The sequence below is a fragment of the Vipera ursinii genome, assembly GCF_947247035.1.
Source record: "Vipera ursinii genome assembly, chromosome: 4".
Taxonomy (NCBI): Eukaryota; Metazoa; Chordata; class Lepidosauria; order Squamata; family Viperidae; genus Vipera; species Vipera ursinii.
Window position 1 is genome coordinate 66450911 of NC_139514.1, and position 221565 is coordinate 66672475.

Consider the following 221565-nt stretch of genomic DNA (forward strand, 5'->3'; position numbering starts at 1 on the left):
GTAGGACTAAGTACCTGCATATGAATGGATACTTATAGTACATGTCAGCTCCCACCTCACTCTTAGCTTGTGTTTCGAAACCGTGCAGTGACAGTCTGCCATGAACTATGGTGAGGGTGAATGGGAGGGTTGCTTGGGGAAAGTGAAAGCGACTGCTGCTTGGGGAAAGTGAGAGTAACTGCTGTATCCTCCCCTCCCCCCAGCTGGGAGAAGAATGCAGCTGCGTACCAAACTATGCTTGAAGTGACCATTCTCAAAACATCTTGCTTGAATCTGGGGCCAGTGATGGGAAGCAGCTAAGGGAAGAAAAGTTGAATTTAGGGATTTGATTCTCAGTTCTGGCTATGCACTATTGCAATGCACTTGACTTGTAATAAAACTATACCTTTCTCAACAAATGGAGCCAAGGATCGTTTCTATTTAGAGGTTTAAGTTGCAGCAGATCTGACAGTACAATACACTTAATTAAAAACAGGGTACCATGCAATTTTATTGTATTTTTATTCTATAATATATTTAATCTCACAAAAATGTGATATAATACTTAAAAGACCACTAGGAAATCCCCGGCCTGTAGGCTAGAGTAGCAAACTGGATGGTTGAAAAAAAGATTCCAGAAGAAAACAAAGGCAAACCATTTCCACAGGGCTATCAACTGTATGGACATGCCCATAGAATAAGCTGCAATCAAAATCACAACTTGAAGGAGGATTTACCTTACATTAACCTTCAACACAGCATTATATATCAAATTTCACACTAGCACATGTTATCATGGAAACATTTTAAATATTTTGAATTATCATTAAACTAGTTGCCTGGAACCAGCTTTAAAAGATAGGCTATGTGCCGTAGCTCTTTCAATAGTTAACATTTTCTAAATACATAATAATGTATATATTGAGCTTGATTTATGTATTAATCTTCAATAAAATAGATTTAAAATAGATTGCCTTAAAGGAATATTTCCAATTAAATTAATTCCTACAGAATATTTTAAATTTTAATTCATCAACACATCAAGGATGCACTACATTCTATTTGGATGAGCAATAGTTTGAAAATAAAAGAATTTCTCTTCAAACAACGCATGTTTCACAAAGCCTAACTTAAATGAGAATTTATCATATATATGAGGAAGCAATATTTCTGGATGATGTCTGTCACACTGTAAGCACTAAGTACTGACTGATCCACCCAGTGGTTGCAACGTCCTTGATTTGCTTTATTCTCATATGTCTCTCCAATATTCATAGGGTTATATCTAATTATATAAATCTCTAGCACAAAATGTCTATGAGTTACAAGAAAGCTGGTTTCATTTTTTAACTATTAATCATTTGATTTAGATTATGAAAGCTATTACACAATTTCAAGTGATTTCATTACACTTGGTAAAATTATACTAATTTACTATTATGATTGTACATCACTATCAGCAATTCTAATATCTGTATTTGTCGGATCTGCCAGAACTTAAACCTCTAAATAAAAACGATCCTTGGCTCCATTTGTTGAGAAAGGGATAATTTATTAGAGATCAAGGGGATTGCACTAGTGCAGGGGTCGGCAACCTCGGCTCTTTTATGACTCGTGGACTTCAACTCCCAGAATTCCTGAGCCAGGAATTCTGGGAGTTGAAGTCCACGAGTCATAAAAGAGCCGAGGTTGCCGACCCCTGCACTAGTGCAAAGCCAGAACTAAAAATCAAGTGCCAAATCCCTAAGTTCTACTTTTCCCTCCCTTAACTGTCTCTCATCGTCCACCCCAATGCAACCAATCAGATTCAGGCAAGAAATTTTCCTAACGGTCAGTTCAAGCGTAGTTTCACATGTGTCCCCCTCCTTCCAGCTGGGTGACCTTGAGACAGGGTCTTGAGGAGATACAGCACTTACTGTTATAACTGCTAATAGGTGTCAACTCTACAATGAACCTGGCTGCAGCCATTTTGCTCATTCTAGGTTGCCACAAGAATGGGAGGGGTGCAAAGGATTTCTACTAATCTAAACATTTTACTGTCCTGTGGGAACCAAGGTCATTTCTGTCAGTTAGATGGGGGCATGAGCATTTAGTTAGAAAGCCTGCCAAACTCTTCTATTGGGGAATGTAGCTGATTGCATAGCATTGGGGTGCGAAGTTTAACTTTCTAATATTGTTTCTCTTTGAAGGGAAATTCAGACTTAGTTTCACTTTTGACTGTGCCAATACTATGTAACCAATAAACATATTCTTTGAAGAAATCTCAAGCCTCAGAGTTCTAATTTATTTGGTCTTGTCTATCGGAATCTCGACCATAAGGATATCAATGCTTGTAATATAGATGTTTGTGCGGGTAAGAATATCAATCTTACTGTCAAGGAAAATCAAACTTTTGATAGACTGTGCCATACCAGGTGCACTAATCAAACAGGTGGTAACGAAGTAGGGGAACTCAGGAACAAAACAGGTTATGCAGAAAGTAAACATAGGGTCAGTCGAAAAGGACTCAAATGTCTATACACCAACTCACAGAGTATGAGGAATAAATGGTGAATTAGAAATTTAAGTAAATGAGGGCAGATAAGATATTGCTGCCATTATTTATTTATTTGTGTTTGTTTGTTTGTTTGTTTGCTTGTTTTATATACCGCCCTTCTCCCGGAGGACTCAGGGCGGTGTACAGAGCAATAAAGTAAGAATACAATAAAACAATAGAGTGAGAAAATTTTAAAACCCAAATCCATCAGGCCAGGCCGGCTTGTTGGAATAGATAAGTTTTTAGATCATGCCGGAAGGAGCAAAGGTCAGGGGCCATCCGGATTTCAGCTGGTAAGCGGTTCCAAAGGATTGGCGCACCCACCAAGAATGCTCTCCCCCTGGGGGTCACCAGCCGACATTCTCTGACCGGTGGCACCCTGAGGAGGCCCTCTCTGTGGGAGCGCACAGGACGGAGGGATGTTGACGCTGGCAGTAGGTGCTCCCGTAGGTAATCCGGACCCACGCCATGTAGGGCTTTGTATGTCATCACTAGCACCTTGAATTTCACCCAGAAGGCAACTGGAAGCCAGTGCAGCTCACGGAGCAGAGGTGTAATATGGGAGTATCGATAGACCCCCAAAAGCATTCGTGCAGCTGCACTCTGCACCAGCTGAAGCTTCCGAGTGGTTCTCAAGGGCAGCCCCATGTTTATGGAAACTTGGTGGGATGAAACCCACAACTGGAATATACAGATAGAGAGATTTAAATTCTTTAAAATTTAAATAGAGCAAATATAGAGAAGTAGAGTTGCACATATATAAGAAATAACTATTTTTCCACAGAAATGGAGCACAACAATGATAGAAACTGTCTTGAATGCATTTGGGTCAATATGAAAGGGGGTAAAATGAAATTGCCATAAGTTTACACTAAGCCACCTAACCAAACAAGAGATAATAGATGAACTTTTTGCTAGTCAGTTAACTAAGGTATGTAGGAAGCACATTACAAACTCTGCACCAAGTGGAAGATCAGACAGGTCCCCAACAAGCTTAGCAGATAATTTTGTCTCCCAAAAAGTACAGAAGGGAACTAGGGGATCAGCCATGTTGGACTTAATTCTCACTAACAGAAATGAAGGTGTTGCAAGCTACATAAATTTTGGAAGGGAGTGATCATGCAATATTTGAATTCAAGCACAAGCAATAGAACATAGTCAGACTGGACTCTTGGACTTTAAGAGAACTAATTTCAATAAACTTAGAGCTTGGGAAGGATTCCATGGATGAGAATCCTCAAGGGGAAAACAACTCAAGAAGCCTGTGAAATTTTGAAAAGTGAGATTATAAAAGCCCAGTCTAGCACATTACCAATGAAGAAGAAAAATAACAGCTCTCAAAAGAAACCAACATGGCTGCATAAAGAACTCTCTGGTAAATTGAAAGACAAAAAGGACAAGTATAAAAAGTAGAAAGAGGAGCACATAACTAGGGCAGGATATCAGCAAATAGCCCAAGCCTAATAGCCCAAGCCTGCAAAGATGAAGTGAGGAAAGCTAAGGCTCAAAATGAACTAAGGCTTGCGACAAAATTTCAACATGTAAAAAACTAGAAAAAAGTCAAGGAAACAATTGGTCCATTAATGGCAAGAAGGTGACAAGCAACAAGGAGAAAGCAGAACTTCTTAACTTGTTTTTTGCATCCATCTTTACACACACAAAAATAGTCCAACCTATAAAAAACAGTACTGTAAAAAACAGATCAGGAATACAAGTTAAAATAGGCAAGAAAATGGTAAGTGAGCACCTGTCCACCCTAACGAGTTCAAATCACCAGGACCTGATGGATTACACCCCAAGGTTCTGAAAGAACTGGCAGATGCAGCACGAGTCCAGGTAAACCTCCGGAGCGATTTCACGCCCCCCCCCCGGCCGATCATTTTACAATGCTCCAGCGGCCCGATCCGGGCATCGAAGGCCTGCAAAATGCTTCTGCTGCCCAGATCTAGGGCTGCAGAGCGATTTCGCTCCCTTCCCCAGCCAATCTGGGCAACAGAAGCATTTTCAAAGTTTCTGGAGTTCACATCCATGGCTGTGGGGCGATTGTACGATGTTCCAGAGGCCCAGTCTGGGCATCGGAGGCCTGCAAAAAGCTTCTGCTGCCCAGATCTAGGGCTGCAGAGCAATTTTGCTCCACCCCCCGGCCAATTTTGCAGGCCTCTGACACCCAGATCAGGTTGCTGGAACATTGCCCACTCGGTGGCCATGCCCCTGGCACCCAGCGATGCATAAGTGGGTTTTGGGTTGCAGTTTGGGCACTCCGTCTCAAAAAGGTTCGCCACCACTGGTATAGGGTTTCTTGCCTGAGTAGGGGGTTGGATTAGAAGACCTCTAAGGTCCCTTCCAACTCCATTATTCTGTTTCCCCAAGCATTCCACACTTCAATCCCACTCTCCACAGTTCATGGCAGTTTGTCACTGCATAGCAACAAAGCATAAGCAAGCATAAGGTGGCAGTAGACAGTATTATAGGATATAATGTTCCTCTGTCCTAGTCCTATTAGACCTCTCAGCGGCTTTTGATACCATCGACCATGGTATCCTGCTGCAGCGCCTCAAGGGATTGGGAGTGGGAGGCACGGTCCTTCAGTGGTTCTACCTCCTGGGACGTTCGCAGTCGGTGTTGGCAGGGGGACAGAGGTCGACCTCAAGGCCTCTCGTTTGCGGAGTTCCTCAGGGGTTGGTCCTCTCGCCTCTCCTGTTCAACATCTATATGAAGCCTCTGGGTGAGATCATTCGTGGTTTTGGAGTTGGGTATCATCAGTATGCTGATGATACCCAGCTTTTTATTTTGACCCCAAACCACCCCAGTGATGCCCTCGACGTGATGTCCCGTTGCCTGGAGGTGGTCCGGCTCTGGATGGGGAGGAACAGGCTTCGTCTCAACCCTGACAAGACTGAGTGGCTGTGCGTGCCGGCATCTCAGGAAACTCAGATCATTCCATCTCTTACTATGGGGGGTGAGTTATTACCCCCCGTAGATAGGGTTCGCAACTTGGGAGTCCTCCTAGATTCACAGCTTTCTTTAGATCATATAGTAACTGTGACTAGGGGGGCCTTCGCCCAGGTCCACCTGGTGCGCCAGTTGCGGCCCTATCTAGACCGGGATGCCTTGCGTACAGTCACTCATGCGCTCGTGACCTCTCAGTTAGACTACTGCAACGCTCTCTACATGGGGCTGCCCTTGAGGACCACTCGGAGGCTCCAACTGGTGCAGAATGCAGCTGCGAGAGTTGTGTTGGGGGTCTCCCGATACTCCCATGTTACACCTCTGCTCCGTGAGCTGCATTGGCTTCCAGTTGCCTTCCAGGTGAGATTCAAGGTGCTGGTAATGACCTACAAAGCCCTACATCAGGGGTGTCAAACTCAATTTCATTGAGGGCCACATCAGCATTACGGTTGCCCTCGGGGGGCCGGGAGGGCGTGGCCAGGTGGGCGTGGCCGGGTGGGCGTGGCCAGCTCAATGCTGCTCACTCAGCGCAGCTTACTCAATGAAAGAAAGTTGGCAGCAGTGCCCCTGAGGGGCAGGCAGGGTGGCAAAAACAGTTTTTAGCGCTCAGCTCTACTATACCAGCAAATCAAGCAATCACACCAGGGTTACCCTTGTAGGTAGGTGCACTTGAAGCAGGCAGAGTGCCACTCAACCTGGTTCCCAGAGGGCCAACTTCCCCCTTCATCCTCGAGCCCCCCGAAAAAGCCTAGTGGGGTGGGGCCGGATATTGGCTCATTTGCAGGCACCCCGATGAGCATTGCATAGCCGTAAGATAGGTAGTCCTCGTTTAGCAACAGTACAGTTACAACAGTGGTGACAAAGTAACTTTGCAGCCAATCCTTGCATTTAGAACTTTTTCAGGTTTGTGTGGCAAATGGCAGCTGAAGTAAGAACCTAAGTCAGTTGCAGTTTCACTGAGTGACTGCATTGCTTAACAACCAAGTGGCTGGTCCCAATTGTGGTCGGTAAATGAGAACTACCTGTATTTCTATGTCCTTTTTGGTGTGGTAGAGGGCTTCAAATTCAGGAAACCTTCCTAAAAAGGACCAGAGACTTACTTTCCCCAGGCTAGGAGTGCCTCTGAAGTACACACACTTGAACAGCAATTCAACACATAATCACACTTCTGTACCCATGCTAGCTTTTCAAAACCACACCGGCAGCAGGGGATCCCACTTCAGTTTCCATTTTACAGCTTTACCCTGTGCAGCAGAAACCCAGCACCTGCAAAATTACCCGTAACACAGCCTGGAATTAAAGGATTCTGCCCTCGGCAGTGATAGGTAGGCAGTTGAAGCAATCAGTGAAGGTCTTCCATAATTTTATGTTATACCGCTGTTTACCACAAATCTTGAGTGGGGCTTCTAGTTCCAACAAAATGGGCTGGCTCAGGAAGATCTCTCGTGACTTCAGGCATATGCCCAGAATCTCATTTTCTGTGAGCTGAACATTCTTGCCTGGATGTAATCCTTGCACTTCAAGCACCCAGCACAGGAGCCCATGCGTGAAAGAAGCCCGGCAGAGGAGCTGGAGCGGCTCCACTGCTGGGGGCGCCTCTTGGCCGGGCCTTGCAGGATCTGGGCTGGGCGCCTCTGCTCGCCCTCAGCAGCGCCCGGCAAAGTAGCTCGCATGCGAAACAAGCCCGGCAGAGGAGCCGGAGTGGCGAGCAGAGGCGCCCGGCTTGGATCCTGGAAGGCCCCAGCCAAGACGTGCCCCCAGCAGTGGAGCCGCTCCGGCTCCTCTGCCAGGCTTCTTTCACACAAGGGCTCCTCTGCCGTGCTTGTTTTGCGTGCGAGCTACCGTATTTTTCGGACCATAAGACGCACCTGACCATAAGACGCACCCAGTTTTTAGAGCAGGAAAACAAGAAAAAAATTATTCTGAACCAAATAGTACCAGTATACTAAAACAGGGCTTTTCAACCTTTTCATCCATTGTACCACTTTTAGGACAAGGCAGTGTCACCCAGCAACGTGTCAAAAACTTAACCCCCCCTAAAAAAGGAAAAAAAAAGATAAAGTACAGGTAGTCCTCGACTTACAATGATTCACTTAGTGACCGTTCAAAGTTATGACACTGAAAAAGTGATTTATGACCATTTTTCACACTTATGACCGTTGCAGCATCCCCAGGGTCATGTGATTTACATTCGGATGCTTGGCAATCGATTCATATTTATGATGGTCATATTGTTCCAGGGTCATGTGATCGCCTTTTGCAACCTTCTGAGAAGCAAAGTTAGTGGGGAAACCAGATTCACCTAACAATCATGTTACTAATTTAATTTCTCTCTCTCCTTCTCTTTCTCTCCCTCTCTCCCCCTCCCTCTTTCTTTCTCCTCTCCTTCTTTCTCTCTCTCCCTTTCCTTTCCCTATTTTTCTCTTTCCCTCTATTTCTCCCTCTTTCTCTCTCTCCCTGTTTCCCTCCCTTTTTCTCCTTCTCCCTCTCTATTTTTCTCTTTCCCTCTATTTCTCCCTCTTCCTCTATTTCCCTCCCTCTTTCTTTCTCCTTGTCTCTCTCTCCCTTTCTTTCTCTCCCTCTTTCTCTCTCCCTCTATTTCCCTCCCTTTCTCCTTCTCTCTCTCCCTCTTTCCCTCTATTTCTCCCTCTTCCTCTATTTCCCTCCCTCTTTCTTTCTCCTTGTCTCTCTCTCTTTCTTTCTCTCCCTCTTTCTCTCTCCCTCTATTTCCCTCCCTTTCTCCTTCTCTCTCTCCCTCTCTCTCTCCCTCTTTCCCTCTATTTCTCCCTCTTCCTCTATTTCCCTCCCTCTTTCTTTCTCCTTGTCTCTCTCTCCCTTTCTTTCTCTCCCTCTTTCTCTCTCTCCCTCTATTTCGCTCCCTTTCTTTCTGCTTCTCTCTCTCCCTTTCCCTCTCTATTTTTCTTTTTCCCTCTATTTCTCCCTCTTCCTCTATTTCCCTCCCTTTCTTTCTCCTTTTCTCTCTCCCTTTCTTTCTCTCCCTCTTTCCCTCTCCCTCTTTCCCTCTCTCCCTCTATTTCCCTCCCTTTCTTTCTGCTTCTCTCTCTCCCTCTTTCTCTCCCTCTCTATTTTTCTCTTTCCCTTTATTTCTCCCTCTTCCTCTGTTTCCCTCCCTCTTTCTTTCTCCTTGTCTCTCTCCCTTTCTTTCTCTCCCTCTTTCTCTCTCCCTCTATTTCCCTCCCTTTCTCCTTCTCTCTCTCCCTCTTTCTTTCCCTCTCTATTTTTCTCTTTCCCTCTATTTCTCCCTCTTCCTCTGTTTCCCTCCCTCTTTCTTTCTCCTTCTCTCTCTCTCCCTCTCTCTCTATTTTTCTCTCCCTCCCTCCCTCCCTCTCCCATTGTCCCTTCCTTCTTTCCTTCCTTCCTTCTTCCTTCCTTCCCTCCCTCTCTGTCCTTCCCTCTCCGCGTTAGAGCAGTACCTACGGAGGCAGCCCTGCGGCCCGGCTTTCTCTTGCAGAAGGCAGACTGAAACGGAGCAAGGAATGCGAATCGCCCGATCTCGCGCTTCAGCGATCTCCTCTTCTCGGTTTCAGTTTCTTTTGCTACAAGACAAAGCAGGCTGAAACGGAGCGAGGGAATCTCCCTTGCTTTGTTTCAGCCTGCTTTCTCTTGTAGCAAGTGAAGCTGAACCCGAGCAGAGGAGATCCTAGGAGCGCGAGATCGGCCGATTCGCATTCCTTGCTCCACTTCAGCCTGCCTTCTGCAAGAGAAAGCCGGGCCGCAGGGAGATTGCAGGAGCCAATTGCAATCTCCCTTGCTTTCACTTGCGGAGGTTGGGGCTGGCCTGGGCATCTCTCCCCCTCACCGGCTGGGTGTTGTTCGTCCTCCCCCCCCCCCGCGTCCCACCTCACTCCCTCCTACCTCCTCCTCCTCCACTTTTTTTTTTGGAGCCGCAGGAGACTAATGAGATGCAAATGGTGCTGGGTTCCACCAGCCCACGTGCACTTGCCTCCTACTGAGCAAGTGCTCAGCCGGGCCGGCGCCAAGGTGGTGGGGGCCGGACCTTTGTAATTTCTGGGAGAGTTGTGCGGGCCGGATTCAATCATGTGGCGGGCCGTTTGTGGCCCGCGGGCCTTGTGTTTGACATGTCTGCCCTACATGGTGCGGCCGGCATCAACTTCCCTCCGCCCAGTGCGCTCCCACAGAGAGGGCCTCCTCAGGGTGCCACCGGTCAGAGAATGCTGACTGGTGGCCCCCAGGGGGAGGGCGGTCTCTGTGGGTGTGCCTGACCTGTGGAACTGTTTACCGGTTGAGCTCCGGATGGCTCCCGACCTTCGCTCCTTCCGACGTGATCTAAAAACCTATTTGTTTGAACAAGCCGGCCTGGTCTGATGGGTTTGGGTTTTAATTATTGTTTTTAAGTAATTTATTTATTGTATTTGGGCACTATGGTTTAATCTGTTCTTAATTTTTGTATTTTGGTATTTATTGCCCTGTTCACCACCCTGAGTCCTTCGGGCGGTATATACAAAGCCTTGGTGGAGCAGTGGGCTAATGCCTCCTTAAGTAACACCAGCTGCCTGCAATTAGTGCAGGTTCGCATCCCACCAGGCTCAAGGTTAACTCAGCCTTCCATCCTTCCGAGGTAGGTAAAATGAGGACCCAGATTGTTGGGGGCAATTAAGCTGACTTTGTAATAATGCCGCTTGGGGTGTGTGTGAAAGCCCTAATAAGCAGGCATATACATAGAATGAAGGCTACTGCTAAGCTTGTAAGCCGCCCTGAGTCTTCGGAGAAGGGCGGGATATAAATGGAATTAAAATAAAAAAATAAATATAAATAAATAAATAAAATAAATAAATAATATAATACTGAAAAAGCTAGCTCAGGAATCTACAAACTTAGCAACTTTAAGACCTGTGGACTTCAACTCCCAGAATTCCTCATCCAGTCATGATGGCTGAAGAATTCTGGGAGTTGAAGTCCACAAGTCTTAAAAATGCCAAGTTTGAAGACCTCTGAAGTAGCTGGTAGTGGTGCATATTAATAACATGGATAAACTTTGTCAGTGCAAAGGGAAAGTGATTCAGCAAAGGAACAGCCACCAAAGAAATTAAAACACGTACTTTTTTCCTACAGTTTGTAATATTTTATTAGATTATAGAATAAAATACAAAAATACAAAAGCAAATAATAGGACATAGTGAGGAGGAAAAAGGGGGAAAAAGTGAGGGGGAGAAAAGAAAAAGAACAGACTTCCTCTGTTGCAGTAGAGGAAAGCATCAACATTGAACCTCAACTTTTTACTTTTCCATAATATTATAAACTATCCATTTCTATAACAACAAATGAATCTAATCAGTAAAACCCAAAATCCCCTTTTTTTAGTCATCAAATTTTTGACACCTTGGTAAGCACTGGAGGTACTCAAATATTGTCATGTCCTAAAAGTGGTACAATCTGTGATAAGGCTGAAAAACCCTGCTCTAGAACGGGCATGTCAAACTGGCAATGTTGCGTGACATCACACGACGTATCAGGACTTTTTCCCCATTGCGCGGTTTCGGCATGACATATCCGGACCACGAGGCTGGCAGTTTGACATGCCTGCTCTAGTCTAGACCAATGGTTCTGAGCCCGTGGTCTGTGAAGACTTGAAGAAATGTTATGATTTAAATCTTGAATTAAGTCATGGGGGTCTGTGGCCATGGTCTGTAGCCACAAAAGATATTTAAAGGGGATCTGTGGTGAAGAAAAGGTTGAAAACCTCTGCTCTAGACTATAACAGATACATTTGTGTGATTGCTTAAGTATCACATGTACAACCATTAAGTAGCTACGTTTTAGTTCACCTGCTGCCGGCGTCAACTTCCCTCCGCCCTGTGCGTTCCCACAGAGAGGGCCTCCTCAGGGTGCCACCGGTCAGAGAATGTTGGCTGGTGGCCCCCAGGGGGAGGGCCTTCTCTGTGGGTGCCCCGGCTTTATGGAATCAGCTGCTGGTTGAGCTCCGGATGGCACCTGACCTTTGCTCCTTCCGACGTGGTCTGAAGACCGATCTATTTGAACAAGCCGGCCTGGCCTGATGGGGGATGGGTTGGGGTTTTTATTGTGGATTTTTATATAACTATCTATTGTTTTAGCTCGGGCTCCTATTTAATTCTTTTTTAATTTTTGTACTCTGTCTTTTTATATGTGCCCTGTTCACCACCCTGAGTCCTTCGGGAGAAGGGCGGTATACAAATATAAATAATAAATAATAATAATTTTGCACTAATTTAATGTAGTCTAATGTGCCTATCAAATTTAAGGGAAGTTTCAGCTCCAACTAATCATGAATGCAATGGCAGCTATTTGCCTACCAAGAAAGGAAAAGGTATTGACATCGGGTACCCTTTGGAGCAGAAGAGCCATTTCGAGATGGGTAAAACGGTGCTTCTGCCTATGGAGGAGTGAGCCCCTGCCGCAGTACCGGTAATTGACAATAAGTGTTTTCCGGTGAGACCGGTATATCAGGGCAACCTGGTCTACTTCAAATATGGGACGGAGCATTCGCCTTTCAGCCCCAATCTAGGAGTCTTCACAGGCAGTCCCTTCTGCGACAGACTATTGGTGTGTTAAATTTAAATTTACCGACCAAGAATGAAAGGGAGACTAGTCTGGCTAGCTGACGAGAGATAAACAGCTCGAAATAGCTGTACTAGTCTCCCTTTCATTCTTGGTCGGTAAATTTAAACGTAACCGACAATAGTTACAGGCTTTTGTGATTGTAGGAGACGCTGAGTACTTTCAAAGCAGTTTGACTCACATGCGTTCAGCGCAGGGGTCTTCAAACTTGGCCCTTTTATGACTTGTGGACTTCAACTCCCAGAATTCCTCAGCCAGCATGCCTGGCTGAGGAATTCTGGGAGTTGAAGTCCACAAGTCATAAAAGGGCCAAGTTTGAAGACCCCTGGAGTGTCTCGTGAGAATTCAGCCAAGAACTAGTCAGTACAGCTTCCTGAAAAAGGGAAGAACGTAACAAGCCACAAGCAGCAAACATGGAGAGAGGCTTCACACGAGCTCGGCAGGATCAAAGGAGGGAAGCGCGCAGCCACCCTCACCCACCGAAGAAGCTCCGGGACAGCCAGCGAATCCTCAAATTTTTTTACCGCCTACTTCCGGCTCATGTACTTCCGGGGCACTAAGCCCAATCCGTTCGCCTGCGGCGGAATAGGCAGGCGGGCTAAGGGACGGGCTTTTCCTTTCCGCCTTCCGCTGCGCGGGGCTTCTGTTCTACCCGGGTCTGAAACCTGGCGGCTCCAAGTTGGACGGAATCCGGGCGCGGCGAAAAGCTCTGAGTGGCCGCTCCGAGAGCTTTTTCTGAAGCAGCGGTTAGTGGAAGGGGAGGAAGAGGGCCGGAACGGCGGGGCAGAGTGGAAGGGGAGCATCTCCCGGTGCCGCCCCTTTCACGGGGGCCTCAGGGCTTAGGCGCGCCGCGGTGGAGAAGCGCACCGGACGGGCTTGCAGGAGCTCGTATCGGTCTCGGGGGTGGGGGGGGCGCGGCTCAGAGGAGTTGGCTCTGCGCGAAGGTGCTGCGTCTCCTCTACTGTAGACTCTCCAGTCCTGGTTTCGCAATCGGGACGCGCCCCCTCCACGTCCCTTTTCTGCCGAGAGAGAGAGACATCTTCTTATTTGCGTGACTCTCGAGTCCATAATGCGCGGGATCCGGATTTTAGATAGGAATTAGTATGAATTAAATCAGGGGTCTTCAAACTTGGCCCTTTTATGACTTGTGGACTTCAACTCCCAGAATTCCTCAGCCAGCTTTGCTGGCTGAGGAATTCTGGGAGTTGAAGTCCACAAGTCATAAAAGGGCCAAGTTTGAAGACCCCTGAATTAAATGATCTTAACTCTTGTGACATCTTATGAACTTGCCGTTCTCGGGCGGGGAGAACCGAAACGGTCTCTTCTTGTAACTTAAGTTAAGTGAGCGATAATTTTATCAAACTACGAGGAAAACAGTTTTCGGAGAGGAATTCCATATTAATGAATAGAGTTACTGCTGTTCTCTTTGCGATCATCACTGGGTTTAGATTCTCTATTTTTTACGTTTCAGTGTGTAACACAAGTAATGTTTTAAATATCGTGATCGTGATGTGAAAGAGGATTCAAAATATGCCATGGTAACTTTTTTTTTTTAAAAAAAACCCCGTTATGTTGTATAATGTTAACTCTTTACCAAATTCAGGGTCACTTTTTTCTATATCTTATTAAGAGGAGCATTTACTTCAGTGGTTTGAGCTTTGTACTGTCTTGTAGAATGCCATGGGCCCTCTAAATTTGTTTTACAAGGAAAAACATTAATGGCAGTCTGTATAAATGATATAGAATTCAGAGCAAAAAATTCTATAGTGTGATTTTTTTTTTCAAATGGAGTTTGATTTATTTAGTTTTTGCGCTTAACCAGGCTGATTTAGAAAGAAAGTAAAATTTATGCCTTTAACAAAAGGTGATGACCATCTCATGATTAATCTCAAGCAATTAGTACTTAAGTAGTTAACTATCAAGCCATTGAGAATGTTACCACTTGTTCTTCTATTTCTAATAACAGTTGCTATAGTGCTGTTATTGCTGAAAATAATGCTGTTGTGAAGAAGTGAGTTCTAAAAATCATCAGGTTGTCTGTAGTGGAAAGCATACCTCAGTAGATATACTTCTAGTTTCATCTAATGGAAGCTTAAATAGTATAGAAAGTTATATAGTAATACAGAAAGGCATACTTAGGTTTATATGAGAGTTTTGATGTGAGTGACCTTTTAAATCTAATATTTTTCTCATTACAATAGTTTTGTAAATGTTTTTGCATGATGTCAACATGAGTGTTATTCATTCCACAAAGTAGTAACTTAGTATTTAGTAACTTGGTAACTTAAAATTTAGTAGCTTGCCATTGAGGTTGTTACACTTGGGAAAATTTATTCATTTCAGAGACAAAACTTGCTTAGCAAAGTTTCCTAATTTGGTAGATGTCTCTACCAAGGTAATGTCTCTTACTCTGGGTATATTTCTGCAAATGCATTTTAATATAGTTGTTAGAATGTGGTTACATACATTTGTTCTTTCCATGATTCAGCTCTTATTCTATGATAGTCATGGTGTTCATTTTGTAGACCAGTAATGGTGATGTTAAATAAGATTTCCATTTGTGTGAAATGCATAATATGGTAAACATTATATCCTATGAAGATTTTTCCTAAGAAATATTAGTATAATCCAGAAACCCAGAGTCTTACTTATTGGATACCTTTTGCTTTTTTTTTTTACAATGAAAAGGGTTTAAATTTGTTGATCTTATATGCAGGTGATACAGATGAGAATTTTAGATCAAGATTGGCACCCAAGAGATAAATATAAGAGCAATTCCCATAATATTGAGAAAAAAGTGACCATTGTGGATCAGTCTATGGCTCAGTTTTATTTTTATTTATTAAATGTATATGCCACCCATCTCTCTTTTTCCAAAGGAACTGTATGTGGCTTACAATGCTGTGAAATCATAAATATAGAATTAAAAACTAAAAATGTAGAGCACAAACAGTGTGGGGGTGGGCTCTTGTCTATCACTCCACCAGCCACCTTTAGCACAGTGTGCCCCCATTGGGGCCCAAAGCAGTGGCAGAGCCAGGTTGTAAGGCCCTTCCTGAAAGCCAAAAAGATGGAAGTGGATCTCGTCTGGCAAAATGTTTCAGAGGACAGGAGCCACTGCACTCTTCTAGAGCCTGCTAGCTGAAATTTCTTGACTGACAAGGTCTGCAGCAGACCCTTTCTACCAGAGTGAATGGGGTGAGCCAATTCTATTGAAGCAAGATAGTTCCCCAGATGAGCAAACTTGCAACCAATGCAGCTCGCCTAACAACAGTATTACATGCGTCACCCTAGAGCAGTGTTGGTGAACCTTTTAGAGACCGAGTGCCCAAACTGCAATCCAAACCCCTTATTTATCGTCAAGTGCCAGGTGGGCATGGCCACTGGGTAGGCGTGGCTACAGTGGTCGTAGCTGGGTGGGCATGGCCAGGGTAGGCATGGCCACCTCAATATTGCTCATGGGGGGATGCCTATGGGGGCCGGGCATGGTTGGGGGAGATCCAGGAGGGTCTCTGGCGGGTGGGACGGTGGGCAGGAGGCTCGTCCTGGGGGGTGAGGCAAGGTGGGGCAGGGCAGGGGTGCCATTTCCATTCAGCATTTCTTGCAGACGTATCATGACCCAAACTAAATAACATCAGCAATGCCAGAGGAGAGGGGGTTTGTGGAATGAAGGAGAAGAGGAGAAGGACAGTAGCTGTGGAGTCCTTGCTGCTCTCTGAGCTTGGTGGCTTTCTTGCAGATGTTTCATGACCCAAACCAGGTAACATCATTAGTTCACTTATCCCACTTTGGTTCCTGAAACATCTGCAAGAAAACCACCATCCTCAGTTACAACCCCCCCAAAGGACCCTTCATTTTAACTCTGAGCCAGAAATATCCTCCTTGATTGGCATTCTGGACCATCTCAGTGCAAAAGAACCTGACTGGCAGTACCTCATGGTCCACCACCTCCAGCTTTGCTTACCTCTTGGGGCTTCATCTGGACACGGCACCACCACCCCCGTTTGTGGATTGGGATGCTCCTCTGAAGGCCAACAGCATCCTCCCTCCCAGCGGTTCCCTGATCTTTCATCACCTCAGCTCCACACAATCCCTCACAACCCCAAAATAACCTTCCAGGAGCAAATTCTCCTTTTTTTCTCGCTCACCCTGGCTGTCCCCCACAAATACATCGCCCTTCGCCTGCTCCCCTCAGACTCATAACCGGTGCCCCACTCCAGCAGCCCCACTCCAACCGCCGGTGGGGCTGGGTCCCTCAGTGATGGTGTTGAGGGCCGATGGCACCAGTTTCCTTTTGGACGGCATGGCAGCAGCAGTAGTGGTGGAGGTTGGGGCTTGGGTTCCGTAGTGCCTAGTGAGGGACCCGCCTCAGAAGCAGCAGCAACAGTGGCATCATCACCAGGCGTGGCTGCCCTAAGCAAGGCCGAGGCTGTAAATGAGGCCTAAACCTGTCGGCCCAGCCCTGAGGTAAAAACGTGAATAGGCAAGAGGAGGAGAGGAAGTGGGTGTGGCCAAAGGGCAAGCACGCCCTTGGGCACATGAGGCAGAAACTGGGGAAAAAACATCTTCCACCAACTTGCTGTCCCACCACTGGCTGGGGCTGTTGCCACCATCCACCCACCCTCTCCTTGTGATTGGACGGCTTGCCCGGGAGGTTGAGGCAGGCCGGTAAAAAGACAGGTCGGGCTGTAGTTTGAGGACCCTTGAGCTACAGCTTTGGTGGCTCTGTAGGCAGAGCTGAGAAGTTCTCTTCTCTGACAGCCTTGGGGAGGGAGGGCGCTGAAGTGGGTGGTCGGGCCATTGGCAAGAAGAACGCGATTGAGCAGAAAGCGGCCTCAGAGCAAGGGGAGCAGGTAAGGAAAGAAATCTTGTGAGGCCGCTTTCTGCTCAACCGCGTTGCTCTTGCCAATGGCTCGATCACCCACTTCAGTACCCTCCCTACCTGAGCCTCCGGGCTCCACCTGCTGCTTTGGTCAGCCTGCCAGGCCCCACCTCAATGCCCTGCCCCCCACCACCCAGCACGGCTACCCTGGGGCTGCAGGGGCTGGCCTGGCATGGGCCCCACCATCCCGCCACCATGCAGAGTAAGGTTGCCGCCCCCGCCCAGATGTCCTCACCTCCCCAAAGCAGTTTTTTTTTTTACTAACCTGCCTTTCAGCTGCATTCCGTTTCTCCACTTCTCAGCCTTCTTCGCATGTTTGTGGGACTAGCGATAAAAAAAAGTTCCATCAGACTTTCTAACTTCTCGTGAGATCTTGTGAGAAGTTAGAAAGCCTGATGGAACTTTTTTTTGTCCCACAAACACGTGGCGAAGGCTGAGAAGTGAACAGAGAAACAGAATGCAGCTGAAAGGCAGGTTAGTAAAAAAATGCTTGGGGGAGGTGAGGGCTTCTGGGTGGGGGTGGGCCTAGCACCTCTTCAAGTATTGTGCATCTTGTTCTCAGGGTGTTCTTGTTTTTGTTCATAGAGCTTCTGTCCAATATGCTGATACTGAAATTTTAGGCTATTGATGTACCTGAAGAATTGCAATGGAAGATAAATATAATAGTAATGCAGGCCTAATTGATTCATTTTAAAACTTGCAGTAATGTTTTGTATGTGGTCATGAATTGTTCCTGTTGTAAACTTTAGTGTCAGCCATTGGGAGAATGCTATTTTTGTCCCATTATTGTTGATCAGCTTCCAAATGGGAAGAGAAGAGGTCCTGTTACATATTGGTAATTCGTTAAACAGCACAAAACATGGAATAAAAATAAATGGATAAAATTTCCCAATGAAGCTTTCATTAGATGGATATATTTATAGTGAACATATATATTTTTCTCTCCTAAAGTAGATAAATTTCTGAAAGTGTTTGCTAAAAGATTCTTTGTTAAAATGTTTCGACAATTTTTTTCTGCAAGGTAAAAGTACCGTATTTTCCGGCGTATAAGACAACTTTTGAACCCCTGAAAATCTTCTCAAAAGTTGGGGGGTCGTCTTATACGCCGGGTCGTCTTATACGCCGGGAAAAAACATAAATCAGTCAAGCGTCCCCGTTCTTGCAAAGCAACTTCAAGCCTCCTTAGTCCAGTCCCCCCTCCATCGTGACTCTCCCTTCCCATCCCCAAGAGCCTCTAAGCCCCTTCCCCTCCCCCTTGCAAACGCCAGACCCCGGGAGCGGCAGGAAGCCCCTCCCCCTCACCCAAGCGGCATCTGAGCATAAGCAGAGCGCGCCCTGCTACCCGCTATCTCTCCCGGCAGATGCCCGCATCCGGCCTCGCAACCAGCCGCAGAAGCCTGCGCCCGGCTTTCCTTCCCCCCACCTGCACCCGGCTACCTGTTCCTGGCCCCGGCCCTAGCCGCGGGCCAGCTCGCCAGCGACCAGGCCGACTATTTCTGCGTGTCGGGGCCCACCGCCCCTGGCTGCCTTCCCGCTCCCTTCGCGACGGCTTTGGGAGACGCTCCTCGGCGGATCGGGGAGGGAGTGCCCGCCCGCCGCCAGGCCGTTCCAAGTTTGGGGAACTTCCGGGGACTTCCAGCGGGCCAGGGAAGAGCGTGTCTGCCAGCCCGTTCCTGGAACTTCCAGGGACTTCCGGCGGGCCTGGCGCCCCTCTCGCCCGCAGACCACGCAGCGGCCCTCGCCAGCCGGCCTCGGCATGGCCGCCCCAAGCCCGCCTCTCCAGCGCGTCTTCCGAGCCCAGCTGGCTGACTGCCTCCTGGGCGGGGCTTGGCTCCAGACACGCGGCTGCTCCGTGTGCAAATGTGCTCTCAAATGGGTGGGTGGAAGGAAAAGCCCCTTTGGGCTTCAAAAGGGAGGCTTTGCACCATCTGCATCAGACGGGGCTTAATCGGGCTTGTGTTGGACACTTGGCAACTGACATGTAAGTATTTTCCGGCGTATAAGACGAAAAACCTTGAAAATCTTCTTAAAAGTCGGGGGTCGTCTTATACGCCGGAAATTACGGTATCTGCATAGGAAATTATACTAGTTTTATTTATCCCTAAAGCAATATCCCATCTATTTCAAATTTTCCATATAGGCTTTGCCTGGTTGTGACTTTATCTGTATTCAACTTTGGTAGAGCTGTAAGTTTTGCAATGATTTTTTTGGCCTGCTGAAATCATTTTGAGCATGGACAGGAATGTTCTATTTCTGAATTCTGTATAGAAACACTTATCTGGTGTTGGATGCAGAATACTTTACTGTTTTATTAATAAGCAGAAATTTGAAACTGAAATTTGAAACATGGATGATACTGGGTAGAAATGTTAAAGCATCAAAAACACAAGAAAATCAAGTGTGTTTCTGTAGTAATGTGTACAAAAGAGATCTATTTAAATGAAAAGAAGAGTAGTAGTATTCTACCATAATGTATTAAGTGTGGAAGAGACATTAGTATACATTTCTGGTTCTTTCCCCTAGTGTTTCTTAGTTAAATCCGTATGTATAAAAATGTTTTTGGATGAACAGTGCTACTGACCATATACCATTAATAAAGGAGGCAGGTCCATTTTATCTGTGGTTTCTCTATAGTTTACAGTATATAAAGAAAAAGCTATTGTAACAAAACAGCAAAAATTTGGTGGCTGAAAGTCAACAAACATTAAAGTACAGTGTATGTCATTAAATCTTCCACGGAGTGTTAAAGAAAGCGTTCTCTTTTTACAAAACGCAGTAGATGAAAGTACTCCAAATCTCTTAATACAAAAAAACAGATATAATATTGAGTTGGTATAATTAGAAAAGCAAAAAGTTAACATTTCTCCATGTTTGGGTGGGAGTTTATTTTGATAGCACAGATTAGGGATTTTGAATACTTATTTTGTATAATGCTAATTCAAAACTTGTTTATCTGGATGATAATCTCAATATTGCGTAATTTTTGCTACAGTGCATATCATGACAGCTTGTGACAATTCAGGAAAGGGTGTGATAATTCAGAAAATAACAGTACATACTGAATATATCTTAATTATGGCATGACTATTAAATTATTGTATATTTATATTTTTAAGAATATAAATTTCTGTGTGCAAGATTTGTTTGTGTGTGTGAATCTTAACATCTAATTATTGCACAGTGATCTGCCAGTTAGTGGCAGAGCTCCATGGATAGACTACAGGATATTGTCAGACCCGCCCCAGTCTGATCTCTTAGGGAAGTAAAACTCAACTCCATTTGAAGTAAAAAGGCACTTTTACTAAGAGTTGCTGATTGCAGGACAGCCAAGCGGAATCTAAAATTCCCGCGCACCAATACAGAGCTAAAAAACCCCTGGTTTACCCGGGTGCTTCCCCTGTGGTCCATCCGAGCATAGCCAATCCAGCACCGCCATGATTTTATGGGAAACTGTCAGGTGTTTGGGCTGGTGAAATGCCACACTCAGGGCAAACAGCCTTGAAGATACCAGCACAAACCGGATTCCAAATGGCTCTGTTCTTCCTCAACTGTCAGTTCTTCCCTCCCAATTTCCCGCCATAAAGGTATACAGCAAATTGTCCTTTTGTTCCCCCTCCCTTTCCCATTGATGACAGAATGCGCAAGGTGCCAAGCTGAAGCTGCTTGTTCTGACATGCTACCCTCCTTGATAGAGATGTTAAATCCTGCAAAACGAAAGGAAAGACACAATATAAAAGAGAAACGAGGTAGAAATACAGTTAGAGTAGGATACTATTTCAATTTATCAGGATATTGGTTGTGCAAACATTTGAGAAGTTTGGCCTCTTTAATGTTTTTGAGGTCCACCCATTCGGTTTCTGAAGGAAGAAAGTCCTTCCACGCTACCAAATACTGAAGTTTCCAAGCTGGCTAAATAATCCCCACTTTAGGTTTTTATCTATAAAAAGACGCAGCTCCTGTAGCTCCCTCAAGGTCATTGAATACAGTTTGGACTTGGATAGCCTAACCCCCAAAAAGGTCTCTATGGAGCAGTCTGTTGGTTGGTGGGGTGGGAGTTCATCTAAACCCATTTTGCTAAATACATCCCGCAAGTCCCAGTACTCCATTGGAATTTGGCAATCAGCTTTCTTCCATTCTTGCATGGTACACCTACCCTTTGCTTTGGTTCCTCCCTGCCTTCAATTTAAGCTTTGTTCACTCCACTGGATTTTTAGCAACTCCCCTCTCCAGTTCACATAAGGGTTCCACTTCTGTAGCCACACTAGTCCCAGCACCAAATGTCTCTCCAAGCCCAGGGCCACAATAAAACTCAGAGTCTCTGTTTATGACCCCATCTGCATTTCTATCAATTTGGTGATGAATGTCACTGGAATCCCACCCACCCCCATCACAGAGCTAAGTGGCAGAATGCCACTGGCACTTTGAGCAGTCTAAGTCTCACCCCCAAATCTCCACCAGGGCAGGGTTGACCAAGGACATTGTGTCATGGGTGCCTCAGAGGCTGATTTGGAGGAGAAGGAGGAAGAGTTGGAGCTGGGACCATCCAACAGGAAGGCACGCCAGGGGCTGAGAGCTGAGAGCGATGCTGTCCTGGCCCCTCAGGCATTGGGGGAGGTGATCAACCAGATGGAGAGTTGCCTCCCTGCACAGACACGGGAGAATCAGCAGCCGATCTCCTCTGATGAGGAACAGCTGCTTATCCACTCAATCCAAGAGCAGGGAGAGTGGAGTAGGCAAGTCCAGAGAAGGACTGCAAGACTACTCAGGAGGAGGTCACTCCACCCCCTTCTCACAAGGAACACCTGGAAGGGAGTAACTTAAGGAGAAGCTGTGAGGAGATAGTCTTTGCCAGGAACAATTGTTTGCTTTGGTTTACACTCCCCCGACTTTTACTTGTGCCTGTTGTTTTTTGCCTTGCCACTCTTGGAAGATTGCTCTTCGCATTTTGTTTTGGACCGTGCCCTTCTCTTGTGGCCTATGTTTCCCCTTTGCTTCACTGGGGTTCTGGAACTGTTTCTTGCCTGGGACCTGTTTCTTGTTCTTGTATTGTGCCTGGACCCTGCCTGGTGGATTGGACTTGGAACCCTCAGCCTTGCCATCTGAGTATGCTCCTACTCTGTGGCCTTTCTTTTTACTCCTGGGGCTGTGTTTGGGAGTCTGAGGGTGTCTGCCTTCAGGGTAGCATGAGGGTGGAGCCTTACCAGTTGTTGGAGGGCTGTTGGCTGCAACTTTGTTAAGAAAAATAAAAACTCTCTAGAGGCCTGTCGTGCCTTGACCACCTGGGTCATAAACACCTGGTGCACCCTGAATCCAGAAGGGCCATCAGGCTGGCTTTATGTTCCGAGAACTGGGCTATCAGTTCAATGGGGACAGTCATCAGGATGACTGGACCACTTACCAGGGGGTCATCATTGGAGTCATTATTGCTCTCCTCTGAGCTCCTCGCTGGGCTGGTCAGAGTTCTCCCACCATCCTTCCAGGGTGGTCTCATGGGTTCGCAACTGTGGCTTGGTAGGCTTTTGGGTGGGCCCCAGAGTTGTCTTCTGGGCCAGTCGGTTGGACCTACACTCAGCAGCCCAGTACCTCTCCTTTCTGCATTTGAAGCAGGCTGTGGGACATTGCTGAGAGTTCTGGGCACCTGTCTTCGATTTTGGGGGTTCCTTCTTCTCTCGGAAGGATTTCCACCAACCTCTCCCTGGACAATGCTTGTTAGGAGCAAGGTCAATCTCTGCTTCCTCAGGGAGAATGTACCAGGCATGGAGAGTGGAAAGGGTGCCACTGGAAATGCAGGTGTTGTAGATCTCGTTGGTTAGCTGGTCTTTAAAGCAGCCAATCAGGATGTCTTGTGTCCAGTTGTTTAGCCAGCAGATTGCGGAACTCCTGGGTATACCTGGCTTTATTTCTTCGGCCCTGGCTGATGGTCTTGATTCAGTCTCTAGCCCTTTAGTCAGCAAGAGGGTCTTCAAAGTGCTTGTGAAGCACCGCCATGAAGCAGTTGAAATTTCTCAGCTCTGACATGTCGTCATTGTGGAGGGTGACCATCTACCTCGATGCAGCTCCTTCCAGGGCCATGGCGACACATCTTACCTTGCTGCCCTCTGTAGCTATTTCAGGACCATATTCTGCATATAGGTCCAGACTTGGGCTAGGAAGGACCCCAGTTGCTGGGAATCTCCGTCAAATTTCACGCCCAGTAGTGGGGTCTTGCGGCTCCTCCTTGCCGGTGCAATCCCCATAGGGGCCCTGCGTTGGGCCACCTCTCCAGGTATTGGTCACTGTGGTCACTGCCGCCATGGCTCAGTCCCTGGCATTGCCTGCTGTGGCAGATGTAGTCACCCCATCAGTTGCTGACACACTGGGCATGGTTGATTGTCTGGCTGGGAGACTCGGATGAGTGCTTCTCACGCCTTTAGTTTTTTGAAAGCTCCCCGCATAAATTTGATGGCTTGCTCCATCATCCAGTCGGCTTGTAGATACTCTCCACCCGTCTCTTCCTTCTCCTCCTCCAGTTCTTTCAGCTCCATCTTCTGCTCCCTTTGATGGCTTCCACAAATAAAAGTCACCCATGGGAGCTTCTCTTCCAAGTCTTCCTTTCTTCACCTGGGTCTTGGCAGGTTGCTGCAGCTCTCTGCAGCTCTCGTCTAGTCAGAGAGATCCAACCTGGGAGGGGACCTGGACAAAGCCTCCCCCTAGCATTCAATCTCCTGGTTGCTCTCTTGAGCTGACATTGTGTGCACGATCTCCACAGTAAAGGTGATGCCCTCTCCAGATTGACAGTAAATGCAGATTCTGCTTAATGTCAGAACTGCCCCAGGCTGATCTCTTAGGGAAGTAAATTCTCGACTCCCTTTGAAGTGAAAAGGCACTTTTGCTAAGAGATTGCAAGAGAGTCAAGCAGAATCTAAAATTTCTGCTCACCAATACGGAACTAAACCCCCTGGTTTCCCCTTCCCCTCCCCTCAGTGGTCCGACCATGTATAGCCAGTCCAGCACTACCAAGATGTTTTATGCAAAACTCAGATGTTTTGGCTGGCGAAATTCCACGTTCAGGGCAAACAGCCTTGAAAATGCCAGTGCTCCAGCACGAACCAAATGGCTCTTACCTCCTCCCAATTTCCCGCCATAAAGGTGTACAGCAAATTGTCCATTTGTTTCCCATTGATGACAGAACGCAAGGCGCCAAGCGCTAATCTTCTGCTAATCCCTGGTTTACAACACTTTAGTAGGAATGGTATGATTTAGGCTTCTGTCCCACTTTTTTTGCGAGCATGTTTTTTCTTTAGAAAATTACATACTTTAGATTTTTTTTTAAAAAAAAAACAACTAATGAATGTAGTATATGAAACCAGCAACTTATCAAAACTTCCATTTCAGATAAAATACGAAGTTGTTTTCTGTTTTAGGTTCTCGTTCTTGTTAATTATAAATTAAATACCTTTTTTTGAAATATATTCTGGTAAACATTAAACTATTAACAGTTATAGTACATACTAGTTACTGCTAAATATTTACTTGTTTACATTTTTTCTAATAGTTTAACGAAGACAGCTTACAAGTATATGAAAAGATGGTTAGATCACGGTCAAGATCGCCACGATGGAAACGAAGGTAAACGGTCCTCTTTTTCTATTGCTCATACAGGTTTTACTTAATTTACTAGAAGACAGCAGCACTAAATGCTTATCTGAGAAATATTTTTTAATTATTGCAATTATATTTGGAAGTAAATGTATTCAGGATTTTAGGGTGAGAGATCCTCTTATCTGTAAGAATGGAATATAATATTCCCTACTGAGAATATAGCTGTGATAACATTATCTTCTGGAATGTAGCTGGTGACAACGGAACAGAAAAAGTTTTATGCAGCACTTAACATTTGCTGCACTTCGTATACATAGTTTCCAGAAGCAGCTGCTAGTCTGTATAATAAGAATTATCTACATGATAAAAACCTGTTCCAGTTTTACTTCATTTTCCCTCAATTTAAGCAACAAAAAAGTGAAGTAGCTTCTTTAATTTGCAAATGTTTTTTAAAAATTTCAAAGTGTCAAATAAGCTCCTATATGTAAGTTAGAACAATATTTTCTGCTACTTTGTCAGACTCTCAAACCTACTGACATAATGTACGTTGCAATAATTGAATTGAATTCTCTATTTATGTCTTTTCATGTAGATCTTTATCACCAGCCTTCAGAGCACAGGAATACAATAGACAAAGGCATTATCACATTGATTATGACTCTGAACATAAGATTTTCCAAAAAGACTCAAAGAAACTTACATCTTGGAGAATGGAAGAGGCAAAACATGGGCAAACCAATCCCAGATATATGCCACATGAAACTAACTATCATCAACTTCATGAATCCAGGTCATATTCCCCTTCTCTGAAAAGAAACCCTTCAGAACACATTGACAATCATAATTCTTTTAGAACATATTCACCTGAAAGAAATGAAAGTATGAGAAGAAACCAGTTTACTTCCAGATATTTAGAAATGTCTCACAAAGAACACCATCAGTCATTTTATCCATCTAAAGTACATGTCAGAGAAATGCATGAAAATACTCGAGTTGTTGGAAACGCAAAAGAAATGAAGACATATCATAGGCCATTAAAGACTTTATGTAAGTTTGAAAGGAAGTGGAATGAAAATGACTTGAGGCAGCACCAATTACAAGAAGACAAGTATGTTCAATCATCTCGAAGATTTTCTAATGAATGTATGCCAAGGAGTTCTTCCCAGAAGAGGTAGAGAAATTGCCCAGTTTTATTTTTTTTTTAGTGGTGTAAAGCCTCAAGTGAAAACTATTTTCCCTAATAGTTGAAGATTTTTGCCCAGAAAATTATTTTCTCTAACAATAAAAATATAGTTTAATTGTGGGCTACTGGTGTTAGAGGAATATTATTTCTTTTATATTAATCCTGTTGGTGACTAGCATATTCAAGATCATAATTTCCCCTCTTTTTTGGTGGCTTGAGGGATCACGGGGTGACACATTCTACCTAACACCTGAGTTTACCAGCATTCTGCATACATAAATTCTCATTTTTTTCTTACTGCAAGTATAAACTACTTTATATCAACACAGGTATCCTGACCGTGATTACAGAGAATATGGGCCCAGCTCTAAAAAGGTGAATGAAATGGAGAGATATGATAGAGAATCTGCAAGCAGTTCCAAATGGAAGCAAAATCATTCTTCCAATCAGAAAAAGGAAGAACAGAGAAATCTTGAAGATCAATGGCGTGGTGAACTTGAATACAGTAATAATTGTAAAACTAAGGTTACATATGAGTATTCTCATAAGCATCATAGATATCCAGATGGAAAATATTCCTGTGATGAAAAAGCGAAATATGTGAAGTTGGACAACGAGAAATACAACTACTGTGAAGGAGTTTGGAATAGTAAATATTCAGGTCGTTACAGCAATGACAGGGCAAACCGAATGGGAGAGCCTCACACTGAAGTGGCAGTGAAATATAATTCAGGGAAAGGCCACAATTCATGTGCTAAATCCTTAGATCAAAATGAAAAACAACAAATAAAGAAAGATTTGGATTTTAGGGGAAGAATAGATTTTTCCAGCAGCTACCAGCATGATACCCAACATAAAATTTCAGATGTTCATGCTAGGAAAGAAAAACTCACTGTAAAAGTGGATATGAAGAAAACAACACATAAATACAGGTAATGTCAATTATATTTTATCAATTTTATTTCAACAAATTATTAAAGTGAACATATTTTGATAATTTTAGGTCAGTACAGTGGTACTTCAGTACTCATTGTTAATTAGTTCTGGGAGGTGCAACGTACCAAAAGCGAGTACCAAACAGCTGTTTCCCATAAGGAATAATTTAGTGAATCATAAGGTAGCCGCACAAACAGGTTGTAGCTTGTGCGTTGAGTACCAAACAAATGATGAGTACTGGGACAACATTTTCATGACAAAATGCATTGAGTATCAAATTTGATGAGTTTCAAAACAGCTGAGTACCAAGATACCACTATACTGTTGAGTTCAGTGACCAGGATTCAGAGAATTGCAGTAGCTTCTTCCTCCATTGTCCCATCAGCTTCCTGAACATCTGAATATTATGGGACAATTCTTCCCTTTATCTCCATGAATATCTCCAATGCATGGGGCTGCAGTTAAAATGAAAAAACGGAAAAAAGCTCCTTTGCATAGTGCATCATGAAATATGCTTGTTTGAAAGTAATTTCAAAGTAATTTTAAATAATCACCTAAAAGATGAAAAATGTCATATAATTATAACTTGCTTGAATTAGCTTGGCCTTTAATGGTTTCTTTTGTGAAACTGAATCATGTCTGTAATCAGTTGATATAATCAAAACTGGATGACAAAAGTTTTCATAGTTTTATAATTTCAGAGACTGATTTGTGGTTGCTTTAAGCATGTTTTAAACTTGTATATAAGTTTAAATTAATAAATAATAAATTAATTATTAATTATTAATTATTAATAACTAATAAATTAATTATATTCAGATGTGCTTTTATCAAGTGTTCCTCACTCAAATTTTGTATATTATTAGATGAAGTGCTCTTTACATTAACTCTGAGCAGTGCTATCTTACAGGATAAATGTGAAGAAATGCTGAAAATTGTAATTGGTCACAGGTTTCAATATGCTGCCTTTTCATTCTATATTTTGGGGAGGAAGTCTCTCACAGCTGTACCTTAGAGAAAACTATTCTTCTATATTTTTTGTTTATTTATAACAATATTTTTTATCATATCTAGTCTCTGGAGTTAGCAACTACTAACTGCTAGGCTCCATTCATAGAGGAGTAGAATCAAGATCACGTGAAGTATTAATACCACTTTACAATGCCTTGGTAAGGCCTCACTTGGAATACTGCATCCAGTTTTGGTCACCACGATGTAAAAAAGATGTTGAGACTCTAGAAAGAGTACAGAGAAGAGCAACAAAGATGATTAGGGGACTGGAGACTAAAACATATAAGGAACGGCTGCTGGAATTGGGTATGTCTAGTTTAATGAAGAGAAGGACGAGGGGGGACATGATAGCATTGTTCCAGTATCTCAAGGGCTGCCACAAAGAGGAGGGACTAAAGCTATTCTCCAAAGCACCCAAAGGCAGGACAAGAAGCAATGGATGTAAAGTAATCAAGGAGAGAAGCAACCTAGGAGAAACTTCCTGACAGTTAGAACAATTAACCAGTGGAACAACCTGCCTCCAGAAGCTGTGAATGCTCCAACACTGGAAGTTTTAAAGAAGAGACTGGACAGCCATTTGTCCCAAATGGTATAGGGTTTCCTGCCTAAGCAGGGGTTTGGACTGGATGACCTCTAAGGTCCCTTCCAACTTTATTATTATTGTTATTGTTATAAACTGCATAGCCGTGAAATGCTGGCAGTTGAATTGTTACCCTGTTGAAAGGATAAGATAATAATAGTGGTGCCTAAAATACATATTTTAGGTCATATTTATGCAGAAATATTGAAAATCCAAAAGGGTTCGCAAATGTTTAAGCACTATTATACAAAGATTGAACTTGCTCAGTGTATCATTACATAAGGTAAGATGACAATATAGCTCAACGGATGTAAATCTTGAAATTAAAGAGAACAAATTTTGAGAAGTTTAGACAATCTAGAGAAGAATGATGGTTTTAGGTTATAGCTAAATGTAGTTTGATTAGTCTTTCATCCATTTATAATTTTAGAACTCCACTTATAAGTCTACCTCAATAATCCTAGACCAGCCCTGTGCCATGTTCCATTTACATTAATAAGTGGAAATAGTGGAATTTTAATTTTGCATTCCATTGAATTATGGTAGTACTGGGCAGAGATTATGGACGGTCTATGTATCTATATACTGATCAACTTGCTCTGGTTAACCTAAATAGTAATGGTTAGCTACTGTTAACTTTCTTTTTTTCTTAATTAAATGTTACCTAATATTTTAGAGAATTTAATGTATCCAATTTTTCATCAGTTGATGCGTTTCATAATATAACATTTTGTTCTTTAGTGTAAGATGGCAGTTGGACCAGTGTCTAAAGGAGCTACAATTATTTTTTGTATCTGTTCACAGGCTTTTGCTGCCCACAAATGCTGCTGCAGAACAGCTGGCTCAATTTAAATTACTGCCTGAAGCATGGTTTAAATAGCACCTTTTCCCCAATCCTTTCCTTTATTTATTTCTCCATGATATCTGAGTAAAAGGGTTTTTTTTCCTCTCTTCCTGTTGGATGCTAGAGCTAGCAGTTGAGAAACCACTGAAATCCAAGGGATTATCTGGAAAAGGAATTTGACAGTATTTTGTAGCCATGTAATAATTAATTTTCATGGATTTTTAGTGTATAGAAAGTACACTCTTCCTTAAGTTAAGATTTGTTAAATCCTAGTTGTTTCTTTGCAATAACACGTAAGTGGTTAGCAAACAACATTCATCATTTTGCTGATTTGAAAAATCACTGTATATCTTATGATGCATTATTTTCTAGATTTGCTATATAAGAGAAAAGATAACTTTCTGTAGCATGTTTTTAAAAGCATAACAGAAACCCAAATGAAATTTCAGTTGGGCATTTTGTAAGTTTTATACTGTGGTCTTGTGTCTCTGAAGAAAATACAGGAAAATGGCAATACAGTACAAAAATGTGTCAGCTACCACCTTTACTGTGCTTCGCTGCTTGGTGACAGATTGTCATGAATGTGGGGAGGAAGGGGGGAAATGCTTGGGAAACAGGAAATAGAAATTGTACTTTATGCTGCCTCAAGGTTACCCAGCTGGAAGAAGGAGGGAGGCTGCATATCAACCAGCGTTTGAAGTAACCATTATGAAAACATCTTGCACGAACTTGATTGGTTACACTAGGGGAGCAATGAGGGACAGTAAAGGGAGGATGAGAAGAACTCAGGGATTTTGGAACACGATTCTCAGTTCTGGCTATGCAGTACTGCAATATACTTAGAGCTTGGGAAGGATTCCATGGATGAGAATCCTCGGGGAAAACAACTCAAGAAGCTTGGGAAATTTTGAAAAGTGAGATAATAAAAGCCCAGTCTAGCACAATACCAATGAAGAAGAAAAATAACAGCTCTCAAAAGAAATCAGCATGGCTGCATAAAGAACTCTGATAAATTGAAAGACAAAAAGGACAAGTATAACAAGTGGAAAGAGGGGCACATAACTAAGGCAGAATATCAGCAAATAGCCCGAGCCTGCAAAGATGAAGTGAGGAAAGCTAAGGCTCAAAAGGAACTAAGGCTTGTGACAAAAGTCAAAAATAACAAAAAGCTTCTTTCAACAGGTAAAAAACTAGAAAATAGTCAAGGAAACTGGAGACTAAATCATACAAGGAACAGTTGCTGGAATTGGGCATGTCTAGTTTAATGAAGAGAAGGATGAGGAGGGACATGATAGCAGTGTTCCAATATCTCAGTGGTTGCCACAAAGAAGAGGGAGTCAAGCTATTCTCCAAAGCCCCCGAAGGCAGGACAAGAAGCAATGGATGGAAACTAATCAAGGAGAGAGGCAACCTAGAACTAAGGAGAAACTTCCTGACAGAACAATTAATCAGTGGAACAACCTGCCTCCAGAAGCTGTGAATGCTCCAACACTGGAAGTCTTTAAGAAGAGATTGGACAGCCATTTGTCTGAAATTGTATAGGGTTTCCTGCCTGCGCAGGGGGGTTGGACTAGATGACCTCCAAGGTCCGTTCCATCATCATCATCATCATCATCATCATCATCATTATTATTATTCATCACAGAGTCAGCCAGATGTTCAGACTAGATTTGGCATTTTTGTCTACCTATTGAATGCTTACCAAGGACCTGGGATAGGCAGATATGGTTGTTTGATGGTATTACAGATATCGTTGAAGGATGGAAGCAGGTTCCTAGTAAGGCCACCTTTTGCAATTGACTAATGGCGAATTTGTCAATGCCAATGGTGTTCAAGTGGTGCTCCAGTTGTTTTGGGATTGCACCCAAGGTGCCTATTACTATTGGTACTATCTTTGCTTGCCTTTGCCACAGTCTTTCTATTTCTATTTGTAGGTCTTTGTATTTTGTTATCTTCTCCAGTTCATTCTTGTCTATTCTGCTGTCTCCAGGCGCTGCCACATCCACTATCCAGACTTTTTTGTCTTTCTTATCGGTAGTTGTTAAGTCTGGGGTGTTATGTTGCAGCTGCTTGTCTGTTGAATTCTGAAGTCCCAGAGCAGTTTAACTTTATCATTTTCTGTGACTTCCTCTATTTTATGATCCCACCAGTTCTTGCTTACAACCAAATGATATTTCTTGCAGATCTTCCAATGCACCATTGTTGCTACTTTGTCATGCCGCTGCTTGTAGTCAGTCTGTGTGATCTTCTTGCAGCAGCTTACCAGGTGGTCCACTGTTTCTTCAGCTTCTTTGCATAGGCGGCACTTACTGTCTGTTGCTGTCTTCTTAATTTTGACTTTGCATTTGTCCTTAAGGCTTGGTCTTGTGCAGCCAGAATTAGTCCCTCAATCTCTTTCTTCAACTTTCCTGCTTTTAGCCATTGCCAGGTCTTGTTATTATCTGCTTTCCCAGCTATTTTTAATGTACTGGCCACGTAGTGCTTTGTCTTCCCATGCCTCTATTCTGTTCTTCATTTGGTCTTTCTTGTAGGTCAGTTTGGTCTCTCCAGTAGTCGTAAGCTTTCTTGATATACTAATTTCAGTGCATCTTCATCATTATCCTTCAGATATTCTTCCAAAGCCATTTTTTCTTCTTCAACCATCTGATGTACATGCAGCATTCCACGTCCACCTATTTGCCTTGGTAGATAGAGTCTGTCAATGTCACTGCATGGATGAAGGGCATGATTCATTGTCATTATTTTTCTGGTCTTCCTATCCATTGCTTTTAGTTCTGCTTGAGTCCAGTCCACTATTCCAGCTGTGTATCTAATGACTGGAATTGCCCAGGTCGTGATTGCCTTCACAGTATTTCCTCCATTGAGTTTGGACTTTTAAGATCTTCACTCTTTTGATGTATTCACCTGTAATCTTTTTCTTGACTTCAGTGTGCTTGATGTTGTCAGCTTGAAGGATACCCAGGTATTTGTAGTAATCGTCTTCATCCAGACTCTTAATGTTATTTTCATGGGGCATCTTGATTCCTTCAGTTTTCACTATTTTTCCTTATTTGAGAGTAAGTGTGGCACATTTGTCCAAGCCAAACTCTATTGCAATATCTTGGCTATATATACGGACAGTCTTCAGCATCGATTCTATTTCAGATGATGTTTTTCTATACAGCTTCAGATCATCCATGTAAAGGAGGTGGCATAGTCTGGCAGATGTTTTTGATGTTTCATAGCCGTGTCTTGAGTTATTCAGTATTGTTGACAGAGGAAACAGTGCAATAACAAACAGTAGTGGTGATAATGAATCTCCTTGAAATATTCCTCTTTTGATATTAACCTCTCCCAGTCTTTCACCATTGATCTATAACTGTGTCTTCCACTGTGCCATTGATCTTTGCACAAATTTTCTAATGTTTCTACTGACTCCTGTTATTTCTAGGCACTTGATTATCCAGTCATGTGGCAGAGAGTCAAATGCCTTTTTGTAGTCAATCCATGCCACATTTAGGTTGGTCTTCCTTTACTTGCAGTTTTCCAAGATCATTTTGTCTATTAGGAGTTGATCTTTTGTTCCTCTGCTATTGGGGCAGTTTCCTTTCTGCTCAGGTAGAAAGAGATTGTTTTCAACTAGATGCTGTTGGACTGCATCAGCTACCATACCAGTTAGCAATTTGAAAGTTGTTGGTAAGGAGGTAATTGGCCTGTAGTTGCCTGGTGTTGCCCCTTTTGCTGGATTTTTCATTATTAGGTAGGTTGTTGTTCATTATTAGGATGGTGGTGGTGGTGGTGGTTGTAGTTGTTGTTATTATTTTATTATTACTATTACTACTACTACTACTACTACTATTATTATTATTATTTATTTAATTAATTTTATTTGTATACCGCCCTTTTCCCGAAGGAATTATTATTATTATTATTATTATTATTATTATTATTATTATTATTATCTCTAATAAAACTATACCTTTCTCAACAAATGGAACCAAGGATTATTTCTGTCGAGAGGTTTAGGTTGTGGGCGATCTGACAATCACGTATGATTAAGGCAAAATGAAACAAGCTGATTTCTGCCATACATAAAAGATCAGATAACTCTTACAGTTATGATCAGTTGTTATTTGATATGACTTGAAAGTAGGATTAGGTGTCACAAATACACAAATCTGATTGGCTTTCTATTGATGTTATAAAAAAACCAAAATAACATTTTTTTATAGCTAAGCAAATCTGGAGACACTTTATCACTATTTCACATATATGCTGTATACATGGAGAAAGACTAAGCAACTGTATTTCTGCTCCACAAATACTTTCATGCTTTTGTATTGTATATGAGGATTCAAAAACTGCATTTTGTGTATGAAATTAAGCATGAATGCAGTAAGAAGAGTGAAATGCTGTAAATATGAATATTACGTTTGTATATTGAATCATTAATATTCCTACCTATCTCCATCTTTATATTAATCTTCATTTTCCTTTTTTAATCTCTATTGCTATTTTATTGAAATGCTTTGGATGTTATTTTAACAGAATATTTTCTAAACTTTTCTAAATTTATTCCAGGGCAGCTTCTGGTCATATCAAGGAGAGGCAGACATCATGTGACCTAGTAGCTGTTGGTAAAAAACCTGAAAGTTTTCATCCTGTTTTTGAACATATAAAATCTGTGACGCAGAAGGTAGAACAAAACCCATCAAAAGAATTTGCTCAGGAAATCATCACAATTATCCACCAAGTTAAAGGTGGTTACAGAAAGTTAAAAACATCTTGTTTCCATGTGGTATCATCAGTATCTAGTAATCAGAATATTTTGTATGTCATTAATCCAGGTAAACCAAGTATGTGAAATGTTGTAGCTGTTGCATAAAATAGTATGAGATTTATTACCAAAAATTCAAGAAAGACTATTTCACTTTTAAAATTAGAGGTGCTGGGTTTTTTTTTAACAATTGAAGTTCAGATATAATGGCTTTGTACATGCATATATAGATCAAATTAATACTTTAGAAACACCATGGGAACTGAAGTGTAATACACACAAAATTTTAATTTGAGATTAGTGTATATCAATTTGATCTTTCTGCACTTGGTTGCCTAAACAGTAAAAGTTATATGGGCCCCTTCAGATGAAAGGATTGAGTAGATGTTGAAGGCTATATTGAAATAAAATAAGAGCATGCTGTACGCTACCATTACAAATTTATGAAGGAATATATATGGCTTTAAAGTTTACAAGGGTTAAAAGATATTACAATCTTCAGGGTGGAGATTTCAGTTGCTAACCATGATATTGCTGCTTGTAGAATTAGCTTTTTTTCTTCATTGTCTTCACAGCAAATTATTTTAAATCTTCTGACCTTACTTTAAATGAGCGCTTCTCAAAAATACAAGATATATCAGGGGCAAATGAAGTTAAAAGATATTTGGATCCAGAGATTCACAGGTAAGGTAAATTTATTCAACACATAAAATTCATTTTGGTTGGTTAAACAACAAATAATTCTGCAAACTTAAGATATATCCAGCATGTGGTATCTGCCTTTTCCACTATGAACATTTCTTGGCTCATTTTCTGGCTCTTCCCAATTATTTCTATGATCTAATTATATCCGACCTACCCTTTCTATTCATATTCAAAATGGTCTAAATGCATTCCTGCACCGTGACCAACATGGACCTAGAGATTTTAAAAAACTAAAGTAGACCCCCAGCAAGATGCATTATTCAAGTATATTTTGTGTAATTTAGTGTCTGTTGTAGTTACATTTTTCCATATAATTTATTGATACTAATTTGATTGGTCATTAGGAGGATTGATATGTCTCTGGCAGAACTTAAGAACAAACGAGCTATTTCGTGTGAGTCTGTACAGGTATGTATATTTATCTCCTAATGAAAAAAACACATTTTCAGCAATGGGATAAAGTTTCTTATTTTAATGAATCCATGAAATGTTTATTTGTTCAGCATGTAACCCTACCTTACTGAAACAATGCTGTATCTTTATTTTTTTATTGAAATGCATTTATTATTCTAATTGCCTCCCAAAGAGCTGAAATGGATGTAATTCTGTCTTCAAACATATGAGGTAGATTTGGCTGAGAATTTCAAGTTCACTAAACTGATTTTAATAGTTGAATGAGAATTTTTTACTAAACTAACTCTAATGTATAATGTCCTGTTAGAGGTCCCATTACCTGATTGTGTTGTTAATTTCACTGTAATTATTATGACAATTCTTGTTTTTGTGTTTTTATGGTTTTAATTGTTGTAATATTGTTCGCTGCTCAGAGTCAATTGGTTTGAGATTTAGAAATTGAATAAATATTCATTTCTGTGAAATGTAACACTTTTTGCTTTATTTTATTCTAATACTAGTCTTATATTAAAGTTAGGTGAAAAAAATAAAAAATTTAATTCAGTAATCCATTTATTATATTTTTAGAATGTTGTGAGAGTTCTAGAGGATCCAAATGACTTAAGACATGACATAGAGAGGAGAAGAAAACAGAGACTGGAGAATGAAGATGAAAATATATTTTACGTTAATATCCCACAAAGGTAGATGCTTTCAAAAGAAATAATCATTGGAGTTGAAATACGATAGTCACAGTATTACATTCTAATGCTATTTTCATGATGTGTATCTTGAACTTACTTTTTCTTTTCCCTTTGCAGTCTTAAATGAAATATCATAATCCAGATAAAAATTCATAGTGTTCCTTTGTTTTCTACCCTATTAATAGAAGATACTGTAATTTAAATTAATGTTGATCTTAGTATCAGCTTTTTCCTGTTATTTTCCTTCCCCTGATTTCCTCACTATAATAAGTTGTGTGAACATGATATAGTTTGGACTATGGACTATAAATGAACTACCGTAGTTTGGTTGTAATGCCTCCTTAAGTAACACCAGCTGCCTGCAATTAGTGCAGGTTCGCATCCCACCAGGCTCAAGGTTGACTCAGCCTTCCATCCTTCTGAGGTAGGTAAAATGAGGAGCCAGATTGTTGGGGGCAATAAGCTGACTTTGTAATAATGCCGCTGGGGGGGGGGGGCGCGAAAGCCCTAATAAGCAGGCATATACATAGAATGAAGGCTATTGCTAAGTACATTGTGCTTTAGATTGTAAGCCGCCCTGAGTCTTTGGAGAAGGGCGGGATATAAATGGGATTTTTTTAAAAAAGTACTATATTGGGAACTGAGGAAGAAAATGCATTCAGATTAATTGTGTACAAAACTATGTAGTCATTCTGTTCTTTCAGATCTGGTTTGGAATAGTTGTTTCCCACCTGCATAGTCAGATGGTTTTTTTTAATTTTGGCGGCATGAATAAACTTTGAGATAGGAGTCACAGAGTAGAACCCATCATGTTTCAATTTAGGTTTTTCCCAAAGACAGTGCCCATTTATTTTTGATACTCTTTTCCTCTGTGAAAAAACATTTTTCCCAGCTCTTCAAAACTAGTTCATTTTTCATTAGACATTTTTGCTTCCACCTTTCAGGAGATACTTGGTTTTATTTAGGCCTCAGCCATATAATAATGTGAATGCAAGCAACTGAGATAGGATAGTCTTATATCCATCTAAACTTTTGCCTACATTTACCAAAACAAAGATTCATGTTACTTTTCAGTACATTTTAGTTGAAATGAAATGTAAATTTCTATTTATTTATCATATTTCTATTGATAAATTTTAGTTGCCCTCTTCTGAAACTTCTTTAGCTCCACTGCATCCTCTTTGGGATGTGATGGCCAAAGCTGCACACAATAGCCCAGATGTGATAGCACCAATGGTTTATATAATGGCATTATATGTGTGAGATTCAAGGTGCTGGTGATGACCTATAAAGCCCTAAATGGCTTGGGTCCGGGATATTTGAGGGAACACCTGCTGCCGGCATCAGGTTCCCTTTGTCCTGTGCGCTCCCACAGGGAGGGCCTTCTCAGGGTGCCGCCGGTAAAAGACTGCCAGTGGATAACACCCAGGGGGAGGGCCTTCTCTGTGGGTGCGCCTGCCCTTTGGAACCAGCTGCCTGTGGAGCTCAGGACTGCCCCTGACCTTCGCTCATTTCGCCAGGACCTGAAGACCTGGCTCTTTGAGCTTTCCGGCCCAGGATGAGGGTTTTAATTGGGGTTTTTATATTTTTACTCCAGGGACTGAATTTAATCATTTTTAATTGTTTTTTTAAATTTTTGTATTGATGTTTTAAACGTCTTGTAAACCGCCCTGTGTCCTACGGGAAAAGGGTGGTATATAAATCTTAATAAAATCTAAAATCTAAATTATGGTATTGGCACCTCAATTTTCAGTACTGCTTTTTATTATCTCTAAAATGCTGTTGGTTTTATAGCAGATGTTATAGCAACACGTTCAATAAGCTGTTTACACCCAAGATCTGTTTTCTCATTACAGGTAGTCCTTGACGTACAACCACAAATTTTGGTTGCTAAGTGATGCTCTCATAAAATGTGACTGTTTTGCTTAGCAATGGCAATCCAGGCAGTTGCCATTGATAAGTGAATGCTGCAGTCTTAGGTGAGGCAACTTCATGCTAGCTTCCCACAATCAGGTCATTGAGGAAGCTGGCAGGAAGTTGCAGACCTCAGGCCCTACTGGCTTAGGGAGGAAGCAACAGTGTGGCTAGGGTTATTACAGAGAGTATGTGAGGGCAATGGAACTCTTTGGATTTTCAGCTCCAAAGTTGAGAGGTTCTAAAGTCTTTCCATCCCTGAGGTTGAATATCCTCCATGGCTAAAAATTCTACTTGGATTTTCTCCCCCCCCCTCTTTTTTTAACCTCCTCCCACTCCGTTCAATGCAGCTGAAGGAAAAGAGTGAGAAGGGGGAGAAAGCAGGGAGAGGTTTTTGTGTGTGTGTGTGTGTGTTAGAGAGAGAGAGAAATCAGGGAAGCAAACGTTGGGGAATGGAGCGTTGCAAACAGTAAGCAAACTTACAAAAAGGGGATCTCTCACACACACATACTGCATCAGGGAGGTGGTGTGAAGGCAGACGAGAGCAAATTCACAGATTGGCTTTGTGGTCTATTTGTGCTGCCTCCCCTCCCTAAAATCCAGCTGAGAATAGAACTCTTTGGATTGAATGGGAAGTTAAGAGGAATTGGCATAAATTGAAATTAAAAGGCCGAGTCAACTGCCCCCCCCCCATTATTTTGTTGGAGACATGGAAAGTGTTTGTTGCTTCTACTTCCTCTCATCTGCTCTTTTATAATTTAATCCAGCCTTACCCAAACTAATGTCTTTTGGGTGTCATGGACCAATAATAAAAGCCCAGAACAGTACAATACCATTGAGAAAGAAAAACAAGAAATTCAAGCAGAAACCAGCATGGCTGCACAAAGATTTCTCTGACAAACTGAAAGACAAAAAGGACAAATACAAAAAATAGAAACAGGGGCACATAACTAAGGCCAATTATCAACAGACAGCCAGAACATACAAAGATGAAGTCAGGAAAACAAAGGCTCAGAACAAAGACTTGCAACAGAAATAATGAATAATAAAAAAAGTTTCTTCCAACATATTAACAACAAGAAAAAAGTCAAGGAAACTGTAGGCCCACTAAAGAGAGAAGATGGCAACGTAATAACAGGCAACAGGGAGAAAGCAGACCTGCTTAACATACTTTGCATCAGTCTTCACACAAAAAGAAACTATAGCCCAACATACCGTAAAAAATCACTGCAAAAGACATACTAGAAACAAAAATTAAAATAAGCAAGAAAATGGTAAGAGAACATCTATCTGACCTTGATGAATATAAATCACTGGGACCTGACAAATTACATCCTGGAGTTCTGAAAGAGCTGGCAGATGTTATCTCAGAACCATTGTACCACATATTTCATAAATCCCAGGAAACTACAGACCAATCAGTTTAATATCAATACCTGGGAAGATCATAGAAAACATAATCAAAAAAAAGATCTGCGAACAACTAGAAGCAAACAAAGTCATAACCAGTAGCAGACTTCCGGTTTGTCATCAGACACTGGAAGACGAGCTCCGTCTTTTGCGTCCGATTTTGTCCCACTGGGGGGCCCTTGAAATGGTTGAAAGTCACCCTGTAGGGGCAACGAGCAAGAAGGGGACCCACCTCTTGATCGCGGGAGGGCGGCAGCCCTTCCATGGGATCTGGGGAAGCCCTCCAAACTGGGGAAAGACCGGCCATAGCAATATGGCTTCTCACTGAACTGCTGACAGCTGAAGTCAAAATCACCACCAAGCACCTTTAAAGCAACGCAGATGAAACTGGGTGAGATTTGATCTTCTCTTTAAGATTTTTAAGTATTTTTTCCTGTAAAAGCTGCCCAATGTATTTTCCCCCTGTGAGGAGAGAGGGAAGGGAATTTCTACCCCATCCTCTAAGAACAGTGGCGACTAACTACCCAGGGGAAACAGAGCAACTATGCAAACAATTTTAATCTAATTGGATATATATGCTTTTGAAACTTGGTGACTAAAAGTGTTCCTATTTTTACTGGAGACGTTTGTTTTTATCTTAAAAAAAGAAATAAGACTTGAAAAACTATCATAAAAACTTTGAACTTAAAAAGAACAGGGAGTGACAACACTAAAAATGGAAAAGTAGAAAAATAGGGACCACTACGGTGGGAAGGTAACAGTGTTCCGTGCGCCTTTGGCATCTAGTCATGCTGGCCACGACCACAGAGACGTCCTCGGACAAGCGCTGGCTCTTCGGCTTTGAAACAGAGATGAGCACCGGCCCCTAGAGTCAGAAACGACTAGCACGCATGTGCGGGGGAACCTTTACCTTTAAAGCTTGGAAATTATACATACCAAATGTTAATTTGAATATTGATGGGAAATTAAAGCTTGGGGGGAAAAGCAATAACAGGACATTGATTGTATTTAAGGACTGAATGCAAACATAATTAATATATGTATAACCTAAAAATTATTGATAAATTTAACAAAGATGTTTTTACTTAGTTAATAATAAGAACTTTATTAGCCTAATATGAGATAGTAGATATTAAGGGAAAAAGAGAGGAAATATCTGATGTTGTGACTTGAGATTTATACTAAAGATTTATGTATGTTATTGAACTATTGATTAACCCAGTCACCACATTGCTTTTTAAATACTTAATTGTAAAATTAGAAAACTAATAAAATATTATTTTAAAAAAGTCATAACCAGTAGCCAGCATAGGTTTGTTAAAAACAGATCATGCCAAACCAATCTTACTTTATTCTGTGATAAAGTGACTAAACTAATAGACCAATGAAATGCTGTGGACTCAATATACTTAGATTTCAGTAAGGCATTTGATAAAGTAGACCACAACCTACTCCTTGGTAAACTAGAAAAAGGTGGAATAGACAACATCACCACCAGATGGATCTGTAGCTGGCTGGCAACCCATACTCAACGAGTAGTCCTCAATGGCACTACATCCACATAGAGAGAAGTAAGCAGTGAGGTACCACAAGGTTCCGTCTTAGGTCCAAGTACTCTTTCATATCTTCATAAATGACTTAGATGAGGGAATTGAAGGGGAATTCATCAAATTTGCCAATGACACCAAACTGACAGGAGTAGCCAACACCCCAGAAGATACTGACAAACTTGAGCAATGAGCCCTATCCAAGAAAATGCGTTTCAGTGTAGAGAAAAGCAAAGTTTTACATCTAGACAGGAAAAATCAAAGGTACAAGTACAGATTGGGTGAGACCTGGCTTAAAAACAGTAACTTTGAGAGGGACCTTGGAGTCCTAGTGATGATCGCTTGACTATGAGCCAGCAGTGTGCAACAACAACCAAAAAAGCTAACAATCCTGGGTTGTATAAACAGAGGCATAGAATCAAGATCACACAAAGTGTTAGTACTGCTTTATAAAAACCTAGTAGGACCACACCTGGAATACTGCAGCCAATTTTGGTCACCATATCACAAAAAAGATGTTGAGAGTTTGGAAAAAATTCAGAGAAGAGCAACTAAGATGATCAAAGGCCTGGAGATTAAAACATATGAAGAATGGCTGTGGGAGTTGGGTTTGGCTAGTCTAAAGAAAAGAAGAAATAAGGGAGACAAGATAGTGTTATTCCAGTATCTGAAGGGCTGCCACAAGGAAGAGGGGGTCACTTTGTTCACCAGAGTACCAGAGGGAAGGATGAGAAACAATGGTTGGAAACTGATCAAAGAGAGAAGCAACCTGGAATTAAGGAAAAACTTCCTGACAGTGAGGACAATCAACCAGTGGAACACCTTGCCTACAGAAATAGTGGGTGCTCCATCACTGTAGATTTTTAAAAAGAGACTAAACAATCACCTGTCTGAGATGGTATAGGTCCGTGGTAGCGAACCTATGGCATGGGTGTCACAGGTGGCACACAGAACTCTCTCTGTGGGCATGCATGCCATCGCCCCAGTCCTAGGCCTTCAGCTGGATTTTATAAAACCTATTTGCTTTAGGCCTCTGCTGCCATGTACCCCCCAAAAAAGGTTCAATTACCGTATATACTTGAGTATAAGCCGAATTTTTCAGCCCACTTTTTGGGCTGAAAAATTCCACTTCGGCTTATACTCCAGTCAACAAAAAAAACTTACTGAGGACTTGTGCGCGGCCGAGGCTTTGGTGCTTCCGGGATCGCCCGCACCTCTCCCAAGCCACCGCCGTCCGAGACCTGCCGAAGTTTGGGGAGGTTTGGGGAGGTGCGCGCGCACCTCCCCAAACTCCGCGCCTTGCCTGCCTGCTTCTTTCCGCAGCGGAAAGAAGCAGGCAGGCAGGGCGCGGAGGAACGGAGACTTGCCGACGTTTGGGGAGGTTTGGGCGTCTCCCCAAACCTCGGCAGGTCTCCGTTCCTCCGCGCAGACCTGCCGACGTTTGGGGAGGTTTGGGCGCCTCCCCAAACCTCCCCAAACCTCGGCAGGTCTCCGTTCCTCCTGCCGACCTTTGGGGAGGTTTGGGCGCCTCCCCAAACCTCCCCAAACCTCGGCAGGTCTCCGTTCCTCCTGCCGACCTTTGGGGAGGTTTGGGCGCCTCCCCAAACCTCCCCAAACCTCGGCAGGTCTCTGTTCCTCCTGCCGACCTTTGGGGAGGTTTGGGCGCCTCCCCAAACGTCCCCAAACCTCGGCAGGTCTCCGTTCCTGTTTGGGGAGGTTTGGGCGCCTCCCCAAACGTCCCCAAACCTCGGCAGGTCTCCGTTCCTCCGCGCAGACCTGCCGACCTTTGGGGAGGTTTGGGCGCCTCCCCAAACGTCCCCAAACCTCGGCAGGTCTCCGTTCCTGTTTGGGGAGGTTTGGGCGCCTCCCCAAACCTCCCCAAACCTCGGCAGGTCTCCGTTCCTCCGCGCAGACCTGCTGACCTTTGGGGAGGTTTGGGCGCCTCCCCAAACGTCCCCAAACCTCGGCAGGTCTCCGTTCCTGTTTGGGGAGGTTTGGGCGCCTCCCCAAACCCCCCCAAACCTCGGCAGGTCTCCGTTCCTCCGCGCAGACCTGCCGACGTTTGGGGAGGTTTGGGCGCCTCCCCAAACGTCCCCAAACCTCGGCAGGTCTCCGTTCCTCCGCGCAGACCTGCCGACCTTTGGGGAGGTTTGGGCGCCTCCCCAAACGTCCCCAAACCTCGGCAGGTCTCCGTTCCTGTTTGGGGAGGTTTGGGCGCCTCCCCAAACCTCCCCAAACCTCGGCAGGTCTCCGTTCCTGTTTGGGGAGGTTTGGGCGCCTCCCCAAACCTCGGCAGGTCTCCGTTCCTCCGCGCAGACCTGCCGACCTTTGGGGAGGTTTGGGCGCCTCCCCAAACGTCCCCAAACCTCGGCAGGTCTCCGTTCCTGTTTGGGGAGGTTTGGGCGCCTCCCCAAACGTCCCCAAACCTCGGCAGGTCTCCGTTCCTCCGCGCAGACCTGCCGACCTTTGGGGAGGTTTGGGCGCCTCCCCAAACGTCCCCAAACCTCGGCAGGTCTCCGTTCCTGTTTGGGGAGGTTTGGGCGCCTCCCCAAACGTCCCCAAACCTCGGCAGGTCTCCGTTCCTCCGCGCAGACCTGCCGACCTTTGGGGAGGTTTGGGCGCCTCCCCAAACGTCCCCAAACCTCGGCAGGTCTCCGTTCCTGTTTGGGGAGGTTTGGGTGCCTCCCCAAACCTCCCCAAACCTCGGCAGGTCTCCGTTCCTCCGTGCAGACCTGCCGACCTTTGGGGAGGTTTGGGCGCCTCCCCAAACGTCCCCAAACCTCGGCAGGTCTCCGTTCCTGTTTGGGGAGGTTTGGGCGCCTCCCCAAACCTCCCCAAACCTCGGCAGGTCTCCGTTCCTCCGCGCAGACCTGCCGACGTTTGGGGAGGTTTGGGCGCCTCCCCAAACCTCCCCAAACCTCGGCAGGTCTCCGTTCCTGTTTGGGGAGGTTTGGGCGCCTCCCCAAACCTCCCCAAACCTCGGCAGGTCTCCGTTCCTCCGCGCAGACCTGCCGACCTTTGGGGAGGTTTGGGCGCCTCCCCAAACCTCCCCAAACCTCGGCAGGTCTCCGTTCTTCCTGCCGACCTTTGGGGAGGTTTGGGCGCCTCCCCAAACCTCGGCAGGTCTGCGCGGAGGAACGGAGACCTGCCGAGGTTTGGGGACGTTTGGGGAGGCGCCCAAACCTCCCCAAACAGGAACGGAGACCTGCCGAGGTTTGGGGACGTTTGGGGAGGCGCCCAAACCTCCCCAAAGGTCGGCAGGTCTGCACGGAGGAACGGAGACCTGCCGAGGTTTGGGGAGGTTTGGGGAGGCGCCCAAACCTCCCCAAACGTCGGCAGGTCTGCGCGGAGGAACGGAGACCTGCCGAGGTTTGGGGACGTTTGGGGAGGCGCCCAAACCTCCCCAAAGGTCGGCAGGTCTGCGCGGAGGAACGGAGACCTGCCGAGGTTTGGGGAGGTTTGGGGAGGCGCCCAAACCTCCCCAAACAGGAACGGAGACCTGCCGAGGTTTGGGGACGTTTGGGGAGGCGCCCAAACCTCCCCAAAGGTCGGCAGGTCTGCGCGGAGGAACGGAGACCTGCCGAGGTTTGGGGACATTTGGGGAGGCGCCCAAACCTCCCCAAAGGTCGGCAGGTCTGCACGGAGGAACGGAGACCTGCCGAGGTTTGGGGAGGTTTGGGGAGGCGCCCAAACCTCCCCAAAGGTCGGCAGGTCTGCGCGGAGGAACGGAGACCTGCCGAGGTTTGGGGACGTTTGGGGAGGCGCCCAAACCTCCCCAAAGGTCGGCAGGTCTGCGCGGAGGAACGGAGACCTGCCGAGGTTTGGGGAGGTTTGGGGAGGCGCCCAAACCTCCCCAAACAGGAACGGAGACCTGCCGAGGTTTGGGGAGGTTTGGGGAGGCGCCCAAACCTCCCCAAACAGGAACGGAGACCTGCCGAGGTTTGGGGACGTTTGGGGAGGCGCCCAAACCTCCCCAAACAGGAACGGAGACCTGCCGAGGTTTGGGGACGTTTGGGGAGGCGCCCAAACCTCCCCAAAGGTCGGCAGGTCTGCGCGGAGGAACGGAGACCTGCCGAGGTTTGGGGACGTTTGGGGAGGCGCCCAAACCTCCCCAAACAGGAACGGAGACCTGCCGAGGTTTGGGGACGTTTGGGGAGGCGCCCAAACCTCCCCAAAGGTCGGCAGGTCTGCGCGGAGGAACGGAGACCTGCCGAGGTTTGGGGACGTTTGGGGAGGCGCCCAAACCTCCCCAAAGGTCGGCAGGTCTGCGCGGAGGAACGGAGACCTGCCGAGGCTTGGGGAGGTTTGGGGAGGCGCCCAAACCTCCCCAAACAGGAACGGAGACCTGCCGAGGTTTGGGGAGGTTTGGGGAGGCGCCCAAACCTCCCCAAACAGGAACGGAGACCTGCCGAGGTTTGGGGACGTTTGGGGAGGCGCCCAAACCTCCCCAAAGGTCGGCAGGTCTGCGCGGAGGAACGGAGACCTGCCGAGGTTTGGGGACGTTTGGGGAGGCGCCCAAACCTCCCCAAACAGGAACGGAGACCTGCCGAGGTTTGGGGACGTTTGGGGAGGCGCCCAAACCTCCCCAAAGGTCGGCAGGTCTGCGCGGAGGAACGGAGACCTGCCGAGGTTTGGGGAGGTTTGGGGAGGCGCCCAAACCTCCCCAAAGGTCGGCAGGAGGAACGGAGACCTGCCGAGGTTTGGGGAGGTTTGGGGAGGCGCCCAAACCTCCCCAAAGGTCGGCAGGAGGAACGGAGACCTGCCGACGAGCCGCGGCTACACAGGGTATTCCTGTGTATTCAGGCTTGCAAAATGGCGGATCGAGCCTCTGCTGGCGGCAGAGGCTTGCAGAACGGCGGATCGGCTTATACTCGAGTCAATAACTTTTTCCAGTTTTTGGGGGTGAAATTGCGGGTCTCGGCTTATACTCGAGTCGGCTTATACTCAAGTATATACGGTAATCAACTTCTCGTGGGAAAAAAAAGTTCTTGCAAAGTTGGAATTGATTGATTGAACTTTTTAGTCCCACCCAGTCTGCAGCTACCACTGCAGCCACACCCACCCAAAGGGCCATGCCCACCCGGCACCCGATGATACATAAGTGGGTTTTGGGTTGCAGTTTGGGCATTCAGTCTCCAAAAGGTTCACTATCACTGGTATAGGTTCTCCTGCTTGAGCAGGCGGCTGGACTAGAAGACCTCCAAGGTCCCTTCCAGATTCTATTCTATTCTATTCTATTCTATTCTATTCTATTCTATTCTATTCTATTCTATTCTATTCTATTCTATTCTATTCTATCCTATCCTATCCTATCCTATCCTATCCTATCCTATCCTATCCTATCCTATTCATCCTGTGGCTATGCTGGCTGGAAATGGAATGCCTTATTTTCTCTGTAGTATGCGCCTAGGAGGCAGTAGGTCTGTGGGATTCTTTCTTCTGCCTAATTCGAAATTAAATGTTTTGGAGAAATCCAGAGTGGTTTACAAGAAAACTCCCAAAGGTAGCTATTGTAAAGCATCACCAGCACAGCTTAAAACATTATCAAAAGTGTGCATTTTAAGAAAGAAAAATATTAGTAGTAATTTACTTAGTGCTGTTTCACCATAAAATCTGTTGTTCTACATATGCCTAGCTGAACAGTGTGTTTGGAGTTGCCTCTAAAATGGTGAGGGATGCACTGTTCATATTTTCCTTGGAAGAAAGTTCTATAATTGGGGTGCTGTCTCTGAAAAAGCTCTGCTCATGGCCACTGTTCTATAAACCATACCAGATTGTATTTATGCAATGTTTGGTTCAGACTTGATCATGAACACCTTTGGTCTAATGGACATGACTGAATTGGTCTAAAAATGATTGGATTAATTTCAGATGGATAAAGATATACTATAATATCTTAATATGCAATAATAATTTGATAGATATTGAATAATTAGAAAATACTAATCTAAAACAGATCATTTTAGCGTGTTACATTGAACTATAAATTGAACTTTCAGAAGAGAATAAATAGTATAGTTTTTGCACAAATACTTAATGGTGCTTGATAATCTGCAAATAATAATGTACAGTATTTAGTTTCAACATATGGAAGATTGTAGGAACAAAGATACTTTATGATTAGCATGTTTGTTAGAAATATCAGATGACTGTTGACTTTATCAAAGTTTTCATAAATTATGTTTAATTTAAATTTTCTATTGCTGTGCCAATGTAAAAAATTTATTTAAATTGATAAAAGCTGAAATATTTTGTTGTTTAGGCATGCACAGGATAGTAGCTTTGCAAAACTTCAGAATGCTCAACCATACAAATACCAGAAATCACCTAGATTCCCAAGTCAGCCTTTCAGAAAATTTATTAAGAAACCATACACGGTAAGTTATTAGGAATAAGTTATGTACAATACTTTCACAATTCCATTTATTTTGACAGAGCTTTCATTGTGATGTTTTTGTTGTACCTTTCTTTGTATTTACTATTATACACTGCCCAGATTCCTATAATCTTTGGGCAAATTATAAATACAGTTAAAACTTTTTTAGTTTATCATTTAATAATGGGTTAAAGCAAGAGGCAAAGAGTCTTTTCAGCTTTAGAGATTTGAAAAAAGTGCAGAAGCTTAAGTTACTTGCACATTGTATCACAGAGCAAAAAAGAAAATTGAGGTTTTTCCATTTTTTTCTAGGACAATATGTGAACAGCTAAAAAATAGGTACAAAAAATGAACTTGACAAGATTTTATACAGAAAATACAGAATTAGTTGCATTGCATATGTTTCCTTCTACCAAAAAGCACTTCAAATTGTGTGTCACATTTTGAAATAATTCACACCCTAAATAGAGTTGTTACAGAGTAAATTGGGTTAGATTATAGATTTTAGTATTTTTAATTTAAAACAGAACGTAATAAGGCAGAAAGGCATAATATCATTTGTAGATGAAGAATCTGTAGACATAGACTGGAAAAATAATGTGGGATTATGGAAAGGGAAGCAGAGAGAGTAGTAGAATTTTTTTTAAATGGTTTGGCTGTTTTCAGTCAGCTAGAGAAACAGGCTAAATTAGCAGTTCTAGCAACTTTTTCTATTTGGCTCAATAAAAGGAAGATCCTATCAGGTTTTAAAAAGTGAAATACAGAGATTCCGTGAAAAAACTGTTGACAAGAATGAAACTCATGATTTAAACAAACTCACATTTGTTTGTTCCTAATAGTCCTCTTTTCTTGTACCTATAATCATTTCTTCCTCTTAATAACAGTAAACATGATTATCCTTGCCAACAAGAATTTTTTTCCCTTATGAATTTCCAAATCTATTATATAGAATAGAGCTTTTCAACTGGTGGCACGCATACCACCGGTGGTACATTGACACATGGCAGGTGGTACGCGACCATCCTAGAGAAGTGGTAGCGGGGGAAGGGAATGAGCTGAACTGGTGGCAGCACTGCACGAGCCTGAATGAGAGACACCTGGAGCTGCAGGGCTGTCAGGGCTCAGCAAAAGTGCCAGGATCAGCACCGGGCTCCAGCTGATCGGCGCTTCTTCAGGGCTCAGTGGAAGCGCTAGGATCAGCACGACTTTCTAGCTGATCAGCGCTTCTTTGGGGCTGTCAGGGCAGGATCAGCGCCAGGCTCTGACTGGAACTCGGTGCTGATCCTGGCGCATCTGCTGAGCCCAGAAGATCAGCTGGAGCCCTGCCCTACTCTGCAGAGGACAGATCCCCATCATCCCCAGCCCAGCAGGGCTCTTTCTGCTGCACTGTTGCAGACAAAGGGGGGCTCCATTGAGGAGAAGGTGGAGGAAGAAGATTTAAACAAGCTTAGCAACCGGAGTTGGGATCCCCCAAAACAAACATGGGTAACCTCCCAGCCTGACAGAACTGACCAAAACCTGCTGCATCCACCGAGCAGACAGGCGGAGGGAATAAAAACCAAACACCACCACCACCACCCCTGCTGCTAATCCTCAACAGAAATGCTCACAGCAACGAAAACCTAGGACAGAGGAAGAGCGCAGGAGGGCAGGCGGGTGTCTTGCTCGGTTGTGACTTAGGGGGAGAAAGAGGGCAGCTTCACCCCCCAAAACGCTTCCCTCGCACAAAAGCAGGATGAAAACTCCAAAGAACGACAAGGGAAAAAGGTTAAAACAGAAGAGTGTCTCGTGATGGTTTGCTTCGCCACTTCCTTCTAGTAATTTAAATATGTAAAGACCACAAAAGAAAAAAATGGCTTTCTTTCATTGTAATTCAGAAGGGAGAAATAGGAGGATTGGGGGGGGGAAGTTGTTTATTTCAAAGGAAGAGAAAGAAGGGATTTAGGTCTGTGTGGGGTGCAGCAGGTGAATGGTGATGGCTGGCGACTTCTGGTGTTGGGGGGGTGGTCTTTTTAAAAAAGCAAAATGAGGCAAAAAATAAAAATCCCCCACTCCACCCCCAAGAGCTAGGTGCGGATGTGATTTTTTTTTCTTGTTCAGAAGAGACACTCTTCTTTTTTAACCTTTTTTCCTGGTCATTTTTCCGAGTTTTCATCCTGCTTTCGTGACAGGACACATTTGGGGAGTGTGAAGCTGCCCCCTTCCCCCCCCCTCAAACCACCAGCCAAGCAAGATGCCCGCTTGCCTGCACTCTTCCCCTTGTACGAGGTTTTCGTTGTTGTGAGCATTTCTGTTGATAATTGGCGGGGGGGGCTGTTTGGTTTTTATTTCTCCCCCCCCCCATTTGCTGGGTGGTTGCAGCAGGTTTTGGTCACTTCTGTTGTGCTGGGTGGTTACCCACGAAGCATGTTTTGGGAGGGATCTCCACTCCAGTTGGTAAGCTTGCTTAAACCCTCTTCCTCCTCCTTTTCATTGGAGCCTCCCTTTGTCTGCAGCGGTGGGGCAGAAAGACCCCTGCCAGGCCGGGGATGATGGGGATCTGCCCTCTGCGGAGCAGTGGCAGGGTTACTATGCTCCCCGTCAATCAGGTTTGATTCTTTCTCCCCCCCCCTCATGCCCCCACTTCAAGTGCAGAAGCCGCACCCCACCCCTCCAAAGCCCCTACAATCACCTATCAGCTTCTTTGAGTCAACCAGAAGGAGAGAAGGGGTTAGAACAGTGCAAAGATTAATGTCAGAGAAACAGGCACAAGTTTCCCATTAAAAGTGTGGTAAGTGGGTATACAGATAGTCCTCAACCTACAACCACAATTGAGCCCAAAATTTATGTTGCTAAGTGAGAAATTTGTTAAATGAGTTTTGTCCCATTTTATGACTTTCCTTGCCACATTTGTTAAGTGAATCACTGCAGTTGTTAAATTAGCAACACGGTTGTTAAGTGAATCTGGCTTCCTCCATGGACTTCGCTTGTCAGAAGGTCACACAACAGGATCACGTGACCCTGGGACATTGTGACCGTCATAAATATGAATCAGTTGCCAAGCATCATTCCCCATCCCCGCTTGAAAACCACCTGTTGAAAAGCCCTGCCATGGGATATTAGTTAGACCTGTAATTCTCCATGATTTTCTGTGGAATCTCCAGTTGTGATTGGGAGGGTCTGGTATATATATTGTACAGATGTCCCTGTACTCTATGCCAGTTACTTAGTTGTGCTATTCAGTGTATCCTGTTCCTGCCTGCTTCTATACCCTGCCACTATATGTTGGACAGAGACCTGTTTGCACCACGGATCCTGTGTAGTGTGTATTTGATTGCCTTCTTACTGTTATATTCCCAGAGTTGTGAGTGTTTCAACACTAGAGCTTTTCAAGAAAGGAGTGGACAACCACCTGTCTGGGATGGCATAAGAATTCCTGCCCTGGACAAGGGGGTTGTCTAGAAAATCTCCTAGGTCCCTCCCAACTCTGATTTTATGGTTCTACTCTTGGATGTTCTGTGTTTCATCCAGGACAGTGGCTTTGACACCCACTAGGCCCTGTGTGCCCTCTTTCAGCTGGCATACAGTCTCTGGGTGTCGGACTTGGAGTGGAAACTCCATACATTGTGAAGAGCTTCTAGCTCTTCACATCAGCAGCTTCCATGTCCTTCTTTGACCAGCTCACTTTACTAGCAGGGTATAAATGTTAATAGCATGTATCTTCTTCTATTGAACTGTCTCTTCAGGACCTGTATTGTCCTTTGGTAGTACTTGGATGTTGTTGTTTTCCTTGCCTCCTCCTCATGGCTCCCATGTGACTGAGATACTGTGATGAAATGTACACCTGGAGTTTTGGCAACACAGAGCTTTCTGTGAGAGAGGCCCAGATTAAGAGGTTGTGCAGTCCCAAGATAAATGGAGGAAGAGAGGGAAGAGGTTTAGGATAGCCATACCCTAGAATCTCAGGATATATCTAGTAGGTTCAAAGTTTATAATTTTAGTTTGGCAAGATTCTATTCAGTAGATATAAGCAAATAAAGGATTGGACTTGGTTGGATTTTGCTGTGTCATCTTTGGGTTTAGGCCTGACAGATACCAAACCACTTTGCTATGTGGTCTCCTGGTAGCTCAACCCTTGGTCTTAACTACCATCTCTCTCTTCTCCAGTCTGAATGACATCTCAATGTGGTCACTGTAGATTTGTGTCAAATGGATCAGTGGTATTTCATTTACTCTTAGACTACATCTTGATGTCTTCCATGAAGAGGATGTAGCTGATGGAGTTCTACCTTTGAATTTGTATCCATATCCAGTCCTTGTGATTATCTGGCTGAGTGGGTTTAAGTGTATACAGAATAGTAGTGGGGACAGTGTTATATATGTTGCACTTGATGACAACTTGTGTGAGATGTCTTGAGTTGAATCCTAATGTTGTTTTCTACGATTAAATTGAGTTCTTGAGAAAAGTCCTTAGTGTCCTGTTGCCTTTGCATAGTGCCGGGCATTCACAGATCCATGTGTGTGCGCGATGAGTTGCACGTTTTCTGGTAGTCAGTCCAAGTTGTATCAGAGTGGCCTGTCTTGACCCCGCATGTCCAATCCACTGCCACTGGTTGCATGTGGTCCTGGACAGGTAGAAATGCAACTTCACAAGATCATAAACTTTTAGCATTATTATATGATTTTATATTATAAAACTGTATTATATATTTTATATGTGGCCCAAGACAATTCCTCTTCACTTAGTGCAGCCCAGACAAGCCAAATGTTTGGACACCCATGGTCTAGACCTTAAGTCTTGGGCAACTGCTGTCTCTTATGAGCAATTGGTGTTTTGAGCCTCTGGTATTGTTCCCAATGCCCTTCTGAGCTGTGCTGATATACTGGCTCATTTGGTCCTGTAGCTTAATGGCCATAATGCCTAATAGGACTTCTTGTAGGAAGTTGTAGGGAGGCAGGTTATTGACTGATAGTTGGCTAGTGTTGTTCCCTTGTGTGTTTGTGTAGGTGTGGGTGTTTCATGATCAGTACTGTCCTTCCCTGAGTTAATTGGTGGAGCAGTGGGCTAATGCCTCCTTAAGTAACACCAGCTGCCTGCAATTATTGCAGGTTCGCATCCCACCAGGCTCAAGGTTGACTCAGCCTTCCATCCTTCTGAGGTAGGTAAAATGAGGACCCAGATTGTTGGGGGCAATAAGCTGACTTTGTAATAATGCCGCTTGGGGGGGGAGAAGCCCTAATAAGCAGGCATATACATAGAATGAAGGCTATTGCTAAGCACATTTGATTTGTGCTTAGATTATAAGCTGCCCTGAGTCTTCGGAGAAGGGCGGGATATAAATGGGATTAAAATAAATTAAATAAATAAAATCACTCTGTGTGGGAGCCTGCTGCTGGCAGCTAGTTCATCTGTGCTGCTAGACATTTATCCACTGCTTTAGTTTCTTTCCCCTAACCCACTGAGCCACCGCTGAGCTTGTCGATCAGAAGGTCGGCAGTTTGGCGGGTCGAATCCCGAGTGCTGCATAGCAGAGTGAGCGTCTATTACTCGTCCCAGCTTCTGTAAAAATGCAAGTAGAAAAATAGGGACCAGTACGGTGGGAAGGTAACAGTGTTCTGTGCGCCTTTGGCGTCTAGTCATGCCGGCCACATGACCACGGAGAAGTCCTCGGACAAGCGCTGGCTCTTCGGCTTTGAAACAGAGATGAGCACCGGCCCCTAGAGTTGGAAACGACTAGCACTCATGTGCGGGGAACCTTTACCTTTTCCTTAGTTTCTTTAGCTAGTAGGTCTGGATTATGTCTGGACTGGGTGCTGTCCAGCTCTAGTTCTTAATCCACTGTTGTGTGTCTGCTGCTGTGATGGCGACTGTGACTGTTCTGGGAGATTAATTGTGGTCTGCTCTCAGGTCCTGCAACCCTTTGCACTGATGTTATGTGTCTGCTCTTTCTCCTGTATGTCCTTTCAGTACAGTTGAGTTTCTGCTATTGGTGGCTCTTCTGTTATTGTGTTATTGCACTGCAATTGGGAATGCCCTTCGGATGGTTCTTTGGGGAAAAAGGCGTTTATCTTCTTGGTCTCTGCTTCTCTGATTTATCTCCTTAACCTGGTATGCAGGGTTATGAGCCTTTGTTCAGTAGTTTTAAGGCCTTCAGATGGAGTCAGACCCTTGTATTTTTTCAGTAGCCGAGTTTTATCCGTAATCTTTACACCTTTCAATAATTCCACCAACTGACTAACCTCTTTCCAAGTTGTCTTGATATTAACCTCTAACCTTATTTTTGGGGGTGGGGGTGTACTGGTATTCTGATTGTGTAGCCAAGCATATCTGAGATTGCAGCTGCTGTAATCTGTACCAGTTCATTAGTTTGAGATGGTGGTAGTAGGGATTTCATGATTCTTTTGGAATCTTCTAGCATACTATCTGATGGTACTTCTCCCCTGGTAACTCACCTTGAGGGTTGGTTGTAGCTAGTTTATCAATGATCTTATACCTCATATCCCCTACTGTGCTCTATAATGGAAGCAGTGGCAGTGACGTTCCAGTTTCAGGTGTGGCTGCACATCCAGTTGTTCTTCTGAGTCTTCTTGAGTCTCTCTCTCGCCCTTTTATTGCTTTTGTTATGGAGGAAAAATGAGCAATCTTTATTTTGGATTTGCAGGGCTTATAATTTAAAAAGCGTAAATATTCAATAAATCATTGCAATTTTCTTTTAATATAGAGCCGTTATACTGAAAATTCACATGATGATATTGCAACCAAACGATTTAAAAGAGCAATTGAAAATCCTGATACAGTTCAAAGACCCATCAAGGTATATTTTTAATTTTACTGAATTCTACTGGATCAGTAGAATTACCTTTCTCTTTACAATATAGTTACACAGTTGAGTATTAACACAGACAATAGAAAGCCATTATAACTAGAATAACTGAATGAACTATATTTTCTAAAAATTTTAGTTTCCTCCAGTAAGAAAAGTGCTATGGTCCTAGGAAAATATTCCTGTTGTAGAAGCACTTCGTTTAAAAAATAAATATGCCTTGTATCTCCTACTATCTGCTATGAGTTGTAATGCATGAATCTAGTGAGTTTCTATTCACAATAGGAAAATAGATATCTAATTAAAACTGGAACAATTTTTTAAAATTCAAGACTGAATCATTGAGACAAAGTCATTAAGCAACATAAAATTGTTCTGAGACTCTTATGCTGTCTCCCAAAATAAACATAATTTAAATAAGATATTACATTGTCCTTTGTCTAACAGAAACTATAGGCAATTTAAAAATACACTGGTTTATTCCTTAGATCAGGGGTCCCCAACCTCTGGTCCGTGGACTGGTACTGGGCCACGGCATGCCAGCAACCAGTCCGCACAAATATCAAAGCCCCATCCAAGGGTTGCAGGCAGCACACAAAACCATGCCCTCTCCAGTCCACGGAAAAACGGAACAGGTCACTGATGCCCCAAAGGGTGGGGACCTCTGCCTTAGATTGTAGAGAATGGGGATGAAAAAAGATCTTTTGGACCTTCCAGATATTTGCATAATATTTGTTTGTTTATTAAATTTATATAACAGTCCATTCACTGCTACAACTCTGGACAGCCTGCAGCAATGGAAAAGCAAGTTTGACCCATTAAAATAAAATAAAAAACTGTTATAATATAGGGTTTAGTTGGCATATAGGAAAATATATAAAAGTTTATTCATCAGAAATATTGAATCTCTTAAAAACTATTACAACTGTACAATCATTCTTAGCTATCGCTTTTGCAGTAAATACAGAACTTTTTAAATACTAATTATTTATTTAAAATTATTTAGAAATTTTATACACATGCATTCTCTTTCAGAGAAAAGCTTCATTTTTAATCATCTTTTTAACAGATCAGAACTTTCTCATGAGAAGGAAATCTGCAATAAGGATTGCCAATATTAATTAGTAATAATAGAGGTTGTAGGAATTAAAGTATGTTACTCCATATGCTGAGGCATTGTTCTACATTAGAAGAGTTCTTACAAGTTTGAGGTCCATGTAGCTTTCCCTTGTTGTTTATCAGGCTTTTTGTCCTTTCTGTCTTTTTTTAAAAAAATTTTTTAAAGTGAAAGCATGTTACAAATTATTTTGCTGCAATGCCAGAATCTTTCTTTTTAAGAATGCTTCTGGGCTTTATTTAGGACTCATACACTTCTTTAGACAGTAAATGGAATTAAAATATAAATGGAATTAAATAAATAAATATAATGGGTGGCTGCAGTTCACTGGTTTGTTTGAAAACGTGCCTACTTCCCCCAAATGGATGAAGATACGCAAAAGTACTAAGGAATTTCATATAGGAGAGATGGAAGTAGTATCTGATAAAATTATAATTTGTTATGTCTCCTAAGGTAACTGTTTTATAAATAGGCAAAAATCAACCTACTCAAGCAGCTGTTTTGTCATAATATCTACAACATATTCTTTCAGTATTCAAATCTGCTATCCTGTAATGTAAGCCCCTCAGATTTCTTGTTTACCTTCTGACAAATCTTCCCTCTTCAAGGGAAATGGGTAGTCCAGAAATATGAAATAGAAATAAATAAATTTTTTGAAGCCTTTGCAAGGAGACTTACATATGCACTAGTGTCTATGAAACACTGTCTCTAAACATGTGTGACATACCAATATTTTCTCAAATTTTAATGATATTTAACAACAATAGCTATCTTCTGATGTGTTGTAAATTGTATTTTTAGATGGTATGTAATGTTAGCCTATAATATCTGAACCTTTTAAATTTGGGGATGGAAAGCTGGATTGATGGAGCTAAAGAGGTAGTAGATAAACCAACAAGAAGCAAAAATTAGAAAAGTTAGCAGATGATAATGGTTGGAAAACATTGGGATGTTGAGAAGAGGCCAACCTAGGTTAAGCTAAATCGCATTCTATAATTATCATAATTATACTATATTTCCTAAATAATCAGTAATAAGACCAGTTAATCGTACATATTCTTGAAAATTAATGACAGTATTATACGTCTGAACTTCATTTTGTGTATTATGATTTCAAACAATAAGACACAAAGTTTCCTAAAGTTTGTTTATTACTAATGGGGTGGGGAGGCTGTAGGCACTTAATCAAAGCCCCATTTTTATGCTATACATAAAAGGGAAAGCTATCTCCCCTGCTGACCTTGATGTTTTCTTGAATAATGTCTCTGTGTGGTATTCTAGCTAATGGGGTTTGGGGATATTTTTTAAAAAACGTTTTGCTCTTTTTACTAGAATATGGGTAGAACCCTAACATTTTCCTTTAAAGTCATAATATGTGTGTGTATATGCACACACATAAATGCATACACAAATAAAATTTACACTTAAAATTCTTGATTCTTCTATTAAGGATTATTTAGGTAAGATTCTGAAAACGATTACATGATTTTTTTTCTCAACAGTGCAGTTTTATTGATGGGCGCCCCCACTTCAGATCAAATTTAGTCCAAAAGGGCTTGTACATACAGGCTAAATATCAGCGGTTACGTTATGCTGGAGCAAGAGGTGCTACCACTTATAAAATCAGAGAAGAACTTTTGAGGAAACAGCAGGTAAGTGAATTATTTTGGGTCAAAGCTTGAATGGTTGTCAAGAAAAATATAATTATGGTTAATGACAGGAATTCTACAAATAGACAACAAAATGAATTCTAAATACTAATGACTGTATATATGACAACTGTACCTTCACTGTAATCAAATCATGGCAAGTTCTACAACAATTATAATAAAACAGTTATTATCTCGATAAATATCTAAGAAAGAAATTGAAAGATTTTTTAAAAAATATATTTGATTTATTTTTAACATAATCACCTTAATATTCGGTAAACAGTGTGTTATCTGGGTTAGTATTTTAAAAACAATATACAATTTCTATAATTCTATAGTCCATGTAATGGCTTTGCTTGATTTTCTCTTCCTCCAATAATATGCTCTTTTGCCAACCTTAAATTAATACAGTTCTTATTATTTGAATAAATGACAAATATAGACATTTTTTCTCATGTTTCTGCAAATAATAACCACATCAATATAAAGCTTCTTTTCTAATTGCCTAGTCATAGATACTGTTTACAGAATTCTTATTTAAATTTGTTTTCCCCACAATATTCAAAGCATTCTTACTGGCTAAGATTTTCTTGAAATTAGTTAAATTTAAATATTTAAGTCTTTTCTCTCATACAAGCTATCCCAACAGTTTTACATTTCTCATATCTTAAAAAAAGAAAAAAAAACAGAAAAAACATTTCTTTTTTATAAACCATCCCAACATTTTTATATTCCTCATGTCAAAAAACAGAACACAAAGGAAAAAAGAAAGAAAAAATACTATGTTACTTGAGGGCTTCATCCCTCTTAAACTAATCTTCATTTATATCCAAAATCTTTCTATTTCTTTAACCATATTAATTCTCACTTTAGCCCCCCCCTTTTTTTTGTTTGCCAAACATCTTTCCTGATCAATACGCTTTGCTGAATCAAAGAATCTTTCCATAATCTTAAAACTGTTGTTGCAGGTACAAAAGGCAAAAGAGATAAGATGTCTTTATAGGAAGGTTTTACCCCTTTGTATTCATTGAGAATCTTTTCCTTTCTTTCTTTTTTAATTTTATTTACCATTTTTTACCATTTTTTTGTCTCTCAAGTTCTCGTAGTTCTGGCAGAGTCCATTTTGTCAAATCTTTTTTCTTGTCCTCAAACTTATTTTGTAGTCTTAGGGCAGGGGTGTCAAATTGCCAGCCCATGGGCTGGATGCGTCATCGGGAAACCATGCCCACCCCATTGCTGGCAATGGTGAAAAAGCTCCGATATGTTGCGCAATGTCACGTGACATTACGAGTTTGACATGTCTGTCTTAAGGTATAGGTTACCTTTTCCATGTCCAGTATTTCCTATAAATTTTTTCCTTTGTGGATTAAGTTATACTTTCTTCTATTGTTAAGTTCCATCTTGAAATCTCTTTCCTCTGTCTTGTATTCAGTTGTGTGTTTTTTCTGCTCACTGTTTTTATTTTATGAGAATTATTGTGTTGTAAAGTTAAATTGGAGATGTGTTCATTTATATTTTCAAAGTTATTTTTAATTTCCTCATGATTTGAGATCATTGTTGTTTGGATTAGTTGCAACATAGCATAGATCTCCTTCTAGAAAGTATTTTTTTTCTTGGTATATTTCTGCAGATCTCTGTTTTTCCATGATAGCTAAAAATCAGGGTTTTCCTTTCTTTGCAGACAGTTTTAGAGTCACAGTTGGGTTAGTATTTGTAATCCAGAAAGGTCAATTCTTTTTTTTTAGAATTTATAATTCTCACTTTGTAGAAAGCCCAAAATGTTTTCTTTCTTTTTTGTGACAGCTGTTATCTCTTATTAAGACATTGAAGGTCACCAAAACCAAGTTATCTTTTCCTGGGCTTTGCCAGTCCCTGTAATAAAGCAACTGCTTTTGTATATTTCCATACACCACCAGATGTCAGCACCAGTCAGTAATAGACAATTGTTTTTTTTATTGTCATGATTTAAAAAGAAAATCTTAACAGATTCCACCGATTTCAAACATCCAAATCAAGTCATATTCATTTCATTTCAGTATATTTCTGTTCCCTCTGAAAAGTTTAATTCGCCACTTCCATCTGTAGGAGGGTGGGGCAAAGATTTCCCCCTCTCTCTTTCGGAGGCTTTTTGCTTCTTGGGGTTTTTCTTTTTTCTTTTTTCCCATGAAATCAATTTTCAAGTAGAAGACAGAAAATCACTGTTCTTACCCAGTTCAAAACACGTTGTTTACAGTCAGCTTAAAGTAGTGCTTTTGGGCTTCGGCTGCTTGTAACTTGGGCTAGATTCTGAAGTTAAGCTAGCCTGCTTATTTCTGTAGGGCTTTTCTCAAACTGATCGGATTGACTGCTGTCTCTCTGCAATCAGTGGACTTACTTCCTTCTTTGTTGCCTCTACAGCAGTAGTCCCCAACCTTTTGGGCATCAGGGACTGGTTACGTGGACAGAGTTTTTTCCGCAGACTGGAGGGGGCAGGGTTTTGTTTGCTGCCTGCATCCTGGGGCTTTGCTTGTTTGTGCAGACCAATTTCTGGCATGCTGCCGCCCAGTACTGGTTCACAGATTGGGGGTAGCGGACCCCTGCTCTATGGGAAAACTTCAGGCCCATTTAGGGTCCCCTGCTAGGGTGCAGAGCCCCGTGATCCCTTGGCTGCTGTGCTATTGTGCAAAACTGGAAGCCTGAAATTGAAAGGCTGTTTTTATTGTAACAATTACGTTTTTGATGCAAGTATGAATTATAAGTACATACCATATCTTTGAGTATTCATTTATTACATTTATATTCTCTCTGTTAGAGTAGCAGCTTGGTTTCATGATAATTGTGCAGGGTAGATTATGTGAGGGGGGGGGAAATTCCACCCTCAACCTACTGTTTATTTCATGATTGCAGGTTATTTGTTTCTGAATATAGAAAGCTAAAATAATAGAAATTTGAACTGGCCAGGAAAAGTAGACTTCTTACACTTAACTGTTTTGATGAAGTGATCGCAGCTATATGGTCATCACCTGAGAATCAGTGTCAGAAACCTCACTAGAGCTGCCTAATATGTTTACCTATAAACAGCCTTGCTATCAGAAAACCACTTTGTTAGTACATTTTGTTTCCCCTGCTGCATGAGATTACTTCCTATGTATTTTACTTTGTATTTGTCTGACCAACTCTTTTTTCAGGATTTTAAGGCATTACACTGCCTTTATTTCTTCCTTAGATTTTAAAGCTAAAGGCTTTAATTCTAAGGGAAGAAAATATAACTATATAGCTTTTCAGTAAATTATGGTTCTTCTGAGTTTTCTCCTTTTTTCCTTTTTGTTCTGTTTTAGCAACAAGGAAGCAGTGGAAAAAAAGTTTATTAAAGTCAGTTCCATCAAGCATTACCTTTCCCATAGTCTTCCAACAGACATTTGAATTGATAATAGCATAGCAAAACACATAAGATCCTTACAGTAACCTGAATATTCTTTTTATTCTATATTATTCTTTTGCTGTCTTTTTAAAATATAAACTTAAAAGCATACTTATTTTTTATTGATCTATAGACAAAACTGGGATTCAGTTTAAAGTGTGGGCTGCAAATTAAATGTACAAATTAACAAATAAATATATCCATCTTTTAAAATATGGTACAACTAGATGAGTTAGACTTTTTTTAAAGCTGGGGCAAGTGATAGTCCTTTTTTTCCTTTTTCCTGACTAGAAAAAAAAAATCCTGGGTTCAAACATGGTACTAAACTATAATGTAATTGAGTTGATTTTGGCAGCAGGTAATGAATGAAGTCATTAAAGCTTAGCATTACGTAGAATCCAAGCCACAATAGTTTATACAACAAACATGATTAAATCCTCATGTAGTAAATGCAGTAGGGAAGAATGGCTTGGTTCACATTCAACACTGAGCCTTAAATTCTATATATAGGCCAACGATTGAGTTTTATCCATTACACTAAACCAAAACTACTCAAACATTATGACTTAATGTATGAACCCAACCCATGTGAATCTGCCTAAACAAAAGCTATTCTTTCCAATGCAACCCTACTTAACTAAACTAATATGAAGTACTTGAAATTGTCTTTGCCTTTCTTTCCAGAAAGGGTTAGGGTAGAATTGGTTTCCAGAGGCTGAAGCAGAAGCAGAAAAGGGTTTTATACAGCTGAGGGCAATACATTTAGTTGACAGCATTTTACAGCATTGTTATATTTGTAAAAGTAGAACTATTTAGGTTGAGTGAATGACTAAATAGGCTCTTAGTGTTTTCCTATAGTTGACATTCACAGTGTTTTATTATCAGAACCACTTTAAGCATCTATAAAATTGCATTTTAAAATTAATGTACAGAAATAAAATATTGCTAATTGCAAATTCCAGAAGCCTAGCAATTATATAGGATTGTGAAGATACTTGGTACAATAGAATATTTTTCCAAACCCTTAGAGTTGGGTGAAGTTTATGAGGATTGTTAAATGTAGTTAGCACTGGTAAAATTTTAGAAAAGCTAAAGAAATAAAAATATGAAGCGGCAGATTAATACTTTTTGCTAACAAATTAGAAACTTTTGTATATATTTAATTTATTTTTTATTCCTTTCACAGGAACTGGACATCTGAACTACAGTACTGCAATAGATAACAAGTCTAATTATAGAAGTAACTGCATTAAATAATGCTATCAAGAAATGAAATGGAAAAACTTGATAAAGATAATTTTATTTTAGTAGTATGATGTTGCAGGTCTTTTCTACAGTTTTAATAATGCTTTTCAAAAATAGCTTTCAACTGAACATTGTAGGATTGTCATTTTGTTCCTTGTAAAGAGAAGTCTGGGGAAAAAATCCCACCTGAAGGAAATCTTTATTTATTATCATTTTTCCTCTAAGCATGGTTTTGTTGCTAGGAGTTGTTATACATAAATTTATACGTTTAAAGTTTATTGCTTATATAATAAACAAAATAATTACTTACAGCCTCTGATATATGAAGCCATATTGTGCCTTTCCTAAGATGTTCCATAGCATTACAGAAAAGGTGTACCTTTGGGTTCATGTACTTCTGATCTAATATGAAGATAGGATCTTTAAGCATCCTCTCCTACACAGGACAAGCAGATTCAATTTGGAAGAGATAGTCCCTAAGGTATTCTCGTGCTGAGTCCTATAAGATTTTATAGATCAAAACCAGCATTCCAGATTGAACTAGAAGACCCATGAATAGCTTCTATGGTTACGGGATAGGTATTACATATAATGGCAATTTTTATCTGTCAGCATTCTGATTGCCGTATTTAATATCATTTGTATCTTCCAGGTCATTTTCAAAGATAATTATGTAGATTGTGTTATATAATCTAATACAGTAGTCCTTCTTCAAAGACGACATATTGTTGTGCTGCTCATCTGTGAACACAGAAGTCGCTTTGCAATCTCATTCTGGAAGCCCAGTTTAGCACAATGGGAGCATCAGAAGTCCATTGTTATAATAATTGTGGGTGTTATTCTGGGATTCCATTCATAATTTTCTATCAGTTTTTGGAAGACTCTGTCTTCAAAACTGGTATAGGCTTTGTGGCACAGTATTTGCCAGTGGGTTCTGTCAGCAGCCGCAGCCTTTATTTCTCTTGGCTAGATGTCACAGTTGCATAGAGTTTCATTCACAGCATCTTTGTAGTACTTATGTGGATGACTTTGAAGTCTCTTTCCAGTCTCCAGTTCACCACAGAGCAACTGGTGAGGCATACAGTGGCCTTTCATTCTTATAATGTGTCCCAGATGTCTAACCATGTGGTAAAAGTGGGTGAGTTATCTCCAGGGCTTCAGTGAAATTGGGGCACCAAACTATGCTGGAGGAAGATTTCCCAAGTCATTATCTATTACTGACTATTCCTATTCTATTCATGATAATCACCTGAAATAGTGATCTCTCCCACACAACTCTGTGTAGATGTTAAATAGTAGTAGGGAGATATCTTAGCCACTTATATTGGAATAACCAAGGATCAGATTACATTTCTCTCACAGTTTCTACTTCCTATATAAAACAGTGCTTCAAGCAGTTAGTGGAATCAGTACAACCATAGTGCCTCCAATTTTTGGATGTCAAAACTGGTGAGAGATGTACAATAACACCAAGGAAGAGACACTGGTCCTTCAGGTACTGACAAAAGTCATTCAATAGAGCAACCAGTGCTCTTTCTGACTTATGCCTAAACCTTAATTTAGAATGGAAAAGAGCAAGATATTCCATTTCAAGGTAAGATAGACTGCTGTTGCTTTCAAGGCCAGTGGCATCAAATGCATATTTTACCTCTTTAATGTAGCCATTCATATTCCTTCTACATTTCTGAAGAAACAAAGAATGTGAATCTGGCCTAAAGATCATACTGCTGTGTTTATACACAGAGGCCTCTGTGGACACCAGCTATATGGGGTAGGCACATAAGTCGCAGATCATCTAAATGACTGCTAATTTATGGGTGACTGTAAAAATCTCGTTACTGTCTGCATGAAGGAAAGAGTTGATGTCTCTCTAAACATTTCAAATAGAATATTAGAAATATATACGAAAAACAGTTAAAATAGTTTATTTGCACTGTCACTAGAAGACAGGATCATCCTTCAACCGCAACTCCTTTGTTTTTCCAAATTCAATACTAAACAGTTATGAGTATTACATTCAAAATATATTAATGATTTAATATACATACAAGTAAACATGATTTTTAAAATATATTTTAAACATAATTTTATTAAAACCACTTTCTATAGGATAGGAAGCATCTGTTACAATAAATCAGCATATTTGTCGTGTTAGACTTCTCCTTGAGAGGCTAGGCTGAAAGGAAATACAAAAGAATCCAAGAAATAATTTATTGCAGCAAACCTAAAACTCATTATGAAAGAATTGAAGCAGGCAGTGAAGTATACAAGTTCTGTCTATAATAATGCTCAACTTTTTTGCATCTTTTTTTTAAATAGGAAAGTATATTTTAATTATGGTAAATGTGGTGCCAGGGTAGTTTACTTTTGCATGTGAGAACCATCATAGATCAAAGGAATAGTCTAATTTCCTTTCACATCTCAATAATTTGATCAGATATGTCTAAACATAACAAGGGTTCACTTATATTTTCCTGTTTTTGTCCTAAACATTGGTCCTGAGGCACCTGTTTGCTTATATAATGTTACTGCTATGCACTCCTAGAATGGCTTTCAGGTTTGAAGAATTCAAAAGCTATTTTTGAAGATTGCAGGTGCTTCTCTTCCATAAGATTTGTGGTTGTCAGAAGTACAGCACCAGACTCTCAAATCCCATGTTTATTTTCTCTAATTAGTGGCTGATAAAAACAAAGTTGTGCATTGTCACTTTTTTATTGTATAATAAATTAACCTATGAGTACTTTTTTTAGTAAGCTTGGTGCTTTTGTAAGATGATTTTCCATTCCGTTGTCATACACTAAATAAATTCCATTCCGTTATTTTTTATTATTATTAGATTGTTATCCCACTTTATGTACTATCTATCTGAAGGTGCTGAACATTTGTAATATTCTTGTCTCTTCCCCACAACAACTGTCTGAGGTAGGTTGTGCTGAGAGAGTGACTGGCCCAAAGATGTATATTGTTTTTTATTGAAACTTTGATAAGAAAATGTAAAGAATCAAAGAAATAACTTGTTGAAGGAATGGATGGATGAATTGCCTGGCTGAGGAATTCTGGGAGTTGAAGTCCACAAATCATAAAAGGGCCAAGTTTGAAGACCCCTGGTCTGGCCTCTGAAGGAGAAATTTAACATGATGTGTATGCTGATTTACTGTAACAGTCCTTAGTCTATCCGTTACCAGTACTTTCGATTCCTCATTATTTACAGATGATATTTCTGCCTAGCTCTGATTCTAACTATAGTAACTTCAGTAGGTCTCCAACAAGAATCCTACCATCTGTTCCTTTTACTTAGTGGTCTATGATTTTTGCATGTAAAACAAAAGGTTCTGAACTGAAATAAGGCTGTTAAAATACATTACTTTTTAGTGTTTTGAACAACAGAGACTGAGTACATGCTCAGGAGTATCCTGATACTAAAATATCAGCTCTGTGGACAGACATCAGGCATGAGTGGGATCTTTGATAACTAAGGAAAGGGGGCAATGGCAGCTTGGGATGTATGTGGTTAGTGATGGGAGAATAATGCTGATAGACAATAGCAGATAGTCAGGTGTGAATGCCTACTTATGACATTGGGCCTTAGCAATCAATTAGGAATTCTGCTACTTTACCAGCCTCCCTAACTGCTCTGCCTGTGAATATCTCCAGGCTAGTGGTGAAGTTCTTTGGAGGCAGTGCAAAAGTATCACAGGCTCAACTTGACACTTGTTCCAGGTTTTTGATCTGGAGTTGGGGGATGTTGCTTTCTGGAGTTTACTTTTAGCAACCCACTCCCACTTGCAGGGAAATGGGGCCTCTTCTGTTGCCCTGCCAGATAACTCTAAGGAAGCTTTACTAGGTTTCAGAAGGACTTTCCTAAGGATTCGATAACAGTTTGACCGAGGTCTCAGTTGCCACTAGGAATAAAGCTACAGAGCAACAGCTCAAATTGTGCCTGTGCAGACTTTCTCTGTGCACAGATCCTGGTATGCTTCTGGACTCAGGAGGATGAAGCAACAGACAAGATGCCTAGAGTAGGGGTTTTCAACCGGTGGTATACATACCACTGGTGGTACTTTGGCACCTGGCAGAAGCCCCAGGATCAGCACTGGGCTCCAGCTCATCGGCACTTTCAGACGCTGGAGGTGCACTGAAGAGGAGGAGGGAAGGGAGAGGAGAGGATATAAAATGAGGTGGTTTTGGCGGGAAAGGGCCAGTGAGGGGCTGTCCCTGGCCCGCACTCTGGGCAAGCGAAGAGGTGGCAAGCGCCCGGCATCCCTGACTGTCCCTGCTGAGTGCTGAGAAAGGAAAAACAGGCAAGAGAAGTGCTTCCCTTTCCCCCAGGATGCCAGTGCTCCCGTGCTTGCCGCCTTTCCGTGCACCCCTGGGGGAAGGACAGAGATGGGGGGCTTGATGGCTCCGGGGCTGCCCCATGGATCTAAGGCTGTGTGCATTCCGGCTTTGATAGCCCCCACCAGTAGATCAGCGCCATGCCCGCTTGCTGACCTAGCTTTGCAGCCACCAGGTTTCCCTTTCACTGCATGGGATAGCGACAGTGGCGGCATGGCCATCGGCAGCACTGGCAATCTCCCCCTCCTGAGCACGGAAGAAGGAAGGGTCAGGGAGGGAGGAGAGGCAACTTGGTTGGAAATGCCCCAGTTCGAAGGAGAAAGCAATTTTGTGTTGTTTTGTCACAGACAGAACTTTGTTGGCAATCCAAGTTAACATTGGTTTTCTTGAGTTGTGAACTCTTAGGAAAATATCCCCTCCTTGTGTGTTGCTAACAGCCATTTCCAGTGGAAAAAACAGGACAAAACAGAGTGGGGAAAATATTTTTCTTTGCTATATTTCCAATCTGAATTAGACCAAGGCAGGGTCCCTACAAGAGAGCCCTTTTAAGGATTATGTATTTATAAAGAAGCAACTAAGCTACCTCTGTTCCTAAACGCTAACGCTGTTGCACATAAAAAATGGAGGAGCTCTGATCAACTATCACAGCCACCATTTTGACAGTTTTGTTGTACTGTTGTCTGTGGATGCCCCCACTAAATGCAAGCACAGGATAAACTGAGCTTGGTTTGTTCTCAATCTTTTAAGTGGCCACAAACTACTAGCAAATGTGGCATTTGATCGCAAGGCAAGGAGGCATCGAGAAATGTTTCCCCTTTTGCATTTGAGCATCCAAGAAGGGACAGGAAAGGAGAAAAGGATGGAGGAAAGACAAAGAAAAAGGAAAGAGGGGAAAAAGAAGGAAAGGGGAAGGGAAAAAAAGGAAAGGAGAATGAAGAGGGAAGGAAAAAGAAGAAAAGGGGAAAGGAACGAAAGGAAGGAAGATTATAATGAGAGGGAGGGAGGGTCTGAGGGAAGTCCTGCTATAGTAGTTGGCCACAACCAGCCCTGCTGCCCTTTGCCATCCCCTTGCCCCCTCCTCCTGACTCTCCTTGTGGTCTCCCATCCTATCGCTGAGGATGCTTTGGTTACAAAGCCGGGTCTCCTTGCATGGAGAGGGAGTGGGCCTCTCTCTGACCCACACATTTTGCCCTCCTGCACACACCATGAGCCTGCACCGCCGCGGGTCCTCTGCATGGCCTGTGAGCAAAGGAACCGCCACCGAAGAAATTAACACCGGTACTTTTTTACTTTGTTACAGTTTGTAACATTAGATTATGAAATAAAATACAAAAATACAAAAGCAAATAATAGGACACAGTGGAGAGGAAGAAGGGGGGAAAAAGTGAGGGAGAAGGGGAAAAGGCATTGAATTCCAACTTCCTCTGTTGCAGTAGAATGAAACATTAACGTTGAACCTCAAGTTTTTACTTTTCCATAATAGTACTGTATAAACTAGCCATTTCTACAACAACAAATGAATCTAACCAGTAAAACCCAAAATCTCGCCCCTTTTTTTCCCAGTCATCAAATTTTTGACACCTTGCTAAGCACTGGTGCTGCTCAAATATTGTCATGTCCTAAAATTGGTGCAATCTGTGAAAAGGTTGAAAAGCCCTGGTCTAGAGCACTGCCGGCAAAAAAAACAGAGAAAACCTGGACACAGGTAGCAGCCTTAATTAGGACCTATCCTATTTCAATATGGGCAGCAAAAAAGACTCATTTCTCTGTCCTTGTTGTGTCCTTTGGATTTTGGCAACCCAGTCCATTTTGGGTCAGAAGGGACTGATGGAACATTTGTGAGGTTATATGGACTATTGGCATTCAGTGAATAAAATCACTTGGATTCACTTAGACTCCACCTGAGTAGGTTCTTTGGAGAACAGTGATGCATATTCATATGATGTTATCCAGGCTGAGTTCAAGCATGTTAATAATCCCAAGGAAGTGAACAGGATCCTCAAGAGCTGTAAGTATGGTTCCCTGTATATTGTATCCTTCTGATTGGTTAACATAAGTGGATCCACATGTCAGTAAATTCCTCTTGGAAAAAGAGGACAGTTTCATCTGCTCTTTAAGACACCATCTTTGGATCCAAACAATCTGGATAATTTTTGTCCAGTTATCACCCTTCCCTTTTAGGGAAGGTTGTTGAGAAAGTGGTTGGCTTCCAGCTTCATAGGATCCATATGAAGCACTTTATATGGACCCTTTCCAATTGGAATTTGGATTGGGATGGCTTGGTCACACTTGTTGACTATGTGGGGAGTATGTGATGGGATGGCACATCCTGGATCTCTCAGTGGCCTTTTGTTCCATCACCATGGTGTCCTGGCTGATAGGGCTGGGAGAGAGAGAGGCTCCATTTGGCAGTGTTCTTCAAAAACTAGTTTCATTCAGTGTTGATGGAAGAGATGTGATTGAGCTCTAGGCCTTTGCTTTGCAGGAAGCCTCAGAACTTAACCTTTTCCTCCTTTTTCATTATTTACACCAATTTACACTTCGGTGAGTCATCTGTGGGTACAAAGTATCACTGATATGCTAATAATGCCCAGTTGTATACTTCAGCCCTCAGCCATACAAATGAAGGTTGTTGAGGTTCTGTCCCAATGTCTGGATATTGTGAAGGTCTGGATGGAGAATAGGCTGTATCTCATCCCTGCCAAGTTGTTTGATGTCCATTTTTTATTCTGGGCAGGATAGCACTGCCCTGTTTAGCCTTTAGATCTTGGGGTCCGGGAGTCACAGCTCCTGCTTGAATAGCGGCAACAGTGGTCAGGAGGACTCTGATACTGCTTTGTTTTATGCACTAAAATTGGTCCCCGTTCCTGGACTGTTCATGATCACTCATGCCTTGGTGACAACCCGAATGGATTACTGCAACATATTCTACGACAACCCGAATGGGTTACTGCAACATATTCTACAAGTGGCTGCCTTCAAGACCATCTGAAAGCTGCAGCTGGTTCAGAATGCAATTACAGGTACACCTTGGTATACCTACATTACACCATTTTTGCCATAATTACACCAACACTAACCTGAAATAGCTGCCAGTGTGCTTCTGGGTAGAATTCAAAGCATTAGTTTTCCTATAAAGTCATTGGCATAGGGGTGGGTTATTTGTAGGATTTCTCTCCAGTTGTTGGACCTAAAGAGATGGGTAGGAACAAGAAGGGTGTGCATCAGCTCCTAAAAGAATATCCTCTTATGGAACCTCACCCTTTCTGACCCAGTGCTTGTCCTCTGGTACACCAGAAGGCCCGATTGGCCCCGACCCTACCAGCTTCTCATACAGACCTGGATTGCTCCAAGGCCTGGGGCTCAGACGACCATTGAGTGGTCTTTCTTGATTGTTTGTGCGGGTTTACACTCGGCGACCACTGTAGGTTTTTAGCCTTTGTTAAAATTGCTTTTTATTCCTTTAACCCAGCGTTTCCCAACCTTAGGAACTTGAAGATGCGTGGACTTCAACTCCCAGAATTCCCCAGCCAGCATAGCTGGCTGGGGAATTCTGGGAGTTGAAGTCCACGCATCTTCAAGTTCCTAAGGTTGGGAAACGCTGCTTTAACCAACCTGTTGTTAGCTGTCCTGAATCGCGTTTGCGGTTCATATGGGCGGCCGTATGAATCGATTTAATACAAAATCACAGCGAGCGACCCTTTCCCCCGGGTCCCGCCGGATGCCCGAGGATCGGCCACGGCGGGGCATTCTCGTGCCTCTGCCCTGCTTGTCAGGGCACCGCCGGTCAGGGTCGAGTGGGTAGCTGAGCGCCAGTTCCCTTTCTAGTTCCACTTCCTACCTTGCCGCGCGAAGGGTCTCGAGAAGGGGCGACACCCATCCATTCAACCACCCCGTTCCCTTGCAGCGAACCTCTCCCGCCGCCCCTTCGCTTGCGTTCCCGCCCTAACGCGCGCGCGCGCGCGCACACTCTCCCTCGCCAGCTTCCCTCGCTCGCGCTTCCAGGTGGGATCCGTTTTTTCCCCCCCCTTTTCCTTTTACGTTTCTCGCTGGCGCGTCAAGTGCTTTTGTCGTCGTCCCCCGTTCTCTTTTCCTGTCAAGGAAAAAGTCCCCCCCCACACACACACACGCACGCACACACTTCCTCTTTTCTTCGGAGGGCGGGAGAGTTTCAGAGCAGGAAATAAAACACAACAGTGCTGCCGCTGTTGCAATGGGCACCGACTAGTCGAGTCGGAAGGAAGCGTTGCTTCTTTCTGCAATTCGGAGAAAAGCAGCTTCCCGCCATTCATCTGCTTCCCTCGGCTCGATTGCCTTTCACCGACCGCCTCGCAAACCTCAAACTTTCACCCTGTCTGGCGGAGGCCAAGCTCGACCTAAATGGGTAAGTGTGAACGTAGACAAAGCTTGGGGTATGTGCCTGTCTTTCTCCTCCCTCCCCCCCCCTTTTTTTTTTTTTTTTTTTGGCTGTCTGAGACTTGCTGCGTGGCTGATCGCGAGGCAGGCCGAACCGGGTGGTCGCTCTTGCTATTCGCCTCTTGTGGCATATTGCAATAGTAATGGCAGAGGCGGAGTAGGAAACATCCGAAGGGTGTGTCTTGCCTGTCTCCCTCTGTCCGTTTTGGGAAGGGGAGAAGGGGCAACGTCAGGTCTATTTTCCCATCCGCCCCTTAGAGACCTTTCATTGGTCTGGTCTGCGCGCTGACTCTCTGGCCGGGGCGCTTGGAGGTGTAGGGGTGGCCGCTGGAAAGGCTTGAATGAAAGCCCGAGAGGCCAAATCCATCTCTCGTTATCAGGCGCTGTCAAAAAAAAAAAAAAAAAAAAGCACCACCCCCCATTCATAAAACGGGGGCTAGGGAGGGAATCCCTTCCGTGGCGTCGCCTTTCCACCCCGCGGCGTGGCTGTGGCCACAGCGCCACGGACGGAAGAGGGCTAGTTTGGGGTGTGGGGAGAGCAAATGATGATGGAAGTAGAGAAAAGATGCCGGGGCCTGGAGCGCGCAAGCCAGCCGCCCTCTCTGGTATCCGGGGAGGGAACGCTTTTCTTGTCAGTGGGGCGCGAGCGGGCGGGCCAATGCAGAAATTAGCCTCCGTAACATGGCAGGAAATCGTAGGGGCGTGTTACCCATTTGACTTCTCGCTCTCTCGCTCTCTCTAATGGGAACTGTGGGCTTGTCCTCCCACCCCCTCTTCCCGACACCGCATGAAATGTCTATTTTGACTGCTTTAAAGCAGCGTTTCCCAACCTTAGGAACTTGAAGATGCGTGGACTTCAACTCCCAGAATTCCCCAGCCAGCTATGCTGGCTGGGGAATTCTGGGAGTTGAAGTCCACGCATCTTCAAGTTCCTAAGGTTGGGAAACGCTGCTTTCAACAACATCTCCCTTCGCCTCCCTTGTAGAGACGCCTAACGGGCAATCAGGAGCCCACAACTTTGCTATAGCTTTCTTTGCGTGCCTACCTGAATCTGCTCCTGGGTGGAGTGGCGAGCTTTTTGGAAAAGGCCGCAGCTGTTGACCCTCACCGATCTTGGCAGCCAGTCATCAAGAGGGTACTGTAGGGTTACCAGATGTTGTTTGAAACAGACTCACAGACTGTCTTTCAAACTGTGCTTGTGGACGTTAGAGCATTGGTGCTCTGGAATGTCTCTTCGTCCTCTTTTTTCGTCGCCATCAAAATTCTAGTTTATAATAGACGTACTTGGTGAAAAAGATGCCTATTCAGAGAAGAGCAAAAAAAAAAAGGTAGTATTAAATTAATTTGGGACTTCTTGTATACTAACGTCTTCAGGAACTTGGATGCAGAAAAGGTATGAGATTTGTTTGGGATTTTTTTTGTGTGGCATGTTAGCAAAATTAAGGCATGACTCAACTATTTATATTGTTATTAGGGTTCAAGAGAGGCAGAAGTAGCAGTGCCAGGCACTAGCTGTCTGAAGGGCAAGGAGCCTGTTTCCTCCTGAAGAAGGGACTGCATTCACTCATTCTACTTGGTTTTTTTTTTGTAAATACAATGACTCTCTGTGTGGCAAATATTCATACTGTTGGAAAGTAGAGTGTGCAGCTCTCTTGAAATAGTACAGTCAACTGATTACAGGAAATTTTGGTTATGTGCACTAATTGTGCAGAATAAAGTATTTCTAGAATTTCAATTGACAAAGATAAAATATCTGTTCATTTTGGGGAATTATCAAGTATCATGTAAATGGGAAGGGAAGGTGCTTAGGGGAAGAAGTTTTTCATGTTTGTTTAAAAAGTTTTCAACTATCCAGATTTATGTATGCATTTTATTTCATGTGTCCCTTCATTTGCCTCTGTTATTCACTGCTGGGCTTTAGATGATTCTGTGATAAACATTCAGCCACTGTGCTGTTACTGTATTTAAAATTTAGTTGGTTCAGTTAAAATTATGCAGTAGACTGCTGATAAAAGGACGAAGGCTTGCAAACCGTTAATATGCAGCTTTGCAGAATGTGGCTAAATTTTCGTATTGTTCTAAACCATAATGTGGTTCATTTAATTGTAACAAATTATTGTGTGAACTGATTTTCTAATTTTAAAGCATTATTTTTAACTTCATGTGTTGTATAAAGCAAAATATATTTAAAACAAAACATTTAGCATAACAAAATAATGTGTATGCAATACACATTATTTGTATGTGATACAATTTTTCCCTGTGTAGTTAGTATGAAAAGGGAAACATGAAATGCACCTTCTAATATTCTGCTGCATAGTTTCATTTGTGGATTTAGAATCACTCTTCATCAGAACTACACTCTCCTTGGTATTTTATATTATGTAGTTGGATGCATGATGGGTGATATTTATGGTTTTTGTTGATTGGTCATGAATGGACTGTCATGACATTTGTTATAAATTTATATTTACTACTGAGTTTCTGTATTTTTTTACTTTTTTCATTTTATTGCTAATCACTCAGAGTTGTATGAACTGTGTGATATGTAAGTATTTTTAAATAAAATTGTACGCAATACCCTCACAGGGGCCTTCTTAAATGTGGTTTCTCACTACGTTCCAGCCATCTTAAACCAGAGTTTCAGGCTAAAAATTTGTCTAAGACCCACTTCTGTCTCCATGCTTTTGATTTCTTTTGATGTGTTCCACTTGAATGTGTACAACCTCTTAGCGTTCTTTTAAATATTTGGGCTTAATATATTGATTGTCTGTAGTCTACTCTCTTGTTATAATTTATACATAATAATCTTGGTCCTCAGACTACAAAATTTACAAAGGTTCTGTTTACACACTGCAAATTTTCTTCAAATATATTGACCACTCTCTTAGAAATATGAATCTGAACTCTAAGAATATGAGTACGATTGAAGAATACATGTCACATCTTTATCTGTTTCATTGCATGAAAGAAAATACAATATAGCTAGTCCTTGACTTATGACTTGAGCCCAACTGAAAGCCCCAAATTTCTGTTGCTAAGTGAGTTGCACACAATTTTACAACCTTTTTTAACCACAGTTAAGCAAATCATTGCAGTTAAGTGAATCATGTGCTCATTAAGTGAATCTGGCTTCCTCCATTGACTTTGTCAGAAGCTGGCTGGAAAGATTAGAAATGGTGATCACATGACCCCCACAATACTGCAACCATTGTAAATAACATGCTGGTTGCCAAATGCCCAAATTTTGATCATGTGACCATGGAGATGTTGCAACAGTTGTAAGTGAAAAATGGTCATAGGTCACTTTTTTAATGATGTTGTAACTTCAAACAACCAGTAAACAAATGGCTGTAAAATGAGGACTACCTGTAGTACTTAATAGGTAAATGTTATTAGGTGGTCAATGGCAGAAAAATTTCTCACATACCAATAGAGCATACAACCTATATTTAGTTTTTTAAAAAATCAATATGTGTATAGGTATAATGGAGTCTGGCCCCCATAACCCTAAAATTGGAAAAAGCTGTAACAAGTATTCAGAGAAGTACATTTTTCATGCACATAATATGTCTCTAATAGGTATGACATAACTTTTCCTTTCTAAAATTGTATTTAGATTACAAAATAAATTTCCTGCCGTTGCATACATTTTTATCTTTGACTTACAATCTGATGTGCTATTTATTTTTTGCTATGGGATGGGAACATACAACACATATATGCCACAGTATTTTTGATTTTGGTGGCGCAATGACTCAGTGGTTAAGGTTCAAGACCCAGTGCCGCGCAACGGGATGAGCTTTTGTCTTCGCCCCAGCTCCTGTCAACCTAGCAGTTTGAAAGCATACAAACACAAGTAGATAAATAGGTACCACTTTGGTAGGAAGGTAACAACATTCCGTGACATCATGCTGGCCATGGAAGTATCTTTGTATGGTGCTGACTCAATGGCCTTGAAACGGAGATGAGCATCCGTAGTTGTCAATGACTAGTGGAGTAAAAATCTGAAGAGACCCCCTTTTTAAATGTTGATTTTATTGATTCTCATTTAGATGAAAAAATAATTTATCTTCAAGGTTCTAGGATGAATAAGAGTGACACTTTTATCTTAAAAATCTTTCTAAAAAAGTTAAGCATGATCTTTTGTATGTCTGCTTTATTGCCGGTCTTTTCTTAAAATTATACAATAAGGAGGACCCAAATGGTTGTCTTTTTTCAAGCAGCTTCTGCAAGATCAACAAGCACTTAACATCTACAAGTCAGATCAGATCAGACCTTGGGAGAAAGGGGATACAGCATAATATCACTCAACTGGGAAAAATACAGAAATGACTCACACAAAAGAAATGACTCACACAAAAGAATCAAAACAGAGGCAACAATCCCCCCAAGTCTTAGTTTCTAGCTAAGGCAGTGCTAGGAAAAGTTTTTGCCTGATCTAATAGGATGAACCTGAGTTTTATCAGAATCCATTTACATAGTACATCCATTACCGATTCTAATGAGTGCAAAAGGTAAAGGTTCCCCCACACATGCGTGCTAGTCATTTCCGACTCTAGGGGCCGGTGCTCATCTCCGTTTCAAAGCTGAAGAGCCAGCGCTTGTCCGAGGACGTCTCCGTGGTCATGTGGCCAGCATGACTAGATGCCAAAGGCTGTTACCTTCCCACCGTAGTGGTCCCTATTTTTCTACTTGCATTTTTATGTGCTTTCGAACTGCTAGGTTGGCAGAAGCTGGGACGAGTAACAGGCACTGTGTTACGCAGCACTCGGGATTTGACCCGCCAAACTGCCAACCATCTGGTCGACAAGCTCAGCGTCCTAACCCACTGAGCCACCGCGTCCCTTAATGAGTGCAAACCTCTTCACAATATAACGGCCTGTATCTATTTTTCTAGAACCCATGTTATTTTAAATAACATTAAAGCAGCTTAATATATTACTGTTTCCAATACTGGGAGTCTTCCTACTCTTGAGAGTCAGAGGATGTTCAACACATAGGAAATGTATGCAGGAGGGCAGGAAGGTGGATCTTGTTTAAGAAAACCAGGCTGGTATAACAATCCTTATCATTTGCTTTTACGCTAAAGGTACTGTACATATAAAATTAGTTTTAATTACTTGGATTCAATACTGGTTCTTGTGTAATATATATAATTGTAAGTTAGCTTGGAAGAAAGGATTTGCTTTACAAGCAAAATTACATGTTTCTAAAATACTAGATTTTGTTTGGTGAAAGAAATGGAAAATTTGAATTAACAGTTGTTGACGGTACTATTCAGCGTTGACAGTACTATTCAGCATGTCCAGGTACTTGACTGAAATAGTGTCAGAGCAAATATTCTGCTACTAGGATAAATCCAGAAACTTAGTTTGATACTTGAATTCATTTGGACAACAAAATTGATACTCTTTAGAGTCAATTTCTTTACCATACCCAGGATTGACTGTTTAAACATATGTGTGTGGGGGGGGGTGGGGTGGGTTAGACCATATTGAAGATGTATAACAGATTTTGCTTGCATTTTGAGGTGCTGAATCACAACTTAGTTAGGTGGTGGTAAAAGAATTATTTTACTGTGCATCCATTTCTTAAGTATTAGTATGCTACGTGAATTGACCTTATTCATAAAGCTGAAAATGTCTGAAAGACCTTCTAATCCAGTCTAGCTACCTACATTAGGCAGCTTATTTACTTATCTGTCAGGGATCAACTCATGACATTCCTAGCACAATAAGGTTTAAGCAAAAAAAAAAAGTTGTAAAATGGAATGATGTAGAATAGTTTTTCTTGCGCTTTGGTTACCCGGAATATCTATTATTTCAATCTACTAGTCAAATGAAACTTTTAAAGTTTATAAACTTGATTTGACATTAAATCTTATCTACAGAAGCTACAGTATGATATGACATGCCAACACAACAAATGCTTCTTGTGAACTGTGTTTAGTTTCCATTAGATTCAGGGTATAATTGAGAAGTTTCTAACTTCACTATTCATTCATTATGCCTTTTGCAAATGCAAAAAACAATTTGTCTCAGAGATAATTGTGATTTCTCTGCAGTTCATTTGCTGATTACTGTGCTACAGATATGCAAAAGAACAAATATGTTTTAGACTGGACTTTGATTTTGTGCTGTTTCTAAAACTCCATTGTCTATGTTTTCTCCTTTGTCTTGAGCAATAGCAAATAGGCATTTACAATCCCTGAGGCCTAGCAATAAGCTCAGAAATTAAAAGGCTCTAAAGATACCTCCATACAGATTTGAATTAAGTGCAGGTTGAATAGCATAACAATTAAATAAATATGATTTGAAATTTGTACTCAAAGCTATTCAACAATACAAGTCTCTTATTAGATTTGAGTTGAGTTGTGAAATAGAGTGGCACAAGTTATATTCCTGGGCATTTTTTTAATTCATTATTTAGATCAGGAGATAATGCTTATCAAATTTGAAATGACACAAAATTGTGTGAGATAGTTAATACTCTAAAAGATAGTAATGACATTCAAAATTATCTTGATTTGTTAGCAAAATGGGCTTCCATGGAATTCAATAAATGTATATAATGTTCATCTAGAAATGGCAGTCAATTACACACATGTAAACTTAATGAATATTGGCTTGGCAATAATACTTGCAAAAAAATCTTGAGGAACAGTAGTTCATTAAAACCAAATTTGAGTTGGCCATATGATAGGGATGCAAATAAAAAAGTAAATGCTTTCTTAAGATGTATCAACAAAAATATCATTTTTAAATTGTAAGTAATTGTTCCCACCTTAAACTATTTCTCTAAGTTGCATATTTTAAGGGGGATTCTGAAATGGACTCTTAGATAGGCAACAGGATTCTCCTGTTATTAGAAACTAAGTTAAAAGAAGAACTGAAGGGAGAAGTTTAGCCTTGAAGAGAACAAGAGTTCAATAACACTTTTGAAGTACTGAGAGGACATCACATGAAAGATCAGTGTGTCCTCTGTATTCTATAGTACAGGACGTAAGAATAATGAATTTTTTAAAATGAATGTTTAGAAAAACATAAAAAAACAAGAATTGCTAACAGTGGAGCCAATTATCCAACAAAGGTGATAGACTCCCTTTCACTTAGTAGTAGTAGTTCAAGCAAAAGCTGGACAGCCATTATCTCACATGACTTAATATGAATTTCTGTGCAGAGCAGGAATTCAATTCAGTAGCCTGAGTGGTTTTCCCCAACTATTAGCAATTGTTTAAATTGAATCCTCTGTATTAGTTGTTCATCAAGACACTATGCAGTTTTGTACTATCTGATTTGACACATAAAGAATAAAAAATAAAACAACAAGGCAATTGAAAGCAATTAAACTCTGTATCAAAACCCAGAGTCTGTAAGACAAGGATTCAGATCTTTCTTAGGAACAATATTCAATGGGAAAAGAGGAAGAAGTTTTTTTTATTTGGGAAGGAAAGAAAATGGGATGAGTAATAAGAAAAATCAAAAGTTTATTCAGATGGTTTGTATTGGATTGTTTTAATTTACTTTTAAATTGGTCTTGGATCCTAATACATATTATGTATAATAAAGTATGTACTAGGTGAAAAGAAGAAACTTTTTTGTGAAAGATACTTTTTTGTCCTTGAGACCCAAAGCATTTCATATCAAATCAGTTTATTACAGCCACATGGCCAGAAACAGTAAAATATCTAATTGTAGGCTACTTAGATGCATATATAAAAATGCACTGTATGTTCTAATGATGAGTAAGAACACATATAATAAAATTAATTTTAAAAGGATTATTAAAAAGATCTAAAAATATTTATCTTATTTATGTTTCCAACTAATCCCCAGTGCTGCTGAGCAGAATCTAGCCACCTGCACCAAAACCACAGCCTGTTCGTCCCTAAGCAGCCACTGGAGATAATTAATGTCAGAACAGCCAGGATACCTATTGAATATTGGGAGGATAAGGTGTTTTCTGGGGAAGAAATGGAGGTAGTGACAGATTTTCTTTTCCTGGGCTCCAAGATCACTGCAAATGGGGACTGTAGCCAAGAAATTAAAAGACGCTTGCTCCTGGGGAGGAAATCCATGGCAAATCTAGACAGCACACTAAAAAGCAGAGATATCACCCTGTCAACAAAAGTGCGTATAGTCAAGGCTATGGTCTTCCCAGTTGCAATGTATGGCAGTGAAAGTTGGACCATAAAAAAGGCTGAGCGCCAAAGAATTGAGGCCTTTGAACTGTGGTGCTGGAGAAGACTCCTGCAAGTCCCTTGGACTGCAAGGCGATCAAACTGGTCGGTCCTAGAGGAGATCAACCCTGACTGCTCTTTGGAAGGCCAGATCCTGAAGCTAAAACTCAAATACTTTGGCCACCTAATGAGAAGGAAGAACTCACTGGAGAAGAGCCTAATGCTGGGAAAGGTTGAGGGCAAGAGAAGAAGGGGACGACAGAGAATGAGGTGGCTAGATGGAGTCACTGAAGCAGTAGGCATGAGCTTAAATGGACTCCAGAAGATGGTAGAGGACAGGAAGGCCTGGAGGAACATCCATAGGGTCGTGATGGGTCGGACACGACTTCGCAGCTAATAACAAAATGTTTTTTCCTGTACAATTTCAGCTAATTTCATGAATATATGGCTAACTATTTATTAATAATACCCAATCCAATAAACTCTGGGCAGCTCACAAATAAAGAACAACATAGTTAGGATCTATTTTATTGATTTGCTCTAGATATCTGATGGAGTTCCAGAAGGAGCTTGGGGCTGATTCATGGATATTTATACACAGTTCAACTGAGGCTTTAGTCACCACTTGGATTGAGAGTCTCACAACAGCCTTGGATCAAATTGTGGTTTTGCAGGCTCTCTTTGCATGTAAATCCTAGAAAACTCTTTGGTTTTCTGATGTGCTTTGGGAGTTGAAGCAGTGTAAGTGACTCCTAGTGTTTTGCTGGAGGAAAACAGAGTTAATTTAACTGCGTACAGGAGAAAGTCTTTCTTAGGCATTGCTTTGTGGCAATAAGGATAGCAAAACATTGTTATTTCTTTGCCATTATTATTTATTTTATTTATTTATTTATTAATGGGATTTATATCCCGCCCTATCTCCCGAGGGACTCAGGGCGGCTAACAACAACAAAACTTAAAGGTCTCTGTACAGTAAATTAAAAATAAAAATTTGAAATAAATTAAAATAAATTAAAGAATAGAGTTAGAATTGTAAATATAATTAAAATCCCTGTCAGTCTAGGTCAGCCAGGTGGAAAAGGAGTGTTTTGAGGCCACGGCGAAAGGACTGGAGATCTTGGGCCATCCCCAGGCATTATGTCCCTAGAGAGCCAGCCAGTGGTCTGGTGAACATGACCCAATTTCTCTTAGGTAAGAAAAGTCTGGGAGAACATTTATAGAGCTGGTGTAAGGATTATTTTCAACATCATTCAGATAAAATCACTTGTATTTGGATTTAGGGTTGAACTATAGCTAGCTGTACTGTTTTGGTAGTTCTCCTTTACCCAGGGTTGGATCCAGTTGATGTTGGTAGGGTGGAAGAGATTGAACCTGAGGCCTCTGCTTTGTGGGCTTTCCCAGGACTCTGCTCTCTTCCTACTTCTGCTCTATATCTACATGAAACCATTGAGGAGGTCATCCTTGTGATTGTAATGGTATGTGCAACTGAGGAGGAAGAGTTGCAGCCTGGATTACAGTTTGATAAAAATCTGATTCTGAAGGAAGAGTTGGGGAAGAGAAACATCTTAGAAGGGATCCTCCTTAGTTTTGGGGAGAGTAAAAGTAATGGAAGGGAGAGGTTTTTTTAGACTTGCAAGGTTCTGTTAGTGTAATCTTATAGTAAAGGTATTTATTCATTTGCCTTCCATCATAACTCGTAACATTCCAACATACACACCATAACTCAAGGCAGCAAACATATACAACACGCCTTCTTCCTCTTTTTCTCCCCACAACAACAACCCTGTGATGTGTTTGTCTGATAGTGACTAGCTTTCATGGCTAAGGTACTGAAATAAACGAGAGAATTATCCTGGAAATTCATGCTAAAGAATTTCAATTAAGATTCAGAGCAATTCCTGAACAAACTGAAGAGGATATCAGAGCAAGGATGATTAAAGCTTTGGCTGTGTTAATTGATTGTGATGTCTCAACCCGGACATAGACAAGGTGTATTGACTGAACTCGAGATTTGCTGCTATGAGAAAATTGCCAATTGGTTTGGTCCACTTTGTAAGAAAAACAATAAGAGACTATGTTCTGAACTGTCATTTTAAATCAAAATTACGAATGGAGAATGTAGACATAATTATTTTGAAGGAAATTCCTCTGAGAATTTTGCAAAAAGGGAAATCCTACTCATTCCTTATAGATATTCTGAAGATGAGAAGAAACCCTTTTTTTTAATTTTTATTGAGTTTATTGTTTAAAAACATTGGACACAGTACCAGCGGGCTGACAAGCCTTCTTGTCTACAATGTTCAAATATATATATATATACATGTATATATGTACATCAAAAATACACTTAAATACACTTAAATTACAAATCGGTGAAATAACACAATATTTAAAACAGTGAGCTAGTCTGTAAAACCTAATAGAGACCTTTCTTTTTATCCATCCAAAGATACAATTTGTTCCAAATTCTATAGTAATCTGATTGATCTTTATTCTTTAGTTCCAAAGTTAGTTTGTCCATTTCTGCGCAATCCCAAATTTTCCTAATAACCTCATTTTCTCCTGGGATCTCATTCTTTTTCCATTTTTGCGCAAATGACATTCTAGCTGCTGTGATAATATGGATCATCAAATATAGCACATCTTTAGGATATTTCTCTTTCGTAATTCCCAATAAGAAAAATTCTGGACTAAACTCAATATCTTGTTTTAGAATTTCTTTCAGCCAAATCCAAATCATTTTCCAAAATTTTTGTGTTTTACTGCAAGACCACCACATATGGAAATATGTGCCTATCTCTTCAGAGCACTTCCAACATTTGGGAGATGCTGTTGTATACATTTTTGCTAAACGGGCTGGGGGAAGATGCCATCGATAAAACATTTTAAATAAATTTTCTTTATAAGATGAGGCCAGTGTTATTCTTTTATTTCTGTCCCAGAGTGTTTGCCAAGTACCTAAATCAATGTTATGTCCTAGAATGATTGTTAGCCCAAATCAACATGGGATCCTTCACTTGCTCTTCAAACAGCTTGTATCCCAAAAGCAATTTGTATAATTTCTTTATCTGTTTGGTGTCTGGGCCCAATAATATTTTATCCAATGCTGTTTCAGAGGTATATATCCCCCATTCTTTTTTATCCTTCCTAAATCTTGATTGGATTTGTAAGTAGGCCCACCAATCGAGTTTTATACCTTGTGATTCTAGTTCATTTCTAAGTTTCAATTCCCCCTCCTCATTCATAATATCCTTATACGAAATTATGTTACCCATATCAAATAGATTTGGGTAAACAATCGCTTCGAGGGTGGATAGCCAGACCGGTACTTTAGTATAATTGTGAGATCTAATTTTTTTCCAGGTATTAAGTAATGCTTGCCTAATCCGATGTTTTTGAAAATGTGAAAAAAGACCTTGTTTCTCCGTCCATAAAAAAGCATGCCAGCCATATTGCAAATCGTGACCCTCTAAAGTCAATAGTCTTCTATTTTTCAAAATTACCCATTCTCTAATCCAATTCAGAGCCGCGGCATGGTAATATAATTCCCAGTCTGGCAATCCAAAACCCCCATTTTCCTTCGTGTCCTGTAAATATTTCAATTTGATTCTTGATTTTTTCCCCTGCCAAACAAAATTTAATGATAATTTATTCAAATTTCGGAAAAACTTAGAGTCGAGTTGTATTGGGATGTTCCGGAACAAAAACAAAATTTTGGGCAGGATATTCATCTTGATGACAGCGATTCTCCCCAATAATGAGAGTTTTAGATTTCCCCATCTTTCCAGATCACCTTTTATTTGATTCACTACATTATCATAATTATCTTTTTTGAGTGAGGTGCATCTAGCCGTAATATTAATCCCTAGGTATTTTATTTTCTTGACTATTTCTATATCCATAATTCCAGCCAAATTTTCTTTTTGTTTATTAGTCATATTTTTAACAATCATCTTGGTCTTATTTCTGTTTATTCGCAGTCCGGCAACCTCACCATATTTAGATAGTTCTTCCAATAGTTTTGGTCCCGTCTGATATGGATCCTCCATAATAAAAACCAGATCGTCCGCAAATGCTTGAAGTTTAAAAGTTTCCTTTTTAATAGCTAATCCTTTTATCTGTGGGTCATTTCTAATAATTCTCGTTAATACTTCAAGTGTCAATATAAACAGCAATGGTGATAAGGGGCAACCTTGCCGTGTTCCCTTTTGAATTTGAAACTTCCTAGATGCTTCCCCATTAATAATTATTTTTGCTTCCTGGTTAGTATAAATTGCCCTAATTATATTTATAAATTTTTCACCCATACCCATGAAGCTAAGTTGTTGATGCAAAAATGACCATTTAACATTGTCAAATGCCTTTTGGGCGTCTAAAAAAAGTAATGCCATCTGTTGTCCACTATGTAGTTCATAATACTCCAACGTATCCAATATTATTCTAATGTTGTGCTTAATGTGTCTCTTAGCGAGAAAACCATTCTGGTCTACGTGTATAAAATCATTCAGAAATTGTTTCAGTCGTTCCGCTATAATTGATGTAAATATCTTATAGTCCGAATTAAGAAGTGATATGGGTCTATAATTTTGGATTAATGTATGATCCGTATTATCTTTCGGGATGAGAGCTATGTTTGCCTCAGACCAAGATTTAGGCATTCTTGCGCCTTCTAATACTGCGTTAAATACCTCCAGTAGGGGTTGTGCTAAAATATTTTGTTGTTCTTTATAGATTTCTGACGGGAGACCGTCAGGGCCCGATGCTTTATTGTTCTTTTGTGCATTAATAGCTTTTATCACCTCAGATAGCCGAATTTCCTCGTTTAGCATATTTCTGGTATCTTCTGTAACCTTGGGTAGTTTGGCTTTTTGAAAACATTCCTCCATTTTCTCCACACTTGCCTGACTATCTTCTTTGTATAAACGCTCATAAAATTCCTGGGCTATAGTTTTTTTCTCCTCTTCCTGGTGGAATATTCTCCCTTCCTCATCTCGTAGTTCGCGAATCCAGTTTTTTTCCTTTTGTTTTTTCAATTTATATGCGAGCCAACGAGCCAACGGCCCGGTTTGTTTGCATTTTCAAAAAAGTTTTGTTTCGTGCTTCTCAGCTGTTGTGCTAATTTCTCTTTGTCTAAGATATTAAGCTTGTGTTTAATCAAGTCCATAGATTGTTTGATATTCTCTTTTTGTGGGTCTTGTTGGAGTATAACTTCTAAACTTTTATATTCCCCTTCTAATCTTTCCCGTTGTTGTCTTTTCCCCTTATTCTTATTTATCATATATGCCCTCGCTACTCCTCTCATTATTGCCTTGGCTGTGTCCCAATTATTTTGTACTGAGGTGTCTATAGCTTTATTTTCCTTAAAGAAGAGACTTAGTTCTCTCTCCATCTTGGATTTAAACTCATCTTCTTTTAAGATTGCTCTTTGTAACGTCCATCTGGATATTTTTTTGGAGCCTTTCCAGCTAAATTTAATAGGATTGTGGTCTGCCCAAGTACCTGTCACAATATGCACCTCGTCTATTTCAGAACTAATTTCTTTTGTCATCCATACCATGTCTATTCTAGACCATGAGTTATGTCGATTGGAGTAGTATGTATATTGTCTTGCCTTACGATTTCTTTCCCTCCAGACATCTTGAATATTTAGGTCATTAGCCAAGTTGAGAAAAGATCTCGGTAGGGTTCTTCTTTTCTTTTTCCTGATCGTCTTGCCCATATAATCCAAATTTGTATCTAGGATAGCATTAAAATCTCCTATTAAGCAAATCTCCTCATAATCAATGCTACATATCTTATTGTGGAGTGTTTTGAAAAACTGTTCTTGGTTATGATTTGGAGCATATATCTCTACCATCATGACCTTCCTATGATTTATTTCAACCACAACTATCAGTATTCTACCCTCTTTATCGTTATAGATTTGTTTTGCTATCAATTTTGGGTTTACATATAATGCCACTCCTCTCTTTTTCTTGTGTCGGTCTAAGGAAACGAATAGATTCCCTATTTTTGGTTGTACTAACAAGTATTTTTGTTGTTCCTTTATGTGGACTTCTTGTATTGCAACGATATCCAATTGTTGATGAATAAGCCTATTAAAAAAATTCCGCCTTTTCACTGGCGAGTTCAGTCCATTAATATTTACAGACATAATACTACACTCACCTCCCTTCATCTTACTTATTTCTGGTTTTTGTAGATCTCGTGATTCAGGGCTCTCTCTCTTCCTTGTCTCTGGCTCCATGTTTCTCTGTTAGCTCTCCAGATTTATTCCTTCTATCCTCTGTTGCTAAGACCTTCCCATCCATTGCTACTCGTATTGTATCTCTTTCTCTTACCTCCCTTCCATCTTGATTTTCTGATTCTGCTTCCTCTTGGCTATGAAAGTGGAGTTTGTAAAAATCTTCTGCCTTCTCTATCGTGTCCAGTCTATACCTTCTATCCTGCCATGTGACTAGAATACCCTCTGGAGTTAGCCATCTAAAGTTTGCATTTTCCCTAATTAATTTAGATGTTAAGAATTGGTAGCCACGTCTCAGATCCCTCATCCTTTTAGGTATCTGTTTAAGAATAGTAATTGGTTGACCCCGAAATTCTAATGGTTCCTCTCTAGATCTATGCAAAAGCTCATCCCAAATTGATTTTTTAACTAGTCTTACATGTACTTCTTTTGGGAGGTTGTGCCTTCTCGCATAATTAGTTTGGACCCTGTATGTTTCATCAATTTCCGCCAACATTTCCTCCTTCCCTACACCGAGTGCCTTTGCCATTAGTTCTGCCATCATAACCAACAAATCTTCCCCCCTTTTTTCTTGAACATTTTGGAAGCGTAGATAATGAGCAGCCTTTTCTGCTTCCAGAAAAATGACTGTTGTCTCTAACTCCTTATTAGCCTGAAGAAGTGTTTCATTTAAATCATCTATTCTCTTCTCCTCTTTTTCCATTCTAGCTTCCATATCTTGAAGTCTTTGTTCATTTTTAACTAATTGTTGTTGAATCCCTTCAAATTTATCATCTATCGCTTGAAGAAACCCTTTTTGTTGGAATAAGTTTGAGGGGGTGACACTTACAAACCACGAACAAAGATTTTGACTGAACTCTATAGATAAAGCCAAGGAGCTTTTGAGCAGACATAAATTAATTTCAAAGACAGGTAATGAGATGGAGATGGATAAGTCTTCGGAAGCAGACCAGCTTCAAAAAATTGGTATTGAAGAAGAGATGACTGAGGTGTCTATACATGAATCTGATGTTTCATTTAAAGATGGAAAGTAAACTCATTACATGGAATATCAATGGGACTAATGACCCATCTAAGCATAAAAAAGTATTTCATTATTTCAGAAAACTTAATACTGATATAGTCTGTCTTCAAAAAGCACATATTAAAAAACAAGATGAGAAATATCTAATAAATAAAAGACTAGGAGGAATTTGTACCTGCTGGATCAAAAAAGATAAATGGAGTGGTTTTATATATTAAAACCCAATTTAAACCTAGCCACCTTTTATCAGATGAATATGGTAGATTCATAATACTGGAAATTGAATTTAATGGAATAAAATTGATTGGTCTATATGTGCCAATTGAGGGGGAAAACATTTTTTTTAGTATCTTATGGACCACCTCTTGCCTTTTTCATAGGAAAATTGGCTTATGCCGGGTGATTGGAATGGAGTGACTTTGCCACTTTGGGATAGAACATCTATTAAGGGGATCAACTATCCCAGGGCAAACTACTAAAGTCATTTTTTGAAATGATGGACAATTTACGCTAATAGACACATGGAGGCATAGAAATGGCTTTGCAAGAAAATATACCTTTTTTTTCAGAAAGACACAAATCTTTCTCAAGGATCGACATGATATGAACCTCTAAAAATGAAATTAGCTGAAATTGTACAGGAAAAAACCTTTTGTTGTTAGCTGCGAAGTCGTGTCCGACCCATCGCGACCCCATGGACAATGTTGCTCCAGGCCTTCCTGTCCTCTACCATCTTCTGGAGTCCATTTAAGCTCACGCCTACTGCTTCAGTGACTCCATCTAGCCACCTCATTCTCTGTCGTCCCCTTCTTCTCTTGCCCTCAACCTTTCCCAGCATTAGGCTCTTCTCCAGTGAGTCCTTCCTTCTCATTAGGTGGCCAAAGTATTTGAGTTTTAGCTTCAGGATCTGGCCTTCTAAAGAGCAGTCAGGGTTGATCTCCTCTAGGACCGACCGGTTTGATTGCCTTGCAGTCCAAGGGACTCGCAGGAGTCTTCTCCAGCACCACAGTTCAAAGGCCTCAATTCTTTGGCGCTCAGCCTTTTTTATGGTCCAACTTTCACTGCCATACATTGCAACTGGGAAGACCATAGCCTTGACTATACACACTTTTGTTGACAGGGTGATATCTTTGCTTTTTAGTGTGCTGTCTAGAGTTGCCATGGTTTCCTCCCAAGGAGCAAGCGTCTTTTAATTTCTTGGCTACAGTCCCCATCTGCAGTGATCTTGGAGCCCAGGAAAAGAAAATCTGTCACTACCTCCATTTCTTCCCCAGAAAACACCTTATCCTCCCAATATTCAATAGGTATCCTGGCTGTTCTGACATTAATTATCTCCAGTGGCTGCTTAAGGACGAACAGGCTGTGGTTTCGGTGCAGGTGGCTAGATTCTGCGCAGCAGCACTGGGGATTTGTTGGAAACATAAATAAGATAAATAGTTTTAGATCTTTTAAATAATCCTTTTAAAATTAATTTTATTATATGTGTTCTTACTCATCATTAGAACATACAGTGCATTTTTATATATGTATCTAAGTAGCCTACAATTAGATATTTTACTGTTTCTGGCTATGTGGCTGTAATAAACTGATTTGATATGAAATGCTTTGGGTCTCAAGGACAAAAAAGTATCTTTCACAAAAAAGTTTCTTCTTTTCACCTAGTACATACTTTATTATACATAATCTGTATTAGGATCCAAGACCAATTTAAAAGTAAATTAAAACAATCCAATACAAACCATCTGAATAAACTTTTGATTTTTCTTATTACTCATCCCATTTTCTTTCCTTCCCAAATAAAAAAAACTTCTTCCTCTTTTCCCATTGAATATTGTTCCTAAGAAAGATCTGAATCCTTGTCTTACAGACTCTGGGTTTTGATACAGAGTTTAATTGCTTTCAATTGCCTTTTTGTTTTATTTTTTATTCTTTATGTGTCAAATCAGATAGTACAAAACTGCATAAATAGTGTCTTGATGAACAACTAGCAAATAAAACCATAACCCAGTAGTTTTTTGGTTCTTAGAAAAAAAGTTTGAGTTATAGATGGAGATTAAATGAATCTATTTTACAAAAGGAGACAACTGTAAAGGACTGTAAAAAGAAATTACATGAATATTTTGATAATAATTTAGGTAAAGGGACAGATCTAATAATTGTTTGGGAGGCTAGTAAGGCTTTATGAGGGGTTATTTTATGCAATACAATTGGTTAGAGAGGAAAAAATCTTTGGAAAAGACCCAAAAGGTACTCGATGCAAGCAGACAGAAAGAAATTGATCTGCAAAAGTCACCCCATGGAACCTAAAATTCTGCACCAAGTTAACTTACTATGACAAACACTGTCTATGGTAACAGCCCAAGAAATAGAAATAAAATTGAGTTAAGTGAAGACATTTTGAGTTTGCAAATAAACCAGGGAGATGGTTGGCATATAGATTAAGAAAAGAGAGGGGAAAGAGAATGGTTTAAAAAAAATTGTGAAGGTAATAAAGTAATAACTGATAATCAACAGATTAAAAAATCTTTTCACAATTTTTATTTTAATAATTTTACTAGGCATGCCATTTTGAGAGTTTGGAATAAATATAAATTAAAGTTCTCTACGAAGGTGCTACTTTGGGTTACCCCACAAGAACCTTTTTAAGAAAAAGATGGTGATGAGGCTGAACTGGTGGACCTATGATAAAATAATATCTTTTAATTTGGGTGAGCCTACCCTCAAATCCAAGGAAGAGCTATAATCAGAAGGTCATGTTTGCCATTGGTTTACATATATACAATTGAAAGAAAGATGTCAGCTAGATAAAAAGAATCATGGGTTTAGTTTTGTTAAAAATGAATTGGAAATCCTACTGTGCGGTAGTGATGAACATATTATTGCTAAAGTTTATAAAACGATATAGAATTTAAATCTGGAAAGTGAACAAGTAAAACATTGTATGATTCAATGGGCAAGGTATTTTGGGTATATAATGCTTGAACAATGGGAGAATATGTGGAATAAAGGATTTACATTAAACTATAATTTAAAAGAAAAAAATTATAAGATGATGTACCATTGGTATTTAACACCAGATAAGTTATCAAAAATGTATAAAAGCATTTGAAATGAATGTTGGAAATGTAAATGTAAAGAGGGGACTTTTTACCATTTATGATGGACGTGTGACAAATCAAGAAAATATTGGAGCAGGAATCATATGCTAGTACAGAAAATTCTTAAAATGAATATAGAAAGAAAACCAGGGACTTTTCTTTTGGGGCTAATGGACAAAGACCTGGGAAAAAAATATGGAACTTGACAGCAGCAAGAGTACTCTATGCTCAGAAATGGAAGACTACATCAATTCCACGACGGAGGGATGGTTGCAAAAACTGATGGAGCTAGCAGAGATGGCTAAATTGACTGTACTGATTAAAAAAAAGAACACGAATACTTTTATTGCTATGTGGAAACCACTTCTGGACTTTGTGCTTGAGGTGGAAAAAATGAAACTTTGATTTTGGGCTTTACCGATTAGATAATTTGATATTACCAAAATGGCTAGTTTATGTTATTTTGTAAAAGTAAAAAGCTGAGGTTTGATGTTGATATTCTATTTTACTGCACCAAAGGAAGTCGGAAGTCAATGCCTTTTTTTTCTTTTTTCTTCCTTTCCTCACTTTGGTATTCCATTTTCCCTTTCCTATCTTTTCTGCTATTTACTTTTGTAAGCCATTTGCTACATTTTATGTTTAGAATTAGACAGTACTTTCTAAATACAAGAAAAATAATGGTACAAAATGTATTTGTATCATTCATATTTGAAGTATTCCATTAGATCTGTACATGTAATTCTTGAAATTAACTAGAAACTGCTATAATTATTCTCCATATGTGGATTGTTATCAAAATCGTTTTGCAGTGACATTTAAACATTACTAAATGACATGCAATTAATCTTAATTTGGTTAATTTTGCTTACTGTTACTATACATATACTAGTTTTACAGCTTTTTCTTTTGAACTGCTTATTTAATATCCCTCAGTACCAAGTGCAGTAAAACTTTAAAAAGCTTATTTTTATATCAACTTTATTATTACTCCAATTCATTTAAGACCTAAATGATTGTTATAAGGGTTTTTTAATTTTGTGTCCATCCAAATTGTATCACGGTAGCTACTATTAATTTTGGAATTTCTAATATATGGAAGAGTGCAGCATCACAAGTTTAATGTATAAAATGTATACTGTATAGCAAAAACAAAACAAAACATTTTTAGAAGTGTCCCTTTTTTCTGTGTGAAGTGTCAGAACAGGCTAGTTTGTAGACTGGCATTCCACAGTGAATATTAATGTATTCATCTGGTACATAATAGTCAAATGGCCATATAAACTATAGCAACTGTACAACATTTAACCATTGTTATAGTTGAATTTCTCTGATGGTTTCCTTTGCATGTTTTCCTGAGAAGTCCTGTGGTAATGAATTGCATAAATATTTGCACTGAAAACTGGACATTATTGCATTTCTTGACTTGCTCTTTAAATAAGGAAATATGCTGAAGCATATCTTCAAGAAGACTTGGGTCCAAAAGAGTCAGAGAAATCTTCCAAATGTATATTTTGCAAAGTATTAGACAAAGTAATAGTGAAAGAGAGTAAACAAATAGTTATGAAAATAGTTCTACAAATAGTATAGCAATATTATATTTTAAGCTAAGATGGGGAAAGACAGGAATTTTAATTAATATGTTGAAATATAGGTCCCTATTTAAACAACAAGAAGTCTAATATTCATTGATACATGCAGGCTGAAACATATATCAAGATAAATCAACAAAAGTTCATTCTTATTCCTATAATGTTGTGTTCTGATAAGCAGGCCCATAAACAAACAGTAAGAAATCTAATATTGTAAGTTTTGCAAGGTAGGCCAGGCAGGAAACATGACCAGAAGATTCTCAATCATCCAGGTAAAATTATCTGAAAGCTGAGTTATGGCAACTGGACTTATTTTCTTGTTGGTTTAAGACATTTCACTGCTTATCCAAGCAGCTTCAGTTGCCGTGACTTAACTTTCAAACGATTGCCTGATCTACTTTGGAAGTGCAGTTTTAAAGCAACTGGCATTGTATCAGGATGCTGTTTTGAGCAATATTGTAAGGAGTTTTGAGAATAAAACATCTTTTCCGTTGTCTCAGAAACAACTGTGATACTATGCAATCCTTCTGAATCAAAATAAACATTCTTCAGTTTTAATGAATCTAAAAATAATATTTTACCTTCAACTAGAAGGAATGGGTACTATCATGCTAGATCAGTGACACTGAATCTTTTGGGCGTGGAATCTTTTAGTTATAAAATGCCTAACTTGAGTCTCGTGACATGTCACACCCACCCACTCCCAAACAAAAGAGAACCAATTCTTTATGTCCCTCTCCATCTATGCCACTCTGAACAATGGCACTTGGTGGCAGTGCCAAGACTGGCCCAAATTTGAGGCATGGGCTTCAACTTCATCCCTAGCATTACCACTGTCACTCAAAAAGGCTGCTTTACTCCATTCCCCAAGGTGCATGATCCTTCGGGAATGGCATGATTTACCCTGTGGCCCAGTGCTCCCCAAGATCTGCCATGTGCTACTTACCTTCAGGCAGTATTCTCTTTCTGTTAACAGGCCCCTGCTACCTACCCAAGGCAGTTTTGGGTTGCATGAGGCCTTCTTTCTTCACAACTATTTAATAATAAATAGTTAAGCATGCTGGGGTCCTTTTGAAGGGAATGGAGAGAAACTAACTTTAGGCAGGTTGCCTGATGCAACTTGGATCTCCCCACCAGTCCCTTTTATTAGAAACAATTTTATTTTACTTTGACTCTTTTGGACAGTTTTGTAATTTGTTAAATGTTGCTGATTGGATTATGGGTATTCATTCATGTATTTTAATCCTCAAAAATTAGAGAAATCTTTCTGGATTTCCACCCCCTAATTTTGTACTGTATCATTATGCTTTCCCTTCTAGTGGAGGCGATAGTGGAGTTTGACTACAAAGCTCAACATGATGATGAGCTGACAATCACTGTAGGTGACATCATCACCAACATCAGAAAAGAAGATGGAGGTTGGTGGGAAGGACAGCTCAAAGGCAGAAGAGGTTTGTTCCCTGACAACTTTGTAAGAGTGAGTACAAAGTGAAAACTGATAATTGTTTTATGTCATCAACTTACATTATCTTGTTGAGATGCAGGTTTGCAATATTGGGAGCCAAACTGAAAACTGAATTGTTTGAAAAGCTTTATGAAAAAAAATTAAATACCTGTTGTTTTGGTTATAATTGCTTCTGGTGTATTGTTTTTGTGATATTTTCATAATCACCTTTTATTTTTATTTATTTAATGTTTCATTTGATGTAAAACATTGAGAAACAGGTTCAGTTGTGGCAGTATACAAAAAAGTAAACAATGACTTTATCAAATTGAAGGTAAAGATTTGAGCATAAAAAGATCTAAAAAGAATAGAATACAATTACATATGTGTAGATTTGTTTAATTATTTTATAAAAATCACAATTATATAGCACATAGTTAATTTTTAAGATATGTATTTAAAATATTGCATTTAAGACATAATAGAGATTTGTGAAGGCAGAGGGTGCTAAGAATCATCAGGGTAAATCAGGCTGCCTTTGGACTTTGGACATAGGAATGGTCAACATTCAAACAATGAAAACAGATGCTCGCCTAGAAGAATTGCTGATTGAATTCAACAATATACTTTGGGATATCTTTGGATTATGTGAAACACGACAAAAAAGTGAAAAATTAGTTGAACTTGATAGGACTGGGCTTTTACTCTACACTAGAGATAGCGAAGATGGATGATGTGGCGAAGTCGGTTTTCTCATCCACCAAAAGCTGAAAGAGTCTGTTGTAAAATTTGAAAATATATCAATGCATCATTCAATTGAACAAACAATACAAGCTTCATATCTTCTAAGCTTACATGCCAACAATACGCTATGGTAATGATGATGTTGAAGTGTTTTACGACAATGTGGCCCGCCTTCAAGACAAAGAAAAATGCCAATACAAAATACTAATTGGTGACTTTAATGCAAGGAAGAACAATACCTGGAGAAAAAGCAACTGGCCCATATGGAAATGGTGAAGGAGATAATGAAAGCGACAGACCAATAGACTTTGCTGAAGGACAGGAACTGTATATCATGAACTCATTTTACAAGAAAAAAGCTAGCAGAAAATGGACATGGAAGACTCCATCTGTGTACACAAGTGAAATTGACTACATCATCTCAACTGATAAAACCATATCCTGCAATTGTACTGTCATCAATCATTTTAATGTTGGAAGTGGCCATAGAATGGTACGAGCTAAAGTGAAGATAGACTGTTGAAAAGTGCATATGAAAATGATAAAGACATCACAAAAAACAAAAATAAAGATAAACTGTTAGAGAAGAACAGTGATTTTGAGATTAATCTAAATCGCGTTGCTCTATTGCAAGATTTGGAAGAGATGAATATTACAGACCAAAATGAACAAATAGTCAAAAACATCCTTGAATCTGCTACATCTATAGCACTGCTAGAAAAACACCTTGTACAGTCTCTGATGAAACTATTGATTTAATGCAAATACGATTCGCAATGAAGAATGCCAGAAGTTTCACTAATAAATTGGAGTACGTTGAACTTTGCAAGACCTTAGGAAAAAGTATCCAAGATGAAATGCATCAGTTTAATGTGAAGCTTGTGGAAAATGCAATTGAAGAAAACAAAGGGATTAATAGAGCAAAATGCAAGCTTATAAATACAAGAAATAAGGCTTTTGCATTAAAACGTGAAGATGGCTCTTGTGTGTAGAACAAGACAGGAAATGCTAGAAATAATTGGAAAATTCTATTTACAACTATGCAACAATCAAGATCACTCAAAAGTAACAACACCCACAAGAGAAGAAACTATACTCGAGATGCCTCAGAGAACAAAAAATACCTGATGCATAGAAAAATTCTGAAGTTATTCTTATACACAAGAAAGGGCCCCAAGATGATTTAAAGAACTATTGCCCAATAAGTCTTTTTTCAGTCATCTTCTTTCAGTCAAGATTTTCACCAAGATAATAGCAAAAAGAGTATTGAGAAGATTAAATGATGCACAGCCAAAGGAGCAGACAGGGTTCAGAAATGGCTACAGCACAATGGATCACATCCAGGATGTTCAGCAAGTCATTGAAAGGCACAACAAGTACACCATATCTCTGTGCATGGCTTTCATTGACCAAGAAAAGGTGTTTGATTCAGTATTCCACAATCAATAATTAATGCATTGCTCAACCAAGGCATAGACACTGTTTGCATAAACTTACTACAATCAGTATATATAAAAAAACAATGGCGATAATTTGCCTTAATGATCTTAAAGTGAAAATCAACATAGAAGTGTACGACAAAATACAATATCATCTATCCTTTTCTCAGCCTGCCTTGAAGAAGTATTTCGCAAACCAGATGGGCAAAAGATGGAATAAAAATCAATGGGACCTATTTGTGAACATAAATTTATTTACAAAATTGTGGTAAATTTCCAGTTACTGTAAATAACATGTTGTAAAGTAAAGCTAACAAGTAGTAATTTCTGTGCTTTGTTCATGTTCTTAACTTTTTTCTTAATAGAGGAAAGACTAGAATGTATCTGTCAGGCTTTATTTTTCTTAAAATTATGAGAAGTCAAAAGAGGAAGAAAATTACTTTGTGAAAGTTAATTTGATAAAATAATTTCCTTTTAGTGAGTTCATGCTCAGCAAAGCAAGTGATTTAGTATAAAAGGTAAAGATATCAGTCTTCTGACAAATGTTATGCTATGGTGTCATAAGGCCAAAGAACATATTGTCAAACCTTCAAACGATTCTGTCTGCAGCCATCTTTACTTTGTTTTCGGTTGCCACAGCTATGGAAGGGGAGAGATGTGTTCTTTTAGTTTAGCCATAACAAATACTTTCTTGTCGGAACCAAGGACAAGCTGCCTAAGTTTTGGTGGGTTGGAGATATCATTAGAAAGCCCGCCAAAGTAGTTAATTGGGGATTGTGATTTATGACAACTCTAGGGGTAGGGAATTCAACTTTTACTTTGTAACTTTTGGGGGGTGGGAACTTTCAGTCTTGGGTTCACCTTTGTTCGTGCCGACACTATATAGCCATTAAAAGTATTCTTTGAGGAAAGCAATTGCCTTGGAGTTCTTATTTCTGTTGGTCTCATCTATCGGAACCATGACACATATTTTGAGATAGTTCCATTGCTAATCTATGCCTGCTTCCTTTAAATTAGTGTATATGTTAATAGGTAGTACAACACTATGTACACAAATAGAGTAGAAGATGATAGTGGCAAAATTCTGCTGACTTTAATTTGTTAAGTGCAACAATACAACTATTGAACTTGTGGATTGTAATGTTTGAAAGAATTTACATTGATTGTCCCCTTTTCTTCTCTTCATCTGGATATTCTTTGTGCTTCAGATGGTTTGAAGTATAAACTATCCTGGTGCATTTTTGACCAACTGTATGTTGTGTAAGTTGTAGGTTCTCTGATGATTTTGATGATTGGTACATAATAACTTTTTGGTGGAGTATGCTATAAGTTATTTTGTGAAAACCTAGGACCATTTTAACATACAAAATATATGAAAGAAGATAAATAATAAAACTAAGTAATATCCTTTGACTAAAAATGCATAATAACTAAAGGCATTTGTCTTGTTTTTTAAAGAAATTGAAGTGTTTCTCAGATTCAGGTCTTCTTTTGGCCTAAAGAGCACAATATAATTTCTTTCACATACAGACTTTCTGTTTGAATAAAAGATAAGTATGGCAAAATGACTAGAGATACAGTATATATGAAATAAACAGAACATTAAACAATTGTATGTAATTTGGATTTCATAGTTACTGCCTTATTTAACTATAAAGTTTTTAAGAGTACATTAACCAACACCTAGTATTACTGCTTACTAAATTTAAGCTTCAGAATGGTAGTTACATAGTATGTAGGATATTCTTCCCGAAGCTGATAGTCTCCAGATGGGTTGAACATTGGATGGAAATTCTCAGGTTACAGTATTATACCAACTCATCTGGTGGTCCTCATAATGATGAATGCTGTCATAGGGCACAGTATTTATAGATGTCTCTACACAAATATACTTACTATTGATAGCTGATGGCTTTGCTTGGCATGTAAAGATTGAGAGTGCATTAAGCCTTAAGAAACTTAGAAATAAAATGCCAGTATCTAGATTTTCTCACAGTTCAGGATGAAGAAAGAAAGAAACTGTTAGAAACAAAATCGCAGAACAGTAGGCAGATCTGGGGAGTGGAGTTAAAGCATCATCAGTTTAGAATCCTTGCATTGCCACAAGAAATCCAAATCCAGCCCCCTTTAATTTCATTGAGTTTCAGCGCACAGCGCAGAGAGAAGGCAGGACACCAGATGCCTTTTGGGTTTGCCTCCTGGAGGTGGGGGTTGCTTTTACCCACTTAGATGTGAACAACCCTAAAGACCAGCGGATCCTGGCCTTGGCATTTGTTGATCAGTCGGCCATTGACATCCGGAACCACTTCCACCGAATTGTATCTAACTGGTCCAGTTTAGAGATATCAGAACTACTGAAGAATAGCAAATTTTGTATTTGATCAAAGGGAAAGACTGAGAGAAGAGAAATAGAGAAGGGAAGATTTAAAAATGTTTGCAGAGATACAAAACGACGGGATGTGTCCAAACCCTCCTCTGGCAGATAACCATCCCAGATGCCCTTCATGTGAAGAAACAGGGGAATGAAGAATAAGATGCCCCCACTGCTTCAAGTATGGGAGGAGGGGATATCTAAGGAAGGACTGCAGGGAAAGTTTTTCAGGACCTAATAGTCACTTAATAAAAGATATAGTGCCAAGTTTTGGGGTGCCTAGTATCTTAGACATGGACCAAGGGAAACACTTTGTGTCACAGGTGATTACCCATATGTTGCAAGCTCTAGGGACAACCCAGAACCTTCATGTCCCTTACCACCAGGCTTTGTCTGAGGGTAGAACATCAAAATAGGAAGCTTAAGACTCTCCTAGGCAAACTTTGTCAGGAGACACACCTGCCATGGCCTCAACTGCTACCCGTAGCCCTATTCAATCTAAGAACCAAACCTAGATGAGACTTAGGCATTTCCCCTTTTGAATAACTCTTTGGCTGCCCCCCCAGACACCTTGAAGGGTTTAGATCCTCACTCCCTTAGCCTAGAAAGGGGGAGAAGGTAGTCTTATCATCCTATCTTTCAGCCTCACACCAGCAACTCCAAAGATTGTGGAAACACGGTGCTTTGACACAGACATTGCCACTCGAAGAGAATCTTTATCCCTTCCAGCCAGGAGAGTGGGTCTGGATTAAGTCATTCTCTCAGAAATCCCACCCTCCTGCAACACAGGTGGAAACAACTCAAACAGCCATAAAGGTAGCAGAGAAGGATGCCTGGATATACTGGACCTACATCAAGCTGGCAGTTTTCAACCATAGCATTGAATCAGCCCTGACGCCGAAGGCGTCACCTCTAAGACTGCAGAAGGACCCAGAGAGAGACGAATGGGCATTAAGGATTCTATTTTGAGATGAGAACCATGGGGAAGACTGGGGGAGGGGATTGAAATGTGTTCTAGCATTGTACCTGATATATTCTGTGACAGAGCTGACCAACTGGAAACAAATCTGTTCCCTGACAAGGGAAATATTTGGGTATACTTGGCAAATGAAGTGTTAAATATTACATAATTCTATATAAAAGGGGGAAGATCAGTAAGGATATTTTGTCAACCTGCCTCATAGGCCCATAAGCCATCCAAAATTTCACTAGACTCAGGGATTTCCATTTAACATTTTCATATTCCACCATTTTTGACTGGGGACCCAGCACAAATTTTAAAGACGAAAGCACTGTTACCGTAACTAATGAGATGCATGCTTCAAAATGGATGGTTATATACTGTAACTCCAAGGGCACCAGATTGCCAAAACTTGAATAATACTGCCCTCTTCTGCAACCATACTGAGATAATTCCCATTGTGTATAGCTATATCAAACTTCCCTTGTGGTGGTTCATACTCTATGACATAAAGGCTTATTTGAAAATCCCCGCCATTGCCACTCAGGACCCTGCACCTTGGGACAGTTAAAAGTTTTTATGCCCTCCCTAAGAGGTGGCACAGAAGGGGTCTCCAAATCCTAACATCTGATTGTGACTCCCAAACACCCTTATTCACCAAAATGGAATATGTGGCACTAGCAGCATCATTGGTAGGTGTGCCAGCACTTGCTGTGGGTAATGCAAGAAACATAAGCAGTCTGGCATACACCCTTATAAAAAATCTAAATTCAACCTCCCAAGCCCTAGATGCCCTGAACAGGGAACTGAGACAGGTTAGAGAAGCTATACTTGAAAATAAGGCAGCCATTGATTACTTACTACTGAGACACAATTATGGCTGCTTGGAGTTCCAAGATATGTGTTGCTTCAATTTAACTGAATACTCAGAACTAGTAGAGGGTGACATGAAACATTTTAAAGAACTTATGTATGGTATTGACTATGACAAATTCCCCTTTGACCTACCTGGGCTCTTCTCTTGGCTTTCAGTCCTCCATTGGTTGAAGGCACTCCTTTTAGGGACTGCTACTGTGGTCACCTTGGGGATCCTTCTCTGCTGCCTCTGCCAGTTCATATCCCCATGCTTAAACAATTTGAGAAACTGCCTCCCCACTTCATCAAAAAGAGAAACCAGACAGCTATTGCTAATGATGTAGGAAATAGGCAAAAATATGAACTTTACCTCAATTAAACAGGATTGTGCTGAATATTGTTTCACAAGTGTTAGCACAAAATGGAGGATTGTAGGGAGCCCCCCCCAAAAAAAATTAGGCAAGAGGAGTAACAGTGTTTTATATTAATGAAGAAAGGATTAAATGGATTAAAGCACTACAATCTTGAGTGTTTCAAGTGTTTTGATGATGCATCTTGGATTATGGCCTTGTAGCCATCTTGTCATTTCACTCTTCTCTTGAAATCAGTAGCGAGATTCTAGCACTGCAGTCCCCATTCATGAGAAAAGAAGAAGAGCCTTATTTATAGGGATAATGATTGGTAATTGAGAGCCCGGCTGGAATCTACTTTTCATTTATAAATGACAGTAATGTCTCTTATAGGCCTTCCAGTCTTTTTCATTGACCAAAGCTAGCACTTTTGAGATGATCTAGACCACAGCGTTTCCAATTACTCCTTCATTGAATATTGAAGATTTATTTTTCATTTTTGAGAAAATTCTTTGTAGCCAGATTTTTTCAGATATCAGACTCCAAAAAGTTCTAGACTTTTTAAAACTATGCCCTGATGAGGAAAACAAAACTGTTAGTTTCTTTGTAGTTGTTTGTTTAATTATAAGAATGCTGCTGTGGTTCTCATTTTGTTTAAAGTGTATTTTTATGGAAAAGCACCTTATCTCCAGTTTTAGCTCTGTTAAATATAATTCGGCCAATGAATTTTTTTATTCAGAAATTTTCAACACCCTTCATTTTATAGCCACTGCTCTTTATAATGTTAATAATGATTTAACTTTTCCAAAATCTTTTTATTATAATGCAGTTTTCAAATGTTTCCATAGGAACAGGGCCTAGTAATTGAAAGAAAGCAAAATGCTTGATTGAAAGAACCAGAATAATAGACATAAAATTATAAAGGATGCATAGTTTTAAATCTCTAAATCAGGGGTGTCAAACTGCTGGCCCATGGGCCGGATGCATCATGGTGAAACTGCGCCCACCCCATTGCTGGCAATGGAAAAAAAGTCACAATATGTCGTGATATGTCACGTGAGATTGTGAGTTTGACACCCCTTCTCTAAATAGAATCATTTGAATATTTTGGCTTCTGAATTGATCAAAAGACTTGTTCTCCTGACATGTGTATAAATCTACACTGACAGAACCATAATCGTGTGTTTATTGACAGGCTTTTTGTAAGCTAGAAAACTCTGCTTTTACTGCTTATTTTTTCCATATGGTCAAAACCTTAATAATATATTTAAACTGAAAAATGATGAAGCATATGTTCTTGCCTTATGAATATCAGACTGTGATAAACTACTAATCAACCTATCCTTGTCTATTAGCCAACCATTTGTTTCTCAGAAAGTGTAACTACAGAGACTCCTCAATTTATAACCACAAGTGGGACCAGAATTTCTGTTACTAAGTGAAACATGCCTAATTTTATGACCATTTTGCCATGGTTGTTAAGTAAATCACTGCAGTTGTTAACTGAATCATGTCATTAAGTCAATCCAGCTTCCCCCATTGTTTTTGTTAGAAGACAACTGAGAAAGTCATAAATGCTAATCACACGACCCCAGACATTGCAACCATCATAAATACATGCCCAAATTTTGATGTGTCCACTGGGATGCTGCGATAGGAGGCCTGCTACAAAGAAGAGAGGGTCAACCTATTCTCCAAAGTGCTTAAAGGCAGGACAAGAAGCAATGGATGAAAATTAATCAAGGAGAAAACCAACCTAGAATTAAGGAGAAATTTCCTGTCAGAACAATTAATCAGTGGAACAACCTGCCTCCAGAAATTGTGGGTGCTCCAACACTGGAGGTTTTTAAGATGAGATTGGACAATCATTTGTCTAAAATGGTATAAGCTTTCCTGCCTGAGCAGGGGGTTGGACTAGAAGACCTCCAATGTCCCTTATTCTGTTGTTCTGACTGTCATAAGTCACTTTTTTCAGTGCTTTTGAACAGTCACTAAATGAGTGGTTGTAAGGTTGAGAACTATTTGTATTCCACATTTCCCTAGATGATGTGGATGTCGGAAATATATACTTTATGGATAGAAGATGCTTTATTCATAAAAAACTACTTGGGCCAATAGTTCTTTATACTGCAAATGGGCAAATAGTATTATACTAAAACTTACATTGTGTTTACCTATTTGTCTGCACCCTACAGTTAGCCCAAACAGTTCATTATTCAGCAATCATTTTTGAATCAAAATACATAAAAAATCCTATTACTCCTGTTGAGTTGAAATTTTTGTATGTTCAGACCAGTTTTATTTGCAAAGTTGTAGCTGTTGCAATGTCTCTGTGGTCACATGATTATTACTTCCATGCTCCTTGCCATCTTCCCACAAGCAAAGTCAGCGGGAATGCTGGCAGGAAGTCAAAAGCTGCTCATGCTCCCACCATTTTTTTGCTCACCTATGATAATTCTGTTTATACTGTAGTTAAGCAAATATTGATTAATGAAGTTCATTTGCCTCTACTATTCTTTTTATGTTTATGATAATATACTCTTCTTAGATGATTGTGAGACCATTCAGCACTGTGGTAAAAAAATATGGTCAGCCTATAATTTATTGTTCATTGTGGTCACATCAGAGTGCAGTAGTTTTCCTTCAAAGGATGACCCAGTGGGTCACAAGTTGTCTAATATATTTTAAAATCAGAGAGCTTCAACCTTATATTCTTCAGTTCATTGTTGATAACCAAGTGCTTACCTTACATTGTTTTTGATGTATTGAAAACCCAAATACATTTTGCTTTTGTACAGAATAATGCCTTAATGAGAAACATTATTAGCTTGTCTTTTTTAGGATATTATAAAAGATGCAGTATAATTAAACAAGTTCAGATTTTGCTTAGCATAATACTTCAGATATAGAAGAAATGTTATTTATGAATACATATTGTTTGACAGAATGTGTTATAACATAGGATAGAAAAAAGTTTTTCATTTTTCTTATATCTTGTAATAAGGATGAGCAATCTAGTGTTTCCTAGAAGTTTTACAGTATAACTCCTATAAATTTCAGCCAGCATGGCTAATAGTCAATCTTTGGGAAGATGTAGCCCAAACATTTAAAGGCACTTGTCTTAAAGAAAGACAATGCTAGCTCTTCTACAGGTAGTCCTTACTTAATGACCAGTTGTTTGGCAACCATTTGAAATTATGATGGATCCCAAAAATATACTTACAACCTGGATTCAAAGTTCCAAGGCTGCCTCCCTGGTCATGTGATTGCATTTTGGTGCTTGGCAACTGGCCACATTTACAACCATTTGAAACATTCTGAAGTTGTGTGATTGCAATTGACAGTGTTTTTTAGCTAAAAACTGATGTTTGCTTTTAATTCCAGGCAAAAAAAAACACCCATTGCAAACAGAGGGTTCAGTTAACAATTACAGCATTCACTGTTGTACCTTCCCTGTAGTCACGATTGCAATTCAGGTGCTTGGCAACTGGTAACATTAATGATGGTTGTAGCATCTTCCAATCATGTGATTGTGATTTGCAGTCTTCCCAGCCAGCATCTGACAAGCATAGTCAACTGGGGAAATTGTATTCGCCTAATGACTATGTGATTTACTTAACAACCACATGATTTGTTTAACAACCACAGTGGTTTTATGTAATGATCATGGTAAAAGTGGGCATAAAATGGGGTCTGGTCTTGTGATAACTCACTTAACATTGTCATTATTTTCTGGTCCCAATTGTGGTTGTAAGTCAAGGACTACCTGCATACCACCAGCAGAAAGCCGGATATACAGTAAAAGCACATGCAAACAAACAACCCCAGATGCAAAAATTATAAAACAAGTAATAAACTGCAAAGCAAATGTTTTATATAAATCTTGGTAGATAAGAAATGTATTGCATTTGTTATTTTAGCTAGAGAATACGTGCATTTGAAAGCCCCAATTTTCTTCAAAATGAAAAAACTAAATCACATTCATTGCCACAGACTACAGTAAAATCATAAAATGTTTTAGCCTCCCACATCTTTCATTCCTTATTTATTCTTATAACACATGTTTAGTAAAATACCAGTAAAATAATAATGTTCCTGTATATAGTGAGCACCGGCCCCTAGAGTCGGAAACGACTAGCACGCATGTGCGGGGAACCTTTACCTTTACCTTTTATATAGGAAATTATTGAAAATGTTTATTTCTGATGCTCCAGATATTTTCAGTTTGCAATCTTGCTATGTAGGCTACAATCCTGAGGTTTTATGGTGGTTCCATTGAAATAGTAACCAGGCCTAACCATACTTACCTTCTGGGCCTAGACCAATCAGCCAGTTGCGATTGCTACTAGTTGTGGAGACATAATTCTTCTTATAGTCTAGGAATATTTTTTTAGAAATATCTTAAATGTTACTTATAAACAGTGGGAATATCACATCATTACACAATTTTTAGACTCTAGGTTGTTATATCTTGTTACCTTAAAAATGTCCTTTAAACTGCAGGATAAATGCTTTGGTTTACATGAGTATTGCTATGTCCAGCAAAATGTCTGGCATTGTATTACATAATAAGAACCTTATGCCAACATGGTGGCTGTAAGACTATGATTTACTTGGTGGCTTAGAAGACTTGTATAATTGAAGTAAACCTGAATTCTGTTTTGTGTCAAACAATACTGCAGAGAATATTATTAGTGCTTCAGCTAAAGCAGAAGGCTTGCTTCTGATTTTGGCAGCAGGATAGTTCTGATCCCAAAGATATAAGCAGGTCTGCAGGAGGATGGATAAAGAACAAACTCTGTGTTTTGGAATGACCAATCCAAAAGAAATATTGTGGCAGAGCATAAAATTAGCAGTTTATGTTAGAAAACCCTCAAATGTTATTGAGTTGAAGCAAAATAGAATAGAATAGAATAGAACAGGGCACCTGGCGGGTGGAATGCAACCATCCTAGAAAAGTGGTAGCAGGGGAGGGGAATGAGCTGAACTGGTGGCAGCACCGCACAAGCCTGAGCAAGAGATGGCTGGAGCTGCAGGGCTGTCAGGGCTCAGCAGAAGCGCCAGGATCAGCGCTTCTTCAGGGCTGTCAGGGCTCAGCGGAAGCACCAGGATTCAGGACTTCTTTGGGGCTGTCAGGGCTCAGCAGAAGCACCAGGATCAGTGCCAGGCTCCAGCTGGAGCTCAGTGCTGATCCTTCTGCTTTTGCTGAGCCTGGAAGAAGTGCCAATCAGCTGGAATGTTGCAGCTTCTTCAGGGTTTTGTGATTTGCATTCGGATGCTTGGCAACTGATTCATATTTATGATGGTCCCAGGGTCATGTGAAATGACCAAAACTTGTTGCAACCACCCAGCAGCCAGGGGGGGGAATAAAAACCAGACACCCCTCCACCCCACCCCCACTGCCAATCCTCAACAGAAATGCTCACAACAATGAAAACCTCGGACAGGAGGAAGAGCGCCACCGGGTGGGCAGGCAGGTGTCTTGCTTGGCTGTGGCTTCAGGGGCACTTTTTCAGTGACATTGTAACTTCGAACAGTCACGAAGCAAACTGTTGTAAGTTGAGGATTACCTGTACTTCATCACTTTTTTCCTTTTTTGTGGGGTGGTCATCAAGTTTTTGACACCTTGCTAGGCGAGTGATGGTACTCAGATGTTGACATATCCTAAAAGTAGTACAATGGGTGAAAATGTTAAAAAGCCCTAGAATAGAATAGAATAGAATAGAATAGAATAGAATAGAATAGAATAGAATAGAATAGAATAGAATAGAATAGAATAGAATAGAATAGAATAGAATAGAATAGAATAGAATAGGAAGGGACCTAGGAGGTCTTCTAGTCCAGCCCCCTCTTCAAGCAGGAGAACCTATACCATCTCAGACAAGTGACTGTCTAGTCTCTTCTTAAAAATCTCCAGTGATGGAGCACTCACAATTTCTGGAGGCAAGGTGTTCCTCTGGTTGATTGTCCTCACTGTCAGGAAGCTTTTCCTTAATTCCAGGTTGCTTCTCTCTTTGATCAGTTTCCAACCATTGTTTCTCATCCTTCCCTCTGGTGCTCAGGTGAACAAAGTGACCCCCTCTTCCTTGTGGCAGCCCCTCAGATACTGGAATACTGCTATCATGTCTCCCCTTTTTCTTCTTTTCTTTAGGCTAGCCAAACCCAAGTCCCGCAGCCATTGTTTGTATGTTTAGGTCTCCAGGCCTTTGATCATCTTAGTTGCTCTTCTGTGAATTTTTTCCAAACTCTTAACATCTTTTTTGTGGTATGGTGACCAAAATTGGCTGCAGTATTCCAGGTGTAGTTTTACTAGGTTTTTATAAAGTGGTACTAATACTTTGTGTGATCTTGATTCTATATCTCTGTTTATACAACCCAGGATTGTATTAGCTTTTTTTTTGGCTCCTGCTGCACACTGCTGGCTCATAGTTAAGTGATCGTCCAGTAGGACTCCAAGGTCCCTCTCAAAGTTACTGTTTTTGAGCCAGGTGTTGCCCAATCTGTACTTGTACCTTTGATTTTTTCCTGCCTAAATGTAAAACTTTGCTTTTCTCCACATTGAAACCTATTTTGTTGGATAGGGGCCATTGTTCAAGTTTGTCAAGATCTTTTTGGATCCTGAGTTTGTCTTCTGGAGTGTTGGCTACTCCTGTCAGTTTGGTGTCATCTGCCCAATTTGATGTATTCCCCTTCAATTTCCCTCATCTAAAACATTTATGAAGATATTGAAGAGCACTGGGCCTAAGACAGAACTTTCTGGTACCCCGTTGCTTAATCTCTCCATGTGGATGTGGTGCCACTGAGGACTACTCGTTGAGTTCGGTTTCCCAGCCAGCTACAGATCCATCTGGTGGTGATGTTGTCTATTCCACTTTTTTCTAGCTTACCAAGGAGTAGGTTGTGGTCTACTTTATCAAATGCCTTAAATGTAAATGTGCTTGCTTTTTGAAGTGTTTTGTGTGCTGGATTCAGTACAAAACAAAGACTAGTTTCTTCTTAAAAGTGCTGTATTAGGGGCTGATCAGGATAATTGGACCACATATATTCCAAACAAAAATTTGGGGGCCTATTTTTTCATTGCATATATACATGTGTATGTTGTGTGTGTACACAGTAGTGCCTTCTGATATCTGTGTTTGAGTGTTTCATCAGCTTCAACAGAATGGAATTGGAGCATTGCAACAGGCATGAAGCATTGCTAAAAGCTGTGAACCCCTGCCTTTAATTAAGCTAAAGTGCCTTTCATGCCTGCATCCAATCTTCAGATCTAAGCTATAATTTTATTCGGTAGCTTAGGTTCTGTCCTTCCTTCCAGTAAAACTAATGAGTGGGTGTTAGTCAAGCATATCTTTATAGGACCAAATGTGATTTATATTTTCAGAACTCTGTTAGACAATGAGATAATGCTAAGTTGCCCCATGCTAAGGAATATTGAATCTTGCCTGGGCTAATATACTGGTCATTCATTGCCTGAAATATTAGTATCTTTTGTTAGATGTTGCAGAAATTGCAGCATGTAAGGGAGGCAGGGAACTAACTCAAAATAACTTTTGTGCCTGTGGGAAACATTTGGAATCTTGGTTGAAGAGAAATCACATTTTAAAATGTCAGTCAGTTTTCATTATGTTATTTATTTTTACTGACCTTTCCTTCCATAAAATTCTTGCATGACCAATAAAGTACCTTCTTTAGGATTCTACATTACATTCTACATAAAACAACAATGTAGTGTAATAATGAACTGAGACACTGTTTCTAAATTTGGACAAGTTTCAAGTTGAAGGATACTTCTAGATCAGAGGTCCCCAAGCTTTCCGGGCTCGGGGCCTGGGGGGAAGGAGAGCAGCTTCCAAATTGGTGCGCATGTGCACACACAAACAAGGCTGCATGCACCAGTGTGGCACTAGCGGATCCATTCGCACAAGAGGTATGCACTGGTGCCGTGCACATGTGTGAATGGCTGCACATCCCCATGGCAGCTAGCGGCCCCGTTCAAGCATGCGCAAATGAGCCACACACCCCCGCCTGCGCTTTCAGCTCCGTTCACGCATGCACAAATGGCCTGCACACACCTGCCTTGTGCTAGCAGCCCATTCATGCTTGCATGCATGTGCAAATGGGGCTGTGGGCGCTAGCTCAAGGGGGGGAGCGTGCGCGCACACATGCACGTAACAGCCAGACATTCCCATGGCCCGCTGGCCAAGAGGCCACCACCCAGTAGTGGGTTGTGGTCCATAGATTGGGAACTTCTGTTCTAGATAGTAGCCTTACTTTTTTCTCTTTAATGGATTGTAGTGTGACAGTGGTTGTAAAAGATGGTAAAATATTGATAGTTTAATTGGAAATGTATGAATGGAAGATATTATTGTCTGGATTCCTATAAAATTTCAAGCAAGAACAATTTAAAATATTGTAATTATATTTTAGTTCCAAATATAATTGTGTGGTTTATAGGCTAGTGAAAATAGGTTAGCATGGATTAGAAAAATATTTTAATAATAATATGGTATTGTATTGGTGTTTGTGGAAAATGTGCATGACTTTCCATGTTTAGCATTTCATTTATGCTAAACATGGAAATTCATGCACATTTGTTCTAGAAATAGAAGCAATGCCTAGCTCATGCTATGCTGAGCTCAGGAATTCTGGGAGTTGAAGTCCATGAGTCATAAAAGAGCCGAGGTTGCCTACCCCTGGCCTAGCTCATAACAGAGATAGCAATCAACTGCATGAAAGTGCATTTTTATGGATTGTTTTGAAAGGATCTATAATACACAGTTATGTGGCTGTCTTTTTTTCTGATTTATAGAGTCAATAGAAACAGTGTGGATACTCTTTATTAAATTCTTTCATATTATCCAGCGCAATTCACAATTAATTTTATTAATATAATACTATTATTACCCTGTTATGTGCTGCATAATCATATCTAATTGTTCAACATAAATAGCAAAGTTTGTCCATTTATCTTTGGTGCCTGGGTGGTAGAAGCCAGTGGTACCTTATTGTGGTGGAATGTACAGGTAATCCTCACCCTACAACAGTTCATTCAGTGACTGTTCAAAGTTAGAACATCACTGAAAAAAAGTGACTTATGACCACTTTCACACTTACGACCATTGCAGCATCCCCATGGTCACATGATCAAAATTCAGATAGTTGGCAACTCACATTTATGATGGTTGCAGTGTCCCAGGATAATGTGATCATCTTTTGCAATCTTCTGACAAGCAAAGGCAGTGGGTAAACCAGATTCACTAAACCATATTATTAACTTAAGAACTGCAATGATTCCCTTAACAACTATGGCAAGAAAATGGGACAAAACTCACTTAACAAATGTCTCATTTACCAATAGGAAGTTTTGGGCCCAATTGTGGTCTTAAGTGGAGGACTACCTGTAGTTCAGAATTGCAGAATTAAGGGGCTCTTTCACAGAGAACAAAGACACAACATGGCTTGGAACTTTGGTATGCAGAAAAAGGGCAAAGAACTCTCCTAGCAGTTTTATAGGGTATAGCTAATAGTTATACAGGTAGTCGCTTTAGTCTGGCAAGATTAATGTCAGAATGACATGAGGAATTGCTTCAGAGTAGTTTCTTTATTGTTCTTACCCTATAGACCACGGGTAGGCAACCTCGGCTCTTTTATGACTCATGGACTTCAACTCCCAGAATTCCTGAGTCAGCTCTGGTAAAGGTGAGAGTATTTATTAAAGGAGAACATATATACAATGCAGTGGGTTTCTTTTCCCTTACCTTCTCTAGGTGCCAATTATAAAAGTGTTAGAATCTGAAGTGTTAGAAGTGTTAGGGTCCCTTTGTCTTGTAAAGCAGGCACCCAACAATTATTATAATAAAACTTGGTTCTTCTTTTCAGTGTTATGCTCCTTCTTCAGATTGAATCCACAACATTATCACTCAACACATTTATGTGGAATGCTATAATAGGGACACGGTGGCTCAGTGGGTTAGGATGCTGAGCTTGTCGATCAGAAGGTCGGCAGTTTGGCGGGTCGAATCCCAAGTGCCGTGTAACAGAGTGAGCGCCTGTTACTCGTCCCAACCTAGCAGTTCGAAAGCGCGTAAAAATGCAAGTAGAAAAATAGGGACCACTACGGTGGGAAGGTAACAGAGTTCCGTGCGCCTTTGGCGTCTAGTCATGCCGGCCACATGACCACAGAGACGTCCTTGGACAAGCGCTGGCTCTTCGGTTTTGAAACAGAGATGGGCACTGGCCCCTAGAGTCGGAAACGACTAGCATGCATGTGCGGGGGAACCTTTACCTTTTTATGTACATTTACAGTCATAAGAAATTCTCAGTTATGGCAACTTTTTGTTGCCTAGGCAAAGCATATCACAAAGCATACAGAAAATAGATTTCCAAAGCTAATAGAAATTCAACTATTAAAAAAATAGAAGCTTCAATGATGGTATTAACACTGAAAAAGATGGGTGCCTAGTTAATAGAATTTGCAAATAAAATAAATTCTTTTTTTTTCTTCAAAAAAATTAAAACAGAATTTAAATTGAAAATTCAAAGTCTATTAAATTATTGTGTCTTGGAAATATATTTTTAAAGTTGCTGTTGTAGATTTTACATTTCCCTTTTCCAGACTGTATTTGCTTTATCAGTGTTATTGATTTTTCAAAGAGTTTGATAGTCTTTAATATATATCTTACAAAGCATAAGCTTTCATGAGCCATGGTCCCCTTCATCAGTTGCATAGAGTTGTTTAACTGATGTACAATTGCGACAAGATGGGGAGAGAAGGTGATGGGAATTGTTATGCAAATCAGGTTTGTTGGTGGACAAATTACAAGGACTTTATCAAGTAATTATTGTAATGTGTTAAAAACCTATTGTGTGTTTGGTCACACCTTTTGAGAAACCCTGAAATCTATTGAGGTATGTAAGCACAGCTGCCTTCTGTTCAATTGGGCTGGTAAAGTTTCTTTGTTCCAAAACTGCTACTCTGAGATCTGTAATGGAATGTCCTGGGAGATAAAATGCTCTCATATTGCTTTGTCCTTGTTTTCAATCCTGTGTCCTTTAGTTCTTTTGCACACTCTGGCCTATTTGTTGTATGTAGACTCCAAAGGGGTATTGCTTGCAGATATTCAGTGAGTTATTCAAAGAAAATTCAAATGGAATTTTACTGTGGTGGACACCATGAGTTGGCTAGGTTTCAGATCCCGAGCAAAGGCTATCCACTGGCTTTATATTGCCTGCCAGTTGCAGGGATTGATATAGCCTTTGCTTCATTTATATTAACAAAGATTGTGGTGTTTAAATGTAGTCGATTTGACTTGGTCTGATCTTAATGCCTGATAATCTCCACAAGAGTTATTTTCTTTTTTAATGTCACATGCTGATTCTGTAATTTAATATAATTGTGTGGAAAAAGACATTATGTTTGTATTGAATAACCCATAGGCTGCTTGTGGTCTACCAAATCAATTTATGTCACCCCAAGGTTCTTTAAGACCATAGCATTTAAAGATAGCAGTTTTCAATTGAATTATTGTTTTCTGGTTTTTATTATTTAAGCCTTAGAATAAATTAGATTTCTGGGATTACAACTGCTTTGTATATTTTTCATTCCCTCCACCCACCACGCAAGAGGAAAAAAGCTAAAATGTCTGTTCCTGTTTACTTAGTGATGTAACTCTCATAGCCCTAGCATTCCCTAGAGACACAAGAAATAAGAGTTTGGGGTTTTATTTTCTGTTTTTAATGTAGCTATGGACAAAAACTGCTCCCTGTACTATAGCAAGGCATGGAACTATTTCCCAAATAAGCATTTAGAGGCTTTTTCTTTAAAGGCTACAGTTTTGCGTTTCCACATAATAATTCTACTTAAGAGTTCATTATGGAAACCAACATATACAGTATATTGGCATTGTTAATAGTTGATAGAAGAGCAGCAAGGAATCCAAGGGCTTTTAGCTAAATTGAGAAATTGGGGAGAGAGGGAAAGAACATCTAAGAAGAAGACAATGACAAACTACCTTTGTACAGTGGTACCTTGGTACTCAACTGCTTTGAAACTCATTGAATTTGGTATTTAACACACTTTTACATGAACATTTTGTCCTGGTACTAATTGTTTGTTTGGTACATAGCACACAAGCTAGAACTTGTCACTGCTGACTGCTTTGTGCCTACATCATTCCTTATGGGAAAAATTGGTTTGGTACTCATAATTTTTGGTACTCATTGTGTCTCCTGGAACCAATTAACGATGAGTACTGAGGCACCACTGTATTGTTAACAAGAAAATGATGAATGTGTCTATTAGGTCACAGCTTTGAGTCTGATTCAAAAGGACTTTATTTAAAAATATATAATGTGGATGATCTTTTACTATAGGTTTCAAAATGGTTTTATTTATTTTATTTAGCTTTGTATACCATCAAGTACTAGAGTTTCTTAGCCGTTTACCAGATTTTGACAGTCCAATGTTTATCACATGATTCATCTGTGATCATGGATATGAATTTTAAAAGGCACTCCCCCTACCTTTGTTTTTATTTCTTACACAGGAAATAAAAAAAGAAATGAAGAAAGAAAATTCTGCTAGCAAAGCACCAGAGCTGTCTATGCATGAAGTTCCTAATGGAAGTTCTTTACTATTGTCTGAGACAATTATTAGAACCTCCAAAAAAGGTAATACATTTTTACTTGTAGAACTTTAATAAAGACAAATTATACCTGATATTCTAAGTGTCTCCTAGGCATCTCAGTACATTTCCTGTGCCTCGTTGTTATGACAGAGACAATAATATATTCTTACATTAGAAATTCTATCATATATTGAGTAGGATGAGAATGCTTGGAGGCTTTGACCAAAATTCTGATCTAAATGTACTCAAACTGATTGCTATTGTTTGCTAACAGAGAATGCTAAAGACAGTTGGAATTCTTTTTCCTAAAGAATTCTAATTTGTCATGAAATAAAGCTGAAACAGATACAAATAAATGTCATCCACCATTGATTATTCCACAATTCATAGATCAAACACTTTGCTTTTAATGTATCTTAGCATACATTTTATTAAATTATAGATTATGATTTCCACTCTTTGTTACCATTTCTATAATACTTTATTAAAGCTAAAACTTTTAAACTGCTTTGATTGTCAAATGGTGCACAACTTTCTACCAATTTCCTGTGTTACGGGCTTTTTTTAGTGCTTACTCTGCACGATTGTGGGATTGTTTTTGCAATGCCCTTAGTGCTTACAGTAAAGAATCAGTGGAGCACACAATGGAGGGATTTTTTGTTTTATTCCCACCTTATCACAGAATCTGAAATGGAGTGCCCCCCCACATAATTATATAATGCAAACACACATATAAACACAAACACCCTTCTCCCCTTTACCCCCCTCCCCAGTCCATGTGTGTGTATGTATATATGTGTGTGCATATATATATATATATATATATATATATATATATATATATATATATATATATATACACACACACACACACACACACACACACACATATATATATATATATATATATATATATTCTGAGGTTTTCGCGGGTGTTTGTATGTAGATCTTTGGTCATTCGGGTATTTTCCCACGTAGAATTGGAGGTATCAGGGCAACGTTTCGATGAAATCTCATCCGTCATCCTCAGGCTGGTGACTTCAGCTTCGTTCTTCTGGGAGAAGTGTGTGATAGTGGCTGTTTGCACAATAAGCAAACTGACACCCACTATAAAAACATGGCACCACCACAAACACGGAGCCGAACAAAAGCAGCATAACTCACCAGTTCAGGTCTAAGGCTGGCAGCTGAGACCAGCCCATCCACTCAAAACACATCCCCACCCAATCAGAACACAGCCCCCATTCAAAACACACTCCCACCCAATCAGAACACAGCTAAGCCCCCACCCAATCAGAGCACACCTCCACCCCATCAGAACACAGCCAAGCCTCCACCCATAGAACACACAATATATATAATATTGGGGGGAGGGGAATAGATAAGTTCTTATGTATTTAACAAGCAGATCAGAAGTTTTTCAACTTTCCATTAATTTATCTTCAAGTATAAATGTGTGTGTTTGCATATGTATACATACGTAGTCAATGGTGGGATTTAAATATGAGAACAACTGGTGGATGCTGCTTCCGGAAGTCCATTCTTGGCCTGGGCAACAAAAAATTAGCTACTGGTTCTGCTGAAGTGGTGTGAACTGGCTGAATCCCACCACTGTACTTAGTGTATATAAAAATGTATAGTGTTTTATGCACACATGGAGATGGATTTCTTCTTGAGAAGTTAACAGTAATAGTCTGGAAGAGAAAGTGATAATGAAGTTGCTTCAGTTTCATATGATAGACCATAGCCACAAACTATACAGGGCATGGAAACTAGGAGTTCAAAAGCATTCCAAACCAGTTGTATTTTGAAGAGAGCTTTAATGAAGTGAGACAAGTATATTCAGTAAATTTCTGATGTAACTGTTTTCTGTAATGCTAGAATTGCTCTACATGAAATTTTGTAAATCCCCCTTTTACTACATTTATGATGCAGTTTGTTATTTCAGTGTTGTTTGTGACAGACAGTAATGTTTTTATAAGAATCCAGCAAATGTTTTTATAAGTAATATACTGGCTCTAGCAGGGTTAAAAAAAGGAAGAAAGAAATAGGAACCATCTGAAGAATGCTGACATTAAAGAATGTGATAGAACATGAACTAGTGGTTTGAATTTCACAATAACCTTTATATTGAGATGTCCAACTTCCTTCAAGTTGAGGGCCACAATTTGTAAGTGTCTTATGGTTACATTCAAAGAAAAATCTTCATCAGGGTCCAGTCCAGGCCGGGAATAAACAAAATGGAGACTGCTTTAGGAAAGAAGGTCCTTGTTTATTGAGTTGTCAGAAATGTCAGTGATAGCAGCATGTTTCTGGGGTGGCTGACAAAATGGAGTTGGTGTGGTGGGTTTTTATACCTTCTTGGGCTTTTGTGTTTTTAGTTGTTCCTGTGGCATGAACTTTGACCTGAGGTTCAATGTGCTCTTTTAGTATTCTGATGGTGGTGAGTTAATCCTTTTATGTCCTAAAGGTCATGTCCTGCTTTCCTGGGCTGTGGCTGATGGCTATGTCCTGTGTTGGATGGGTGAGGGGTTGCTGGTTCTAATCCTATCACTCTGCTATTGTTAGCTATCAGTTTTGCTCCAAGGGATTTTGAAAGATCCTGTCTTGAATGGGTTTCTGCAGGCAGTATTTGCTCATGAATGGGGCTCCAGACTTTCTGAATGGGATTATCAAATCTGCATTTCTACAGACCTGGCCTCTGCCTAGTTTCTGCTTAGGGCTATTAAGAAAAACTGGGCCTGCTTTTCTGCCTTTAAGATCCTTTGGGGAAATATAATAATCTCCCTTTTTAATATTCCCCAAAATATTTCTTTCTCTGGGTGGGGGCTGACTTCCCACAGCTGTATATGAGATCAGGTAAAAAAATAATTATATTCCATTTTTTTTACATTTAACCATTTTACCCACATTAATATTTCTATTTAAATGTTTAAACACAGTAGATGCAATTAATCACCAGTCATGAAAATTTTCTCTTCAAGAAAATTGGAGAGATGAAGGGAACGTTTCATGCAAAAATGGGCGTGATAAAGGACCAAAATGGCAGGGACCTAATAGAGGCAGAAGAGATTAAGAAGAGGTGGCAAAATTACACAGAACTGTACAAGAATGAGCTTAACGTCCCTGATAACCACGATGAGGTGGTCATTGACCTCGAGCCAGACATCCTAGAATGTGAAGTGAAGTGGGCCTTAGGAAAGCTGAGCAACAACAAAGCTAGTGGAGGTGACAGTATTCCAGCTGAGCTATTCAAAATCTTAAAAGACGATGCAGTAAAAGTGCTATACTCAATTTGCCAGCAAATTTGGAAAACTCAACAGTGGTCACAGGATTGGAAAAGATCAGTTTACATTCCAATTCCAAAGAAAGGCAGTACCAAAGAATGTTCAAACTATTGCACCATTGCACTCATTTCACATGCTAGTAAAGTTATGCTTAAAATCCTATAAGCTATACTCCAGCAGTATGCGGATCGAGAACTACCAGAAGTACAGGTAAGATTTCAAAGAGGCAGAGCAACTAGAGATCAAATTGCCAACATATGCTGGATCATGGAGAAACCTATATGCGGGTCAAGAAGCAACAGTGAGAACTGGACACGGAACTGATTGGTTTAAAATTGGGAAAGGAGTCCAGCAAGGCTGTATACTGTCGCCCTGCCTATTTAACGTATATGCAGAGCACATCATGAGAAAGGCAGGGCTAGATGAATCAAAAGTTGGAATTAAGATTACCGGGAGAAATATCAACAACCTAAGATATGCAGATGATACCACTCTAATGGCAGAAAGTGAAGAAGAACTAAAGAGCCTCTTGTTGCGGGTGAAGAAGGAGAGTGCAAAAGTTGGGTTGAAACTTAATATTAAGAAAACCAAGATCATGGCATCCAGCCCTCTCAATTCCTGGCAAATAGATGGGGAAGAAATGGAGGTAGTGACAGATTTTATTTTCCTGGGCTCCAAGACCACTGCAGATGGGGACTGCAGCCAAGAAATTAAAAGACGCTTGCTCCTGGGGAGGAAAGCAATAGCAAATCTAGACAGCACACTAAAAAGCAGAGACATCACCCTGCCAACAAAAGTGCGTATAGTCAAGGCTATGGTCTTCCTAGTTGCAAAGTATGGCCATGAAAGTTAGACCATAAGAAAGGCTGAGCGCCAAAGAATTGAGGCCTTTGAACTATGGTGCTGGAGAAGACTCCTGCGAGTCCCTTGGACTGCAAGGCGATCAAACCGGTCAGTCCTAGAGGAGATCAACCCTGACTGCTCTTTAGAAGGCCAGATCCTGAAGTTGAAACTCAAATACTTTGGCCACCTAATGAGAAGGAAGGACTCACTGGAGAAAAGCCTAATGCTGGGAATGATTGAGGGCAAGAGAAAAAGGGGACGACAGAGAATGAGGTGGCTGTATTGAGTCACTGAAGCAGTAGGTGTGAGCCTAAATAAACTCCAGAAGATGGTAGAGGACAAGAAGCCCTGGAGGAACATTGTCCATGGGGTTGCGATGGGTCAGACACGACTTCGCAACTAACAACAACAATAAACAAACAAATTGGGAATCTTTGAATAAAGTCATCCTTGGGTGGGATCCTCTTAACTTAAGAGTCTTAAGGGATTATATATGTTTTGACACAAGAAAGGTAGAGATAGGGGAATATTAATTAGGAATCCCTAATTAAAGAAAAAGAAATATTAGGGTATTAGAGTCCAATAAAATATAATAATTGATGTGCAAGTTCCAGAATATAAACCCTGAGCACAAAAACTACTGGTGCAGTTTTACAGAAGTAAAACTAGTGTTCCACAAGAATTGGCACTTCTTTTTGAATTGGATTTGTGGAGGTAAATGGAAGGCCACATATGAAATTTGAGGGTTTGGCCTCTGGATTCTTACAGCCCTGTTACAACAGCAGCAATTTTAAGTCCTAGACATTCTTGATAGTGTTGTTATATCCGTGAACTTTTACTAGTCATTTAATTTTTAATTCCACTGCAGTCCTGCTTTTATGTAAGATGTTTTTAAATGCTGCAGTGTTCCAAATCAAATGAAAAAAGGAAGCTTATAAAAAAGAAAATCACATTTATTTGCTTTGCTAAAACATTTAATATTTATGGTGACTGCAAATTATTTTTTCCTTCTGCTGTCTTTATTTAATGGGTTAGGCAGATTGTTTCCTTGAGTCTGATAATACAGCTTTATTTACATTGTAACTTTTTTTTAGTCTTGTGACCCATCACTATGGTGTATGCTAACCCCATACAGAGAATTGTCTTAAGGAGGTTCACAAAACAAAAAGAAAACAGTGTGGAATTACGTTCATGAGGAAAAAAAAAAGATTTGTTTTGTGTGATAGAGGCAGTGAACTTTTAACACAACTCATAGTCATTTTAAATTAACACTTCAGCTGAGTGAAAAATAATTTATTCTAATTTAGCTAGTTTAGATTTTAAAGCTATCAGAATGGTATAAACCTTCTCTTAAGCTCTCAGAAAAGATACATTACATTATAACCTGTCTACTTTTACAAGTTTTGCTTGACTTACACATATCCCTCCTGGAGTGTGTGGATGGGCGAAGAGAGAAAATGTGTTTATACAATAAATAAATAAAATTATGTATATTATTTTCAGTTGTATTTATGACTTGTTTCATTTTTACTGGGACTCCTCTGACACAAGTAGCCAAATATTAGTCTGTGGGGTTCAGACCCTCTAGTGCAGGGGTGTCAAACTGCCGGCCCGTGGGCCAGATACATCATAGTGAAACTGCACCCACCCCATTGCCAGCAATGGCAAAAAAGTTGCGATACATCGCAACACGTCACGTGACATTGCACGTTTGACACCCCTGCTCTAGTGGGAATTGAACTCCCAAACCATCACTCTTTAAATTACTATAAGTGCACTAACTTTAGGAGCTATGTAGGACCTAGCACTCAGCAGCTGCAGGAAGGAATGTTTAGAAGTGGTATAAATGGATTGGCTAATATTCTTAGTATAGTTAAAATTAACAATACTTTTTCATCATGCTATAACAAAATATGTAGTAATAATGATGATTAAAAACAGACAACAGATTATTACATATTACTCAGTTCTGGATATTATTCATAAAATGGTGTTAGTTAACCACTGGTAGTTTAAAAACAGTTTTAAAGCTCATTTTTTTCCGGTTCAGTGTTTCCTAAATGTGGAATGCTAGCACAAGGCATTCCCAACAAGAATTCCCAAAACAAGTAAGGGATACCAGTTTGGAAAATTGATTAATTCCATCAATTAGTTATGTTGGGGGGGATTTCTATGTGTTTTGATGACACCCATTATTTTCTTCTGTTTTTCTTTTACCTCTCCATTGAACTTTAATCTATTTTACCCTACACACCTGTTCCTCACAGATACCTACCCCTGGATACTGTGCTTCTATGATAGTATTTTGCCTGAAACATTTTTATCCCGTTTTCCAGGAAAAGGCTAGTTGGCTCATGTAAGGTAGAAGAAGAAGAATAGTTCCTGATAGAAAAGGCAGATCACCAATTGTCATGCTGATCTCTGGGGTGATGTCCAATGCATCCGGAAGGCACCAATTTAAGGAAGATGGTGGTTGTTCTTATAAAACTAGAAGTAATGAAAATAATTCAGGGAGAGAAAAATCCTCCAACAAAACCAGTGGGAAAAGTCAAATGTCCTACCATAGTTCTCATTCTTCGGTAAATGTTTAAAATCTGCAGAATTCTTTGTGGTAATCTTGCCAACTACTAGTGTAAATATAACACTGTATTTTGCTGATCTTAGTTTTTCCGAAATTGCTATAAAATTGGTAGCTATAACCCATTGTATCACTGAGGCCAAAGGAGTATATGTGTCATTTAGTACCCATCCCATCCTTATAAATTGTTTCAGCTGATACCAGCTGAGCCCCATCATAGCAGGCCTTAGGTGGGCCCAGAACATTTTCTGGTTTACTTTGCAGTTAGGATTCTTTCAGTTTTATTTAGTTTGAATTGTCAATTGTTAATCTTTTGTCTTAGGAGGATTTACTAGAAGATGCAGCTAATAAATGGCATATTTCTGAAAAAGTTAATCGTGATCACATATGGATTTTGCATCTACATGGAGTCAGAATTTCCTAAAACATTTTCTGGTTGGGGCCCTATTCTCATTGGCTTCACCAGAGATCATTCTGCTGCTTTTGTTTCACTCTGCTCCAGGGAATGAAGATTACAAAACTTTCTAAGCATTGAGAAATATACTTCCTTTAAAAAAAAAGAAAGAAAACTTACGGTTTTAAATACCGTTGCACCAGTATTTTTTGAATTAGCTTTGGCATTGGGCCAAGAAATTCAGAACTAAAATTCTAAAGTGATCAGGTACTGTATATAATTATACTGGGAAGAGGGTATCTGACTGGAAGCAGATGACGAAATCAAGATAACAAGGAAAGGGGTTTTGTAGGCAGGTGTGTCAGTTTTCAAGAAGTTTTGTGCAATAGCTGAGTGTGGTCCACCAAGATTAAAAAAAGAAAATAAATAAAAATGTGTTTAGGACTGGGAGGAGACTGCTGTGGATAGGTTGCAGAGAAATATAAAACCCTCTACAGCATATGCATTATATTCATGCATTTTATATTTGTGATTTAACTTTTGGCAGTCAATGTGGTTAAAGTATCAAACTGAAGTCGAATCTAAAATATGGAGTACAGTACACGCAGGCCTTCTTGTGGTAAATTTCTGTGTCAGTTTTCTACAGTGTCAGTTCAGAATTCAACATACTTAATATTATATGGCAGTACATCAAGACTATTTAAACAATGCACTGTATTTTGTTTACTAAGACAGTATACAGTATCACAATTTATGTTAGATGTATCTTTAAAACTTCTACTTTAAACATGGGAATTTATTTTTAGTCTATCATTATCAGCAAAAAACATTCTCAATTTTAAGGTCCAGTCTTGCATGCTAATTTAAGGAGTTCATAATGCTAACATTGCATTTCTGATTACTTGAAAGGAAAACTATCAACAAGTGCTTTTGACACATTTCTTAGTTTGGAAAGTTGCCATGCAGCATGTAGAGCTAATAGGCAAAATACAGAAGTCCAGATTACTCTAGGCCTGGAGATTTCTTTAGATCGGTGGTCCCCAACCTTTGCAGCTTAGTGGCCTGGCTGGAGGTGGGGAGAGGGGAACTGGGCCGCATGAGTGGCAGGCCAGTGTGCACACATGTGCAGCTCAATTTGCAGAAATTAAGCTGCACGCATATGTGCACGCGTGCTGGCCCACAGCTCATGCAAATTAAGCTGCATGCACATGCGTGCATGCCAGTTGGCCAGTCATGCAGCCCAATTCCGAATAGGCCACAGCCTGGTAGTGGGTTGTAGCCCAAGGGTTGGGGACCCCTGCTTTAGATCATGGCTGTTGCTACTACTTAAAATTTCAGCATTTCACATAAACACTTCTTTGATAATTCTCTTGTGGAGCGGGAGGAGTAGGAGCAACAAATGCTTCAGTCCTAGTTTACATAAATAAAGAATTGGCGTAATTTGTCTGTCAGATAATAACTGTTCAAGGCACAAGAATAAAAAAATAAGTGTTGCTTTGAGACAGTTTTATATTAAAGCAGGTAGTTTCTTACCTTAGTTACTGGTAGTCAAGTCTGGTCTTGCTGAATGTCTGTGTGTTCATACCAAGACATTGCTACCTTAACTCAGACATGTAGCCTAAGACCACACAGCTACCGGTAATATACATTTGGGCTAACCCGATTCCGGGCTTAGAGGTTCAGCAAGACTAGGTTGGGTTAGTACTTGGGTAGAAATTTCAATATAATTGCAGGGTTATAGGCTAGACTGGAAAGCATCTGAGAAGAAAGCCATACAAGACACTATAAAAAACTACATTACTTTGAATACAGATTGATTTCTAGAAAAGTATATATCATTTAGAAACTTTTACACTAGGGACCAATTCCATTTATCAGCTTGACGTAGTCATTGCAAGTTGCCTGATTGTTATTATGACATTGTGAAATAGCATGCTAAGTGCAACTGAAATGTGTGCTCAAAGGGATCAGAAAGATCCAATCTTCCTGTCCTCTATATCTGTTTAAATATTCACTTTAAAATTAGTAACAAAAATATTGGGATCTTATTCAATTGTAGGTGAACGAAATAGACGGCGACGATGTCAGGTGGCTTTCAGTTATATGCCTCAAAATGAAGATGAACTGGAGTTGAAAGTTGGAGACATCATTGAGGTCGTGGGAGAAGTAAGTAGTGCTTTTAAGCTTTGCAGTGTCCAGGTCTCTCTTACGTTTTGAATGCAGTTCCTGATCATAGTTAATAAGGCAAGATAAGACAATTTTACTTGGGTAGGATGTTAGTTATATAGCCAATAAGGGAATGATGTAAGGAATTAAAAGGGCTGGCTGTGTTAAAGACAAACGAGAAAAAGCTGGAGCTACTACGGAGATAATGTGGTCAAGATTAAGAGATGTTTTACAGAGAAAAACAAAGTATTTGTAGTGCATAGTTGAGTGGATGGAATACTAGAGCAGGAGATTTAAAAGCAATAGTATGGTCTGTAAAGTTAAAACATGAGTAAAAAAGAGGAATGAGTCCAGACAGAAATAAGAGTCTTGAGAGTATTATTTTTGCTGTTGTATATAGGCAGGACCAGTATGATGAATTGCTACAGAAAACAGGAAATAAACCCAAGTCTTGTGTAAGATCTACAGGGTGAATAGCTAATTGGCCATGTTGACATGTTGGTACAGTCATTCATATATCATGGTTTATGAAGTTGCAGGTGAATGTCATTACCATTTATCCAATCTATTGCATGCTAACTTTGGCATAGGTATTCTGTAACCCATTCAAGCAAAATTATCTGTTACTCAAATATGTTAATTAACAAGCTAGTAAAATAAACTGCTTTATAATCCTTGGATGACTATCTGAATCAATTGTTGATGGATTAATTATTCTTTAACTATCTGAATTATAATTTAGTTAAGTCTTTCTGCTAAATATAATTATATTGTGTATTATTCTGTCTACATGTACATAAATTTCAACCTCTCTTATTAAACATTAAGTTGTAATATATATTTTATTATGATATTTTGCCATAATGGTAGGCTAATTTGTTTAGAATATAATTATATCAAAATTTTGTTACATTGTATTTGTAAAGAAAATGAGTCAGTAAAATAAGAAACTAACAATACATCTCATATAATTAAATTACCAGAAAAACAATATTTATCACTTTCTTAAGTGAACTCTTTTACTTACCCCTCACAATTCAATGCTTTAAAAATAATTATTAGCACTTGGAATTCAGCCTGGAAACTGTATATTCCAGAACATTAGGAACAATAACTTCCCTAAGTCAAATGTTAGTTAAAAATACAGGTGGCCTTTGACTTATGACTTATGACCACAATTGAGCCCAACATTTCTGTTGCTAAGATGGCTTCTGGTTTTGCACAGTAGCAATTGGTCACAGGCTTGCAGATTCTATGCACCCCTGTGGCTTATTTTGCTCCGTCAGGGGACCCTAAATGGGTCTAAGTCACCCTGGAGAGGTGGCAAAGGAACAAGGGTGCTCTAGCGATTCTGGAATGGTGACGGCCATTCCATTCGAGTTGGGGAAAGCCTTCTAACCCAACAGAAGAAAGGCTAGCCATATTGCATTGACCAGCCCAAGCTACTATCAACCAAAGTCCAAAAGTATTAACCAGCACAACTTTGAACAGCGTGCTTGAAACTGGGTGAGGAATTTGATTTTCTCTTTTCTATTCTATATTTAATTTCCCTGAAAAGATCCCCAAGAAGCAAAATACCTCTGAAAGGGAAGGAGGGGGATTTCCACCCCACCCTTATACTAACGGAAGCGGTGAATTAATCTTTTTATGGAGGATCAAAATATCTGGAAGTAAAATAAATATAAAACCTTAAATTTAAAACTTAATTCTGGATAAATCTAAAATTGTTTGAATGGTTAAGACTCTCATTCTAAAGATAATTATTCATTTTGGAAATTGAAAAACAAATAGTTGCTGTGGTGGATGAAGACTAGGGCAGCTAACACTTTCGTATAAGACTTGGCAAAACCTGGGAAAAGCTAATCTGTGATTGTGACCTTCAAAGCTTTTACAACAAAGAACAGCTGGGACAAAAAAAGACAATAATCTGGGCTGTAGACAAAGAGAGAATTATAAATTTCAGGGAATTTTTTTTTAACTATTTGGATTACAAATTTGCAGAGAAAAGAAAGGAAGAGAAAAACTCAAATTCTTGGCCAACATGGATTAGAGACATGTCGAAAGAACATATCAAGAAAACATAAATACTTCACAGGATGAGATATACAGTATACTGCAACTAATTCAAACAACAATGACTTTAAACAACAAAGAAATCCAAAATAATTTACGAACATACGAAAAAATCTTTTGATTCAGCAAAATACTTTGATTAAGAAAGATACTGGTTAAAGGAAAAAGATGACAGTGGAAACCAAGAAAATAGATGATGGGACTTACCAGAAAGAATACTTTAAAAAGAAACATTTGTTTGAATATGGTTAAAGAAATAGAGAAGATTTGGAAAATATATGTCATTCTAACAGGGATGAATTCCCTAAATAAAATAGTATGCTTTTTCCCCTTTTTAATTTTCTTTCTTGATATGAGTAATAAAAAAAGTTGAAATGACTTAGATAAAGGAAATGTTTTAGATATTTAAATGTGATTGAATTTAAGAAAATTATAATGGATAAAAATTGTTTTGAATATGAGTTAAAGGACTAGATGACTAGATGTATTAAATGAAATAGTTAAAGATTAAACATATTTTTAATTATGGTTAAAAAATAAGAAATTTTGGAAACAAATATATATTAGCTTAGGAGGGATATATACTTTAAGGAGTATGTTATTTTTATGTTTCTTTACTCTTGCTCTCCTTCCTTTTTTCACTGTTTTATCTATTTCTTAAGAAATATAAAACTGTGAGATAGTTCATATGAAAAAAATAGAGTTAAATTTTTAAATGTAATTAATTTTTGAAAAAATCTTAACCAGTAAGAATACCTAGAATTTGGTGGGAGAAACAAATTAAAATAAGGACTATAACAGGATTTATGATAAGGCAACCAGAATGATTGGATAGAAAAGAAATATTATATTGATGTGATTATTATCTTTAGGAATATTGGGAAAAAATATATATATTTAATTGTTATCTATCAAAACAATAAGAATTGTATTAACTCAATGTTTGCAAAAAAGGATATTTTGGGAAAAGAGGAAATCAACTAAAACCATTATGTGGCTTATGGATTATAGAAATCAATTGTTAGTGATTGTTTTAGAAATGTAAACCCAGATAACACACTGTTCACCAATTATTAAGTGATTTATGTTTTTAAAAAATCAATAACATATATTACAAAAAATATAGTTAAGTAAGTTTTGTCCCATTTTACAACCGTTATTTGCCACAGTTGTTAAGCAAATCATTGCAGTTGTTAAGTGAATCTGGCTTCCCCATTGACTTTGCTTGTCAGAAGATTGCCGAAAGTGATCACATGACCTCGGGACACTGCAACCATCAGAGATATGAGTCAGTTGCTAAGTGTCTGAATTTTGATCACGTGACCATGGGGTTGTTGTAACAGTCATAAGTATGAAAAATGGTCATAAGTCACTTTATTTTGTGCCATTGTAACTTCAAACGGTCACTAAACGAACTGTTCTAAGTCAAGGACTACCTGTACATAATGTTAAAGTCTGCAGTGCTTCAGGGTTCTCACTCTTCTTTGGCAATTGAGCTATCTTGAATGCATCACTATTATCAGAATGAAAGCTATCAATATATGGAGAACTGATTTGGAAAGAAAGGAAGGCACATAGCTAAGCTAACTAGCAAATATTCTTAGAAACAGGGCAGCTTGAAATCTTGAACTGGTGTAAAGTTGGTTATTGTTTTTAAGGGGGTATGATACCATATATGGCCCATAACTATGGCATTCCAGGATCCAAAGCCTATACATCTTACCTTGTGTAGTTGAAATTTCAGTCTCTTACTCTTCTCATGTACCAAAATAACATCCAGAAACGGTTGCTTATAGACTAGAAATATATTTCTATTCAATAATGTCAGTGTTTTCAAATGAATGGCACCACTTACCATAAAATCTTGCAAGGCATTGAAAAGGATGTGATTGTCCATGGATATTTATGGATGGTCAGAGGTTTGTATGTAACAATACTAAAATTGTTGTCACTGTAGGTTTAAATGTAGGAACTCACTATGTTTCTTTCCTTCTGTGGCACAGGTAGAAGAAGGTTGGTGGGAAGGAGTGCTAAAGGGGAAGACTGGCATGTTCCCCTCTAATTTCATAAAGGAGCTGTCCGATTCTGATGATGCTAGAATTGTCCATGAAGAGCACCTGATAAAACCAAGTAAGCATATAAGCATTCATTTTATTTTAGCTTTGGTTGGATTCTTTCATTATACTTTTCTTTTTCTCCTTTCTAATGAACAAAATCTAACAAATTTGTATAATTTGTGCAGTGAACTGTACCAGGTGGAACAGAATTAATATTAAATTGCTTTTAGGAAGCTACAAAGATTTAAGCTCCCCGGTTGTTCTTTTTCTGACTGAATGACCTTTTTGTTCATTTTCCTTAACCATAATTTGCCATTATATTTTATCACTAGAAGTTCTGAAATGCTAATTCAGAAAGTCAGTTCAACTATGCTTGGTAATGTGATGTTCCTATCCTTTAATGTTGATTAATGGATTATAGTTAAAAGAATGATTATACATTTGCAGCAGCTTTATTTTTTTTCCTTTGCCTGACACATAGCATTTTGGTTTTTTCTATCAATAGTGCTGCTGTACCTAGAACTCAGGTTTAGGTCAGTAAACCCATGGAATGGTCTTCAGAATTATGCAGAAGGTGTTCACTAGCAAGGCTGTGGCAAACAAGCTAAGCCAGGAGACGATTGGTTATTTAGGGTGGCAGATGAATCCTTGATTTTAAAAAAAAAGTATATACCATTGGATATAGCTAGAGATGTTATTTTTATTATTTTGCTTTGCAAATATCATGTGTTTTTAAGTCACAAAGGTATGCTATCTACTGCACCATTGCTTAGTATTTTTATTATTAAAAACTCCCATAAATTTAATATGTGTGGTTCATTTGTATTATGAAGCAGAAGTGAAGGATTTGTGGTCTTCCAGATGTTATGAATTATAATTCCAAGTACCATTAGACTTGTATGGGACTGCTGTGAGGGCCAAGTGTTTTCCTTTGCTGTAAAGATTTGTGTCTCTGGACAATAATAAATTTGCTTTGTCAACTGTGACATTCACACATCTTCCATGATGCAACCCACCTTCTACCTCTATTTCAGGCATGTCAAACTGCCGGCCTGTGGGCTGGATGTACCATACTGAAACTGCGCCCACCCCATTGCCAGCAATGGGGAAAAAGTTACAATATGTTACGTGATGTCATGTGACATTGCGAGTTTGATATGCCTGCTCTATTTGATGAAAAAGAATAAAATAATTGCTATTTCCCCCAGTATCTTTAGACCAATATTGAATGAAACTTGTTTTTATGGAGAATTATATTGTCACTGCTATTCAAATTGCACCATTGGATTTTTAATTTAGTTTGTCCAGAATTTTTTAAACGATTTGTGTACAAACTACTTTTGAAGTCTATTTTACTTTTGAAATATTGTATGCACTGCAGTGCTTCTATAATGATTTATTAATTGTTTGCCAAGAATATTGTACCAGTCATAATTATTGCTTTGTTTTTAATTTCTATAGTTGTTTTCAATTTATAATTTAGATAGAATATATTTATGAGGGTTTTTTGCTTCCATCATTATTCTTTCTGTCTCTCCATCATAACAGCTAAAATGTTTCACATCATTAACTGGATATACTCCTTGTAAATTTATGGCATCAGATGAAGGTGGATTTGTCAGTAGTTACCAACAACAAAGGGCAGAATTGAAATATGGCTCTTCCTAATTTATAATAGACCCCATGGTCTTATTCACTATAGTCCAGTAATTCTTGACTTTGTCAGGAGAGACATGCCTAAGTTAAATTCAGCTAAACAACTGGCATGCATGTATGACAGCTCAATGTAGTTATCCTTTGTATAGCTTAAAAGTTAATAAGTAGAGACTTGACTTAAAATGTTTTTATCGTTTGTACTATACTATGGTATTTGAAAAGATGGCATTCTGAATAGTTTTACGATTCTAGATTAAAGCAGTTTTTGCAATCGTTGCAAGCCTTTTATGCAGAATCTCACAAAACCTGAATTTAATTTTTTCAGTAATTTTTATATCTATTTAAAATATTTTTGATATTTCAAAAGCAGTAATTCTATTTTTACATTGCTTTTTGAATAGAGAATTTTGCTAAGCAATACATATTGATGAATTCATATGCATATGATGCTACTAAACTTAATTTGGATTAAATGTATTCTGCTATGCTTATAAAGACCAATGGCAAATGTATTAGGGTAAAATGCTTTTTATTCTAATACATTAAATCTTTTATAAAAAGAGGAGTGGGGGTAAATTTAAGCATCATGAACATACAATGTAACTTTTTTATTTTTGTAGCAATAACATTTCTTTGGAGAAGCTTCCAAATCCTCTAAAAACAGATTTGGGAGGAGGGGAAAAGTTGGTTCTGCTTAATTTGTTGATAGACAAGCAGAATTGTTGTGTGTTATGTGCAAAAAGGAAACAAGTATATCCCAATGCTTCGCTAATTTGCACAGAAATTATACTTCAGGTGTTTATTGACCGTTAAAAATATTCAGAAAGAATACACGGTTTGCTTTGCTGAATGGCATAATCTGAACAAAGTTTTGGCTTTTATTTCCTCAGAAATGCAAACAGTGAAATTATAATTACTTATAAGCTTGTTCTTTTACTAACAAAACTTTAATGCAGCAAGATTAAAAATTATTCCTCTCTTCATTTCTGCTATTACTTCAATTTTCCTATCCTTTCTTTTTGTTCTGCTATCCTTTTCTTTCATTCTGCTGTCAGGAAAGTCTGCCTTTGAAGGGTCAATTCTGTATAAAGAGGGACCGACAAAGATTGAGAGCTGCAGACGCTATAACAGTGAGTTAATTAACAAAAAAAGGAGAGAATGCTAAGCTAAGGCTGCTCTTTGAATGTGTCTGTTTTCATCTGCCAATGAAAGAATGTCCATCCATTGTGCACTGGAGTCTTGGCTACTTGCATAGTTGTCTGTGAGATGCAGCCATTTCGTTTGCAGTCCACAGCACATGTCTTTTGAAAATGAATGTAATCTATGTACATGGGCAAAACAATTTGCAATATTGGGAATCACCCCTAAAATATAGTGCTCAGCTAGATATTTTGATTTCAATCAATATCAATCAATCAGTTTATTATTACAGCCATAGGCCAACACATAAAATTAAACATTTAAATAAAACAGAACTAAACCCAACCGAACACAAGAAGGCATAGCAATATATTACAATTAATGATGTAATCAATGAGTGTCCAAAGTCTGCCTAGTTCAGGGGTGTCAAACTCAATTTCATTGAGGGCCGCATCAGCATTGCGATTGCCCTCAGGGGGCCGGGTGGGTGTGGCCAGGGTGGGTGTGGCCTACTGGGTGGGTGTGGCTAGAGTGCATATGGCCTGCTGGGTGGGCATGGCCAGCTCTACATCGTTCGCATCAAGGGTGCCTATGGGGGCCTGGGCAGGAGTGGGACAGATCTGAGGGTCTCTGGCGGAAGGAGGGTCTCTGGGCCAGCGCCAAGGCAGTGGGGGCCGTTCCCTCACTGCTTCCAGAATGGCTTCGCGGGCCACATGAAACCACTTCGCGGGCCAGATCCGGCCCCCGGGCCTTGTGTTTAACATGTCTGGCCTAGTTTTACAGACAGCATAACAAAACCTATCTACCTTCAGAGACACCGAGTCATACTGACCTGACAATAAAAATACATTGAGTATGGTCTAATAATAAATAAAAACATGCAATAAAATTAATTATAAAAAATTATTAAAAACATCTAAAATATTTATTTATGTTTCTGGTGAATCCCCAGGGCTGCTGTGCAGAATCTGCCGTGAACACTGCCTGCTCTTCCTTAAGCAGCCACTGTAGATAAATACTTTCCGAACAACAGGGTACCTATTGATTATGGGGAGGATATAGTTTTTCTGAATACCTCTATATAAGGAACATAAAAAGTATATGTCCAATGGTCTCCACCTCTCCTGAGCCAAAGGAGCAGAGTCTTTCAGACAATGGTGTCTTTTTATACCTGCTGTACAGTTCAGCCGATGGAAACACATGGCACCTTGCGAGTGAAAATGCTTTCCGGTGGTTTACTGACTCCAACTGACTATGATAACAGGCAGGTGTAACGACATATCTAATAGAGTCTGGAGCCAAAAGCAATGGAGCTAAACTAAGTCTACCCTTTGTTGCAAAATTTGTTTTGCTTGGTTGTAGTCCAATTTGAGTATTGAGGCTAAAGAGAAGCCTAGTTTGGCAAGGTTGGACTTGACTGCCTTGATCCATGAAGAAGAGAATTTATCTTGGAGGATTAATGGAGCAAGGCCTTGTGGAAAGCAATTAAGCCCTAGCCAAATATTTAAGGAAGCTATACAGATTCTTGCTTCAACTTTTATCAATCCTGTCTCCAGGCGCAGAAGTGCATTTGGGACACAACGCGGCATCGGGAGAATTATTCTAATAAATTTGGATTGAATTCTTTCTAATGATGTGAAACACGAAGCTGAGGACCCGAGCAGGGTCCCGTAGAGAAGCTGTGCTAATGACTTGGCCAGAAAGAGCTTAATTGCAGCTGGAACCTAGTATCCTCCCTTTGTGTGAAAAAACTTAAGGATGACGTTCGCTGATCATTGGCCAGAGGCAGTCTCATATTCTCCATGTGCTTTTCATGAGCTAGTGGCATGGATGACTACCTCTATGTACTTAAAGGCCAACTGGAGTCCTGGAGAGGATCACATCATTATATGCATAAAGCAGCAGGGCAGTGCTTCGGTCACCTATTTTTTGGAGATGGTAATTTGGTTTATCTAGCAATTTTACCATGTTATTTATATAAAAATTGAAAAGCAAGTGGGCCAAAATGCACCCTGTTTAACCCTTTTGAATTTCAACTGACCTCAAGAGGGACCCTTGCATATTGCACTTCACCTTGAGGGATGTTTTAGTATGTAAGACATGTAACAGATGAAGGAGTCTGTGATCAATTGAAGCAGCTTCCAGCTTCTCCCATAGCTTAGTCCTTGTAACCATATCAAAAGCTGCCTTGAGATCTATAAGGGCAGCATATAATGATACAGGTCTCTTTGATACATATTTTTCAATCAAATGATGAAGAACTAAGCACTGATCTATAGTGCCTCTCCCCTCTCTAAACCCGACTTGTTCTTCAGCAATCAGGTTCTCAAGATCCAGCCATTCCTTTTAATTTATCTTGGAGGTGTTTGGTGTAGAGTTTGCCAATTATATTTAGCAGACTTATTGGTCTGTAATTGGCAGGGCCATCTCTCTTTCCCTTTTTATAAATTGGGACCACAATTGCCAAGCCCCAATCCTCCAGAACATGGCTGGTGGAGTCAATATACTGTAGGTGAATAGCGCTGCCAGAACAGGTATCCACCACTCCATATTGTTCTTTAGTAATTCAGCTGAAATGGAGTCTGTTCCTGGAGCCTTCCCAATGCTGAGTTGGCCCATGAGGGATTTAATTTCAGACTCTGAAACTGGAGGGCACTCAGGTAAATCCTTCATTGTATACCTTGTATTTCACTGGAGGGATCTTCATACATTCTCCAAAAATGAAATTCCCAAGTTATAGGAGATATATGGCAGTCTAATGGATTATAAATTCTTTCAGAGTGGCAAGCTATTAGATGCCAGAATAAAGGAGAGATCTTTTGCTTTGCTGCCACAATGAACTGTTCCCAGGAAAACCTCTTGTCTTGTCTCTTCTTGAGTACAATCAATTGCTTAAATTGTTTTTTGAGTGTAACTGTTTAAGCATTGCTTTATTGGCATAGCCAGTCTCACTTTTATACTCCTTGTATGCCAAGTTAAGAGCTTTCTTGGCTTCTACACAGTCCTTATCAAACCAAGGTTTACAGGCGATGCAGGGCATCTTAACTGAGAAATTTCGGTCATGTGTTAGTAGTGGTTGTAGCTCATAAACTAAGCTTTTATTTAGAAAGTCATATGAGGGAGGTGCTGGTTTTTGTAGGAACCTCCAATGGTGGGTATTGATGATATTTCATAAATAATGTATAATCATCTGGTCCCAATCTAGCATTAAAGTCTCCCCCTAGTAGGACCCTGACATTTGGATGACCCACGAGTGGTTTATTAATGTTGTGTTCCAACTCCAGCCATACAGCAGTGGTTTCAGCTTTTCTTAGTGAAGGAGGGAGATAAACATCAAAAGCAGGACCGAGTCCCACTTGAGAAGAAAGTCCATAGCCGTATGTTTTAAAGGGTAATAAGTGTGGGCTCTGCTCTCAAGTTAGTAGAAATAAATATACCCAGCCCTCCTTTCAGTCTCCCTGGGCTTCTGCCTGGCCTTGCTTCTAGCTTATATGAATGATAGCCATTTAGCAGGAGATCATCAACAGTCCAAGTCTCTTGCACCAATGTAATATCCTTATCTATCAGAGAATCAGAGTAATTAAGGCTTCTAAATCGATACCACCCAGCTACATTCCACAACATGATGTTTAAAATGTTTTTCTTACATTGGCCTTCATATAGTCAGTTCGTGATCTCAGTAGGGGCACCTGTTGGAACATAGTTATAATAATTGTTATTTGATGCATTTAACCAAGAATTAGGCAAGATTTGTGAGACTATGAGTACATCATCCATAACAGCAGAGGTAGCCCCACCATTTATGTGGGGGAAGGAAGCATGCCTCTGTCTCTGCCTCTGTTTGCCAGCTAATAGCTGGAGCAGAGAGTCTTCACCTTTCTCAGCAGAATCCCCATCTAGAATCCCTGTAGATTTATGTCCATTTATGGGGAGGTACAGTTGGGGTTTCATCTTGTGAGGAGATACTAAAGGCACTTTTGACTCAAGTGAAGGTGAAAGATGGGTTGTATCCTTAGAGTCTGCATGCTTAGAAGGTGCTAAACACTGAACCAGTTTTCTATCAGGATCTGAGTAAGTCAGTGCAGTTATCCCACTGTCAGCCTAAGTAACAATACTTTTTTTAACTTTTGAGGAAATGGTAGGTGGTTGGATGGCTATATTGCCACAAGTCTGAGCATTTGGTGAAGCCAAATTAAATAGAGTCTTTGTTATAGATTTATCAATGCTTCTTCTAAATCATCCAGTCTCTGAATATTGGTAGCTTGCTCAGGTTCTGTCAATATACCGATAAAGTCTATCAACATTTCTTCTGGAATGCCCTCAGCAGATTCAGTAACTGTGGGTAACTCAGTTTGTGGATCACTTCTCTGCTTTCTCAAGGTCGATTCAGCTGCCACTGCTTCAAGCTTATCAGTATGAGGTCTGTTGCCGCTTGAATTTAAAGCAATAGTTCCCTGATGGAGAGATTGATCCAGGAGTGGGCACGCTTTCTCTGAGTAGAAGACACATATTGGAAATATTGAAAAACTGCTCAGGAAGGGCTTCATTCTAAAAAGCATTATGGGAATTATGGACTGCTTGAAAGATAACAGAATTCTCATACATTACCTTCTTGCTGGCAACCATTCTGCGTGTAATAAATCTATCAGAGTGTACTTGCAGCAGAGCAGCTGGCTCAGAGACAGCCTAACAGCTTTTCTATCCACTCCAATGCCCTCTATTCCTTCTGTTGTCGTAAATTTGCAAGGTAACCTGGTTGGTCTGCAAACTGAGGTTATAATGGTCACCTCTTGAACTGTCTGATTGAGTGTTGTTTTCTTTGTAGGTATTCTTTCCTCTCACGTTTTTAGAAGAGAGAGAAGGGCCTGTTCTAATTTCCATTTCTGTATTAGTCATCCCATGTCTATCATTAGGTGTGCTCCTTGGTCCTTCTGCAATGTTTGGGTGGCTTGTAACAAACTTGGCAAAGGACTCTTTCAAGCAGTGAATCTTATTTGTGACAGTTGATAAAAGTTTGTAGATTAAATTTACGGTTTGAGCTGTAAGCAAACATTTTCTGGAAAGGAGATCTATTTCATTCTCCCTTACTAATTTGTTACTATCTCATCCTATGCAAGAAAAGCGGGTGCAGAGTTCCAAGGAGGGGAGCTATTTTCTGTGAGAGAAGCAGAAAGTTCTATATGCTGTTTGCTTTCAGATTCAGTTTGTAAAACCCATTCCTATGAGTTACATACAGATGAGTTACTTACTGGAGCAGACTGTCTATTTGCAGCAAAATCTTCTGCTGCTTCAGTGGCTTGGAAGAACTCTGTGCTGCCGAGTGAACACACTGTCTCTTTCTCCTTTTCCCCCTTTTTCCTTCCGAGATGTGCTTCTAATTTTGGGTCTAAATTCGAATGGCATTCAAGTTTCAAATAATTTCTCAAAAGTCTTTGTCTTTTATAAAAAGTCAAATAAGGGTTAAAAGAGGTTTAAAATAGGTTAAAAATGGGTTAAAAGTAGGTTAAAATGCAAAGTTAAAAAGAGTTAAAATAAAAATAGAATAAAATAAAATAAAAACTTTTACTTTTGGAGGAGCTCTTTACAGCCTTTGCTGCCTGCCCACCATCTTGGCTTCTCCTCAATATTTTGATTTGAAAACATGCATATTGGAATGTATGTAGAAATTTAGGTCAACAGTAGAATATGTGGTTGGAGCTCAGAATATATAGGTTCAATCCCCTAAGAGTTATTTAAAGGATCTTGGGGAAAGTTTTTCGTGAAATCTTGGATAAACATTGCTAATTGAGGCATTTATAGTAATAGTATGCATAGTATTTATCTCTATATGTAGCAGCTTTGTAGTGTCCCAGAACGTTTTGGGCCTTTTACCTGGTGTAAGGGCCCAATTATCACTCCAGATAGGTGGAAAGGTCCAAAATGGGCACACACCGGCTTCAAATGAATCACCTTTTATATAATGTTGGATACTGTACGTTCATAAAAAACAACAACATGCATACATTTTCAGTAGTCATAGTAACTTAGTTCAACCAAAGCTAACAAGATATAGTAAAGCCTTTATCTCATCAATACCATTCCTGCATTAAAAGTATTGCTAACTAAGTTTGTAACTTGGTATCAGGGTCTCATCAATCCTCTTGATGAACAGACAATTCCTAAGGAAGAAGGCAGGTTTTCATCTATTGCTGCCAAGCAAAGTTAGCCAGCAGTCAAGGCGCTCTCCATTCTTTTATTCATGAGATAATGGTTATCGTTTTCTCAGGTATTAATTAAAAAGCATGATGTAAAGAACTAAAATATTGACCAGAATGATTTACTAGAGTTGCTAGGAAACATTTTTTTAAAAAATTGAGTGACTTTCCTACTTTTATCCTTATTCAAAATGCTGTTCACCATTTAAATAGTATAGTTGCTCCATGAAAATAAAACCACTTTTTCCCACAGTGTTATATCTTGGCATTTAAACCTATACCAAACATCTGTGAAGCAGAATAGGAGAAAACTGGCTTTGATCTGAAGTGGAGAAGAGGGGAATGGGATACTTTTTCATACTTTCATTTATCAAGAAACAACAGGAGGAAAAACAGCACAGTTAGAATGGAGCATTCTATTCATCTATTTTTTTTAAAAAAAAGGTTTTATGTGCTGCCTTTAAAAATAAGAATTTTTCAAGCACTTCAAAATAAAAATAAAATGAAATACATTATAAAACAGCAAGCACTTATGCTAAACAATGTAAAGTTTTTAGCATTATTAATGAATTGGAAATTAACTCTGAATCAAACTTAATTTAATTATCTGATGAATAAACCAATCTGAATTGTCTCATTTATCAAACTATAGTTTGCAATCACAAGCCATGTATTGTAGGAATAGAAACTTAGTTGAATATGGGAAAAGGGAAGTATGGTTTAGAATTACTTTTCAACTGGATAAAAGGCCATGCACTATGGTGAGTTCTGTTGAGATTTAAAAGGAAATTGGGCAGGCTTAAACATGATAAACATTAAAGAGAAGAAATAAGGAAGCTGAGACAGTGTGCAAGTGTAATATATATTCCAGAGGGGAAAACCCCTGATCCAATGAATCAGCTTGATATTTAAGACTTAGACAATATCTCTGTCACCTGACTAAATGTTGTTATCTTTTATGCTGATTAAATTAACAAAGTATCATTCAATCTTTGACAAAAGAAAAAATTCTAGGAGGTTTTGTCAGCTTCAGGGGAATATGGGGAGGAGCAGGCTGAGGCAGGCCAGGGCCTTTCAGGATTGGGATGGCTTGTAGGCAGGGAAGAACAGGGGCAGGATGACCAAAAGAGACTAAGCAGTGAACATGAGAGACAGAGCTCAGGCGATGAGCATGGACCACCCCCTCCTGGTCCTCCAGCACAGAGAGTGGAGAGAAGGCGAGAGCAGCACAGGCTGACCCAACTACATGGGAGGAGAGTACCCCTCCCCTCTCCACAAGGCACACCTGAGGACTGAGACTTAAGGAGATGCTGTAGGGAGAGGTATTTAATATTTTTTTTAATCCCATTTATATCCCGCCCTTCTCTGAAGACTCAGGGCGGCTCACAATCCAAGAACAAATCAAATGTGCTTAGCAATAGCCTTCATTTCATGTATATGCCTGCTTATTAGGGCTTTCTCCCCCCCCCCCCCCCAAATGGCATTATTACAAAGTCAGCTTATTGCCCCCAACAATCTGGGTCCTCATTTTACCTACCTTGGAAGGATGGAAGGCTGAGTCAACCTTGAGCCTGGTGGGATGCGAACCTGCAATAATTGCAGGCAGCTGGTGTTACTTAAGGAGGCATTAGCCCACTGCTCCACCAAGGCTCTTAACAACAACAACAACAATAAAAAGTTGGAAGGGACCTTGGAGGTCATCTAGTCCAACCCCCTGCTCAGGCAGGAAACCCTGTATCATTTCTCACAGATGGCTGCCCATTCTCTTCTTAAAAACTTCCAGTGTTGGAGCATTCACAGCTTCTGGAGGCAGGTTGTTCCACTGATCAATTGTTCTAACTGTCAAAAAATTTCTCCTTAGTTCTAGGTTGCTTCTCTCCTTGATTAGTTTCCATCCATTGCTTCTTGTCCTGCCTTCAGCTGCTTTGGAGAATAGCTTGACTCCCTCTTCCTTGTGGCAACCCCTGAGATATTGGAACCCTGCTATCATGTCACCCCTTGTCTGTCTCTTCATTAGACTCCAGCAACCGTTCCTTATATGTTTTAGCCTCCAAACCCCTGATCATCTTTGTTGGTCTTCTCTGTACTCTTTCTAGAGTCTCAGCATCTTTTTTACATCCTGGTGACCAAACCTGGATGCAATATTCCAAATATGGCCTTACTAAGGCATTGTAAAGTGGTATTAATACTTCACGTGATCCTGATTCTATCCCTCTGTTAATGCAGCCTAGCACTGTGTTGCCTTTTTTGGCAGCTGCAGCACACTGCTGGCTCATATTTAAGTCATTGTCCACTAGGACTCCGAGATCCCTCACACAGTTACTACTATTGAGCAAAGTACCACCTATACTATACCTGTACATTTGATTTTTCCTGCCTAAGTGTAGAACCTTACTTTTTTCACCATTGAATTTCATTTTGTTAGATAGTGCCCAGTGTTCAAGTTTGTCCAGATCCTCCTGTATCTTAAGCCTATCTTCTGGAGTATTGGCTATTCCTGCCAGCTTGGTGTCATCTGCAAATTTGATGAGTTCCCCATCTATGCCCTCGTCCAAATCGTTGATGAAGATGTTGAAGAGCACTGGGCCCAGAACAGAGCCCTAGGGCACTGTAGATGCAGTTCCATTGAGGACCACATGCTGAGTACGTCTGGTCAGCCAGCTACGAATCTATCTGGTGGTGATGCTGTCTAACCCACATTTTACTATCTTACCAAGTAGTAGGTTGTGATCTACTTTATCAAATGCCTTACTGAAGTCCAAGTAAATTAGATCCATAGCATTCCTCTGGTCCACTAACTTTGTCACCTGGTCAAAAAATGCAATAAGATTTGTCTGGCATGATCTGTTTTTAACAAACCCATGTTGGCTTTTGGTAATGACTTTGTTTGCCTCTAGGTGTTCGCTGATTCGTTGTTTGATTATCTTTTCCAAGATCTTCCCAGGTATTGGTCAGGCTGATAGGTCTGTAGTTTTCTGGATCCATTTCTTTTTCCTTTTTTGAAGATGGGCAGTACATCAGCTCTTTTCCAGTCCTCTGGTAGTTCTCCAGTGCTCCAGGATCCTTGAAAGATATAATTCAGTAGTTCTGAGATCACATATGCCAGTTCCTTCAGAACCCTGGGGTGTAATCCATCTGGTCCTGGTGATTTGAATTCATCTAGGGTGGACAGGTGCTCACTTACCATTTTCTTGGCTATGTTGTGTTTCTAATCTGTTTTTAACAGCACTGTTTTTGATAGGTTGGACTGCTTTTTCCCTATGTGTAAATAAGGATGCAAAAATGAGTTGAATAGTTCTGCTTTTTCCTTAACTTTTTTCTTGTTTTTTACATGTTGAAAGGAGGGTTTTTTTTTACTTTTGTTGCAAGCCATAGTTCATTTTGAGCCTTAGCTTTCCTCACTCCATCTTTGCAGGCTTGGGCTATTTGCTGATATTCTGCTTTAGTTATGTGCCCCTCTTTCTACTTTTTATACTTGTCCTTTTTGTCTTTCAATTTATCAGAGTTCTTTATGCAGCCATGCTGGTTTCTTTTGAAAGCTGTTATTTTTCTTCTTCGTTGGTATTGTGCTAGACTGGGCTTTTATAATTTCACTTTTCAAAATTTCTCAAGCTTCTTGAGTTGTTTTCCCTTTGAGGATTCTCATCCATGGAATCCTTCCCATGCTCTCTCTAAGTTTGTTGAAATTAGCACTGTTAAAATCCAAGACTCTAGTTTGACTGTGTTCTATTGCTTATGCTTGCATAATGTTGAATTTCAATATTGCATGGTCACTCCCCCCCCAAGATTCCTGTGGTTTCAACATCTATCATTTCATCTCTGTTAGTGAGAATTAAGTCCAATATGGCTGATCCCCTAGTTCCCTTCTCTACTTTTTGGAAGATAAAGTTGTCTGCTAGGTTTGTCAGGAATCTGTTTGATCTTCCACTTGGTGCAGAGTTTGTGTCCCAGTCGATGTCAGGGTAATTAAAGTCCCCCATTACTATTGTGATGTGCTTCCTACATACCTTACTTAACTGACTAGCAAAAAGTTCATCTATTATCTCTGTTTGGTTGGGTGGCCTGTAGTATACACCTATGGCAATGTCATTTTTTCTCCCTTTTATATTGACCCAAAGGCATTCAAACGTTGTCGGGAACAAACACTGAATTCATGGAGGGTTGTGTGCTGTTGCTGACATTGGACGTTTTCTGGACTTCTTGCTTTATTTCTTGCTTCCTGGATTAATTACCTTGTTCCTTTGCTTCCTGGACCAATTGATTTAGTCCCTTGCCCTGCTGGATCTCGTGGTTTGACAGCTGTGGTGCTCACAGCTTTGTCCTGGACTACTTGCAGCCAGAGGCTGCTGGAGGGGTGTGTGTGTGTGTGTGTGTATGTATGTGTGTGTGAGTGATCTGGGACTTGCCAGAAACATAAGAGTGTTTGGGGAACATTTGGAGCAATAAAGGGTTTGAACTGTCAGCTGACTGTGCCGTGCCCCGGGTCATCACAAGAGGAAAAAGATCAATTCTAAATTATAAGAAATAGTTTGAGATGAATAACAAAAAAACCTTTTATCTGTTTTTTTTTAAACTGGTTGTTGTGTGTTACATTATACAGAAAATGTATAATGTAATGAGCATTCACTTAGCACTCATTATTTATTTTATTTATTTTATTTTATTACATTTATATACCGCCCTTTCCCTGAGGACTCAGGGCAGGTTACAGGGAGTTAAAAAACCAGCAGTACAAAAGTTAAAACCAATTTAAAAAAGATTAAACTAACCCTGTGCAATTAAAACCCCGATTAAAAATTACTCCTCAGCCTGAGTGTTCACTTAGCACTCGTTCGAAGTTATGCGATAAGAGCACCCTAGGGTTTACAGGCAAGTCCCAAAATTATGAATGTTGCAGCACCACAGCAGTTGTTCGCCCTTATAAACGACTACAGAGGCTCTGCAACATTCACCCTATTCCCCGCCACACTCCCCCCAACTGCTTCCTCCTCCCATTTTGCCTTGCTGGACTCACGTTGCAAAAATCGTCTCTGCTGTGCTTTCTTTGCCTTTCAAGGAGAGGAGAGTTCATGGAAGCTCCTGGGTGCCATAATATTGCACGAGTTCAGAAAGCCATCCTCTTGCAGAGAATGGGTGCCTGAACTCTAGAGAGATCCCAGACCCCAGAAACAAAAAGTGTTTGCGTTGCCTGTCTCCTGCTCTCCCCCAACTCCTTTCCATTACTGCCGGAACACTTTTCACTCAGATGGAGACCTTGGGGAGACTGGAAGCTCCGTATGGCTGCAAATGGGGTGCTTTGAAACAGAGTGGAATGCTCTGTCCGTGTAAAAAGTGTTTGAGCACTTACGGGGTGCTTTGAAATGGCCATTGGAGAATTATACTAGGGCTGATGTCACGGGTGCTTTGAAGATCACACTGCTGTTAGTACAGCCACCAACTCTCCCGTGGCTGTGTGGGCAGAGCCGTGAAGGTGGTGTCTGAAACCGCCAGCCCAGAGACAATGCAGAGAGCCTGCCATCAGCCTCCAGAGCCATAAAAACCATAAAGTACAGGTGGTAAATGGGCAGTAGGCAGCGCAATGCAGTTCTAAAGGAGCTGGCAAATGTCATCTCAGAAACATTGTACCATATCTTTCAAAAATCCTGGAGCACCAGGGAACTACCAGAGGATTGGAAAAGAGTTGATGTGGTTTCCATCTTCAAAAAAGGGGGGAAAAACAGACCCAGGAAACTACAGACCACAATCAGCCTATCATCAATACCTGGGAAGATACTGGAAAAGATAATCAAAAAACAGATCTGCGAACATCTAGAAACAAAGTTATAACTAGAAGCCAGCACGGGTTTGTTAAAAACAGATCATGCCAAACCAATCTTATTTCACTCTTTGACAGGTAATTAAATTAGTAGACCAGCAAAATGCTGTGGACATAGTATACTTAGACTTCAGCAAGGCATTCGACAAAGTAGACCACAACCTACTTGTTGGAAAGCTAAAACAATGGGATAGACAGCATCACCACCAGATGGATTTTTAACTGGCGGACAAACCATACTCAACGATTAGTCCTTAATGGTACTATGTCTACATGGAGAGAAGTAAGCAGTGGGGTACCACAAGGTTCTGTCCTAGACCCAGTACTCTTCAACATTTTTATAAATGACTTAGATGAGGGAATAGAAGGGGAACTTATCAAGTTTTCAGACGATACTAAGATGGCAGGAATAGCCAGTACCCCAGATGATAGACTCAAGATCCAGATGGATCTTGACAGACTTGAACACTGGGCCCTATCTAACAAAATGAAATTCACTGTAGAGAAAAGTAAAGTCTTACACTTAGGCAAGAAAAACCAAAAGTACACATATAGATTGGGTGAAACCAGGCTTAATAGCAGTAATTGTGAAAGGGATCTCAGAGTCTTAGTGGACAATCGATTAAATATGAGCCAAAAGTGTGCAGCAGCAGCCAAAAAAGCCGATGCAATCCTAAATTCTATTAACAAAGGGATTCAGTCAAGATTATGTGAGGTACTAATACCACTCTATAAAGCCTTAGTAAGACCACATCTAGAATACTGCAACCAGTTTTGGTCTCCACACTATAAAAAAGATGTTGAGACTCTAGAAAAAGTGCAGAGAATAACAGCAAAGATGATTAGGGGACTGCAGGCTAAAATATATGAAGAACGGTTACAGGAACTGGGCATGGCTAGTCTAGCGAAGAGAAGGACCAGGAGTGACATGATAGCAGTATTCCAATATTTGAGGGGCTGTCACAGAGAGGAGGGGGTCAAACCTATTTTCCAAAGCACCTGAAGGCCAGACAAGGAATAACGGGTGAAAACTTATAAAGGAGAGATTCAGCCTAGAAATAAGGATAAATGTCCTGACATTGAGAACAATCAACCAGTGGAACAGTTTGCTTTCAGATGTTGTGGGACTTTCACCACTGGAAGCTTTCAAGAAGAGACTGGACTGCCATCTATCAGAAATGGTGTAGGATCTCCTGCTTGGGCAGAGGGTTGGACTAGATGACCTAGAAGGTCCCTTCCAACTCTGTTATTCTAATTCTAAAGGAAGGGCTCTAGTTAAACTTAGTTGCCCAATTCTCATAGCCAAATCTGGATTATGTTTCTTGTGCCTTGGGAACATCTTCATCTTCTGTATAAACTCTATGTTCAAGAAGAGACAGAATTCTTTAACAATGGCAATTCATTCCCTTGTTACCTTGATACTGGATTGTTGCAGCATTTTACGTAAGGAAGTTTGGAAGACTTATGCCTTGAGTTGATACAAAATGCAGTGATCTGTGCCTGGTGGGCGAGTGCCTTTATAGTCATATAAGATTATTTTTATAATCCCTGCATTGGCTTCTGATAGGAACAATTCAGAGTACTAGCTTTAATATATGCAGTCTTCGATCGCTTGATCTTAGGTTTTCCAGACTATCATGTTCAAGTAAAATCAACTTGTACTGTATACTTATCTTGCGAAGGGCATTAAGATCACACACATCCTCTCCAATATGAGGTTCTGAGTTGGGCTCACAAGGCAATTGTAGACTTTCTTCTAGAATAGCACACCTCCAGATATTTAGCTGGCATTTGCTCTGATGCAGTTCAAGAATGCCATGAAAACTGACTGCATAGAGCTTTAATAGGTGGCTGAAACTGTCATCATAGATATGAAGGTGTGCTGTATGGTTATTTGATTTAATTGTAAGTTTTTTTTTACTGATTTCATTATTTTTGAGTTAACTGCCAGGTATCATTCTTGAATGGTTTGTTCAGTACAATATTACATTTGTTCTTAAGCATAGTTTATTTCCATCATATATTTCTCTTTTCAGGTTTGTCAACTGTTAATCCCATGATCATATAATCATCCCAAAATTCAAGCCTTTTTGTCTTTCTGAAAATTAAGAAAAGTACAATAAATTTCTTTTTTCATAATTACAGTATATATTTCTCAGTGCTTGTTGAAGAGCAAATTCTTTCCAGATACATGGAACAAACAAATGGTCCTATACTTCTTGCTACCTTGGTCTCTGCATTCTTCCAATCATCAAGTGCAGGCTAGTCTTCACACAAACACTAAACAATTTTTCAATACATTCAATATATTCACAATATTTATTTTTCTTGAACCCTAACATTTGTAGCACTGATGTTATTTGCACAATTTGCCCTTTGAAAGTCTAAGTGATTCTCCACTTATAGTCATTCACTCTACTTTCTGAATATGCATTCAAAGTATTTTTCACTTGCTTTGATCAGCAATTCACACATGACTATAACTGGGAATATTGAAAATGCTTATTGTTGCACAGCTCTGGTAAAGGTGAGAGTATTTATTAAAGGAGAACATATATACAATGCAGTGGGTTTCTTTTCCCTTACCTTCTCTAGGAGCCAATTATAAAAGTGTTAGAATCTGAAGTGTTAGAAGTGTTAGGGTCCCTTTGTCTTCTAAAGCAGGCACCCAACAATTATTATAATAAAACTTGGTTCTTCTTTTCAGTGTCATGCTCCTTCTTCAGATTGAATCCACAACATTATCACTGAACACATTTATGTGGAATACTATAATAGGGACGCAGTGGCTCAGTGGGTTAGGATGCTGAGCTTGTTCATCAGAAGGTCGGCAGTTTGGTGGGTCGAATCCCGAGTGCCGTGTAACAGAGTGAGCACCTGTTACTCGTCCCAGCTTCTGCCAACCTAGCAGTTTGAAAACACGTAAAAATGCAAGTAGAAAAATACGGACCACTATGGTGAGAAGGTAACAGCGTTCTGTGCGCCTTTGGTGTCTAGTCATGCCGGCCACATGACCACAGAGACGTCTTCGGACAAGCGCTGGCTCTTCGGCTTTGAAACGGAGATGAGCACTGGCCCCTAGAGTCGGAATCGACTAGCACGCATCTGTGGGGGAACCTTTACCTTTACCTATAATACACATATAATTGTTTTGAGTTTGTTCTAATCAGCTTCTGCATCCTTTTTTCTTATCCTTGGCTAACACTCACTGTGTTGAGGAAAGTATATCCTTCTTTTACTGTTTCCTCCTACAGTCATTCTGCTTCCATTAAGTTCCTTCTTTTTCTTCTCCAAATTCTTTGTTGATGTTACCATTTACCATTTACACACAACTATCATCAACAGAGCCTTCATACTTTCTTATGCCCACACAATAAACCAAAGGGCTGCTTGAGAGGTTGAATGGAATTATTGTACACTCATATTTTCCAAAGCAATAATTAGCACTGTCAAATGCCCATGCCATATGCACTTTAAAATCATAAATTGGAAGTAATGTCTTAATATCACATTCTTAATGGATATGATAATTTTATTTTGTAACCAGTCAATTCTATGTACAGCAGCAAAGTGTAAAGGCATAGTTGTAAAGGGCAAAAATAAAGTTGAAAGTAGATGTCATAGTGATTCTTGAAGATGAACTACAAAAGATCAATGATCTCAGTGATGGACCTGTCTGTAACAAAAGCTGCCCTCATATCATTTCTCCCAGGAGAAACATCTTTGCATTTTCTTCCACAGTAGTAGTCCAAACATTGCCTTCAGCCTAAGGTTTCTTCTTTCCCAAACGCTACTACAGTTGCAACTCAGAACAAATCTCTTTCTCTTTAATGTAAGTACTGCAAGAGCAAGTGGAATAATACATTCTGACCTACAGAAAAATTCCCAAGAGGAATAAAACAGAATACTTAAAAAAGCACCTAAAGAATATTTGTGGTGCCACTCCAAGTTTAGTTCGAAGTGTTGTGTTCTATAGTCAAAATAAGACATGTATTTTATTTTAGGCCTTGAACAAGCAAAATCTTCACTTTGAGATTGAAATGTATTAAACTCAAAATGGCTTCATACCTTAAGTTGGGCAATATTGTTTAAGTCTACAAATTAGGAAATTTACCTATATTTTGTTAAGAACTCTATTGTTTGAACTATTTGAATATTTATAGTATCCTCATCTGAAGTCGTAAATTGTAGATTAAATAATTAGTTCTGCTTATCTAAAATCTATGTATAATCATATCCTTGATCTTAAAAATAGTTCTTCAATAAACTATCATTTTGGTTCCAAATATATTCAGGTTTAATGTTTTATACTTAATATTTTTGGACAATAGGAGTAGCAGAGGTTCAAACTGGTGTCCAAATTAAAACACTTCCTTCATTTTTTTCAATCCATGTTTATGACAAAAAAATCATATAAATCTTGAGTTTATTTACTCAGAGAATTATCTGTAATGCAGCTATCACAATAAGGTATCCTTGTGAAATTGGTTGTGATTTCTAGGCAAAACAAGCTTACTTCCTGCATTAAAAGAAATGGAACAGGTTTTTTTCACTGAGAATATTAAAGTTAATCAGATTGGTTTAATGGACAGAGAGGAATCTATTTCTGTGCAGGGATGTGGACGTACTTTTCAACAAGGTTTCCCCAGTTTAGATATTTGATTCAATATGTTGGCAGAGATAATGTTATGCAGTCCATTTGATTGCATATTTGATTGACTCCTACTTTATGTTTCTACAGTATCTGTCTTAAATAGTTTCTCTCTTAAATAATTTTTCATATTTATTGTATAATTGGCTTGTGAATTATATATATAAAGGTAAAGGTAAAGTTTCCCCCGCACATGCGTGCTAGTCGTTTCCGACTCTAGGGGCCGGTGCTCATCTCCGTTTCAAAGCCGAAGAGCCAGCGCTTGTCCGTCTCTGTGGTCATGTGGCCGGCATGACTAGACGCCAAAGGCGCACGGAACGCTGTTACCTTCCCACCGTAGTGGTTCCTATTTTTCTACTAGCATTTTTACGTGCTTTTGAACTGCTAGGTTGGCAGAAGCTGGGACGAGTAACAGGTGCTCACTCTGTTACGCGGCACTCAGGATTTGACCCGCCAAACTGCTGACCTTCTGATCGACAAGCTCAGCGTCCTAACCCACTGAGCCACTGCATCCCTTCGAATTATATATATAAAAGACCCAATATGTCGATTAGCTCAACTATATTTTTAATCATAACTGATTTAGCATTTCATTCATTTTCTGATAGATAGATATCCATTTTTTTCATTGCATGGTTATTTAAAAATGGATGTCTTTTTGTGCATTTTCTAGAGTTACCGTGTTTCCCTGAAAGTAAAAAAAAAAAAGCCCTACCTTGATTTTTGGGAGTGGGCCTAATATAAGCCCTATCCAAAAAATAAGTCCTAGTTTTGGGGCAAAGCAGACACCTAAAAATCAAGCTAGGGTGGGGGTGGGGGTGTGAAGCTGCCCCACCCACCCTGCACCCACTTACCTTGCAGCCAGGCCTCTCCTTGCCGGCCCACTTTTTCTTCTGAGGCCTCTTCTGCAGTCAGGCCTGTATTTCTCAGTCACAGGGCTTTCTGGAAGGCTTGTGCAGCCAAGAACCAAGCTATGGATTTGATCCGTAGCTCGGTTCTGCAAGACCTCAGCAGCTTAGCACCAAGCTATGGATTGAATCCATAGCTTGGTACTCGGCTGTTTAGGCCTTCTGGAAAGGCCTGACTGCAAAGTGCAGGCCCGAATGCAGCTGCAAAACTTCAGCCCCAGAAGAAGTGGACCGGCTGGGTGGGGCTGTCGGTGCCAGAGGTGAGTAAGGCCTACCCTGAAAATAAGACTTGGTGCCTCTTTTGGAGGAAGAAAAATAAGACCCAGTCTTATATTCAGGGAAACACGGTAGTATGACATATAAACAAGGTGATTCTGATAATCACTTCTGCTTATTTTGGTTAATTTCTTTAGCTTATAAAAGCTATGTGAATTTGTTCACATATTGAGATTTTTAACTGAAGCTCTCCTGTGGTTGCCCATGCTTTTGGAGTGTAACCTCTCAGAATAGTGGTTCACTATATACTAGTCAGTTGTACCCAGCTCTATTATCCTATGAAAGATCTTAGAATATAAATAAATAAAACAATTTCTCGTCTACCTCCCCTTGTATGTATATCCATATCTTATTGTATGTTCTCCATAAGCATAATAAAATTGATTTTGGTTGCTATGTTGTCAGTTTGAACAAAGTTTTAAAATTAATTTCAGTATTGTACTATTAATCTGGTGCATGAGGGATTTTTTTTATTTTGCTGATTGTACTCTTATAAAAATAATCTTAAGAGCAGGCTTCTCTTTCTTTCTTCCCTCTGACAGGTTTAAGGGATACTACAGGCTCAGAAAGTGATGGTGGTGACTCAAGTAGCACAAAATCAGAAGGAGCCAATGGAGCAGCAACAATCCAACCCAAGAAAATCAAGGGGATTGGATTTGGTGACATTTTCAAGGACAAACCTATAAAGCTACGTCCAAGGTCAATAGAAGTAGATAATGATTTTCTGCCAGTTGAAAAGGTATGTTATATAAATTATAAACATGTGTTTCTGTCTCAAGGGTACTGTACTACCAAGGTCAAGAAGATGAACACTGATTAAAGATGTTATTGAACTTTCTAATTGCCTAGAAAGATATGCCAATGATTCATTTCTATGTGTAGTTATTCCTTATCTATAATAAAGCATTCTTCAGTATTTTTCTACAGATTGTTTTAATACTATTACAGGAACTCTTAGACTATTCAAAATCTATTGTAGAATTAATTTCTCCTTATGTCGGACTCTATATATGGATTTGTATATCTGTGAGATTATTTTCACATTGATATCCAAAATGGGATATTTATTTTGAATTCAAACTTCCAGGCATACCCAGAATTTATCACAATACTGTAATAATTACTTTTAAAATAGTACTTTTTTCAATCTATGCTACACTATTGCACAGTTCCTTTCTCTTTCAGCTCCAAATCTTTTACTATTTCTTCTCTACCTCTGTCCTCCAGCAGTTATTCTTTGTTTTGTGAGATACTTTTATGGCTCTTTGCCAGTAATGCAACCTAGTATTTTCTTCCTGGCACATAGCTTATCTATAAATGCCCTTGAGAAGTCTCTTTCAAAAGAGTTCTCAGTTCCACTTGACAATTATCAGAAGAAATAAATTTGGATATTGGAGAAAGGCTTGAGTATAGAAAATGATAGTGATAGATTGTTTGAACTGGCCTTTGGCTACTTTTTCCTTGATGTGCACCATTTATGGATTTGATTTCATATTGTTGGTCTCTGAAAGTAGTTTCAATGGAATCTGCTTGTTTTATTTTGCTACTATGGATTCTTTTTAGATTATATAAGACTTTTGCCTTTTATTAAAGGCACAGTTGTTGGCATTGTCAATTTCACTGACACAGTCTGATAACTTATTTTGGATAATAGTTTTGTCTGTATCTAGTGATGTAGTTATAGGAAGGTGTCCAGTAATTTTTTAAAGGACTACCTTCTAAGAAATGAAGAATGCAGTTATCTTCCTAATAAATTAATTTTGATTGTTAGATTTATAGGCAAGAGCTGAGTTCGCTCAGTGGTTGGAATGCAGCATTGCAGGCTAATTCAGCTCAGTGCTAGGAATTGGATCCTCATTGGCTCAAGGTTGATTCAGCCTTCCATTCTTCTGAGGTCGGTAAAATGAGGACCTAGACTGTTGCAGGCAATATGCTGACTTGGTAAACCTCTTAGAGAGTGTTATTAAGCACTATGAAGTGGTATATAAGTCCAAGTGATATTGCTATTTAATATAATTACTGTGTTGTAATGATTAAAAAGATTAAACCACATTGTTGAAAACTTAGCATTCATGGAATACTTAATTCTCTAAGTATTCTAAAAGAATTTTTTATCTGTTTGGAAGATAAAGCAATTATACCAAGTAAAATTAGAAGCTATATAAAATGCCCTTTGAGAAGAAAACATTCAGAGAAGCCTATATCTATGAATGAAACTGTTCATCCTGTTGAGGAAGAATGGTGATATGAAGCAGTCTTATTACTTATTAACTTCTTATTTAGCAAATGTCTCCTTAAGAACTAAAGTTATGTTCAGTAGCCTATAGCACTTTAACACAACTAGATGTGGAAATATGAACCCATTTATTTCCAGCAAGTCAAGTCCTTCTGGATCATTATTATTTCTCGCCAGCATTATTCTTATATTACCAAGATCTAACTTTGACCAAAGTCTCCAAATAATTGTATTTGTACAATGACATAATTATTGATGAAATGACATCTGATAGATCTTACATGAACCAGTAAATATACACTGATTTTTTTCTGATCATGCTGCAAACTTCTTCAGAGATAATTTGAAAGTGAATTCTTTACAAACATCCTGTCTTGATATACAGGTAATCCCTGAGTTACGACCGTTCACTTAATGCTCGCTCAAAGTTATGTGATCAGCGCCCTCTAGTGTTTACAAGCAAGTCCCAAAATTACAAATATTGCAGCACCACAGGTCATTTGCCCTTATGAGCTACTTCAGTGGCACTGCAACATTTATCCTATTTCCCCACATTCCTCGCAACTGCTTCCCCCTCCCTTCCTGCCACGCCGGACTCACTTACCTTGCAAAAATCCTCTCTGCTGTGGTTTCTTTCCCTTTGAGGGAGAGGACAGTCGGCTTGGAAATGCTTTTCGTGCCGAGAATGGAAGTTTCTGGAGTCGGTGATCTCACGCGAGTGTTTGAAGTTGCCCAAATCACAGACCTCAGAAACTTTCAATCTCTATGCAAAAAGTGCCTGTCTCCTGCTCCTGCCCCCAACTTCTTTCTGCCTGAGAGAACTGAGAGAGAAGGCCAGGCCCCTTGCACCTGCATCCATCCCGCCAGAGTTCACCATGATGGGGGAAAAGTGTCCCCATTGTCCACAGAGCCGTGGAGGCCTCCTCCAAGCCTCCTGGAACGGAGGCTGGGGGAGGCTTATGTATGCCTCCGGAGGTTGGATCCAGGCCTCTGAGGACTGCTCCAAGCTGCTGCTGCCCAAGCTGCTGTTCACCCATTTAAAGCATATGATTCTGAGCAGCTAACAGAATGAAAATAAATAAAAACATAATAAAAATAATAATTACAAATATAGAAACTGTGTTAAAACCAACCAACTTCATAAATATAACCAAGATATGGGCTCAGCTACGCTATCCAGGTAAAGTTGCAAAGTATTCACTAGAAATTATGGGATTGAATATCTAGCACATTTGAGGCTATTACTGTAAAATAATCTATATTACTATAGAAAAAAGAATAATTGATTATTTTTTAAAAAAATATCCTTATATTAAAAGTCAAATTCTATTTAAATGCTGGTTCTTAGTACAAGCAATCACCTTAAGACTATTTAGAAGACTGTCTTTATCAGATTTCTCCAAATGAATACCTTATAAATATGCTAGGCTACAACTAATATCAACTAGACTGAGCAATGTAGGGAACTACAATATAATAGGAATACTTCAGGTTTATAATAGTTAAAGCTAGACAAAGTGATATAAATAGATCACAACCCAACAAGGAATTGAAGACTGATAGTTCCCAATCCTCTACATGGAGGGAAGTGTGTAGTGGGGTGCCCTAGGGCTCTGTTCTGGGCCCAGTGCTCTTCAACAACTTCATCAATGATTTGGATGAGGGGATAGATGGGGAACTCATCAAATTTGCAGACAACACCAAGCTGGCAGGAATAGCCAATATTCCAGAAGATAGGCTTAAGATACAGGAGGATCTGGACAGACTTGAACACTGGGTGCTATCTAACAAAATGAAATTCAATGGTGAAAAAAGTAAGGTTCTACATTTGGGCAAGAAAAACCAAATGTACAGGTATAGTATAGGTGGTACCTTGCTCAATAGTAGTAACTGAGAGGGATCTTGGAGTCCTAGTGGACAATCACTTCAGTCTGAGCCAGCAGTGTGCTGCAGCTGCCAAAAAAGCCAACACAGTGTTAGGCTGCATTAACTGAGGGATAGAATCAAGATCACGTGAAGTATTAATACCACTTTACAATGCCTTGGTAAAGCCACACTTGGAATACTGCATCCAGTTTTGGTCACCACGATGTAAAAAAGATGTTGAGACTCTAGAAAGAGTACAGAGAAGACCAACAAAGATGATTAGGGGACTGGAGGCTAAAACATATAAAGAACAGTTGCTGGAATTAAGTATGTCTAGTTTAATGAAGAGCAGGGCGAGGAGTGACATGATTGCAGTGTTCCAATAGCTCAGGGGTTGCCACAAAGAAGAGGGAGTCAAGCTATTATCTAAAGCGCCCGAAGGCAGGACAAGAAGCAACGGATGGAAACTAATCAAGGAGAGAAACAACCTAGAACTATGGAGAAACTTCCTGACGGTTAGAACAATTAACCAGTGGAACAACCTGCCTCCAGAAGCTGTGAATGCTCCAACAGTGGAAGTTTTTAAGAAGAGACTGGACAGCCATTTGTCTGAAATGATATAGGCTTTCTTGCCTGAGCAGGGGGTTGGACTAGATGACCTCCAAGGTCCCTTCCAGCTAATAATAATAATAATTAATAATAATAATAATAATAATAATAATAATAATAATAATTTTATTATTATTATTATTATTATTATTATTATTATTATTATTATTATTATTATTATTATTATTATACCATATGCTTATTATAATTCTTAAAGATCCAGGCTATTTCTGTATCTTTTTTTCATTGGCCAAGCATCCTGTTTTGTTAATATCTATGCCATATTTATAGGGCAATTAACTTGTTAGACAAATAAAATACAACAAGTACGGTATAAGGATTCTTTACTTGTACAAATGCGATGCCATATGATTAATACAGATAATTATGGGAAACACAAATCCATATTGTTAATTTTACATTACCTTTGCAGTTACATTATTATTTTACTTGGTAGAAGCTAATCAGTTATGTTTATTCATTCATTCCACTTGTAAGCATGGATAAATGTAATAGTTCACAATTCTCATTGTGAAATGTCTGAGAAATCATAAATTTACATATTTATGCCCAACTCTATCCCAAATTAAGGGATTACAGGGAGTTAGATAATATGAACCTGCACACTTTCAGAGCATTATCTTTTTCCTAGCACAGGAAAAACATCTTCCAGTCCCCAGCATCCTAGTACTTGGGGAAATCTACAATCTATTACTTTTATTTTATTTTATTTTATTTTATTTTATTTTATTTTATATTTTATTTTATTATTTTATTTTATTTTATTTTTATTTATTTTATTTTATTTTATTTTTTGTTTTGTTTTATTATTTTGCTATCACTCTTGCCTCAGTGGGATTCTGAGCAGCATAAAACATTAAAAGCTATAAAACTAAAACGTAAATATTTCTAAAAACTATAAAAATATAATTACAATCAAATATAAGATTATAGTTAAACGATGGGAGGGGAGGTAGCAGAACTGGCAGAGGGGGGGAGATGGAGTTTCTCTCTTAATCTATCAACCCCATCTAGCATGATATTCCCCTTTTGGGGTCCCAAGCCTGGTCTTCAGGCCCTTATGGAAACTCAGAAGGGTGGGAGCAGATCTCACTTCAGGAAATAAGATGTTCCAAAGCGCTGGAGCCCCAGCAGAAAAGGCTCTCTTCCTGCCAGCTGGGATTCCTTGGCTGACAGGGCTCTCAGTACCTCCTCTGCTGCTGGCAGAGGTGGGGTGGTCAAACCTATTAGGGTGAGATGTATACTTTCAAGAATTTATTTTTGAATAGAAAGAATGGTTGTGTTTTTCTTCAAAAACTAATGTGCGAACTGTAGATACCTTACCTTTAAATGATTTGTTATGGGTCATAATGAAGTGAGGTATAGTTTGTGATGGAACCAAGCACAAATATAAATAATAAGCAAGGATCTAAGAAGGGTTCCAAATGCCATATAGTAACCCTTAATTGGAATAACATTCCTTAATTTAATCTGTCAAAACACAAGCATTTTATTTGCATGTTCAGTAGCAGCCAAAATTGTAGAAACCTTTTGGGAAAAGTGTACAGTAGAAATGCCACCTTTGGTTAAGTTTCCACCAATTTTTCTTCTAATTTCTTTATAACTGTAGCCTTGTTCACTTAATAATACTATTTTACATCGCTTTCTGGGCAACCAGTCAACTCTTTACACCATTACTCTAATTTTATTACGTTTTACAAGCTCACTAAATGAAAGGGGGGAAAAAACCCAACCAACTTGATAGGGATCACATGCACACTGACAAATGTCCTCCTCTCAGCTTCGATACATGACATCAATAACTGAATCCTACTGTGATCGGATTGGCTCATTGCCAAAACAAGATGACACCTGATTGGCTCTCTAAACACTCATGTTGATTGGCTACAATCAGATGAAGAAAAGCTACCTGATATCAACCTAAGCAAGTTATGCTTCCTTTTTCTGGTTATTTGGCTATAACTTTTCATAGAATACAGTACAGATAGCTGAACAAACTATGTTGCATTACATTCTTGATTAAATTATCTTTCCATTGATATATAATTTTATGGTACTGCTCCCCCCCCAAAATAGTGTTATTAGCCATCAAATCTCAAAAATACACTTTTCCCAAAAGGTTTCCACAACTTTGGCCACTTCTGTAATTTCAGTCAAAGATGTGTAGCATTATTCCAATATTACTAAAGCTTGCAACAGTGGTTGATTCATTTCTGTATCCCTTTGACTAATGGATAGATTCTGGATAGATCAGAATCGAAATATGCCGTGTCCAAAGTTAGTGCACTATTTACCATATTGTAGGCACATTTTCATTGTTAAACTTTTAGGAAACTGGAAGCATACAGTGTTACAAAAGAATGCTTTCTGTCAGTGGCTTGCACTGAAACTCATCTTGCAGGATACTGGATTTGGTTATTCAGCGTGGGTGGCATTGTATTAGTTAAATCTGAACCTGTTCTACTGCGTGGTTTGAGGTGAGCATTATTATTATGCTTATTAAATTTTTCACACTTCCCTTCCTATATACAAAAGTATTGTGAGGCTGTTTACATCAATAAACAGTGTCTGATTATTTTTTACCAGGATATTCTTCATAAACATTGGCTTTTTATTATACTGTAGCATTATTTCTACAGTATACAAATTATATAACTATTTGTGTGATTGGTATGTTAATATATTTTACTTATTTAAAACTTTTAATACAAATAGTACAGAATAATTTCTTATAGCTAAGAAAGGAATATCTTTTTAAAAATATCACCTCACATATATCTGACTTGTTTTCTGGATTTTTCAAAAAAGTTTTATCTTCCAGTGACAATGATGTTGCTTGCTCTGCTTTGTGTTTGATCAGAAGCAGGACAGTTTTCTCTCTTTGCAAGGGAGTTAAAAATTGCCTTCTTGTAGCCAGTTCCAGTTTCCTGTGAAATAAACAAATACAATATTTCCTCATAGCTAGTATTAGTCTTAAAGTATGACTCAGATTTAGGCTTGGTTTCTCAGTGAGCTCAACTTTTACAAGGAAGTGGGAGGACTCTTCATACTGCTTCTAAACATTTTTAGGCAGCTTTACTTCACAATGGGAGAAGAGGTATGTCTTTTTTTAAAAAAACCAAACACTTCTTGTGTATATATATATATATATATATATATATATATATATATATATATATATATATATATATATATATATATATATATATATATATATATATATATACAACTATGTTATAATTTGCATAATATAGGTAACAAGATGTTTGGCAACAAAGGCTTTAAATGGTCTATATATTCGCATTAAATGTGTTAAATGAGAGTTTTCACTGAAGTCTTAAAAGGAAAAGCGGTAACATCTGAGTTTCAGAGTTAATAAATAACATATTAATGACTTGCATTTAACTGTGTAACTGCATCTTTTATATTTCTGCTTTGAAAGATACAGATACACAGATGCTTTATGATACTCTTAGTATGATTTAAGATATGTTTTAAATCTTACTGTCTCATTAATGATAATCAGACTTTTGGAATTGTTACTGATAAAATACAACAAACAAAAAGAATATGGTAGGAATTACACTTCCCAAACAGGCTATACTTATTTTCTTGTAGAAATAGTTTACTACATGTTTATTTGATTAGAAGATATTTATGTTTTTATTCAGAAGTAAGTTATAATTAGAGTTACAGAGACAGTCTCCTTACATTTTTTAAACATGTTGACCTTTTATTTGTTTAAATATTATTTGCCAGTTCCTTAATCTATATTTGTTGTCCAAATATAGCATTAAACTATATTAAACTGAAACTCTATTTGAAACATTTTTTTCTGCTTGCAATATAGAATGTGTCATCTATTTTCCTGTTTGAAATTGAACAAACAGAAAAAGAAAAGGATGTTTACAGTTTAATACATGCTAAATGTCTGGAATAATTTCAACATATATTTATATATAAAAACTTAGCAGACAGCGGTTATTTGTTAGTATGACATAAATCAGTAGCAGTGCTGGCAATTTTATTGAACTGGAGATCTTACATTCATTTCAGTAAGTTCTTAAAATATTGGGCACAAAACGTTTATACGTGCATTTATCTTTTTTGCATTAGTTATAAAAATGTTCTAATACTAATAATAGACAGCGGAGACTTCAACTGGAACCGGATAAAACATTGTATTGATATTCTTCCATGGGTTTAGTTTGGTTCTTACACAGTTCAGCAGTATTTTTATTCTTTTATATAAGATCAACTATTCTTTTGTCTTTCTCTTTGCAGACATTATATAATATTATAATATTAATATTATAATATTAATATTATATAGAGAAGTTAACATAGCCTTATAATGTCTATAGTTGGTATTCTATATTTTAGAGAAGTTGACAAGTTCCTGTAAGTTCCTATTCCTTTAGAAATGTGGAAGAAGTTGATATTTGAATGGAACTGGAAAAAATGTGTGAAAAATCCTCAATCCGGTGGAAAAATAGAATGAGAAATGGAAAATTGGATGAAAAAGCAAGTGGTTAAAGAAAGAACTGATGGCATATTTTGTGTTTTCCAGTTGAAAATATAATATTTATAATAGTGTTGAATATATCTCTCAGGGATACAATTTGATTTGAATCTTGCATTTATAGGTTTTTTTTCTAACATAAATTTGCTCCATCCCATATCAGCATCAGATTAGTGATATTTTTCATGAAGATGTGTTTTCTGTATAATATCATCTTTATTACAATGCTTTTCCTTGATGAATAATTTTATTTTGATCATCAGCACATTGCATAAAAGCATAACAAAAAACAAAAAAACAAATATTCAGCCTTTCATGAAGTGTCATCTTCATTGTGGCCACACAATATTTACCTCTTGTATATTTTAATATGAGAGAATGAAGTTCACACAATAATTATTCATTCTTCTTTGGAAGTGGCACAGCAAAGATAATATATACTAATTCCAGATATGCCTATATAATATGCTATAGGAATTGATAGTACAATATGGTGTGGTACATGGTAAATAGTTTCATTTCCATGGTTCCACATGACTAGATGTGTTCAGCTAGAGAAACGTTAAATATCTTATAGAAACATAGAGGGAAATATGTTGTTTCTGGCTTTGAAAAACAATTTCCTTAGTTTGGGAAAGGATTATTTGGCTCTATGATAACTTGTTGACTTCATTCTGATGCTCCATAACATTTGACCATCAAGAGAATGTTTGTTCATACCACAATGACTTTAAAACATGCTGGTAATAACCTATACAATTCTAGTATTTGTTTTACTGTAACTTTCCAATTTAAACAATAAACATCAACAAAAACTAGATCCAATTCACTTCTCCAGAAAAACTGGATCTTCAGTCAGGAGTTAGCCTTCACGTCTACAGTTGTATCTCAATTTTAGGCATCTCTCTCTCCAACTGAGCAGTGCATTTACTCTCCTATTTTAATTTTTATTAGCTGTAATATGCTACTTCTCAGTACATTGTTCATTATTTAATATTTGGACTTAACAAATTTAATGAATTTAGTGCTGCACTATTGATGCTGCATTTTTAGTAAAAAAGAAAAAAATGCTTGATGTTGGTTGATCATCTTTAGGTTAGCTGGGAGAAATAATGGGTGTGTGTATCCCAAATCCATTTGGAATGGAAAATCACCCCAAAATATTTTTTAAAACATTGCCCTATTTTATCCTATTGGTGTTTGGCTATTTTAGCTCATCTTTCATGTACATATACATTGTGTATAACTGAAGATTGTAGACTAAAGTATTGTCTATACTGAATTTTGGAAATTTTATCATCCAGTAATTTAACCCATGTAAATTTAATCCTGTTATTTTGAATAGATAAGATTTCTTTTGAGTCTGTGGCTTCCATAGAATAAAAAATGTTTATTATTTTTAACAACTGCATGGAACTTATAAAGTCGTTTGTTAAAGGATTTAGAATTCATATGGCATTATCAATATCAATTGTTGATGTTTATTTCCTCTTCTTCCAGTGAGATGCTACTATCCTTGCATTGGTGCCTGGAATCAGTAATAGTTTGGTTGAAGACCAATAAACAGACAACTCCATACAATTTATGAACATTGATGGGTTGTCTTGAACCAAAAAAATAGATTGATAGCATTATTTGTGTTGTCTTTCATACAGCTAATACAAAATCTTGTAATTGTTGTGTATTTTTGTTCTGCACTTTAGACAATTATATCTAAAATTGGAGACTCAAGCAATTTTCCCCAATATAGTTTGTTATAATTTTTTAAAAAGTGAGAAGTCTTAGCCACAGACCCTACTATTAGAATAAAACCTTGGCTAAAGGTAGAAATTAGAATATATTTAGATGTTTTGCTTTAAACAGCACTTTGGATAAATCACATTTTTCTAGTGCTCAGATAGTAGTTTTTTATGAGTAAAATAGTTCAGTTTTTTATTAATCATAATTTTGTAAAGAAATGTAGAATGTGGTCCTACAAAGATTATAAAAATAAAAGTAAAGGTTTTCCTGTCCAGGCGTGTCTGACTCCAGGGGGCAGTGCTCATTCTTCATTTATTAGCTGAGGGAGCCAGCATTGTCCGAAGTTATTTTCCTGGTCACGTGGCCAGAATAACTATATGCCAAGGCACACAGAATGCTGTTACCTTTCCATCGAAGTGGTACCTATTTATCTACTCACATTTACATGCTTTCAAACTGCTAGATGAGCAGGAACTGGGGTAAGTAGTGGAAGCTCACCCGGATGTGTGACTCAGGGCTCAAACTTAGCCTGTCAGCTGACAAGGTCAGCATCTTTAACTGCTAAGCCATGGCACCTCCATAAAGATTATATGCTAATAATAAAGGAAAGTAAAACATTCACTTCTCTTTACAGTTATACTTTGTCTGATAATGCACAGATAATAGAAAAGGGCATTGATACAGTGCAAATAGAAAACTAGCATGTCAGCCCAGGTAATTCTACTATGAGCCTTTTATGCTGATTATCTTCTGGCAAAGTTTTTTTTTAATATGGTGAAATCCTTAAATTTGATCATCTGTTTGGATTATGAGGTAATACAATGAATACATTGTAATCTGGTGCTGAAGGAAAAGTCTTCATCATGGTTCAGTCCAAGAAGTTTGCAGTTTATTAAAGAGGAGAGCCAGACAGAAAGATGGCTCTGGAAGAAAAGAGTGAGCACATGTAGTAGGGAGTGGGTTTTATACCCTCTTGGGGTTTTGTTTGGAGTTGTTTCCTGTTCCTGTTTGAGGCTTTGTATTTCCTGTGTCATGTACTTTGACCTGAATCTAAGTGTGCCTTTTTGGCACCTGTGGGTTAATCCTATTATGTCCTATCTTAGAGATTGTATGGGGTATGTAGATTTTGGATGTCTTTGTCTTCCTAAGCTTCTAGCTGGGGGCCTCCAAACTTCCTGAATGGATTATCACATCTGCATTTCTACAGATCTGGTTTCTGCTTGGGGGAGGGAAACCTGGGGCTATTAAGAAAAACTGGGCATGCTTTTCTGCCTCTTTAAGATCCTTTGGGGAAATATAATATTCTGCCCTTTTAATATTTTTTCTCAGTGGGGGGGGGCTGACTTCCCACACTGGGTTCATTTAAAAATGGCATAGGGAATAAGGTCTATTTTTTAATATCATATGAGGGGAAAAGAGGAGAGGAAGTGATCTTTGATGTCTCCTGTTGCTTTATTTCTATATTTTTATCCTGGTACTATTCTCTAAACACTGCCATAGTGTAGAAATTGTTGGACTAGGAGTGAAATAATCAAAGCTAGAATATGTGTATATAAGGGGGAGGGAGATATGTTTCCCATTTATATCTTTAATTTCATAAAACAAAAGTTTATGTTTAAACAATATTTCATGTTTATTTGAAAGTACGGTAAAAAGAAAGATTTGACTAGAAGATGAGAAAACTACTGTAACATCTAGTTTGATAAATATATTCCACATCTATTGTTGAGATAGAAGTACAACTAGGGTTGTGTTCTGTCCCAGCCTACGTGAGTCCTTGTTATGCTCACAAGGAGAAACCCTTCTTCCAAGAAACAGGAATCGGCAGGAACCGCAAGAAAAAAACAACCCCTTTTATTCTCACAGAACTGAGTCAGTGTACAAGGCAAAGAAACACAGTCCACAGAAACTCAATCCTCAAAATGAACAGTTGCCTTCGGCAACCAGCACCTCACACCTTCCCTTTAATAATTCAGCCAAGTCGTGGTTTCCTAATGCCTTCTGCTTTGCCTTTGGAGCTGCCCCATTGCATTCCTCTGTCCTACTCACTTCTCTTTCCTGCACATTCGTGCATCCGTGATTTGTCCCAACTGTTCTTCATCACTGTCCAACTCAGGCTCCCAGCACAGCTGTGTCTCAGCCTGAGCATGCGTAGAGGGGCCAGGCTCCTTGTCCGACTGTAAGTCTTGGAGCTCCTCAGAGCCTTCCTCTGACTCTAATGTCACTCCAGGCCTCTCCTCCTCATCTGATTCCTCAGACTCAGCTGCCGGATCCACTGGCTGGTGAGGAATCACAAAGGTTGTATGGTCAAATGACAAAGCACTGTCTGCGAAATCTCATTTTCAAACATGTAGATTTAAATAGAATTGTTATATTTGGGGTTGGAGAATGTAGCATGATATATATTTAAAATGAATTTAGATAACATACAGTTGTTGCAAACTACCATATGCAAGGAAATCAAATAGCTTTTGCATTTATTTTATTTAGCTCATCTCTCTTGATTTTGTTTTGTTATTACACAGCAGTGAAGAATGCAGTGCATTGATTCTTGCTGTCATGGTTCCAACTAATGAAACACTTCAAACAACTTTCAAGCATTGCTTATCCTAAAAAGTCTTTAATTGTTAAAACAAAGCATCGGCACAGCATGGTGGAATGCCAAGATCTGAATTCCCCTCCCTTCAGCACCTAATATCTGGCACAATTCCCTCCTCCAATTAGCAGTCATAAATTACGTTCTCCAATCAGTTTGAAGGACAAAGCTTCCCTTCCGTTCTGTAACACGCCATTTCTTATCTTATTAAAAAGAAGTGGGGGAAACATTCTCCCCCCTCCCCCCAGCTTCATCTAATTCTAAGAGCAAAACAATTTAAAGGAAAAGGCTGCCTCTTATATTGTCAAAGCAAAAACATCCCATGTTTGCAACGTTGACACTTGCTTTGCTTAGAGGTTGTATGAGTTGGCAGGTGAAGTCTTTGTGAAAATATGGAAGTTACAGTATGAATCTAATTTGAGCAAGAATGTATGAAATAGGTTCATCATTTGAATAGAGATTTATTTAATGAAACATGTAGTGGAGAAACTAGCCCCTGACTAGCCATATTATATCAAGAGTAGTATTAAAGAGCAAGTACTTTGTATGTGTGGTACACCTAAGGAAAAAGCCAGAAGGAAGAGGTTAATGGTCTCATAGGCAAAGAACAAGCAGAAAGATGAACAAAGAGACAACGTGAGAAATCCTTACTCTCTATGCCTCGTATGGTCAGTAGATTGTAAGGGAAATTTACACCATATGTAATTAGTTCTTAAATTTACACATTTGCTAAATGACTGCTTAGCCCGGACAGATTCTGGCACAATCTCTCCAGGCTAAACTATTACATGCCACCCTTCCATTATTAATTTAGCTGCAGTAATTTTAACATAGTTTTTTTAGGCAAAATTACAAAAGGTAACAACTGTTTTTATTCACAAAAATAAACAGGATCATTATTTTTCCTAATATGAGATGATTAAGCTGTGTGATAATTGTATTTTTAGCCAAAACATTTTTGTTATTTAAATTAAACTTGTATTTGTACAGACTCATAAATGTAAGCTGGGAAAACAAAGTCCTTTCTTCAATCTTGCCTTTCTTAGTAAAGGTAGCCAGAAAAACTGGTTAATTTCTCCCACTGAAGGACCATATATATTTATTCATCTTTCCACCCACTTAATATTTTGAAATCTGTGCTTAAAACTGTCATGATTAATTACTGAAGATTGTAAGATTACATATACACCAATATATTTACAACATTGATTGTGAAATGTGTTAGCAAAGACTTGTCTTTGATTTTTAAAATTTCTGAAGCCATATTTCATCATCTTCATTATTCTAGTCATTGTCTGTCCACTGCAGGGTGAAGGCCTCTCCTGCATGTTTCCAACCAGTACGGTCTTGAGCTTTCCTTTGGCAGGTGGGCCTGCAATAGTTGCTGCTGTTGTCACTCCATCTTGTTTTAGGTCTCTTTTGTGGAAGCTTTTTATCAAGTGGAATCCATTCAATGACTACCTTAGTCCATCTGTCATCAGTGATCAGCCTATTTCCATTTCAGTTTTTTTACTCTTTTGATGGCATTATATACTTTCGTTTGTTCTCTAAACCATGTGCAGGTCTTTCTATTTTATCTTGTGATGCCAAGCATGTTTCTTTCCATGGCTCTTTGCACCACTCATAGGTTTTGTATTCTTTGTGAGGTTAGTGTCCACATTTCGCTGGGATATGTTAGAACAGGTAGCACACACTGATCAAAAACTTTTCAGGCATAGGGGAGAGAAGCCAAATTTAAATGTTTAATAAGCAGTAGTGATTACAGCAACTGATAGTAGGATTCAACTGAGACATTAATAAGTAGATTGTTGGGAATTAATCTGTATAATAACTGTACATGCTGTGCTTCTACTACCTCTTGCAATACTAGACAACACAGTATCAACTTTCTAGTTTTTATAATATCTCAGGACTTTGAATTAACACCTAATATAAAAATGTCATCAAAATAGCACAACAAAGAATGTTCTTCCTGTATTGACTCAGAAAGCTCAGACTGCCCAAGGAACTGCTGATACAATTCTACAAAGGAATTATTGAGTCTGTCACTTGTACCTTTATAACTTTATAACCTACAACTGCAGGTGAAGCGAGGCAAAATCATATCAGATACCTGTACAATTAGCATAGCCACCCCCCGGGTAGTGTGCTTTCTCCATTACTCTATATACCAACGACTGCATCTCCAAAGGATCCCTCTGTTAAAGTATTGAAGTTTGCAAATGATACAATGGTGATTGGTCTCATTTGAGATGAAGACAAATCTGCATACAGACGAGAATTTGAATAACTGGCCCTGTGGTGCAGCTAGAATAATCTTGAACTGAATACACTCAAAACTGTAGAGACGATAGTAGGTTTTAGGAGAAGCCCTCCTATTCTACCACCTCTTACAATACTAGACAACACATTATCAACAGTAGAGACCTTCACATTTCTAGGTTCTATAATATCTCAGGACTTGGACATCAAAAACATCATCAAAAAAGCACAACAAAGAATGTTCTTCCTGCATCAACTCAGAAAGCTCAGACTGCCCAAGGAGCTGCTGATACAGTTCTACAAAGGAATTATTGAGTCTGTCATTTGCACTTCTATAACTGTCTGGTTTGGCCCAGCAACCAAACAAGACAGACACAGACTTCAACGGATAGTTGGGACTGCAGAAAAAATAATTGAAACCAGCCTGACTTCCACTGTGGACCTGTATACTGCACAATCCAGAAAGAGAGTTGTGAAAATATCTACAGACCCCTCACATCCTGGACATTGTTTCAACTTCTTCCCTCAAGATGACACTATAGGCTTTGCATGCCAAAACAACCAGACACAAAGACAGTTTTCCTCCCATGCTATCACTCTGCTAAACAACTAATTCCCACAACACTGTCTGTGCTCCAGGATGCCAAACCGCTTAGTAGGCCTGTGTTACCTATTATCTTTCTCATCTTTTCATCTTTCTTATTACCTATTTCCTTAGCTTCTTATGACTATAACTTTGTTGTTTCTATCTCATGATTTATGTTGATTGCCTTATTTAGTATCCTATTATGATTTATGTTGTTTGCTTATTTAGTATCCTATGATGATTACTGAGTTTGTATCTTATGATTTATGATGATTATATTTTATGATTATGATCATGATTTATCATGTTGCTTGTATGTTCACGGACAGCCTATACACTGGAGACAAATACCTTGTGTGTCCAATCACACTTCTCCAATAAAGAATTTCTGCTCTGCTCTGCTATAATCTACTCTACTCTGCCATTACAACTGTAACCATTAGCATTATTGTCTGGATGAGAATTATTTTTATACATTTAATAAAGGTAAACTTTATTTTGAGTCAAACTCAACCTATTAAACACTTGTGATCCTATAATTATTAAAAAAAATAATAAAGTTTCCTGCGAGTTTGGTACTTTGTTACTTTTTCATTTGATCTATTTTTTGAAATATTTATTAACCCTCAGCACATCATTTCATTCAGTACTATAAATTTCAAAAACAGCTCTTATTTACTCCTCACAGCTGCAATTTTATACATAGTTTACTTGGGAACAAGCGCTATTGAATGATATGCAATTCAGTGATTTTTATGTCTGAATATATACGTACAGTATTTATTTAGGACAACTTTGTGAAAGTCAAAAGTAAAGCAATAATTATCATTAGAATTAAAAAGGGCATATTTTTAAAGGAATTATCTAATTCTTATTGAGAAAAATCAAACCTAACTCAAAATGTGGAGATGCTTAATGTAAAAAAGTATGAATAAATATCTTAAGTTCTTCCTGGTTCAGTTACCTAAAGCTGCCATTTGGAGTTAGTTCTTTCCCCAAGATGGCTGCTGAATGGTAAGGAGACTTTTTTCTTGCCAAAAATCTGCCTATTTTGCTACCTAAGCTGGCTGCCTGGGAGTGCTGCTCCATGGATTTGAGTGGGAGCACTTTGGGATGACTACTTTTGGATGGCGGTGAACCCATGTGGGAAGAGGAATCTTGAAGATTACAATTCCCTTTGGGAGTGGTCAGATAGTCATGGGCATCCATCTTCCTGTCACATTTTTTTAAAAAAGCATGCCTGGATCTTGATTTCACATTAAAATTTTTGCTTTGTTTTTTATCTTTAAAAGCGGCTGAATGCTGATTTATTTCAACTCTTTGCTGGACTTTTAACTGTTTTCTTTTTCCCCCTTTGATTTATGCTGTTGTTCTAAACAACTTTCACTTTCCCTATGGAAACATGGCATGCTTGTCAATGGTGAAGTACTTCCATTTGATTTATGTTAATATTGGCTCTTACAACAGGGTTTTTGTATCTTTTTAATTTGCAAAATACTTGGAGGGTTTTTTTTCCTTTTAATCTTGGATTGAAATATCCAGAAAACACCTTTCCTGTTTCATTCTGCTTCATCTTCTTTGTTCTCTGGTTAAGCTTCATAGAGCAACAATGTACTACATTACAGTCAATCAGTGCCCAAAATCTGAGAAAAGATCTTTTGGCAACATGCAACTTGTAGTTGAAAACTTTTTAAAAAAAGTTTGATGAGATGATAATTTTGTGGAAAATATGCAGAAGCATGTAGCTTTGGAGGAATCTAATTTGAAAGCTGCAGATCAAAGAGATATTGACTGTACAGATAGAGAACTCACTGAGTTGATTCCATACATCTCTCTGATTTAAATCTGCATTTGTTCATAATAGCAGAAGCCTGACATGGAAAAGTGACATATTGGCTTTTCTTAGGAGGACTGGGGGAAATTGGCAACTTTTAATTATTTATTTATTTATTACTTTTAATTGCAAACCACTTTTATCTGGACTTTGCTGGGAAGATAGACCAAATGTGGAGATTGAACTAGACAAAAATTGATAGGAAATGATATTAAGAAACAAACAAGGATATTTGATCCAGGATGAATTATTCTTAACTTTTGGGACAATTTGGAATAGATAAGATGCCATGGTAAATTTTCTACAAATTGATTACAGTAACAGTTGGTTAACAGAGGGTTTGGAAACTCTAACCTTGTCCTTTTCATTATTATTGTTCTTCCTGTTAACTGTTTTGTTATTAATATAGCATATAGATGACAGGTCAATAGTTTTTGTAAATAGGTGTACTAGTTTTTTAAAAATTGGGGGGCTGTTTTTCAAGAAGTGGGAATTAATATTGTAACAATGTATTAATCAGTACTCAACCAAGGGGGATAATATGTGGATATGTGTTAAGTTCTTTTTTTCTTTTTAATGCACTTTTTAATGTTTTGAATGCTTTGTGTCTTTTGTTTTTATTGTTTTAAATTTCTTGGAGTTTTTATTTTCACTTTTCTTTGAATAAAACAAAAATTGTTAAATTTTAAAAAGCTGCCATTTGGAAATAATATGTTCTTCTTATAATTGAAGAATAGGGTATGAAGAAAATACCACTTGGAACCATGCAAAACTATTTAAATTCTACATTAAGAATTCCCAAACTGTTTTTCCAGTTCTGTGAACAATGTCCAATTGAACCCTAATTCTGATCACAAACACCCACTGCTCTCATTTTTTTTGTATGTACTGACCTGTATTCTGAAGAAATAATACTGTAAAACTACCCAGTGTAAATAAAATAATAAAATAAGAGCTATTACACATTTAACAACAGTATCAGAGAAGCCAAAAAGAACATGGTCCCAAGAAGACAATCTTACTTCATACGTAAAATGTATAAGAGTCTCTTGTAACCTTGGTTAAATGAACAAAATATGTAGAAAAAAGAGCACATATTTTACTTGCCCATTACAAATTCAGTGTTACATGTTTTATAAAAGAATGCTTTTAATATATTTTATTCTGTCTTGAAGTGAAAATATGCATATTTTATGAAGGCAGTTACTGTATCATTTTTCTCTGGAATAGCTGATAGACATTTAACTTTAGACTAGATTACAGAATTCATACTTTTCCATAATGATCTTCCATAGTTTTTCAAATTTTTATGTAAAACAATACTCAGTGTTATTCTTCAGAACATATAATTTGAAGGTCTGTTTTGAAATAACTCCCATAACATTTGGATATTTTTATCCAAGTAGCAAAGGGAAGTGGGTGTTTACAAGCTATAATCCCCCCCCCTAAAATTATTGTAGGTGACAGAATAAAAATATGTCTAGCTTTCCTTTAATATTTAACATATACTCTGCTGATGATTTTAACATTTTCTTAATATTGTTTCTGTTTAGTATGGTCAATCACTGTTAACCTTGGTCTTTAAACCAAACATTTTCTTAACATAAATTATATTACATTATAGTAACTTCTGTTTAAACAATTTTATTTTTACTGAGAATACTGAAAGCTTAAATATGGTTAATAAATAATCAAGATAAAATATAGTTAATAGTTACTTTGGAACAAGTATCAGTAAAACCTTAATTTGATTGCAAATACCATAATTTTCTAAGAAGCCTCGGTGACATGGGTGGCTATATAAATTTGATTGATTAATCATTTTTTTGCACAAATATGTAATAAAGTCACAAAGAAACAATTAAGAACTAGTTAAATATATTTGTCATTTTAAAATATGTTTCAGTTAAAATAACTAAGGGCATTGTGGCAGCTAATAAATTAAATCAGTTACTTCATATTTTCATTGACTGTTATGATTTAAATGAGCAATTAGTGAGTGATGGTATTTTATAAATGGCATTATTTAATTATTTTTATGTGTACAGACAGTTGGAAAAAGAATGCCCACAGCTACAGCAGTCCAGGAGACAACAAAAATAGAACTGGATAGCAGAACAAAGAGTAAGTCTTCCTGTTTTTTTTCATTACATTCTGGTTGGAGAAATTTGGGGACACATTGTAGAAGTGCAAACTGCCCAAATAATGGTGTCACTCTATGAACAGGATAACATCAGAGGGAACTGCTTAATTTTGTATAGGAAAAACATTTAGTGCAATAAATTTTTTGGTGAGAAGGAAAAATTGTGGGAGATTTTAACATTTAAAAATGAAACAAGTGGGAAATAATGAAAAAACCTCCTTAGCTCAAATGTGTAATGTCATGGGATCATGTGACTACTGCCTGTACCAGGCAAAAATCACAACTTCTTTACGGAGACATTGAGAACTACATCCTCAAAGGCTGATAACAAACTAAGCAAACAGCTGGTTCAGTTTGTAAAAATATACTAAACATACTATGGCTAAGAACACTATAATACTGTATTCACTACTAAGATAACAGAACCATGCATTTCAATCTTAATTTTTTCTGTTGATGATTCTGTCACTTCTGATTCTGAATGGCAGCACAAGGCATCTCTTACAAATAGTTTAATCTTTGTGAAATGCAAAGTTTGGATATGGGGGATTGCCTCTTTCCTAGGACTGTGATAGGGTGACTGACTGACTTTGTGCCTAAGACAGGTGTCTTCTGTTTTCTAGCCTGGGGCCAAACTGGCTAGAGCACCAAACTGGCTCTTTTCCTTATAGTTAGTTGATTCCTAAATTACCAGTTAAATGTATTGAATATAATTTTTAACTGAAAGAGGGACATAGTATTACGGTATAATAGTATGTTGTTATTTTTGTATAGTGGTCTGATTATCATTTCCATTTGGGTTTTTTGTTTTATTGTTTATTTACTTATTTCCCACCTTTATTATTTTTTATAAATAATAAACTCAAGACAGTAAACATATCCAACACACATGCCTTCTCCTATTTTCCCCACAATAACAAACCTGTGAGGTGAGTTGGGATGAGAGAAAGTGGCTGGCCCAAGGTCACCCAGCTAGCTTTCATGGCTAAGGTAGGACTTGAACTCACAGTCTCTTGCTTTCTAGCCTGGTGCCTTAGCCACATGACCTAACCGGCTCTAATAATTTCTACATATTCTACATTTGATCCTGGGAATCTAAATCCAAAATACCTTTTTGTTCTAATGCAATAATCTAGTGCACAGCCATGTAGTACATGTAAGGAATGCAAAGGTACTGTTTAAAGTGACAAAAGGATTTGGAATATCCCTTTGATTTCATTTTCCATGTTAAGTTCACCTTAAGAATTCTGACCAATGGCCAATAATTTCATTTTTCACTGAGATGAGCTTTCCCGTCTTCATACTTCTTATGTTCTAGACTCCCAGGTAATTGTCTCTTTGCAGTTTTGGATTTTTATATATATATATGTCAACATCAATATCAACAATTAAACATCCCAAAGACTTTACAGTGTATTGTCAATCATTTTATATTTTCTATCCATGTGGTTTTCTTGGCAAAATACAGTGGTGATTTACCATTACCTTTTCCCATACAATATGATTTGATGCTTTTGCCATTATTACTAAGTATGTGTAAGGATTTTATTTAAATGAGCCCAAACTCACTGTAGCAACCCAGAACAGCAGAAAAAGGGAAATGGACATCTATACAACACATTCCAACAAAATGGATACCCGCGCAACTTCATTGAAAAGTCCATGACCACTCAACCTGATACAGCACAACCGACATAAACCCTAAAAAGAATTACACTGCCATACATCAAGAATATAAGTCCCATAAATAAATATCTCAGAAACTGCAAATAGACTGTTACAACCACATGGAATCAGTGTAGCACATAAGCCAACTAAAGCCCTTCAAAACATACTAAGTAACCCCAAAGATCCAGAAACCCAAGAAGAAAAAACAGGAGTCATCTACAACATACAGTGTAAGAACTGCAAAAACCACTATGTAGGACAAACAGGCAGAAGACTGGCAGAACGCATCCATGAACACCAACTGGCAGTCAAAGGCATGATGAAAATTCTTTTAATTTCACAACATATAGACAGCTTAGCCATAATTTCAATTGGGAAAATGTGACAATCCTAAGGTAAAAGGTAAACGTTCCCCCACACATGCGTGCTAGTCGTTTCCGACTCTAGGGGCCGGTGCTCATCTCCGTTTCAAAGCCGAAGAGCCAGCGCTTGTCCAAGGACGTCTCCGTGGTCATGTGGCTGGCATGACTAGACGCCAAAGGCGCACGGAACGCTGTTACAATCCTAGACCAGGCCAAATCCAAAAATGCCAGGGAATTTCTAGAAGCCTGGCACTCTGACAAATCAGGCATCAGTAGACATATAGACATTAACAACATCTATAGATTATGCAAAAGAGACGATCAACCAGTCCAAAAGAGAAAAAGACTCCAGCACTTCTCCACTAGTAATCAGCACTCAGATCAGCATAGATCAGACATGTCAAACTTGCGACATCACGTGATGTCACGAAACATATCGGGACAGTTTTGCCATTGCCAGCAATCCGGATGACGCGTTCAGCCCACAAGCCGGCAGTTTGACACCCCTGGCATAGATTAACTCTAAGGTCACCTTCAGACCAACAATCAAGTAAGCAATAACCCAATCAAGAAACTGCCACAAAGCCATTAGTAAACAAGATAGGCAAGAGACCAAAATATAAACAGATAGCAAACAGCACTCCTTACTAGCACTAAAGATGTTACCTAGTTAGGGTAATGAAATGTCTGCAAGAAAACAAGCAAGCTCAGAGAGCACCAAAGATCCCTCATTACTAAGTATGTTCCACTGGATTGCTGTTGCCTAATATAAATGCCTGTATGTTTCAGCTTGGCAGCTAACATGACCTTCATGTTTTGGGTGACTATACTGAGATTACATACTCTTGGTATACCCTCCCAGTATTCTTCACTCATCCTACTGCCACCCCTATAATAAGCAGCACAGCATGATGTGGGGTCGGGTATCTATGATACTAACCTGCAAATGCAGGCAGTGGCATTTATCTCAAAAATAGATAAAGCTATGACTAGTAGTAATGGGCTGTGGGAATAACCTTGAGGAACACAAAGAAGAGCCATAGCCAAGACAGTGGTTAGGTAGGATAAATCTGAAGCCAAAGCAGAAATGTAATTTGAGAAAAAACTCACATTTGACCCATTCTAGTTTTCTTGTACATAAAGGGAAAGAGGAGCACTTACAGATTTGTAAGATTCTGTTAATGTAACCCTATGGTAATAATAGTTTAGTATTTATAACTTTGGCTTCCAAATCTGGTCTACCTTAAAATGCTAAGGCTTGTTGTGAATACTTTTAAGAATATGAACTGAAAACACATATTTAAAGTGCATTTTTTTCTTTTTTTTCTTTAAAATTTGGACTGTTGCATGCTTTTATTCTCATATTAAATGGGATAACATGGTTAACTTCTTAAGAATGTGGGTGTATTTATATTCTTCTTTATATAAACCAGAATATTCATAAAAGTATTGGAGAAACTCTCCCACTTTCTATTTATAAAGATTCTTCCTCATAGCATCAAATTCAGGAAGAGAGCAGTATTGCCATAAAACAAGGTTTAACAAAACATTTCCAACTAGTGTTGTAGCTAATGGCTATTTCTGCTAAAATCTTTATTACTGTTTATTGAAAGCTATTTTAATATAGTTCTAATTCTTGACCTAGCAAGTTTTATTTCTTCACATTTACTTCTGAAATTGGTGAAATGTATTGAAATGCACCACTTTTCCTTTTAGTGAAGGAGTATTGCAAAGTTATATTTCCTTATGAAGCACAGAATGAAGATGAGTTGACAATCAAAGAAGGTGATATTGTTACTCTTGTCAATAAGGTAATTATACTCTTTGTTTACAGTCGTACCATTTTATAGAAAAACACTGTACTGGATGAACTAATCAAACTGAGTACTTAGTTTGAGCATGACACCTAATGTTTAGGGTGGGTTGTTTCAAAAGAGCTGATATAATAAGAAAATATCACAGTGCCCAAAGTGAGACTGGTTGAACTTCATTTCTTTATGCATTACAAACAAGTAATTGAACTCTGCCATATGGAAGAACCATTAGTTTGCAGCTAAGTATATTACTTAGTTGGAAGAATTTTGTTGCTTTTAAAATAAAATGTGGAATTAATTAGCTAATAATTTATTATAGGAATCTAAAACAGCCTATCAAACCAATTCTTTTAATACATATTAAATGTAAGGTAAAACTAAAAAGTATTTTCAAGCTATATATTTCAATATTAATTTATTTCCTCTCTTTATCTCAAGAGACAATTGGGACTTTTCTAGTCTGAAAAGTTTAAAAATCCAATTCAAAAAGAAAGCTGAGCAAATAAGCATAAAGCTGAAATTATGGACTCCATAATTAAATTATGCAATTTGTGTTATTTGACTTCTATAGCTGAGGAGTAGAAGGTGACCAATATAACTGTAATTGTTAAGAAGGGTTCATGGGGAGATCCAGGAAATTATAGGCTTGTCAGCTTAACATCTACCCAGGGAAGATAGTGGAAATTGCCATAAAGATAAAATTGCCAAACATTTGGAGACACAAATCTTACTCAAGGATACCCAACATGGCTTCAATAAGGGAAGATTAATGAATCTATTAGAGCTTTTTAAAGATGTTGATAAACATTTAGATAAGAACAAGCCATTAGACATCATCTAGCCTTTGATAAAGTTCCTTGTCAATGACTTATCAATAAGTTTAGTAATCATGGAATAAAAGGGCAGGTTGTCTTGGGCATAAGCAGTGGCTAAAGACCTAGAGGAAATTCAGAGAAGGGCAGCTAAGATGATGATGAGGAAAAGTTGCCTTGGAGCTTTTTAGTTTAGAAAGGAGGCGATTGAGGGGGGGATGTGATTGAGGTACACAAAATTATGCATTGTGTGGTTAAAGTGGACAAAAAAGGTTATTTTATCTTTCTCAGAAAACTAGGACCAGATGTTACCCAAAGAAATGGCATCTTGGAAGAAACAGTATAAATAGATGATTGTGCATTATGCAATGCGTAATTAAATTGCGCTACGATGAGATGTGATGCTGGCTACCAGCCTGGCTGGCTTAAAAAAAATTAGACTGACTCATGGAAGTCTTAGAGATCAATAGCTATTAGCTGTAAGGACAATGTGACTGCTTCTGAATGACATTTGTTGGGATACTAGTTAACTTCCTAGGGCAAGTTGCTGGCCACAGTGAGAACAGGCTGCAAAAAAAAAGCAAAAACAAAACTAAATCTCCACTATCCACCAGTGACAACCATCAATTAAGCATGAATTAAATTATAAACCTTGATCTTAAAGAATTCTAAACCTACAACTTTGTTTTGGATACCAGAATTGAATGGAGGACTCATTTGTATGCACCTGCACCTGAGGGCAGGACAAGAAGCAATGGAAGGAAACTGACCAAAGAGAGAAGCAACCTAGAACTAAGGAGAAATTTTCTGATAGTTAGAACAATTAATCAGTGGAACAACCTGCCTCCAGTAGCCGTGAACGCTCCAACACTGTTTTAAGAAGAGACTAGACAACCATTTGTCTGAAATTGTATAGGGTTTCCTGCTGAGGGCCACATTAGCATTGTGGTTAGCGTGGGGGGTAGGGTGTTCCTTCCTTTCTTTTTTCCTCCCACCCTGCCTCCCTCCTTCTCATTCCCATCTCCTTCCTGCTTGCCTGCCTGCCTGCGCTGATCCTGGAGCTTCTGCTGAGCCCTGACAGCTGATCCACACTTCTGCAGGGCTGTCTGGGCTCAGCAGAAGCGCCAGGATCAGCACTGGGCTCCAGCTGATCAGAGCTTCTGGGTGGCTCAGCAGAAGCGCCAGGATCAGTGTTGGGCTCCAGCTGATCGGCACTTCTTTGGGGCTCAGCGGAAACGCCAGGATCAATGCTGGGCTCCAGCTGATTGGTGCTTCTTTGGGGCTCAGCAGAAGTGCCAGGATCAATGCTGGGCTCCAGCTGATCGGCGCTTCTTTGGAGCTCAGCAGAAGTGCCAATCAACTATAGCTGCATGCGCCAATCCTGGGGTTTCTGCCGAGCCTTCATAGCTCTGCAGAAGTGCATGCCAATCCTGGGGCTCTTTCCCAACTTGCTGACTCGCTCTTTCCCCGAAAACACACCGCTCACTTGCTCTTTTCCCGAAAAAAGCTCGCTCACTCACGCTTCCTTCAAAAACAGGCTGCTCGCTCGCTTGCCCTTCCTCTGAAAACAGGCTGCTTGCTCTGTTTCCTCACTGCTTTTCTAAGAAAAACCTCTGCACTTTTTACTCTTTCTCTCCCTCTCCCACCAAAACCTGCCCCTTTTACACTTTCTCTTCTCTCTGCCCTCCATCTCCTTTTCTCTTCTGGGTGCGCTGGAAGCTTCAATTACTATGTTGCCATGTGTGCCAATCCTGGGGCTTCTCCCAAGCTCTGCAGCTCCAGCTGATCTCCTCTAGGTCTGTGCAGCACCTCTTTACCTGGTTCCCTCCCCCGCTACACTTGGCTGGGGGTCGCGTACCACCTGCCAGGTACTAAAGTACCACCTGGTGGTATGCGTACCACTGGTTGAAAAGCCCTGGTTAGAGAGTCAATTTGCTTGAGATTAAGATTCCAGGCTATGTTTGAAGATGAAGATGTGCCATCAAGTAGTTTTGGAGTTCTAGAAACCAAGTTTATCTTATCCCTGCATACACTTTTACAGATCAGTTTGACTACCTCAGGGGTGTCAAACTGCTGCCCTGTGGGTCAGATGCATCATAGCGAAACGCACCCACACCATTGCCAGCAATGACAAAAAAGTCACGAGATGTCACAACACGTCACGTGACGTTGCGAGTTTGACACCCCTGGACTACTTTATCTAGCATGCAGAGCTCCAAACAAGCCATTACATGGCAGCAAATAAATTGTTTCAAGTATTTATTTTCACCTTATAGTGATCAATCATAGTTATATTAGCTCCCATTTAGCACTTTTGGAGAGGAGGCAGAGAAACTACAAGGTGGCAGTAAATGGGGAAGATTTTTTTTTAAATCCCAGATATCCAGACATATATTTTCCTCTCCACTTTAAAATAATCATATTTTTATATTATAGTATGCTATCTGAAAGGTGTTTTTTGAAAAGCAACTGGACTTTATCTACCCTGATATCAACTGAGAGACAAACACTGCAGCAAATGGGAGATCGACCAGATTCCTAACCAAGTTAGCTGACAACTTTGTCATCCAAAAGGTAGAGGAGGGACCTTGGGAGTCCCAGTGGACGATTACTTAAATATGAGCCAGCAGTGTGTGGCAGCAGTCAAACAAAACTAATATAATCCTTGGTTGTATAAACAGAGGCATAGAATCAAAATAATGTGAAGTATTAGTACCACTTTATAAATCCTTAGAAAGACCACACGTGGAATACTGCATTCATTTTTGCTCACCACATTACAAAAAAGATGTTGAGACTTTGAAAAAAGTGCAAAGAAGAGTGACTAATATGATTAAAGTCCTAGAGACTAAAGCGTATTAAGAACCATTGCAGCATTTGGATTTGGCTAGTCGAGAGAAAAGAAGGACTAGGAGAACATGATAGATAGCAGTATTCCAGTATGTGAAAGGTTGTCACAAAGAGGAAGGGATCAACTTATTTTCCAAAGTATGAGAGGGCAGGACAAGAAATAATAGATGGAAATTAATCAAAGAGAGAAGCAATCTGGAATTAAGGAGAAATTTTCTAACAGTGAGGACAACTACCGTATTTTCTGGCATATAAGACAACATTTTAACCCATGAAAATCTTCTCAAAAGTCAGGGGTTGTCTTATACGCCGGGTGCTGAAACTTTAGGGACAGGGCTGGCTGGAAAACCTGGAGCGGATCTCCCATTTTGTCTGCGCAGGGAAAGCGGGACCAATTGGAGAAGAAGCTGCAGTCTTTGATTTTTTACAGGCTGGGGTCTGGGCGTCTTTCCTTCTAAAGTTGAAGAGCAACTGCAGTCTATCCCAACTTGAAAGGCAGGTGGGGAATGCAGCAACCAGAGCAGCTTTCTTAGCTCTAAGGACACATTTGACTCAGGAACTGGGCGGGCTGGCTGGAAAACCTGGAGTGGATCTCCCATTTGGTCTCCGCAGGGAAAGCTTTAGAGTGAATTAGGAAAAGTTTAATCCACTTGCACTGTTTTATGTTTACATGTTTGATGACAAACAGCCTTATATTTATAAGTGACAGTTTTCCTACTAAGTACCTGCATGTCATAAGCATTTGAATTAAAATTACCATATTAAAATCAAATCTGATGTTTTTTAATTTTTATTTGGTGTGCGTTGGAAGAGGGGTAGTCTTATACAGCGAGTATAGCCCAAACCCTATAATTTAACAGGAAATGTAGGGGGTCGTCTTATACGCCCAGTCGTCTTATACCCTGGAAAATACGGTAACCAGTGGAACAGCTTGCCGTCAGAAGTTGTGGGTGCTTCATCACTGGAGGTTTTTAAAAAGAGACTGGACAATCATTTGTCTGAAATTGTATAGGGTCTCCTGCTTGAGCAGGGGGTTGAATTAGAAGACATCCAAGGTCCCTTCCAGCTCTATTCTGATTGATTGATTGATTGATTAAGAGTTCTATAGCTAGATTCTGTAATGATGGGTTTACTTATTTTGTAATAATCCAATCTTTTACAAAATGAAGAATGAGAATGGCAGTAAGATCTTTCACATATTGGTAAGAACAGCACATTACATGTGGAGAAAATCCCACTTTCTGAAATAAGTGCTATGACTGTCTGGTCAAAATGGTTATAGAGGAATGTGATGTAAATATATCATAATAACTACTGATTCAAGGTATTTGTCTATTTATTATCAATGCACAAGAAAAAATAATCCTGATTTATAGAGTAATTGTCTTTCAATATACACTCTTATGTATCATAGGATTGTATTGATGCTGGCTGGTGGGAAGGAGAACTTAATGGTAGAAGAGGAGTATTCCCTGATAACTTTGTAAAACTATTACTTCCTGATTTTGAAAAAGAGGTAGGAGCAATTTGCCTATTATTATGAAGCAAATTAACTTTTACATCATTTACAAATGTTGCCCATCTAAATCACAATAAAACATAATTCATTTTTTAAAAAAATCACAATTAATGGAAATAACTGTGAAAACTATACAGTTTTATAAAATATAATCTGCATATTGGCATCCTAAAAATAATATCAAATATTTTTTTGATATTTGATAAATATTCATGTTTTTATGGTGTCATTTGCCTACCAGGTGCCACCTTTCATTTCTTTGTTAATAATATTTTATTTATTCATTTTCTTTTATTTTAGAGACCTAAAAAGCCTCCACCCCCTTCAGCTCCTTTCAAACAAGGATCAGGTAATTTACAGCATCAATAAATATGCTCTTAAATATATAACAATCTATTTGGTGTCTCTTAACAGGCTCTCAGCTACTGTATATACCATACCATGTTAAATGGTTAAATTGCAATTACAGGTACTCCTCACCTAGCATCCATTCAAAATTATAATGGACCTCCCCAGATCTATTTATATTCTGAACAGCTGCCCCCTCCACCACCACCACCCCTGCAGCCCTGTCATTGCTTGGCAGTTGGCTCAAATTTGCAACCATTTGTAGCATCCCACAGCCATGTAACCATGTTTTTTGTCAGTTTTCAGCATGTACTTCTGATTTCTGGAAAAACCTGCCCATTGATTATAATGGATTCATTTAACAACTGTGATGTCACTTAATAACTGCAATGTTTACTTAATGATAGCTTCAAAAAAGGCTTCACGTGACACCAGCTCATAACCCAAGGAATAAAAGAGAAGAAGTATGAAATAAATTCCTAAAACATTAGAATGTATAGGCACTGGAAAGACTAATGGACAAACAGCTGTAAATACACTATTCTCTGTATTTTAAATCTTACTTTATATGCATAATTATGATTATGAGTAAAGATTCATCCAAACTTGTAATAAATGTATACACCCTACATTCAAATGAATCAACTAAATTTGTCTGGAAGGATGTTTTGAGGAGACAGTTAAAAAGGACATTTGTGTATCCTAATAAACACAGGAAATATTCATTTAGGATGCTACACTTCATATATGAGTTGTGGAATTACAAAGACTTCTTTCACTTTAATTCTCTTGCTCCTGCAATAGGACAGATTATTTTAATTAAATTAGTCAATTTATAATATGAGGCATAAATATAATCATGAGCATTCTAGCTTCAGCTACAATAGAGATAAAATAAACCTTTGGCAATTCTGAAATATTGCTGAATTCACTTGTAGACTGACATCCGATAAGAATTATTATGATGGATTGTTGTCATATAAGCAAACCAAAGCAGTGAATCTCCTTTTCCTGTTAAGTGCCATAGCAGTGGTAATCACTTCTTATAATTTTAAATTTTGAAATCTACTCGATTTGATAGTTACTGTATCTGACACAATGAACCCACGTTTGTTGTTGTTAGTTGCGAAGTCATGTCCGACCCATCGTGACCCCATGGACAACGTTCCTCCAGGTGTTCCTGTCCTCTACCATCTTCTGGAGTCCATTTAGTCTCACGCCTACTGCTTCAGTGACTCCTTCCAGCCACCTCATTCTATCATCTCCTTCTTCTATTGCCCTCAATCTTTCCCAGCATTAGGCTCTTCTCCAGTGAGTCCTTCCTTCTCATTAGGTGGCCAAAGTATTTGAGTTTCAACTTCAGGATCTGGCCTTCTAAAGAGCAGTCAGAGTTGATCTCCTCTAGGGCTGACTGGTTTGAATGCCTTGCAGTCCAAGGGACTCACAGGAGTCTTCTCCAGCACCCTAGTTCAAAGGCCTCAATTCTTTGGCGCTCAGCCTTTCTTATGGTCCAACTTTCACAGCCATACATTGCAACTGGGAAGACCATAGCCTTGACTATACGCACTTTTGTTGGCAGGGTGATGCCTCTGCTTTTTAGTGTGCTGTCTAGATTTGCCATGGCTTTCCTCCCCAGGAGCAAGCGTCTTTTAATTTCTTGGCTGCAATCCCCTTCTGCGGTGATCTTGGAGCCCAGGAAAATAAAATCTGTCACTACCTCCATTTCTTCCCCATCTATTTGCCAGGAATTGAGAGGGCCGGATGCCATGATCTTGGTTTTCTTAATGTTAAGTTTCATGCCAACTTTTGCACTCTTCTTCATCCTTAACAAGAGGCTCTTTAGTTCCTCTTCACTTTCTGCCATTAGAGTGGTATCATCTGCATATCTTAGGTTGTTGATATGAACCCAACTTTAACAGAGTTTAATTGAAACTGAAATATTCCTAAATATAAATAGGTCTAGGTGTGTAATCCATAGAGAAACAGCCTATCACATTTTAAGTGAAAAACTACTAAATTAGCAGAGCAGAAAAAAATCTTTATTGTCTTTTTAAGTGTTTAATATTATGCTTTTTGATAGCTACTACAGACAGAAAGCATGAAATTAAAAAAGTTCCTCCTGAGAGGCCAGAATGTCTTCCTCATCGAATAGAAGAAAAAGGTAAGAATTGTAATTCTGTTTGAAAACCACCTTTATATCTCTATTTAAATCTTCCATCCAAGAAACAAATTGCATTTATGTCTTCTCGGTTCTAACTTTTTGATCAGAGACTCAGAAACACTGGTACAAAAATCTTTGTTATATATAATTTCTGGAACAGGAGTAAGGAAATTCCATACTGTGGTGGGTAGAAATTAACTTGTGAGTGTGACACATATGCCACCCGTTTTGTTGTGGCCCAAATTTCCCACTTGCATGATTACTTGTAAAATAAGTGACAGAAGCATCAGCAATGAAATAAGGTTCTGTGTGTTTCTCTTTTGTTTTATTTAAAACTGCATGTTATTTCTCTCTATATAAGAAAAACCCAAATGTTAGATGAAATATATGTAAGGCTTCTTGAGAACATCCAAGGCTATTCCAGTATAGAACTTTTGATTCTCCAGATATTGATCCAACAGAACCTTGATATAACCAGAAAAAACATGACTTCCATTCTAAAAAGCAAGCAAATGCTGTTGCTTTTGAAGCAGTATGGACAATTGATACCATCTGCATTATTATGTAATTTATAATTATTGGATCAATTTATGCAAATAATTAAATTTACTATTTAACTCTGCAAATGGAATAAAACATTACTTCAGATTGCAAATGAAGTCAGTTAGCTGTATTTGAATTTAATGTGCATTCAGACTTGACAGACATCCTTCCTTCCCTCCCACCCACTATTGGTCCATTAAATCATGAAATTCATCCAGTCATTAAATTGTGGTTCAAATATTAGATAATAATTTATAATATTTTAGAATATAAGAAAAATGGATGTAAACTACTTATACATTTCAGTTAAATTTCAAGAATTCCTTTATAATATTCTTAAATTGGGCAACGGTAGCAAGTTATTAAGATTCACATTTATTATTGTTGAAAATAACAATTTAAAATTTTTTTAGCATGCAGAAAATTAATTCTGTTTTTTAAAGTTATAAATGAAAAATGCAATTTGTTTATTAAAAATATACTAATAATTTAATAAAGACAAAAATGTCTGGATAGTGTACGTGGCAGACAGGAGAAAGCAGAATAGAAGAAAATGAATTGGAGAAAATCACAAAACACAAAGCTTTGCAAATAGAGGTAGAACAATTATGGCAAAAGAATGCAAAGATAGTACCAATAATGATAGATGCCTTTGATGGATTCCTAAAATATCTAGAGCAGACATGTCAAACACAATGCCCGGGGGCCAGATCCGGCCCGCGAAGTGGTTTCATGTGGCCCGCGAAGCCATCCTGGAAACAGTGAGGGAACGGCCCCCACTGCCTTGGCCCTGGCCCAGAGACCCTCTTCCTGCCAAAGACCCTCAGATCTGTCCCACTCCTGCCCAGGCCCCCATAGGCACCCTTGATGCGAACAATGTAGAGCTGGCCATGCCCACCCAGTAGGCCATATGCACTCTAGCCACGCCCACCCAGGCCACACCCACCCGGCCCCTTGAGGGCAACCGCAGTGTTGATGTGGCCCTCAATGAAATTGAGTTTGACACCCCTGATCTAGAGCATCATTTGAGCACCATCAGCATTGACAAAATCACCATCAGTCAATTGCAAAAGGCAGCTTAACTTGGCTTACATCCTGCAACAGTACCTTTAACGTTATCAAATAACATCTGCTATCGCAGGTCCTCAGGAAGGACTCAATAGATGGATAAAAATGCCAAATCCAGTCTAAACATCTAGATGACTGTTTGATGAACCATAATTTATTAAACTTGTATGCTGCCCAACTCTCAATGACTCTAGGCAGCTAACTATAATATACTTGCTGTGACAGTAAATCAATTGCTAGTTGTTTTTTTCTTTTTTCCTTTTGTTGGCTATTGTAGCTATTGTATATGATCATTCGGCTTAAAAATGTCTTTATTCTTTTGGATGGAAAATTGATTTGAAGAAAGACCAGAGAGAGAGCAAAAAATGTTAGATTTACAGAAGCCTTCTGTTCCTGCTATACCACCCAAGAAACCTCGACCACCAAAAACAAACTCTTTGAACAGACCTGGTACGCTGCCACCAAGAAGACCAGAAAGACCAGTTGTGCCTCTGATTCAAACAAGGTATTTGACCTCATCACTTGTTTTTAACTATAATGATTATCAATTGTCAAGTTGAGATCAATCTTTTTTTATTTTTCTGGTGCCCAAGTTAGTATTATCTCCTGCTGACTGCATGGATTAGTCCCTGCAGTTTTCTTGGCGAGGTTTTTCAGAAATAGTTTTCCTATTACCTCCTCCCTAGAGCTTTGAAAGAGTGACTGCTGGCCAAAGGTCATGTAGTTGGCTTTGTGCCTAAGCTAGTACTAGAACTCGGCTCTTTTATGACTCATGGACTTCAACTCCCAAAATTCCTGAGTCAGCATAGCTGATTCAGGATTTCTGGGAGTTGAAGTCCATGAATCATAAAAGAGCTGAGGTTGCCTACCCCTGCACTACACTGAATTGGTGCTCTTATCAACTCATTAATAACGACATAAGATTTTATTCAGGATGATCTGTTGTCAACTTGGCATTTTACATTTTTCTGTGGTGCATTCATTGCTGATGTTAATAGTTCATCCACCTTGCTGCCAGTCAATCTTTTCTTTTTTTTTACTTCCATTTCCCCCCCAGCATTATAGTCTTCTCAAGGGTGCTGAGGCTTCACAAAGTATATCCATAATATGGTAGTTTGAACCTGATCTTTAAACTATAAATGAAATAAAAAGTTGAGAAAAATTATCTTAATACAACTATAAAATACACAAGTTTATTTGTTATGATTTTATTGATTATTATAGCTCTTGTGAAAATTCTGGATTGATTTTTTTTGTTAGCCTTTTGTTTGTTTTCTTGGCTATCAGTATTATTCTCAACTCCAGGTTGAGAACCATCAATACTCTTTCTGTCCTACTTCTTCAAAATCCAATTATCTCACCAGTAGTGTTATAGGGAAAATCATTTTTGGCACGAATCTGATATTTCTAACTAAAACATTTGAATATCATTTCTAAAGCCTTCATGGCTACCAAGTATACATTGTGAACTACATTAATTACATTAAATATATAATGCAATAAGAAAGTGTTAAAATGTAATCTAATGTAGAGTTATACAGTACACATTACTTATTGTTTTCAGTTAGACTTTTTGTGATAAATGAGTATAGAATTCAACAGAGCTACCTTGAGGTAAGATGGCTAAAATTAATTAATTAATTAATTAATTAATTGCTTTGGTTCCTTTTGGGGTTTTACAAGATTCCTGTCTTTAGGAAAAGCAATTAAAAATTAATTAATAAAATAATTTTATAATTTATATAAATACCTTTAACAATCTTATTAAAAAGATGGCCAGCAAACATATTACTTTGCCACCTGTAATGTAAATAAATAATTTTGATTCATTTTATTATGATAATGGTCTCCATCATCAAATAAGACCAGCTGAACTTTTGTAGCAACTAAGATTTTTTTGAATTTTTTACTTATAAAACCATGTATAGGAGTATTAATGTGAAATAAACCTACTTCATATACCTGAAAATTTTCCAGGATGTAGAATATAACCAAATCTGATTGGTTATGGGTTATAAGCCTTTTTCCTAAGCATCCTCTGATTACTTTGTTCTGTTTGATAGAGATGATGACATAACAATCACTATATCTACTCAGAGGATTTCTGAAATTACCTAGGTTTAACTAATAGGCTCTGTCTGCCTCCATGAACATTAGGTATGTCTGTTGTTACTGATAATATTGGCATCATTTAAAAGTAAAACCAGTGCTAAATTAGCTTTTGTAGTATCAAAAAGGAAAGTGTCAGGCCTGAAATAATTGACATTGTCAAGACATGTTTATGGTTATTCAACTGACATTGATAAACACTGTTCTTTTTCTTGTAAGTACTACACCTGTTTCCCCCAAAATAAGACCAGGTCTTTTTTGCCTCCAAAAGAGGCACCAGGCCTTATTTTGGGGGAATATCTTTTATACTCACCTCTGGCACCAACAGCCCTGCCCAGCAGATCCACTTCTTCTGGGGCCAAAGGAGCAGCTTCATTCTACAGCTGCATTCCAGCCTGCATTTTGCAGTCAGGTCTTGACGGAGGGCCTATGCAGCTGAGTACCGATCTATGGGTTGAATCCATAGCTCAGTCCTCGGCTGCACAGGCCTTCTGGAAAGAACTGTGACTGAGAAATGCAAGCCTGGCTGTAGAAGACGCCACAGAAGAAGTGGGCCAGTGAGGAGAGGCCTCATTGCAAGGTAAGTAGGTGCAGGGCACATGGGGGAGATCCACACCCCTACCCCCACCCTAGCTTGACTTTTAGATGTGTGCCTCACCCCAAAACTGGGGCTTATTTTTGGGATAGGGCTTATATTAGGCCCACCCCCCAAAATCAAGCTAGGGCTTATTTTCAGGTTAGGCCTTACTTTGGGGGAAACACGATATATAAGCATGTAAAAACAGGCCCTTATTCTTTTAAGTATGAAAAGGATTAGTTTTATTGGAATGACATAATACTTGTTGGAAGGTACAGTTAACTTGTGGTACAAAAAGGGTAGCCGAAGAAGTTTGGAATCAAAAGTGAAGTCACTGTTCTGTTCTGTCATGTCCCGTTGGAGCCTGAATCTGCTGAGGAGAATGAGCTGGAACTGGAGCCGATGGAGGTTGAGGGAGAGGTGTCTGTGGCTTCAGAGGAATGTGGGGAAGAGCAGGCCGAAGCAGGCCAGGGTCTTTCAGGACTGGGACAGGATGAACATGAGAGACAGAGCTCAGGTGATGAGCAAGGGCCACCCCCTCCAGATCCTAGAGCATGGAGAGTGGAGAGAAGGAGGGAACAATGCAAGCAGGCTCAACTACTCAGGAAGAGAGCACCCCGCCCCTCTCCACAAGGCACACCTGGAGACTGAGACTTAAGGAGACGCTGTGGGGAGGGGCATTTGTCAGGAACAAATGCTGAATGCTTGGAGTTTTGTGTGCCGTTGCTGATCTTGGAAACAACTCTCTGATCTCGTTTTGTTTGTGATTTCTGCTCGGAAACCCTGAAACTCTAACCATTGGACTGGCTGACAAACTTGATTTGGTGTTCAAAGAGTTTGGATTGAATTTTGGCTTCTCTTCTGAAACTGCTCAGGCAAGCTTGTATTTTCATAGACTCGTTAGATTTTGGATGTATTTTTCTTTCCTTGTTATCTACATGGCCTTGAGTAAATTACTCTTCTAATCTAATTGTTTGTGAGTTGAAACCTGAAGGAGGATGGCTTGTTCCATTCACACACTTTCCCTGCCTGAAGAGTTAAGAACTTGTGAAACTTCTTGCAGTCAGAGGCTGCTGAAGGTGTGTGTGTGTCTTACTTTGTTCTGCGGCTTGCCAGAAATGTGGGAGCATTTGGGGGAAATTTGGAGCAAATAAAGGGTGGTTTGAACTGCCAGTTGACTGTTTTGCCTCTGTGCCATGCCCTGGGTCATCACAGTTCTTTATTTTATATTGGTCAGACCAAACCTAGACTATTGAGTCCAATTCTAATCACATTTTAGGAATGAAACTGACAAACTGAACTATGTCCAGAGAATAGCAGCCAAGGAGATAAGGGTCCTGCAAGGAAAACTTTTCAAAGAAGTGGATATGTAGGGAAAAATGACAACTGTCTTCTATTATCTGAAGGGATATCATGTGGAAGACAGGTCAGAATTGTTCAGAGTTATTCCAGACAAGGTGAAATGGGATTAAATGATTTAATTTAATTTGAAATCATGGGGGAAAAGTCCAACAGTAAGAGCTGTTCAGCAATGGAACAATATGCATTACAAGGGTGTGTGTGACTGTGCTAGAAGAGTTTAAACAGAAGCCAGATGGTCATTAAATCCCTGATAATAATAGCACTTATATACTGCTCAATAGTGCTTTACAGCACTTTCTGAATGGTTTACAAATGTCAGTATGTTACCCTCAACAATCTGGGTCCTCATTTTACCAACCTTGGAATGATGGAAGGCCAGTCACAATCAAACTCCTGGCTGTGGGAAGAGTTAGCCTACAATACTGCATTCTAATCACTGTGCCACTAATGGGACTTAGATTACATGATCTCCAACATCCCTTTCAAATATTATATTCTGTGATTCATTTCAAAGAAGACATGTTTTGAAAATAAATATATCTACCAGTGAAAAAGATGCACTGGAGTATTCTGCATCTTTAACTAGAAGGAAAAAATGAAAATTCCATACCATACGATCTAGAATGAGTCTATTTTAAAAAAACAATGACACTAGTAATAAAGTATTCACATACTGTAGGTAAATATGAATATACAGTACAACAAATGGAATGTTTTGTTAAAGAGCTTGTGGTTTGGGGAAGTAACGAGCCATCAGTTCTGTTTGGTCTGGGAATAAATGGCACAATTTATAACATATGGATGATATTTTTCCTTTTCAAAAATATAGTTGTCTGTTTCTGAGTCGAAATCCCCAGATACTAGGGTCTAAAAAAAAAGCTTACCCTTTTAATTCCACCCATTTATGCAAAAAACCTCCCATTTCAGTTGGTCAGTAGAAGGGTATTAGTAATCCAAACCCTTAATGCCAAGGTTCTAGCAACAGACCTAGGGAGTACTTACCTAACTATTTTGTTGCAGTTGGGCACCTCATATATTTTACAGTTGAATTGGCAGTATAAATTTTCTTTTGTATAATATTATTGAGAGAGGCTGAAATTGTTTTTCGGATTATTGACAAATTATCTTCAGTATTAAGGCACAGCTAATATTTAAGGCATCATTTAGGATATTAGTGTGTCTAAAATAAGTTCTTTTGACAGGTGTTAAGGAGAAACAAGATAAGGTTAATCCAAGCAGGGTGCTGCTTTATGAGAGATGGGTATCTCTGACAGCTTGCGGTGACACTGGAGTGGCATAGAGGAATGCTTCTTTTTCCTCAATGCTAAAAAGTGGGAATGAAGCAATTTAAATGAACATCTCTCTTGTTTCTAACTGCAGGAATGAAATTCCAAAAGTAGATTTGGTGAGCTGTTCTTTGTCCAGCACCTTAGAAAAGGGATTCACTGAAAAAAGCAATGACATTGGTAAGTTGAAGTACATTTTACACACATACATACACACACACACACACACACACACACACACACATACATACACACATATATATACATACAAACACACACATATACATATATAATCAGATCACTATATAAAAAGAGTATTTCTGAATTGTAATCAGTTGACATATTTATTATAAAATCATTGTATACTTTTATATCTGTGAAACACAAATAATATGGTACATAATATTCTAAATGCTATTTTTGCTTAATTGAATGCTATTTTATTATTTAAGTTATTTTTTAAAAAACTAGAGTTTTTAAAATTTACCTTTAAAGGTTGTTAGTTCAAAAGAACTAGTAGAGTTCTCTAATAACTTCAGAGTTAAGGTGACTTTGTGGAGCATTTTAACCATGTTTTCTGTCTTGAGAAAATTAAGAAAATTGTTACTTTTTCATAAATTTGCTGTTCTTAAGATGCGTTCTAGGTTGTAAAGATAGTACACTTAGGCTGGAAAGTGAGGTGTTCTGCTGTGGTCACATATCTGTTAGCAAACCAAGTGTCATTTTCATATGGAAATATTCTAGTATCATCTGCTTCAATCACTCAGTTCTGTAACAACTGGGCTCCAGAAGACATGGTTTTGTAAGAGGAGAATCTTTGTATTCTAAATTGTAAGCATTACTACATGACATCGGTAGCATACTCTGTAACTTTTATGATGTGTTATCTTCAGGAAGCTCATATTATTAAAATTAAAACAAGCCAGAAATGTTTCTTATTTTGGAATAATACTTTTAATATGTTCTTAATAGGCAGTTGTTCAAATAATAAGCTAAGTGTTTTTAACAAAAAGAATGATTTCAGAAAATGAAATTAAAAAAGAATTATGTATTTTAATATGTATTTAATATTTTGCTTTTTGCTTACCAAAGTACATACTGAAGTATAGCAGTTTAAGTTTATTTATTCATTAGCCATAAACCAACGTTAAACTGATATTCTCCAGATTACTTGCTTCTTATAAATATTAGCTATTGATGAAGTCCAATAGATTGGTGAACATTAGCTTAGGCTAAGAAGAACATAGAATACTAACGTGATATCGTGATTTTCTCATCTTTGAATCAGAATTACAATTGCAATATTTAGTTAACATACATGAAGATCAGAGCACTAAATGGGAATAATGATAGAAAATTAAAACATTAACATTGCTTTTTATATGTGAAGTTGCTCAACGACTTTTTGTATTTTGGTAAGATTTAGAAATAATAAAAGAAAATAAAAGCATTTTTTTGAGATACAGAATTATGTGCAATTAACAAAAATGAAAGCCTTATGTATCTGTTGTGATGCTCGAAGAAATGTTTAAAATTGTTAATCACTTGGAAATAGTGGAAAGAAACATAAGAATAGATTAAATTATTTGTGAGTAATGTTAGAGTAGATTTGAGGATGGATGGAGGGCAAAGGAGATGAATATGAAATATATGAGAGGTGAGAAATGTTCTCACTACCATCTGGGTAAGTTACTTGGCAGATGATACCATGAACCACTGCAGCCTGAACTTCAACTTTATGCAAGAATTCTGCAATGGTGAAACAACAAAATGTTCATTATACCAGCTCATTTCTTAGAGAGGGAAATGAAGCATAGTATTGCACTGTATATAGTACTGCAATATTATTTTACTGTGGCATGCAAACTAGAAATGTGAGATTAATTTGTTTTTGGAAATGTTTTATTTAACATGTCAAATGAATATAGATATTCTCATGTGCAGACAAATGTAGCTCCCCAAAGGATGCATTTATTTAATATATTTTTCTTGGTGTGAAGACTTTCAGGTAATTTATATTAGATCAGTATTAGCTTAAAGGTGTCTTGGTTGGATTGTAAGCATTGTTTGTTTTTAATGTGAGTATTGTATCAAAGGGACTTTTTTCTTTGTTTTATCTATGATTCACACAGGCAAAGCTTTTGGAGGAAAAAACATTATTAGTCCTGTTGTTAAGTATGTGTATGGATCTGTTCCTTTTCTCCTCACACTTTTTTTCTTTTCTTTTTCTCTACATTTCCAGTGGTGCCTTTCTTTTTCTTTCCACTCATATTTCTTCAAGTTTTCCCCATTTACTCCTTTTATCATGGGTAATTCTTCTTCACTTGATGATGGTAAGGCTGTTTTGCACCTTCTGTCTGTCCTGTCTTTTTTCAAGAGAGAGAATGAACGGCATCTACTGCTCCATTCTCTTGGCATCCTCTTGTTTGCTTTGTTGTAGCTGTAATTCTTTAGTAACCGAGCCATTTCATACTGGCCAGTGCAATGCTTCTGAAAATATTGCACTTCTTTATTATAATATTGTTTCTTAGCAACGGTAAAAATCAATTTTTATGCTAATAAAAATGTGTATCCATCTTCTAATATAAACTAAAATATTGCATGTTAGTCAAATGCAGTAGGTAACAGACATGCATTGGCAATATTTGGAGAACTAACAAAATGATCTTAGAAGGATTCTGTGCTTCTGCAGGAGTCTCTTAAATAAGAACCCATCTGTCTGTTAATGGATTATTTCCAGGAAACATGATTTTAAAACGTCTATAATCAGAAGAATAACATCAACTTTCTTACTACCAATTAGTTTTAATGTAGATGTCCTTGCAGATTGAGCCAACTTTAAAGGTCATTCGTTCATTAAAGATATGACCTAATCTCTAAAGAAGGAGCATGAATTTTACATGGCTTAAACCAATGCCAACCAAAATATTAAGAATGGATTTATTTTATAAAATATAAAATTATGTATCGCACAAGGGCACTGAATGAATGATATGCCATTGCAAGGTTTAAAAAAAGACTAATGGTAGGTGAGTGTATACGTTAGGAAGAATTCTGAACCAGGGCACCTTGTATACCAGCAGTGCCTCTGCTCAGAATTGTGCTAGTTTGGTGGTTGATTTTTCAACTTTACATATTAACTTTTGTGGAAATGATTAGACAATGTTTTGTACCATTGCAAATACGCTCGTTTTTATAACTTGTTTTTATATCCTTTAATTCCTATTATTTTCTGAATTTTAAGTCAGAGAACAATGTAGTCATTTTCAATTTAAAAAAGAAAATTGTAATGGAAAATGACATCTCTAAAAGTAAGATTTTATGCTTTTTTAACAAATACCTTTGCCGCCCCCCCCCCAACTGCTTTATTTACAAGGGACAGGGGAGATGCTCCTTTGGATTTAATGTGGTATTAAGCCTGCCATGGCAAAGATAGCTTTTGAAATCAGTACTAAGAAAGGAGAACATTTGTAGCTCAGGGTTGACATAAGGTGTCCTTGATGCTCTCTGAGCTTGCTTGTTTTCTTGCAGACGGTTCATTACCCAAACTAGTTAACATCATCAATTCTAGTAAAGAGTGCGGTTTGCTGCCAGTATGTATTCTGGTGGCTTGCCTGTCGAGGTGTGTGTGTGTGTGTGTGTGTGTGTGTGTGTGTGTGTCTGGTCTTAGTGGTTGTCTTTGGTTGGGCTTTTTGTGTTGATTTCTTTGGAAGTATTGTTTATTTGATTGTTGGTCTGATGTTAACCTGGACTTAATCTATGCTGATCTGGGTGCTGATTGCTGGTGGAGAGGTGCTTGGATCTTTTTGTTCCTTTTTGGGCTGAGTGATAGTCTCTTTTGCATAGTCTATAGATGTTGTTAATGTCTGTGTGTTTATTGATGGCTGATTTGTCAGAGTGTCAGGCTTCTAGAAATCCCTTGGCATTTTTGGACTTTGCTTGGTCTAGGATGGTCACATTTTCCCAATTGAAAATATGGTAAAATCTGTCTATATGTTATGAAATTAAAGAATTTTCATCATGTCTCTGACTGCTAATTGGTGTTCATGGATGTGTTCTGCCAGTCTTCTGTTTGTCCTACATAGTGGTTGTTGCAGTCCTTACATTGTATGTTATAGATGACTCCTGTTTTTTCTTCTGGTGTTCTTGGGTCTTTTGGTCTGCTTCGGACATGTTGAAGAGCTTTAGTTGGTTTGTGTGCTACGCTGATTTGAAGTCAGTGTCAGATGTCAGCGTCACTGTCCTAAAGTTAAAAGTTTTTGGTCAAAAATACACATATGGTTGGAGAAAATGACTAAAAATCATATAGATTTTAAGTCAGAACTATTTCTATTAGGCATAATAGGAGGAAACTATGAGAAAGATTGTATATACTTAATTTTACATGTATTAACTGCAGTAAGAATTGTATTTGTCCAATATTGGAAAAATGAAAACTTACCAATGGAAGCAAAACTAATTAAGAAAATTTTAGATTGTGCAGAAATAGGCAGATTGACATTAAAGATGAAAGAGACGGCAGAACAGTATGTGGCATAAACGGCTGAACTCTCGAACAAGGCTAGGGAACAGTGGTGTCCCTACAGTTTCAGTGCAGGCCAAATTAAAGGAAGTATTGGGTCAGCTTTTTCCTTTACTACCAGATGTCAGGAAAAGCATACACTCGACACTTTTTTCAGTGGTAGGTAGGGCTGGGTTTGGCAAAAAGGCGAGTTGTATCAGAGGGCTAAACTGCAGATTTAGCCATCTGGTAAACCTAATTCTGTTTTTATGTAAGTACTTAGTTCTTGTGCACTGTGGCATAGGTTTAGCATTCTTTTTTGAAAAAGGTTTGTCTGTTTGACTGTCAAATTTATATGGCTGTCCATCTCATGGAAAATGACTTCTGAAACAATGGAACAGCACTAACATGATGTTTGAAAGTAGCCTGATTAAAGGAAAGGTTGATAAGACTTCCAGTTTGGTGCTCGACGAGACGGGTGGAAGAAGCCGGGGCTCTGGCTTCCAAGCCCAATTTCGTTCTGCCTGTTGATCCTAAGGGGGGGTCAGAAAGTTGCCCTGGAGAGGTAACAAAGAAGGAGGATGTTTCAGGAGTCCGGACCAGATGGCAATCAGTCCTAGCCGACTGAAGAAACCCTCTGAAAGGATGGAGGAAAGTCTGCCGGGTTTGCCCCGGCAGCCTAAGTCATCATCAGTCAGAAGAAAAGCAAGGAGCTACGGCACTCTGCCAAACAGCTGACTGTCAACAGTGTGCTGAAACTGGGTGCGCCAGCTCTTTTTTCCTTTTCCTTTTCCTTTTGGAACTACAATTAAAAACGTTGACCGCCTGACTGGGAAGAGCTAAAAAGCAAAGACCCCAGAAAGACTAGAGGAGAAAGTTAAGGGAGGTGAGCAACTACAAGGGGGAAGGCTTTTTAAGGAATACAAAAGATCTCTTAAAACTGAACTCAGATTGATTCAAAGAAAGACTACTTAATTTACAAGAGATGGAAAAATCTTTTTTAGGTATAATTCTAAGAGTAAATAACATATAAAGAATTTTAAAAGGAAAACTTTGCAACAACTTTTTAAAACCAGATATTGACTAAACAGCACATGAGGACATCTAGTGGTGAAAGAAGATTAGTAATATTAAACAATAAAAAAAAATCTCAAATTGTTTGAGCTTGAGACAACAAAGTGCCTTTGTGCGAGTTTTTAAGTGAAAAGACTTCTCATAACTAGATTTGTTGACTGGATATAACTAAAACAGAAATTATTTGGAGAGAGTGAATGTTTTACATCTGAGATCCGCCTGGAGGAGTTGGATTTTAGCCTAAGGCTTTTCCCCCCTGTTTTTTCTTGTTGCTGGCTTTATTTTGTTTTCTCTCCCTGAGATATTGGATTTAGCCTAAAGTAGTTGGCTCCTTTTACAGTTTGGATTTTAGCTTAAGATAGTTGGCTGGAAGAATGAGTACATCAAACCTTACTAGACTTATGAAAAAGACTTCCTCTGCACCCTCTGTTGGAACATCTAATCCAACAACCCAGGGATCTATCAAAATAATGTTGCAGTGTGAGAAAATAAGCACTTCTCAAAATGAGATGCAATCTACATTAAAAGTGATTCAAGAATCAATGCAAAAAAATCACGAAGAGACAAACAGTAAATTTGATAAATTAATCAAAGAAATCTTGGATATAAAGTCACAATTTGAAGTTCACTATCAAATGTTGCTTAAAAATGAACAAAGAATCCAGAAAATGGAAAATAAATCAGAAGATATTGATAAAAAATGGAAATACTACTGCAAGAAAATGAGAAATTAGAACAAGCAAATCAAAATCTTGAAGGTGCGGTGACGAACTTAGAAATGGAAAAAGCAGAACACTACCAAAGATTTCAAAATATTCCTGAAGATAGAGAAGAAAATATAGCAGTTGTGATTATTGAGCTTTTGGCAGAGGCCCTGAAAGCAGACATAGCAGCGATGCAAATGGAGATAGATTAAATATTCCGAATGAATTCAAGCTATGCAAGAAAACATAAACTAACAAGAGAAGTGCATGTGAGATTCATAAAGAAAACAACACGAGATGAAATACTGAGAAAAGTTCGAGAGGAACCATTACAATATAAGAGTAAAGAAATTGTGGTTTTAAAGAAGATACCTAAAAGAGTAAGAGATACTCAAAGACAATATCATTTTTTTAACCACAAAGCTGATTGCAAAAGGCATAAATTTTAGATGGTTAACGCCTGAAGGGATTTTTATCAACTGGAATAATACAACATGCCAATTGGATTCAATCTGGAAAGCAGAAGACTTTGACAAAAGAAACAAAGCATTTCTAGATGAAGGAGCGCAACATTGACAAGAGGAGAGAAAAGAACAGATACAAACGGAAGAGGCAACTGAAGAAGCAACTACACAATCAGAACAGAAAGAGAAATCTGAGCAAGAGAGTGAAGGAATGGCCAGAGAACAGAGGATCACGAGATCCACTAGACCTAAATATAAATAACTGAAATGGAGAAAGAAAACGGAATTTTTTCAATGAATATAAATGGACTAAACTCCTCATCAAAAAGAAGCAATTTTTTAAGGAAACTATAGAAATTAAATATAGACATAATTTGCTTGCAAGACACAGATATAAAAAACAATATTATAAGCTGTTGGAATACCCAAAAATTGGGAAACTTTATTATGCATCAGTGCAACAAAAGAAGAGAGGTATTGTTTTATATATTAAAGAGACAACAGATTCTAAAATGATTTATTCAGATGAAGAAGGAAGAATTGTGATGGTAGAAATATATTTGCATCAAAAACAAATATTGTTAGTAATATATGCACGAAATAACAACCAGGAAGAATTCTATCAAAATCTTCATAGAAAAATAACAGAACTGGAGTACCAAAACATGTTTAAAGATTGGAGTACAAGATGTTTGGAGGGAAATTAATCCAGGAAAACTACAATATACATTTTACTCAAATAGTCAAAAATCCTGGTCCAGAATCGGTATGATTTGGATGACACCTGAATTGCAGATAAATATACAGGAAATTGAGATAGAACCAGGTACATGGGCAGACCATAACCCTTTAAAAGTAAAGTGGAGAGGAATACAAAAAAAAATAAGATGGATTTTGAACCATCTATATTAAAAGAAAGAGAATTTATAGAATTAACAACAAAGGAAATGGAGTTTTTCTTCAAAGAAAATAAAAAAGAAGATACAACACTACAAAATGTATGGGACACAGCTAAAGCATATTTTAGACATATAGCTATAACTTACATGGCAAAGAAAAGCAGAAAAGATAGCAGTATGTATTATTAAAAGAGAAATTTGGAAAATTAGAATCAGAACTGCAAATGAATCCGCAAAAGAAGACTTTGAAAAGAGAAATGGAAATAATAAAACATAAATTAAATTTGTTGGACTCAGTAAAATTGGCACAGCAAATAAAAAGGGCAAAACAAAACTTTTTTGAAAATTCAAATAAACCAGGAAGATGGTTAGCTTATAAACTTAAAAAAAACAGAAGGAGAAGAAAGTGATAAATATATTAGTAGATGAAGAAGGTGGTTTACAATTGAAAAATGAAGAAATAAAAAAGATAATCAAAGAATACTACAACAAACTTTATGACATAGAAGAAATTCCAAGAGAGAGAATGATCCAATATTTGGAAGGAAATAACCTTCCAAAAATTCCAGAAACTTATAAGACTATGTTAGAGAAAAAAATAACAATGATGGAAATAACAGAGGCCATAAGAAGACAAAAAATGAAAATACCACCAGGGCCAAATAGACTACCAGCGGAGTTATATAAAACCCTACAAGATACACTAAGTGAACCGTTGAAAGACGTTTGTAATGAACTCTTGTTGGAGGCTAAACTTCCAAACACATGGATAGAAGCAAATATCACTTTAATACCAAAAGAAAATTCAGATTTGACACAAATAAAAAATTACAGACCGATATTGTTACTGAATGTGGATTATAAAATCTTTACTAATGGCAGAGAGACTGAAAAGATACTTAACTGAATTTATACATTCAGACCAGAATGGTTTTTTTTTACCAAAGAGACAAATTTAAAACAATTTAAGAGTGATAATGGATGTATTGAGTGCTTTTTTTCTAAAAAAAAAAAGGTGCCAGAACTCTCATCTTGTTAATCTTTTATTTATATAACTTTATTTATATATTTATATAATTTAAAAATATATATTCAATTCTTAATGCATCTTTCAGGCATTCACCAAATAAACTAGAATTTGTTGTGAGCATCTCCTTAAATACAAACAGCTCATAAGCTGGACCTACCTATATTAGCAACCACATTATTGATGGCTTGTACATACCATTTTAAAGATTGGTTCAAGTGAATGAGATGCTCCTATAACCCAAAATGCATGCTATTAATTCCTCCCTGCCAAAATAGTTATTTTCATCAGTTCATGATGAACTTAGAACACTAAGTTCTGTTTTATCAAATTAATAGGGGTGAAAAATTGTGGAATAGCTCCCCCATGTTTATATACTGCAGGTGGGTATAGTAAAGATGGAATATTTTTTTTGTCTACTTGGAAAATGATGTGTTGCACTTTAATAGAGAAGGAGACAACTTTTGCATATATATAGTATGACATATATTGAGTTCCTTTTGGAAGAACTAGCAGTGGGAGATAACAGATGTCTGTAATACAAGTGCATATGCTGTATATGTGTTTAATTGATGGAGTCATGTCACTGACAAGATAATGAATTGCAAAGAAATTGTGTTATATATTTTAACAATGATATAGAACTGTGCTATGAAAAGCTTACAATTTACATTGCTTATTCTTGGGGAATTAATGACAGAAAGAAAATGGATTGAAAAAAGTAGATGCAAAAGTAACATTAGATAAATATGAGAAAATACAGTTGCATATCCTTAAGTAATTTATGAAAAAAATGCTTAAGATTACCACTTCAAATAGACGTAGAAAATCTGCAAGAATCCAGATAACCACTAAAATAGTACATAGTAGTAACTGTGAGAGGGATCTCGGAGTCCTAGTGGATAATCACTTAAATATGAGCCAGCAGTGTGCTGCAGCTGCCAAAAAAGGCAACACAGAGCTAGGCTGCATTAACAGAGGGATAGAATCAAGATCATGTGAAGTGTTAATACCACTTTACAATGCCTTGGTAAGGCCACACTTGGAATACTGCATCCAGTTTTGGTCACCACGATGTTAAAAAAGATGTTGAGACTCTGGAAAGAGTACAGAGAAGAGCAGCAAAGATTATTAGAGGTCTGGAGGCTAAAACATATAAGGAACGGCTGCTGGAATTAAGTATGTCTAGTTTAATGAAGAGAAGGACGAGGGGGGAACATGATAGCAGTGTTCCAATATCTCAGGGGCTGCCACAAAGAAGAGGGAGTCAAGCTATTCTCCAAAGCACCTGAAAGCAGGACAAGAAACTAGTCAAGGAGAGAAGCAACCTAGAACTAAGGAGAAACTTCCTGACAGTTAGAACAATTAACCAGTGGAACAACCTGCCTCCAGCAGCTGTGAATGCTCCAACACTGGGAGTTTTTAAGAAGAGACTAGACAGCCATGTCTGAAATGGTATAGGGTTTCCTGCCTGAGCAGGAAGGAGGTTGGACTAGATGACCTCCAAGGTACCTTCCAACTTTACTATTATGATTATGATTATAGTAGCCATGAGACACAGATCCTGGCTGAGGGAGTAAAGGAGACTATCTTTTAGAAACCTCACTTTCACTCTCAGGGGCCATTGAAGGCCACCTCCTGAGCTTGGATCTAAATAGGGTCAAATCTGGTTAGCGCTTGGATGGCTGACTGTCAGGAAATCTCAGAGATGTAGGTTAGATTGGGGAGTTGGGGGTGGGGGGTGGGGACGTAAGGACACCATAAAGGAGAAACTGCAAACCAGTTATATACTGTTGCAAAAATAAAGGCTACCCAGATGTCTCCATGAAATGAACAAGAGAGGACTTGAACTGAAGAAAAGTTTACCTTGCTAATCCTGCATGGTTCTAAAATTAGATCGGGCCGATGTAATCATGCCCTGGTGCAAACTAACAGCCAGCACCAGCCTGCAACCTGCCTAAACGCAGGGATCTGGCGACGGACAGGCACGGCCAGTGTCATAATTCACAGGACCTTTAATGGGCCTCCCCTTCCCCCCAGGCCCTCTTTCTTACACCTGCTGCTAAGCCGTGGCTCGGGCAGTCTCGTCTGCCTCCTTTGAACTTTGCTCACAGCCGACACCGCAGCAGCAGCTCCCTCTCTGGAAGGAGAACAAAGAAAGACCCTACTGGCTTTCGAAAGCCAATAGAGGGAGTAGCACAGCTTCTGCAAAAGTTGAAAAAATCCGTCAAAAAAAAAAAGGTGCCAGAACGCCATTCTGAGCGTTCTATGAGAAAAAAAATCCTGGATGTATTAGAATACTATAAATTGCATCCAGGAAAACAAATGGCACTAGTATTTCTGGACACCCAAAAGACATTTGATAATGTTTCCTGGCAATTTATGATTCAACAATTACAAATAATGGAATTTGGACAGAATTTTACAAACATGATAAAAACCATATATAATAAACAAACAGCGAAAGTGATTGTGAATGGAGACTAAACGGAGAACTTTGAGACAAGGAAAGGCACAAGGCAAGGATGTCCATTATCTCCACTGTTATGTATTTTTACTTTGGAAGTTTTAAATAGAAATATAAACAAGATATAGAAATTAAAGGATTAGAAACAAAAGGCGAAACATAAATTACAACATTTGCTGATGATTTGGTGTTTATTTTAGAAGAAACTTTGGAGGTGATTCCTAAACTATTGGGAAAGATAAAACAGTATGGAGAAATGGCAGGACTGACAATAAACAGAGAAAAAACTAAAGTAATCGTTAAAAACCTTACAGACAAACACACACAAAAAAACAAATATTGGAAAAGACAGAATTGCAGATAGTTAAAAAGGTTAAATATCCGGGGATACAGTTAATGGCAAGATGTTCAACGATAAAAAAGATAATTACACAAAATTATTGACTCAAATAAAACTGGATTTGGAAAAATGGAAAAAATGCAATTGTCAATATTAAGAAGAATTGCCACAGTGAAAATGAATTTACTACCGAAAATCTTATTTCTATTTCAAACAATATGTATAAAATTGGAGAATTTTCTTTTTGAAGATTTGAACTCACTAATTTTGAAATTTATTTGGCAATGAAACAAAGCTAGAATTAAGATGAAAATGTTACAAGATGCCAAGGAAAATGGAGGGTTTGGCCTACCGGAGTGGATTCTATATTATCAAGCATCCATATTAACATGGGTAAAAGAATGGATAATTCTTAAAAGTAAAAGCTTGTTATATCTGGAGGGGCATGATTTACAATTGGGGTGGCACAAATATTTCCAAAATCATTATATAAGAAACGCATGGTTAACAACATGGGGAAAAATAAAATATAAAATATATTTGAAAATTCCGGGGTGGTTGTCAACAATGGAAGCATTTGTACACCCAAATTTAGTTGACTTTGAAAAAATCTGGACATACAGAGATATTCTAAACTCTGAAGGAAATTTAAAATCTAAACAAGAAATGGAAAATCAGGATATCAACCTAACATGATGGACACATTTACAAATGCAAACTAGATACGATAAAGATTTTAAAATGTATGCATTTTATAAGGAACAAACTGTGTTTGATAACACATTGTTAACTACGGATGAAAAATTAATTAAGAAAATGTATAACTTTTTATTAACTTTGGAAATGGAAAGCAAAGAAACAATGATAAGATGGGTGAAATTTTTTGGCTATAATATAGAATTAGAAAAATGGCAAAATTTATGGGAAAGAAACTATAAATTGACAATGTCAACTTCCTATAAAGAAAACCTATATAAAATGTTTTATAGATGGTACTTGCCACCAGCAAGATTAGCAAAAATGTTTAAAAATATGTCAGATAGATGGTGGAAATGTAAACACAAGTCAGACATGTATTATCATGTTTGGTGCACATGTGATAAAGTAAATGGGATCAGGCTTTCTAAATTGGGCAATTCCATCATTATGTTTACCTCTTCGGTGTACAGTATTCATATTTTAAAAGATATAAACTCTGTAGTTGAGAAAGCAGCTTTCCTTAACTGAGTGTTTTTCGGGATGTTTTGAAAGTTTTAATCACAACTCAACCTGAGGGCATTATGGAGACTAGCGCATGTTATATTGCTGTCTTTTGTTATTACTACATTCACATTGGATTTATTATTGGGTTAAGAAGTGCAAATTATGTCATGTCTGAAAGAGGTTATACAATCCTGTTGAGAAAAAGGGCAATTACAAATTAACTTTTCCACATTTAACAGCAGCATTCTAAGAATTATTTAACTTTTCTTAAGTGTATCTTACAGATTACGCATTCTGAGTGGTATTTGATATAATTTGATTTGTCCATTCCTAATTTGATTATGTCCCCTTAAAAAAAGCTATTAACAAAATGGTGATATGTTCTAGAACATGAATATACTTAGTGAGATTTCCAAGAAATGTCTCAAAGTTCTTTCCTCAGAAGACATTTCAAGAGAATAAAGTAGTATAAAGTTAGGGAATGCCTCATAATGGGAGCAGGCTTTAAAAGAATAACAGAATTGGAAGGGACCTTGAAGGTCTTCTAGTCCAACCCTCTGATTAAGCAAGAAAACTTATAACATTTCAGACAAATGGTTGTCCAATCTCTTCTTAAATACCTCCACTGTTGGAGCATGGTGGTGACGTGTTTAAGTGATTGTCCACTAAAACTCCAAGATCCCTGTAGCAGTTACTATTATTGAGCCAGGTACCACCTATACTATACCTGTGCATTTGGTTTTTCTTGCCTGAATATAGAACCTTACTTTTTCATCATTTTGTTAGATAGAGCCCAGTGTTTTAGTGTAGAGATCCCTCTGTATCTTGAGCCTATCTTCTGGAGTGTTGGCTATTCCTGACGGCTTGGTGTCATCTGTAAATTTGATGAGTTCCCCTTCTATCACCCTATCCAAATCATTGATGAAGATATTGAAGAGTACTGGGCCTAAGACAGAGACTTGGGGTACCCCACTGCATAGTTCCCTTCATGTAGATGCAGTTCCATTAAGGATTACATGTTGAGTGTGGTCAGCCAGTTATGAATCCATCTGGTAGTGATGTTGTCTAACCCACATTTTTCTATCTAATCAAGTAGTGGATTGTGGTCTACTTTATCAAATGCTTTACTTAAGTCCAAATAATTTTGTCACATTATCAAAGAATACAATGAGATTTGTCTGGAATAATCTATTTTTGACAAACCCATTTGTCTTCTGATTATGAATTTGCCTCTAGGTGTTCTCAAGATTTGTTGTTAGATTATCTTTTCCAGAATCTTCCCAGGTACTGCTGTCAGGCTAATAGGTCTGTAGTTTCCTGAACCATTTCCTCCCCCCTTCTTTGAAGATGAGAACCACATCAGTTCTTTTTCAGTACTCTAGTAGTTCCCCAATGCTTAAAGAAGGGCATACTCCAGGTTTCATGTTCTAAATATCATCTTGTACGATCTAGAACCATGCCTTTTCTGTTTTTATCCTTGTTCTCTGGAATGATCTCCCCTGGTATTCAACAGTTTGCAACTCTTGTTGCCTTTAGATCTTTTTCTTTCTTTCTTTCTTTCTTTCTTTCTTTCTTTCTTTCTTTCTTTCTTTCTTTCTTTCTTTCTTTCTTTCTTTCTTTCTTTCTTTCTTTCTTTCTTTCTTTCCTTTCCTTTCCTTTCCTTTCCTTTCCTTTCCACCTTTATTATTTTTACAAATAACTCTTGGATATGTTCACTAACTCAAGGCAGTGAACATATCCAGCACACCTTCTGAAGTAGCCTAAGGACCACTCGGGACGACAGGCTAGTTAACAACAGGTTTATTAAGAGCAAGGCAAACACAGAATAACTTGTCCGGCTTTTATAGCCGGCAGCTGGTAGCGAGAACCAATCAGATGTGTTTAATTTGGCGCCGTGTCACACAGGGACCAATCCGCACCGTCTTCTGTTGACAGCTCCGGCTTCCGCATGGTTGGTGTTTTGACAGCCGCGAGCTGTCAGTGGTTGCGCCTGCGCTGTGCGGTGGACGCTTTGACAGCTCAGGCTTCCTCATGGTCCGGAGTTTGACAGCCACGAGCTGTCAGTGGTGGCGCCTGCGCTGTGCGGGAAACTTTGACAGCTGTCAAAGTTCCCGCGTGTTTTCCTGTCAGATGGCTTCTTTAGTTTATACCTTGTCGATGAATTATTGTTGAACTGTTTACATATATATCACACCCCTTACCCCTCCCCTGGCGCGTTTCTTCCCTCTTGGACGTTTGAACCTGCCCACTGATAGTCTTTTAGGTAGGTGGGTGGTCTTCGATTCCTGTTTGAGCGGCGAAGGGGTGGAGGCTGGTCTGGTTCTGGTTGTTCGTTTTGCTGTTCCTCATCCTGGTTTGGAATAGGCAGCATTTCCGATGGGGGTTGTATCTCGGCATTGTCTGGTTGCTCAGAATTGTGTGGTGGTTGTCTGGGTCTGAGCTGGTCAATATGGCGGCGTATGTTGCCATGTGCTTGCGTGGCTATAAGGTATGAGATGGGTCCTGTTTGTTTTATTACTGTCCCTTGGACCCACTTGTTTTTATCTGTGTATGACCGTGCCCATATCAATTGACCAGGGTTGAGTGTGCGGGTGGGGTGGGGGTGCTCTTTTTCTTCAGGATATGTGTCAGGGTGCAATCTGTCGAGTCTTGTTATTAGCCGCCTCCCCCATCTTAATTCAGCTGGTGATTTGCCCGTTGTCGTGCATGGAGTTGTGTGTTGTGACAAGAGGAACTGGCTGAGACGCCTCTGCCAATTCCCTTTAACGAATTTTTTTAAAGCTTCTTTTGTGGACCGTACCATAATCTCAGCCATCCCGTTCGACGATGGGTGGAACGGCGCCGACGTGACCAGCCTAATACAATTCTTCATAGCGAACATCTGAAATTCACGAGAGGTGAATTGAGGTCCGTTGTCTGAAACTATGGTGTCTGGAAGGCCGTGTGTAGCGAATATTTTTCGTAAGGCTTGAATAGTGGCTTCGGACGTTGTTTTTCTAAGGGGAGTGACTTCCAGCCATTTTAGAATGGCTGTCCACTACAATTAAGAAACTTTGGCCCTGGATAGGTCCTGCAAAATCTATATGTATACGTGACCAAGGGTTCCTTGTAGTTTCCCATTTGTGGATTGGCGCTTGGGGTGGCTCGTTCCTGGTCGCTTGACAGGTATAACACCCACCCACATACTTTTCTATTTGTTTATCTATGCCTGGCCACCACACATAACTTCTAGCCATCGCCTTCATCTTTACAATGCCTGGGTGTCCTTCATGTAAAATGTGTAATGTTTGGTCTATGTTTTTCTCTGGTATGATGACCCTATTTCCCCACAGTAGGCATCCTCTATGTGTTGAGATCTCGTTTTTTCTGTTAAAATATGGTTGGAATTGGGTTTGTGGGTTTTGAGCTGGCCACCCTGTTGTGGCCCATTTGAGGACTCTGGTGAGTACTTTATCTTTAGCTGAATTACTGGCTATAATGTTTGCAGTCAAGGGGCATTCTGGAAGTTGGGATATTGCTAAAATCTGACCGGCAGGGGCTGGGTCTGAGTCTATGTTTTTCATGGGTAGTCTGCTGAGGCAGTCAGCGTGTCCTAATTCTTTACCTGGTTTATGTATTAGTTGATAGGAATAGGCTGCTAAGAATGTTGACCATCGTAATATTCTCGGAGAGAGAATTTGTGGAGTAGTTTTATTCCAAGTGAATATGCCTAGCAGGGGCTTGTGATCCGTAAATATAGTAAATGGTCTTCCATACAAATAGTCGTGAAATTTTTTGACCCCTGCTACTATCGCTAGGGCTTCCCTGTCTATTTGTGCGTAGTTTCTTTCAGCTTTGGTCAGAGTGCGTGAATAGAAGGCTATGGGTCTTTGTGTACCGTCCTTGAATAGGTGACTTAACACAGCCCCGATTCCATAGGGAGAGGCATCACAAGCGATGCCTATAGGGGTGTCTTCTCTGAAAAGGGTGATAGTTGAGCTGTGACAGATAATCTTTTTTAACGATTGGAAACTATTTTCATGTTCCTTGGTCCAGGACCAAGCTGTGCCCTTGTCCAGGAGCCTATGCAGAGGCTCCGCAATAGTTGCTTTATGGGGGATGAAGGCATGGTAAAAGTTTAATAATCCTAAAAAGGATTGAAGCTCTTGCTTATTCCTAGGGCTGGGTGCGGTTTGAACAGCCTTTAGTTTATCTGTGGTGGGGTGGATGCCCTGGCTGTCAATTTTGTACCCTAGGAATTCTGTAGATGTGACTCCAATAGAGCACTTTTCACGCTTAAGTTTGAGGCCGGCTTTTCTGAGCCGGCTCAGCACAGCTGACAGCCTGTCAGCTAAGCTAGCTTCGTTTTCCCCGGCGATGAGAACATCGTCGAAATAGGGGCAGACCCCGGGTATTCCCTTCAGGGTCTTCTCCATGATACCCTGAAAGATACCCGGGGCTGCCGATATGCCGAATTGGAGCCTCTTTACTTTAAAGGCACCGCGGTGGGTGACAATAGTCTGAGCTTCCGCGGTGTCGTCAGTGACAGGCAGTTGCAAATACGCCTGCGTGAGATCAAGTTTGGCGAAAATGGCGCCAGAGCGGATGGAAGCAAATACGTCCCTTACCGCTGGCACCGGGTAAGCATGGGGGCTGAGGGCTAAGTTGAGTGTCGCCTTATAGTCTGCGCACACTCTCACGTCACCATTAGGTTTAATTGGGGTGACAATAGGGGTCTCCCATGTTCCCCCCTCTGTTGGCTCCAGCACCCCTAGTCCTATGAGGCGATCAAGTTCGTTTTCAATTTTTTCTTTAAGGGCAAAGGGTACCCTCCTAGCTCTTATTTTAATTGGTTGGATTGCTGGATTTAGCTGCAAGGAAATGGGGGGACCGGTATACTTTCCTAAAGTGCCATCGAAGACGTCGGCATACTTGTCGCAAACGGCTTCCAGGCTGGGTGCTTGAATGGTATTTACCCCCGTTAAGGCGATTCCTAGTGGGCCGAACCAGTTTAGCCCTATCAAGTTGGTACGGTTCCCTGGCGTAACTAAAACCTCTAAGGGACCCTGGAACCCCTTATACTGCACTACGACCTTAGCTCTCCCTTCCAGAGGAATGGGGATTTTCTGGAAATCAGCTAGGTGAACCTGGGTTTGTCTTAGGGGAATTTGTTCTTGGCCTTGCTGACAGATCTCCTGGTATGTTGTTAGCGAAATTAAGGAGACTGCTGACCCTGAGTCCACTTCCATGTGGCAGGGCACCCCCTGAATTTTGACCCAAATCTTAACTTTGGAGCTTATGCTGTTTACCCTGTCAATTGTCTCTACCAGGGGCCCTGGTGGGGTTTTTCTGCTGGCCTGGGCAGCCGGCCTACCTGGGGAGTTTGTCTCCACATCATTGATGTTGTCCCGGCCCTTGCTGCGGCACACCGGCTTGATGTGGCCAGTCTTCCCACAATTGTGGCATTTTGCGTTTCTAAAGCGGCAGCTTCCTCGGGCATGATTGCCCCCGCAGCTGGCACAGGCGGCTCGTTGCTCGTAACGCGGTGGCGGCGGAGGGGGGTTCCTGGACCTACGGCGGTCCGACTTGTCGCCTCTCCTCGGCTGCCGGCGCTCCATTCTGCGCTGCAGGGCTTCTCCATCGGTGAAATCCACCGACTCTCCGCTGTCGCTGAAGGTTGCGCTTTCTTGATAGACGGTCGTGGGGCTCTCTGGGGTCGTGTTTGCCGGCTTCTTCTTGTGGCTGTGCTCGTAAGCCATGATCTCTCTGGTCAGCTCTGCCAGGCTCATGTCAGGTTTGGATGTTAGTTTCTTCTGTAGCCTCTCGTCCCTCAGACCGATCACCACCTGGTCTCTGATGCGGTCTTCCAGGTCGGGGAAACAGCAGTTCCGTGCGGCGTGTCTGACCCCGGCGATGAACTCGTTAGCGGGCTCGTCCGGCCGTTGTTTCTGTTGGGCGAATTGCACCCGCCAGTACAGTTCTGAACGAGCCGGCATGTAGTACTTGTTCAGCTGGTCCACCAGGTCCGCGTAGGAGACTTCTGTGATGGGCACCGGGCTGAACAAGCCGACGGCTGCATCGTACACTGGAGGTCCGCTGATGTACAGCAGAGCGGCGGCCTTTGCTCTGTCGTCAGTGATTTTACTGACGAGGAGGAATCCCTCGACCTGGCCAAGGTGTGATTGCCATCTCTCGGGATGGCAGGTATCGAATTCCCTCACACGGCCGAAGTTTGCCATGTCGTCCGGTCCTGGGTTGCTCCGATGGAAGTTAAAACTTCCGTGACAGCTCTTGCCGGGAACTCTCTTCCTCGGCCGTGACTTCAGCTCCGGAGCGATCCCACCTTCGTCGCCAGTGAAGTAGCCTAAGGACCACTCGGGACGACAGGCTAGTTAACAACAGGTTTATTAAGAGCAAGGCAAACACAGAATAACTTGTCCGGCTTTTATAGCCGGCAGCTGGTAGCGAGAACCAATCAGATGTGTTTAATTTGGCGCCGTGTCACACAGGGACCAATCCGCACCGTCTTCTGTTGACAGCTCCGGCTTCCGCATGGTTGGTGTTTTGACAGCCGCGAGCTGTCAGTGGTTGCGCCTGCGCTGTGCGGTGGACGCTTTGACAGCTCAGGCTTCCTCATGGTCCGGAGTTTGACAGCCGCGAGCTGTCAGTGGTGGCGCCTGCGCTGTGCGGGGAACTTTGACAGCTGTCAAAGTTCCCGCGTGTTTTCCTGTCAGACGGCTTCTTTAGTTTATACCTTGTCGATGAATTATTGTTGAACTGTTTACATATATATCACACCTTCCTCCCCTATTTTCCCCACAAAAGGGGGGTTAGCTTGAGAGAAAAGGACTGGCTCAAAGTCACCCAATTGGCTTTTATGGCTAAGGCAGGACTTGAACTCACAATCTCCCACTTTCTTGCCTGATGCCTTAATCATTACACCAAACTGGCTCCCAGGTATTAGGGCTCCCAAGTATTAGGGACCAGTTAAGTGGGAATTACCTTCTGCTGTATAATAAATATATAGTTTGTGTATTTTATTTTTTCCTTTTATGGTTTATTATATGCCACCCAAAGTCACACTATTTGAGTTTGGTAGCCTTAGAAATCTTTTAAATTAAAAAGCAGCATTAACACTAACACCATAATACATCTGAATGGAATACAAGAGATCCTAAGCAAACAAATATGAAACAGGTTATATCTATGGATTACTTTGTGCTCCATCATTCTGAGCTGGCAAATTGTGACAGTACCAAAGCAAAATGTTTCTTGAAGATTATTAATCAGAGGCTAATCAGCAAGACAAATTTAATTAGAGATTCTTTAAATGCATTTTTATATTACCTTATCTTTGCAAGAATGAGCTTATAACCTCATTTTTGGGCAGGGTCAAAAATACAGTGGCAAGATTTCGGTAACAGATCTATGGAAAGAATTATTGTTTTCATTGGGAAAAAAGGAAACAATTATAAATCCTAACTAGACATTTTCAAAAGTGAAGCTATTATTGAAATTTTAATCTATTACATAAGAGTATGGAAAGAGGAGTTAATGGAAACAATAGCAATTTTAAAATTAAAATGTGAATTTCATTTACTTTTATATTTTGTAAGTGCTTGAAATTCTGAACTATTTCTCATCGTTTCTTCTAAAATGCTATTAAATTAATAAATAATCTTACTGCAATATTAGATTTAAAACATGCATATGTTTCATTATAACAATTATTTTTAAATATCTACTTAGGAATAAAACTGGAGGTATATCTTATTTTATCTGTTCTTAATTTAGATGAAATCCAGTTTAATAACACTTTTATTATCTCTAAATAAATTACAGGTAATCCTTGACTCACGACTACAATTGAGTCCAAAATTTCTTTTGCTAAAGTTAAGTGAGTTTTGCCCCATTTTACAACCTTTCTTACTACAGTTGTTAAGTGAATCACTGTGATGTTAAGTTAGTAACATGGTTGTTAAATGTTTGACTTTGTCAGGTTACAAAAGGTGATCACATGACCCCAGAACACTGAAACCATCATAAATAAGAATCAGTTGGCAAGCATCTAAATTTTGCTCATGTGACCATGGGGATGCCGCAACGGTTGTAAAAGTGAAAAACGGTCATAAGTCACTTTTTTCAGTCCTGTTGTAACTTTGAACTGTCAGTGAACGAACGGTTGTAAGTCAAGGACTACCTGTATTTAAATTAGTTTTCAAATACTTTATTATCTAATGGTTTTCAGATGTATAATGTTTAGCATTAACTAAAGATCGGACAGAAATATTTTCTTTAAAATAAATAAATACTTACAGATGCCGCCCTATGTCTCACTTTGATAATATTAAAGTAATGCAAAATAATATAGAAATTAAATTTTAAAAGTTTCTTCATAGTATTTGTAATATTAATATATTTGCCTGTCTTTCATGTTTTTTTAAGATTTGGAAGGGTTTGATTCCATAGTACCAGTTGCAGAGAAGCTCAGCCATCCAACTACTACAAGACCAAAAGCTACTGGTAGAAGGCCTCCATCACAGTCATTCACATCTGTAAGTAGCATCTGCTTATTTTAACTTCCTATATGGCATTCTTAATTAGTTTTTTATTCATAATACAAATAGTCCTCAGTTTACAAGGATAATTGGGACCAGAATTACTGTTGCTAAGCAACACTTGCATACAACATGACATCACATGACTGAGGCACTTAGTGACTGCGGTTCTGACATTTTTGTCTGCTATTGTTAAATGAGGACCACATAGGCATTAAGTGGAGAACTCACATGACTGCAACATCTGTCTTCCTAACAGTTTCCCCAATGATTTTATTTGTGGGATGCTGGCAGGAATGTTGGAAATTACAGTAAATGACTATGGTTTGCTGTGACACTGTAATTGTGAGCTAAGTTCCGAAGACCTGGATCACAATCACATGACCACAACGAAACTGTGGGTCATAAATCCCCCTCTTTCAGTAGCATCACAAGTTCTCACCATTACTGAATGAATGGACATAAACCAAGGACTACTTGTAGGGATTAGACTAATTTTCATCTGTTGTCCATCTCAAAACTGCCAAGAAATCATGTTGTCAGTTTTCAATAATCATGGTCTAAGGCAGGGCTTTTCAACTGGTGGTATGCAACTATCCTGGGGAGGGGAATGAGCTGAAGCGGCCGCAGTGCACACCCGGAGGAAAAAAGGAGGAGAGGGGAGAGGAGAGGTTATAAAAGGAGGAGGTTTTGGTGGAAGAGGGAGAGAAAAAAAAAACACAGCTTTGGGAAGAGGAGTCAGATGGACCTGCACCAAAGAGAAAAGGAGGAGGAGAGGATATAATACAATGTCAAACACAAGGCCCATGGGCGACATCTGGCCTGCAAAGTGGCCTGCCGGGCCGCCCTAAAAACAGTGATGACAGAAGATTTTGGACTATAGGTAGTCCTCAACTTACAACAGTTCATTTAGTGATGGTTCAGTTACAACAGCATTGGAAAAAGTGACTTAATGACCATTTTTTTCACACCTATGACTATTCCAACACCCCCAGGGTCACGTGATCAAAATTCAAATGCTTGGCAACTGGTTCATATTTATGACAGGGTCTGAGATTACATTTTGTGACCTTTTGACAAGCAAAGTCAATGGGGTAGGCAGATTCATTTAACATCCATGTTATTAACTTAACAGCTGCAGTGATTCACTTAACAATTGTGGCAAGAAAGGTCATAAAATGGAACAAATCTCACTTTATTAGCTGTTTCATTTAGCAACAGACATTTTGGCCTCATTTGTGGTCATAAGTTGAGGACTACCAGTGCTGGATGGGATTTATTTTCAGTAGTTTGGTAGTGATTTGATGGAAACAGTTCATAGTTGGAAGGCTACATCAGTGTCTTGCCACAGTCAATGTTAGTAAGTATGCAACTAATGAGAAAGTACGTGAGGTGTAACTAACAGGATTATTTTTGTTTTCAAGATTAATTACAATTACATTTACAACAAATAGTTATTTTTGTTTTCAGATTAATTACAGCAATACTGAAATGTTATAGAGTAAGTGCATGTTTTGAATACTTGAAAATAAAAGAATATATTATTTCCACAGTCTTCACTTTCTAGTCCTGATTTTTTTGATTCACCAAGTCCTGAAGATGAGAAAGAAGAACAAGTTTCCCTACCACATAAAGTAGCTGAGCCATTAAAGAAAGCAAAGACTGTTACAATTTCACTTGTAAGTTACTTAAGGTATATGTAACATTCAACAAGGGTGGTACCTATGGTTCTTAATGTAGCATTATATTATTATTTTATAGACAAAAATGTGAAATGACAGCTGCCAGTTCTTCAGTGATGTTGGCCTTCATATGCATTAGGTTCTTCTCAAGAACCTAGGATGTCTTGATGTATTAGCATAGTATTTGTGCAAATCCAAGCACTCTGGTCTTTTGTAATTGACAGATGAAAATTGTGAATTTTCTAAATACCATCCAAGATTTTTTGGCATGGCACCCAGTGTCTACTGGGACCACCATGGCCAATTTATGTTGTAATTTTTCAATTTCAATTTTCAGATCTTTACACTTAGTGATGTCCTCCAAGTCTTAGTCTTCTATTTTTCTATTGTCTGCTATTTCTACATCAATTATCCACACTTTCTTCTTTTCAATGACTTTTATATCTGTTGTGTTATGAGACTTTATAGGTTTTTATTTGGAAATCCCAAGATGGTTTAACTTGCTCAGTTTTTACTACTTTTTCAACTACATGTTCCCATCAATTTTTCATTACTGGTACAGGATAATTTTTACAGATGTTCCAGTAAATCATTTTGATGATTGTGTTATCTTTCTTTATAATCAGTTTGCATGGTCTTCTTGCAAAAGCTATGATCTACTGTTTCTTCTGCTTCTTTGCACAATCGGTATAGGTAATCCCCGAGCTACAAGCATTCACTTAACACTTGTTTGAAGTTACGGGATAAGCGCCCCCTAGTGCTTACGAGCAAGTCCTGAAATTACGAATATTGCAGCACCATGGCAGTCGTTCACCCTTACAAGTGACCGCAGAGGCTCTGCAACATTTACCCTGGTTATTGCCTCCCTCCCCACCCCTGCCCTGGGTCTCCCTAGCCCTTCAGTACTCATACTGTGAAGCTCAAGATCCTTCACTTTCTTGGCTGCTCCAGGCCTTTGGTGAGTTTGCAAGATCATGCAAAATCAGTGGCATGAGATCTCACGATACTGATCTTGCATGATCTCATGGTACCTTAGGCCTCTGTTCTTTGCAACAGAGAACAGAACCAAAGCTGGGGGATGTTTTCACGTGCCTATGGAGGCTGGATCGTGACATCAGAGGTCTTTTCCAGGCTGCTGCCGCCCGGATCTGAGGCCGGGGGACGCTTCTGCGGCTCTCCAGCGACCTGATCCAAGTGCCGGCAGCCTTCTTTAGGCTGCTGCTGCCCAGATCTGAAGCTGAGAGACACTTCCACAGCCCTCCAGCAGCCCATGTCTGGTGTCAGTGGCCTGGAGAAGGCCTCTGGCATCCCACAGCCTCAGATCCAGGCAGCAGCAGGAACCATGGCAAAGAGGAGATGGATCTTTTGAAGGTGAGTCTGGTGCCGCAGGAAGGAGGGGGAAGCATGAAGTATCTTAGTGGGTCAGGGAGGCTTTGGGGGCCTGTACCATCACTAGGCCCTCTATGGCCTTCCCCACCCTGAGATATCTCATGTGCACTTAAGAGCCGTTTTAACAAGCAAGGGAGTGATCTTCTTTGAGGTACGAGATGCACTCTGAGTTTTCGAGTTATGAGTGGAATGGGCAGGCTCCATTACACTCATAACTCTAAGACTACCTGTACTTTATCATTTAATATTTTTTTCAATCCTAGCCTTGATTATATTTATTTGAATATCTTGCTCTTGCATAACCAAAATCACGCCTTGTTTCTTTTGTTAATGTTCCAATTATAAGCAATTGTCAAGATTTATTTTTATCCATTTCCCTCCAACCTTTTGTAGAAATTGACCATGTAATCCTTTTCCTTTCCTGCATTCTATCCATGTTTTGATTACATAATTATATTTAAAAAAATCATGTACATGTACAAACCTACAATTTTTAACTTGTGTCAGTTGTTGACTTTTTTACATAATTTGCCAATTTATGCTTTTCTTCTTCAACAATTAGTTCGTGAACCTCTGCCTTCATTTCTGTGGGCAGGTATAACTATCAATATCACTATGGAGATGTAATGCATAGTGAATAGTCATCAGCTTTTTTGTTTTTTGATCCAAACAGTCCAGTTCACCTTGTGTCCAGTTAATAATTAAAGTACAGTATCATATTACAGCCCTGGCCCAGGTATTGATGTCTTTGGTGATGTTACCACCATTTAATTTTATCTTTAGCACTTTTCGCACTCTTTGGATGTGTTCTGTACTAATCATATTTTTACTTGTTCACATTTGATGTTATCCAACTGTAAAATGTAGGCTTCATTCTGATGGCTCCTGATGGGTTAGCCATTCAACATTTCAATTCCATTACTGATTATGATTTTTCCCCAACTTATTGCTACTGTGGCACATCTCTCTAGGCCAAATTCATTGCTATATCTGTGCTTGTCTTACTATATATCTAAATGTTTGTTAGTGATTGGATTTTGATATATATATAATGAAATATGATAATTATAATAATATATGATAGTATAGCATAGCACAGACATCACAGCACAGTATAATGTATGGGCATTCTACTGTTAGATTCCCAGTCTAAGATTAGTGGAAACGTAATTAAGTTTGAAACAAGGATTTAAACATTATTAAGTTAGCGTCTAAAATATAGGGAGTTCCAACCAGCATGGGGTTTTGTTTTGTTTTGTTGAGAAATTAAGATGTTCAGGTCTGATCAATTCAGTATGTCCAGATTTTGAGAAATCCTTTAGGTATCACTTTGAGAGCACCAGTTGCAATTGACATAACAGTGAATTTCTTTTTCCAGAAACTTTCAATTATTATTATTATGGTCACAAAGTCAGCAGCCAGATGTTTAAACTGGATTTGGCATTTTTATCCACCTATCAAGTCCTTCCCAAGGATCTTGAATAGGCAGATATTGCTTGATGGTGTTAAAGGCATTGTCACAGGAAGTAAGCTGTTCCAAGTGAAGCTCCCTTTTGAAATTGACTGGTGGTGATTTTGTCAATATTATTATTATATTGAGGCACAATTAACATAAACATTAAGCAGTTAATATACATTCTAGTTTCTATATTCCATTCTTCACTAACCAAACATTCTCCAAATTTGTTGGGACAAGAGTTCCCAGCATTCCCGGTGAACATGGAAACTGGAATCCTAGCACCATCTGTAAGGTGTTAAACTGGAGAATATTACTGTAGATTTTCAACTTCTGATTCCAACAATTCTTCCACCTCCCAAATAAGATGAAGCAAAAACAAAAAAATCACGTGCATCTTGACTGAATCAAATCCTATATCATCTTCATGCTTTTCTCTTTCAGAATACAAGGAATCTTAATAAAACCATGACAATTTATTCAAGATTTGCTATTCTTCCAACTCTACTGCAGCCACTTATGAAAGAGAAGAACCACTGTAGAACTAGATAGCTTACCATTAACCTTGGTAGGAAATATAAAAAGATTGATTGCTATGGAGAAGTCAAGTAGGACAAATATTATTGACCAGAGTGACCATTGCCTTTTTTGTCCCATGTCCAGACCTTATTTCTGGCTGAAAGTGGGCTCTTTTTATCAATTTCATTTACGGTATATCACATCCTTCAAAAGATGGCTAAAGACAGAATGGTAATTGATTAATATAGCTCAACACTGAAAAGGCATATTTAGGAAGGGACTGTACTATTGTCTCTCCTTCAAGTAGACAAAACAAATTATATAGCAAGCAAAATGTTGTCGCCCAAGATAACTGAGAACAGAAATTTTCTGCTCAGGTAGACATTGATTGTTGCTTTTTTCAAATGAATAGAATCCATTCACATTGAATTTCTCTTGAGTTAAATTATAGATTTCAATTTTATGCTTAGCTGGCAGGCAAATATTTCTTTTCATGTTGCAATTATTTTTTCCTTAAAATCTTAGTTTCTGTGTTTTGTACACTTATCTTTACAATTTTCTATAACTGTGGAATGATAGTTCCAGAAGCATAGTAAGGTAATAAGAATAGAAAGTACCGTACTCTTTATTCATCTTCAGATTCCTGAAAAATATGTTTAACATACAACATGGAGATTACTGGGATTGAAACTTAGAATTTATTATTGTAAAGCATGTTCTTCACATTCATTTTATACTTTCTTCAATTACAAAAGTCAAACAACTGTGGAATGGTAGTTCTAAAGCATCTCTGCTGCAAAATGGTTAGCTAAATTCGATAGCTTAAAAGAAAAACCCCAATGTCATGCCTTAATTTTTATTTCTACTATTAATTTTTATTTCTACTAGAAACAAGACATATTCTTTTTTCATATTCTCATTTTTCCCCTTCTTTTTTTGGCATTCTTTTGAGGCAGAAAAAGCAATTCAGAATGAAGTCGCCCAACATTCTCATGGTCGATTGTCTGCCTCAATATCATGCTTGCTTGTTGATAAAACAATAATTAGAATTGTGAGAAAATTACACTGTCTCTTTTATGACCATCTAAAGTAGTTGAAACAAGACACAGCTGGATAATTATAGCTTGCTGATCCAAATACATGGTTTCCAAATGTTTTTGTTATCTGTTTCACAGGTGTCCGATAACAAAGCTTCTTTGCCTACAAAGCCAGGAGGTATAACAAGTGGAAGTGCTTTATCTTCATCCTTATCTTCTTCATCTGTACTTCATCCGGCTGCAGTAGGAACCACAGGTCACAGGTCAAATTCCCCTTCTTTGTTCAGTACTGAAGGAAAGCTAAAGACTGATCACTCAAGCGAAGGTGAAGCAGCTTTGGAAGAACTAAGGTTACAAGTTAAAGAGCTACGCACTATCATTGAAACAATGAAAGACCAGCAGAAGTGAGTGTTCCAATATTTTTCCTTGTATTAATCAGGTAGCACAATATGAGTTTTTGTTGTTGTTAATTCCCTTAACTTTATCAGTGAACTTGTTCAACTGTATCTTTTTCAGTTAGGCTGTTAGATAAAAATAGAACTGCAGGCAAAGACTATAAATTTAAGACTTTCACAGCTGTATTCCACAGCATAATTTTTCTGTTTATTACAGTTTTGTATTATCTCCTGTATTAAACTATTTGACCTTACACAGCATACAAAAAGAAAAACAAAAGCTGTACTTAATTAATGCAAAATATGCAAAATAACCTATAAATAATATATAAAAATATTAAAGGTGAGAAATAAATAAGCAATAAATAAATAAGGATTTAATCAGTGTACTTCAGATTTTTTCATATCCCAACTTGCATCTAACATCTCTGGACAGAAGTGAATGGTGGAGAATTTACATTATTAAATTATATTGAATTTGTATTATTTTATCATTATTGTGGCTATAAGTACAGGACTGTCAGAAAAAAAACTTTCTCCAACCTGGGATCAACTAAATGTTTTACTCTGGAAAGTAAATTAGGCACTTTCTCCCACCAATATTTTTATATACAGTATGTATTTAATTGTGGTATCCTCAAATGTGCTGATATATATCTTGTACATAATTGTTGCCATTGTTGGCTGCCTAACAGCATTTTCAGCATTTGTAAATACTAATTGATCTTAAAGTTTAAGGCTGAATTTAAACATTATTGATATACTGGAAAGAAAATGAAAGTTCTATTTGCCAATTTTTTAAATATGTACATAGAATTGTTCTAATTCTTACAAAATACTTAGAAATTAGAAAGCTGGTTAAAATTCCTATTTCCTGTAATTAATTATACATGTACTCAAGAACCAGAATGACTAAGTCAATTTTTGCATTTTTTTTTACATGATCTTAAAGGATTTTTGTGCTTCTTTTCGTGTCTGTTTGGGTTCATGATTAATTTAGCCTTTATTGAATATAGTACTAAAAATTCTTCTAAGTTCTGATTTCTGCAGTAAGGGCCAAGTAAAGTCTGAAATTGCATTAGAGAAGTTATATTTTAGGGGAAAAAAGTTAGAAAAATTTATAACTGGTATAATATAGTTACATTATAACTTATATTGATATGAACTGTGAAAAATGCATTGCTCCCTTGGAAATATAGTCATTAAAATTTTGTGGTTTTTTTCTTAGAAAAGAAATTAAGCAATTGCTGTCTGAATTAGATGAAGAAAAAAAGATTCGGCTACGGTTACAGGTGCTTGTATATGAATGAATAAATGAATCAGCTTTATAATTGAATGGACTTTTAATGAAACCTTGTATCTCATAATCCAATACGTTTTGTATAATATAAAACAATTTTTAATAAATAGGAAAAAGAGGAAATAAAACAGAAAAATATTGGAAGTTTTATAATTGCCAAGAAAATATTATCCAAAAGCATTTTGAGAGGCTTAAAAATCAGTAAAATTTAAGTCAGTGTTTCATTTGGATAAAACTTTCATCGTTGTATTATTTTCTAACCGATAGGACTTGTTTTCTATACAGAGAAAATATGTAGGTGTTTTCTGTATGCTTTTCTGGATAGGCAAATAATAGTTTTATAGAACAGTTTGTGTGGAAAACACAGCATGGGCAAATATTTTCAAAATTTCTTCCAATATTCCTTTTCCAAGCAGCTCCTTTAAACTAAAAAAGAAAAGAAAAATCTAGCCATGGATACCTTGTGTCAGATTTTCCCCTTATTATCTGTCTCCTTCCTAAAACTCTTTCAATATGCTCGTGATTTAAGTCAAACTAATATAAATGATTTCTCATTGTGGGGTTCCTGTTTTTGATATTGTGTCAGTTTATACATACTGATTTTATTTCCTTTAATAATTTCTCACATTAAATTATGTTGCATGTTGAACTGAACAGAGGATTAAAAGCGTGTGAATGCTTGATAAAATAACTAGTTGGCTGTAATTTAATCTGTGTTTCTTCTTTTTAGATGGAAATTAATGATATAAAGAAAGCTCTTCAATCAAAGTGAATTCTGGATGGAATGTTGTATTAATTCATAGTGACAGAGACTTAAGCCCCAAACAAAATAACTTTGTGCCAAATGATTAAAAGATCTGCCTACATTTCTTTGTTTGGACAACTAGCACAAGAATTTAATAGCACAACACAAATTCCAGTGAAGAACAAAATTTTTATGTGATACACTTTCTTGAGATGGCACTGGTTGTGACTGAAATTTTTCTTATTGTGCTAAAATCTTCTCTGCTTCACGTTCACAGGCAAATTGAAAACTCAGGCAGTTTAGTTCATAGTGGTACTATTTTAATGATATTTTCCATAAGTAAATTGTTTATCAGTTTACAGGTTTCATGAGTTAAGACTTTTTAAATTGTCTTTTGTCATAGACTCTTAAAATATTTGTATTGCATATATCCAGAAATGAATGTGGCTATTGGGTGAGGGGGGTTGTTTCTCTTAAAGCAGCTTAATGTGTGTTGTTTTAAATACAATTATTTATGCAATCTTATGTCCAAAAATTAACTACAAGCTGAATCATATGTTTGTGTACAAAGGGTATATTTAAAAAGAAAAATCTGGTCTTTGCAATGATTTGTGCCTTCTTTTGCCAAAAATGGATTGGAACTAGTTGTAGTCCAGAATTTAGAAATGTAGCTATCATAATGAGGCCTATTTATCCACTAGAGCCGGGGTGTCAAACTCAATTTCACTGAGGGCCGCATCAGCATTATGGTTACCCTCAAAGGGCCAGTGGCTGTCCCCTTCTCTCCTTCAGGCTTGCCTCACTGACATCTCCCTATTGCCTTCTCTTCCTCTTGCACTCCTCCTCCTTCCTGCCAAAACCCCTCCTTTTATATCCTCTCCTCTCCTCCCCCATGCGTTCACTCATTGCCTGGCTGGCCTTTTCACATAGTGCTCATCAGATGGAGGTGCGTGCAATGATTCTGGGGTCCCCGCTAAGCCCTGGCTGCCCCAGCTGACTCTTCCCCTGTAGACTGCATGTGGCTGCCAGCCACCCCCCCAAGGCTGCCGGAAGCCCCAATCAGCTGGAGCAGCGCACACCGATCCTGGGGCCTCAGCAAAGCCCCAGTAACACTGCAGCTCCAGCTGACTCTCCCCCAGGCCTGTCTGGTGCTGCACTTCAGCTCAACCCCCCCCCCAATACATACATACTCAAGTCACCTCCTCCTACTAGTCTGTTTGCAGGCCAGATCATGGGCCGGATCTGGCCTGTGGGCCTTGAGTTTGACATGTCTGCATGAGAGGTCAGTCTTTCAACATATTAACTGCTTGCTCATCAAAATCTTCAATTTTGATCTGATTTGATTCAGCTTGATGTAACAACCACACTGAGTTTGAGGCAGCTTTATTTTAACTAATATTGCATATTATGATTATTCTGAGAATTCACTTTGCTTAAAGTCACTCAAACACCCACTTTTATCTCCAATTTTGCACATCTTGGGTTGACAGAACAGGCATCATCTAAGAGCAAACAAGGATAAAATAAAAATTAACAAGAGAAAATTATATTATTATATGCAAAGAGAACTATGTGATATTAACCTCATTTAAACAATTGTAAGCCTGCAAATTTGGGATGAATGGTTTCTATACTGGCATCTTACCAAATGACTTATATCAAAGCAGTGTTTACATCTCTATACAGATAGTGAAGATTTCAGCTTTTAAAGGCAAAGGAATGTATATGTGTTTACATAATATATGTGTGATTTTTGAAAAGGACTTGTAACAAAATTATAGCTGGATTTCTTATTTTCATAGTACATTAATAGTGCAATCCTATGCATGTGTATTGGAATGGGTTTTGTTCAGTTCAGTAAAATATACTATCAGATAATGGTATGTAAGCTTGCAGCCTGATTTCACAATCCTAGTACCATTACTACATAACAAGCATTAAAAACAGTAAGACTCACATATAGATAAACATGCATTGGATTGCACTGAGTGTTCTTGAATAGCTGAGATATGTGTCCTGCTGAAATATCCATCTTTGGTTATATAATAGAATTCTAGTATTTCTCTTTTCATGGAGCTATGAAGTTTACATGAAATATCACACGGTGACTTTATCATATCAGATATAAACATTTAATATTTATCATTTAAATATCTACATTTAAAGTTGCTTCTATTTGTTATCAAATAGGAGACTTAAAAGTATTGCCATGACACCCAAAAGGTCCTACAATTGTGTTTATTCATATCAGGAAAGAACATTCAGACTAGAGATTTAATAATGCATCCAAATACTTGTATCAGTCATGTATATTTTTTTATTAACATTGATACAAGCACACTAATCAAAAATGTATCACTGTGATATCTTTCAGGATTTTAACATTAGGATTTATGTGTTAAAATGACCAAATCATCTTGATGAGTGTTTTACATTGAAGCATGAAAGTAAATCATGGAACTAATTTCTTTGTCCTCACAGCATTCATGTAATAAACCAGTGTTAGCCCTTATTGTTTTACAAAACAAACTTGATTTCCAGTCATAACCTAAGAGTGTAGGACATTGTGCTGTAACAAAGAGGTCTAGGCAGTGTTATAGTGTCATGATTTATAGACACTAGCTTAAATAATTAAAGTGGACAAAAGGCTGTAGGACCTTGAAACACCCCAAGTCCACGGTCATGGCAATTCTTTATCAGCATGCCATTCTGAATGCTTTTGTGGGAATAAGTATTTTTACATGCAAATGCATGTGTACCATGGAAATTGGTAGGAAAGATTAATAAAAATACTGTGAGATGGGGGGCTGATGAGGCATTATTATTGCAGCAAAGAAACTTTTCTTTTGCATCAGATATTGCTGTCCTAATGAATATTTTAGGAGGAATATTTGGTTTCTTTGTGTGTCCACATCGTTTTCCCTTGGATGTAGTAGTCTCTGTGTCATGGAATGTACTCGAGTGTAACTTCAACATGGCAGAAAGTAAAAATGATGAAATATGTTGGGCGTAATAATAATATATTTATTTTAAAAATGAAATTAAATAAAAGTTTTTGCCCTTGTTCTGCCAACATCTTGTCCCATCCTGTGAAGAGCAGGCCCAACATTGCCACTCAAAACCCAACTACAGCCTAGGAAAAAGTTGCACTGTTGAGATTCCAGTGTGAAGTGGACCCTGATTGTCTGGAAGTGTCTCTTGCATGACAACAGTTACTGAGCCTGAATCTAAGGCTGAACAGGCTCTGTCCCAGTTTTCTTATTAGACCTTTCTAGTTCTCTTAGAGGTTTTCTAGCAATAAAGATGTATAGCTACTAGCTTCAGCATTGTGGGAATCCAACAGGAGGACAAGTAGTGTTTCTAATTTATATATATTTGAAACTTGGAATAGTTTAATAGGGTTCTGATTTTATTCACTTGAAAAACTTACTGTGAATTGTTACAATATAGATTAAAAGTCAGAGCCTTGAAAACAAAGACGCTTTAAAATCTTATTTTAAAAAATGAGTTCAGCATTGATTGACCTGAAATCCGGGTTCTAATTCCTTTTTCTCTTTCTGTTATGTTGGTAAATTGTCATTTTATAAATCTGTATCAAGAGTCCCATGTATTGTGATTTGTAAAATAAGATTAAATGAGATTTTATGGAAATTCTTTGTTCAGTGCATTGATTTTTTTTTTGAACTGGAATATTTGGGTCAATATTAAGGGGGTGGAAATGACATTGCCATAGGTATGTATTACAGGCCACCCAATCAAACAGAGAAAATAGATGAAGTTTTTGCTAGTCAGTTAACTAAGATATGTAGGAAGCACATCACAACAGTAATTGCGGACCTTAAATACCTTGACATCAACTGGGAGAGAAACTGCACCAAGTGGAAGATCAAACAGATTCCTAACAAACCTAGCAGACACCTTTATCTCCCAAAAAGTAGAAAAGGGAAGTAGGGGATCATCCATATTAAACTTAATTCTCACTAACAGAGATGAAATGATAGAAAGTGTTGAACTAACAGGAACCTTTGGGGGGGGGTAATCATGCAATATTGGAATTCAACATTATGCAAACACAAACAATAGAACATAGTCAAACTAGAATCTTGGACTTTAAAAGAGCTAGTTTCAATAAACTTGTTTGCAAGGATTCCATGGATGAGAATCCTTAAGGGGAAAACAACTCAAGAAGCTTGAGAAATTTTGAAAAATGAAATTATAAAAGCCCAGGTTAGCACAATACCAACAAAGAAAAATAATAGCTCTCAAAAGAAACCAGCATGGCTACAAAAAGAGCTCTCTGATAAATTGAAAGACAAAAAGGACAAGTATAAAAAGTGGAAAGAGAAGCACATAACTAAGGCAGAATATCAGCAAATAGCCCGAATCTGCCAAGATGAAGTGAAGAAAGTTAAGGCTCAAAATGAACTAAGGCTTGCAACAAAAGTAAAAAAATAACAAAAAAAGCTTCTTTCAACATGTAAAAAACAAGAAAAAAACCAAGGAAACAATTGGTTCATTAGTGAGAGAGTGGGAAGAAGGTGACAGGCAACAGGGAGAAAGAACTTCTTAACTTGTTTTTTGCATCCGTCTTTACATAAAGGGAAAAACAGCCCAACCTATCAAAAATAGTACCGTAAAAACAGAAACACAAGTTAACAAAGGCAAAAAAATGGTAAGTGAGCACCCGTTTACTGTAGACAAGTTCAAATGACCAGGACCAGATGGTTTACACCCCAAGATTCTGAAGGAACTGGCAGATGTGATCTCAGAACCACTGAATTATATCTTTCAAAGATCCTGGTGCACCTGGGAACTACCAGAGGACTGGAAAAGAGTTGATATAGTTCACATATTAAAAAAACAGATCCAGGAAATTACAGATCTATGAGGCTAACCTTGATACCTGAGAAGATTCTGGAAAAGATAATCAAGCAACAAATCAGTGAACACCTAGAGTAGGGGTGTCAAAGTGCTGGCCCACAGGCTGGATGTGTCATCAGAAAACTGCACCTACCCCATTGCTGGCAAGGGAGAAAAAGCTCCAATACGTTGTGTGATGTCACGTGATATGATAAGTTTGACATGTCTGACCTAGAGGCAAACAATGTCATAACCAAAAGCCAACATGTGTTTCTCAAAAACAGCTCATATCAGACAAATCTGATTGCATTCTTTGACAAGGTGACAAAATTAGTGGACCAGAGGAATGCTGTGGATATTATTTTCTTGGACTTCAGCAAGGCATTTGATAAAGTAGACCACAACCTACTACGAGATAACATAGAAAAAAGTGGGTTAGATGGCATCATGACCAGATGGATTTGTAACTGGCTGACCAACCATACTCAACCTATAGTCCTCAATGGAGCTGCATCTACATGGAGGGAAGTTTGCAGTGGGTACCCCAAGGCTCTGTTTCAGGACTAGTACTCTTCAACATCTTCATCAATTATTTGGATGAGGGGATAGATGGGATCTCATCAAATCTGAAGATGACACCAGGCTGGCAGGAATAACCAATACTCAAGAAGATAGGCTTAAGATACAGAAGGATCTTGACAGAGTTGAACATTGGGCGCTATCTAACAAAATGAAATTCAATGGTGAAAAAAGTAAGGTTCTACATTTAGGCAAGAAAAACCAAATGTACAGGTATAATATAGGTGGTACCTTGCTCAATAGTAGTAACTGTGAGAGGGATCTTGGAGTCCTAGTGGATAATCACTTAAATATGAGCCAGCAGTGTGCTGCAGCTGCCAAAAAAGCCAACATAGTGCTAGGCTGCATTAACAGAGGGATAGAATCAAGATCACATGAAATGTTAATACTACTTTATAACACCTTGGTAAGGCCATATTGGGAATACTGCATCCAGTTTTGGTCACCACAATGTTAAAAAGATGTTGAGACTAGAAAGAGTGCAGAAAAAAACAACAAAGATGATTAGGGGACTGGAGGCTAAAACATATAAAGAACAGTTGCTGGAATTGGGTGAGTCTAGAATGAATAGAAAGACTAGGGGTGACATGATAGCAGTGTTCCAATATCCGATCGTAAGGTGTGACATCGTAATCACCATCAAGCAAGGCCGTCATCCCATAGCCAAGCTGAGAATTTCGGGAACTGGCATGCTGCCTGAACTGGCCAGAGGACATCCTGGTGAGCTGCTTCAAAGAGGGCTTTTATGATGACCTATGCCATGGCTACATCGCCCAAGGGGCTCCTGCCCGCCTCCATGAGAGGTGCATCCTGCCCGAAGAAGCAGAGATCAACCAAGCCCGAAATCAGCACTGGTCCAGCAGAGTGTGGAGACAATCCCCACTGGAGACAAAGTGGGAAGCAGCAAAAACCTGCAGCAACTCCCCAGCAATCAACCACTTGTTTAAAATGTGGCAAAGAAGCACCCCCCCGGCTGCAGAATGCCATTCAAGCCACTCCAGCACTCGAAGGACACAGCCCTTAGGAGCGCAGAAGTCATGGAGTTCCATCCTTCCCCCAAATCAGGAGGGGAAACTCTGATTCCATCGGAAAAAGAGCCAGGGATGTCTGACAGCAACTACGATGACAACCCCCTGGTACGTGGGCCAATCGTACCAGTTACCATAGAACTGTCCATCCCAGGCACAGGGACAGAAGTGGCCCGAAAGGCCCTACTAGACTCAGGGTGCATCAGATGCCTGATAAGCCCCACCCTGGTGGGAAAATTGGAGATCTGCTTAAGGAGACTAAAGAACCCCATTGCTTTTTGCCAACTAGATGGGTCCACAGCCAGAGGCATCTCAGCTACTTTTATAATCAAGCCAATGGTCTGACCATGGGAAGCCACTCTGAGATTTTAACCTTCATAGTGACACCTGGTATGGAATAGACCCTTCTCCTAGGGCTGATATGGTTGAAAAAATGGAACCCACAGGTGAACTGGCAGGAAGGAAGCTTGAGGTTCTCAAAGGAACAGAAAACTCCACCTGAGAACCACAAAAACAAAAAGGGGGAACCAAACCAAGAAATGGCGGCAGTAGCAAAAAGCGAGGGGCTGAAAGGCATACCAAAAGAATACCACGATTTGGCTAAAATATTCAGTGATAAGGGCTCAGACAAACTCCCCCCTCACCAGCTGATAGACTGCTATTGAGATTGTCCTTGGCACCAAGCTCCCAAAGCCCAAAATATACTCCATGACCCCTACAGAACTAGATGAACTGCGGCCATTTGTAAATAAAAACCTAGCCAGGGGTTTCATCCAGCTGGCGAGACACTGGTGGCAGTCCTAGTGCTGTTCCAGGAAAAGAAGGATGGGTCTCTTCGTCTCTGCATTGACTATAGGGCTCTTAATGCCATGTGCGTGGAAAATGTGTACCCCTTGCCCCACATGAAGGATTTGCTGGCCCATCTTTCCAAGGGGAAAGTTTTTTTGTAAACTGGACTTATGGGAGGCTTATTACAGGGTTAGGATCAAAGATGAATGGAAATGGCTTTTAACTGTCCCTTAGGTTGCTTTCAATTTAAAGTGCTCTCCTTTGGATTACAAGGAGCCCCTGCTGTGTTTATGCAATTGATAAATGAGGTGCTACATGAGAATTTATATAAGGGAGTTTTGGTGTACCTGGACAATATCTTAATTTACACAGAAACAAAAGCCAAACATGTGAAATTGGTTAGAGCAGTTTTCAACAAACTCCACACAGCTAAGCTGTATGTTAAATTTTCCAAATGTGAATTCTGTAAAGAGAAAATTGACTACCTGGGCTACTGAATCTGACATGAAGGGGTAGAAATGGACCCAGAAAAGGTGTGTATCATTTTAGAATGGGAGGCCCTGCGCACCAGAAAGCAGCTGCAAATTTCCTAGGCTTTGCCAACTTCTATAGACAATTCATCCCCTCATTTGCACAAACTGCCCTCCCTATCATAAACTTGCTAAAAACGAAAGGGGCAGGGAACAAAGTGAAATCCAGCCAGCTGTTAAAATGGACCATGGAATGCCAAGCTGCATTCAAAAAGTTAAAAAAACTTTTCTCCATGGAGCCAGTACTGCAACACCCAGACCCAGAGAGAGAATGAAAAGTGTCCCGTCGTTAGACACCACTGTCGCACTAGAGTTTAAACAAGATTTAGAGAAAGATGACTGGTTCCT

General features: G+C 39.0%; 2 protein-coding genes and 1 long non-coding RNA gene across 7 annotated transcripts; 2 read left to right on the forward strand and 1 right to left on the reverse strand.

Annotated features, from left to right (window-relative positions):
* Positions 1 to 12653: 12653 nt before the first annotated feature.
* BCLAF3 (BCLAF1 and THRAP3 family member 3) lies at positions 12654 to 61389 on the forward strand. Of its 3 annotated transcripts, none has more exons than XM_083362941.1 (12): positions 12654 to 12789; positions 24460 to 24533; positions 25099 to 25677; positions 26019 to 26621; positions 33621 to 33799; positions 34392 to 34500; positions 34866 to 34929; positions 35503 to 35618; positions 46752 to 46866; positions 53567 to 53659; positions 56288 to 56437; positions 61024 to 61389. In XM_083362941.1, the coding sequence occupies exons 2-12, from the start codon at positions 24493 to 24495 to the stop codon at positions 61036 to 61038; spliced, it is 2064 nt and encodes a 687-aa protein (XP_083219067.1). In that variant the 5' UTR covers positions 12654 to 12789; positions 24460 to 24492; the 3' UTR covers positions 61039 to 61389. The 3 variants fall into 3 exon arrangements, with proteins under 3 accessions (XP_083219067.1, XP_083219068.1, XP_083219069.1); XM_083362942.1 differs by having other exon boundaries at positions 25099 to 25614; XM_083362943.1 differs by lacking the exon at positions 53567 to 53659.
* On the reverse strand, positions 54785 to 68892 carry LOC310640583. Its single transcript, XR_014492565.1, has 3 exons — positions 68498 to 68892; positions 55368 to 55386; positions 54785 to 54924 (listed from the first exon to the last, which is right to left on the reverse strand). It is a non-coding gene; the product is annotated as an uncharacterized lncRNA (long non-coding RNA).
* Positions 68893 to 69587: 695 nt separating this feature from the next.
* Positions 69588 to 217064, forward strand: SH3KBP1 (SH3 domain containing kinase binding protein 1). 3 transcript variants are annotated; one of them, XM_083362944.1, is made up of 19 exons: positions 69588 to 69801; positions 91290 to 91447; positions 110680 to 110803; positions 119922 to 120028; positions 124105 to 124231; positions 126870 to 126944; positions 145341 to 145537; positions 165119 to 165194; positions 168960 to 169054; positions 174134 to 174235; positions 174539 to 174587; positions 176667 to 176747; positions 178701 to 178863; positions 183787 to 183872; positions 204796 to 204905; positions 206462 to 206587; positions 211130 to 211395; positions 212615 to 212678; positions 213417 to 217064. In XM_083362944.1, the coding sequence occupies exons 1-19, from the start codon at positions 69798 to 69800 to the stop codon at positions 213456 to 213458; spliced, it is 2052 nt and encodes a 683-aa protein (XP_083219070.1). In that variant the 5' UTR covers positions 69588 to 69797; the 3' UTR covers positions 213459 to 217064. The 3 variants fall into 3 exon arrangements, with proteins under 3 accessions (XP_083219070.1, XP_083219072.1, XP_083219071.1); XM_083362946.1 differs by having other exon boundaries at positions 91290 to 91421; XM_083362945.1 differs by lacking the exon at positions 126870 to 126944.
* Positions 217065 to 221565: the final 4501 nt, after the last annotated feature.

What these genes read in the sequence shown, in the direction of transcription:
- BCLAF3 (XM_083362941.1), top strand. Translation starts at nt 24,493, where the DNA reads ATGGTTAGATCACGGTCAAGATCGCCACGATGGAAACGAAG. An exon ending in AAAACAACACATAAATACAG is followed by an intron (nt 26,622 to 33,620) that starts GTAATGTCAATT and finishes AATTTATTCCAG; the next exon opens with GGCAGCTTCTGGTCATATCA. An exon ending in AATTATCCACCAAGTTAAAG is followed by an intron (nt 33,800 to 34,391) that starts GTGGTTACAGAA and finishes TTGTCTTCACAG; the next exon opens with CAAATTATTTTAAATCTTCT.
- SH3KBP1 (XM_083362944.1), top strand. An exon ending in TATTAGAACCTCCAAAAAAG is followed by an intron (nt 110,804 to 119,921) that starts GTAATACATTTT and finishes ATTCAATTGTAG; the next exon opens with GTGAACGAAATAGACGGCGA. An exon ending in TCATCGAATAGAAGAAAAAG is followed by an intron (nt 176,748 to 178,700) that starts GTAAGAATTGTA and finishes ATTGATTTGAAG; the next exon opens with AAAGACCAGAGAGAGAGCAA.